Source organism: Polypterus senegalus, chromosome 16 (genome assembly GCF_016835505.1).
Source record: "Polypterus senegalus isolate Bchr_013 chromosome 16, ASM1683550v1, whole genome shotgun sequence".
In the NCBI taxonomy this organism is placed as follows: Eukaryota; Metazoa; Chordata; class Cladistia; order Polypteriformes; family Polypteridae; genus Polypterus; species Polypterus senegalus.
In genome coordinates this window covers 1680980-1925518 of record NC_053169.1, presented here as the reverse complement: position 1 = coordinate 1925518, position 244539 = coordinate 1680980, and the positions used below count along the sequence as shown (strand labels likewise).

At 39.3% G+C, this 244539-nt stretch overlaps 7 protein-coding genes across 13 annotated transcripts; 3 read left to right on the top strand and 4 right to left on the bottom strand.

Annotated features, from left to right (window-relative positions):
* Window positions 1-8814: 8814 nt before the first annotated feature.
* On the bottom strand, window positions 8815-41704 carry scgn (secretagogin, EF-hand calcium binding protein). Its single transcript, XM_039738584.1, has 11 exons — window positions 41507-41704; window positions 37357-37427; window positions 31897-31989; window positions 27080-27169; window positions 23686-23742; window positions 18797-18874; window positions 16941-16996; window positions 16794-16839; window positions 16542-16601; window positions 12809-12877; window positions 8815-9188 (listed from the first exon to the last, which is right to left on the bottom strand). Exons 1-11 carry the CDS (start codon window positions 41574-41576, stop codon window positions 9060-9062), a joined length of 819 nt encoding a protein of 272 aa, XP_039594518.1. The 5' UTR covers window positions 41577-41704; the 3' UTR covers window positions 8815-9059.
* A 5940-nt stretch (window positions 41705-47644) lies between these two features.
* cep192 (centrosomal protein 192) lies at window positions 47645-133616 on the bottom strand. 2 transcript variants are annotated; one of them, XM_039738500.1, is made up of 40 exons: window positions 133373-133616; window positions 123827-124011; window positions 121175-121371; window positions 119571-119629; window positions 117999-118092; window positions 115969-116118; window positions 114931-114995; window positions 114274-114474; window positions 113335-113458; window positions 112781-112878; window positions 110031-111033; window positions 107364-107490; window positions 106573-106720; window positions 105712-106465; window positions 104687-104835; window positions 101284-101514; window positions 99254-99379; window positions 97995-98138; window positions 96596-96665; window positions 96222-96361; window positions 95854-95946; window positions 93598-93716; window positions 90417-90605; window positions 89325-89415; window positions 87157-87336; window positions 86795-87055; window positions 85498-85616; window positions 79611-79717; window positions 76784-76934; window positions 74697-74878; window positions 73636-73747; window positions 70730-70835; window positions 70439-70643; window positions 66405-66484; window positions 63476-63571; window positions 60227-60346; window positions 53659-53780; window positions 51968-52094; window positions 51131-51189; window positions 47645-47872 (listed from the first exon to the last, which is right to left on the bottom strand). In XM_039738500.1, exons 2-40 carry the CDS (start codon window positions 123979-123981, stop codon window positions 47740-47742), a joined length of 6687 nt encoding a protein of 2228 aa, XP_039594434.1. In that variant the 5' UTR covers window positions 123982-124011; window positions 133373-133616; the 3' UTR covers window positions 47645-47739. The 2 variants fall into 2 exon arrangements, with proteins under 2 accessions (XP_039594434.1, XP_039594435.1); XM_039738501.1 differs by having other exon boundaries at window positions 96602-96665.
* A 2562-nt stretch (window positions 133617-136178) lies between these two features.
* On the bottom strand, window positions 136179-156657 carry fam210aa (family with sequence similarity 210 member Aa). Of its 5 annotated transcripts, none has more exons than XM_039737851.1 (5): window positions 156484-156657; window positions 153055-153099; window positions 149637-150124; window positions 142990-143101; window positions 136179-137576 (listed from the first exon to the last, which is right to left on the bottom strand). In XM_039737851.1, exons 3-5 carry the CDS (start codon window positions 150092-150094, stop codon window positions 137289-137291), a joined length of 858 nt encoding a protein of 285 aa, XP_039593785.1. In that variant the 5' UTR covers window positions 150095-150124; window positions 153055-153099; window positions 156484-156657; the 3' UTR covers window positions 136179-137288. The 5 variants fall into 5 exon arrangements, with proteins under 5 accessions (XP_039593785.1, XP_039593784.1, XP_039593788.1 ...); XM_039737850.1 differs by lacking the exon at window positions 156484-156657 and adding an exon at window positions 153436-153536; XM_039737854.1 differs by lacking the exon at window positions 156484-156657 and adding an exon at window positions 153472-153509.
* Window positions 156658-156753: 96 nt separating this feature from the next.
* On the top strand, window positions 156754-177739 carry rnmt (RNA (guanine-7-) methyltransferase). Its single transcript, XM_039737849.1, has 11 exons — window positions 156754-156853; window positions 159085-159378; window positions 161747-161882; window positions 163637-163759; window positions 166039-166154; window positions 169168-169349; window positions 171323-171487; window positions 172659-172776; window positions 174701-174799; window positions 175993-176026; window positions 177552-177739. Exons 2-11 carry the CDS (start codon window positions 159118-159120, stop codon window positions 177587-177589), a joined length of 1272 nt encoding a protein of 423 aa, XP_039593783.1. The 5' UTR covers window positions 156754-156853; window positions 159085-159117; the 3' UTR covers window positions 177590-177739.
* Window positions 177740-179716: 1977 nt separating this feature from the next.
* Window positions 179717-182483, top strand: mc2r (melanocortin 2 receptor). The gene is made up of 2 exons (XM_039738597.1): window positions 179717-179748; window positions 181196-182483. The coding sequence occupies exon 2, from the start codon at window positions 181220-181222 to the stop codon at window positions 182111-182113; it is 894 nt and encodes a 297-aa protein (XP_039594531.1). The 5' UTR covers window positions 179717-179748; window positions 181196-181219; the 3' UTR covers window positions 182114-182483.
* A 3004-nt stretch (window positions 182484-185487) lies between these two features.
* Window positions 185488-199159, bottom strand: klhl38a (kelch-like family member 38a). Its single transcript, XM_039738678.1, has 4 exons — window positions 199011-199159; window positions 194865-196185; window positions 192216-192321; window positions 185488-186065 (listed from the first exon to the last, which is right to left on the bottom strand). Exons 2-4 carry the CDS (start codon window positions 196182-196184, stop codon window positions 185776-185778), a joined length of 1716 nt encoding a protein of 571 aa, XP_039594612.1. The 5' UTR covers window position 196185; window positions 199011-199159; the 3' UTR covers window positions 185488-185775.
* A 2155-nt stretch (window positions 199160-201314) lies between these two features.
* fam91a1 (family with sequence similarity 91 member A1) lies at window positions 201315-242358 on the top strand. 2 transcript variants are annotated; one of them, XM_039738354.1, is made up of 24 exons: window positions 201315-201566; window positions 206388-206472; window positions 207667-207818; window positions 209628-209685; window positions 211173-211240; window positions 213292-213405; window positions 213784-213874; window positions 216518-216580; window positions 217980-218086; window positions 218196-218234; window positions 219622-219734; window positions 221318-221421; window positions 222407-222516; window positions 222870-222956; window positions 223311-223434; window positions 226694-226842; window positions 228649-228783; window positions 230225-230338; window positions 233451-233523; window positions 238052-238198; window positions 238387-238497; window positions 239240-239363; window positions 240772-240841; window positions 241428-242358. In XM_039738354.1, the coding sequence occupies exons 1-24, from the start codon at window positions 201495-201497 to the stop codon at window positions 241623-241625; spliced, it is 2508 nt and encodes an 835-aa protein (XP_039594288.1). In that variant the 5' UTR covers window positions 201315-201494; the 3' UTR covers window positions 241626-242358. The 2 variants fall into 2 exon arrangements, with proteins under 2 accessions (XP_039594288.1, XP_039594289.1); XM_039738355.1 differs by lacking the exon at window positions 216518-216580.
* Window positions 242359-244539: the final 2181 nt, after the last annotated feature.

Genomic DNA, 244539 nt, shown 5'->3' with positions numbered 1-244539 from the left:
GGCACCCCAGTTCAGTTCTGGTGTGACACGGAGATGGCAACTTAACCTGAAACGCCATCTGATGTCAGTAACTGCACTACAGCTCCCTGGCAATGAGGTGCTATGTTATGTGGCATCATTTATTAGTTATGAGTGGCAGCAAAGCTTCAGGGGCCGGGGGGCACTTCCTGTGCAGAGCCTGCAGGTTCCTCCCGTGTCCATGCGAGTCTTCTCTGGATACTCGGCTTTCCTCCAGGTTTGGTATTGTGAGCGAGTCTGGCCTGTGCTGGTCTGGACTGGCAGGGATGGAGGCTGAGGAGGGGGGCTGTGGGACCCCCTTCAAGATCTTCAAATGAAGGAGCCTGGCTTGACAAAGTTATATTGGAGAGCGGTGACGTGGGGCATGTTGATCAGCACATGCAAGTCAGAACTTCACTGGACGAGTGATAAAAATAGAAACCTGCTTACCCAGGGCAGGGGCACCGGGATGCCCAAGTGTATCCCAGCAAGCATCGGGTGGAAGGCGACAACAATCCCTGGCCAGGACGCCAGGCCAGAATAAGGTGGACATACATATCATTGATCAATTTAATAGCACCAATCCACCTGACCCGCATGTCTGAGGACTGTGGGAGGAAACCAACAGAACACGAGGAGAACACGCAAACTCCATGGAGGGAGGACCCGGGATGTGAACTCTGGTCTCCTTACTACAAGGCAGCAGTACCATCGTGCCACCACCGACTCGACAGGATGTTAGCAGAATTCTGTCCATCCAGAAACTACAATTAGAGGAAGCAGAGCCGACCTTCGGGACTTTGATTTAAGCACTCTGGCTAGTCAGAGAATATAATGTGGGCAGTGGTGCCACCGCACACCTCCAGGAGGCACAGTCTGGGCTCCGGTCCCCTCACTGCCAGTATGGAGTCTGCACTTTCTCTTCCTAAAGTCTATCAATGTGCTTGCAATGATGGGCTGCTGTCCCCATCGCGGTTGGGTTTGAGCTCACACCTCATACTGCAGATGAAGGCTTCAGCATCTCACCACCCTGTGTCGGAATAAATGGAACTGCAAAATGGATTGGTAATATATCATAAAATAAAAAATAATAAAATTCTAAGGTCTGTGTGTATGTGTCACTTCTCTCAGAGCGATCCGATTGGTCAGTTTGGCGTTGGTGATGTGATCAAAAAGGATGTGCGAGTGGGAGGCAGAAGGAGGAATAAAGGAGTAGGAGGCACGCTGAGAGTCGTCTTCAAAGATGGGAAGAATTAAAAGGAAAAGAATGCGAGAAAGGCACCTCGAAAATAACGAAGGAGTCTGAGAGGCAGGAGTTACGGGAACGCTGGATAAGAAAGCTGCAGATACCAAGGAACAGCACAGTGAAGGGACACGTAGGGTAAGAGATAGCAAAGATATTTTAAAACGTATTCTATTACCTGTTTTTGACAGGTAACATGTCTAATATAATGTGTGTGTGTGTGTCTATTCCCTCAGAGCATTCTGATTGGTCAGTGTGGCTTTGCTGATGTGATCAAAATATGAAGTGCGAGTGGGAGTCACAAGGAGGAGTAAAGGAGTAGGAGGCACGCTGAGAGTCGTCTTCAAAGATAGGAAGAATTAAAAGGAAAAGAACGTGAGAAAGGCACCTCGAAAAGAACGAGGGAGTCTCATATGGAGGGGTCATGGGAACGAGATCGACAGAGGGAGCATCCAGGCAAGAGGGGTTCAAACAAATGTGGATACCGAGGAAAGGCGATGAAGGTAAACGCAGGGCAAGAGTTACCAAATATTTTAAGATCGGTTTTATTCTCTGTCTTCGACAGATACTATCGCTCGTTAATATAAATCAAAAAACAGATAAAATAATTTAAAAAATTTTTGCTTTCTTCTGCCCTACGTGTGCTTTCTCATCTGGTATCCGCGTGTCAGCTAATCAGTGTGTTCCCTTAAGGCCTGTGTCATTATTTTCAAGGCGCCTTTTTCGCCTCCCATCCACCTTTATACCCCCAGTCTTTGACGGCGCCTCTCAGCGTCCCCCCTACACTTTTATTAATGTCTCTTCATGGGTCCTCCCTCAGTCGAGTGTGATCCCGTAAAGCCTGCGTCACAGACTGTGTCATTATTTTTCGAGGTGCCTCTCTCGCCTCCTGTCCAGTTTTACGCTTGCCGTCTTTGGCAGCGACTCTCTCTGTGTGACTCATACGCCGTCTCTCCTCCTCATGTGTCTCACCCTCACACTTCCTCTTTCGTCACAACACCAAAGCCAAACTGACCAATCAGACTGCTCAAAGGGACTGGACAGGACTGGACACACATTATATAGCCGGTATAATACGAGTGAAAATCAAAAAGTAAAGGCAAATGGAAAATTATGCGGTAACCATGACAGATGGAAACTGACATAATACAAGACATTGTTCGTGATGGCTTATGGGAAGTTCAGAAATACACAGCACAGCGCAGAGCTCTGCCGTTCAGTCTACCTGAAGCGGACGTCAAATGTACACGGACGGCCCGCCGTGGGTCTGCACCTTTATTGAACGACGTGATGTAATGAGATTTCTTTGGGCGGAGGGAGCGAAACCTGCTGAAATTCATAGAAGGCAATTGAATACTCTGTGAAGGCTATATACAGTAATACGAAACAACATATGCCGTTTATCGTTGCATAATCCAATCAAATTCTTAATTTCATTAATCTGATGGAACATGAAAATAACATAATACCAATAAAAAGACGCATTCACGCACGCACACATCTAATCTAAAGGGGTGCCCCAGTGCTCAGCTGGTCTACCTTATGATCCGCCATCCTGCCTTGGCTGCTCTCTGCATGATCTCCCAAGTGCAGGATGATACAAGATCATCTAATGATGTTTAATGTTCTCGCTGGTCCTTAGCCCTTTTTCTTCTCCTCTCCATGTGAGGCTCATTAGCAGCTTTAGCGGTCTATAGGTGCACACGTATGCCCTCTCCAGGTCCCGGCCTGCTCCCGTGACGTCAATACGAACACAGACAAGCTCGCTCGCCATTTGTGCTTCTCTTCCCTCCTCTGCCAATATCAGGCACGCCGTGTTTTTGAGCTGAAATTTGGGGGACGAGTCGACGGTGTCAAATGAAAAGCCAGCTGCCCGAGCGAACATTTGAAACTTGAAATGGTCAGCCGGGCCCAGGCGACACGTGTTCGGCCTGTCACAGACGGCTCAGGCCCTTCATTTGTGTCGTATTCTCCTCTTCTGAAATGAGGTCCTGTCCGCCAGCTCTGCCTCCATAATTGAGGGCCAACATGTAAATTACCATCGGCCGTCTTCAGTGGCTCAGATCATTAATCATTATCATTAGCACTGTCATTTGCGTTTTTCTTTCAGATGACCTCTGCCCAGGATCAAGGGACTCTCTGACACCTCAGAGTTTAACATTTACAGATTGCCAATCCTGCCATCCATCGATCTGAAATTCGAAAGCAATAAACTGGATGCTGAAATAATGAAGATCTGTAAAACAGCAGCACAAGTGGAAGAGATCTCACATTTAAAATAATTTACTTTGGAAACGTTCAGGAGAGTTTTAATGAGTGAATGTTAGAGAACAGTAGAGGGCGCCCTCCATACCTGCAATAAACGCTTCACAGAACTCATGGGGCATTTGAAACAACATATCAAGAAACCTTTTGGACCTTCCTAAGCAGGTCTTGAACCCCTTGTGTCTGTCTGTCTGTCAGCTGGGTGGCTCCCCAGTTTGCCCACCACTCCAATACCACACCACACTCCCTTCTTCTCACCTCCTGTTTCTTCCTTACTGTCAGCTTTTGATGCCAACCTCTTCCCGACTCCAAGCTTGATGGTCCTATCCCCCTTATGAGGTCGCTTACCACCTGAGCTCCTGATTCACTTCTGGGTTACAGGGACACCAGATTAGATAGATATAGTACTTTATTAGAGCTCCCTCTAGTGGCTTCTGGTCTCTCTACACCACTGACCTCCAAGTAGACTTTGCAGGATTGAGTCGATCAGGTGGCATCTGTGCTGCCAGCCTTGGAAAGGCAATCTGGTTCATCTCCTTCCATTCTGGGACAGTTTGCTGCCACCTAATGGCAACCCGTCACTGACGGGTAACAAGACAGTCTTTGTGTTGCATCAGTTTCAGAACCAAATAAGCACATCAGCATGGCTGACTTCTCTGACTGCATTTGTAGCCTTGGGAACTTAGTCTACTAAGCGCCCTCTAGTGGCCACTGTGCCATCGATCACTCAATCAAACAAAGAACTCATTTAAAAGTGACAGCCGGGACCCAAGCTCCTCATTCCCTTCGGAACTTTACACACTTCAGTCATATTCCCCTCTAAATCTCCAGTTGCTTAAACTGTAAAGGTTCAGCTTCATCAGTCGTTCCTCTATGGTTGAATTGCTGAATCAGTCCAGTCGCTCTGCTCTGGACCTTCTCTAGCACTTTAGTATCTTTATTTGTAATATGGAGACCCAAACTGCACAAAGTATTCCAGACCACACTATTTCATCCGTAATATACAGTAGCTCATGACAATCTCCCGAGACACATTGGGGGGCTATATAACCTAACATCCAGTTACCCTTCTTAATGGCTTCTGTCTGGACGTGAACACTGACCACTTCATTATGATACCCAAGTCCTAACCCTCTGATCGCTTCTGTCAATCGTCTTGATGTAGACAATGTTCATTCCCCTGTGTCTCCCAGGTCCTTCCCATGAGGGGTATTTGAGGTACTTTCAAGCTTCAGCCCTCCTATTATGTACTCAACTCTAATGTTTCAACTCATGTCAGGTGTCTCAGAGTGAGTCACAAAAACACAGCCCTACCCAGTCTACCATCACTCTGTATTAACAGCCAAGGAGATGGATTCACAGACCCATAGTTATGTCGTGATGCTCCTATTGGCGTAGTCGGCAGGAGCCATAATTCATCAGACCGGGTACTGCCATTCCACTGCACCTGTGTGCAGTGTTTGTGTGCCTTTTTTGACAATGTTTCTCATTTTTCCATTGATTGGAGTGAAAATCTGGGGTTCTTGGGCCGCCACAGCTCTTCACCGACAAGGACGGACAAGATGCCCTTACCGATATACCATTTTTAGGATCAAATAAATACAAGAGGATGTCTGATTGCTTTTTAGTTGGGATTCTTGGTCTGCTGAGCGTCCCCTAGGAGCCCCGCTATCCCGATATTCTAGAATGTTATAAACTCAAAGCTCCCACTTCAAAAGGAGTTCATGTAAAATGTCCGACTGGGAAACTCATTATTTCCCATCTGCACGATAGCACATGGTAGCAACATCAAAGTTTTGTTTAAAAGAAAAAGAATTATTTTAGAGAGATTATGAATTTCTTCCTCCGTTTTATTTCCACTCTACAAATTTGGTTTCACTTTCGCTTTCTCTTTTGAGTCCTGTCGTTTCGGTTACTTTCTAACACTTGTATGAAGTTCCCCCTTCAAGAGTTTCCATCTGTGTCCCCGTATTATTGATAAGAAGCTGATTTTAAAGAGACAGTCTTGATCCACTGTACCAATTCGTATCGTAATTTTAAACATTTCCATCATGTCCACTGTCGTTCCATCAAGTCTTAAGTTAGAACATTAGAACACTCTGGCCGAGAGCAGGCCATTCAGCCCAACAAAGCTCGCCAGTCCTCTCCACTTATTTCTTCCAAGAAAACATCAAGTCGAGTTTTAAAGTCCCTAACGTCTTACTGTCTAACACACTACTTGGTTGCTTATTCCAAGTGTCTATCGTTTTTTGTGTAAAGAAAACTTCCTAATATTTGTGTGAAATTTACCCTTCACAAGTTTCCAACTGTGACCCCGTGTTCTTGATGAACTCATTTTAAAGTCACCGTCTCGATCCACTGGACTAATTCCCTTCATAATTTTAAAGACTTCACTCAGGTCTCCTCTTAATCTTCTTTTGCTTAAACTGTAAAGGCTCCACTCTCTTAATTTTTCCTCATAACTCATCCCCTGTAATCCCCTGTAATCAGCCTCGTCGCTCTTCTCTGGACTTTCTGTAGTGCTGTTATGTCCTTATGGAGACCAAAACTGCACCCAGGACTCCAGATGAGGCCTCACCAGTGTGTTATAAAGCCTGAGCAGAACCTTCTGTGACTTGTACTCCACACGTCAAGGCGCTATATAACCTGACAGTCTGTGAGCCTTCTTAATGGCTTCTCAACACTGTCGGGAAGTCGATATCTTAGAGTCCACTACGACTCCTAAATTAACATCCTATTAACCTTCTTGACTGCATCTGTTGATAATCTTGATATAGATAGCGATGAGTCCACTAGGACACCCAAGTCCTTCTCATAAGGTGTGATTTAAAGTTTCAGACTTGCCAGTTTGTATTGAAATCTGGGGACCCAATAAGAGCCACAAAAACACACCACACCAAATAAATATCTGTGTGCCTAGCTTGTCAGATTGCATCTGTAGTCTGGACCCTCTAAGTGCTAATCCCCCCTAGTGGCTGCAGTATCCCTTAAGTTTTATCAGTATAAAACTGCTACTTATCCAACCATTCATATTTAAAATAAATAAAAAAATCTAAACATTTTTAAATATTTAAAATATGAATTTAAATACTGTGGTGGGCTGGTGTCCTGTCCAGGGTTTGTTTCCTGTCTTGGGCCCTGTGTTGGCTGGGATTGGCTCCAGCAGATGCCCGTGACCCTGTAGTTAGGATATAGCGGGTTGGATAATGGATGGATAGATGAATTGAAATAAATCTAGAAATATGTAATAAATATAAAGGCCATGCCATTTTCTAAGCCCGCTTAATTCTGAGCAGGGACTTGGGCAAGCTGTAGCCTAACAGAGCAAGCACAGGGTGTAAGGCAGGAACATCTGCTAGACGAGGCGTCAGGCCTCCTCAGGGTGAACACACACAAACACACTCACACAGGCCAATTTAGCATTGCCAATCCACATAACCTGCATGGATTAGGGTGCAAGAGGAAAGCAGAGCCCTCAGAAAAAAACCATGAAGACACGGGGAGAGCAGGAAAGCTCAATGAAGGGAGGATACGGGCCATGAACCCTGGTCTCATTACTGCAGCACCGTGCTGCCCAATACATACATGTTTTTATTGAAAACAATTTTAAAAACATCTATAATTATATACTGTATATATTTAAATATTTCTGTAAAATGTGAATTTTAATTAAATATCCAAATATAAATATAATAAATATATACTTATTTAAAATATGAATGGTGGCTCACCAGTAGTTTTCTATTGACTTCTAATGAAATGTTACAAACCAGGTCCATTAATTATATTTATATTCTATATGTATTATACAGTATTATTATATTTATATCAGCAGGAATATTACTTATTTTTATATTATATATGTATTATGCAGTATTATATTTATATCAGCAGTCCATTAATTATATTTATATTCTATATTTATTATACAGTATTATTATATTTATATCAGCAGTCCATTAATTATATTTATATTCTATATGTATTATACAGTATTATTATATTTATATCAGCAGTCCATTAATTATATTTATATTATATATGTATTATACAGTATTATTATATTTATATCAGCAGGTCCATTATATTTATATTATATATGTATTATGCAGTATTATTATATTTATATTCTATTTGTATTATACAGTATTATTATACTTTCATCAACAGGCTTGGCTTGTAATATTTCATTAGAAGTCTGCTAAGCGCCCCCTACTGGTCATAATGTCCCTCAATCTGTATTAATGCAAAAGTGCTGCAGAACTATGGAGGATATTTTGTAAAAAATTAAATATACAAATAAATGTATTGTGAAATGTGATTTTATATTAATAAAACCAAAATAATATATGAGGAAAAATAAATATGGGATGAAGCATATACATCTTTTTGCTTATTTCTTTAGGTGTGTAACATTTTCTTCCTGCTTTTATTTCCGTTACACCGCATACAACATGAAATCCGTATCAACATGAGCATGCAGGCCATTTCGGAGGACATTACAGTAACAGGCGCAGCAGCTCCCTTGCACTTACGCTTGTGTCCCATCATCATCATCATCTTCTTCTTCTTCCTCCAGCTGCTCCCTTTAGGGGTTGCAACAGCAGATCATCCAAAATTGTTGTCCACATATTGATTTGGCACAATTTGACACCGGACAACTGGACCGGACGTAGCCCTCCCCAGTTATCCGGGCTTGGGACCAGCATGAAGAAACACACTGGTTTGTGCATCAAGACAGGCAAATTCAGCAATGGGGCTTGTAATGTGAACGCAGCTAAAGACTTGCATTGCAGTCCTGGTTTTTGGTTCACCGAGCGCCCCCTAGTGGTCACCCTCGCCTCACTCGTTAAATGACCATAGAGTACCCACTTGAAATAAATCGAGTAGCAGGCCTGGCTTATCAGACAGCATTTCCAGTCTCAGTTACTGGTCCACTAAGCGCCCCCCCCACTGGTCTTTTTAACCACAAAGATCAACATTGAAACCTTTTGGTTTTTTAAAACAAACTCAAGTTACACAACCAGAGAAGGCATGAAGACTGGAACTGTAATATTCTCAAGTCAATGATGAAATGGAAGTAATAAATAACAGCACATCTATCTATAGGCTTGTGTGATTTTGGCCACTTTAATCATTAAAGTGTCGTTTGATTGACTTTATTAAAGAGTGCAAATACACAATGCTGTGTCCGTCTTTATCCCTACAGAAATGCAGGACCTGATTTGGTTACACTGGCACCCTAAGGTGGTCCGGTGCACGCCGCTGTGCCATACTTGTGACACACTTGAACTTGTGGACCACAGGGGTAAATTCAGCATTCAGTTTTATTGTTTCCTGAGAAATGTTTACAATTGTGTGCTAAAACGTTTCGTTACACACCATACAGCAGCAGGTACACGATGGATTCAAGGGGATTCACCATTAAGTGTCATGCAAGGCTTCAGGAGACCACAGGACCAAAAATAAATAAAATACAAATAAAACACAAAGCAACGGAGGATACTCATCAATCACCGAAGGCTACAAACATCCTTCACAAGACCCCCTTCTTCTAGGGGTTTACTTTCAGCCCTAAGCACAAAGCTAATTCATTCTTCTGAATTTTTCCATCCTGGTTCACATCGCAATGTCGAAGAAGAATTTGGCGAAACTTATCCAAGTCTAATCCACTGATGCTGGGCTAAGAAAGAAACAAATAAAACAAACAGAAAAAGATTAGTAGAGGCTTTGTGAATCTGGACTTACTTAGCGATGTAGGGTTAGGTACTTCTGGTGAACATATGGTTAAGGAACAAGACCGCAAACAAATCAACTGTTGCTGCTGTGAACTCATCGAGAGGGATGCTGGAACAAGAAAAAGAAAAATAATAAGATGAGAAGAACACCAGGAATGGAAGATCTGTTTAGGGGGGCTAGAAAGAAGGAGGGTCCAAACCAAAAAATGACCATCCAAAAGGAAAACGTCACCGTCGTGAGCAGTGCTGTTTCTGTGATCAAAATGGCGGCGGTACGCATACGTTGCGTTTGGATCAAGTTTGAGGTTCTGTGAAGGTATATAAGGGCCGAGAGTCCTAGCGCTCCATGCTTTATTTATTTGGTCAAATTTGTAAAATTTGACATTGAAAAATCGTCAGGTTTACCGTTCTGCATATCATCGTGCTTGATGGCTTAAAATTCTAAACAGAGAATTTCCGAAAAATATCAACCACAAGTTAATAACGAGCTCTACATTTGTCAAAAACAGTTGTTACGCAGTCCCGCAAAATCAATCAATGCTTAATGTTATTGAGTTTTAAAGAAAATTCCAAACTCTTTCCATGTTTTCATCAAAGGCAGTTTTCTTTGCTTCAAGTGCCAATGGCTGATCGCCGTCCTTGTAACAGCCATGAATTAACGCATTTTACAAGCTCGTGAGTGGAGGGCTAACCAATCGTATGACAGCACAGCAACATAAAAAACAATGGCGGTGTGGTGACGTCACCATGGAATCATCAAGCAGGGATAGCAATTTAAAAAAACCAAAAAAGGACCAACATGGATGAATGTATACGCACTGGAACCAGTTAACACAGAATGCACAGTGATGGGTAAAAATATACAAATTTGGACGGCACACAATTGATTATAAAATCATTTAATATTTAGTCAATGCCACAACTAGATGTCACGTCCGAGGTGCCAGTACACTGTCATTAGAAAAGCCCTGGTCATAAATAAATCAAACTTTCCGCTACCTAAAGATACTTTCCCTAATTATGTAAATATCACAAACAAAAGATTTTCTTTTTTTTTTGAGAGTCTCTCCATAAACCTGGACATCGATATCACTAAGCTGTTATCTCCGTTTTTACTTAAAAATGCGGACATTCATCTCCGTTTATCGTCCACACCACCCTTGCGGTTTTAGCCCCTGAAAACGCCTCTCAGACTCGTGAACGTCTGAAAATGCTGGCTTGAGACTGCAGCGTGAACATGGGGGACAAACACGGACTCTAATCACATTCTGATTGGTTCGTACCTGATATGTGGCCCTTCCCCGATTGGACCCTGCCTATTCCATTTTCTAGGTCCCTTTGCACATTTTACACTCACGACCACACGAAACAAACTCGTTTTTTTGTTTTTCGTATTCACCCTCGATGTTCTCCATGTCTAAACGCAAGCTGTAAATTAATGTGTGGCACAGAGGACCACCGTTCCACTTCCTGTTTCCACCGATGTGCACATGCTCAGTGTAAGCGGACAGCTACGTCATTCGGTCATTACCTTTGGAAATGACATGAAAACACCTCAGTGGACGGAAATCGTTCACATTTAAAAACTTTGCTAGTGTAGGTGGACATTGTACAGGCAGACAGTAGTGACACTATAAATAACTGATGTTCATCGCTGTTTTGCAATTCATTTTTTGGATATATGACACTAAAATAAACTACATTGCTGTTCTCTTCATATTCGGTATGTGTTCCAAAATATACCGTATATACTCTTGTATAAGTCAGGTCTTGAAACCACAAATAATCGATCATAAAATCAGAACCCGACTTATACGGCCGTTCAAAAATGCAACACTCATTTATTTATTTATTTTTTTATTTTTTTTACATCTTCTCGCCTCCTCCAATCTCACACCAGAAGACACATTGAATTTTGTTGCAGCAGCAGCGCAGTCACCAATTTCTTTTGCCACTTCAAAGACTTTTAATTTCAAACCAGCTTCATATTTTCTTCTGATCGAACTCTCCATCGTAGATAAGGGATGGTCTTACGATAAAAGTGTATGTGGGAGTGAGAAACAAAAAACACAAAACAGGGCAAACAACACTTCGGAATAGTGCGGGTATCACCGTGTGGTCACGTAGGCACAATACATAGGATTAAAAAAGGGCATGTGCTCCATGGTTACTCTCAGGTTGGCATTAGCATATTGTAATCTCTTGGACCAGTAGCAGGAGTTTTCCACATTCGACTTACACGACCTGCGGTGGGTGGGCGCCCTGCCCGGGATTGGTTCCTGCCTTGCACCCTGTGTTGGCTGGGATTGGCTCCAGCAGACCCCCATGACCCTGTGTTCGGATTCAACGGGTTGGAAAATGCATGGACTTATATGACCGACATTATAAAATACCGGAAATTATATGACAAGTCCTGACTTATCTGTGGGAGAATTTAAAGGCGAGTATTCATATTAGGTGTTATTTTATTTTGTTTTTTCAAATCTGGCCCTATAAGTGAATGACATCACCTGCTTTTCTATTCAGATTTTGCACATCTGGCCCTGTAAATAAATGGCAGTGGTTGCTGTTTTATTTAATTTTTTGGCATATCTGCCCTATACTAGTGTTTTATATTTAATTTATTCTGCTCATTTCACATTTCCTGGACTTTTTGTTCCCTTATGGGGTTTTTGAATATAATTCTGTTTATTACGATGGTTTTCACTTTTGACACTTCAAGACTTGTGTATTCTTATTTTTATCATTTACTTGCTATGCTGTTTGCTGTGTGGATGGGGAAAATGTAGAGTTTTGAAAAACGTGAACTCTAATCGCGCTCCGATTGGTTGGTGCCTATAACGTGGCCCTTCCCTGATCCTGCTCATTTACAGGTTTCCTTGGTAACAATTCAGAAGCATTCAGACGTGACGTCATTGACAAGACAGGATAAAAGGCCATCCTTTAAGTTACAACACCATCCGAGATTGCGGATAACAACCTTTTATTCCTGCCGTATAATTTTGATAAGATTTCTTTTTTACGTACCTCTGCTCGACTTTGATTTACGATACTCGTCTAATGGTTTTGGTGCACGGATTTTTGATTGCCTAGTTACAATCTTTCCTCCCCACCCGTCCCCCCAACTACATCTCTTCTCCTGATCCTTTTTCTGATTTTGTGCTATACGTTTCTATCTTAGCATGACGGTATGGTACCCATGAATTAAGACTATCAGTGATTGATTTTTTTGGATTTGTCCATACCTGGTAATATGAATAAGTGAAATCGCCCACCATTTTATTAATGTTTTGCATATATGGTACAAGAAATTAACAATATTAGTCACTGACTTATTACATCTTTCCATTAGCATCATCATAAATAAATGATATCGCTCACTCTTATTCATTTTATGCATACCTCGCACTATAAATGAATGATGTCTGACACGGTTTTGTTTGTGTTGTGATGATCTAGTAATATAAATGAATGCGGTCGCTCTGTGTTTTATTAATTATTTTGCACATCTTTTCTCCAAAAGCCTCAGGGTTTTAATTTCAACTGATTTCGTAAATCATTATACCTTGACCAGCTCCATCATGTCTTTAACAAACCCGTCCACTTCAGGTCCTTCCAGAGCCCCCGTCTTACTCTGTTAAAAGGAAAAAGAAAGAAAGAATTTTACAAAATTGAATTTTTTTTTTTTTTTTAAATAAATTCAAACTTAAACCATTGGAAAGGCACTCACCTCATTCTATCTTCTAAATAAAAATCGGGAGTGCTCTCCCCTCGACTTTCTCGTATACTCAGATATGGGGATGGATATTTGAGGAGTAAACCACAAGACAAGGATTCTATTTTTATATTATGTACATTAAAGAACCATCAACAACAAATCATATCAAATTAATAATATATTGGACAATTATTATTAAAGTAAAGTTGAATAAATCGGACTCTGCAGCTGCATGAATTAAAGGTAAAGTGCCACTTCTGGTTAACGGAAACAGTCCAAAATTTGGTAGAAATCTACGTTTTGTACCTGATACTTGTATGCAAAATTTGCTTCACCTCAGTGGAAGTGTTTATACACACAATTCCAAAACTGGTATGTTCATACTCAGCGAGGTGTAAAACGTTGAAATTCATCAAAATCTCGACATCGATTTGTTGGACAATTAAAATTCTTTCCCTATACTTTGTATACGAGAAAGTAAAAATGTAATTCATTTCAGTATTCCTTAGTGAAGTGACCCATGTTGGTTTTTACGTCAGTCTCAGCCCTGGGTTTTCTTTTGTTCTCATTCGCTTTCCTTATGTTTTTATTGCCGTTTTTTAATTGTTAGTTATCTTTGTTTAGTTCTGTCTGTTAGTTAATTAAAGTTCCATACAGCAGCCATCCATTTTATCCAAGTTTTCAGCTATCCAAGGCAACATCGGTTGACGTTACCTCAGATAATTGAAGTTCTACTGTAGTAACGAGGAGTAAAGAAGTTGAAACTGGGAGGGTGAGATTTAAATTGGCAATGGCCTGGACGAGAGACAAAACCAGAATATTTCACGCAGCTGAAGCCAAAAACACATAAGAGTGAAAGGACAAGAAAATAAACATTTGTAGCCAGAGAGATCTTTAACAACGCTTTAAGTTTTGAATTTGTTACAAACTCGAAAGGTGTGTACGACGCTGGCCTTCATAGCTCCGCGATAATGAAATTATGTGTCACAGACTCCCCAATCCACAACCTGGCAGCCCTGAATCACAAGCAGCAAACAATGGCGGAGCTGATTTGAAACTAACAACGAAATGGCACCTTGGGAAGACGTATTTGAAAATTTAGGTCAAAAAAACAGGCCTCTAAACCTCTAAAAACCCCAAAAATGCCATCCTCCATTCTTTTTAGAAAAGGCCGTAAAGAAAGAGAAATGAATAAAAATAAAAACACAAAGCCCAGATCCTCATGACATGGGGCTTGGAGCTGCGCGGACGCTGCCCTTGAGCACATTGCATTCAAACTGGATGGCACAGATAAGTCACTAAATATTCCTGTCGTCCCCCACAGCTGCAGCTCTAAAAATAGCCAATAATTTTATATTTCAGATTCCCATGCAGCGGGGAGTCGCGCTCCAGACAGGGGCTGCGCTGAAGGACACCTGGCTAATTGTTAGACGTCTTCTTGAAATTACAGGGCTGAGGTGTTCTCATCTGATGCTACAATTAAAGAATTCTCTTCTTCTTGAAAGCATTTTGAAGTTTAATGATGTCGGGCAATGCATGGCTGAGACCCTGGATGTGCCCCCCCAAACCATGAGATCTGCTGACTCAAATGTCGTTCATTCAAACCGCGGACACTTAAGGGATGCACGCGCCAAATGGTCACACACACGGTTTGGGCCCCAATGCCTTCTGGGTAAAATCTCCATGGAAACCGCAACATTAACTTGCACAAATTGGTGACGTCACCATAAAACAAAAGGGTGATGCAAAATAATGATGAACGTCTTTTTTTCGGGAAAGAAATTCATGCAGAAAATTAATTCCTTGGGTCAAAAAACCCCTAAATAGACGCGTATTGTGTGAAACAGCAATTTAAAGGAAAGGCACAAAAAAAAGAAAACACCAATTGAACCCACTTTGTGTCATTACAGTGCTCTGTGGAGGGCAACGGTTATGTTTCTGCCTGAGTTTGTTCCTTGGCTTATGTTTATTTTCCATTTATTATCTGTATCTATTATTTTTTAATTACTATTTTCATGTGTTTTTATGTTAATATTTTATTGAAATTTTATTTACTAGTTCTGTGTTGTTTGCTTGGTTTTTTTTTTTGCCTATTGTCCTTGTGCTCTGCGGGTGGGACTCCAAGAGCTAGGACCACCATCTCTGCTGAGGGACCACTCTCGGCCTTTATGTTCTGATGGCGAGGTGTTAAGTCCCTTTGGGGTTCATTGGAGCTTGTGGAGTTACAGATTTCTTATGAGTATTGGATCAAATTTATTTTCATTTTATCAGATTTCTTTCCTAATGTCTTTGGTTTCCCCATTTTTGGAGGGCTGGTTTGGACTTGTCTTCTTCCTGCATTATTGTTGCCCTTTCCTCTTTGTCTTGCCATATGATCTTTTGCTACTTAATAAATTCTTTCAGTTCAAGAAACATTATTTTGTCTCTGTTAATTCAAACCAGTGGTTTACGGTTATCCTCTCTTTTGAAGGGCATTTGTAAGTACTTTGAACTTTTAAAAAGTCTGAGCCCCATTTTGTGCCCTTGCAGGCCTAGAAGCGTTCCTTCAGAGCTTGGGGCCAGGCTGCCTGAGGTGAGGCCTGTTCTCGAGACGACGATGACGACAACGACCGATTCTTGCACGTTGTAGTCCATGCAGTGATTTGAGTCACTCCCTTCTTACAATTAAAAGTTATGAGCAAGAGTCCTTGACAGAACATGTGGAACCGGTCAGACTTTAGATATTTGACACTGCTATGGTGGGCTGCATCAGGAGTGGGCAGGAGGAGGAGGAGTACAGGAAGCTAATCAAAGACTTTGTTAAATGGTGCGACTCAAACCACTTACATCTTAACACCAGCAAAACCAAGGAGCTGGTGGTGGATTTTAGGATGACCAGGACCTTCATGGACCCCGTGATCATCAGAGGTGACTGTGCAGAGGGTGCAGACCTATAAATACCTGGGAGTGCAGCTGGATGATAAACTGGACTGGACTGCCAATACTGATGCTCTGTGCAAGAGCGGACAGAGCAGACTATACTTTCTGAGAAGGTTGGCATCCTTCAACATCTGCAGTAAGATGCTGCAGATGTCCTACCAGACGGTTGTGGCGAGTGCCCTCTTCTACATGGTGGTGTGCTGGGGTGGCAGCATAAAGATGAAGGACGCCTCACGTCTGAACAAACTTGTTAAGAAGGCAGGCTCTATTGTAGGAGTAAAGTTGGACAGTTTAACATCTGTGGCAGAGCGACGGGCATTAAGCAAACTCCTGTCATTCATGAAGAATCCACTGCATCTACTTAACAGTGTCATCTCCAGACAGAGGAGTAGCTTCACTGACAGACTAAGGAGATCGTTCCTCCCCCTCACTATGCGACTCTTCAGTTCCACCCGGGGGAGTAAATGCTAACATTAATTTTATTTTCATTTTTATTACTATTTAATTTAATATTGTTTCTTTGTATCAGTATACTGCTGCTGGATTCTGTGAATTTCCCCTTGGGATTAATAAAGTATCTATCTATCTATCTATCATATAGTGCCTTTCATTATCTATCTATCTATCTATTCATGTGCAGAATTCTTCACATTTTACTTACAACATCATAGTGGGCAAAGATTTTCTCAAAGTCGCGCTTTCGTTCGTCCTTACTGCAAGCCTGAAAGTCAAGCAGAGAACAACCATTTACATTTTTAGTAGCGAGAGGATCCTCTGGTAAGACATACTTTAAGATTTCTTGGAGGCTTTTGCTATTGTTCTGAATTGCACAGCCTGACCCATCAGGACATCTACTGCTACTACTATTCAACCTTCAAACATCTCACAGAGCATTTCCAAAAGCAAGACTCACGTCCATTTTGAACTGCAGCAGGAAGTTTTCTTGCAGGGCAAGGATTCTGTAAAAGGGCACGAAAAGGAAGATTAGAAACTGAACGTGCAATGGATTGTCGGCGACTACTTTAGTGATGTGAGCAGAGCCCTCTGTTCAGCTCAATACCTCGCCAGATCATTCAAGTCCAGTCTTCCATCCTTATTTTTGTCAAAAATCTGCATCTGAAATGAAAAAAAAAAGTCTGAATTAGTATAAGCCACCCTAATTTATAAGAATTGTAACAATTTACTTCATGAGGAGAACATCGTAACACAACAACATTTATTTCTAGAGCACATTTTCACACAAACGGTGCAGCTCAAAGTGATTTACAAGATTATAAAAAAAAATATAAAAATATAAAAATAAAAGAATAAAGTAAGGTCCAATGGCCAGGAAGACTTGGGGAAATCTGCAGGGGGTCCGAGGCCTTGACACCGCCCTGCACCCACTGGGCAAATAAACAAGAATAATTGTATCAAATATTTGAAATATTAAAATCCATCCATCTGTAATCCAACCCGCGACATTCTAACTACAGGGTCACGGGGGTCTGCTGGAGCCAATCCCAGCCAACACAGGGCGCCAGGCAGGAAGCAAACCCCGGGCAGGGCGCCAGACCACCACAGGAAATATTAAAATGTGTGCTTCAATTTAAATGTTTAAATATTCTCGATTGAAACAGAAATTTGTCATTTGTTTACCCTCTGATGGAGGTCCACAGTGGGGACGCTTACCTTGTGGTCCGCGTGTGGACCCCAGTGTTGTGACAGGGACACTGTGCTATAAAAATGGTGCCATCTTTCAGGTGAGGCGTAGAAATCCGAGGTCCTGACTCTCTGTGGTCATAAAACACCCCCGGGCATCCTTGGTAAAGAGTTAGGTGTATGTCTGTAAGTCTGTAAGTCTGTATGTATGTATGTAAATTGCCCACCATGGCTTAATAATTCTGGCCCCCTAATTATCCCCCGTCTCTCTCTCTCTCTCTCTCTTGCCACTTCACCACCTAACAGCTGATGTGTGGCGAGTGCACTGGCGCAAAAAAGGCTGCTGTCACCTCATCCATGTGGGTGCTACACATTGGTGGTGGAAGTGGCTCCCCACTCACTGAAGAGCTTTGAGTAGTGAGAAAAGCACAATATAAATGTAAAGTATTATCATCATCATCATCATCATAATTATCCAAATGAGCTGACAGCAAATCCAAATCATGACACCTTCCATCATAAAGTAAGAGCTTCTTACACATAAATTCTTATATAAAACATCATCTCCTTCTCTCCACAGTAAACGTGCTGGAAACCGAATGTCTTAGTTGCTCAGGTGGGCAACAAGGGAACAAAATGGCGATGCGGTAATTACAAAAAATATGTTAATAAAATCTTGCCTGTCTGTCACTAACGAGGCTAAAACCTTCATCTTGGTCTTTACCGAAAGCTCATGGCCTGACCCGTTGTGAGAATCCAAAAATCCAATAGGTAGAAGAAACCTGGAGGACACTTTACTGTTGGGCAGAAAGTTTACTGTAATTCGGGCACAGTCCCCAGGACCCGGTACATACGTGTTCAGAATCCATGATCAACCGGAATTTGTTACATTTGTACACAATGGGCCAAGAGTTCTCTATTGTTTCTAAGTCTCCTTTTGTTGTGTCACCCGGCTCCCCCCCTAACTCCAAAGGCTCCGTAACTTCTGCCATTTGAGGACCGTAGCTAAATTTTCTTCACTAGTATAACACACTTTCTGACTGAATTCCCAGAAGAGTTCATTTTAAATTGTAAACACCCAGCGAATAAAAACCACCAGAAAACGGACTAGGAACCCTCGAGCAAAACTTCTAAGATGCAGAACATTACGTTCTACCAAATCGTAACGCCTGCCCCAAGTCCACTGCTGCCAAAATGGGCTCTGGCATCCCTCAGACACTGAATTGGGATAATCAGGTGCACTGAAACAACTCCAAATGACAACCGTAACCTTACCATTGCGTCCGTGTACTCCTGAAGTTTCTTCGGTGAAATGACTTTCTTATGCTGGTGAAACAGATCCTTCAGAAAATCCTGTGGAAAGAACAGAAACTAAAACAGTTTGAACTGCAGAGGGCACTTGTGAGCTGACAAGAAACCCTAAAGAGGATGAGTAGGGTAAATGAGCACAGGGCGGAGCAAAATAAGGGAATGGATCACCGATAAACAACAACGAAAAACGTGATGTCCTATGGGGCCTGCCGACGCCTTCCACCTCTAACTTTATGCTCGACATCCTTCTCCTTCACTCCATGCAAGTCCTCTCTCTGTTCTGTTCTGATCCCGATTCCAAGGTCGCCTGATTGAAGGGTGGTTCAAGATCACGCCCACAGTCATGCCCAAGAGACCCGCACGCGTTTCAGGCTCATCTGTGCCAGCGTCATGGATGTCATGGTTTAGCCAGAGTTTCATTCCTGGTTTGTTGCAGTCTGACCAGGGATTCATCTTTAGTTTCTTTTCCTGTATTTGTGTTATTATTAGCAGAGTTTACTCATTTTTGGTGGGTTCCACTGAACGGTTTTAAGTGTATGTCTAGTTATGGATTTAGAAGACCAATGACTATGAAAATGATATTTCTTTCTTCCTACAAGATGTTTTGTACAAGATCTTCTTTAGTATTTGAGCGACACCATCTCGGGATTCCAGTTGACAAGGGGTGTGGTCACAGCATCTGACATCATCACCGCAACAGGATAAAAGGTCATCTCTGGTATCCACGTCTCGTCCGAGTTTCCTGATAATCCCTATGTTGCGATTATTTTGGTGATGATTAGCTTGATGGCTTTAGGACTCGACTCACATTTTTTGGGACCTCAATTTTTGGTTAGTGGTCTGATCCACTTGACTTTTGGGTCAGATTTTGGCTTATTCCCAGACTATGGCTATGTCGTCACTACTATATTTCGTCTTAAAAATACAGACATTAGTCTACGTTTCTCAATTTTTGTACACACTACCCCAGCATTTTCAGCTTTTGAAAATGTTTTCCAGTGCCGTATATTTCTGAAAACAGTGACTCAGCGTTGTAGTGTGGGCGGGTGAAAACGCAAACTCTCCGATTGGTTCGTGCTTATTACGTGGGTCTCCTCTGATTGGATCCCGGTCATCAAGTATCATTCCCTGATTAGAGGCCCTTCATTTGAGAAACAAATACACCAACTCAGCCGACACACAGGAGTTGTTTTCCGTGGTTCTTATTGTGTTTTCTACCTGTTTGCGTCTAAATTGTATTTTGTACAGTTTGAATGCTGAATACGTGAATAAAAAAAAAAATATGTGAAAAGGCAAATAATTTAGTGGCCCTCCATAGTTTGGCAATGAATCCCCCGGCCAGCAGCGTTACCATCTCTTCAGGGAGGGCACTTCCTCTTCCAGTTCCTACCGATGTGTGTGAACGGCCCTGTCGTATGCGTCTCCGCTCATTTCAGTGTGGACTGCGATACTTGTGTGGTTTTTTTTTTTATATAAACATTACATTTTTTAAATAGTTTGGATGTGGCTTAGGTCTCCTTTCCTGATGCTGGTCATTAAAAACTTTTACTGTCTCACTCCGAGTCCAGAAAGTTTAATTGTATTTTAAATATTATTTTTAAAGTTGTTATTGAATACAGCATTTTTGTTTCTTTCGGTTTGTATTATTTCTTAGTCAATATTTGGGCGGAGTGGTGGCTCTGAGGCTAAGGATCTGTGCTGGTATCCAGAAGGTTGCCAGTTCGAATCCCCATCACTGCCAAAAGAAATCCTACTCTGGTGGGCCCTTGAGCAAGACCCTTAACCTTCAATTGCTCCAGGGGCCCTGCACTCTGACCCCAAGGGGTGTGCAAAAACTTAACAAATTGATAATATACAAGAAATTGTACAAGACGAAATAAAGAACAAAATATATATATATATATATATATATATATATATATATATATATATATATATATATATATATATATATATATATATATATATATTGTTTTGTATTTTAACATGATATATTACTGTAGTACATTGAGGAGTAGGTATTTATTGGTTCTTTGTCTTATGTTCCTTGTGAACTGTATGTTGAATCTATAGGGGCAGGGCCCCCTAGTACTGCAGCTGAAGGACTACCCTGCAATGGGCTTGATTCGAGTTTATTTGCTATCCTTTTATTTTGTTTTGTTTTGCAACGTCTTGGACGCCATTTTGGGTCATCAAAGGTCACCATTTTGAATTCCCAATTATTAGGTTTGTTAACCCCTCATTTCTCGGCCCGCTTTGAATTCATTGCCTCATCTGATCCACGGATCCAAAACCCTAAAAGAATAATCAAACTGGTGTAAACTGTCCTCGTGTGTTACTTTTGGTTTTTACCTTTTTTTTTTGTTGTTTCGACTTCGATTCCTGTTTCTCTGTTTGTGCTTCGGTTTAATTTTGTTCTCGTCCTTTTCAGTTGTTTGGTTTTCTTTGCCGTGTCTTCCGGTTGTGCTGTAAAGTTGATCTGTCAGTGTGCCGACAGGACTTTGCGGAGGTGTTAGTTAGCTCTTGTCATTTTGTTGATTCTTTGTCCGTTATAACCGACTGTGGACCCCCAGAGGTTTATTTCAACCAATGATGTTGCCAACTGGAGTTTTTGATTTCTTCTCTTCCTTGGTCAACTGGCCATAGTTCAATGATTATGTAACTGGGCAGGCATTGTTAGGCTCCATTTATGTTTATCAGTTTGGAACGCTGGTTTTCTTACTGTGTGTTTAATAATTCTGTTGCTCTATAAGTAGTTATAATGTATTTAACTAGGGGGCTTTGCCCCCTGCTCACTTAGCTCACTACCCACCACCAATCCCCCCTGTCACCAGTGCTACACCCTGTTGTGAAGTGCTGGGCTGAACGCACCCCAAGGAGACGCGGTCGCTCCTCCGAAACCCCTCTTAAACGGTGATACAATGGGAAACAAATACATTTTTGTTTAACTCCTCTTTGTTCAATCAGCTGCTGGCTTGCTGCTGCTATTTTGCTGCGTGATCTGCTCTTCACCTGCCTACCCCGTCCCTCCCCTCGCCAGCCCTACGTGTCGTTGTGAAGTGGGGGGCTGAATGCGCACCAAGGAGACGCGTTTTCCTACTTCCATTATCTCTAACCGGCTCTGCATTTGCATCATGGGACTTGCTTCCAAAGGCTGTAAGTATGACATGACTTGTCCGTCTCTCAGGACGTGTCTCTCTGTCTCTCTTCAAAAGATCACATCTCATCGCAAGATTTTTTTATATAATAGAGAGATATTTTGTAAAGTCCACCCATGTTCTCCCCGTGTCTGCGTGGGTTTCCTCCCACGGTCCAAAGATATGCAGGTTAGGTGGATTGGCAATCCTAAAATTGTCCCTGATGTGTGCTTGGTGTGTGTATGGGTGCCCTGTGGTGGGCTGGCGCCCTGCCCGGGGTTTGTTTCCTGCCTTGCGCCCTGTGCTGGCTGGGATTGGCTCCAGCAGACCCCCGTGACCCTGTAGTTAGGATATAGCAGGTTGGATAATGGATGGATGGATGGATGTAAAGCCTATGTTTGTATTTTACCTGCTAACTTGGCCCAGCACTCTGCGCCTGCACTCAAAAATAAACTTAATTTAAATTGAATCGACTTGGGGATTCCTGTAAGTAATGGATGAGTTCTCTTTAGATTCTCCCGTTTTATTTTTGTTTTTTAATTCTTTATCTTGCATTTCTGCTTTCTGATTTATTAGATTGTGGGCTCAACTTGTTACTTGTATCTTTTGTGGGCAGACCTTTTTGGCCCTTACGATCTCATTTTGATTTAACACTCTCACAAATACACCACTGAATTATTAAGGAACTTTCATTTTGGGCCAGGGTTTTTCCCCAGTTTCTCCCTTCCTTTCAAATAAAATAATCTTTGGCTGCTTTTGGCCTGTACAGGGTGCAAAGCCTGGGCCTTGACTTTGGGTAGCCAGGCTTATCTTTTCCGAGGCCTTGTTTTGCATATAAAGCCTGTTATTTTAGAGGTTTGCTGTCCCAGTTTTCATTACAGTCAGATACCCGTATCTCTAGAGGGAGCAGAACTGGATCCCCACCTGCTGTTTCCGAGTACCCTGAAATTTAAAAAACACCTTAGAGCCATTTTTATGGTTCTAATTCTAAAGTATCTCTCTATTATAAAAAAAATCTTTGGCGGGAGACGAGACGTGATCTTCTCGGAAGTCAATTTGACGTCCGCGGGACAAGGCAGTGAGACAACATTTGAAACAAGTTCACAGACATCTAACCTAGCAGTTGTTGGAATGCTTTTGGCAGACACGCTGCATGTGCTGCCAGCTCTTAAAACAACGACAAGCCACAAGCAGAAGACGCAGCTCGCCAGCAGCAGCAAGCCAGCAGATGATCCGACTGCTTCTCCTTAGCATGCGAAAAGCCAAACCCCCTTCACAACGTGAGCGGCAGAGGCACAAAGTGGCAAAAGGACAGCTGCTGTACAGGCTGTGAAATGATCGACGCGCAGGGTGACAAGCAAAATACGCAGCTAACCAGCAGCAGTAAGCCAGCAGATGATCCGACTGCTTCTTCTTAGCATGCGTTCAGCCCCCCATTTCACAACGCGAGTAGCGTTATACGTCCTGCGAGAAAGATTTAACCATAAATAAAGGACAAGTATTGTTTTTACAAAAGTTTTAAAAGTGAAAATAAATGCATATGTAACAATTCCCATGAAACTAACAATCACTTTAAATTATATATCCGGTAAACCAAACCTGGGGGTGGATGAGTGAAGCGAGCAGGAGGCAGAGCCCCCTAGTTATTTTTAAATAAAATCATAATAATAACCTTAACTTTGATGATTTTTACAAGGTAAGGAATGAGTGAATTACCTTGAGCTCCAAGGCAGAAATAAATCCACTGCTGTCAGCATCATACGTGCGCCAGATCTGTGTTGAAAAGGATATTAAAAAAAAAAAAAAGATAATAATTAAGTATCCTGAAAGACAGTCCGAAGACTGATTTCACTTTAACAACTATATGCTCCCATTAGGTGAGATTATTCGTCACTCCTACTTTCTCTGCTGGTCTTTTTCCGGTTTTTTGTCTTGGCGATCTGCGCCGCCACCACCACCACCAGATCAGAGCGCCGTGATGTCCCTACATTGATGGATTAAAGGCCAGGAGCCCATGTGACCATCATCATCAAGTTCTTCCATGTGAACCCTGAATACCATGAGGACTGATTGAGGTCATTGATGTTAGGTAGGATGTCAGCTCCTTACTTTCCAAGCACACATTAGCTCGGTAGTACAGATGGCTTTTCTTCATCTTTGTAACTTTACTCATCTGCATTATTTCCCCAGTGTAATGGACACTGAAACACCGATTCACGCTTTCACCATCACGATTACAATGCGTTGTTCTATGGCCTCCTGACTAAATATATCGCTAGGTTACAGAATGTTCAGAATTCTGCTGCTCGTTTACACACACTAAAACATCTGCTCACATCACTCCTGTCCTCTAGGATTTGCATTGGTTACCCGTTTCTTCAAGAATCAAATATAAAATTATCATTCTCATCACCTTTAAAATCCTTCATGTTTTAGCCCTCTCATTATCCATCTGAGTTGCTGCTTCCTTACATTCCTGTCCGTGCATTAAGATCATCAGACGCTCACTTGCTCACTGTACCTAAATACAGCTTAGTAACTACGGGTGGCAGAGCTCTCAGTGTGAAGGCCCCTAAAATTTGGAAAGCTCTTCCTCTCAGTCTTCGTGAGGAAAAATCAAACTCCTGTTAAAAACACATCGAGTGAGTATCATTCGTTTTCTTGTACAGGTGCCAGTCATAAAATTAGAATATCATGACAAAGTTGATTTATTTCAGTAATTCCATTCAAAAAGTGAAACTTGTATATTAGATTCATTCATTACACACAGACTGATGTATTTCAAATGTTTATTTCTTTTAATTTTGATGATTATAACTGACAACTAATGAAAGTCTCAAATTCAGTATCTCGGAAAATTAGAATATCAATTAAGACCAATGCAAAAAAAGGATTTTTAGAAATGTTGGCCAACTGAAAAGTATGAACATGAAAAGTATGAGCAGGTACAGCACTCAATATTTAGTTGGCCTGGATTACTGCAGCAATCGGCGTGGCATGGAGTCGATCAGTCTGTGGCACTGCTCAGGTGTTATGAGAGCCCATGTTGCTCTGATAGTGGCCTTCATCTCTTCTGAATTGTTGGGTCTGGCGTATTGCATCTTCCTCTTCACAATACCTCATAGATTTTCTATGGGGTTAAGGTCAGGCGAGTTTGCTGGCCAATCAAGAACAGGGATACTATGGTCCTTAAACCAGGTACTGGTAGTTTTGGCACTGTGTGCAGGTGCCAGGTCCTGTTGGAAAATGAAATCTGCATCTCCATAAAGTTCATCAGCGGCAGGAAGCATGAAGTGCTCTAAAACTTCCTGGTAGACGGCTGCGTTGACCTTGGACCTCAGAAAACACAATGGACCAACACCAGCAGATGACATGGCACCCCAAACCATCACTGACTGTGGAAACTTTACACTGGACCTCAAGCAACGTGGATTCTGTGCCTCTCCTCTCTTCCTCCAGACTCTGGGACCTTGATTTCCAAAGGAAATGCAAAATTTACTTTCATCAGAGAACATAACTTTGGACCACTCAGCAGCAGTCCAGTCGAGACGCTTCTGACGCTGTCTCTTGTTCAAGAGTGGCTTGACACAAGGAATGTGACAGCTGAACCCCATGTCTTGCATACGTCTGTGTGTGGAGGTTCTTGAAGCACTGACTCCAGCTGCAGTCCACTCTTTGTGAATCTCCCCCACAGTTTTGTTTCACAATCCTCTCCAGGGTACCAGCGGTTATCCCTATTGCTTGTACACTTTTTTCTACCACATCTTGTCCTTCCCTTCGCCTCTCTATTAATGTGCTTGGACACAGAGCTCTGTGAACAGCCAGCCTCTTTAGCAATGACCTTTTGTGTCTTGCCCTCCTTGTGCAAGGTGTCAATGGTCGTCTTTTGGACAACTGTCAAGTCAGCAGTCTTCTTCATGATTGTGTAGCCTACAGAACTCGACTGAGAGACCATTTAAAGGCATTTTGCAGGTGTTTTGAGTTCATTAGCTGATTAGAGCAAGTGAGGCACCAGGTGTCTTCAATATTGAACCTTTTCACAATATTCGAATATTCCAAGATACTGAATTTAGGATTTTCATTAGTTGTCAGTTGTTATCATCAAAATTAAAAGAAATGAACATTTGAAATACATCAGTCTGTGTGTAATGAATGAATCTAATATACAAGTTTCACTTTTTGAATGGAATTACTGAAATCAACTTTGTCATGATATTCTAATTTTATGACCGGCACCTGTATGTAACTTCTACTGTCTTGTTAATGTGTTTATTGAACTGTAAAGTGTCCTTGAGTGTATGAAAGACGCTACATAAATAAAACATTATTATTATGGATTCATTGTACCGCCACATACAAGAAAATCAAGATATTATTTTAGAAAAGGATCAACAAATAAGATATGAAACTAGGGACAGGCAAGGAAGGTGGTGACATGACGGTCAAAACCAGAATCTGAAATCGAAATAAAACGTCGTTGTATTAGAATCATTAACCCACAAAACTCTCACAAAGCCCACCCTCGCTAAGCTCAGTTCATTCCATGATATGACGTCAAACCCGAGGTCTTGACTCTCTATGGGCATCTGTCGTGAAGTGCAGGGTGTACCCTGATGTCCTGGCTAAATTACTCATCACAGCTTCATCCATTCTGCCCCCCTAATCATCCCCCGTCTCTAACTGGCTATCTTCTCTCGCACCTTGATCACCTCACAGTTGACATGTTTTGAGCGTATTTGCACAAAATGGCTGCCCCACTAGCGAGAGAAGTTCTGTATAGATGTAAACAATTGTGCTTATTCAATACTCTGAAGTTGCGAGAGTGGATTGTTTTAGCCCTGGACCTCCCCAGAGCATCGCCTCGTATAAATAAAACCCTTGAGAGTGGACTGTGTGGTGTCTGTGGGTCCCTTTAAGTGAGGGGTCGACTCAAGAGTGCCCCCCGGTGGTCACAAAGGGAAAAACAGGATCACCTAGGATGACATGACAAAAGAAAACGGCTTAAAACCTCCAAAAATAAAACTCTTTTGCGTGCGTTTGGTAATTTTCGGCAAATCAAACTTTTGGGTCCGAATCACAAAACTGAATGCGAGTCGAAAATTTTGCTCACCCTCATAAACTCCACACTGTTGTCCAGCGGTGTCTCCCGTCGAAAAAGCAGCAAGAAGTTTTCGTCTTCGGGAAGAATCATGTTAGCCAGCTGAAGAAAGAGAACACAACACAATGAGCGAACATCCACGGCGGACAGAGCACTGTAATCGTTTGACGGATTGTCACACATGCACGTCGGAGGACCCGCCTTCACAGGCTTAGGGGAGGTATTAAATAAACTTGCCGAGACGAGAGGGGACGCTGCCTCTATCATCATTATCATCATCATCTCCTTCTTTCTTCAAACTTCCGAGAAGACGTCCAGGGAGGGCACCCAACTTCCCCGTCCATCCCTCCCTTCCAGTCCAGCTGCCAAAAAAACCCTGCGAGTCTCAAAAGGAGGCATCATTTACTGGCTTGAGTGACCCACCAGACGGAGCTCCGCTAGCAACAGGCCATCCATTTTAACATTTGTCAGAGTTTTCCCACATTACGGGACGTATGCTGAAGAGTATTTTGTTTGGTTTTGTTTTACTTTTGTCTCCAGACAATAAAAGGAACGACCCAATTGGCATCGCAAAATTTTCCGGAGACTTGGAACGCTCATTCCTGCACCAGGCCACAGGATATATAAAGCATATAAATGTACAGTAACAGGAGTCCTGAATGAATGTTTCGTGAATTTTAGTCTGAAATGAACCAATTAATCAAGATTAGCCAAAGCCACCCGATCAACCACATTTTAAACCCAAGTAAGCTGCTCGATTTGTTTTCTCCTAATTCAGGGGTCGATTTTCTTCCCAATGTCCTTCCTATTAGTCTCTGTGACCCTGACGCCTGCCCTAGAGATGGGCTGTTGTTTAGATTTCAGAAATTCCACCCCAAGCCTATGACATCGCAGGCTCGCCAGATGGATTAGGGTGGTCTTTGTGATCCTCCAGATCCATTAAGAAGTCCGACCAGTGAGAGAAGGCCATTCCATCTATTTGCCTTCCGTTTGGGGAGCTAAGAGCAGCAGGTCCTCCTAATATCCTACCCAGATGCTTTTTAAAGGTAGGTCAAGGTTTCCACAAGTTGATGGCTTCAGTCATAAATCCATCATCATCACCACCATTGTTTTAATTCTGCTCAAAATGTTGAGGATTGCATTCTCACCTGGCCTGATTCAGCCTCCCTGTCCACAGAAGAGACCTCCACCTCTGCCTGGAGAACATCCAGACTCTTGTGGGCAAGTCAAGGGAAATCCACTGGCTCAAGAAAATTTGGGGACCCCTTAACTCCTCTGGGCACTTTAGTAGTCAGACCCTGTGCTCTGCAACTCCAAAATGTGCACAGGTGCTTCTTGAATTCTCTTTGAGATGCGATGAGAACTTGTTTGGAGTCCACTTGTGGCCAAGGACGTTTGGAAAGACACACATGGGCCTGCATATAGGTGGTCCCACATCTCACACTGCATGTCAGGACAAAAACTGAGCCATGAAGTCCAAGGAATTCTCTGTAGACCTCCATGATCACATTGTGGCAAGGTACAAATCAGAGCAATGGGATGAAGTGGTAAAGAGTTCTCTGGTTCAAGAAGAAATTTGGAACCACCAGAACTCTTCCTAGCAGCCCCACCACCAGAAAATCTTGGGCCCCTGACAATTATGGCAGACCCCCTGGGCCCCCCCGGCTCCGTACGATGATAATTTGGCCACTCCAAGCTGATCGAGTGACGTGCCTAAACTACACTCCAGCTTAACGTCAATCACGTTGAAATTTCGCCTAACTGTAATTACATTTATATAATTTTGTATCGCATGTCGTGATACGTGGAAGGTCCAGAAGCTCCGAATTAAAATTACCAACAGAGTCAATGCATGTTTTTATTTCTGTATGTGTATCTCATGATATGATATCAACGATCACAGTGCCCACCTTAACATTTGCGTCAGACACGTTCTTGACGTGAATCCCCTCATCTTTCAAATGATGTGACAGATCCTTTGAATATTTTGCATCTAAATTTGCACATGAGGCTGAGATCTCCTCCGTGCTCGTGCACCTAAAGTTTAAAATTGGACAAAGAAATGTCGACCTATGTTGTTTAGGCTTTCAAAACACCCGGACAATTTTGAAAATCAGAAATCCTTTGTCACGTGAAACTGGCCTCTTTTGAATTTTACTTTGTGGATCTTGGGATTCCTGATCATCCGCTTCTGCATCAGATCTGTCAGACTCAAGAAGACATCTTGGTCTTTTGCGACGCCAACTTGATTTGAATACTGTAGGGTTTTCCATTTTATTTGCCGCAGCTTTAGCTTCCCACTACACGGGACCCTTGACAGGTGTCATGGTTGCCTCCCTCTGGCGGCGGCTCTGTTCCTAAAGTTGGCCATTCAGTAGCCACCAAGAAGGGCCTTGGTCAGCAAGGAGGCCAAGAATCCAATGGTCACCCTCTGGTGAGATGGGAGAACTTGCTGAAAGGATGACCATCCCAGCAGCACTCCATATGCCAGGAGTTTATGGGAGAGTGAAAACGGAAGCCTCTCTTGAGTCGGAGACATTAACAAGAACTCGAGAGCATGAGGAACAAGATTCTCGGGTCTGATAAGACACAAAAGGAACACTTTGAGCAGAACTACTTCTGTTGAAGGTCAGGAACTGCCCACCCCCTGCCGAATGCCATCTCTACCGTAAAGCATGGCGCTATGGGGGCAGGCAGACTGGTCTGAATTGAGGGAAGGATGAATGCAGCCAAATCCAGAGGGGTCCTTGAAGAAAACCTGCACCAGAATGGGGTGGTGGTTCACCTTTCAGCACGGCAAAGACCTGAAGAATAGAGCCAAGACAAGGCCGGAGTGGCTTCAAGACGACTCTCTGAATGTCCTCGAGTGGCCCAGCCAAAGCCCCAGAGAACATGTGTGGAGACCCCCTGAAGATGGCAGACCCTTCCCATCCAATCTAATGGAGCCTGCCAAGAAAACAAATGGGATCAACTGCCCAAATCCAGGTGTGCAAAGAAGACACAAAGCTAGAATTGCTGGCCAAAGGGGCTTCTAGAATGGGGTGATTGAAGGGTCTGAATATCACTAGGAGGGAGAGATTTCGGTTTATTATTTTTAATTAGTATACAAACTTTTCTGAACGTACTGTATTAATGTTCTCGGTGTTAGCTCTTTTCATTACATTCTTGTTTCTAACAAGGATTATGTAACAGATGGCATGAGAAGACCACCCACATTATTGTAAGTGTAATACACTCATTGGCTGTTACGACACATACAGGTAAGGATGGCAAGTGTCGCAGTCAGTTTGCTCATCATGGTGCAAGCGAGATAGAATTCCTAGATGATCTGTTGATGAAGTCACCAATGCTAAGGGGTGTCCTTACTTTTACACTCAACTGGAGGAATTTTATCCAACAGTAATTCATGTAAATGGCATTTAATGAGCGTGATGTCCCAATCCGAGCCGATTTAATGGAGCAGCCATCCCTCTGTGGAGACGTTTAATGCAGCAGAGCGACTCAAGAGTGCATCACCACAGCTCGTCTACAGGCAGCTAACCGAAATCCAGGATGGGTAGACGGAGGTTGACTCCGCCATGGAGACATCCTGGCGCCAGCCTTAGAAGGTCGGCACAAGCACTTTGATAAAAGAGCTTGGAGGAGACCACGGGAGGCTGGCGTCAGAGTGACTTCAGGCTAAAGTGCGCTGTTGTTAAATGGCAATAAAAAAATAACAACATGCATAGAAAGTATTGAGACCCCTTCACTGTCTGCACACATTACTGTGTGGTAGCTTCAATATGAAATTGCCATTTTTGCCCATCAATCAACACTCAAAAGGACAAAGTGAAACCAGGTCTCGAGAAAGGCTTGAAAACTGATTTAAAAAAAAAATCAGAAACTGAAACCTCTCGTTCCTGAAACTATTCAGAGCCCGTGGCAGCAATTCCAGCTCCGAGTCTTCACAGCTGATATTCACCAGAAACACATTGAGCCGAGCCGGAGAGCTGGGCACTCAGCTAATTCAATAAGGACTCCATAAAACTATCACTGCTACTGTTCCATCCATTTAAAGATGATCAATTTCATTTTAAGTCTTTAACAAAAAAAAACCACAACAAAGATCTTCTCGGTTTTGTATATCAACTTCCTGGAAAATTCACTTGAGTTATCTTATTTACTGGAAAGAGACAGAGCAGCAATATATAATAGACAGACAGACAGACACAAAGGCACTAATACAACAGATAGATGTGAAAATCATAGATGTTTGTGAAAGGCACCATATAGACAAACAGACAGAGCACTATATAAGAGGCAGACAGACATTTTAGCGTAGTTGGCAGGATTAGACCAACAGACAAACAGACATTTTAGCGTAGCTGGCAGGATAAGGCCAACAGACAGACACTTTCGCTTGGTTGGCAGGATTAGACCGACAGACATTTTAATGTAGTTGGCAGGATTAGACCGACAGACAGACATTTTAGCGTAGTTGGCATGATTAGACAGACAGACAGAGCACTATATAAGAGACCGACAGACATTTTAGCGTAGTTGGCAGGATTAGACCGACAGACAGACATTTTAGCGTAGTTGGCAGGAATAGACAGACAGACATACAGGGCACTATATAATCAATAGACATATAGACAGACAAGGCACTATATAATAGATAAACGTACTATATAGACGTACATGTAAACAGATATTAACTATTGCAGGCCTTCAATTACAAGTTAAAACTGACGTTTGTTTCTTCCAGACGTTGACTTTTTTGTGTCTTTCATTTCCGATTTGATCAAAGCAGAAAGCCAAGGACCAGCATGCCGGAGTTTCTCCCTTACCTCTTGGATTTGCAGGCGTCCATCTGCACGAGCGCCATATGCGGACATGAAGCGTTCTTTCAAATTCTGAACCCTCCCAGCTGTTATTTTATCCTGAATTTAAGAAAAGAAAAAAAAACAACAAATCATGGATTCAAACTTGGATTCATTTTGTTGATTCAAGTGGACTTCACGTGGTTCACATGTTGTTTTGTTGCAGCCTGATGCTAAAATCAACCCTCAGAATGACAAAGTGAAAGCAGCTATTTTTGCAAATTTGTTAAAAATAATACACTGGAGTCTCATCCTGCCACGGGTGTTCAGACCCCTCTTTCAGTTCCTTATTGAGAGGGAGGTCAGTGGAATGGTGAGGATGAAGGAAGGTGGATGAGTTTAAATACTTGGGATCAACAGTACAGAGTAATGGGGAGTTTGGAAGAGAAGGTGAAAGAGAGTGCTGGCAGGGTGGAGAAGAGTGTCAGGAGTGATTTGTGACAGACGGGTATCAGCAAGAGTGAAAGGGAAGGTCTACAGGACGGTAGAGAGATCAGCTGTGCTATATGGGGTGGAGACGGTGGCACAGGAGACAGAGCTGGAGGTGGCAGAGTTAAAGACATTAAGATTGGCACTGGGTGCGATGAGGATGGATAGGATTAGAAATGAGGACATTAGAGGGTCAGCTCAAGTTGGATGGTTGGGAGACAAAGTCAGAGATGCGAGATGGTGTTGGTTTGGACATGTGCAGAGGAGAGATGAGGGGTACAATGAGAGAAGGGTGCTAAGGATAGAGCTGTGAGATAAGAGGAGAAGAGGAAGGCCTACGCAAAGGTTTATGGATGTGGTGAGAAAGGACAAGATGACGAGGACAGGAAGATATGGAAGAAGATGATCTGCTGTGGCGACCCCTAACGAGAGCAGCCGAAAGAAGAAGAAGATTAAATTTATAAAACCTCTTAAAATTCCTGTTGATCACTTTTAGTGTTGCTTGATGTGGGGAAATCAAAAAAAATGAACTGAAGTGATTTTAGCAAAAGGCTACAACAGGCCAAAATCTGACCAGGTCCTCCTTAAAGAGGTCACACCTGCCCAGTGTCCGGGACAGTCCACAACACCTTGTCCACCTAATCATTTTCGCATTTCATTTCAAGCCTTCGTGTAAAGCTGGCAGCCATCTTATTAGGTATCAGGCATTCCTACTATGACGAGTGTTGGGTTTTTCCCTCCAGTTGTCTTCATGATTTACTGCCACAATTTAGATTTATGCTAAGAGAAGGAAATGGTGTTGGCTCTTCTTCATTGCAGCTTTTTCTATGTGTCATGAGTACTGTTGGGTGGTCTCCACTAAGAGGCAGACCCACAATAGACAGCCCTCAGTCCTATAAAGGCTTGGGAAGGCCACAGTCCCTTGCGGTTCATTGTAATGTAGTGTTTACAAGTTTCTCTTTCGATTATTCTGTGCTGTTCGTGAATTACTGGGTTTTTAACCTCCTTACTCCATTTCAACCAGTCATGGATTTCATATTGGGACTTGGTTTGCTATGAAGTGGAAACAGTTTTTTTGGGATGAAGATTCATTTTCATGGCAAAGAGGGACTTTGCAATTAATTGGCCTTCATCAGATCACTCGTCAGAACATTCTGGAGTAAATTCAAATTGCCATCTTAAAAAACTGAGGCAGCAATAGGGAATCGGGAGCCCGGGATTCCCGGACATTTTTCATTCCCGCATTCCTGGGAATGAAACTGCTGTAATTCCCGGGAAACCGGGAATGGCCAAGCTTGCATATATAGCGTGTAAAAATCGATAAAGAAATAAGTGTTATAGTTGAAAATAATTAAGTGGCACGGTTTTTTGGCCCACGGTGAAACAGCACTGCAATTTCTGATGCGAGTGAATCACCTTCAACATCTTCCCTAAATGGATAGCACTTAAATGTAGCGTTTGGCTCAAGTAAAGCTGAGTCTTGAAACCGACTGTCAAAGTCTGACAGGCAATTTTCAATCTGCTCCGTGTAACGTATGCTGTCAAGTTGCGCCCCCACCTTCCATTGCGTCTCCAGCTCTGGCAGCAGGTTTTGGATGTTCCCCAAATCAAGGCGCTGAAAATGGCGGCTCTCCGGTTAACTGCGATTTTGGTTCTCTCTCCTTTCTCTTTCTCAGATCGCTTTTCAGAAGGAAGTCAGTTTTGTAGTTTTTTATGAACAGTTTGAAAGTGCATTTCCACATTTTCCTTCTTTGGAATAGCAATGATAGATTGACAGATCAGACAAACGCACTTCAATTGTGACATTGTGAGAAAAAAAATCCTCTTCCAATTACACATAAAGCCCATACTCTCAGTTTTTTGTTAAATCCCTTCTTTAGTCGAAGGTCACTCGATCACTTAGATAGCAGGAGTGTTGCAGTAGCTCACGTGTTTGATCGTGCGTGCAGGATGACCAGTGTGTTAGAAGAAAAGAGATCTCAGACTGGCCGCCCTGTATGTCAGTCAAGTGGCAAATGCCATAGGGAGGATATTTGATAGACTAACGTTTTGAATGCAACGCGATCTACCAGCACTACCATGGCGATCTACCGGTCAATCACGATCGACGCATTGGGCACCCCTGAACTAGATACTTGTACTTCTATGACAGCATGAACTGCTTGTAGATAAGGTTAGTCTTTCATTGGTGTCAACATACTGCAGTAGTTTTATTAAAATTAAGTATTGGTCGTTCTAAAACCCTTCACATGTGAGATGCTCGTGCACTGCGTCATCCCCGGGAGCCCGGGATTCTCGAATTCCTGGGAATGGATAAACCCATCCGGGAATGGATTCTCTAGGCAGCAAACTTTGTGAAAATTAAGATTTGTGTCATTCTCAAAACTTTTGGCCATGACAGTACAGCAGTACCTTCCACATGATGCAGTCATCGCAATGTAGTGCCTTTCACATGTATGTGCCTATTGTGTGGCGCCTTTCATGTCTGTCTGTTAGATTATCTGTCACACAGAATATTTCACATCCATCTACTGTATACATCTAACTCTCCATTATATATTATATATATATATATATATATATATATATATATATATATATATATCGCCTTTCACATCTGTGTTGTCTGTCTGGTGTATAGCGATTTGCGCATCATCTTTTTATATTCCTTCTCTCTCTCTCTATATCTATATCTATATCTATATATATCTATATCTATATATATCTATATATATATCTATATATATATATATCTATATATATATATATCTATATATATATATATATCTCTATCTATATATCTATATCTATATATATATACACACATATACATATACATATATACACATACACATCTACAGTGGTGTGAAAAACTATTTGCCCCCTTCCTGATTTCTTATTCTTTTGCATGTTTGTCACACAAAATGTTTCTGATCATCAAACACATTTAACCATTAGTCAAATATAACACAAGTAAACACAAAATGCAGTTTTTAAATGATGGTTTTATTATTTAGGGAGAAAAAATCCAAACCTACATGGCCCTGTGTGAAAAAGTAATTGCCCCTGAACCTAATAACTGGTTGGGCCACCCTTAGCAGCAATAACTGCAATCAAGCGTTTGCGATAACTTGCAATGAGTCTTTTACGTCGCTCTGGAGGAATTTTGGCCCACTCATCTTTGCAGAATTGTTGTAATTCAGCTTTATTTGAAGGTTTTCTAGCATGAACCGCCTTTTTAAGGTCATGCCGTAGCATCTCAATTGGATTCAGGTCAGGACTTTGACTAGGCCACTCCAAAGTCTTCATTTTGTTTTTCTTCAGCCATTCAGAGGTGGATTTGCTGGTGTGTTTTGGGTCATTGTCCTGTTGCAGCACCCAAGATCGCTTCAGCTTGAGTTGACGAACAGATGGCGGACATTCTCCTTCAGGATTTTTGGTAGACAGTAGAATTCATGGTTCCATCTATCACAGCAAGCCTTCCAGGTCCTGAAGCAGCAAAACAACCCCAGACCATCACACTACCACCACCATATTTTACTGTTGGTATGATGTTCTTTTTCTGAAATGCTGTGTTCCTTTTACGCCAGATGTAACGGGACATTTGCCTTCCAAAAAGTTCAACTTTTGTCTCATCAGTCCACAAGGTATTTTCCCAAAAGTCTTGGCAATCATTGAGATGTTTCTTAGCAAAATTGAGACGAGCCCTAATGTTCTTTTGCTTAACAGTGGTTTGCGTCTTGGAAATCTGCCATGCAGGCCGTTTTGCCCAGTCTCTTTCTTATGGTGGAGTCGTGAACACTGACCTTAATTGAGGCAAGTGAGGCCTGCAGTTCTTTAGACGTTGTCCTGGGGTCTTTTGTGACCTCTCGGATGAGTCGTCTCTGCGCTCTTGGGGTCATTTTGGTCGGCCGGCCACTCCTGGGAAGGTTCACCACTGTTCCATGTTTTTGCCATTTGTGGATAATGGCTCTCACTGTGGTTCACTGGAGTCCCAAAGCTTTAGAAATGGCTTTATAACCTTTACCAGACTGATAGATCTCAATTACTTCTGTTCTCATTTGTTCCTGAATTTCTTTGGATCTTGGCATGATGTCTAGCTTTTGAGGTGCTTTTGGTCGACTTCTCTGTGTCAGGCAGCTCCTATTGAAGTGATTTCTTGATTGAAACAGGTGTGGCAGTAATCAGGAAATTGAACTCAGGTGTGATACACCACAGTTAGGTGATTTTTGAACAAGGGGGCAATTACTTTTTCACACAGTGCCAGTAGGTTTGGATTTTTCTTCTCCCTAAATAATAAAAACCATCATTTAAAAACTGCATTTTGTGTTTACTTGTGTTATATTTGACTAATGGTTAAATGTGTTTGATGATCAGAAACATTTTGTGTGACAAACATGCAAAAGAATAAGAAATCAGGAAGGGGCAAATAGTTTTTCACACCACTGTATATATATATATATATATATATATATATATATATATATATATATATATATATATATATATATATATATATACACACACACACACCTCTTCCCATCTTTTAACGTAGTCCAGACTTTTTTCAGTAGGTGAGTCGCTCCGTCTGTTCAGCTCCTGTATGGAGGCTCCAAACTCGCCGCGGTGGTTTCTTGTGTTATTGTTGTCATTTATTTTTAACATTAAATTATTTTCCTTCGCTCTGCCTCATTGCCTCCCCCTCCTCTCTAATCTTTTACATTTTTAATGGCGACTCAAAGGCGCTCGCACACACAAAACAAACATAGCAGCTCCTCCATTAAGCGGGCCGCCAGGTAAGGGGGACGCGCGACATTCGGCGGCGCACTTTGTCCTTTTGTTGCTAGGAGATTAAAGAGCAGCCCAGCTGTCGCTTCATTTCTTTGTGTCGTCTTTTGGTTTTTTTTCTGTCACCCTCACTGCAGTCCTAACGTGCGACTTTTGATTAAACGAGCCCAGGTCTTTAGCGAAGAGTGAGATGAAAGTCACTTCACTTACCCCGCCATTCACTTTCTTGGCCAGGTGCTGGAAAAAAGCGTCGAGCTCGTTGCCTTCGATGTATCCATTATCTGAGAATCACATAAAATAGAGAAAAAATATCAATTAGTGTTAGAACAATAAATTTAAAAACAGAAATCTCCGCGTGTCTCGGCGCTCACTCGAATGGCTCCTGGACTTCCACCGTTCAGTCGTCATTCCTTGTTTTGTTCTCATCAGCCTAAGGGGGCTTAGGGTAACCACCTAACAGCTACCGTCACTGTCACCCAAGACACAAACTCAGCCGTCCTTCATTACCAGGGTCTTCTTAATAATTGATGCGGAGCCGGGAGCACCACGGGGCTTGGGAAGGAAAACCGACGTGGGCGGACAGGAATGTGAAACCCCTTGTAACGGCAGTCATTGTAAAGATTTCCACATTGACTTGTTTAGCTGATGATTTTATCCAAAGGGACTTACAAAAAAGGTCAACATGATCGAGCAGACATCAGTCTGGGGGACACTTTGGGAACAAAGTGAGTGACCGGATAAGGCGACCAAAAAAAAAAGAAAACCATCACAAGTGAAGAGCTCTGAACAGAAACACCAGCCACTTCAACATTTCTTGAATTACCAGAACTTCTCAAAACCAAAGAGAGAAATTTGCCAAACAAGACGGTCTTCAAACACTTCTTTGGATGGAGGTGGGCAGCTCATTGAATCAGCTAGGAGCTACACAAGCAAAGAGTCTTCATTGAGATTTGACACCGCGACGCAGAGGAGACATCAGCAGACCCCGTTCGATGGCAGACCCGAGTAGAGGAGAAGGAGCACAGGACCTCACAGGTGGTCTCCTTATATGCAGGTGCAGACCCATGGACCACTCATGGGCAGGCATCAAGGATTTGAACTTAATGTGTCCTGCTACAGGTAGCCAATGTAATGATCTGAAAAAGAGGAGTGACGTGTGCCCACCTCAGCTGCGCTCTGAATCATCTGCTGTGGCTTGGGGACACATGTGACACATGCCAGTAGAGAGTTGCAGTGGTCCATATGTGACAAGGCCAAAGCCTGTGCTGCAGCCTCGGTCAGATGTGGTCTGATCTGCAAGACTCAGGGACTGCTGCATCATGGTCGGTGAAGGACAACTGGCCACCCATCACCACCCTAAGATTGTGTGCGGACTTGGCAGACTTTAGCAATAGTGAGCCAAGGTGAACAGAGATGGGGTGCTGAATAGATGGAAGAGCTGGGAGCACAAGGAGGTCCATCTCTGCCCAGGTGACCTGGAGAGGATAATTCCAAGCTGGATGAAGAAACACCAGTGAGACATGCAGAGATTCTCTGGTGGGAAAGACAAGTACAGCTGTGGGTCACCAGCAGAGCACTGATATGGGGAACAAATGGACTGCATGATGGGGTCCAAGTGAGAAGGTGTAAAGAGAGAAGAGGAGAGAGGACTCAGCACCCGACCTTGGGGTACCCCACCACCACCCTGTGCTTGTCTGGTGCACCCTTGGCATCTCCCCACTCCAGGGCACACAGTGGGATCTGCCCAAGAGGTTGGACTCAAACCACCCAAGAGCAGTGCCACTGATGCCAGGGGCAGAGAGGATGGCAGGGTGGTAGACCATGTCAAAGGCAGAGGAGATATCTAGCAGGGCGAGGACAGATAACATGTTTGTAGCTCTAGCCAGCTGTGGGGGCTTCTGCTGTGGTAAATCTAGCTGCATCTGCGGAATGGCCCACTGTTGAGGCCTGACGGATTTGGATCAAGCAGAAAGAAGAGTTTTGAGTATGAAAGGCACTATATATATTTTTTTTCCAGTTTCTAACTTGCTTTATCCAGACCAGGACTGGCGTAGGGTTGCTGGAGCCTATCCCAGCTAGCATAGGACGCAAGGCAGGAAGACATCCTGGAGACATGGCGCCAGGCCATCGGAGGGCATACAAACACAGGCCAATTTAGCATCACCAGTTCACGTAACCCACATGTATTTGTAGAGTGGGAGGACACCGGAGCTGAAAGGCGCTATATTTGTAACAAAATGGACTGATTCTTGGACTGGATCTCTTGTTGAGGGGCTTGCATGAGACACCAAGTCCTTAATCCAGGCTCAGTGCTGCTTTCTCCTCAGACGTAGTGTCTACCATCCATTGTAATTTAAGGGACTCATTTCCGGGTCACAGAGCGCCGGCAGCTTCATGAATAAGACAGAGCACATGAGTCACATTCGGAGCATTTTCTTTCATAAAAGCCATGCGACTTTTAAAGCTTTGTCATCTTTATGAAATTTCGAATGTAGTATACAAAAGGTGCTATATAACACCAAATGTTGTTTCTGACCGACAGTCATCCTGTGCCAGTGGACACCCACATGGGACACTGGATCTGTTTAAGGTGGTCTGCTTTAAAAGATACAGCAAAGTTAATCGAGAGACACAACACACACCGTCCAGCCGTCCATGTTTAAACCATCAGCATCAGGCGTCACAAAGACAACACACTGGACGATGGCGTCCGCCCCATCACCAACACTACAGACCCGAGAATGCGGTTTACTTGATGAAGTGTTTCATTATAAGGCGTGATATGAAAGGCGCTATATACAGCAAAACAAAGTGTTCCTAAATGACAGATAGTCCGTGTTGTTAGACTGGATTGGCTTAGGGGAGCCTCAAACTTAATGCAGCATCTTATTCAGGAGGTGAATATGAAAGGCACTATATACAACAAAACGGACTGACATCCTTGGACTGGATCGGTTTAGGGCGTCTTTGTTACTTTCACCTCAGACGCAGTGTGTCTGACATTCATCCTTTTAAGTGACCCGTTTTTTCATTTCAGTGTCACTTCAGCTTAAGTAATACAAAAAAAAAAATAAATATTAAAAAAAAGCCTGATCTCGCATCACAAAAACGACGCGCCTTTTAAAACGATCTTCCATATAAGACGTGTTAATGTAGAGTGCAGTATGAAAGGCGCTATATAGTAAATGAAGCGGAGTATTTCAATAAATAAAGCGCTACAAACAATGAAGTGGATTCTTTCGGTATAAAAGGCGCTATACGGAATCTGACAGATCTCGTACGCTTTTAGACGGGATCTGTTCAGAGTGTCCCGTTTGAAACATACAGCAATTTAAAGGTAAAAACCACACAACCCAGCCATTTATTTTTAACCAGAGAGTTGTGAAAAGCCAGTAGCATCGGGTACTGGGAAATCACCAGTCTGGGACTGGACATCAGCGTGGCACGCACTATAACCCTGGTAGTGCTGTTGTTAAAGCATTTTATTATAGTGCTCCGCTTGAAAGGCGCTATATATAGCAAATCTGATTGTGACCGATAGTCACCTTCTGCTGTTTAGGCACCACCCGAAACTGGAAATCTGCTCGAAATACCATACAAAGAAACTGGTGATGCTATTTTGTTTGCGAGGTGCTTAATTATTCTAATCCATTTGAAAGGCGCTATATAACGCACACTAAATTATATCCTGTGCTATTAGGTTGTCTTTCAGGACGAGTTGCTTAAAAGAGGCAGACACCACCTTGAACGGGAAAGCAATCACAAATACTATTCAGAGGAACACGTAATTTTATTTTGCTTGCAATTCATTTAATTATTGAGCTCAGTATGAAAGGCGCTATATAGAATAAATAATATTCTGGGCTGACGCCATTTTTGGCGATCGATTGTCACTAACACTATACAAGGAACCTTGTAATGCTAATTTCTTTTGTAAAGTGTCATACTCGAATGCTCCATTTCAAAGGAGCTATATATAATGTACAGTATATAACAAATAAGAGTGCTGCGTTATTAGATTAAAGCCCTTTTCGATGACTTAGTTAAAAGACAGCCACACCCGCAAATAGAAAATATGTTAATACTTTGGATTGAACCGTTTAATGCCACTTTGACTGCAGTGCATTTTATTTTTGAGCTCAGTATGCAAGGCGCTATATTCAATGAGCAACACCCTGTGCCGTTAGATTGACCCCCTTTTGGACTTTTTCATTAAAAAAAAAAAAAAACGCACGTTCTTCTTTCATCCGCCCCCCTCCGACTTTTCCCAGTACATCCCAGTCCTTTTCTTTTTATCACTCTTTAAACTCCCGCTCCCTTACTGAACCCCTTGGGAGGGACCCGAGACCCCCGGACTTACCGTCTGCGTCAAAGTGCTGCCAAATTTCCAGGAAGCCGGCCGCGTCGAGCTTGTCGAAGGTGCTGTCCATGTCCACTCGCCAAAGTTCAGTTCCAATCAGTCACCAGCTGAGATCTCCGTGGAGGTGCGGATCTCCCACGAGCGCTGCGCTCCGTTTCGTCTCCTCGACGCCCACTTCAGGCTGAAAGCCCCCAATTCGCCGCTGCCTGCTATTTAACCGCCGAGGCTCCGCCCTTGAGGTCTTGCCGTTGCTCGAAGGAGACATGAAGTCTGTGCCCGTATCGGTGATTTGCCCTGCCAACATGGAGCCCACTCGTGAGATACAATACACGTTAACTTTATTAATCATGCGAATCAGTCAGACTTTTAGCGGTGGACAAGTAATTTAATGGGCCACCCTGTCCATGACATCAAGGACCCTGACAACTGGACAAACGCGACAACTGTGTCTCTTCGTTTTAAGTTGATGCTGTTTGGAGCTTTTCAAACCAGATGTCCACTCACTACTGGTAACTAACACACTTACATGTATGCATTGTAGTAGAACTCTTTATATAATAAAAGCAATGCACCGGGGTTCAAGGTGACAGTAAATGGTGGCTCCTCAGACCAATCTTAACGATCTGGACACGAGCCCCACACGTTTAATTCCCGTCTCCATACCCCAAACTCACCGGAGCAAAACCACGCCTTCATCCAGTCGCCATTGGCGCAAGACCACGCCCAGAGTTTGACACGATGTATGCAGTCCCTCATCAACAAGTAGTCGTCTCTCTATAATGTCACTCTCAGCTAGCCATCATCTATAATGTCACTTTCAGTTGGCCATCAGTCTCCTCAAATGACCATCCAGAACTTCACCCTCACTGACAAACCCCACCTCCCTAAATGGGATGGCCACTTTCACACCTCAAACACAGCCCCATTACCTGACCCTGTGTGCTTACCAATAAAAACTCGGCGCCATATCCAACCTATCCCAGAGTCATCAACTCCTGCAGACCACCTCGCCTACATACCCCTGAAAACAAAGCCTGCTACCACAAAAATGGTCACCAGCACATCTGCCTTTGAACTAAACTCCTCTGCCACCAACTGAGGGCCACCCTAAATGTTTGGTGACAAGAGTTACCCTAACATCTAACCTGGGAATTTAGTTTAAATTATTAATGGTGTTTATTGTTGCGTGTGGTGGTGTACAAGCACCCTGCTGTGAAAAAGTATTAGCCCCCTTCTGCAGATCCCATTTTTACATAAATGACTGACAACATTTAAAAAAAGGGGAACCAGAGAGAACCCACAGATTTTGGACCATCACTTTATTCTAATTGTCCAACACCACACCAACCAAGTGGAAAAGTATTTTCCCCTCTTCATTTCAATACTTGGTTTGCACACCTTAAACAGCAATAATCGCAGCTCAACGCTTCCTTTCATTTGACATGGCTGTTGAGGACACTAAGCCCACCCTTCTTTGCTTTCATTCGCACACGTTGGTAGGTTTGTGAGCACTAACTGCTTGTTTCAGTATCTCTGATGGCTTCACGTCAGGACTTTGACAGGGCCACCAGTGTTCAGCCGCAGACTCGATTCTGTGTCAGCTGCAGGACCCAAAGACCCTTCAGGTACAGGCAACATGCCAGTTAAAAGCTGGTTGCCATTTCTTAGCGGATATAAAAAAGGTGAATTTGTTTTATTTGGGGAGATATTTTTGTAGCTTAAGATTTTATTCGAGCGTCATTTTTTCGGAGTGTGATTTTTAATATAAATGGGTGTCCTTAGCCTTTTACCCTTGGGCATTGAATTATGATGACTTTATTGTTAATTCTGTTTTCATTTAGATTGTTTTAACTCCACATTCTATTGTTTCACTGTTGACACACAATTGCAATTGAACAAAATATATTTTTTTTTTAATTTTTTACTACAACCTTGTATGTGTCTGCTGACAGATAATCACAACCGGGACATTCGAGGGCCACCATACCTTAGACGGTCATTCCTAGAGTCAGACAGACACACACAAAAGGCACAAAATAATGAGACTTAACAGACAGTAAAGGCACAATATACGAATGAAACATGACAAATGGATTATAAAACGTACTCAGCCTCTTTATCGGTTTTCTTGTTTAACAACATTGGATTTCATTTTTCTATTTCAACACTAATCAACAGAAAAATACTCTCTAATGTCAAAGTGAAACGCACACTCACTGAACAAATTAGGAACACCTGCTTAATCATGCAATTATCTTACTAGCCAATCACATGGCAGCAGCACAACACATCAAAATCCTGCAGATTCAGGTCAGGAGCTTCAGTTTGTGTGTATTTCAAATACCAGAATGGGGAAAACAAAATGTAATCTCCGTGATTTTCACTGTGACATGATTGTTGGTGTCAGACTGGCCGAGTTTGATAATATCTGTAACTGCTGATCGCCTGGGATTTTCACACACAATCCTCTCTATAATAAAGTTTACTCAGAATGGTGCCAAAAGCATACAGGGAGCAGCAGTTCATCAGGAAGAAACACCTTGTGAGAGGGGAATGGTCACAGTCACTCAATATACCACCTTCGTACAACTGTGGTGGGCAAAAAGGCATCTCAGGCTGTCCAACATATCGATGTGGATGGGCTACAACAGCAGGAGACAATAATGGGTTCCACTCCTGTCAGCCATTAACAGAAAACTGAGGCTGCAGTGGGCACAGGCTCATCAAAACTAGACAGCTACAGACTAGAAAAACAGCCTGAGGAATCTCAATTTCTGATGAGGCACACAGTTGGCGCAAACAGCACAAATAAAATGGCACCCAGTCTGCCTTGAGTTAAAATACTTCATGCCGGTGGTGGTGTAATGAATGTTTTCTTGGCACACATTGGGCTGTTAATACCCATGGATCATCTCTTGAATGCGATGGGGTCTATCTAGTCGAGTATTGTTGCTGATAATGTGCATCCTTTCATGGCCAAAACATCTAGTGGCTACTTCCAGCATTCCAATGCATCATGTCAGAAAGCAAACTGGTTTCCTGAACATGACAATGAGTTTGGTGTTCTTCAGTGGCCTTCCCAGTGACCAGACCAGCATCCAGTAGAACATCTATGGGATGTGGCAGAAGGGGGATGGGGGATTTGCAGCATGAATGTGTAACTGCAAATATTGTGTGAGGCAATCATGTCAACATGGAGCAGACCCTCAAAGGAATGTTTCCAACGTCTGGAGAAATCCATACCACAAAGAAGTGAGGCTCGTTTGAGAGCCAAAGTTGGCCCTGCCCAGTATTAGCAGAGTGGCCTTAATCATTTGCTCAGTGAAGAGTATATTTAAAATATATATACACACACACACAGAAATGAAGCCTATACAATAGTAATTCAATTACACACACACACTTGATATATTTACATTCTTAGCAGACAATTTAATCCAAAGCAACTTACAAAATAGTAATCAAGTAAACATCAGTCTGGGGGACAGTTTGGGAACAAGTGTTACAGAAGCTCAGAACAGAAGACAAGTGTGTTAGGTCCTTGTAACACAGGAAGTGTAACAGCCAACATCAGTAACCAAACAAGAGGGGCTTCAAACACTTCTTAAACACATTGAGGGAGTTGGAATTTCGAAAGGAGGTGGGCAGCTTGTCCTACCAGCCAGGAGCTGCACATAAAGAGTCTTCTGGACTGAGGTGAAATCACCAGACACTGATCATCGGCAGAACTGAGTGGGAAAGGAGCAGCATAGGACCTCACCTCTGTAGGCAACAATCAAGGGTTCGAACATATAATAGAGTTAAGTAATCAGCCAACGTATTTATACTTACCGAGTCGGTTTATTCACATTTCAGGTCACAGGTCAATTCCAGTAACGCTGAATGCCCAGCAAGTGCAAACTTTTGGATGGGACACCAGGACATCGCAGGGGCTCATTCACACTGCCACCCACACCCAGTTGCCAGCCATCCTAACATCTTCTGGGTGGCAGAGACAGAGGAATGTGGAGAGAGCATGCAAACTCCAAACAGAAAGTGGCCAGGCTGGAATCTGAGAGGGCTCTGGGGTGGCAACACTAATCACTATGAACACATCTCTCATTATTTACAAACAGGTATTAATTAAAACAATATCTTATGTGTTGCTATCAACATTTCTTCCTCTTAATATTGCTAAAAGCTTTAAAATTATCTTTGGAATTCTGTGTATGTAAAGAACACAAAAAAAAAAAAAAACCCTGCCCTTCTGTATCAGCTGGAATGAAAAGAATCTTAGCAAGACTCTTTTATTCTACTCAAGGTAACCACAACCTACACACATCAGGATTGTTATTTACAGGACGGCTGAACAGAGAGGAGCGCGTCTACAAACGACAATGAGCCTCTAGAGGCCTTGAGCGCCCGACGTCACACTACCGGCTCACATTGCTCCTCCACTCTGATTCAGTTCCCAGAGCTACCTGTAAAACTGATTGGAATTATTCTGTTACTCCAACTGGCTCCTGAACGCTTTTGTTGTTTGCCATTTAAAGGTGGTGAGAAGAACTCAATGCTGCTGGAAATAGGAGGGTATATTTTGGCCACATCAGCAGATATTTCCTTAAATTCTACTTTACTTTGCGAACATAAAGCCAATTTCCTTTGTGTACAGCCATTCCCCAAAAACCGAAATATAACTGAACCCCTCATTGAAACTCCACTGACCTGTACTGGCCACTGCTTCAGACATTCTTCTTTGGACTATAAAGTAAAAGCTGATCAGTTTTAGACTTGGAAAATACAAAGAAAAACAAATTGTTCAAGCATCATAAAATAGATAAAGAAAAACCAACTTATTTTTGTTACTTCCAGTTAGAACAGACTTCAACATTTGAATGTGAACCTCACACTAATCTAGGGTTGGATTCAGCGTTTTTTTGTTTTATTTAATAAATAACAGCATGGAACTGGAGTTATTAGAGCAGCACATTCTGGCCTCTGCACAGTCTACTTGATAATGTAAAACAAAGCTTCAGATATTACTGAAAACAACATATTTGGAGAGAATGCATTAAGGGTATTACACAAAAGTAAAAAAAAAACACTATTTTAAATACAGTAATCCCTCGCTATATCGCGCTTCGACTTTCGCGGTTTCACTCTATCACGGATTTTAAATGTAAGCACATCTAAATATATATCACAGATTTTTTGCTGGTTCGCGGATTTCTGCAGACAGTGGGTCTTTTAATTTATGCTACACGCTTCCTCAGTTTGTTTGCCCTGTTGATTTCATACAAGGGATGCTATTGGCGGATGACTTAGAAGATACCCAATCAGAGCATGTATTACATATTAACTAAAACTCCTCAATGCTATAAGATAAGCTCCACGCGATGCATCCCGCGTGGAGCTTGATTGTTTGCTTGTCTCTGCCTCTCTTTCACCCTCTCTGACATTCTCTGCGCCTGATGGAGGGGCTGTTTGCACAGAGGCTGTTTGCTTAAAAGATACTGACGCTCCTCTAAAAAAAATGCCGCTTTATTGCGGTGCTCGGCATATTTAAAAGCACAAAAGAACACGTATTGATTTTTTGATTGTTGCTTTAATCTCGCTCTCTCTTTCTCTGACATTCTCTGCGCCTGACGGAGGAGATGTGAGCAGAGGGGCTGTTTGCACAGAGGCTGTTTGCTTAGAAGATACTAACGCTCCTCTAAAAAATGCTGCGGCAAACTTAAAAGCACAAGTATTGATTTTTTGATTGTTTGCTTTTCTTTGCGCGCTCTCTCTCTCTCCCTCTCTCCCTCTCCCTCTGAAATTCTCTGCTCCTGAAGAGAAGATGATCTATTTGCATTCTTTTAATTGTGAGAAAGAACTGTCATCTCTGTCTTGTCATGGAGGACAGTTTAAACTTTTGACTAAAGGGTGTTATTTCATGTCTAGAGGGCTCTAATAATGTCAACAGTGTGGGAGAGTTTATAAGGGCTTAAAATATATAAAAATAACTACTCAAACATATGGTTTCTACTTCGCGGATTTTCGTCTATCGCGGGGGGGTTCTGGAACGCAACCCCCGTGATCGAGGAGGGATTACTGTACTATATTTAAAAGTAATTGATCCAAAGGCATTACACTAGACTTATAAAAAAAATTCTTTATTATTTTTTTTTTTTTTACAATTAAAAATACACATTTTTACAAAATATTTAGGTCAAACTTTCCAGACACCGTCTCCTTAATAATATATTACACACTCAAACACAACATTCACCGGTAAGCTTGATTTGGATGTTCCTACACGTGTCACTTTCTATGTGAAGTACTTCTTCATACATCCCTGGGGACCTTGGATGGAATTGCACAGGTAAATGAAGGTAACGCCGTACACTGCAAAAAAAAAACCATCAAAAACATGAGAGGAATTTCTAGTGATGACCAAAGGCTTTCAACAAGTTTAAATTATTAATTACATATATCACTGATTGATTGATAATGGTACTCCCCAATCTCCATTTTAATCTTTTATAACACTGGACAATGAAGATTTTGCTTCTTAAACACGTTTTTGTGTAATTGATGGCTTTTGGGCTGCTGATCACAAAAACCACCTCCCCATTCCCCTGTCAGGCACTGCTTTATTGTAATCGCCGATTTGTTTCTCATATGTACACATTGTCAGACGTGTGCATCAGGGGGACATCTTGCCAGGTATGCAATATCCCATTGGAGCAAGAGTGGGCACTGTCGCCAGCAGACTCATCTTTTTTTTCTCCTCCTCTGAAGAAAGAAGGAAGACTCCCCTTGAGAGAAAATAAGCCCACCCCTTCCAGCCAGAGGGCTATAAAAATGATTGACGCCTGCTGATTTTGGTGTCTCATTTGGACCAAGACTTGATGAAAGGATGGAGCTTCACACATACAGACCTGCTCTCAAAAGACCAACCTTTCCACAAAGCCAGGTGGGTTGCCTTATTTTAGTTTCTATTTTGCTCCCTCAGGCACTGATTTTGAGATCACTCCATGGGCAACCCCACTGGCACACCACCCACAAATATTCACTCATGCACAACATATAAAGTGCAACAACTACAACTGGAACATTCTTGGTGATCTAACAGTAGTTAAACTGCAGCTTTGACATACCAAGTACAGTGGAACCTCGGGTCACAAACGTCTCGGAACACATACAAATTGGGTTACGACCAAAAAGTTCACCAAATTTTTGCATCTGTTCACGACCACACACTCGGGTGACGAACAAGCCAGTTTCCATTCCGGTTCGTACACGCCAATGATTTCCGCACGTGTTCAGTCTCTCCCTGTACATTATTCTTGGTCAGACATGCGTGAATTCAGTGTAAACTCTTTGTGCTCTATTTCGTGTGCTTTTGCATTAATTTTGCAATTAACCATGGCCTCTAAGCAAGTGAAGAGTGGTAGTTCTGTTGAGAAGAAAGGGTTGAAGAAAACTGAAATCTAATTAAAGAAAGAAATTATTGAAAAAGTATGAGCGTGGCGTTCGTGTTACTGATCTTGCCACCGAGTACAAGAAGTCAAAATCTATGATTTTGACTATTCTAAAGCAGAAAGAGGCCATTAAAGCAGGTGATGTTGCAAAAGGAGTTACAGTGTTAACCAAGCAGAGGCCGCAAGTGCTGGAAGAGGTGGAAAAACCGTTGCTAGTGTGGTTGAATGAGAAGCAACTTGCAGGGGATAGCGTAAGCGAGGTGATGTTACGCGAGAAAGCCAGGAAGATTCATGGCGATTTGCTGCAAGTTTAGTTTTCTTGGTTGTTTATGGTTAGTTTTTGTATAAATTAAGGATGCTTAAAATTTTCATTTTTCTCCCTATGCTTTAAACTCACTAAAAAAAAAAAAAAAAAAGATGCAAGGTGCCAGTAAATTGATGGTGTGAGCCGGGATATGGGGTGACAGAATTATTGGATCAATTTTTGTCGATGGAAATCTTAATGCCAAAAAGTATCTTAATATGTTGCAAGAAGAGATTTTTCCATCCCTGCTAAACGAGGATGGTAACTTCCCAGTTTACTTCCAGCAAGATGGAGCTCCATCTCATTATGGTATTCACGTGCGTCAATGGTTAGATCAGCAATTTCCGGATGCTTGGATTGGTCGCCGTGGTCCTGTGGAGTGGCCTCCCAGATCTCACCCCACTTGATTTTTATCTTTGGGGGCATTTGAAGGCCATGGTGCATCAGGAAAAGATATGAAACATACATCATCTTTGGGAACATATCACCAACGCCATTATAAGCATAACTCCAGCTGCGCTAATATATGTGTTCATCAGCAGTGGCGGACACGTATTGAAATGTGCTTTCAAAAAAATGGCAGTCATGTAGAGCATATTATATAAATAACAAATGGTTTTTCATAAAAAAAATTTTAATTTTCCTATGTATGGAAACTTACAGCCCACCCTGTATTTGCAATTAAACCTAGAACACAATAAAGCGTGCAGAAACTGAAGGCGTATCAATACTTTCTGAATCCACTGCAAATACAAAGAGGAAGGCAAATGCCGACTGATCGATCTGTAGATTTCCTCCCACTTAACTGCAGATGCAGAAAGTAATTGGATGATCCTGTACTTCGTATATGTTACCACATTGAGTACCACATTGCATAAACGGTCTCTCTAGTATTTGCATTCACTTGTTTTTAAGTACAGTATATGATATGAAAGGCAGCAATATTAATGTACAAAAACACATTTGTTAAAGTGCTATGGGCTGGCTAGGCTTTTTATTCTTTCCTATCCCCTAATCTCATTAGGTAATGGGCTGGTACTCTGTCCTGGATTGATTCCTGCTTTTCGTTTGTTGCTAATGACCTCCACAAACCTTGAAAATGCAGGAGACTTTGAGAATGCTGTTCTCATACTTTTAGATCTTCATTTCCTCTATACACTATTAGACAAAGTACTCCCAATTTAGCTCTATGGTAATGTAGGTCTTAAGCTTCTGTCTAATGGTGAAATCTTACGAAAGGCACTACTGTGTCAGACCTTGGGATTCTTGTTTTTTTTTTTTTTTTAATTACAATGTTTTAACGTATGTTTCCTCAGCATTGTAATGACAGAATGGAAGCAGACAATCATCTGTGCCTGCAGCAATGTCACCCTGTGACTGCCAGCTGCCAAACAGGCAGAAGCAGTAGTTACTGGAAATGGAGTTTATGACATTGTGAAACCGAGATATGACCGACATTCAGCTCTTTTTCTTTTACGACCTAATGACAGAGAAAGTGGCACTGGGTAAGCACACAAAGAGAGTACAAGTAATGTGAACACATTGTGGCATAACATCATATGAAGAAACTTAAACTGCAGTAACACACTTCCTTTAATAAGTAGGGACAATCACAAAAATCACCTGTCATGATATAATTTTGGTGGTGCACAGGTTTAAAAGTTAGCCAAGATAGTGTCTGTGGACCTTGGCTTGTGGTTTAAATGAGAGAAAACAATGCAACTTCAGTGCCATTAAATGCATGTTGACTAGCACCATCATCTCATTCAAGCAGTAATTAAAAAAATAAATAAATGAAAAATCAATGCAACATTTTGTATAGGGTATGCAAAGCCTAAAAGCATACTAATATTTTAATTATGAAATATTACCTACCACAGTAAGTACTCTGATAGCTTAATGCGAAATGGTCCTTTTGGAAGTTTAAATTTTAGCTGCAAATAAAAAACAATTAAGCAGCATTAATTGACTTCCTTTGGTAGTATGCAGTACAGTGGAAGATAAAGAAGCTAATTTAAGTTTCAGTACGATGTATTATTTGAAAATCATTGTTGCTATAATACATATATGAACAGATGCACAGAAAACAAACAACTATATTGTAGGATTTCCAAAACATGGACCATTTCTGTCCTTTGATATTATACGTAACATGTATTCTTAGACAACATACTGTACACCAAAACACATGCAATATCCCTATTAAATAAGAATTTAATTTACAGAACATGCTCGGCCATTATGACTGACACATGATCTTAAGGTAAAGAGTGCCATTCACCTTCTTAATGTTCCTCTGTCTTAAGATGAAACAACCTGCTATATCGACTCTTTTTTGGGTAGACCAGAGGCCATGGTTCCCTCTACAGTCTAATGTCATTGCTCTTTAAGATCATATTCACAATGAAACCAGCTACACATAAAAAAATTGTGTAACACTGAAAAGCTGCTGGTATAAAATTAAATTTCAAGAAGTAAAATTCAGTGACATTCTGTATATTTTATCTATAATCATTTCCTAAATATTAGTTTCCAGTCATCTTTCTGATTATGTTATTGCTTTTCTACGGCAAATAAACAAACATAAAACACATCTTCAAGAATATTGGAGGGAAAAAAACGACCTGTTTTCCCATCTGATGTTTCTTTCTTTATGTATTTTGTGTTGTGTATTAAGATATAATGAGATAAAGAAAAGTTACATTTGCTTACCATATGATCAGAAGATGAAGCGTTCATCAAATTCACCTTTACAGAGCTAGAATGTCCAACACGGGTACAAGGAAATGTATAAACCTCAACAGGTGCAAGAACACCCTTTTGCTTTTTCATCTCCAAGCTGCAAGGCAAATAAACAAAACATGCTTTCAATTATTAAAATTCACCAAGCAATTTTACCATATTTATAGGATTTTAATATTAAAATAATACTATCAAACCCGCTTAATACAATTCAGGATTGTAGAGGTCTGAACCTATCGAAGCACCATTTGGTGATTGGCAGTAACAAACTGTAAATGTCTGTCCAACACAGGCAAACAAAATGCAGAACTTATTTAGTACGCAAATTAACCAAATATAAACATCTCTGGTGATGTGAGAGAAAACCACCAGCATATAAAGAGATTACCAATGGATATATAAAGTATATAAAAAAATGAATGGACTGGTGTCTTGGTGCAGGATGGACTTTGTTTCCTTACCTGGATAGTAGCCAACAGAGGAAGACTGCCTGTCATGAGAAGATTGTGCCCCCTTACACTAGGTAGCAGACTTGGCTAGTCCCCTTGTCCCTGATGCTGCCACCACCATGCATGGTTGGAATGGCATTGTGTGGATGATGAGCAGTGCCTGGACTCCTCCAGGTGTGACACTTATAATTGAAGGCAAACAGTTTAATTTTTGGTTTCATCAGACCAGATAATTTTGTTTCTCACAGTCCGACAGTCCTTTAGGCACCCTTTTCCAGACTTGAAACCGATTTCAATTCTTCCTTTAATGAGAAAAGGCTCATGCCTGGCACACTATGCCATAATGCCTAAAATTGGTCAATTGTTGCAATGATATTTGTGTTTGTGGAAGTTTCTTTCACCTCCACAAAGGCTTTCTAGAGTTCAGCCAGAATGACTATTGGGCTCTTGATCACCTCTCTTACCATTCCTTAGTATTTCTCATGCAATTGGTCAGTTAAGCCGAGGGGCCATTCCTAAGAATTCTAGATGTTCCAAAGCTCTTCCATTTACCAATTATGATTGTGCTCTTGGGAACCTTAAATGCTGCAGACATTTTTTGTATTCTTCCCCAGATCTATGCCTCAACTCCATCCAGTCTCTAAGCTCTACAATCAATTTCTTCAACCGCATGGCTTGGTTTTTGCTCAACTGTGGGGACCTTCTATAGTCAGGTGTATGCCTTTCCCAATTAATTAAGCGTCACAGCAAAGGGTCTGAATACTTGTATCAATGGGACATTATGGTAAATTAACTTTAATAAATTGCCAAAAAATTCATAAACTTTCACTTTGTCATTCTAGGGTTTTCAGTGGTTGTGGATGGAGAAGAATAAATGTATACAATTGTAACATAAGGTAGCAGCATAAAATGTAACACAGCATAAATTATAAAAAAAAAAAATCTCTTCCAAAAGAGATGGCTTTGTGTGATGAGCTGCATTTTATTACAATGGAAAAACGAGAATGTGTGAGACACAAGCACACAAAAAGAGGTCTGTCTGAAGTCCCTTAAAAGCACAACATTGTAAAGACAATTATTTTCTAATTTTCCACTCTAATAAATGGCAGATCTAGAAAAGCAAACATTACTGTCATGTACAAACATACTAATCAAAACACAATTGTGATTCTGTACATTATTTAACAAATGGGTTAACACAGGTTAGCTCACCTGACGTTCTTAGTAGAAGCTTCAAATGTGATCTTTTTTGTCTTAACTGCACTCTCCGTTTTCGCAGCAGGAAGTGATTTTTTTGTAGTTTTGCATGCTGATGCTGTTTCTTCATGTTTACTCTGTTAAAAAAAAACATTTGGAGAAATTTCAAGAATCACTGAAACATTTTTATTCATTTGTTTTATTCATTTGTTCTGAAATGTGACTACATTCAGGGAGCATTGAATTTCCAAAACCATCACTAGTTTCTCAACTAAACTAAAACAATAATTCGACCGAAAAAAAAATCTCCAATTTCTTTAGCCAAGTAAAATCTGGGAGAAATTACTTCACTAAGTCATTTTCATTGAGATTGTGCTGAAACTGTGCCATTAAAAAAAAAAAACCTAAATTAAAATAAAGAGCCTTACCAGCTTCACAGTAAATAATCTGTGTTTAGACATTTGGTCAGAGGATTTCCTTGGCAGTTCTTACACACCAAAATTTTTATCTAAACATGACAGACCATTCATTCTAAAAAGGAATAAGTGATCATACAGATAGAGTAGTGAGACTGGGAGGAATTATGGCGTAGCTGATCCTCCTGACACTCCCTGTGTTGAGTCGATTATGTTCTCACTGTGTATGCATAGGATACCTCCAGGTAAAGTGCACTGGTATTGCGAAATTGACCTGTGCATGTGTGTTCACCATCTAAATGGACTGTCCAGGCCTTGAAACCCATAGGCTCCAAATGCCCTGGATGAGCAGGTTAACAAAATGGATAGATGGTAGCGACACAATGGGTTTCATATTAAATGGTGACACCTCCTGTCAAAAACTGAAAGAGCAAAACATCCTACCCTAACACAATGGATCTGTGAAGCTGTGGTATTAACTATGGCACCAATGTGCCCCTGCCCGGGACCACAGATACCAGGATTGCTAAAAACCTAGAAATGAATAGACGTGAATTTAATATTACAACGGTAACAAACCTGTAAACCTGCATTGTGGTCTAAAAAAATTCAAATATTGCCTTAACATCAATTTAATCTTTGTTTATAGCTCACGCTTTTCCAAGCTGACCCGAGGGCAAATCGAGCCACTAGCTAATGACATTGAATCATTGTTTAGGTACGATCATCTGTCACGTGAAGACACGCAAGCCTGAGGGCACGGAACTACCAGGCAAAGCAGTGAGAGCTGGGCTTTTACAGACACAATTAATGATTTTTAATGCTATAACAAAAAGTATACCGAATCCAGTAGAATGTGACAAACTGGCTCAGAGATAAATGAGTGAATCCACATTTTGGTAAAGCTGTGAGCAGTCATTGTTAATTACAGGTCATTTTGCACCACCCAGTGGAACTTATAATCATCACCCAGATGGTAGCCTGGCACAATTCCCAGAGCTCTTTAGAATACATAAGGGCACCGGCACACACAAGCATGAGCTTTGGTGATAAATTAGTTATAATTTATTCTTTGTACAACTCTGTTTAAAATGAATATCCCACAAAAAACAATTTTCAATATACTCTTCATTTCTGGCCAGTGGACGACCTTCAGAGTCACTGCAGAGTTTTACAGTATAAAATTAAAACAAAATAAAGACCTTAAGTACAACTTAAAAGTAAACTGTCAAGAATATGAAGATACAAACATGCTGCGAAAGAAATCATAAAGGAGAAGTGTAACACTATATTCAAACATTATGAATATGTTTAACAATAATATGTATATTTCTAATGTGACTCGAATTCTCAACTGGAGGTATAATGTTATGTCTGACCAAACCTATTTATGTTTTATGGCCAGATATGGGGACCTGGATAACCTTCTCAGGAATGGATACTCAAGATTTACTGACTTACTGTTCTGCCAGTAGTTCTCTTTCCACCACAATAGTGCATGGTGCCCATATACACCTGATATTCTGACTGATTTTTAAATTTCTTTTTACAAAGCTGGGTTTGGTGTGTATGTGTTCTATCTGCTTAGCGAGTACATCTAAGCTCTACCTTTCTGAAATTTGTGGTATTAAAGTTTAATCGAGAGGGCATGATTATTGCATGAAAGAGTATTTTTGATATAGGTAAATAAAACTAGCATCCGAGTTTAATATTTTGGAGGTACAGTTCTGATATTGTTCTGGTATTAAAATTGGTTATGTGCTGGTATTTCATCTCTTCGAATCTAGTCACAATGGAGACATGCAAAACAGCGTTTGATTATAGTGTTACATTTCTCCTTTATCAACCATCAGTACAATACAGTGCCGAAAAAAAGTATTCACCCCTTTAAAACATTTCTCATTTTATTGTTATTCAACATTGAATCATAATGGATTTAATTTAGCTTTTTGACACTGAAGAAAACAGAAAAACATTCCTTAAAGTCAAAGTGAAAGAAAATCTCTGAAAAGTGGTCTAAAATAATTACAAATAAAATATAAAATAATTCCTCTCATAAATATTCATCCCACCTTTAAGTCTGTATTTAGAAGATGCACATCTGGAAGCCATGACAACCTTGAGTCTGTGCACAGGCATCTCTATCAGCTTTGCATATCTGGACACAGCCATTTTCTCCTATTCCTCTTTGGCAAACTGCTCAAGCCCTGTCAGGTGTCATGGTGATCCTGAGTGAACAGCCTTTGTTAAGTCCAGCAACAAACTGTGGAATTGGGATCTGGACTCTGACTCTGCCACTCTAGGACATTCACATTGCGGTTTCGAAGCCATTACTGTGTGGCTTTGGATTTATGCTTGGTGTTGTTGTTTAGGAGGAAAGTAAATCTTCTCCCAAGGCACTGACTCCCTGCAGACTGGTCATTGACTGGTTTTCCTGTAAGATTTCTACTTCCACAAACCTTCCTATGTCTGCTACAGAGAAGCATCCCTACAGCTTTATGCTGTCACCACCATGCTTCACAGTGGGGATGGTGTGTTTTTGATGACATGCAGTGTAATATGGCGTTTAATCGGAAGTCCAAAAAGCTCAATTTGGCTCCCATCAGACCATACAACCTTCTTTCTGCTGACTACAGAGTTGACAATATGCTTTCTGGCACACACTAGCTGAATTATTTATTTATTTATTTTAAACTCTGACACTCTCCAATTAAGTTGTGACTTGTCTTAATAGCAGATTAAACAGGATTCTCAGTGACTTGGATACTTTGTCTCCATCCCCTGACGATTGCTTTTCAAATCCCCTTTCAAAGAGTTGCTTGGCGTGTGTCTTCACTGTGTAGGCTAAGCCACCATACCGACATACCACAAGTCAGACCATTTAGACTGCAGTCAACTAAAACCCCTTGACTACAGACACATGATCTCCATTAGACAAACTATGAGACTTCTAAACCCAATTCTATGTGACAGTAATGATTTAGGTGCTTCATATTAAAAAAAGGGTGAACACTTTTGTGCTTTATATTTTGAATTAATTTCGACCACTTAGAGATCAGTTTTCACTTTCACATTAAAAGTCTTTTTTTTTGGTGGATCAGTGTCAAAGAGTCAAATTAAATCCACTGTGATACAGTGATCTGAAACAATAAGATGTGAAATTTTCTTAGGCCCTGCATAAACAGTGTTAGGTTAATATTCACTGTTAAAAATCATAAATGCTAGTGTTAAAGTATAAATCAAAAACTATTGTATGTATAAGCTCACTTACAGAATTCTCACAGAACACCACCAGAATAATTAGTAGATATTCTTTAGGTGTAAATTTATTGTTGTGGGGAAGTATTTAATAACATTTTTTTTTTAAAAAAAAAAAGGTATTTCATTATCAGGCTCTCCCACTAGAATTATGACACTGAGGTGATGAAAGGGCTTCAGGAAATGATGATTTAAACTAAGAGAACTGGGGTCGAGTCCCGAGGAGCATCTTTGACGATGTTTTAACACTCATAGTACATTAGCTTTATGCTAAATCAGAAGATGATTATTTAAACTGTTTTCAATCACCAATCACACAGCAAACTACAGAAGAACATACGCACACCCTGCAGATGTGTTATAGACCTCATTCATTAGGCGGAAGGGAAAAATCTTCATAAAGATTCAATAAGAGCTGCCCTGGTGCTTTGACACATTTGTGATGATTGTGTGTGTGTGTGTGTGTTACCCCTCACAGACAGATAGCACACATTGGTGCTTACAGAGCTCTGATAACTAGAGAGAGAACATTAAAATCTCTATTTTGCAGGTTACAGGACAAATTTCCGTTAAGGCAAGCTCTGCTGAGGGCAGAAAGTGATGCGTTTCAGTTTCATTTAGACAGGTGGCATATCAAATAAATGTAATTTCACCGTATGATGTTGCGTATTTACTCTCCATTAAATAGCCTGAACATCATCTCTAAGTAGGTTATCTCAAATCTCAAAGCTGTCTTTAGGGCTGGTGAATATTTGTTAATAATGTTCACTTGGAAATATTTCATTCACATTTGCTACATAATAAAAGGAGACAAAGAGTACAGATAAGAGGAGAACGTTCCACATTGAGTGAGGTCATCTGTGGTGCCCCACAGGGGTCTGTCCTTGGACTGTTACTTTTTTGGATTTATATTTATGATTCTGGTATTGTCAGTAAACTAGTGAAATCCACAGATTGACACTAAACTGGAGAAATAACAAACACTGAGGAGACAGCAAAAACAATACAAAAGACTTCATAACTGGGGGAACGATTGGAAAATGTAGTTAAATGCAGAAAAATGGTAAATTCAACATGTGGAACAATTATAAATACAAGAAGGGAGACACTGACCTACATGAAGCAACCTCGCAAAAGGATTTAGGGATTTATATTGACACATTTTATCATCTAAACAATGTGAAGAAGCAATCGAAAAGGCAAATAAACTGCTAAGTTAAATCGTTAAAGCTGCTGAAAATAAATCAAGCGGCGTTATGCACAGACTATGTAATGCACTAGTGAGACCACATCTCAAGTACCAGGGCTGTGGAGTCGGTAGATAAATGCTCCGACTCCGACGTTTCTAAATCTTCCGACTCCTCTGTATGTATATACTATGCTAATGTATTTTCTACATCCATTGAAGGAAAGGAAGGCGACACTCTACTATGATACCAGATTAAAGACAAACACAATTGATTGGCGGCCGCAGATTGCGGGTGTCCACATGGACGGAAAGATCCAGCTTGCCGAAAATCTCAACCACCGCCCCCATCCAAAGTAATGTGATGCCTCTGTCTGCTGCAGTGGCTGTCTCCTCTGTCAGCCAGCCGGAAGTTTAGTGCATTGTGTCACTCACCGGCCAGCTGATCAGCAGAACGAGCCTCTGCTGGAGACAGGTAGGGAGATCTGTGTTCTCGGCACCTTCGGGCCCCCTTCACTAGCGCATAGCGAAGGAGAGCCAAAGGAGCTGAGAACACACCAGATGATTTTTCAGGCGTTTGACGCGTGATGACTCGTTGAATGGCCAAAAAATCAGCAGTGCATCTGTAAATGTATGGGGGGCTTTAGGCTAGGTTCACAGTTCCCTTTAACAGTGGAACACAACACAATGGAAAGCGGTGCCGCACCTTACCTGTGCATTACATCCCATATAGTGACGCATACAGTCAATGAAAAGCATGCTTCATGGTTACTTGACATGTTCGTTTTGTGGCAACATTATGCACTGCATGCATTGGGCTTTATTCTTACAGCAGAGAAGTAGTTCATTATGACTGTTTGTGAATTGGGACATTTCAACTTACTTTTTTTAATTCCCATTTAAATTTAGTAGGAGTCGGAGTCGGTTAACTTTTTGCCGACTGCGACGCCAGGTACCCAAAATTGTCTCCGACTCCTCGACTCCGACTCCACAGCCCTGTCAAGTACTGTATGTAGTTCTGGTCACCAGGCTGCAAGAGACTCTTGAAGCTGTGCAAAGGAGAGCACCTGAGTGCAGCCCAGGACTTAAGATGTCAAACTCTGACAGACTTGAAGAATTAAACCCGTTTAGTCTTGAGAAGAGGAGACTGCATGGGGACCTAATCCAGGTTTTCAAAATTCTCAATGGCATTGATAAAGCAGAATTCTTTCAACTTAAAAGGTGAAACGAGTTACAGAGAGAACATTTAGGACTAAAGCCAGAAAAGAGTAGTAAAGCTCCATTTGGAACACCAAAAGAGGAGAATATTTTCTACATGGTAAACTGACAAAAATCGAGATATATACTGAAAGGGAAAATGTAAAATTGAATCTAGACTTTTCTTGGGTGAAGTGCACTTATTATTCTTTAAGTTAAGATAGATATCACAAAAATGAGGAGTCCAATAAATGAGTGGTGATCAGTCAAATTCATAATGAAATCCTAGCATCTCATTCAGATACTTTAAAAGCAGTCAATGTTTTTGCATCAGCGCCTCAACATTCCTTGTGAAAAACACAAAAACGTTAACAGGATGATTGCTTTAATGATTTATTTATTTTTTAAATCAGACCATGAATATCAGGATGAGGTTTGCAAATAGCAAACCTTCACATACCCATGTGTTTAAATGAGAGAAACAAAAAAAATAAAAGCATATAAACTATTTTAATCCATTACTTACCTGTCCTGAAAGCTGGATTTGAATCTTATGATTCTTGTGTGACTCATTAACTGGACAGCATACCAGATGCCAAAACTGAACATAATTTCCTTTTGCCTGAGGGACGAATTTTACTACAACCTACAATAAACAAACATTATAGACAGAGTGTGTTGTGTTTACAAAATATTATAACATTTTTCATTATTAATTTTACTTTTGTTGTCAATTGAATCCACACATTCCTACAAGGTCACCAACTGTGAAAACTGAAAAATTAGCCTCAACGGTGAGTAAAGAATAAAGCTGACCTTAACTGCTGTGGTGATAAATAACAGAAGTCAAAACTTTGGGCATGTTTTTGTTGTCCAATTAAATGTCTTCAAGGGGGGAAAAAAAAGTGAATCTACTAGGTTTGATAAAAGCATACAAAAAAAAGAAAAAAGAAAAAAAAGACATAAAAACAAAAATCTCTGGACAAAAGTTCCCTAGAGTATCTTAACATTCAAGCTTTTCAACTGATATGTCCAGTTTATTTCATTAGCTCACAACAATCTGAGGATGAGATCAACCAGAATGTTTTCCCATTCTTAGCCAAAATCAAATCGATGTCAGAAACAAAAAAAAAAAAGTGCCACCTATAGAGTACTTTTGGCTGAAACCGTAGCTGGCAATCATAGACACGATACACAGTTTCCTTCTACATAACAGATCTAAACGGAGCAACATTCGGCATGGCATTAGGTGCACTCTATGTTAATTCATGACATAATAATAATAAAATAAAAAAACCCACACCCCTCTTAAGTATATACCAGAAAACATAAAAAAGAACTAAACAGGAAGAAAAAATAATTCGGTCTTAGCAGTTACAGTCACAGTAAGGCATTTTGCAGTCATAGGAATGAAGAAGCTTTAGTCACATTTCTTGACACACTTGTGCAGAATAATTTGTTGTTAATTCCTCAGAGTGAGGATGAGCAGCATTGTTCATAATGGCATTTAATTCTGTTTTCATTCTCTCCTTTGCTGGTACCTTCAGGATGTCCAGAAGGCATCCTGTAACTGAACATTGTATCCAGTAAAGGGTTACAGGGTACTCCATTCTATACATACTATGTGATGAATGTATGGATGGTTAATTGACTGGTGTTTTTCACACTGCTTTACAGGTATACTATGCTTCACTAAACTCATAACTACAAGGAATGGTGAAGGCTGCATTTTAACATTGGTTTCAGTACTACTATCATTAAATTTCAGTACTGCAGAGTAGACAACCATGTACACAACCAATTAGTAATAGCAAATATGTTTACACTCGCTTACACCCTATACCTGATAATTCTTTTATCTGAATGCATGTTCTGTCAGAGTGAAAGCTTTGTTATTATCTAGTTTAAATGCTTTAGAACACACACCACTTGATTTCAGTGCAATTTGTATCCTTGGATAATAAAGCTACTCAAAAGCTATTCACACTGACAAGTGCATGAGCTTTTCTTGCATATATGCTACATTGGATATTCCCTTTAATGTATCACCTCATTGTCTGCTGCTTGTATTATATAGGGTGGTCCAGATCCAATTATGCAACTTTTAAAGCAATGCAGGAAAACAATGCAAGACAAAAGAATTGTTTAAAATATCTTGTAATAAATGAAAATGGACTTGCATTGAATTAATTCACCGATTTTCCATGTAATGTCCCACTTCTCCTCCACTCAGTTGTGAATTCTCTATGTAATAAACTTATAGTGTAATGAAAATTGCCTAATTAGATCTGGACCACCCTGACTACTGTCACTGCCTTGAAGGAGACATTCCATTAACAATTCCATCATATGTACATGACAGTAAATCCAAACTTGATCTTAACAAAACATGTTCCAAGAGCATGGTGTATAGAAAGAACTCATGTTTGGAACCCAAGAATCTGTGGGCACCTCCTGCACTGGCTGGTATAAACATCAGGCATATGAAAAACACTGACTATTATGGTTACTGCAATGAATAGCCTATAAGGAGTAAAGCATGTGGCCCAGCAATTACTTATGAATCCTTTGAAATAACTTCAGTTGGTTTTTTTTGGTCTGGCACCTCCTGACTCATTGGTACAAGAAAACCCTGACATAGGATTTACCATTAGACACTCATCTTGACGTCTAGTTATGCAAAACTTTGAGCTTTTTGCAATTCCCCTCTATTTTGGACCCTCTAGAACCATAAAATACACATTTTTAGGCCATTTTTGGACCAGGGTAAGTGTAAGAAATTACACACTTAATATAAAGAGTATAACCAATGTGATATTGTCTACAAAAATGATCAGAAGGACTTAAAAGTTCACCCCCTAAATTTTATACAAGGCATCAAAGCTACTCCTTTGCACAAAACTTCAGAAAAATGGGGATCAGTAATACTGTATAAGCATGTGGGGCGTCACTTTATGCTATTTCCTGGTTGCTATCATGAATATATGTTTGGCATTAGATTCTTTACCGGTGGTCCAAGCCACCTAAGAGCTATTCCAAGAAGGTAAAAAATGAAAAATGTAATAAATAAGCCTATAGGGTATCATTTTAGGCTATTTCAAGGTCAGGATTATGAATATCAGGTCATTTTGTTTTGACCCTTTACTAGAGATCTAGACCTTCTATGGACCTTATCAGAGGAGAAAATGACATTTCTATTCCAATGAAGAATATTTACACTTTACACATTTAAATTGAAGCACTGATTTTAATATTTCAAAATATGTGACCTACCTATTTCTTGTTTATGATGTATTTCTAACATATGAATTAAATCGTTACATTTCTTATGAACACCCTGAATTAGGGCGGCTTATGCCGATACAGAGTTTTTTGCTGTTGTGAACAGGGCAAAACATAAAGGGCTTTTTTGATAACCTTTACCAACTACTGTAAATGTATGCATGATACTTAAAATTCCAAAGGTTGCAATATTACAGGCATTTTTAAGTATCTAAACAGGGAATAAAGATATTCATTTACAGGGTGAAAAAGGGTGGTGATAGGGGACAAAAACAGTAAAACAAAGGGATTTCAGCAAAAAAAAAAAAAAGTGTCACCATAACAACAATAAATTATTTCAGCTTGGATCACATATTCACAAAATTTATTCCAGCATCAGGTTTCACGGCTGTACAGGCCATTTATTTGGGTTTCTTGATATTTAAATGCACATATGTATGTCTAAGTAAATATAATAATGTGGTTTTAAGCAAACTAATAAAATCATTCTTACCTCAGTTTTACCAAGAGGCTCTAGTGTCCCAGATAAATGAGACCAGTTAAAGGCTGAATAGTTAGCTCTATACACTTCCCCTTTATTGTCAACACCCTATAGAAAAAGTGACATTTAGAAATATTACTTTTGAGAAAACATTTAAGGATCAAAAGGTTCTTACTTCTGCTAAAGAATACAATCCAAACATATCTAGTGTATTGTTTTTTTAATTAATGATGTCTAAAGAACAAATGCCAGAAAAATAATAGGAAAAAGTCTACACTAAAGACCAAACTAGACAGATAGGAAAACTCAGATTTGTAATTGTTTCATTTTTAGATTTCATTGTGGCAGTGCAAACAGAAAAGAAAACAAAATTAATTTAATTTTCTTCTGCCATTTACACTTTCTAATCACTTATGCATGAAGATGATCTGCTGTGGCAACCCCTAATGGAAGCAGCTGAAAGACGACGACAAAACTTTCTAAATCTCTTGGGCAAAATTATTAAAACAGTTATTACACATACAAAAGCAGCACGGCAGAATTTTCTTACACACACATACATCGATCATCCACAAAATTAAAATGACCTTTCTTATCTTGTGTATGTCCCCCTTGTGTGGCCAAAGTAGCTCTAACCTACTGAGGCACAGAGTCCACAAGACCTCTGAAGGAGTCCTGTAGTATTTGGCATCAAGACATTAGCACTGTGATTCCCAACGTGGGGTGCACGCCCCACTGGGGGGCAATTTGAGAATTTAGGAACGTTAATTTATAAAATGAAAAAACAGAAATTCACCGTTAAAAATGATAGAAAAAAATAAACAAATTATTTTTTACAGAGACATTTCTATATTTATATAAACATAGAAGGGATGGTGAAAAACCCTTTAATTTATGATTTTACAACCGGCTTAGGTTTTTCTACTTAGAAATAGTTTTTACCATTAAAATATGAATTGTAACAATGATTATAAAATTTTGCAATATAACAAAAATATTAAATGATCAAAATATTACAGAAAAAGCGGTCATTAAAGTTATTTTATATTTATGAATATCACGTATCTCATATGTTTTCAAAAGTGTATTTGCTGTATTTTCATATTTTTTTTTTTTTTTTTTTTTTAAATACTTCAACTATCCTTTCCCTCTTGTTTCCATGTTCTTTGGAAGCTTGTTTAGACCAAATTAATGACATTATGGGTTTCCTCCACATGAGTAGGAGATCACTTTTTGAATAGGTAATAATAAGAATAAGGTATATGTTATAGTGGTGAACATCATGATTATAGAGAGGCCTAGGTGGAAGCCTGGAAAATTACGGACTTATTTCATCTGGAAATTTTGGAGCCCAAGTCAACAGCTTGAACTCTGTCATATTTCTCAAATCATTCCTGAACAATTTTTGCAGGGTGGCAAGGCACATTGTCGTGATGAAGGTGGCCACTGCTAATCGGGGAATCCCATTGTCATGAAGGGGTGTGCATGGTCTGTAACAATCTTTGGGTAGGTGGTATGTGTCAAAGTAACTTTCACGTGAATTCCAGGACTGAAGGGTTCCCATCAGAATATTGCCCAGAGTATCATACTTCCTCCCCCTCCAGCTTGCCTTCCTCCTAATGTGCACTCTGCTGCCATCTTTTCCCCAGGAAAACGATGGACAAGAGCACAGTAGTCCACATGATCTAAAAGAAAACATGACTCATCAGACCAGGCTAACTCTCTCCATTGTCCACAGTCCTGTTCTGATGCTCGCAAGCCAATCGTAGGTGCTTTCAGCAGTGGACAGGGGTCAGCAGCTATGCATCAAGCTGAGATGCATTGTGTATTCTATCATGGCCAGAAATCAGGTTTTCAACAATTAGTGCTACAGTAGCTCTTCTGTGAGATCAGACCAGACTTCACTTCCTAAGCACAATGACCCCGTCACCAATTCACAGGTTGCCCTTCCTTAGACCACTTTGGTTAGGTATTATCCACTACATGCTGGAACACCCCACAAGACTTGCCATTCTGGAGATGCTCTGACCCAGTTTTCTAGCCATCACAATTTGGCCCTTGTCAAAGTCACAAAGATCCTTATGCTTGTCTAGTTCTGCTACATCCAACACATCAAGAACATACTGTTCACTTGCTGCCGAATATATGCCACCCCTTTGAAAGGTGCCAATGTAACAAAATTAATGTTATTCACTTAACCTATTAGTGGTTTTAATGTTGTGGCTGACCAGTGTGTGTATATTCATAAATACATACACACACAGCTCCAGCTTTTGGAGTTTTTTTTTTTGTTTTTTCTGTCTACCCTGGCCATCGGACCTTACTTATTCTATGTTAATTAATGTTGACTTATGTTTATTTTTTATTGTGTCTTCTATTTTTCTATTCATTTTGTAAAGCACTTTGAGCTACATTTTTTTGTATGAATATGTGCTATATAAATAAATGTTGGTTGATTGATTGATTGATTGATTGACACACACAAAAACATTTTGTTTTAGATGTACACAACAAAATAGGCAGGCACAACACCTTTGGAGCAGGGAAACACACATACGGTAACCACTTCCTCATTTTTACCGGTAGGGAGGACAGGTAAAAAGGAAGAACACATTACATCATTTTGTGGTGCCATGGTGGACACTCTTGTCCATTTCAAATCTCAAACCTCAGAAGCAACTTAAATGTGTTACTTTGTGACACCATAAGGCCTTAATTCTTGTCTCAAATGTTTTCTTGCACTCTGTCCACTCAACTAAATGGAGCTATGTACTGAAACCCCAAACACCACATAGTATTGCTCTTTTTACAACACACACACATATATATATGACAGTTTTTCTGCACACACACTTTAATAATCTAAATATTAGTTTTATAAAAATATAACAGATGGGAGTTATTTTAAAAGCTAGTAAGCACTTGATAAAAATATATTCACCTTGACATATGCTGGAGCAAGTGATGATATGTACCATGTAATTTCTTTTTCATCTGGGTTTTCAATCTCTAGGACTGAAGCTATTTAAAAATAATGAATAAAAAATTGAAAACAGTTAAAGCAGTACACTGCTAGTAAGTTTTTTTAATTATGACTAGCAAAATACCCGTGCTTCGCAGCGGCGAAGTACTGAATCAAAATTTTTAATAAGAACAAAATTAAACCTTTTTAAACTGAGAGAAAATATGGCAATAATTATTTGTTAAGGATCTCTTTGTATGCCACATTGCGAGTTCGTCCCTTCAGTTGTAACATGACCAAGCTGTGCGCTGAGCTTACTCTTGAGCATGTAACGTACAGTTGGCCATGTGAACAGTAATCTTGTCTGAAATCTCACAGCTTGGATTGCTGCTGTCATAATCTGTTTGAGTTTCATGGTTTGTTTCAATTACGACAGTATTTGCAGGACTTGTGTTGAAGAGACATTCGGCATCTGTCAAGCGTTATAATTATACAACCGGTTTCATCGATAACTTCACATCCAGCTTTTGAGAGTTTAAACATTCATAAACATCAAAGTGTCCACTACTGAAATTGTCACCTGTCAATCTAAGATGTTTAAGAGGCATTGGCGGTTGTCGAAAGGTGTAAAATATTTGGCCATTTCGGTACACTTGAAAGAGACAACCGAACAATTCAGCAGCAGCCATCAACTCACATGCAGATGCATAGGTGAAGGGCTTAAGCATTTCACTCTTCTAGTGCTCCTGTGTAGTATAATCATCTCCTGTACCATCATCAGTCCACACTTTGAACCTGTCCCAGTCATTCAATACAGAAGACACAATGTTCCTCCGGATATCAAGAGTGAGCCCGATATGGCCGTACAATATGTCACAAAGAGAATGGAAAAGGTAGGTGCCATCTCCAGGCATGGAAACCACTTGGTAAGTGACAGTTCTTTGATCGATGGTGATCATCTCGATAGACATGGTAATGGGGGTACGGTTGGAATGATAAAGGAAATGGGTACCTGAGGAATTTTAAAGTAAGTCTAAAATACCTACACAATAACTATAATCGTAATAAACGAACAATAAAACAGCAGAGCAGCCGAGGATTAAATAAAAAGGCTGTAGTTATCAGTAGGGAGACGTGAATCCCGTGGTGAAGCAAGGAAGGGAATGTAGAAACCGGAGCGACGGACGGCCTTATATAGGCAGGTAGCCAACAACGTGGGAGGCGCGTTGGGATGGGGGACCCAACGCCGCCTCACACAGTGACTGAGCTGCAGGCTATTGACATATATATGTACGTAAGTAGGATTCAGTTAGCTGTGGGAACCCGTGTCCCCAAATTTCTTGAAGATGGGCCCATAAGTAACAAAGACCGTTGAAAAGTATGGAGGCCGACAGTGGCATCATACCACCGAAATAAGTACGTACATTGGTTTCGGTTAGCTCAGGGAAGCCGCCTACCAAATTTCGTGAAGATGGGGCCATATATAAGAAAGTTCAACATGGCGGACGTTGTTGACCGTTACGCTTAGAATTTCGAAATGAAACCTGCTTAACTTTTGTAAGTAAGCTGTAAGGAATGAGCCTGCCAAATTTCAGCCTTCTACCTACACGGGAAGTTGGAGAATTAGTGACGCTGGAAAGTTCAATATGGCGGCTGACAGTGGCATCATACCATCGAAATAAGTACGAACACCGGTTTCGGTTAGCGCAGGGACACCGCCTACCAAATTTCGTGAAGAGGGGGCCATAAATAAAAAAGTTCAACATGGCGGACGTTGTTGACCGTTATCGACGGTTATGACCGTTACGTGTAGAATTTCGAAATGAAACCTGCTTAACTTTTGTAAGTAAGCTGTAAGGAATAAGCCTGCCAAATTTCAGCCTTCTACCTACACAGGAAGTTGGAGAGTTAGTGATGAGTGAGTGAGTGAATGAGTGAGTCAGTCAGTGAGGGCTTTGCCTTTTATTAGTATAGATACATCTCACCAATTACAGTTTATAGATAAAGCTTTATAACAGGGGTGCCCAATGCGTCGATTGCGATCGACCGGTAGATTGCAAAGGTAGTGCAGATCGTGTTCCATTCCAAAAAAATTTTTTTTACACGTTAGTCTATCATATATCCTCCCTATGGCATTTGCCACTTGATTGACATACAAGCCGGCCAGTCTGAGATCTTTTTTCTTCTAAAACACGGGTCATCCCGCACACACAATCAACTGTGCGAGTTACTACAAAACTCTGGCTATCTAAGTGATCTAGTTAGCCTTCCAATTTATATCGACTAAAGAAGGGGTATGAAAAAAAAAAAAAAATTGGTGGTGGTGTGTGGACATGTGGAATTGGAAGAGGAATTTTTTCTCACAATGTCACATTCGAAGTGCGTTTGTCTGATCTGTCAATCTATCATTGCTATTCCAAAGAAGGAAAATGTGGAAAGGCACTTTCGAACTGTTCATAAAAACTACAAAACTGACTTCCTTCCGAAAAGCGATCTGAGAAAGAAAAAGGTGAGGGAAGTAAAATCACAGTTAATTGGACAGCCGTCATTTTTCACTCGGCTGAAATCAAAAGTAAAAGGCAGACACACCGAAGCATCGTTCCAGGTGAGTCACTCGATCGTTAAGCATAAGAAGTCCTTCCAAGATGGAGAGATGATATAAGAGACCTTCGTTGGGACAGATGGCTAGGGGAAAATTCCTGCAGAGATTTTGAGACCCCTGGCCGGAGATAAAGGAGTTTCTCCTTGTCATTAAATATGCAGAATATAAGCAACTTAATAATGATCAATGACCGCCAGACTTGGCATTTTTTTCCGATCTGACCAACATGTTAAATGAGCTTAATTTAAAGCTACAAGGAAAAGACAAAACCATGGTCAATATGATTAGCTCAGTTAATGCTTTCAAACGAAAAATGCAACATCTGTCCTCAAAGCTGCAGCGCCATGATTTGGGGTCATCCAAAACCTCACGTCAGAGTTGGAGACGGAATGGAAGATGTGTGTACAACTTCACAGCATACGCTACACAGAGCGGATTGAAAATTGTCTGTCAGACTGACAGTCGGTTTCAAGACTCAGCTTTACTTGAACCAATTGCTGCATTTATGTGCTATCCATTTAGGGAAGATGTTGAAGGCGATTCACCCGCATCAAAAACTGCAACACTGTTTCACCTAAAACTCCTCTACAATGGAGGATGATATTTTGACACTACAGGATGACATTCAGCTGAAGTCTGGGGCTCATGGACAGTTTTGGAACTTACTACAGAGGAAAAGTACCCAAACATAAGGAAATGTGCTACCTCCTTGACTGCACTATTCAGCCGTACTTATTTATACGAGGCTGCCTTTTCCCACTTGAAGATTATTAAATTCAAATACTGTACTGACCATAAATGTATTGAATTGCTATTGTGCCATATATATATATATATATATATATATATATATATATATATATATATATATATATATATATATATATATATATATATATATATATATAATGTAGGTAGATCATTTCAACCTGGTCATTTTAAAAGTAGCTCACAAGCCGAAAAAGTGTGGGCACCCCTGCTTTATGATATCCTCTACTAGGAAAGTTGAACTTGTTCTGTTATTTTGCATAGCACAACATTACCGTTCCCTACACCACTTAAATTTAATGTTGGTTTCTGATTCTGACTTGTGCTTACGGTCCCTCCTTTATGCTACAGAGGATATAGAAAACCAAATTGACTCCATTACTAATGTGTGCATTATCACAATGTTATTTATGGTTTAAGAGTAAACTCCAAATTTACAGTATGTCAGAAGTTAAAATCAGATTCAGATGTGCACCTTATTTTATACACTATAAAGAGCAAACATTTTAACTTATTGTAAAACTATAAACATATGTCATTATCCACATTTTTTTTCTACATAGAATCACTATTGTTGCATTATACCACTGAAAATTTAAAAAGAGAAGTTACCTACATAACTTGTAATGCAGACAATATCTACCTGAACTGGCACCAGAGGAAGTTACAGGAAATGTCAAACTCTCATTCCTGACTTTAACTTTGGTGGATGGAGATTTCTGGAGTGGTTTAGACATTTGCATTGCTGAAGTATCTGATACTGCTGGAAACAAGTTCTGAGTTGTTTGTGATGACAGTGAAACGGATCCCTCAGAGGCAGGACTTTCCCTGATTTGGACTTTAACAGACTGAAAAAAAAAATAAATGTTACAATCTTTTAACACACAAAAGAAAGAGTAAGGATCTTCACAAAAAGAATGTTCAGTTTGCATACCTTCTGCTGTCCATCACACTGGATGTGTATGTTACCACTCCAGGGTAACTGTAAAGGTCTAGAAGTACCAGAGAGACAAGAACTCACACGAATTTGCAACTGGCCTCTGTTGAAAGAAAGAAAATTGAACACTTCTATAGCTGTACAATTATTATTAATAATAATTAAGTGTGCGCTTGGAAGTGCAGTCTAATAATTCACTGTTATTTGTTACACAAATATTACTGTTTCTTTTACAGAAGCAGACCAAGTTATAATTTGAAAATATAAAAAAGAGTGCATAGAGCAACTATTCAGGTAATTTGGGTCCATTTCTTCCACTCTTGGTTTACTGTCTGAAGGGGACTGATGGACTACAATTAATGTAGCAATGAAATTCTTCAATAAAAAAAAGTTTTACAAGCCAAAAAAGGTAAAACGATATGAGAGCTGACATACTCATCAACCTAAAGGGTCCATACAGAAAATTAAACTTTACTGAAAAAAAAAAAAAGACTTCAACTGCTAGCTAAATTAACTGGGAAGTAAGCACAGTAAAGTAGGGTGGTTTGGAGAGAGAATGACACAAATGAAGCTGCAAAAGCAACAAGTGCAGAGCAGGTCTTGTATAATCCATAAATGTTCTTCCACAAATACAGTGCTTGCATTTATAACAATGTGCGGGATTTCTAACAACACACATTTTTTCAATCTAAAGCATCATGAAAACAATCAAAAATGTAACTCATAACGTGTACCATACATCATAAAACTCAAGGCAACAGCAACTGGTGTTCATGCTGCCCTGTGGTGACCATCAGAGTTACAATTAACTATTAGTACTAGGGTGTTGTACCGTGTTAGCCATTATGAATGTAGAGAAAAGTCAAGCAAAATGACACCTTTTATTGGCTAACTGAAAAGATTACAATATGCAAGCTTTCGAAGCCACTCAAGCCCCTTCTTTAGGCAAGATATAATATATTGATTACATCTTGCCTGAATGGACCCGAGTTGCCTCGAAAGCTTGCAAATGAACTTGTGGATTTTTCTGCGAGTATTTGGCGGCAGCATCACAAAGTCGTTTTCGTCCAGCTGTATCAGAAAATGTAGCACGATGTCTGACACGCCTCCTTTTTACTGTTTTCTCACAGCATGGATTGCTGCTGTCATAATCGGTTTGAGTTTCATGGTTTGTTTGAATTACGTTAGTATTTGCAGGACTTGGGTTGAAGCGACATTCGGCATTTGTCAAGAATTGTAAGCATACAACCGGCTTCATTCATAACCTTGCATCCAGCTTTTGAGAGTTGAAACATTCATAAACATCAAAGTGTCCACTACTCAAATCGTCACATGTGAATCTAAGATGTTTAAGAGGCATTGGCGATTCTCCAAAGGTGTAAAATATTTGGCCATTTCGGTACAGTTGAAAGCGACAACTGAACAATTCAGCGGCAGACATAAACTCACATGAAGAAGCATAGGTGAAGGGCTTAAGCATTTCACTCTTCTTGTGCTCCTGTGTAGTATAATCATCTCCTGTACCGTCATCAGTCCACACCTTGAACCTGTCCCAGTCATTCAATACATAAGACACAATGTTCCTCCGGATATCAAGATTGAGCCTGATATGTCAGTGCAATATGTAACACAGAAAATGGAAAAGGCAGGCGGCATCTCCAGGCATGGAAACCACTCAGTAAGTGACAGTTCTATGATCGATGGTGATCACCTCGATAGACATCTCACCACCCAAATCACTACTCGTAAATCTAAGATGTTTAACAGGCATTCCCGGTATCAACTTGTGGATTTGCCTGCGAATATTTAGCGGCAGCGTGTCTATGAACTTGTGGATTAGCCCGTGAGTATTTAGCGACCGCATCTCTATGAACTTGAGGATTAGCCCACGAGTATTTAGCGGCAGCGTCTTTATGAAGTTGTGGATTTGCCTGCGAGTATTTAGCGACAGCGTGTCTATGAACTTGTGGATTTTTCTGCGAGTACTTAGCGACAGCATCTCTATTAACTTGTGGATTTTTCTGCGAGTATTTGGCAGCAGCATCATGAAGTTGTTTCATTCTAGCTGCATCAGAAAATGTAGCACGATGTCAGACATGCCTCCTTTTTACTGTTTTCTCACAGCTTGGATTGCTGCTGATGGACGGCCTTATATGGGCAGGCAGTCAATTACGTGGGAGGCGTGGGGATGGGTGACGCAATACAGGCAGGGAGCCAACTACGAGGGAGGCATGGTGATAGGGGATGCAACTCCGCCTCACACGGCGACCGAGCTGAAGGCTAAGGGCGTATACTGTATATGCACGTAAGTAGGATTCAGTTCTGACCCTTACACATAGAATTTCAAAATGAAACCTGCTTAACTTTTCTAAGTAAGATGTAAGGAATGAGCCTGCCAAATTTCAGCCTTCTACCTACACGGGAAGTTGGAGAATTATATATTATACACACATATATACTTATACATACCAGCCGGTCTTATCTGGGGATTTATGGTTCCAAGATGCCCCGGAGAAGTGCTAAAACAGTGATGCCTGCGCATGTTGTTCCTTGTGAGTATCTAAGCATGGGCACTGCCCATGGGATATATATTCTGAATTATTATTATTATTATGTTTTTTTTATAAATAATTCTGAACCACGGTAGGTCAAAACCACAGATGCCAAACCCACAGATAAGGTAGGCTGACTGTACACATTTTAAAAGTCTTGACTGAATATCTTCAGGCTGTACTTGAATCTACCATATAAGGTAATAGTTTCAGTACTTCACTGTTTCACAACGAAAAATAAAATGAACGAATGAATGTACACATAAAAAGGTCACAATACAAAAAACACACAATGTATGCACAAATTATTATAGATGGAAAAAGGAAAGGATCATCAAATTACTAACTTACTCTGGCTCTATATTCCCATGTTGTGGGTTGATTGTTAAGCAATGAGCAGGCCAAGACAGCTCAAAATTCAGATCTCTCAATGAATGGTTGACTATTGTTATGCGACCACCAACTGTAAAGGAAAAATAATAAAAATCATTAAAGTCTGAGTGGATTAAAATGCAACTATAAATGCAGGTAAAATAAATCATGCAGTTTCACCTTCTGCACATTAAAATTAGCAGCAAGATAAAGGGATATAAGCCAGCATTTTTATTGGGCAGGCAATAGAAACAACTATTGTTAGGTCTTAAGGAATTTATGATAACCTACCCAATATAGTGAAGGAAGACGCAGTAATCTGGGATAGTGCTTCAGTATTTTTTACCCCTTAATTTTTTTTATCATCAGTGAGTTGCTAACCATCCTCCCTCACAATAGGTCTTTTAAGTTTATACACAAAAATAATGGAGAATTAAATAAAAAATGTATATCTAGATAAATGTGAGTAAAATTTTCTTTCCCATAAAATCTTCTGCTTCCATGTCTAAATTTGAACACCTTTGTTTCACCGCATCAATCAAGTATAGCTGTAAGAAAAAACGTCTGCATAGATTACTAATAAAAAGTGGTCTGCTCTTCATCCGAGTCTCAATTACAGGCAAACACAATCGGACTAAACTAATATCACACAAACAGCTGTACTTTTCATGTCTTTATCAAGCACAATAAATAATTAAAATTGAGAATGTATAAAAGAGAATTCAAGTTGTAAACATCAAAATGGATGTATGTTTATAAATGTGTTTATATTTAAAACAAAAATTATTTATATTTTAGATAACTAAGGGAGGTATTGAACTACAATAGGATTTAATCCTGACAATGTGGTAATATTTGATTTGGGGCATTCTATTAAAGGCCGGTGTAATAAAGAGTATAAAAGGGTAGTTAAGTTATAAAAATTTGAAATGGATTTATATGTTTAGAAGAACAATTACTTATATTTTAGAAAAAACTATCAATATTCAAGGACAGAAGACATAAGCAGCAAACATATGAACAAAACAAACAGTGCTTACTTATGGATGAGTTATTTAAAACTAATTGTTCAGGCTGGACACTCCAGGAGTCTTTAATGGCTGATGAAGGTCTAGACATTTTTTCAGGAATGTTTAATGCCAATGGCTCTCCCTGTGGTCCTTTCACCGGAAGCATATCTAGAGAACTGTTGCCAATAAACTCATTTGAATTCTGATGATCACTAGAAGAAAAAAAAAAAATACATATTCAGACTGTAATTATATGAACATTAGTTATATTAAACTATTATTTTGGCCATATTATCTCCAATTAAAGGGTAAATTTTGGAATCAGGCATCTGGGTGCAACTACAACAGCCGTTAACCCTGACAGTGTGGTGAGAGTATGTGATTTTGGGGCATTCTGTTATGGTCTATGCAATAAATGGGGCATTCTGTTATGGTCTATGCAATAAAAGGGAATAGGGTCACACTAGGGCCGTAACACTGCAAAACATTAACATATACAGTAAAACCTTGATTAATCGGTCAGTCTCCATTAACTGTCAGGGCAAAAAAAAAAAAAAACACACACACCAGCACCTGCCTATTACTACTGCCATACCATACAATGCTAGCTCAACACATTGAAACGACTCTCCCTTCTTCTAGCATGTAATGAGTGTTCTTCCCCAGCACCACAGGTCATGCTGCATATTGAAATCAGTGTCAGTTATATAGCATCAGCTTTAATAGTGTTTCGTAGCTTTCATCTTGTTATAATGAAGCTACTATACAATATTACGGCTGATAAAAATTTGTGGGGTTGGAATTGTCACAGAAAATTATTAAATGTTTACGAAATGGCAGAAGTGTTTCAAGTATTGCTTCAATTTACGGAGTAGGAAGAACACCAGTGAACAATATAAAGCTTGATTGAAAAACATGTTGAGAATGGAAACCATTGATGGTAATGTTATCCTGCATTGTAATTTCCTTTCTAAATTCTGTTTATATACGTGTGTGTGTGTGTGTGTGTATATATATACATATATACATATATACACACACACATACAGTATATTGTGATGTGCAGGCAGCTTGTGATGTGCTGTATGGGAGCAGAAGGGGTGGAATGGTATGCAAGTCATAGGACTGGGAGAAGGGCTTCTGCTCTGTGAGGGTCGAACAAGCCTCTCTGGAGGTGAGTGACAGGAGAAGTTAGGAGGAAAAAAAAAAAATCAAAGTGTGGCAGAAGGGAAGTTTGAGTAGGGAGCCAGAAGACAATAACCAGGAGTGTTTGCCGTATAGAAAAAGACAGAATGCGAGGGGCAAGAGATAATTATCGATAAGGAAAGCTTTCTTTTATTATTTTGGATATGTGGTCCATAACCCAGATAACAGAGTATAAGACAAGGCACCGTTCGTTACAGAACGAAGACTCGAGAGTAACATTAGAAAACTCCAGTTGTATTTGCTAATTATGCTGGCCACTACAATATTATATAGATTTATTTTGTTAATACTATATTATATAGTGTTAAGAGCTTTTTTGTAAATAAATACAACTATTTATTAAACAAATCTGCTGTATATCATTTTAAAGTAGCTGATCTATTATCTGTCTCTTGTCTTATCCATTACATCCTCAATCCTGAAACCTGACGGATAATCCCTGTTTAACAGCATCTGATTTGTGACATGCATGTGTGTTCCTAGGATATAATTTTTCCATACGTCTAACACTATGAGAGGGGCTCTGTAGAAAAGGTGTGTTATTTTTGGCCTCCATTTTATTATTTTTTACATTAACACACAAAGCATTCTCAGAAAGCAGTCAGACTTAAAGCAACTGGCTTCTGTGTGGAAAACAAGAAAGGGTGCCAGTCAATTACAAGATGCATTTTATGAAATGAATTAATTTGAAACCTGCTTGCATATGTAAAGTTGAGATGTTTTCCTTGGAGATGTAATACATAACCTCTATACTTGTTTAGCAAAATTGTTCCAGATCCCAAAATACAGAAGTAACACATTAAAGTAATTCTGTAGCTCAGAAAAAAGTATTAACAGATGAAGGGGACAAATTAGCTATAACTTAGGACTTTAAAAGCAGTTCATTATAGAAAGGACTGGAATAATTATACCTGTCTTGTTCAGTGTCACGGTTTGAACAAGATTGATGGAGTGTACCACCACAGTTTTTCAACTCCAAATTTTCAAAAACTGCAAGCATAGTCTTTGACATACTGCCAAAGAAGAGCTGAACATCACTTGGTCGAACTGGCAGATCACACTCTGCAAATAGAGGCACAGAGCAAAATAACTGGTTAACATTTCAAAGACTGATAAATGACTGATAAATGTATATTAAAAATTGTGCCTTGTTAAAACATATTATTCTAACCATCCCCAAGTACACTCTATAGTTAACAATTCAAAAATATCGAATGGGAGGTCATTATAACCAGAAAGAAAATTATGATCTACTAAACTTTAGGAGAAACCAGCAATTCCCCAATTTTTCCATTGACGTTCGTGGCTCACTTTAATAGGCTATTTTTATTTTAAAGAAACACTAAGCTATTTACATTTTTTAATGATAGCAATTACAAGTGTGAAATCCCACAGCAGTGCTAATGCTTACAGTATGGGAGTGCTCTGACCCACACTCTCTCTTTAAAAATAAATGAACAAACAATTAGCCATTTAATTGGTCTAGACATATTCCAATACACAACACACAATGATTAGTCCAACTGAATCAGCTGCAGTTTATACAGTGTGGTTGTTTATAAAAAAAAATAGACTAAAAGAGGATATTCCTATACTTAAACTCTTAAATCATACTATAGCTACACAAAGAAAAAAAACAAACAGCAATAGAAAGTGTAAACAGAAAACTCCCAGGTCATATGTGGGCAGAATTAACCTTTATATAGGTTATTTCCAATAAGAGATGTATTGTAGTCTTAATTGATACAAAGAAGGATTTTGCATTCATCCAGAAAATACAAATTAGGAATTTGCACTCCTATTGTACAGCTGCCAGAACTAAGACTTGAAAACATTTATAACAGCAGCACCATTTACAAGAATATGCTGAGCTAGGTTAAAACGGATGTGCCAAACGTACAATGGACAATTAAATCTTTTTGATTGAGTAAAGAATAGTTTTAAATAACACAGAACCAGTTAACGACCGCAAGTGAGGGGCGGGTGGGGAATTAGGAAACGCATAAGAAAATCTGGGAAAAGAGGATTAAAGTCAATCTGAGAAGTAAATGTCAAAAACAGAGAGCAATCGTCCCTTAAGCACTTCCACTAAAGAGGGTATGGCTGACACCAAATGCCATCACTATTCAAGTGGATGACTCCCTTTCAGCAATCAGCAGGTTCTGACAATGTGTTAAGTGGCAATGAAAAGAAAACAAATCAACATAAAAGAATATAAAAGAATTCTGGCGGTAGCAGTACATTTTTTTTTATCATTATTTAACAACCTGCAATGAAAACATTTTGTTGCTTGTATCCCATTTAAATTCTACGCCTAAACACCAAGTAAACTTGGTAATAATAACCATCGAGTGATTACCGAAAAACCTTCACTGCTAAGAACCAACAGACTAAGTTAGGGTTTTATAGGCTTCATACATTTAAATAGTTGTGTCTGCAGTTTATATCAAAATTATCCAGGAGGTGGTAGAAAACCCAATACCTCACCTCTCTCAAACCATCTTTCTTCATTCTCATCAGCATTAACTCCTATGAAAACAGCCCTGTAGTTAAGAAAGTGAGGAATAAAACCCTGTTGGTATCATAAAGGCAAGCTCTCAAAGATAACGATAAAATAAAGCTTTACTGAGAAAGTTACATTCGGACAACAGGCTCTTATGGGTCACGTGTTGTCTGGACTTGGGTCGCGGACATTGCCATTTCACAATGGTACAAGTATAGTATAGGTCACAATTCAGTTGTGGAATGTCTTGCAATTCAAGATTTATACAAGATGTCAATATAAGCAAATGCCATTGATCCACTATGATCTGTATTGGCGATGCTCCAAGGGGGAATGAAGACTGTGGGTAGTGATTTTTCCAAGGGGGAGATCTCACCAGGATGACAGTTGGTGACAAGTCAGGGTGTTACAAGCATAAAAATGGCAAAATTAGGTTTTGAAAAGAAAAAAAAAAAAAAAGTTTAAAGGCCACTGCTCCAGATAAACATGATACTCAGTTTATTTTAAAACTAGCTGTGCTAGCCGTCTAAGACCTTCGCGTTAACGTTTTCAGTGCACCATGCAATGCATAAGTCTCCATTATATGCCATTTACTACGGAATTCATAGAAGCCATGTTAATGTTTGTAATGCGCCATCTATTAGAATGACAAATGCAATGCATTTCATTACTAAAAATACTTGAGGCGCCATCTTTTAGAATGATTGAGACATACCAACTGGATGAACACACAGACAGACAGTTATCCTTTTAATAAGGCTGATGCTGTATCTGTGATTTAAATATCAAAATGCTTGGTACAATTCTAGATGTACTTGTTTGGTTGAAATAAATACCCGAAAGTTAATGTGTTAATCAGCACTCTGTGTAGCACAAAAGACCAGATTCTTTTTATTTGCCTAGACCCTCAAAGTGTTGGGCATTTGTTTCCAATGACAACCTCTGAGACAGTTTTTAGCACATGCAAGGCAGAAAATTACTACATTCAATCTTCTAATTTTGTTTCAACTGGGCCATTACTTTCCCCAATTCACACTACATGGCACACCACATTAAACAAATCTCAATAATCAGACTGAAGCATGCTACACACTAACCAGTCAACTGCAAGTTTATAACAAGCAGGATTAAACAGCCGTCAAACTCCACCAAATACATAAGTGAACTTACTACTTAAAAGCCTAAATGCCATTAACTTTCCATTTATTCAAAACTTAATATTGAATATAGATTACCTTCGGATATATTCTCTTCACCGCGGAATTTTACATCAAATTCAACATTTTTCAAAGTATTGAGAGGAATGGCCGTTTTGTGTGTCTGATTTTTATTAGACAAACACCTAAAAGAAATAAAAGAAAAACAACAATTCCCATATTATGTTTACCAACACTAAACACAAAACAAATATTAATCACTTAAACATGTTCATCCACTTACGTAACCCAATACTACCGACAAAATTTAAAGAAACCAATTCAACTAAAAAGGTACATCTTTGGGAAGAAGGAGCAAACATTTTAACTGGGGAATGTCCATACAGATACAAATTAAACATGCAAACTTTGTACAAAAGCCAGTCAATGAAAAATTAATTTAATATATGTGTAGAGTGAACTATGTTTATGAACACAATTTTACCGAAACCTACAATTTACCATGACAGACAAAAAAGGTGTCAACTTCCCAGAATCTATGCCGGTTAAATAGTGTCTGTGATGAGGTGTCTCAAGTTTTAAGTGGTGTGGTTTATCCCTTAGAAAAATTGAACCAAGAATTGGTTCATACACAAACACAAGTGTGTACCTTCTGGTAGACTCATGTCAGGGGTCTGTTGGAAGTCTATTATGTAAGAGGGTTAGGAGCATTGCCACACCCGCCACATAACGAACCAACTCTGGATCCCAGATTGGGAACCCAGTGAAGCCATGTAACAGGTGACACCCCAGCACCACACATGTTCAGATGGAACGGAACAAGTGTGAGGTGTTTATGGTGGCTGGAGTGCCAATTCTGCCACCGCCCTCAGGTTTTTCCCTGCAGGTTGATGGGCCTACCTGCATGCAGGGCTGGATGCAGATTAATGTCATCCCCATGACGGAGCAATTGCAGGTTAAGGGCCTTGCTCAAGGGCCCAACGAAGTAGAGTCACTTTTGGCGTTTACGGGACTTGAACCGGCAACCTTCCGATTACCAGTGGAGATCCCAAGCCTCAGAGCCACCACTCCTCCCTATTATGTAAGCAAGATTGTAATTGTGTAGCCACCTATTTGCACAATATCAATGGCATCAACAAGAAGAAGATTGTTAAAGTCAATTAATGAGGGTGAGATGCCCCCATTGCAGTCACCGTTAAGCCATGATGCTATGTTGTGGTTCATGGCACGACTGCATTAAGATCTGTCTCAAGAGTTTAGTAAGGTGTTGGGTTTTAGGAGGATGTGGAAAGGAACTTTCCATGGGAGTTCAAGAGAATGTTTTCAAAGCTGTTCTTTAATATGGATAAATATAAAAAAAGCATTTACTTTGATTGTCTATTGATGACACATTTTCTGAGATTTTTTCTTAGGTAAGGAAGACAGAAATAGTTCTACTTACTAATCATAGCACTGGAGAGTAGCAACATGCTACATGTTGATATGCACAGACAAGGAAGAATTTCACTTTATTCTGCAGATGTGACAATTATGACCCTATAAAACTAAACCTATAAATTACGCTGGGATGCAAAGTTGTTCTCCCGGAGCTGTACGGCATTAACTGCTACACTAAGATGGACACTCATCATTCTGAATGTTCCGGACAAAACGTTTTTGCACAAAATTTTTTTAATGCAGTTTCCAAAAGAGACACTGGAATTTTACTTTATTTTAGTGAGGGTGCTAGAAATAAACTTGACCAAATAGAATTAAAAGTGAAGGCAGAAGTAAAGAATTTAGGTGTAATCATGCACTCTGACCTAAACTTTAAAATCACACATTAACCATGGCTGCATTTTTTCACTTAAGAAGCACTGTAAGAGTTAGACCACTTGTAACAATGCAAATTGATGAGAAATTATTTCCCACTTTTGTTTTTAGTCAATTACTGTAATGAACTCCTAAAAGGACTGCCTAGGGAAGACATTAATCGGTTGTACTTAGTTCAGAACGCAGCAGCAAGAATCTCAACCAACAAAAGAAATTCGGAGTACATCTCACCAGTTTCTAGTGTTGTTACACTGGTTACCTGTGTCTTTTAGAAATGATTTTAAAAATACTAACGGTATATGTAAAGCTTCAAATGATCTTGTTCCAACCTTCATTTTGGAGTACCTGTCATCCTAAATCGTAACCTTTAATCTTCCAATAGCAATCTGCGTATTATTCCAAGGGTTAAGCATAAAAGTGGAAAGGCGGCCTTTTCCACCAAACATCTGGAATAGATTAGTAATAGAGACACACCAGACTAATATTTTTGAACATTTTTTAAAAACTCCTAAAAACCCACTTTTTATATTTTGATTCTTCATACTTACATTTTATTTATTCCATTAAAAGATTACACATACAAAAAATTATCATATTCTATTGGAATTTACAATCTGTACTAATCTCTGCGTTTCTCTTTCTTCTCTGGTTTCAGCCGATGATGGCAAAGTGCAGCCACCTGTGATGTTCAAATGAACGGCACCTGCCCCAGCGATACACTGCATTAAATCCTCTGGTACAAAGTCTAGAAACAAAGAGGAATGACTTAAGAATGTTTGAGTAGTAGAATGCCCAAGAGGGGCTTGGTGGTCTTTTGACCTTGGAACCCCAGCAAATTTTGCTTTTGGTCCTCCAGCTTAACTTAACATCTGACCTTATCACTGGACTCCTATTTAGAGACTTAGATATAGAATTAGCAGAAAAGTAGAGTCCTTGTACACAATGTCATATACTATGCTATGAAAGCTATAATCATTTATCTTTATATTACTCATTCATTACTGTTCTTACATAATTTTGGTTTAATTTTCTTGTAACTATTTTTTTTTACATTCCAGACATCCGACCTTATCACTGGACACTGCTTTAGGGACTTAAAATATGAAATTATACAAGGACTGTATTTTTCTTCTAACTATATATGTTATGAAAGCTTATATTAATTTTTTTAACTCTATCTTTATTATTCGTACCTAACTTGTTTTTCATTTCTTGTAACTATTTCCTTGACATCCTGACCTTATTAATCTTATCGTTAGAGACTAAGATATATTAGTATAAAAGTAGAGTCATTTATATTATATAAAATCATTTTGTTATGTAAGCTCACAATTGAATTAATTTTTTCCACTATTATTCTACCTAATTTGTTTCTTTTCTTGTAACTATTTCCTTGACATGCCAGCCATCTGATTTTAGCATTGGAAAAATTTTGAAAGACTTAAAATATGAAATTACACAGGGATTAGCAAAAGCAGGTTTACAGATGTGAGTACCCCATACAAGAGTTTATTCTTTTATTACTATTTATTATTGTATAATTTGTTTTCTTTTTATTGTTACTATTTCAGATTCATATTTAGCAAGTAGACATACAAGAATGTGTAAATTATGAAGGCTGGAGACTGAGCACATATGAGATTGTACCTTAGTGCACTGTGCTGTTGTGACATCCCTTTGAGTTAATAAAGCTATTGTAGTAATCATAACCTGCCTGTCCTTTTCCATACCAACAACTGAAAACCTACTTTTGTCCACCCCATCTATGATGACTCAGATAGATAGAGATAAAGAGATAGAGGGATAGGTGAATTTCTCCTTGGGAGTAATAAAGTATCTATGTTATGTAAGCTTGTATAGATTTTTTATTACTTATTCATTATTATTCTTACCTAATTTGATTTCTCTTCTTGTTACTATTTCTTTGACATGAAATAAAACACTTGAGCTTCATTCTGTGTATGAAAATGTACACTAGAAATAAACGTATAAAAATTTGTAACATCAAACGTCTGTTTCATGTGCTGACCAAAATGCATCTTACCAACGTAGTTCATTATATAAATGAAATATTAGATTAAAGCGATACAATTTAATTTGTTGTAGTTAATATTACTATAAATACATTGACATGTAAAACAAAAAACACACACAAGCTTGGCTAACATAGAGATCTTTTTCTCCTCAGGTGGAATGAATTTCAGCTTGTTTTATCCAACCATGAACACTTATTGAATGCTTCAGGAGACAGAGTAAGAAGTTTGTATGCCATTAGTAGCATTAACGAATCAATAAGAATAAAAAGTTACTTGTGTAATGGTTTTAAGTACATTTAGTTCAAATCAGAAGACACATATGGTTGTTTTAGAGATAAATAATGACTATGTATAAGAATGCATATACTGTGAAGAATTTGACAGCAGCTCTGAGTCACTAATTGACAGGATGAACAGGTGGTCGAACTTTGAAATTTAAGCATGTGCACATTTGCATAAGGCACTGTCATTATCAGTTCAACAAAAGCTCTAATAAAAGCTGCTCAAGTGACACCCATTCTAGATAGCTGTTTGCATGGTATTATTATCAGGCAAAAAAAAAAACTGCTTAGAGAGACAATTGCTGTTAAAATGATGCAACAGCAAACTAAACGACTCAAAGTATGTTAAGCCACTTCATTAAATTGAATGCTGTATTTCTTGAGTCAAAAGATATTCATATTAATGCAATGCTAGCTCTAAAAATGTGAAGTAATGCTTTTGTCCACCTGGGGCATTGCCATCCCGAGGTATTTAGTGAAAGACCTTGAGGACGAAGTATAGAAAATAATCCAATGTGGTATTTTGCATAACTAGTGAGTTACTGAACAGAAACACATTTTAAATAAATTCCACTATAACACTTTTTTGAGTTGCTGTAAATTAACTTATGTTTTGATCTATATTGACATTTAACTTTTAAAATACTGCTAACGCAAAAAAAAGTATATATACAGTATTACACACACATATACATACATACATATATTGTATATATATATATTATACATATATTATCTCTCTCTCTATTATATCTATCTATCTCTATTATATCTATCTATCTATATATATATCTATATCTATCTATCATACTTGCTTCACTCGCCATAGTGTCCGCCACTTTGCGTCTCTGCTGCTTGCGAATGTGGAATTTCACTTTCACCAAACAAAAAATCTTTCTAATTCTCGTGGATAGGCCTCTTCATTGGGAAGCAACACTACTTTTCCCTGATTAAAACATGAATTAGACTATGTACAAGTCTCCGACTTAAAGTTTAAAGCCAAACAATACCAACATACTTCTGTCGTATCATCTATGTCCATATATTCCATCTCTTTTTGCTGTTCTATCATTTCACCGAGTAATAATTTCCATTTTGTAGTGCTAATGCAAAAAAGCGCCTTGAGCATGGGAAAGGCGCTATATAAATAAAACGTATTATTATTAATCTTTACCATCAGTTTTGTGAGACTTTCGAATTTTAGTACTAATCTCTAACCTGCTCTGAATGTCTATTGCACCAATGTTTTTGAACCTCTTTACGACATTATACTTTGTCTTCTACTCTTTGTATTTTATTTCCGCCTCCCTCTTGATGCGGAGAGTGCAGGAACTGTGTCAATAAAGAATCTTACTTTTCTTTAAAATGTTGGCCTAAACAGCTACACTGTCCACAGAATATACTAGATGCAAAATAAATAATTTGAAGATCAATTTTGATTTTATCTAATCCTTTCCTCCCACATCATTGAATGTGTGTTCATTAGATTAGAAATTTCAAACTGTCCATGTACGAGTGTGGTTTTGTTCATGTGTGACACCTATGTTAGACTGTTTAATAACGTTTCCCATTTTGCCCTGAATGCTGTCGGGATAAGCAACGTCCCCCTCAACCCCGAATTTGATTACAAATCATTCATGAAGTTCAGTAATATTGCTGTTGCTAAACAGGATAACCAAACATGTTTTTAAATGCAGGTCCTGCAGGTGAGTATTTATGGAAAAACGGACTTCATATTCGTTAATTTGATTAGAATGCCTGTCTTGACACAGTCAATGGTTTTTGAAACAGAAATTGAGAATTTGTTAAGGCTTCTTTCTGAAGCACATAGCTAACCTTCTATAGTGCTGTCTTGAAATCTCGTCGCCAGAGAAGAAACAGACTGTACACAAAACAGATCTTTTGGTTTCACATAACAGTTTGCCTCTCTTTTTATTGAACACCAATGAAACCACCTAAAAAGTGAAAAAAAAAAAAGACAGCAGTGTTAAATACAACAGAAAAAAAAATCTAATGATATGCTTTAAGTAGTGTAGAATGTGTATTATGTAACAGATATTTTCTTTCAGCAAAAAACACAAATGGAAAGAACTAAATATTGAAAATGGATAGAAATCAGCACACGACTTGGTGAATCTGTCCAATTTGGATTCATACATTTCTAAAACAGGTTGAAATTTTTGAGTTTAAAAAAATGAAAGCCTGTACACAGTTTTAACTAGTCAGTATTATTGCTGTCAGATGATTCAATAACAAAATGCGTACAATAGTTAACAGTAAAAACCATTTTCCTTGAAGGGAATGTGTTTGAGTACTGATATAAAGTAAAATTTTATACAAAAAAATTCTTAACACTAACTTTATCCAATCTGTTTGGCAGTACTTTGGAATCGAGAAAAACAACAACTGTCTTCAAATATAAAATAGATTCAATTACCACTTCTAATTTGAGCAGAACTTCACAAAAAATACACAGTTCATTTTTTTTATAATATGAGGTTGAATATTTACTTAAAACTAAGGGATATCAATTCGTTTAAATAATCTTGCCCTTTCTAAAAGAAATGAACTGTAAAAATGTGAGATCTGCAAAGAACACCCACAAAAATCATGCTTTAGACATTGATTTGAATCAAAGCAATAGTAATGCCAAACGTTTAGGTCTATAATACGTTAACATTAATTCGCCAATTAAACCAGCACCACCCACAGTTTTCAGAACTGAACAATATCACTGTTAAATACAGCTGTGGTGAAAGACTTCCATCCACTCGTATAACAGACATGTATGACAGTGCAGTATTGGGTTTTCGGCGTTTTCTACACCTGCTCTTTTCCTGTGGCAGAAAGATTGTACAGCACACATCTTTTTTACCCAAAAAATAAAATCAGAAATATAGCACACAAGTTTTAATGTATTGTGGGTTTTCTGAAAAAGTATCCATACAACACTAAATATTTGGTTAAAAACGTTCCTTAACACGTTTCCCATTACTCAAATGCTTCTAGTAGACACCAACGATCTTCTGGCAGAATTCTGGTCCCATATTTGACCACTCTCCTGGCACAGTCTAGGTCTGACATTAAGAACTCAATTAAATACTAAACAAGGGTTAGAAAGAAACAGGATTACCTCATGTGCATTTTCCTTTAAAACAAACTCTTTTGGAATTACATGCATGACCTTGTGATCCATTAATGCTTTTCTCTGAACATCAACAAATGGAATAGCTTTCACATAAGCAGCACGTGATCCTACATTTCGAATACGAAAGTCAACTTTCATCATGTCTTTAGAAGTATCGTCATTCACTGTAATTGCATATGAATCGTATAACTTCTGGACTCCTTCCAGAATAATATGGCTTCTTCCACCATAGCCAGACAGTGGAATCTACAAAAAAAAAAAAAAACAAAAAGGTTTCTGTGGAGTTAAAATACTAAACGGTTAATTTCTTGTTTCTATTGCAATTACAGTAAAGATGCAGTACCCACCGTAAATTTAATTCCTGGTTGAGAAACACGCATTTTGGAGTGTTTGATGTCAAGTATGGCATGCATACAGGCTACACGGGTTGGGGTTAAGAGAAGGTAAATAGGTGCATCTTCTTTAGGCCCGATGGTAAGGTCTTGAATACTGGATAACATTTTCTCTTCTCCAACTGTACTCTGGATCTGAAGACACAAAATGACATAAATGCAGTTACAATAATGTCTATATCAGCCTGACCAGCTTAACTCAGGTGCTTTTGTTTGGCTTGGCAGCATTTCTGATCATCTTTTGACAGGGGGCGAAGATTTCCTTTCAGTATATCCGCAACAGGAACACGGATAAGGTCTCTTTTTTAAAAGATGCCCACATACACACACAAAACACTGCTATTTCCATAAACTACTTATGGTCCTGGAAAGGTATTGAGTATTTAATTAGGCCACAATCACCACTAGATTTTAAAGCAAACAAGTTATATTACAAAGCAATTCAGAAATACTGGCAAATGTCTTTATGGGAGAAAACTAAAGGAATGTACAGTGGAAGTGGAATCAAAGTATTCAGAGCTCACTTTCTGCCTACTTTTAATTTTAAATGGATAAATTTGCCATTCTTGGCTACCAATTTGCACTCAATTGGCCCAAATCCAGGTATGCAAAGCTTGTAAGGAACTGCCTAAGACGACTTGAAACTGAAATTGGTGCCAAAGGGGCTTCTACAAAGCAGTAGTAGTAGTAGTAATGATGATGATGATAAATTTTACTGCACCTTCCCATGCTCATGGTGCATGTACTAAAATACAAAATTAAGAGTCTGAATACTAAATGTAGAGATTTCAGGGTTAGATTTTTAATACATTTGCAATCCTTTCTGAAAACACGTTTTCACTTTGTCATCATGGGATATTAAGTGTAGATTGATGGCCAAAAATGACAGGTTTATTAGTTTAAAAATAAACTACAACACAGTAAAGTGAGCAAAAATTTAAGGGGTCTGGAAACTCCCTGAATCCACTGTATAGAGTATATGAGCAGGAGGACAGTTAGGATTAACACCATCAGTAAAACATGCAAAGCAAATAAGCAAATCACAACATAAAGCAAACACATGTCTAACCATCTAAAGTGCTAAGTGCAAGGTTTATTACTATAACTAGCAACTTGGCGCGCGCTACGCTGCGCGTTGGATGACCACAGTTGAAGGACTCCCTGTTTAAACGCGGCTGCCAGTCGTGAACTGGGTCCTTCATTGCACCACATTTGATTTTTTTGCCTATTACGGCTGTTTTGCAATCGTAAGGACCTCCCGTCGGGTGTCTCGTTGGCACGCTTTTGCCTCTTTCTTTCGCGATCATGGCATAATCTGTCTTCTCTGTCTGTAGGGGTTTGAGTTGCCTTTCGTTGTGCGACAGAGACGCGTCATTGAGCTAATCTGTGTGAATGCTGAGTGTCCATTTCTTGTGAGCGACTGTCACGCCTTTGCCTCTTTGCTTTGTGATCACGCTGTAATGTGTCCTGTCTCGCAGCAGCAGGTTTAGTTGCGTTTCGTTTCGGCATTGTTCCGCAAAGTCTCCTCTGTACAAGTGCACATGGGTAGCTGAAGACGGAAAGGCATAGTGGGCATAGTGAAACACACAAATTGGTGACCAGGGACCGATCCGACTCAGACGTGGGGCTCGAAATACTCAAGTGCACACGTTATTTATAATTTTTTTTTTTTGTTTTGAATTTCCCCAAAAGAGTTGATCCGTGTAAATAGTTAATAGTATATCAACAATATAATCTGTTGTAGTACGGGCATTAATTAGCGTCACACCTCATAACCTGCATACACCACGTGTTTGGCTGTAACGGCAGAAGCGCGGTGGACGCTGTAAGGGTAGGTTATGGTTTCTGTTTCTTTTGCAATTTTTTAATTTCATTTCATTTATTATTTAATAGGCCGAGGGGAAAAGACGTTAATGTGACGCTCTGTCTATTTCTTTACTTTTCTTTTTAAAAGATTTTCGGGAACAGGAAGAATAAAAGCAAGGGGGAAAGAACGGAGGGGGGTAAGCAGGAATTCTGAAAGAGGACGGACGGGGCGGCTATACAGCCAAAAGGAACGCGGACCTGGACACCGCACTGGGCTTTTATTATATAGATAAGTATGAACTGAACATGGCTTTTACCTTAAAACAATCCCGATCTTGACCCCTTATAAGAAGGCGAAGCTGCTGAACACCACTGTCACAATTATTTCTCAAGACAAGTTTCTTTTGCCTGAAAAGGAACGGTAACGGTTACAAAATCTGAAGAAAATTTGTTAACATAAATATTAATTAGAAAAAGGGATTACCCCACACATTTCTTTTACTACTAAACATACACTCAACGGCCACGCTATTAGATACAACAGTTCAACTGCTTGTTAACACAAATGTCTAATCAGAAAAATCACATGGTAGCAACTCAATGCATTTAGGCCTGTAGATCTTGTCAAGGTGACCTGCTGACAATCAAACTGAGCATCAGAATGGGGAAGAAAGGTGCCTGGAGTGCCTTTGAGTGTGGCAAGGTCATTTGTGCCAGAGGGGCTGCTCTGACTATTTAACAAACTGCTGATCTACTGAGATTTTCACACACAGCAATCTCTAGAGTTTACAGAGAACAGTCTGAAAAGAGGAACATATCCAATGAGCAGTAGTTCACTGGGTAAAAATGCCTTGTTGATGCCAGTGATCAGAGGAGAATGGCCAGACTGATTCAAGCAGAAAGAAAGGCAAAAGGGGGTAAAACCCGGTACTAGCAAGATGTACCTAATAAAGTGGCCAGTAATGGTATGCATCATACAGGAGAGCATTTAAAACAGGAGTACTTTATTTACTGGAGGATCAGTAATACACAGTCATGTATAAAAAGTGATGGGAATTAATTTTTTGGGAAAAAGAAAAATGAATAATAAAAGTGTATGCTATACAACCTCATAACAATGCTATTGTAGGAATTACTTTGGGTAAGATTCTAGAAGAGGCAGCTAAGAAACAGGTATTTAATTACCATATTATCAAATAGGACTCTGAAATTTTAGTGACCAATAAACTGGTACATTTAAAGACAGTAACAATTACTTTTATAATCGAATAGAAAAAACAAACCATAGTAGAATAAAAGATTCTACAAAAATCAAGTATATCAAATCAAAAAACACTGAATTTAAATAATCATGAAAAACACATTCAGAAACGTTAAAAATTTAAATCAGAGTATCAAAGAGTACTTACAAGGCTTCTCCAAGAGCTACTCCTTCCCATGCCACAAACATTTTGTTGGAAAGAATACGTGGCACTTCTACATTACCCTGCTCATCTGGTGGCATACCAGGAAGAGGATTTTTAACGCTGTTGGACATTTCTCCTTTGGCAAACACTTCATACTGCGGGCCATTAGGAAGAACTAAAATTGTCACAATACTGAAAGACAAATATTAACACAGAGAGAATTAATTCCATATTTATGTAATGCAAAGCACTAAACTATTGGTATGCTTAAAGGAATGTTCTTTAAATTCTGCTTAACATCTCTCTCTCTCATACATAGTCATATGAAAAAGTTTGGGAACCCCTCTTAATTCTTTGGATTTTTGTTCATCATTGGCTGAGCTTTCAAAGTAGCAACTTCCCTTTAATATACTACATGCCTTATGGACACAGTAGGATTTCAGCAGTGACATTAAGTTTATTGGATTAACAGAAATATTCAATATGCATCACAACAAAATTAGACAGGTGCCTAAATTTGGGCACCCCAACAGAGATATCACTTAAATACTTAGTTGAGCCTCTTTTTGCTCCTTTGAGCCTCTCGACGCTGTCCTCCTATATATAGCCTTTGATGAGTGTCTGGATTCTGGATGGAGGTACTGGTGACCATTCTTCATACAAAATCTCTCCAGTTCAGTTCAATTTGATGGACAGTCTGCTTCAAATCACCCCATAGATTTTTGATGATATTCAAGTCAAGGGACTATGACGGCCATTACAGAATATTGTACCTCTCCCTCTGCATGAATGCCTTTGTAGATTTTGAACTGTGTTTTGGCTCATTGTCTTGCTGGAATATCCAACCCCTGCATAACTTCAACTTTGTGACTGATGCTTGAACATTAGCCTGAAGAATTTGTTGATACTGGGTTGAATTCATCCGACCCTCGACTTTAAGGGCCCCAGTCCCTGAACTAGCCACACAGCCCCACAGCATGATGGACCCTCCACCAAATTTGACAGAAGGTAGCAGGTGTTTTTCTTGGAATGTGGTGTTCTTCTTCTGCCATGCAAAGAGCTTTTTGTTCTGACCAAATAACTCCATTTTTGTCTCATCAGTCCAAAGCACTTTGTTCCAAAATGAATCCGACTTGTCTAAATGAGCATTGGCGTACAACAAGCTGTTTGTGGCGTGAGTGCAGAAAGGGCTTCTTTCTCATCACCCTGCCATACAGATGTTCTTTGTGCAAATTGCACTGAATTGTAGAACGATGTACAGATACACCATCTGCAGCGAGATGTTCTCGCAGGTCTTTGGAGGTGATCTGTGTGTTGTCTGTAACCATTCTCACAATGCTGCTCCTGTATTTTTATTGGCATGCCAGACCTGAGGCTTAACAGTAACTGTGCCTGTGGCCTTCCATTTCCTGGTTCCATTCCTTACAGTTGAAACTGACCGTTTAAACCTCTGAGATGGCTTTTTGTAGCCTTCCCCTAAACCCCATTAAGACTGAACAATCTTTGTTTTCAGATCTTTTGAGAGTTGCTTTGAGGATCCCATGCTGTCTGTCACTCTTCAGAGGAGAGTCAAAGGGAAGGAAGCAAAACTTGTAATTGACTACCTTAAATAGCTTTTACCACTCATGATTGGACACACTTGCCTATGAAGTTCAAAGCTTAATGAGCTCATCCAACCAAGTAATCAGCACTGAGGGGTGACAGGCATTCAAATCAGCACAATGACAAGGGGACCCACATTTGTGCACAGCCAGTTTTTCACATTTGATTTAATTTCATACAACTAAATACTGCGTCACTAAAAATCTTTGTTCGGAAAACACCGCAGTACTCCTAGGAAATGAAAGACATACCACTGTTATCTTTTTTGTTGAAAGGAGAGTATATTATGCAGGCTGAGAGGGGTTCCCAAACATTTTCATATGACTATATAAAAAAAAAAAATCCTATGTCTATCTACTTTTCACGAGAGAACTATTTGATGGATTTAGATTGGGTTTTTTTCTATAATTTGCTTGAACATTCCGGTTGATTTTGCGACTTCTCCCATTGCGCTATGTATCATAGTTTGCTTGTGGTACCGATTTGCATGAATCCAAGAGACACGCAGTGGGCAGAGGGGCGGGGCCCTCCTCACTCACACGCCAGCCTTGGGGAGTGTACCTTACATCCGCTAAGTTAGTGAACAAAAGAACTACTTAATGGATTTAGATCAGAGTTCTTCAACTGCTTTCTCACAACATGCCACATGGTACCTGGTCAGTGGTTACATTTCAAAACTTCAAAAAAAAGTCTTTTCAAAACTTACAAAGTACACATGGGTAGGGTTTGAAAACATCCTTTAAGACTCATGGAAGGAAAAAGAGTTGGAGTGCTGGACCATTGACAGGTCTGCATTATTTCTTCAGAATGGGACAATAAAATCTCTGATTTTTTTTTATCTTCAACACAGGGCTTCTCTGGTAGACTGAGTAGAGCAAATCACTCTGTGACTGAAACACAATTTTGACTTTCTCCTTGAAATTACACAAATCGCTCAATTTGCTAGTGTTAAGGTAAAATCCCTGCCTTTGATCCAGCCAACACACAAACATTTCTCTCATGAAGACAGCCCCGCAGGTTCAAACGTTTTCACCGTGTCTGGCCAGATATGCCCCTGTTCCACTTGCTGCAATGCAGCTTTCAGTTATTGAAATGATCGAATGACAAAGGAGTGGAAACTATCCTAACCAACATTACTGACAACATTCCCACAAAAATTGTAAATTTTTTCATTTTTATTACTATTTAATTTAATTTTGTTTCTTTGTATCAGTATACTGTTGCTGGATTATGTGAATTTCCCCTTGGGTTTAATAAAGTATCTATCTATCTATCAAAGGAATGGACACAATCTTCACTAGCATTTCCAATAATACTTCCAATAAGAAGAGCATATCAACCAGATTTAGTGACACCTCAAAGACCTACTCCTTAATGCTATTTCCAGGTACATTCAACATGCCTACTTTGTGCCAAAGGTTGCAAAAGTAATTCTTTGCAATAATTCCCCATTTTTGTTTTTTTTGAGGGGGTACAGTACAAGCTTCTGGAAAATAAGGTGGGCATAAACCAAGACATAACTATGTAGCACTACAACCCTATTAAAGCAAACACAATTTTAAAAAGTCACACACTGTCCTACCTTTCTTTGATACCGTCACTGCAGTTGCAGAAAAACGAAATGACAGCTTTTTTTTCATCCCCAGGAAGGAGGGAGAGGTACTCTGGTTCTACTGAAAAACAATCCTTGGAACCTGAGATCTGTCAAAAACAAAGAACAAAATAAAAAACAAACAAGTTTTTTTTAATTAAAAGGCATATTACTTGTAAGAGTGGAGTAATTTTTCAGGGTTGCCTAAAAGTAATAGTGTGATGGCTTAATCTATACATAAACAAAAGAAGTAAATACTGTGCCAACACAATAAATAAATGTACGCTTCTTAATTTTAAGGATCTGTTCATATCTTCCTTTTTGTTTTATACATAACAGAAAATGCCATTTAAGGAATGAGCATTTACACTACGCCATACCTACAATTCATAGCAACCTTAATTCTCAAAGAAATGAGATTGACAATTCACAATAACTTTTGCTTTCCAAGTTACGTTAAAAGTGAAATAACACCAAAACTGAAGAAAAAAAAAAAAAAGTACTTAACTGAATTAACATTGGACCTTTCAATGGTACAAAGTGGTGCAGTGGTTAGTGCTATTTGCTCCAAAACCCTACGTTAAATGACAGCATGATTACTGTCTGTGTTGGTGTTGGAAAAGTGATCAGAGCTTTCCTTGAAAGAAAAGGATTTTTCTTGAATTGCTGAAATATCGGTTATGTCAAGACGGCTTGTCACGTTACTTGGCTAATGAAAACGTATTTTGTCTGTTAGTGCTCTGGGGTCTAAAAAATTACCTACATGTTTTGATAATTATGTTAACTAGAAAGTACAATAATCTCTGCTAAATTGTAAATCTTCGGGATTGCATGGCTAGGTATGTTTTGTTGATAGCAGATAAAAATCAGTTTAAATCAAATGTATAACACTGCTATAATAAGGCATTTACGGTTTCAAAAGCCATGTCTAAGTTAATCAAACATGCTGTGCTGTTGGCTCCCATTTATGATGAGAGAAGTGGAAGCTAAAACAGACAGATTTTTGAAACATTTTAGTTTTATGAACATTGCATGATGGCACAAGATGCGCTTCTTATAATCCAAAATTCTAATCTTATAATCCAAAATTCTAAATTATTCTAAGTTACACAGGCACACCTCACTATAACTTCAGGCTCTAATAGTTGAAGCGCATTAGCCCTGAAAGTAATTTTTAGAGACAAGAAAATTAATCTTTATTAAAAAAAAAAAAAAAATGTAAAAGTTGCCTGGGAGGCAAATCTAGGTATGATGCTCATATCATGAATACACATCACGATGTGATCACCATACCTTGATTGGCGTGAGGAGGAGAGAGAATCCAGGAATTCTCCCGAGTTACTGCGGACACTTCAAGCATCATAAGAATGGGGCGACCGGGGGAAAGAATATACATCTAGCAGAAATAGATGTATGGTACCAATCTATTTGTATAATTCTTAATAAACATGTAACTATCTCTCTTGCCTGTTCTGGTGCTCCATCTAATTAACTGCTTGGCGCTACAGATGTAAACAGTAAGAGCAAAGTATTGAATTATAACAGTAGTCAATCCTGGCAGTGTGAGAGGAGTAATGGATTTGGGGCATTTTTGTTATGTTCTATATAATAAGAGTATATAATGGGAAGAGTTGTCACCCTAGGATATTAACACTACAAAACATTAACATATACCACATTTGAGGCATCTACGTGCAGTATCTAAAAAGGTGTGCTTCTAAAAGCTGAACACTAGGAGGGGCTCTGTGCAAAAGATGTGTTCTTTTTTGCCACCAATTTTCATTCTTTACGTAACACAGAAAACACTCTCAGAAAGCAGTCACACTGAGAGTCACCCTAGGACCCTAACACAACAAACAGTGGATTATACACTTTCTCCCGGTCTCTGCATAGGTTCTCTCTTGTACACCCCATACACACAAACCAAAACACCAAATACATGTAACTTTAGTCAGTAGGAAACACTAAAGTTGTTCTCTGGACGTGTTACGATACATTTTGAATATAAAAACGGGCACTTACTGCATATCAGAAAGGGTGGACATTCCCTTATAGTACCAGTAGCCAGCATTGAACCCACTCCTAAATTAAGCACTTCGATATTTGTAAAAGAATTCAACTATGCTTGAAATGCTGAAACAAAAACTATCAATCTGCCACATGCTCTGAAAGAGACTTAAATTGCTTTAAATGTTTTGATGGAAAAATTTATTAAATTAAAAATTTACTATTCACAAAAAGGCTTACCTTCAAACTTAAATGTACAGCAATATTGCCTGCATTTTTTAAAGGCAAAACCTGCTGGGCTCTAGTGCCAAAAGGGGCTGAAAGATGAAGGTTCTGAAAAAGGTACAAGTACATTAGAATTTCACCCATGCTACTTTAATAGATACAATTGCTTTCCTGCACAGGCAGGACCACAACATCAACACTGAGGCCAATTAGGCAAATCTCTCCGCAGCACACAGGGTTCTCTTTAACAAGACTGCAGTCCAGTTTTACCCCATTTTGTGTACTCTTGGAATGTCTGCATTTGAACAGGAGAGAGAACACTACAAAAAATCTATTATGTAATACGAATTAAAATAAAATGTACCAAAAATGCAAACAAATACCTGCAGATCTTTAGGGGCATGTACCCTCGCCACTCCAGCTCTGGCATGGAGAGGTATGCTTTTAATAACATAGCTGCTCCCTGGGCTATCGAGTTCAATGTCAATTCTTGCAGTGTACTCATCTGCAGGTCCAAGATCACCTACATAAAAAGGACAATCCAAATCAATTGAAGGTTTTCACAATTTGTTAGATATAGAACAGAAAAGTACAGTTAAAGAAGTTACATACTGTACACTACACACCCAGTGTATTTCTGATATCCAAAAACATAAAAGAAATAAATATGCAAATATTTAACTGTATTGATAATCTCTACAAACCTGAACCATTTGAAGTGAGCCTGACAAACTGCCCTTAAAATTTTAGAAATTACCTTTACCTGAAGCAGACACAGTCTTTTGTGGAGCACAGAACTGTACACTAGCCACAAAGGAATCAGCTTCCTAAGAAAGAAAGAAAAAACTACTTTAAGATATCAAGCCAAAGTTCATTAACCATATATTGGAACAAAATTACAATTGCATTCAGTAATTCGGTTTATGCTAAAATACTTTAATCCCCAAACTTTTTAGTCTTATGAAAAGCAAATCTTTAAACCATAAATTTTTCACCCAACTTCCCAACATACACAATTTATCAATAACTATACTACTGGGCACATACTGTAATTTAACATTTAAAAGATAAAGTAAAACAAGTACAGGAGGAAGGTCCTTTATCTACAGGGCAGCCCAACTCCAGAATGATTTACCCAACAATGTTGGAGAAGCCACATCAGTCTCAACATTAAATCATAACCAAGTATTCATTGTTTGATGATTCCGCACGTCTGATCGACCCCTGCTTAAGTTGTCACATATTGCTTTCTTGTATTGATTTTTTTTTATTGTAGTAACTGTTTTTGTTCAGCAATGCTAAGTATTCTCCATTTTCTTTCTCTTCTCAATAGCAGTGCTTGAACTTAAGTCGGCCTTGGACTGGATGCAAAGACACATACAGTACAATGAGTAGCCTTTTCCAGATGCCTTCTACATTACATTTGCTTATTAGCTAATGTCTTTATCTAAGAGGACTTGCAACATTTAAGATACATTTTTTTACATTCCTTTTTTTTTCCCCTGAATTGGAGTAAAGGCAGGTGAAATTACTTGCTCTTGGTCACACAGTTTCAGTAGTGAGATTTAAATCAACAACCTCAGAGTTGAAGCCCAAAGCTGCAAGCACTATGCCACACTGCGTACCCACTGAAGTAGTTTTCCTAGTGGCCATTTGCTTACAGAATGATGATTAACTATGGAGTGGAGCGAGGTTAAGTGCATTAAATACAGGATATATTTATGTTCAATATTATGCTCTGTATTTATGTTGCAAATGTCTAATTACTGTATAGCATGTTGTTTTGTTTTTTTTTTTAAATAGAAGTGTGCCTAATAAGAACAAAGTGAATTTCTCCTCATTAACATAAAGGATATACTGCATATGGCCAGAAACAGGTTCAAAAGGCATCTATTCAATATAAAAAGTCTGGTCTAAATTTTTTTTTTTTTAAAAATTCAGTATTTTTTTCTTGTCCACTGTAATGAAAAAAATCAAGGCAAACAAAAAATGTATTACAAAAGGCCAGAACAGAAATTAGATACTAAAGACCAAAACTTCAAAAACGATCCATAGACCATCTCCCAGTTTAAACATGAATAATGAAAGCTTGCTGCAATGAAAATTTTTTCACAGAAAAAAAATGAGTAACACCAAACAAATATGAATACACTTACTTTATTACCAGTGCTACTATGCATCACAAGATTAATTACAGATGGAGCGGCCAAGTTAGAATTTTTTTCAACCGGATTTGCAGTTGTGGTGGTCATCTCACCAGATTTGGTAGAGAACGTGAAGCAGCGCCATGCAGCAGCAGTCTGAAACACAGCATTTATTTAAAGGAGAAAAAGACTGCTTTGGCATTGATGATATTGAAAACAGAATTTACAAAATGCTTGAATGTTAACTAGTTACAAACAATTTCATTTTGCTTGAAGTGTACAAATTACAAAACAATGGTCTGCACCAAAAGCCAACTGCACGGCAATAAATAAATAAAGCTACGTTACTGGTGTGCCCACACTATTTCTTAAACTGGAAAATACCAGCACTAAGAGTTTCCAAAAGATAGATTCATTGGAAAAAAAAAAATCCATTTTGAAAGAAGCTAAAATAAGCTATGTTTTGTTTGTTTATGGTATAAGTATCTTTCATTCTCAGAATACTATCAGCTGAAAAATGGCATTCTCTCTCATTACTAACACTGGTTAAGATGGAAATAGCCAAAAATTAAATATTTGCTACAAATTTTAGCTCTCAATCAGTATTTTTCCTCTCCTCTTATTCCCTTAAAATAGACAGGAATTTATAATTAGAAGGTTATGATAATGCCTTTTATTGCCCAGAAGTATGAAGGTTGTTTTTATAGAAATATGCAAGGTCAGGCTAATCTATCAATTGTCTTGACCAGGTAATAGGTACACACATACTAAAAATACACAGCCTTCCTTGATTAAACAAAGAAGAATTAAGTAAGTAGTGTGTGCTACAATTTATATGGGAATACAAAGGTGGAAAACTAGGTCTTTAAAAACCATTTCCTACAGCAGACATCTGTTGATCATTCCACCATAAAAATACTTTAAGAGGAGCATAAGGGGACAAAACTGTCAAAGGACTACTTTTTGTAAGTAGTTATTATTTTGTGAATAATTATATTTAAAACAATGTGTAATTTAAACTTTGTCAAGTCAAAATATTTTTTTAAAATATTACTTTTTTCCTTTCAAATTGTGTTTTTTTCCCCATTGTACACATTCATCTCTCAAAATTTAGAAGTGACAGAGTACAGTAATTCTGTTGCCAGGTTTGGATTCAGCATCCTTAAAATCTATCAAGAACACCTAAAGTTAGTGGAGGGAGTGAATTTTTTTTTTTGGCAGACCACTGTAATTATATTCAGAAATACTTCTTTCTGAAAAAGCGCACTTACTGCATCAATGACAAGTCTGATTGGAAACTGCATACACGAATGGTTAATAAGCTTCAGTGGAAGGACTTTCAAAGTGCCATTCACCACATCTCCAAATTCAATCATTTCAGACATTCCCAAGTCAACCTACATCAAAAGAGAGTGAAGAAGAAAGAAAAATCAATCAATCAAGATATAGACTCTAATTTACTAATAAAACCATTCCAATGTATTTTTATGTAAGAACATTCCATAATTCAAATTTTACTAGAAGATATGGGTCAGGTTTCTCAGCCCAACAAAAGCAATCTTTAAAATAATACTTGAGATCAGATCTTCTAAATAATGAACACCACTCAATAAAATAAGGCACTGTAATCAGAATCATTCATTACACTGTCCAATAAGTGACTTCCATCCATTTTCTACTGCTTATCCAGGTATGGGTCAGGGGGTTACCAACTTAAGCAAAGATGCCCAGACACATCCCTTTCTCCGTCCACCTAGTCCAGATCCTCCCAAGTGTATACCGAGGTGTTCCCAGGCCATTCGAAAGATATCTCCCCAGTGTGTCTTGGGGCGTCCTAGGCATGGACATGCTCAAAACACCTCTGCAGAGAGGCATGCTAATCAGATACCCAAACCACTTCAACTGGGTTCTTTGGATATGGAGGAACAGCAACTTAACTTTGAGCTGGCCTCAAATGTCTGACCTTATAGAGAGGTTAAAGAGCACAAACACCCAGTGAAGAAAGCTCATTTCTGTCATATTCCGTTTAGATTTTCTGGTCAATATTCAAAGCACATCCATAAATAATCTTCAGCAAAATCTTTGTCAGCTTTAATCTAGGACCAAAAACTGGCCTAATCCCAACCAATATAGAATTTAATCTTAGACAACATTTATTTATGTAGCATTTTCATACAAATGCTGTAGCTCAAAGTGCTTTACAGGATGAAAAAAGACAATATTAAAATAAAAAAATAGCCAATACTGATTAACATAGAACAAAAGTAAGGTCCAATGGCCAGGTAGGACAGAAAAAAAAACTCCAGGAAAAAAAATTTGCAGGGGTTCCAGGCCATGAGACCACCCAGCCCCCTCTAGGCATTCTACCTAACATAAATGATCTCAAACAGTCCTCATGGTTTTCAGGATTTACATGGAAGAATGAGGATGATGGTCATGTGGACCTCTGGCCTTCAATCCACCGATGTAGGGACAGCATGGTGCTTTGATTGGGTGGTGGTGGCACAGTTCTATCTAACTAGACTATTTTATATATCAGATTAGTGGCAAAAAAACTTTACCAATACCAAGGGGAAAAAATCAGATGCATACAAGCAGCAGAAACATCATTAAAAAAAAATAAAAAACAAGGTTACAGACTCACAGGTTAAATACGGTCAATCACTTGTTAAATTTATAAATAAATAAATACATAAATGCATGTTGAGCCGAAATTTCTAAATGAATTTGAAAAGTATGTCAAGGGGAAGCATTGAATTGCCTGACAATATGTGGGCAGAAAAGATCCCCATAGGCACTTCTTAGCACACCACAGTGAAAAAAGCCTGTGGCTCTCAAAGTGCTCCACATTCAGCTTTATATGTTAATGGGTGACACCTCAGCACCACACTGGAAAAGTGTGAAGTTTTTTTTATAGTGACTGGAGTGCCAAACCTGCCAACAACCCAAACATTTTCCCTGCAAGTTGGAGGACCTGTTTGCAGGGCTGGATGCAGGTTAACATCATAATTGCAGGTTAAGGGCCTTGCTCAATGGCCCGATGAAGTAGGCACTTTTGATGTTTACGGGATTCAAACTGGCAACCTTCCGATTGCTGGTACAGATCCCTAGCCTCACAGCCACCACTCCAACAAAGTTAAGGCTAGTTTCAAATATCTGAAAGTGTCCCCTAATCAAAACAGGATTACACAAATGAAAACAAAATAACGGATTTCTGTTTTTGTAAGATTTGTGAGAGTTGAGTAAAGCAATTTTTTTTTATAAATAATGATACACAACACCTAAAAATGCAAATGCATACCTCCAAATTTGGATATTCTGCCTTTGCCAACATCAGCACTTTCTTCGCCAGCACTTGAGCCTGTGCAGCTACCTCTTTATCTGCACAGACTGGACAGGATGAAATGCTCAACTCGCACTTGTATACACCAGGCTGAGGAGGAATGAACAGCACCTTTTGTTCTTCAGTGGTCCGAGGTCCAATCACATTTATCTTTCTCACCGACAGCCACTGACAGGGAAAAAAATCAATCTAAAGAAAACAAAATAATAATCATGATTAAGAAATTTTACTCTGAATAAGCAAAACAGAAAAATGTTCAAGTGAAAATTAGCGTCAAAATGTAACAACACAATAAGCTCAAGACTCGGCTGAGATGCCTTCTGTATGAAGTTCTTTGGCATTCCATTCAAGTCATATTATAACTAAATTCTCTATTACCACCAAGATGGGCATGGGTTCCATGTGAAAATTTAGAATTGGACTGACAAACAAGAAATGGTTACAGTTTTCAATCTGTAACATTTATTTCAAACGTTTGTGACCCTCCTTTAAAGTATCTATAAAACACTTGAATAAAACACCCCGCAATGGTCATTAAACAGTCCTAAAAAGTCAACTCTGTGCAGTTCACACAGAAGAATTACTAGTGATAAACAGATGCTAGTGATGCTCCGATCAATTGGTCTCACTCCAAATGAATAGATCTGTGATTGGTAAACAAGTACATCTCGAAAACTGGTACTTTCTTACGCATTACACTAAAGACTTTTGTAGTACTTCTTTACGCAAAGTATTTTAGTACATGAGGTAATGCTTTCTATGAATAGAGCATATCTTAAAAGAGAGACAAGGTAGAAATATAGACTTTACCATTAAAAAGAAGCTGAGTAATACAAAAAGGAAAATAAAACGAAGGAGTCATAGTGTGAAAAAAAGGCATCATCAACAGAGAGGTATGTCTTCATCAGAAATTAAAAGAGAAGCTGCTAAAATGAGCTCAGACATTTCCTCCTTTATTTACATAAAATGGATATTGCTTACCAAAGCGTGGGCAGTGAATGAGTTCGTGTTTAGCACAGAAGCTCACATTCTGAATTAGAAGAATAAAAAAAATTGACCTGAAGGGCCAGATTTGTTCATTTTACTTGTTAAACATATTAGTTTTGTATTATCTTAATAGTCTTATACACTATTAGAATTGTGGCTTTTAGTCATGGCAAGCATTTTATTTTATTTTATGCCATATGTAGTATGGTTTATTAGTACATATTTTATTAGTTAAAAAGTATTTTAAGGGAATTTTGTATTTTTTTATTGTTACTGAACAATAAGCCTATAGAATTTAATTTTATTAACAAACAGGTAACACTTGTGGTGTACAAATGAACTGTAAACATACCAAGGGTGTTACCTTATTCTAGCATACAAGCCTTCTACACAGCTGGTTATACAGGAGGTTAGTATCAAACCATTTCTTACAAATTCATAAAATTGACCATTTCTAGTAATAAGAAATCAGTGATAGCGCGCAAAAAAAATCACTCGATGGGAAATCCCTAAAGGGTCACAAACGGTTAATTCAAAATCTACAATTGAACCTCCCTAGCATTTCTGTAAGTACCAGAAAATATCAGAAGGAAAACCCCACAGACTTGAGGAGAAGGTGTAAAAGCATTAATTAGTTCTTTCACAATAAAAAAAAATCACTGCTTATTAAGTTTACAGAAGACCATTTCATTTTTTTTTTCTACTCTTCTTGGTGACGGTCACAGTTGTAAGACACCAAGGTGAAAAGACCCAATTGCCAATAACATTCTTTAGTCTCTAAGGGAATTGCTAGGCTGTCCCTACCACTGGTATGGTGGAGGAGCTAACATGCCTCAGTGATTCTTAACTTCTTAGAAGCCCATAGCTCCTCAAAGGCTCACTCAAAGTAAATTGGTCTAAGGCAAAGACAAGACAAACAGCAACAGTGCCCTCCACCGCTCAGTTTGGCATTGACACCAAATACATAGACCCCTAATGGTAAGCACTGCGGTGGAAGAGTTGCAGTATTCATCAATTTTTTGGCTCAACACTAAAATAAGAAAAAAATGAACTTATTAATTCCAAAATCTTGAGTAATGCAGACTCTCAATAATGATTACTATACTAAATTCCAACTAATCTACTCTAGATTGGATTATTTCATCTTTTGGAAAAGCAAACTCAATGCATGAACAGCCATCTTTGTAAAGCACCTAATACAGTTTTAGAAAGAAGAATAGCTATAAATATGTTCAATCATTTGTGAGAGGACAATTATCCACTTCTGGAAACATTTGATTACAGACTCTAAATTGATGTACCACAACTAAAAGGTATTACTGCTTACAGTATCAAAAGTTTAATTTCCTTTGATTTAAGAGTTTATTAAACACGACTGGTTCCTGCATTACACCCATTCATGCCAGGATAGGGTCTAGTGCTGGATTAAAGGAATACTCCACTGAACAATGATATTTTTAGATGTTACTTTCTGCATCTGGCTCATAGTGAGTGTCAAAAAAAACTTTAATTTCACATTTTCATAGAGAACAGAGATAACATTTCTGATAGAATGGGAACCTATGGCGACTAATGTTGAACAAAAACTAAAAAAATCAAAATGTTCACTGACACTGGAGTGTGCTTTTGATTTGAGTACAGGACTCTTAACCAATGAAAGGGGGGAGAGGTGTGTCTTTATTTCAAAAGCATGCTCCTATGTGAGTGGGATTCCAGTTTTTGACGACTTTGATTTTTACAGAGGTATTGAGCAACATCTTAGCAAAAATTTCACCTGTCTTGCTCAATGAGAGCATACTTCTGTATGACTTGACATTCTGATTACGCAACAAGAATAACATGGGATTTTTTTCATATTGTTTGCTTTTAGCAAGTGTTGGTCACTATAGGCTACCCATCTATCAGAAACACTGTTATGTCTATTATCCATTACAAGCAAGAGATTAAAATTTTTCTCAGCCATCACTATAATCACATGGGGTAAGTAACATAAAAAAATATTTTTTTGGGTCGAGAATTCCTTTGAACAGGATTAAGACTGTTATCTCTTACTTAATGTAGAAATATTGGAAAATAAAATATTTTTGTTATCTGGCTTATTGTCACAAATGAAAAACAGGCTCCCATTTAAAAAAAAAAATTAGATGAATGATTAATGTTTCACAAACTTAACTGTCTAAATGTTTATTTAATACCGTAAATAAACTGTCTTTAAAAAATATATACAGTATAAATAAAATATCACATTCAGATACATGCAGCATTTTTAATTTGGTTTTACTTATAAACTGATGCATTGTTGGAAGCATGGGATACTCTTGGGGAAAAATAAAAAGCAACATTAAAAATGTAATGTTGCTTATACATTACTCACTTTTTTGCCATTAATCGATACACTGCTTATTACCGTGTTCACATTCAGCCAGAAATCAGTTGGATTATAAACAGAAAATGAGGTTTGTGAGGCAATGCCAACACAACAGTCACTTGGAAAATTCACTTCATCTGGCACAATGATGTTATCTGAAACAAAATTAGATATAAACCAAACTGGTCACAAAATACACCACTTTTTAACAATGTATATAATGAAATCAAATAGAGATCCTACATTTAATGCTAACATTTAGAAAAGCTATATAGAAATTTACTTAAAAGCCTGAATATGCTCCCACTAGGTGAGATTATTCGTCACCTCTACTTTCTCTGCTGGTCTTTTTCCGGTTTTCTGTCTTGGCGATCTGCGCCACCACCACCTAATCAAAGCATCGTGATGTCCCTACATTGATGGATTAAAGAACAGAAGTTCACATGACCGTCATCATAAAGTTCTTCCATGTGAACCCTGAACACCATGAGGACCGATTGAGGTCATCTGTGTTAGGTAGAATACCCAGAGGGGGCTGGCCGGGTAGTCTTGTGGCCCCTGCAGATTTTATTTTGTTTTCTCCAGCCGTCTGGAGTTTTTTTTTGTCCTCCCTGCCCATCGGACTTTACATTTATTCTATGTTAATTAGTGTTCCCTAATTCTATTTTCCTATTTATTTGTCTTTTTTCTCTTTCTTCATTATGTAAAGCACTTTGAGCTACATCATTTGTTTGAAAACGTGCTATAGAAATAAATGTTGTTGTAAAGGAAGAGCCAACATAAAAAAAAAAAGAACACCTAACATGTGACTTCGATCCAACCAATTGTTTTGCCATCAGACATTACCCTGGTTAAATGTGTTGTGCCGACCAGGACGAAAATGCATTAAACAGAAATATCAATCCGGGCATTATAGATGATGAAAATTTAACCAACGGTAGAAATTTTGAGGGGTGTTGGACATATTAATTTTATTTCATAATTTAATCTACTGTCCTAAACAAAATTAAAAAACCATAGCTATTACTTACCATTCAAAATTCCTAGTCCGGTTCTTGCATTAATCCCAAATCTTTCAATATGATCCGTGTTGTTGATATTCATGGGGCGAAGATTATTTATATCTGTAACACAAGGATGGAAGCTACAGACCTGGGGCATATTAACAAGTCCTAAAGGAACACCATCATTAGGAAGCACAGGGGGAACATTGTAAAGCGGTACAGATGCTTCAATAGCCAAGGGTGCCTTGGATGTTAGTAACATGTTTTGTAGATACTGGTGAGCAGCTGAATTTGCATTGTTCACAAGGAAACCAGGAACGGAATTATGTCCTTCAGCGCCTGCAATTTGAGATTTTGGGCACATAAACTGATTAAATCTGGAATCGGACCCCTCACTAGCTGGTAAACATTTTCTGTAGTCAATTTCTGTATCCAGTCTGGGCACATCTTTTTGATGTTCAACCTTTTTGTTCCTATTTAAGCTATCATAGTTTCCTTGTCCCAATTTTGGGTCATTGTTCCTGGAACACAGTTGATTGTTTTCAGCTGATACAGTTGCAAGAGCTGCAGAAGTAGATTCAATAGTCTTGTCATAGTTTTTATATTCATCAACTTGCTGTCTTTCAACACAGCCTCCTTTAGGTTTGTCCATACTTTCTGAAGAGCTGCCACTCTTCTCCAATGTCTTATAGTAATCTTTACTGCAACCGAGATTTTGTTCCACTGCAGCAGTTGGACTTGCACGGACGATGGTAGTGCTTAACTGAAATGTGTTATCACTCTGGAGAAAGAAATACAAAGTTTCACATTATTTTTTTCAAGTGATACAAGAAATTCCACACAGTAAAAAGATGATATGCCTAAAAATCACAACAGCGTCAGGATTACCTTTGTGCTGTCTAGACTGTTTTGCAAGGTTGTGTCGCTGTCAGAAATGTAGGTCATTCTACTAAGACTCATATCAGAGTAATTTGAAGGATAGGATGTGTTTTTACAAATGTCTCTCTTCAGTGAAGCTGCACAGTTATCGCTGGTGCTAAAACACAAAAAACAAAATTATGGTAATAAGACAAAAAAGGGAGCAAAGAAAACACTAAACCCATGATAGCAGTTCAACTTGGATAGTCATCCTTTACTGCATGCACTAGCTACAAACTAGCATATACTGTTTCACAGAAACCGTGTCACTAATACTATCAAGATTTGGCGAGGAGCTGAAACGTTTAAAAAAAAGGAAAAAGTATTATATTTTTAGCATACACTGTCATTGCGCACTGCACAGCTCAACTTTGACTTCTATATGTTACATTCTATGCAAAACATACAGTACAGCATGTCTGGGGTTCAATAGATATGAAATGCAATGTACAGTATAATACAGATAGTGTAGGAAACTATATAATTCAAACAGATATGTCTACCAGCCTTTGACATTTTCTATTCACAAGACCGTAATACCTGAAGCAAACTGTACTTGATGAGAGAATGTACAAACCCTACAAACTAGGATTAGAATCCACTCTCAGTGAGCTGTTAGGCAGCAGTGCCCTCCATCATGCAATCAGTTGTCATAAATATACAACCACTGCCATCGATTGTAAAATAGAAGCCATGAACAATAATTTCAAATAAACAACAGTCAATAAAGGAAGAGATAACATGGCCATCACTAACAATACCTTGAAGCTCCTGTTCCCAGTACTTGGCTTGGGGAAGACTGACTTAATGGAGATGTGGATGGTCTAAAACTGAAGAGACTCTCTTCATAACCCTGATTTTCCTCAGGGGACAAGGGTTTGCCTAAATCTGTTAAAAACAAAATATTTAAAAAGTAAAATATATATTTAGAAAACAAAGTTTAAAAACCTCAATGAGCAATAGGAACCTCAGTCAACTTAAAATAGTATCATCTACACTTTGCTGGTAAACCATTTTAATTTAAGAGCTTGGGTGAGACCATGAATAATTCAACTGTTAAGATTTACAAGTGCTGAAGATGGGAAACATTCCATATTATGAAGGAAGAAAAAGACAACACTGGACAATAGTAAGAAGTGTGTAATTAATATATATATATATATAGCCCTGTGCTTTTTACAGATGAGAGCAGGTTCACCCTGAGCACGTGACAGAAGTGAAAGGGTCTGGAGAAGCTATGGAGAACAGTATGCTGCCTGTAACATCATTCAGCATGAGCAGTTTGGTGGTGGGTTAATGATTGTCTGGGGAGGCATATCCATGGAGGGTCACACAGACCGCTACAGGCTTGACAAAGGCACCTTGGCTGCCATTAGGTATCAGGATGAAATCCTTGGACCCATTGTCAGACCCTATGCTGGTACAGTGGCTCCTGGTGAACGACAATTCCTGGCCTCATGTGGTGAGAGTATGCAGGCAGTTCCTGGAGGATGAAGGAATTGATACCATTGACTGGCCACCACACTTTCCTGACCTAAATCCAATAGAACACCTCTGGGACATTATGTTTTGGTCCATCCAATGCCACCAGGTTGCACCTCAGACTGTCCAGGAGCTCAGTGATGCCCTGGTCCAGATCTGGGAGGAGATCCCCCACAACACCATCTGTCATCTCATTAGAAGCCTGCACCGATGTTGTCAGGCATGTATACAAGAACACAGGGGCCATACAAAGTGCTGCGTACAATTTGGAGTTGCTGCAATTAACTTTTGGCAAAATGGACTAGCCTGCCACATCATTTTTTCACTCTGATTTTTGGGGTGTCTTTGAATTCAGGGCTCTGTAGGTTGATCATTTTCATTTCCATCAAACGATGTGGCATCCTTTCGTTCCTAACACATTACCCAGTCTATATCAGTATAGATATCCAGGAGGATTTCTTTTTCCCCATTGAGATCTGATGCGTTTTCAAAGTGTTCCTTTAATTTTTTTGAGCTGTTTATTACATATACACACACACATATATTTTTATAGATATATATTATATAAAAATGTATATGGTGGGAAGGTGGGGGTATTGTGGTAGGTGAGTGTGTTCGGTTCTTGGGGGTAATGAGGTGGGGTTAGGAGGTCGTAAAGCTGTACTTATGAGGATGTTCTTCTTCTTAAGTTTGCATATGCTGGGTTCATGTCCAAATGTTTGTTAATGGCGTTTGATTGATAGCCAAGATTCAGCCAGCTCTCTGGCACTTTTAGTACTGGCCTCAAATCTTACTTGTATGTTGTCCCAGTTAAATGTGTGTTCGATTGAATTTGTGTGTGTATAAATCAGTGATCGTGAGTCCTTCCTTCTGACGGCGTTTTGATGCTCCTGTATACGTGTTGTGATGCTTTTTGACGTTTGTCCTATGTATACCACTGGGCAAGAGCTGCATGGAATGCTATAAACTGCGTTTTGTTTTTCTACTGCCGATTTCTTGTCTTTGGCATTAAAGAGGACAGTGCACAGGTTGTTCGAAGGGTTGTGTGTGCTTTTCTGATGCCTGATTTGGACAGGATAAGTGCTGCACCTTCTGACACTCCGTGATGATAAAGAAGTGTCTGCCAGGAGGGAGGGGGGATCAGATTGGACACACACACACACACACACACACATACATTATTTATATATAATATATTTTTATGCTGACAGTTCAACACTATGAAAGTATGGATATTGTGCAAGCAGATTTAAAAGGAATACTCCACCCACAAATACTATATTTTTATCTGTTACTTTAATTTGTGTTTGTAGTGAATGGCGAGAAACTTTTTAAAATGTGCGCGTTTATGGACATTGGAGATCACAAAGGTTATGACAAAACCTGTGCCAGTGACAGTCAACAGGGGGCTCAATACTAAACAACGGCAAATAAAATTAATGCATCAAAGAAAAAAAATCTCAATTGACTCGTGCAGCTCACAAAGTCTAAAACATGCACGTTTTTTTGTTACAATATTGTTAGATAAAAACTTGCAGATGATAGTGGATCATGAACATGATTTTTTTTTTTGCTTCTCCAGGTTGAGTGCAGAATGTCATGGATTGGCTTTGGAACAGATTTGCTTTCTTTTCTGACTAAATTGTGTTTTGTTCTTTAAATAAAATGAAATGACTCAGAAATATTGCCACAGCTACCACAGCTGTTCAGTAATTGCCACCTTTTTAAAACAGTTTCCAAAAAAAAAAAAAAGTAACTGTGTAACAGGAGGATTAACTGCTGTAGAAAAATTCTTATACAGATGAAAATGGCTCCATAAGAAGATATTAACAAAAAAACATTTTATCAAGCAATATTTAAATATACTGTATACAGTTTGTATTCATAAATGCTCTAAAACAAAAACACAATGGAAAGATTCAGGTTTACATCTTAAGTATACATACCTGACCTCTTTTGATTAGCACAGTTTTCCCCGGCTGAATTCTCATCTGTGGCAATGACATGCCGTGATTCGCTGCACTGGTTTGACTCCTTCCGTTTCTGAATCACCGAAAGAGCATCAGCTGTAGCTTCCATGTTACCAACTGAGGGCTGTGAAGGAAGCAAATCTTCCTCTTTTGAATGGTTACTAAGTGAACTGCCAATACTGCTTCCATGTGAATGGTTAGGTCTTACAGAAGTAAACATCTGCTCTCTCTCCAAATGTCTTGATGCTTGTTCAGTTTTATTAATGCCTTCAACAGAACCTCGTGATGAAAAATCTTTTTGAAGTAAGCTTTGCAGACAAGTGGGTTTCGTGGAAATGACTGATGTAACATTTATGTTAACAGAAGGAGGAGGAGGAAAAAACTCTCTTGTGCTACTTACTGGTATTTGTGATTGCAAATAACTGAGGTCTGGACAGTTACCCTTTGCTTCTGCTGATAAGCCACCACTCAAATACCCTTTATCAGAGTTACTGGATTCTTCATTAGCAAAGCAATCCCTCTGGATGTCATCCAGATCAAAATTACACATAGTGGAATTCTGCTTTTTTAGAGTTGACGCATCTTGCTGTGAATCAGGCATAATTTTTGGAGTGACTGGCAAATTTATAGAATGGAAAGTGTCAAAAGTGTAAGCTGACACAGAGGAACTATCCTTAAGGGCACATTCTGAGAATTTAAGGTATTTTTCAAAGTCAAACTTGCTGACTTCACCAGTCTTCTGCAAATATTCAAGAATCTCACTGTGATCTCCATCTATTGCAGGTTCACAATGTTCTTCATTAGAAAGAAGTCTACCTTGTTTTTTCTTATACAAGTTGAGTATCATTTTAGCAAGGTCCACAGGATCAGAGCTCACGGAAGCATCGGCAATTGCATGTCCAATGGTACTTAAACTGAAAATGTCATTGCCTCCAGTAGATTTGATGCTATTCGTAAGGTCCTTAATCTTAGAAGACAACTGTGTGTATATATATATATATAAAAAAAAAAAAAAACAAGTTGTTGAACATGCAGATTCTTCTATGATACTGACAATTACTTTTAACATTAAAGCATGGTCCCAGTTGCAACATCTCAGAGACTACAATCATAATTTTCATGTAAATTTAAACTTAAAAGGGTACTGTACCATTAGGTACTGCTATGTCTATCAACATATCAAAGAGACATATTTAATATATGGGTGTTCATCCTGGTTTTCACAATGTTAGAGAAAAGAAAGAACTTTGCATGAAACATGCAGTTTGTCAGACTACTTTATATTTGCCAGTGCTGCCAATCTAAAAACTAGGACCGTTCCTTCAGTTAAAGGCTAATTTATAATGAATACAAAATTCACAAAACTATGTAATCAAACAGAAAAATGGAGACGCAAGTAACTACAACTGAAACTGCTCCTCGCATTCACAAATGGTTGCAAATGTTGAATTAGACTTTGGAAGTAATCTACAGACTAAGGCCTAGGACAGTTTTTAAAAAAAAAAAAAAAGAATCATCATCAACCATGACAACAGTCGCACAATACGGGTGGTGCTCAAAAAAGTGAGATTACAATTACAGTGTAAGGGTCCAAAATAAAAATCTTCTGCACGCTTGCTAGTCTCATACTCCATGAAGCTGTGACAAACTTAAAAATACAGAAATAACATGGAGTAGAACTACTACTTCTCTGGAATGAGAGGCCCCAGCTAAAGCAGACTGGATGCCATTTAAGCATTTCCCAAAAGACAAGTACGGAAATGCCATAGTCAGGGAACAATGTAGCGCAAACTGGCAGAGGAGGTGGATGGTTATATCGGTTGACTTTTACATCTGTTGTCAAATATTATAGCGTGTAGGACAGGGGTGGCCAACTCCAGGCCTAGAGTGCCGCAGTGGCTGCAGGTTTTCACACTTGCCATCTTCTTAATTAGTGACCAGTTTTTTGATTAACTTCACTAAGACCCTATAGTTAGTTTTTTTTCCCTTTAATTAGCAGCCAAACAATAATGAGACACAAAACAAACCAGCACATGACCAGCTCCCCTGTGTCCATCACACAATATCTGAAAATAAAGAAAGGTGATGGTCTTGGTAAGGTTGATCTCTCAAGTCACCAAACCATTTTGACAGTGCTCTTAGAAAAAAACAGAAAGCAACAGTTTTTGAAATGTGTGCTGTAACAGAATAAGAGCAGCAACAAGCCATGGAATTAAATAATGGGTTTAATTAACAGCAAGAACTGGCTCCTCATTAAGGAACTGGTTGGAGTTTGAAGCCCCAGTTTAGCTGGTCTTCTGTTGGCACGTTTCACATCTCATTTCTGCTTGGCTGTCATTTAATGAAGAACGGAATCAATTCAGAGGGCTGAACTCTTCTATCAGGGCTATTAAAGAGATGGGGAAAAAGTTAATTTGCAGTGAAAACTGGTCAGTGATTAGGAAGAGGGTTAGAATGGAAACCTGTAGCCACTGCTGCACTCCAGGAGTTTGCCACCTCTAGTGTAGGAGGTCCCCAGAAGCACAATACGTGAGGATTACTCCTTACACAGCATTTACCAGCACAAATGAATGCACAGTGAAGTGTGTTTAAAAAAAAAAAAAAAAAAGTTCTTCAGTTAAGTCACAAATCCATTGGTGTAAAAACTGATAAAGTAATACAAAATAAAATGATCATTTAAGTTTTTAAACATAATAAAATGATTTTGAAGTTGCCAGAATAACAACCTGCAGCTCTAATTTTGAAGCATCTTTGTCACTTAGATCATATTCTGCAACATTAAGAGGGTGCATTTCTTTATCTTCATCCTGATCCATCAAATCCTCTGAAAAAACCAAGACAACCATCAATGAATCCATAGAAGCATGAAAGCACAACGCAATCACTTACAGGACAACATAATGCTATAGAGAAACACTTGCGTATTTTCAAAATAAGAGGTTAAAAAAAATAAAATAAAAAACAAACATCACCTAATGAGCACCCCCATAAAATTACAATTAGTAGAAAGAAAAAACAGACCAAGCAAAATGCAGTATACAGAATGAAAGTAACAACTGCAATGTACAAATTCAAAGTTGTAGTTAGGTGATAGATATGTGTGAAAAATAAAACGTAATAGAAAAGTTGTAATATAATATTTTCCAGCCTATCACAATGGCAAAAGCAATACTCTGCATTAAAATGACAAAAGTATTCATTCTAGCAATAAGAGAATGCAAATAAAAAAGGCTAAAATGTACAAAATATTTGCTGAAGGTAAAGGAGAACATATTCATACCTGTTCTCAATTCACTGGCTGCATATGCAGAAAGTTTGGTATCATCAGGGTCCTGGCACTTGGGGCTAATTAAGGCAACTGGCTTCCTTTTTTCTGGAGATTTGATGTGATATCCAAATGACGGCTGATTACAAATAAAGAGATCATGTTAATAATGCAAAGCAGGGAATACACAAATATTTAAATATGTTTTGTAGAACTCAAATATTCATAGCAATCACCTGCAACACATTATAAAGCAGCAGTGACCAGCAAGCATGCCTCAAATGTAGAAGAACTCGGCTCGCAGACACATTATCCATTGTGTTAAGTTACATTTTTAGTCGAGTGATTTATTTAAAAGTGGGAATGACTAAATATTTAAATCAGTTTTTGTTACGACAGCCTACAACTGTATCATACAGAGGCAGATTTCAGTCAAGTTGTAAGACTTTATAGGCAATGTTTTTCGGAGGAGAAGGAAATGGTCTGTAATTTAAAGGCTGCAATATTCAATCCCCACCATTCATTTACCATGTGACACCCCCCAACCCAAAAAGTGTGGCTTTGAATTTATTCGTAACCAAATTTAAGAATAAGCAGGCACCTCAACCAAGTACTAAGTACTAAGTAAAGGGTCTGAATAATCCTGTCAATCTGTTATTTCAGTGTTATGTGTAATAAAAATTCTACAAATGTTGGCATATTTATCTTTGCCTTCTCATTATGACATAGAGAGTTGCATGATGAGGGAAAAAAAATTTTTCTTTATGATTTTTACCACAAGGTAGCAACCTAAAATTTGTAAAAAGTGAAGGGGTTCGAGTACTTTCTGAAGGCACTGTATATACAAACATGCATTGGGAAAATAAATCAGTTCACTAAGACTTTTCTAAATGCAATGACGTATACTCATCCTTACCACCTAAAGATTTTAGCAAACTAATGAGATGTACAAACCCGTTTCACATCCTCATAATCACCAAGCAAACCAAGGGGTTCTGACTTTTTACTGAAGAAGTGCCCTAATGATGTCTCAAAGCAGCTCTTGTCAAAATCAGATGAAGCCTGTGAAGCCCTCAGATTAATATAACTTGGGTTAGGTAACCTCCACGAAGTATCACCAAATTGACTTGTATGTAAATCTTCCATCTTTTCTTCCTAAAAGAGATTGCCAAGGTTAATGGCTGGTCAAGGGAAAGAAAATAAAATCAAAACATTTAAGAATCATGACTGATGTGGCCTTTAAATAAACGATTTGCTTAGCCACATCTTTTGGTGGAGCACTGGATTTAAATTATTGTCCTTTTTCTTAGGAGCTACAACTCTCCCACATAAAAAATGTCAAGCAAGAATTTTCTTAAAGATATAAAGTAAAAATATTATCTAGTTTTCATGTGAAATATCCTAAACTAACTTTGTGCAAATCCCAAGTTAAATCAACCGTTCAGATGTCACACATGTTCAAAATGGAAAGCGCAGCTAATGGCCGATATCTAAATAAATTAGACAAGCCAAAGAGAGTCATATGAATTTGTTCATCACAAATTTATTCAGACCAGAAATGCTTAACATGGAACTTAAGAATGATTTACACGCAAGGCAAGAATTATTTACCTGTATGAAACGGTGCTCCCTCTCAAACTCCTTCTGGTCCTCAATTAGCTGTTCTTTAAAATTACCTGCAGTACAGAAAGATGCAATGAATTTTAGCCATATTTTAATAATATCAAACCAAACAAATGCTTATGATTAGCAATTCATCGGACAAGGTTGCAAAAATGTGTACTGGGAACAATTTGTACAGCCACTTTAAAAAGCCTGAGCAGACTGGACTTGTGATAGAAAAGTTATGGCTATGTCTGCAGAGATTAATAAAAAAATAAGGCCTACATCATTAGGTCAAATGTTACCATACAGCAACAATGGGTAAGTGTATTGAGAACAGCATTGGTGTTATGCTTCTTTATCAGCTCAAAACTAATAACTACAAATTAAGTACTTGTAGGACCAAGAAAGGGCGTCACTCCAGCATCCAAACAAACTAAAAAAGATTGGTTTTCCTGACTTAGGACATTTACCATAAAAGACAGACATCTTGAATAAATCACAAGCACTAAAAATATTTTATGCTAGAGAGTAATGTTGCTCCAAAGAATTAAAAAGTCTGAATTAGTGTAAAGCGCCCTACTGAGGCGCAATGGGCAGAAAGTGTGGACTCTGCATTTACTGTTTACTTCAGCACCTGCTGATTTGCCTTCTAGTTGTGGGTTACACCTTCACTAATTGCACTTCGCTTTAACAGTAAATCTTCCAGTTTTCAACTTTGACAGATCATACACAACATTTATGAAATGTTAAAATACTTCTACCTATTCTTTAAACATCTGCCTCCAAATCATGAAATCGGTACATTTAGTAACAGGCATAAGTACAGGATTTGCTTCTTACTTTTCAATTAATGGAAAAATGTAAACTCTTCTTAAAAATCTACAGTACGTTATAATTGAACAGCACACACTATTTAAGTGTACCAAAAGCTATTACAAATCTTGTTTCTTAGTTATGCTATGAACACAATAATATACATCAAACCATATTTCCTTTTTCATCAATATGGGAAGCAAAGCAAAATACCATATAAAGTTACTTTACCGGCAGAGAGAAATTCTTCTGAATCAAACTGGTCAGCAGTATTGTTAAACAAATGAGCCTCCATTTCATTATCAAAAGAATGATAGTATGCCAATTCATTGTCCCATGATCCATTCTTAGCTTCAAAAGTCGCATTCTGTTGAAAACCACCTTGAAGAGACACAAATACAAACAGAAAAACACCTTAGCATTCCCAGTTAATAAAAATAAAAAAAAAAAGCAAACACAGCACACAAGTCAACACTGCTACACAGTGCGCAATTCACATCATAACCCTAAGACAAAAAAACAAAGCTTTTAATCTAAATTACTGGGGAATTACTTAATTTTACTAGTTATTACAAAAACACTTTTGTAAAAGAGACTGATCCTGAAAACCAGAAAAAGTCCATTCTAAGCCCCTTGATTGAAAAGTGCAAAAAATGCAAGAGATATTTTGATTAAAAATACAGTAATTGCATAAAATGACTAGGGTCAAAGCTATATATATATATATATATATATATATATATATATATATATATATATATATATATATATATATATATATATATACACACACACACGTTTATTTATAGTTCCAGCACACAACACGGCACCCATGCACCAAACACCTTTCAAAAGTACGTCTCTCCCGTTTGGACTTCCTTCTGCCACCTCTACTCCTCTCCTCCTAAGCGCAGTCTTCTTCCTCCTGACTCCAGCTCCTCTACTCGAGGGAGGCGGCCTCTTTTATAGCCACCCAGATGTGCTCCAGGTGCTCTGCGATGGCCTTCCGGCAGCACTTCCTGGTACGGCGGAAGTGCCGACATCCAGAGCTCCACAATCCTCCGGGCACCCCCTTGTGGTGGCCAGGGGCCCCAGTAGGGTTGAGCTTCCAGGCTCAGCTCCCATGGCCCCCATACAGACCAGGGTGGCTGCCCTCTCCTGGTCCTTCCAGGCGTCCAAGCTGGGCATAGCCACAGGCAGTGCGTAACTACTATCTATATATCTCTCTCTGTCTATATCTATATATCTCTATACACTCCATGTAACATTTAACATTCCATTCCTTGACCACAACCTGCAAACTTTTTAGGAAACAAAACTGACTTGTTGAGATGTATTCCAGAGGCTGTACGGTTTCTGGGACAGACTTGACTGACTTAGGAGGCATTTTCAGATCTGTCCAGAGTTAGTTTCTGCAGCTTCAGATCATATCAAACCGTGTAATTTGAATGGGACAGATGTCAGGACTCCTAGTCTATTCCAAAATATAAAATTTCCAATATTTAAAGACTCTTGGCCACTGATTTACAACAGTGTTTGGGATCACTGTCATGAGTCAGCTTCTTGCTAGCTTCAGATCAAACACAAATGTTCAGTTAATCTGCTACAGAATTTCTTTATATGAATGTAAGTCAAAAAGTAAAGGCAGTTTGTCAATTGCGCGGTAACCACAACAGATAGAAGTTGATGCATCATAAGATTTTTGCAAAAGCATATTATAGGTAGTCTGAATATGCACGGTGCAGCACTCTGCTGTTAGCCTAGTTTATGCTATGATCAAATGAACCACTGCAGGCTGACACCATAGTTGAACAATGCACCACAGAGAGGTTTCTTTGGGCACAGGGAGTGAAAACTGATGAAATTTACCAAAAGATGTGGCCTCAGTACGAAAATGAAAAACAGCAGGACTCAATAAAACGATTATGAATGGGTAGAAAGGAGAACAAGCAACGGAGCTCAAACTGATTGACCATCTTCATGGCGAACACACACACACAAAAGCCCACATTTTATGGAGAATGCCTTCATCTGAGAAGACCCACTCATTACACTGTTTGCTGTTGCTGCACATTTGGATATCAGCTATGGATCTGCATATGCCATAGTGTGCGATGACTTGAGGCACCATAAAGTTGTGGTTTAGTTTCTAACTGTATATGTTCACCAGCCACAAAAGGGATAACCTTCCACTTTTAATTACATTTTCAACAGAAAGCAACAAAGGAAACTGGTAGAAATATAAATATTTTTTGCCCTACCTTTCAGAGAGGAGTCATTTAATTGCTCAGCTGTAGTCCACTTTTCAAATGCCGATTTGGAATTCCCAGTAACATCCATGTTCCCCATGGTATCCTAAAGGAAAAAGCCTGCATTAACTATCATTTCACATACTCTAGGTGTATCTTTAATCTTGCATATTGCTTATGTGCAATAAAGTATCTATCTACTGAAATCTTTCTTGAAGGCAACCACTGAATTTGAGAAAAATAAACACAAAAAAAAACTAATTGCTTCAGCACTATCTTGGACTCTTTGCAAATCTCCCAGACAATGGAAACTCAGACCTTACTCTGAAATGCTGCATATTATAAAAAGACAGAAATATTTCTCCCAATGTTACACCTGCACTGCTACCAGTGCTTGCTCAGGTCGCACGAAAGGGGGTTTGCTGGTAATTTTAGCAACATGAAAAGTTAATCAACAGTGTTGTCATCTCACTGGTGGCATTTTTGTAGGAGCCACTGGGTGAAAGTGAACTATTTTAACTTATAATGCTCACTCATACTTCTGTTGCAAACTTTAATACAAAGATGCAGCTCAAAGGGCTTTACAAAATGTCAAAGTAAAGAAAAATCAGAATAAGGCAAGAACTAGATGTGCTATCAAACTAAGATAGGCTGACCGTAAAGTCATCAATGGTGACCGGACTATACACAGCATTCAAGTATGCAGTGCACCATTTTTTGGAATGTAATTTGTAATTCATGTAGTAATAAAATTAATTGCGTTTTTCATTCCAATAGATGGTGCATCACAAACATTAGCACTGCTTCTATGAATCCCATACCACATGGCAAATAACCAAGACAAGCAACCAGACAGACATTCTGAAACTTGTCCATTTATTAAGGTTATTAATATTAAATAAAATAAATAAATATACACTTACACAAAACAGATAGAGAACTATTAGACAAGTTGAGACCTTACAAACAGAATCTTTAACTATCTAAGGATGAGTCAAATAAGGTCAGATAGCCAGGGAGGACAGAAAAATGTTTAAAAATGCTGGGGAAAAAAAAAAGAATTCTGCAAAGCTTCAAAGGCCAAGACATCACCCAGTTCCCACTAAGCAATCTACCCATTATAAATGTTACTTGTACTAACATATACCATGGTAAATGGTACTCGGCAGATTTCTTTCTTAATGCCACTCTTGATATGGTTCATAAAGCCTCTTTATGTTAAACTCTTGATCTATACCTTTATTGTGGAAGCCTACTGATTGCGTCTTACTGCTGAAAGATCACCACTTACTTGGTGCAACTCTGTTTATTTTCAAATAATATGAAGTACCACAGTTGAACACTGGTGAAGAAAATAAATGTGTTAAATTGGTAATTTTTTTTCATTGGTATTTTGAAGGTTAGGACACTAAATCTAAACCTAACCAAAAAATTTGGAGCAGTTATTCAAGCAGATGGTACTACCGGTATCAGAAGTTTGTAAACTTAAAAAAAGTAATGGCTTAGATATTTAAGTATCAGAATTTTATGCATAATTAAAATGAATAAAATAACCAAAATAAAAATTCTTGAAACAGGAGTTACCATTAAAGCATCCAATTCCTTTGTCCTGCTAGGTAAAGCATTCGTTCCACAAACATTAGCTAGGGATAGAAAAAAAGAAAAGGAATTTAAGAACAAAAAAGGAAATTCCACACATCTGTTTAGGGAGCTTTCAAAACTAGTGTGAATGGTTTACTTTGAATAAGGCAGGGTTTGTACTTTTGAAAATTGTATTTATTTTTTTCTAATAGTTGTATAATGCATGTTTCAAAGAAAAATATGTTTGGAAATAATGACACATAAATATAAATGTTTTCATAAGAACAAGCCATTCATTATAGCATAGATCTTTTCCAGTTCACCTATCGGTCTTATCAGTTTGTTACAGCTTGCTTCTTCCTCTTAATTGTTCCTCTGTGTTATTTACCAAGTCTTGGAATCTTAAAATGTTAACAATATAGAAACACTTGTTTTATAAAATGTATTATTCTGTAAAACTGACATTTCATTGTACTGAAAAGTAGCCTGTGGATACAGCTTGAACTCAACCATTTATGCATTTACATTTATTTAGCTGATCGAATTTCATAAATGCCAAAAGCAGTAGGTTTCACATGCTCCAATACTGCAACACAACTGCTCAATAATTACAGTTAAATAGATGAATAAGACTCACATTGACTTTCATCTAGCGTTTTTTTCTTTAACTTGCATAAATAAAATAATTCACAAGTTGCTGTAGTTGGTTAATTTTCAGGTTAACACAAACAACTCTTAAACAATTCAATTTATGCAGTTATACTGCAACAGCTTCCAACAATTATGGAAAAGTGTTAGACAGTAACATAACCATCCATTTTTGCCACCTGCTTATTCAGGGGAGAGTTGTGGGGCCGCAGGAGCCTATCCTAGCAATCACTGGGCATACAGCATGACCATGACCACAACCTGGACAGGACATCAGTTCATACATACATAGAACGAACTTTATTTGTCCCCATTTATTAATCTATCTATTTATTTAAAGAGCTTATGTAAAAAGCCAAATTTCCCCCAGGGAACAAATAAAGTTCTATGTATGTATGTTCGTATACACACACACACAAGTCTGAACACGCACCAGAATGACCAAGAAAAGTTTAGAAAGAAAAAATTTCTAACTTGGCATTCTCAGTGAGGCACAACACAGGAGTACGGATGTTGCTATATAAGAGTCCCAGTAACATTTCTTGACACACTTCTGCTGCATAAGTTGTTGACTGAATGTCATCAGTGTTAGTGTGTGAGAGAGGATGTGCAGCACTGTTCATAATGACACTAAACGTTTTAATGTTCTCCTTTGCTGCTACCTGCAGAGGGTCCACAGTTCATCCCATAACTGAGTCTGCCCTTTTAATTAGCTTGTCTCAAGGTGAACACACACACTCCAGGGGCAATGTAGCAAAATAGTAATATTTTAGAATTCAATTTTAGATTATATAGAAATTTTAGAATAATGTTCTAATAGACCCTAAAAAAATTCTCTCTATCTCTCTCATTAGATAGAGAGAGAGATAGATAGAGAGATAGATAGATATCCTGTATATTAGAACAACTTTATGCAAATGAAATCTGAGCCATTATCAAACCAGCAAGTAAATGCAAACCTTCTTTATGCTCATGCACCAGAAAGGGCAGGCTAGATTGACTATAATGGTTGACTGGAGTGTCAGCTCTGGGAGAAATATCTTCCTCCTCGTCCTCAACCTGCTCCTCCCCTTCCTCCTCATCTTCTACTTGTTCCTGGACACCAAGCAGAAGATCATAAATGCTGCGAGCTGTAATAGCACCATCATCATCTCCCCTATAGAAGAATAAAGGGGGGGTTGGGCATGAAACATATTAATGTATTTTCATTCATAAACAATAGCAGCATAAAATAAACACATGCAACTGAGTAAGTTCGTGTCAGTTAACCATTAAGGTCCATCAAAAAAAGCATAACATTCCACACACTTCTTGCGGTTGCAACTAACTATCAACAGGTAACTCATGATGATAAAATCTGAATTAAAAAATTTTTAATGTACACCAAGATAAAGTAACACAATGATTATATATGCTTTGACAAATGCAGGGTAACTTTGCTTGAGTTGTCAATAAAATATTAAAGCAATAAAAGCAATACACACATACACTATATACTGTATAATGTACACACATGCACTTACTGAGCAAATTCTTAGGACCACTATAATAATACTTAGTAGGGCCTCTTTTGGCTCTCAAAACAGCTTCAGTTCTTTGTGCAATGGATTCCACAAAAAGTTGGAAACATTCCTTTGAGATTCTGGTCCATGTTGACATTATTATATCATACACAGATTTGTCAGCTGTATATTCATGTTGCAAACGTACTGCTCTACCACATCCCAAATCACGTCACAGTGAAAATAACTGACATCACATTTCTTTCCCCCTCTTCTGGCATTTGATGTGAACATTCTTTGAGCCTTATGACCTGTATCTGCATGATTTTATTCAGTGCGCTGCTGTGACATAATTGGCTAATTACAGAATTGCATGAATAAGCAGGAGGACAGGTGTTCCATATATATATATATATATATATATATATATATATATATATATATATACACACACATATACATACACATACACATACATACATACACACAGGATTCCAAAAAAGTTGGGACTCTAAACAAATTGTGAATAAAAACTGAATGCAATGATGTGGAGATGGCAAATGTCAATATTTTATTTGTAACAGAATGTAGATGACAGATCAAACGTTTAATCCGAGTAAATGTATCATTTTAAAGGAAAAATATGTTGATTCAAAATTTCACGGTGTCAACAAATCCCAAAAAGTTGGGACAAGTAGCAATAAGAGGCTGGAAAAAGTAAATTTGAGCATAACGAAGAGCTGGAAGACCAATTAACACTAATTAGGTCAATTGGCAACATGATTGGGTATAAAAGAGCTTCTCAGAGTGGCAGTGTCTCTCAGAAGCCAAGATGGGTAGAGGATCACCAATTCCCACAATGTTGCGCAGAAAGATAGTGGAGCAATATCAGAAAGGTGTTACCCAGCGAAAAATTGCAAAGACTTTGCATCTATCATCATCAACTGTGCATAACATCATCCGAAGATTCAGAGAATCTGGAACAATCTCTGTGCGTAAGGGTCAAGGCCATAAAACCATACTGGATGCCCGTGATCTCCGGGCCCTTAAACGACACTGCACCACACACAGGAATGCTACTGTAAAGGAAATCACAGAATGGGCTCAGGAATACTTCCAGAAACCATTGTCAGTGAACACAATCCACCGTGCCATCCGCCGTTGCCAGCTGAAACTCTACAGTGCAAAGAAGAAGCCATTTCTAAGCAAGATCCACAAGCTCAGGCGTTGTCACTGGGCCAGGGATCATTTAAAATGGAGTGTGGCAAAATGGAAGACTGTTCTGTGGTCAGACGAGTCACGATTCAAGTTCTTTTGGAAATCTGGGACGCCATGTCATCCGGACCAAAGAGGACAAGGACAACCCAAGTTGTTATCAACGCTCAGTTCAGAAGCCTGCATCTCTGATGGTATGGGGTTGCATGAGTGCGTGTGGCATGGGCAGCTTGGATGTCTGGAAAGGCACCATCAATGCAGAAAAATATATTCAGGTTCTAGAACAACATATGCTCCCATCCAGGCGTCATCTCTTTCAGGGAAGACCCTGCATTTTTCAACAAGATAATGCCAGACCACATTCTGCATCAATCACAACATCATGGCTGCGTAGGAGAAGGATCCGGGTACTGAAATGGCCAGTCTGCAGTCCAGATCTTTCACCTATAGAGAACATTTGGCGCATCATAAAGAGGAAGGTGCGACAAAGAAGGCCCAAGATGATTGAACAGTTAGAGGCCTGTATTAGACAAGAATGGGAGAGCATTCCTATTTCTAAACTTGAGAAACTGGTCTCCTCGGTCTCCAGATGTCTGCTGAGTATTGTAAGAAGAAGGGGAGATGCCACACAGTGGGGAAAATGGCCTTGTCCCAACTTTTTGGGGATTTGTTGACACCATGAAATTCTGAATCAACATATTTTTCCCTTAAAATGATACATTTTCTCAGTTTAAACTTTTGTTCCTTGATTTATGTTCTATTCTGAATAAAATATTAGAAGTTGGCACCTCCACATCATTGTATTCAGTTTTTATTCACGATTTGTATAGTGTCCCAACTTTTTTGGAATCCGGTTTGTACACATATATACATAAAATATTATCAAGTACAGACCCATTTTCAAATTCTCTCTCATCCCGAGCCAACAAGTAATCAGGAAATGGTTCCAGGGTGGCCACAGGTTTAAACATATCAGTAACTTCACTGTCCTCGGAGTAAGAATAATAGCTTGGAAAAGGCTCATCTTCAATGTCTTCATAGCTCTCCATTGCATAATACCGAAGTCACAGTAAGTATGACTAAAACAGGGAGATAAAAAAAGAACAATAAAGAAAAGACTAGTTAATAAAATTACCAGATTATTAAGTAGGAATGGATCTTAAAGCATTTATAAAATAAAAAAAAAAAAGACCGTTATAAATGGCAAAACTATGAAAATAAGCTGCTGTGCATTTGAACTAAGTCTAACAGAAATGTTTTACATTATTTTAAGTTGCAAATGGATAAAAAAAAAATTATACATTCACATGATTTTGTATACTGTATCAAGTGTAAAAGTAATTACACCCCATGAAATGTTAATTATTTTTTAATATGTTGACCTATCAAGATAATGGTAATATTTTTTTGGAGAAAAAAAAGAAAATTTGTATTGGCAATGAGTCACTGTCTGCTGGAGCCAACCCCAGCCAACACAGGGCGTAAGGCTGGAACAAATCCTGGGCAGGGCACCAGCCTAACGCAGGACACACACACCCACACACCAAGCACACATTAGGGACAATTTAGGATCACCAATGCACCTAACTTGTATGTCTTTGGACTGTGGGAGTAAACCGGTTTGCTTAGGGTTATTGTCATGCTGCTAGGCCCACACTCATTTGAACAATGACAATGTTCTGACAGAGGTTCTCCCATTATTGTCAAGTTCCTTCTGGTATAATGAAGAATTTCTAGTGAATTCTATGATATCACAAAGCAGTCCCAAACCAGAAAATTTCCATCACCATGGTTTACAGTTGCTATATCAGGTTCTTCTGGTCAAATGCGGTCTTTGGTTTTCACCAGGCATGTCTACTGACACTGTGGCCAAATAACTATATTCCGTATTTGACCAGGATGTCCAAAAAACATTGTTCTGGAAGGCCTAGTTCTTTCCCTGGGTGTCCATGGACAAACTTTTATTGCCCCAATGCTCTGTATGAACAGTAAAGGTTTCCTCCTGACACATCTCCTATGTAGATCTAACTTGTACAGCCTCTTTCTAATGGTAGACCCATCCATGCACATTGACATCAACTGTGGCAAATGCTACTTGGAGGTCCTGTAATGAAATTCTTTTCTTCTTAGAGACTTCTATTAGCAACTTGCATTCTGCTTTCAGGCTGAACCTTCCGGGACAGCCTGGCCTGGACACTTTGTCAATTGAAGTGAAGTGATCAATTTCCAATTGTTTGGTTATTTTTTTTTAATCTCTTCCAGAACCCCTAAGTATCACTAACCTTCTTTCTGAAGGCCTCAGGGAGCTCTTTTGACATTGGCATGGTGATGACACAAACTTAAAAAATAAGCAAACCACACTAAATGCTTGAGGTTTAAATAAGAGGACAGATTCAGACAAGATCTGCTCTCATGACGTTCTAATCATCTGTACCAGGCTCATATTTGAGGTAGTTTATATTAATAAAAAATTAAAAAAAAGGGTGTCTACTTATTGAACTTATGTTTATTTAAATTATACAATAGATTACAAATTGCAAGCATTGCATGATTTTCATTATATTATCTTTATCTATAAAGGTTGGGAGCATGCGCTGATGTGACAGCACCTTGCCGCACCCACCACACGACAAACCACCTGGATTGGGACCCGCGCACAGCAGGTGACACTTTAGTTCTACAGATAATGTTTAAGTGAAAATCAGATGCCGAGTAGGATCACGGAGGCCGAGGCCTTTCCCAGCGGGCACAGGGCACACGGTAGAAATGATAACTAGACAGGGTGCCAGCAGAGCTATGAAGTCGGTACAGAAAACGTTCCATTCCGACTCCAACCGGTAACACCTGAATTTCTGGTACCACCGTCTTCAACTCCTTTTCATGACCATTTACATTAGTAGATTCTCACTGAAGGCATCAAAACTATGAATGAACACATGTAGAATTATGTACTTTACAAAAAAAAGGTGAAATAACTGAAAACATGTTTTATATTCTAGTTTCTTCAAAATAGCCACCCTATGCTCTGATTACTGCTTTGCACACTCTTGGCATTCTCTCGATGAGCTTCAACAGGTAGTCACCTGAAATGGTTTTACATAACTCCACATGTGTTCATTCATAGTTTTGATGCCTTCAGTGAGAATCTACCAATGTAAATGGTCATGAAAATAAAGAAAACACATTGAATGAGGAGCTGTGTCCAAACTTTTGGCCTGTATTGTGTATCTACAGTGCGAACTGAAAGGACACAATGTACGAGATAGGTCATCACTGCCATCGTGAGTTCATTGAGCTACTTTTCAAGCACTGTTAAAGTTTGGGTTAAAAGGCAATGCTGCAGTTTTATCATCTTATTAAATACTTAAGGTTATATTTTTACCAGAAGACTAGAAAAAAAAGTTGAATTGATTTAGTATAGGTGGAAATGGACATTAACACAAGATTACAATTTACACTTTGCTTAGAATGTCCTTTGGTAATATCACAAGGCCAAACTGGATTTATTAAAAGGCAGACACTTCGCTTTGACGCCTGTTTAATGTAATATATTCACCAACAAAATCCTACACTCCAGAGATGACGATATCATTGAATGCAGAAAAAAGCATTTGATAGGGTTGAATGGGACTCTCTCGTTATTAAACTGGAGAAATTTGGCTTTGGCCAGAACATATGTACATGGATTAAACACTAAATACACCAGTCCAGAAGCTTCAGTTTGTATTAACAACATTATTTCAGACTACTTCAAACTAGAATGTGGTACTACACAAGGACGCCCCTGGTCACCACTGTTTTTGCAGTCACTATTGAGCCACTGGCAGTTCACTTTCGAAATGCTTATGAAATAAAATGAATTATCAGAGAAGGACTTGAACAGAAAATTTCACTACATACAGATGATATGGTACTAGAATCAGTACATTTCTACCGACCCTGACTCCTGCAACCCAACTATTTATTACTCCAACTCCACAGCCCTACGTGCAAGTCCATCACAGGATAAACACATACACAAAGCACACACACAGGTCAATTTAGTGTCCCCCCAATCCACCTTACCTGCATGTCTTTGAAATGTGGGAGGAAACCCATAGAGATGTTGGGATACCATTAAAATGTCACACATTGAGAACCCAGGATGGGATCCCTGGTCTCCATACTGTGAGGCAGCACTGCTACCCCTGTGGCCCTATGGTTTATAAATAAAATAAAAAATCATTGTGTCCAAGAAGTGATCCTTCACTGTGTTTTCTAAATGCAGACGAGTAGATGTGGCACTCTAAAAGTGGCCAACAAACAAGGCTTTGTTTCCCAAAGTGAAGCGTTCTCGTGTCTCCTTTATGGTGAAGAGTACATTTTCCTCACCTGGTCTAGGTCTACTAAAACTTTAGGTAAATGCCTAAAGATTACTATATAAAGTAATTCAAATAAGCAACGCTCATCCTACTGTTAAACATTTCTAACAAACACTTTCACTCCCACCTCTACCAAGTAGTCCTCTGGTAAATCCTTCCCACGCTTTTTACAGGATTTGCCACAACTCTTATTTTGCTTGCTTTCTGTGATCCCACACGGCCCTGAGATGAACACTCCAACACTGCTAGCATTCCAACAGTAGACTTCTGCTCCAAGCAGGTCGTAACCTTGCTGAATGACGACATTTAGGCCAATAATTATTTGTCCTAAAGAACAGCATGATAAATGAAAGTTAAGTTTCTATTTCTCAGCAGTCATCATTGCTGAAATTTTGACCAGGTCCCCAACAAAACTGGCTGAAATGTAAAACCAGACTATGAAAGAGCTGCTACCATGACTCCGAGAAGGCTGCACTCAGGGCTCAGCATACTTCTCGCCAAATCTTCTGACATACGGGCATCTTTATAAAAATTTTAAAAAATAACTTGTCCAGGTCTGACTGGGCCAGTAAATTCAGCACAACAGATGACTGTTTGATGCTAAAAGAAGTCTCCAAGAACCTGAGTCTGCAAGTAACTCTTGCAAAAGTTGGAGTCAAAGTGCAGGCTTCTATAATCACAAACAGAATGGACAAATGTGACACGCACGTGAGGCCTGCGAGATTGCTAAACAGCCAACCTGAACGTGACGTCAAATATCTATGGTAATCGAACAGCAGTGGCTGGCAGAGAATAAGCCAGTTAACACAAACTCAGCAAACTTAGACCCGAGAAAATGCCACTCACGTCCGATAGAAACAATCATCAAACTAAACCAGGCAAACAAAAGAAATAAAAAGGGGCTCGATCAAGTTATGGCTGTCACAGCCAGTGTCAGATTTTTTTAACAATGTTTAACAAGTTACATCAAAGCAAGCTGTGTCTCCAAGAACCCCAAAATTTAATTTCGGGATCTGCAAGTAACTCTTGCAAAAGTTGGAATCAAAGTGCAGATTTCTATAATCAGAAACAGTATGGACAAATGTGACGCGCACGCGAGTCGTATCAGGAAGATAAAAAAAATAAAAAAAAAGGCTTTCCTGTCCAAAAAGAACATCAAAGCAAGACTACAGTTTTGCCATTGAACATCTAGTAAAAAACCAGGCCTTCTGGAACAATGTGTTCTGAATAGAGGAATCAAGAGTTATTTGGCAACAGTAAATGTAGGCATGTTTAATGCAAACCGAAGTCAGCACTTCAGAAGTAGAACCTTATAGCAACTGTGAAGCACGGTGGTGGAAATGTTATGGTTTGGGAATGCTTTGCTGCTTCATGGCCCGGGCAGCTAACAGTCATCGAGTTAACTATGAATTGTGATCTATCGAAAGGCTGAAACTGAACCAGAAATTGGTCTCTTAACAACACAGTGATCCAAAGGACACTAGCAAATCCATCAAGGAATGGCTCAAAAAGTAGAAGTGGAGGGTTATGGACAGGCCTACTGAAAGCCTTGATTTGCACAGGGCTGTGGAGTCGGTAGATAAATGCTCCGACTCCTCAGTTTCTAAATCTTCCGACTCCTCCGTATGTATATACTATGCTAATGTATTTTCGACATCCATTGAAGGAAAGGAAGGCAACATACATGGGAAGGATGTCATTTCACAGAACTACTGGCTAGGAAGCCAACACTCTACTATAATGCCAGATTAAAGACAAACACAATTGATTGGCAGCCGCAGATTGTGGACGGGCAGATCCAGCTTGCCGAAAATCTCGACCACCGCCCCCCATCCAAAGTAATGTGATGCCTCTGTCTGCTGCAGTGGCCATCTCCTCTGTCAGCCAGCCGGAAGTTTAGTGCATTGTGTCACTCACCGGCCAGCTGATCAGCAGAACGAGCCTCTGCTGGAGACCGGTAGGGAGATCTGTGTTCTCGGCTCCTTCGGCCCCCTTCACTAGCGCATAGCGAAGGTTAGCCGACGGAGCTGAGAACACACCAGATGATTTTTCAGGCGTTTGACGCGTGAGGACTCGTTGAACGGCCGAAAAATCGGCAGTGCATCTGTAAATGTATGGGGGGCTTTAGGCTAGGTTCACAGTTCTCTGTAACAGTGGAACACGACACAATGGAAAGCTGTGCCGCACCTTACCTGTGCATTACATCCCATATAGTGACGCATACAGTCAATGAAAAGCATGCTTCATGGTTACCCGACATGTTCGTTTTGTGGTAACATTATGCACTGCATGCATTGGGCTTTATTCTTACAGCAGAGAAGTAGTTCATTATGACTGTTTGTGAATTAGGACATTTCAACTTTTTTAATTCCCATTTAAATTTAGTAGGAGTCGGAGTCGGTTAACTTTTTGCCGACTCCGACTCCAGATACCCAAAATTGTCTCCGACTCGGACTCCTCAGCCCTGGATTTGCATCCTATTGAAATGCTGTGGGAGGATTTGAAACGCAACTACACATATCTTAAGGAATTTTTAATGGAGGAGTTTTCAAAAATTTTAGTAAGTAAATATCAGAAACTCTTACTAGAAGTCATTCCCGCCATCCATCCATCCATACATATATATTCACTTCACTTGCCCACCCCCCAACTAAACCTCCCCTACACTTCACATTGTGAAGGGGGGAAGCTGAACGCACGCTAAGGAGATGCTGACAGATCAGCTGCTGGCTTGCTGCTGCTACTAACAAGCTGCGTGATCTGCATGTCGCACTGCACGTCGATCATTTAAAAGCCTGTACAGCAGCTGTCCTTTTGTCTCAAGGGACGTTAAAATGTCTCTCCGAGATCACGTCTTGACCCAAGATTTTTTTACATGATTGATAGATAGATAGATAGATATATCTCTCTCTATGGATATTAATAAAGGTACTCTGGTGTGTCACCAGCATTGGAATTGCCATTTAATAAAATGTTGTTGCTTGACTACAAACGAATATGGGAATGGTTAGGACACTTATCTGCTATTTCATTAAACATAATACTTCTGGGGGATTTCAATATACATATGGATAATATCAGTGCCCCTATTACTAGAGACTTTACATCTTGCCTTGTGAGTTTTGGATTCCAGCAGCATACTGACGTTCCCACTCATTCCAAAGGACACATCATGGACTTGATTTGCTGTTCTAGAGTTACGCCGCTTGATTGTACTGCAGATGAACTCCCCATAACTGATCATTTTCTTATTTCATTCAGTGTTAAACTTGCACTTTCCAACACTAAGCTTTCCCGTCTCATGTCTTTCCATAATATAAGGAATATTAACTTAGACTCTCTTTCCTCTAGCATTGGTTCCCTTATGGACATTTATAATTTATCCACTCCTGAAGAAGTGATCTCACACTATAACACTGGACTTAATGGTATTCTTAACTCTGTTGCTCCATTAAATACTAGATCTGTGTCTTTCTCCTTTTCTGCTCCCTGGTTCACGCCTGAACTTCTGCTTTTTGAAAGCCAAAGGCCAGCGACTTGAACGGTTATATAAAAAAACTGGACTCTTTGTTCACAAAGAGATGTACAAAAACCATATACTTTATTACAAGGACTATATTGCCCAAACTAAATCAAACTATTATATTCACATTCTTCCAATGAAGGAAACACCAAGTCATTGTTTTCACTACTCAATCATACCACACAACCCCCGGATTCTTTACCTTCTCACCTTTACACAACTGAATTTTGCAATTCCCTCATGTCCTTTTTTTAATGAAAAAATCCAGAAGATTCATCAGTCTCTCTGTACGAATTCCTCCAGTACGTCATTTGAATTTCATCCACTAACTCACTCATTTTCCTCGTTTCAGCTTCCTACTTTCTCAGAAATCTCAGATCTTGTCTGTAAGTCTAAGCCATCCACCTGTCAACTGGACCCCCGCCCTACAGTTCTGGTCAAAGCCTGCCTCCCCTCTCTGGTCCCCCTTATCTCTGCTATAATCCACTCTTCTCTCAATACTGGTTCTGATCCTTCATCTTTTAAAATGGCTGCAATAACCCCAATACTGAAAAAACCTGGTGCAGATCCGACTAATTTCAGTAATTTTCATCCTATTTCTAATCTACCCTTCATTTCCAAAATTCTTGAAAAATCGTGGGCATTCAACTTCACTCTCCTTTATCGCAAAATAATCTGTATGAACAGTTCCAGTCTGATTTTCGTCACCTCCACAGTACAGAAACAGCACTTATAAAAATGACTAATGACCTCCTTATGGCAGCTGATTCTGGTTTAATTCCTATTCTTATCCTCCTTGATCCGAGTGCAGCCTTTGACACCATTTGTCACTCGACTCTTCTCAATAGATTATCTTCGATTGGTAATATCCACACTCCACTAGACTGGTTCAGATCCGACCTCTCAGGCCGCACTCTGTTCAGCTTAAAACTTTCACATTCCAACCCACTGCTGTTACTTCAGGTGGGCTCTGTCCTGGGACCTCTCCTTTTCATTATTTACCTCCTTCCCCTTGGTAATATCTTTTGTAAATATAACATGAGCCCCCACTGTTATGCTGATGACACCCAGCTCTATCTCACTAGCAGACCTACGGCTTCCTTTCCATCCTCCTCACTTATTGATTGCATAGCAGAAATCAAATCCTGGTTTTCTTCAAATTTTCTTAAATTAAGTACAAAATCAACATTATCCAAAACTGATCATTTTTGTTTGTTATTGATAATTCCTGTCTCCCCTTCCCCACAGGTTAAGAGGCTGGATGTCATCCTTGACAGTACTTTATCCTTTCAGTCCCACATCAATAACATCTCCCGTCTTCATATTTCCACTTGCGTAACTTTAATCGTATTCGCTCCTCCCTCACTCCCCACACCACTGCTATTCTTGTTCACAGCCTTGTCACTTCTCGTCTGGATTATTGCAATTCCCTTTTCTTTGGTCTTTCTCGCAAATCTCTTTATGAGCTTCAACTGCTCCAGAACTCAGCTGCCCGCATCATTACTAGAACCCCCATCTATTCACCATATCACTCCCATTTTGCAGCAGCTTCATTGGCTTCCAGTTCAGTTCCTGAATTCAATTCAAAATTCTCCTACTAACTTTTAAAGCTCTCCACAACCTCGCCCCTCCATATCTGTCTGACCTCCTCCATGTTGCCATTTCCTCCCGAACCCTTACATCCTCTTCCTCCATCCACTTAACTGTCCCCTTCATCCGTCTTACCACTATGGGGAACAGATCATTCAGTTGCTCTGCTCCCCAACTTTGGAACTCACTACCATCTGAGCTTAGAAATATTGAATCATTTTCACTTTTCAAATCTAAACTTAAAACTCATTTGTTTAAGACTGCTTTTTCTCTTTGATTACAATTGCTCTGTCTGATTTTAACTTTTGTATTTTACATTTTTCATAATCTGTGTTTTGTCTATTGTTCGGTGTCCTTGAGTGTTTATAAAGGCGCCTACAAATAAATAAAATGTATTATTATAATCGGCAATATACCTGAGCAATATGGCCGCCATTAAGGCCTATGAGGATGCTAAACGGCCCACCTACCCGTGACGTCAAATATCTATGGCAATCGAACAGCCGTGGCTGGCGCAGAATAAGCAAGTTAACGCAAACCTAGCAAACACAGACCTGAGAAAATGCAGGTCACGTCCGATAAAAACAAGCATCAAACTAAGCCAGGCACTCAAAAGAAATTAAAGAGGGCTCGATCAAGTTATGACTGTCACGGCCAGTGTCAGGTTTTTTTAACAACGTTTTATCGTATATCAAAGCAAGCTGTATAGGCGACTCCTAGTGAAAGATAAACCGGACATCGGTGGGAAACGAAGAAACGACAGGCTGAATCAAATGTTTTTATCGGTTTATTCGACAGGGGCTCAAACGGGTTTTTAAGGTTTCGATACAGACGAAGATTAACTTCGGGGACCTGCCCACTTTCATGAAGTAAAGGGTCATCCATTACCAAAAGATTATAAATGTGCAGAACCGCTGTAACGTAAAGCAGTGGTTGATGTCACGTCGATTTAATGAAAATGCTTACCTCTTTGCTTGCGAACTCTGGCGCTTCGTCGATCGGCCGCGTTCATTCAACAAATTTTCCAGCAAAAACCCTCAGCACTGGACGATAAGAGCGGCAACCAGGTCTAAATATTCGTTTTAGACCCCCAGTTTGAAAAAAAGTTATTTTACATTCTAAAAGAAAAAAGGTAAAAATAACTCGGCGTCTCCAGCCCAGTAAGTTGTCTTTCGCGCACTAGACACGTTTAAACGGACCCTCCAATCGGCCGCTGTTAGGCGCCATTCGTTATGGGCGGAGATGCGTCAGCTGGGAGCGCTCATTGGACGCTACATAGGACGAACACGATTGGTTAGCTCTGCTGTCGCTCCAAAGAGAGCCGGTCTGTAGGGAAGATGCAACGTAACAGGCGCTTTTACCGTTTCGTTTGCCGCCTCCTAGCGAAGTGATCAGAGCAGCTGCTCTATGTATCTAGCGATTAGGATTCAATATCTAGTATCTATACGTTCTTCTTGTAATGTTATGTTAAAAGTTTTTTTTTCCCCCTCGGGATATTCCACGTTTCATTCTACATCCCAGGGATGCGTGGGTGGATTTAGTTTATTGGAGATCCGAATCTGGTCTTGTGTGAATCTGTCTAAACAGCGTTGGACTTGCACCCTATCCGGGTTTTTTTGATGCAGTTGTGACAGGATCGTGAACTGCATCAGGATTAAGTGGGTTTGAGTATGTTATGTTAATTGTAAATGATTTCAAACTTCCTGTTTTGTGTTTTTATATTTTCAAATCTCTTTTAGATTGCTTAAGCAATGTCGACCCGTCCAATTGCGACTAACGCCACTCACTTTGACATGTTTTCTCTGCATCTTTATGACTTCATAATAGATGGATAGATACTTTATTAATCCCAAGGGGAAATTCACAGGTTAATGGGATGAAGAATATCAGTGCTTGGATGGATGGATTGGGTTGAAATATGCACAATAATGATGTTTGTTGATTTCTCCAGTGCCTTCAGTACCATCCAGCCATCCTTGTTAACGGGGTAGACCTGGAGCTATGCAGATGGATGAGCCTATGGTATCCTGGATAATGGACTGTCTTTAGGGCAGAGGTCAGTTTGTGAGACTCAAGGACTGTGTGTCTGATGGGGATGGGAATAACACTAGAGCACCACCGGGAACAGTCCTGTCTCCATTTCTCTTCATCCTGTACACCTCTCTGTTCTCCATTAAGGACATCATTATAATGCAATGTATCCACAAGGCCTATAGCATTGTTAAGGACATCTCCCACCCTTTGTTTCCTTGAGATTCAAAAACTTCCAATCTGGGAATCTGTGATTTTGTTATGCAGTACCATTTCTGATGTTTGTAATTTCCTCATCATCATCAGTTGGCTGCATGTTTCTTTTTGACTGTTGGCAGATTTCAAGCAGTCAAGAACAAGCTTCCTGCACGTCTCCCAATCCTGTGCCACCTTTTCAATCTCATGTGGGTAGAGTTGTACTACTTTACTGTTGATGTTGGTGATGTGCACCCAGAATGTTCTTGGGCACCTCAGTTTTGGGAATTCCCATTCGTTCTGATGGTTGGTAGAGGGCACATCTTCTGGTATGTTCTGACGGGTCTCAGTATGGCATATGTCCTACTAATAAGAATTGCCTTTTTTGGCAAGAGTTTCTGAGCATGGGTCTCGATTCAGTTGTTTGTAGAATCTGTTTGAAGTATGGACGACGTTCCTTAATCCGAGCATTATTTTATAGTAATTTGTTGAATAACTGTCAAAGATTCTTTTGATTTGATCATTAAGAGTCCATGTTTTACTATACCACATAGGAGATTCAGACACGAGGTGTTGAAAATCCAGATCTTAAATTCACATGATATGTTCTTGGCTTGCTGGATGCAGTTGAGCTTCCAGTAGGGGTCCCGGGCTTGAGCCTTTTCAAACTTTGATATTGTTAACTGCATTAGCAACCATTGATAGAAGTTATTTGAAGCCGTCTATGATCTCCTCCGTTCAGAGTTAGCAGGAGCTGTTGTCTGAAATCAGGATTTATTAAGTTGTTAATAACTTTATTTTCAAAGCCATCTTGTTTTGGTAACGTTTGCCACCATTTCAAGCACCAGGAGATGGCATAGATGACGTCATTGCAAGACAAAGTGTAAAGGTCCCTTCTCAAAATCCCCAAAGTATCCAAGATTGGATAAAATTACTGGTGACTACATGTGAATCTCTCCTTGTTATTTTGGTGTTAGATTCCGGTTTGATATGAGACTTCTTATTTTGGTTTTGACGATCAGTTCTTGACTTCAGCTTTGTTTTTTTTGACCATTGCCATTCTCCCAGTCTCCCCTTTCAAATTTCCTACTTTCTCCTTCAAGATGGTACAGTAATCAACAAATTACGAAGTGGGAGGTTTATCTTCCTTTAGAAAACTAGACCAGGCTGCCTAAAATATCTTCAGAATCTCTTCAGACTTGTACCTGTTATCATCAAAGACAATAATTTAGAAGGATTCATTGTGTCGCAGCTTTCAGGAAACCAAAGCTCCATTTTTTTGTATGAATGTGTTTGGACATTTGCTGCTTTCCATACTTGTAGGTCATTAATATGCAAATAAGGATATGCTTTTAGATAAACGTCTCTTATTCAATGTCATCTGCACTTTGAACATATGTATTACGCAGCTTTAATAAAATATTAAAACCTGGAATTGTTTCCATTCACGGCGATCAACATTCTCATAGAAAAGAAGAAACTTAAATGCTACCTATTTTTTAATAAAAGAATAAAAAAAAAATTCTAAATTTAGAAATAACAGAAAAAGTTTACCAAAAAAGCATGTTTATTTAAGGAATATCTGATCATGAAATAAAGTTCATAAAACATCAATCTTGAGGGTTCCTTGGGACCAAGTTTGTGAACTAAGGCTGTCATTTACTGAAAAAAAAAACACTAAGACCATGTCATAATTCAAGAAAACATATCCTGAAAATGGATTATGTTTAGATTTAAAGAGCTATTGGGTAGCCCGTCGTTTCATCATATACCACATATACTCTGTCAGTGGTCCGTCAAACGAGTGTTCTGAAACAAAACAAATTTGAAAATTTGGTATGCATAGAAGAAGCACCAACAAGACATGCAGTGTTTGTCGTTATACACGTTTACAGTGATGGGATTATGTTTCAAGCCTCTTGTTTACTAGGTAAGCACCTTGCTGAGAATGTCAGCCAGTCTAGACTAGGAAAGCAAAGTGTATCTTTTCTTAAGTTTTTATCGCCACTCCATAATCCACTAATGAGGACTCCACAGCGATTACAAAAATAGAAAACAATGCATTGATGGCTCCAACGCAAATATGGAGAGACTTTCCAAAACAAATTTCTTTGCAGATGACGTACTGGGTTATCCAAACTGAATTTTCGGAATCACCAGGCTGGCAGTCTGTAACTTCACTAACAAATGGGAATATCAAATAGCTGCAGTCTTACTAATGTATCAGTAATTTTTAGCAGCCATAGCCACAATTTGTGTAAATACATAAAACTGAAGATATATTGTGCACAATGATTATATCTTAAACAAAATGCAAACATAATAAGGAAAAACATATAAAACACCTGTCCTAGAACAGATTATTTTTGCTCTTACTTTTGTACTGCTCAATTGTATTTGTGCAATCGATATACCAGGAATTCCTTAAAAGAGCAGCCTTTATAATCATAATTCACTTGAGCATAAACTGCAAATCAGTTGCTATTTAAAATAAGTATTTGATTAAAGTGGCACAAAATTCTATGATGTACAGATATTAAAAAGTATTATTTGAAGTAGTGGATCGTTGTAAAAGACAAAATCACAACATGTTGATTTGCCCAGTATGCCTGCAGTAAAGCATTACGTGCTCTGCCATCATCTAACTTTAACATACTTAATCTTTTTTTTTCCTAAATCCAACCTTGCTTTTAGTTTCCTGAAATCTTTCAGATAATTTTTCTTTGGTTTCAGAGATCTTGTCCTTGGTCTCTTCCATCTTTTCTGAAAATCGATCTTTGGTTTCCTCCATTTTCTCAGTAAATCGTTCTCTCGTTTCTTCCATTTTGTCCTGTATATAGTCTCTGACAGGTGGTGGTGTGGAGAAGTAGCCATGCTTCCGGAGATACTTAACTGTGTAGGAAGTTCCCCCTAGTGTTACGGTGTATCTGGCAGGTGTAGCAATCTATTAAAGAAAATAAAGTACATCTTATTGTGACATGTTCAGTTACTCAGGTTTAATTTTTTAACCCAGTCTGCTTAGTAGCAGTCCTGAACAGCAAAGGCTTTCAGCAAATCTACACTTAATATTAATCTAATTTAATAGAAGCGTGGTTTTTAAGAAGTATTTATATATATATATATATATATATATATATATATATTTTACTAGCAAAATACCCACTCTTCGCAGCGGCGAAGTACTGCCTTAAAATTTTTATTAAGAAGAAAATTAAAAAGTTTTAAACTGAGGGAAAATATACCAATAATTATTTGTTAAGGATCTCTTTGTATACCACATTGTGAGTTCAGCCCTCCGGTTGTAATATGACCAAGATGTGCACTGAGCTTACTCTTGAGCATGTAACGTACAGTTGGCCATGTGAACAGTAATCTTGTCTGAAATCTCACAGCTTGGATTGCTGCTGTCATAATCGGTTTGAGTTTCATGGTTTGTTTCAATTACGACAGTATTTGTAGGACTTGTGTTGAAGTGACATTTGGCATCTGTCAAGCGTTGTAAGCACACAAACGGTTTCATCGATAACTTCACATCCAGCTTTTGAGAGTTTAAATATTCATAAACATCAAAGTGTCCACTACTGAAATCGTCACCTGTCAATCTAAGATGTTTAAGAGGCACTGTTGGTTGTCGAAAGGTGTAAAATATTTGGCCAATTCGGTACATTTGAAAGCGACAACCGAACAATTCAGTGGCAGCCATCAACTCACATGCAGATCCATAGGTGAAGGGCTTAAGCATTTCACTCTTCTAGTGCTCCTGTGTAGTATAATCATCTCCTGTACCGTCATCAGTCCACACCTTGAACCTGTCCCAGTCATTCAATACATAAGACACAATGTTCCTCCGGATATCAAGAGTGAGCCTGATATGGCCGTGCAATATGTAACAAAGAGAATGGAAAAGGCAGGTGCCATCTCAGGGCATGGAAACCACTCGATAAAGTGACAGTTCTTTGATCGATGGTGATCACCTCGATAGACATGTTAATGGGGGTACAGTTGGAACGATAAAGGAAATGGGTACCTGAACAATGTAAAGTAAGTCTAAAATACCTATACAATAACTATAATTGTAATAAACAAACAATAAAACAGCGGAGAAGCCGTGGATTAAACAAAAAGGCTGTAGTTATCAGTAGGGAGACGTGAATCCCGTGGCGAAGCAAGGAAGGGAATGTAGAGACCGGAGCAACGGACGGTCTTATACAGGCAGGCAGCCAACAACATGGGAGGCGTTGGGATGGGGGACCCAACGCCACCTCACACGGTGACCGAGCTGCAGGCTATGGACATATATATGTACGTAAGTAGGATTCAGTTAGCGTTGGGAACCCGTGTACCAAATTTCTTGAAGATGGGCCCATAAGTAACAAAGACTGTTGAAAAGTTCAATATGGCAGCCGACAGTGGCATCATACCACCGAAATAAGTACGTACATTGGTTTCGGTTAGTGCAGGGAAGCCGCCTATCAAATTTCGAGAAGATCGGGCCATAAATAAGAAAGTTCAACATGGCGGATGTTGTCAACCGTTACGTGTAGAATTTCGAAATGAAACCTGCTTAACTTTTGTAAGTAAGCTGTAAGGAATGAGCCTGCCAAATTTCAGCCTTCCACCTACACGGGAAGTTGGAGAAGAGAATTAGTGATGAGTCAGTGAGTGAGTGAGTGAGTCAGTGAGGGCTTTGCCTTTTATTAGTATATATATATATTGTCAGGGATGCTAGGGGCAACGATCCGGCCGGGACACCGTGAGGGACCGGAAGAGGGTCAGAGCCCACCCTGGATCACGTGGGGGCCACCTTCCTGGTTGCTCTGGGGGCCACGGGTACAGGGCATGGAAGCTCCACCCTGTAGGGGCCCGTGGTCACCGCCAGGAGGCGCCCCAATGCCTTGGGGACTTGTTTCCCCAGCACTTCCGCCACACCAGGAAGTGCTGGGGGGAAGATTTAGGACGGCACCCGGAGAGCTGCCGGGAGGACGGCCGGCACTTCCGCCACGCTGGGGCGTGGCCAGAGGAGGAATGCCGGGAACACCTGGGGCTCATCCGGGGACTGTTTAAAAGGGGCCGTCTCCATTCATTCAAGGCTGGAGTCGGGAGGAGGAAGGACGAAGCACAGAGGAGGTGTGGAAGCGGCCCGAAGAAGGCATTTGTGGCCAGGACTGTGTGATTATCCTGGCGATCCTAAATTGTCCCTAGTGTATGCTTGGTGTGTGTGCCCTGTGTTGGCTGGGATTGGCTCCAGCAGACCCCCGTGACACTGTGTTAGGATATAGTGGGTTGGAGGATGACTGACTGACAATAATGAGACGCTAAACAAGGTGCCACGTGGCCTGCTAACCCACGGATGTCGGGCTCTGGGCCTGGAGGGCTGCAGTGGCTGCGGGTTTTCATTCTAGCCATCCTCTAAATTAGTGAGCAGTTTTTGCTGCTAATTAGTTTCTTTTGCTTTAGTTTTAATTAACATGACAAAGACCCCTAAGCTGTTTCTTTTTCCTTAATTAGCAACCAAACAATAATGAGACACTAAACAAGGTGCCACGTGACCAGCAAACCCACGGATGTCAAACTCTGGGCCTGGAGGGCTGCAGTGGCTGCAGGTTTTCATTCTAACCATCCTCTAAATTAGTGAGCAGTTTTTTCTGCTAATTAGTTTCTTTTGCTTGAGTTTTATTTAACTTGACAAAGACCCCCAAGTTGTTTCTCTTTCCTTAATTAGCAGGCACACTCTAAACCAGGGGTGTCAAACTCCAGTCGTGGAGGGCCGCAGTGGCTGCAGGTTTTCATTCTAACTATCTTCTTAATTAGTGACCAGTTTTTGCTGCAAATTTCTCTTTTTGCCCAGAGGGGACTGGGCGGTCTCATGGTCTGGAATCCCTACAGATTTTATTTTTTCTCCAGCTGTCTGGAATTTTTTTGTTTTTTCTGTCCCCCCTGGCCATTGAACCTTACTCTTATTTGATGTTAATTAATGTTGATTTATTTAGTTTTCTTATTGTGTCTTTTATTTTTCTATTCTTTATTATGTACAGCACTTTGAGCTACTGTTTGTATGAAAATGTGCTATAGAAATAAATGTTGTTGTTGTTGTTATTATTGGGGTTTGTGCACTAATTTGGGTCTGTGTGACCATTGCAAATAATTGTAAATATTGTAAATAAACATGTGGTGGTTAAGAAACAACATGTCCGCCTGTCTGTGTCCGGTCGTTTCCACTATATATATATATATATATATATATATGTTTCCATGGAGAATGGAGATTAAGCCTATGGTGACCAAAGCTGGACAACAGCATGCAATATCTAAAACATCCATAAAAAAATCTCATGTTGCTTGTGTCACATACTGTATTCCACATGTCGAGTCATCCAGTCATATGCTCACAACATGCAAAATGCATGCATTTTCTGCTCAAATATTGTTAAATATATACCACCAGAAAACGAATGCAGTACTACAAACAGGAAGTCAGTTTTTACAGCATCAAGCTTTTGAATTAAGGGTCTTCAATTCAAAAGTGTGATCCATTGTAAATGGACTTCCTATTTGTGGTCTACTTTCATGCTCTGGAGCTTCAAATTAAGAATACTTCTCTCTCTTATAATAAAAAAATCCTGGGACAGGATGAGACTTTTTAGCCTGGAACGAGATGTGACTTTTTCTGAGAGATACTTTCATGTCCCGCGAGACGAGACTTTGTGCCAAGAGATTTAACCATGGCCAGGGCTGGAAATAAAAGACAAAGAGTAGATGACAAAAGTAGAATGTCGTAAAGAATTCAAAAACATTGGCACGATACACATGCACAGCAGGTTAGAGATAATAAAAGTACTAAAATCTGAAAGTCTCAAAAAATGATAGTAAAGATCGCATTAGCACAAACAAACAGAAATTATTACTCGGTGAAATAACATAACAGCAAAAAGAGACTGAATATATTGTTCACGTTTAAACTTTAAGTCGGTGACTTGTAGATTGTCTAATTTGTGTTGCCATCAGGGAAAAGTAGTGTTTCTTCCCAATGAAGAGGCCTATCCGTGAGAATTAAAAGATTTGTTGTTTGGTGAAAGTGAACTCAGAGACACAAAGCAGGCTGGGTGGGTGTTGGTTGGCAAGTGAAGCAAGCATGAGGCAAAGCCCCCTAGTTAGAAAGAAAAAAAAAATGAGAGCATATAGACTGGATGTCTTGACATGTGTATTACATAACACAAGTAACATGAGGATTTTTGTTTTATGGTCATTTTCCATCTTGTTTGCTGTTGTCCAGTGTTGGTCACCTTAGGCTCTCATTCCATCAGAAACATACTCTCTGTTCTCCATGAAAAAGATTTCTCAACCATCACTACAAATCATATATTAAAAAGATCGTCTTTTGTTGGACTATTCCTTTAAGAAAGTCTTTTAACAGTGATTAGCTTATTTACTTTTTTCTCTATATTTATTTCTTCATTGGGACTTGACACTACCCTCTTAACAACTGTAATATTATACTAACAGAAGTGTATGTAAACTTGCACATAAAATGCTTGTCTTTACATCAGCACAGTGGTGGGCAATGATGGTCCTGGAGGGCCTCAGTGGTTACAGGTTTTGGTTCCAACCCAATTGCTTAATTAGAAACCAATCCTTGCCAATCTCAGACCTTATTTAATTTTATGGCTTGTTAGTCAGCCAGGTTAGGTTCTTATATCATAGATTTTTTTCACCTTCCAAGGATATCATCCAAATGATTTGAATCCTAAAGCAGATCATTTTTGGTCTGTCACATTTTTCTCTTAAGTGTTTTATTAAACCAAATAGTGCAGGATGAATCCCACACAGGTGTAAGTGGAAACACATTAGACGGAGAACTGCTGGCTCCTTTGTCATTTGCATCTTATTCCTAATAAGGAGCCATTAAAAACAGTTAGTGTAGCTATTTAAGACTGAAATAACAAATTAGGATGGGGAAACTTAACAAGTGAGATCACTAAAATGAAGCATCAAAATGTCACTTGAGCAGTAAGTGCTTCATCAGCAATATTTGACTTCTCATGAAGAAACTGGGCTGGAACAAAAACCTGCAGCCACTGCAGCCCTCCAGGACTGGCAATGCCCACCGCTTCATTAGTCTGGAATACAAGGCTGCCCTCCTCTCCATCTGCTGTACTGCAGGTTAGTAAGATGCAAGTGTCTGAAATATGACAAGTGCTTCCCCACAGAGTTTGCAACTTTCAGTCTGATCTTTTAATCCATTTATTCCGGTAATGACTGTTACATTTGAAGTGATGTAAATACTGTATTACTCACAGTTAAGTGACTTTAATGGATGGTTTGTTGAAAGGAAAAAAAAAAAGGTATGGAAAACTCACCTTATACATTGCATAAGCAGTAAGTGCATATCCACTTTGGGAGTCCCTCAGTAAATGTACTAAATTTTCAGGCATACCGATATACTCCAAAAATGGCACTAAATTTACACCTCTGAAATGCAAGAGGAACAAAGTATCATTAATATATAGTACAGAGTAATTGAAAGATGCAATTATTTCATTTTACATTTTCTTTATTTATCCAAACCAATGTACATATCAGAAGTTGTCTGCTCAATTATTTTAATGTGTCAAGAACTGGAGGACTGGCAGTTAAGTGACTTTGCTCATTGTCACAAAGTGTGGCAGTGGTGGCAACTGTGCAAGTCACTTTGAGGCCTACAGTTTAGGCTGTACTGTCTAGATCAGCGATTCTCAACCTTTCTAGTGCCGCGACCCTTTAATACAATTTCCCATACTGTGGCGACCCCAACGGTAAAATTATTTTCGTTGCTACTTCATAACTGTAATTTTGCTACTATTACGAATCATAATGTAAATATCTGATAGGCAGGATGTATTTTCATTGTTACAAACTGAACATAATTAAAGCGTAGTGATTAATAACAAAAACAATATGTAATTATATATTGTGAAATATTTATTTCTAATTACAAATAAATGAAATTTTGTCTTTATGACTTACATTTATATGTTGTTCTTCATTGTGTATTGAACTGTATTCATGTTGTATACTTATGTGAAAATGTGAAAAGCATGGTGGGTAACAGTCTTAATTTAACAACAGTAAACTACATTGCTACAAAATTGTTGCAACAGTACACATAAAAAGCCAACGTCCGTGCGAAGGTTGAGGCTGCTTCTTTCTCACCAGATCAGAAATTCTCAGGGCAGTCTTTGAAAGAGCACAATGAAGATCATCTTCTGCAACAAGTCTACTTCTGTATTTAGACTTGATAACCAACAAGCTGGAAAACCCTGTTTCACAAAGACATGTTGTTGGAAATGGAAGAAGAAGTGCGTAAATCCCCGCAACGTCACGCCGTTCGATGTACAGTAATGTAAAGAGTTAAAAATAATAAAGTTATGACAATTAAAACGTTTGAAATTATTCTGATTCAATTGTCTGCAACATCTATCTTCGAATGACAATTATAGTAAAATACTAGTAACTACCGATGGAAAAAATGTATACAATAACAAGTTTTACACATTAGAATTGACAAAACCCACATTTCCGATGGTCTTAGGCAACCCCTGGCAAATCGTCATTCGATCCCCGACGGGGTCGCGACCCACAGGTTGAGAACCGCTGGTCTAAATGATAAACAACACACAAAGTAAAATGAGTTTAACATCAATGAAAAAGTGCATGTCAGTTATCTCTGAAGTGCTTTAGACTAAGATTTTAAAAACACAAGTTTGTTCTAAAACATTCACAACATATTTTTTTTTTCAATCATTAATAGAGTCTTATAAAAACTCACAGAAGTATAAAATTAAACTATAGTGTCCATTTATTGTGTATTTGTAAAGGGGAGCCAAATACTCACATGCAAATTTATTTCCTATGACTGTGATAACTGTCTACAATACCTTCTTTAGTATACTGCCATAATTGTACACTTATACATTACACTGTTTATGCAGCCCCATGACTCTGCCCTGGACTGCATGTTAAGAAGATGGATGGATGATTAGAAATAAGGACAGTGGTCACCCAGGGCTAACGTGAGAGCAGATCTGTCAGCTTGAATTTCACCGTCTAAACCAGAAAATGTTACACATGCCCTGCAAGAAAGTTGGGGGAAAAAAACAAGGATGTTTTCTAAATGTTAATACTGGACATCGTAATCTACCAGTATCGGTGCACTGCACACTTGACTTGACCATTCCTAGTTTTCCTACTTTTTCTCTGTACGTTTACCATTCGTTTGCTCAGAGGTTGATATGCTTGCTACTTCCTGAGCAGCTCTTCTTTTCTCCACTCTAGCAGCCTGCTTCTTCTCTTCTTTCATCAACACCTTTTCGCGTTAAAACTGATTAAGTCAGTGTTTGTGTTGCAATTACTCAGTACGTTTTCTTTAATTTTTCACTTAAGCTGGCACTTAAATCTTCAATCTGCCTCAAGAATGATTTAAGATATGAAGAGGTAGGGGAAGTGACGGTGAAGGTGGTAGGAATGAGAATGGCGCCCGTACACATGTGCTGCCCTGCTGCGGAGAATTGATTCTACAATGAAATAGAATAAAAATAAAAAACGGAATAACCTTGGAGGTCAATCATCACCCCAAAAGCAGACAGTAGGCATCACGTAGTATATGTGTACCAAATTTCAGGTCAAACAGTTTGTGAGCTACAGGTGATTTAAAATCCTGGACAGACAAACGAACAGCCACGGTAGTGTATTATATATAAAGATCCCAGCAAAAATCTTTGTGTTATTAAATTCCATGAAATGCAATGGCTCTTTGGTCCCTTTAATTTATGAGCTCTGCCATCGTGCCCAGCCGCTTTTCTCACTTCTCTCCACTGGCACTCGCACCAGCAGCTTCCTCCCACATAGTCTTAGGGTTGCTGAGCCATCAACTGTAAGAATTCTAATATTAAACATGGGCCAAACACTACAGTGGTGTGAAAAACTATTTGCCCCCTTCCTGATTTCTTATTCTTTTGCATGTTTGTCACACAAAATGTTTCTGATCATCAAACACATTTAACCATTAGTCAAATATAACACAAGTAAACACAAAATGCAGTTTTAAATGATGGTTTTATTATTTAGGGAGAAAAAATCCAAACCTACATGGCCCTGTGTGAAAAAGTAATTGCCCCCTTGTTCAAAAATCACCTAACTGTGGTGTATCACACCTGAGTTCAATTTCCTGATTACTGCCACACCTGTTTCAATCAAGAAATCACTTCAATAGGAGCTGCCTGACACAGAGAAGTAGACCAAAAGCCCCTCAAAAGCTAGACATCATGCCAAGATCCAAAGAAATTCAGGAACAAATGAGAACAGAAGTAATTGAGATCTATCAGTCTGGTAAAGGTTATAAATCCATTTCTAAAGCTTTGGGACTCCAGCGAACCACAGTGAGAGCCATTATCCACAAATGGCAAAAACATGGAACAGTGGTGAACCTTCCCAGGAGTGGCCGGCCGACCAAAATGACCCCAAGAGCGCAGAGACGACTCACCTGAGAGGTCACAAAAGACCCCAGGACAACGTCTAAAGAACTGCAGGCCTCACTTGCCTCAATTAAGGTCAGTGTTCACGACTCCACCATAAGAAAGAGACGGCCTGCATGGCAGATTTCCAAGACGCAAACCACTGTTAAGCAAAAAGAACATTAGGGCTCGTCTCAATTTTGCTAAGAAACATCTCAATGATTGCCAAGACTTTTGGGAAAATACCTTGTGGACTGATGAGACAAAAGTTGAACTTTCTGGAAGGCAAATGTCCCGTTACATCTGGCGTAAAAGGAACACAGCATTTCAGAAAAGAACATCATACCAACATTAAAATATGGTGGTGGTAGTGTGATGGTCTGGGGTTGTTTTGCTGCTTCAGGACCTGGAAGGCTTGCTGTGATAGATGGAACCATGAATTCTACTGTCTACCAAAAAATCCTGAAGGAGAATGTCCGGCCATCTGTTGGTCAACTCAAGCTGAAGCGATCTTGGGTGCTGCAACAGGACAATGACCCAAAACACACCAGCAAATCCACCTCTGAATGGCTGAAGAAAAACAAAATGAAGACTTTGGAGTGGCCTAGTCAAAGTCCTGACCTGAATCCAATTGAGATGCTATGGCATGACCTTAAAAAGGCGGTTCATGCTAGAAAACCCTCAAATAAAGCTGAATTACAACAATTCTGCAAAGATGAGTGGGCCAAAATTTCTCCAGAGCGCTGTAAAAGACTCATTGCAAGTTATCGCAAACGCTTGATTGCAGTTATTGCTGCTAAGGGTGGCCCAACCAGTTATTAGGTTCAGGGGGCAATTACTTTTTCACACAGGGCCATGTAGGTTTGGATTTTTTTTCTCCCTAAATAATACAAACCATCATTTAAAAAACTGCATTGTGTGTTTACTTGTGTTATATTTGACTAATGGTTACATGTGTTTGATGATCAGAAACATTTTGTGTGACAAACATGCAAAAGAATAAGAAATCAGGAAGGGGGCAAATAGTTTTTCACACCACTGTATATATACTGTGGATAATACAATACAATACAATACAATTTATTTTTCTATAGCCCAAAATCACACAAGAAGTGCCGCAGTGGGCTTTAACAGGCCCTGCCTCCTGACAGCCCCCCAGCCTTGACTCTCTAAGAAGACAAGAAAAAGCTCCCAAAAAAAAAAAAACCCTTGTAGGGAAAAAAATGGAATAAACCTCGGGAAAGGCAGTTCAAAGAGAGACCCCTTTTCTAGGTAGGTTGGGCTTGCAGTGGGTGTCAAAACTGAGGCCTCGATTCAAATCCAGTGCAATGAATCTATGGAGCAGCAGCGCCAACCACTAAGCTATGCATGATTAACAGTATCCAAGGTAACTTGCCAATGATATCTAAGTTATTCATGAAAAATGAGGGTTAACTGCAGTGTATATTCAAAATGAGATTAAATAAAACTCTCTTTACACTCAGTCCCATTGCAGTGAGCATGAAAGGTGCATTTTACTGTCCGATCAAAACTGGCACATACCAATGCTTTGTCCCATTCCACCATACTCTATGTCTGGGGTGAGGTATTGGTTGATATGGAATGGCAGTATTAAGGAACTGTCAAAACACAGATTGTTACAAACCCACAAGTATCCTTCATTACAACGTTTTCATACTTTGCAAAATCCATAAAAAGCTGTTGTCATTATGAAGGGTCAACCATAAAAAAATAAAACTCCCCCAACGTACTGCCGAGGGTGAATCAATGAACGAATCTCTATGTATTTATTCTACAACTCTGTAAAAGCGAGCGTTACGTTCTACGCTGTTTTGTGTTGGGCTGGTAACATCACCTCGAGAAAGGCCCACAGAATTAGCAAGGCAGACAAAGTTCTGATCTGCTCTCTGAACATGCTGGAGGTATTAGTGGAGCAGAGAATGAAGACATCATGAAGAATGCCACAAATCCTCTCTAGGGCACCTTAGCATTGGGGACTTTCAGCCAACAAATTAATGAGCACAAGTGTGTAAAAGTGCGCTGCTGGAGCGCCTTCCTACCTACACCATTACCCCTTTATAATTCCTCACAGTGACTGACCTGATCTTTTTATTATTAGCAAAGCCCAAAGTTTTCTTTCTTTTTATTGATTCTCATGTGTTTGACGGTTGTTGTTTGTTTTTATATATCGAGCTTCGGTAAATAACAAAATTTCCCCACTGAGACAAATAAAGTATTATTCCCCGGTCTAAATGATGCTTTCCACGCTCAATTGTGTCCAATCCAAAAAATAGTGCATGATGCAAATGCCAAGATTAGGATTTCACTTAATCCTTCTACCAGTGTTTACAACATGAAACAGCAGGGCATGCTATGGGCTCAGCATTAGAAAATGTCCCAGGGCCGCGTCCACTTTATCCTTCTTTCATTTCTTTTTAAGGTTTGCAATGCTGCTTTAATCAACAGTGAAACTACGCATATTTTTGTGTATGTCCGTTAAGTAAGTTAGCCTCGTTATATAATTGAGATAGAATAAAAGATATGTCTTAGAATATTTGTGCAAGACAAAAAAAAATAAAGGATTTATCCATCCATCCATTATCCAACCCGCTATATCCTAACTACAGGGTCACGGGGGTCTGCTGGAGCCAATCCCAGCCAACACGGGGCGCAAGGCAGGAAACAAACCCCAGGCAGGGCGCCAGCCCACCACAGGGCGCACACACACACACGGGACAATTTAGGATCGCCAATGCACCTAACCTGCATGTCTTTGGACTGTGGGAGGAAACCCACGCAGACACGGGGAGAACATGCAAACTCCATGCAGGGAGGACCCAAGAAGCGAACCCAGATGGGTCTCCTAACTGCGAGGCAGCAGCGCTACCACTGCACAGCCATTAAAGGATTCACATACTTTCAAATTGAAATGTATATAATAGTTATATATTAAGTATGTTGTAGTGATTTATCCATCCATCAATTTTATTAAGAATAAAAGATGTAAGAATTAGAGGCATTAACAGAGCAGCATGAAATACAAGGTATCGCCAACTCTGAATGGGGCATCAGTACTAACACATCCTTAGATGTGTGTCCGGTTGCGTTCACATAGTCATGTGTTTTGCCTTCTATTGTCAGTGTAGCAGTATATAAATGGTATCTTACACACATGCTGCACATACTCAAACCCACTTAGTTCAGTTCAGTGCTGCACCCATCCCGGAAGCACTAGGCACAAGGTGGCAAGAAACCTACAGAGGGACTGGTCCATCACAGGACAAACACAGAGCAATGAATCTAATTTGAAGACCCAAAATAACCAAACTAGCATGAAGACAGGAGAAAAACACGGCTACCCAGAGTAAAAACCATGGGGACCTGATAGCCAGGAGTGGGATTCAGCTCCCAGATGTTAACATCTGTGAGGTAGTAGAGCTAAACACTGATTATGATACGTGCTTTTAGAAAACTAAAATCAAGTTTAGTATCATTCACTGACATGTTTTACTTACTTCATAGCAGCATAGTAAAACGAGCCAAACCACATAGTGGAAGTTAAAATATGAACTGGTATCATCACCTTTCCATATTGCTTAAATGTTTTCTTAAACCTTTGAACAATACCAATGGATTGGTCACTCAGTGGGTCCTTCTCAAAGTTTTCCTCTTGCAGTGAATCTGCCAGCGAATTTGGTTTTCCACTAGCGTTTACAAAATGTTTACTCTCTTCTGATGCATCTACATGGTACTTTTCTTGATTAGAAGACCCAGTTTGGTCTTTAATACTTTTCTTCTGCTCTTCTGCAGCAGAGCGAGGAAAGGAGGTGGTCAACCACCGACAAGAAATTGAAGGGATGTTCTCGAAAGCATCAGGGGAGCCCTTACACAGCTTGTGTGGCACGAGGCAGCATAGCCCAGACCGTGTTATCCTGGCGTGGTGGAGCACCGTCTTAAGTAGTAGACCCTGCATTTCAAGGGGTGAAAAATGATATCTGAATTCCTGTAATGAAAAACATAAAAATGACAAGAATCAAAGTGCTGCAGAATAAATAATTGGACATAAAGTCACTGCAACACTAAAATGACTATAAAAATATATATTTAATAAATTCAAAAACACAGACAACTTTAGAAATATCCAAAAATTATATAATAACAGGCCTTACAATGCCATAATGTATGTTCTTCAGCCTGAAAATTCTTTATTTCAATGCGTTTAATGCAGTTTGTGTGTATGTTAATGTTGTTTTGTTTAGTAATTCACTGTTAATCCATTAATAATCTACAGTTATATAAAGCCCAATGAGTGTTGTCCTGTTTGGAAATCCACACCACTGACTCCATCTTGGACAGATTTAACACATTTGTAAAGGGGAAGACCATAGGCTGTGTTTTGTTCCAAAGTGTTTCTCCTTGGGCAACCTTATTTAGTGACATCACAGTGAAAACCGATCTCTGCAACCCCATCAAGGGTCCTGGCTTTCCTGAAGCTCACCTGCTCTCTCTACATTCCTAAAACTGGGCCATGTACTTTCTGAAAAAAGACAAAATGGTTAGGCCATCTGCAGTGGGCTGGCACCCTGCCTGGGGTTTGTTTCCTACCTTGCGCCCTGTGCTGGCTGGGATTGGCTCTAGCAGACCCCCGTGACCCTGTAGTTAGGATATAGCGGGTTGGATAATGGATGGATGGCTAGGCCATTGGGATAGAGATGCTACAAAAAATAAACGTGCAAGGTTTACACTTGCATCTCCTTTGAAGTGGCTCCTTAAATTCTATTAAGGACTGTATTGCAGTTAGACATTCTGAAGAGAACGGTTTGTGAAAGCAGAAAACCCATGGAAGCTTATAATAAATTAAGTGGTCACGCTTTAAAATTAACATAACTATAATGCTTGCATAAATTATCAATTACATCCATTAATATGTCATTAAATAGATAACAAATCCATATATCGTAAAAACTGTTGAATATAAACTCAGAGATGTTATGCTCAGGCTATGTAATGCACTAGTGAGGCCACATCTGCAGCACTGTGTGCAGTTCTGGTCCCCACAATACAAGAAAGACACAGCAGCACTTGATTAATAAATAATATAAAAGAAGGCCACAATGGTATCGCTACAGTCTTTAAATCCAAACTTTAATAGGGTAGGGTGCTAAAAAGTCACCTGATGATTCACAATGGCAGTGATGAAATGCCTTCTATCTTGTAGGTTATGGGTTTTCAATCATCATCGTAAAGATACGAATCCAATTACAAGTAGGAGTCAGTGGTAAAATAAATTGAGGAGTCAAAGTCTACAGTTTCCCACCCGGGGTTTGTTTCCTGCCTTGCACCCTGTGCGGGGTGGTATTGGCTCCAGCAGACCCCCGTGACCCTGTAGTTGAAATATAGTGGGTTGGATAATGGATGGATGGATGGAATCTACAGTTTTGTGTACCAGCACCACAGCCCTGGTTGTGGGTGTGGAGGCACCATTTACATCTTCACCTAGGGCAGCAGACATACTACAGCAGGGATCTTCACTCACAGTCCTGTTGGGCCGCAGTGACTGAAGGCTTCATTTCACTCAAGTTCCTAATTAGAAAACAGTCTTTAATGACACTTGGTATTTAACTGTGTTGCTTGTTATTTGCTCTCATTCCATCCATCCATCCAATATCTAACCCGCTATATCCTAACTACAGGGTCACGGGGGTCTGCTGGGGCCAATCCCAGCCAACACAGGGCACAAGGCAGGAAACAAACCCCGGGCAGGGCGCCAGCCCACCGCAGGGCACACACACACACACCAGGGACAATTTAGAATCGCCAATGCACCTGACCTGCATGTCTTTGGACTGTGGGAGGAAATCCACACAGACACGGGGAGAACATGCAACCTCCACGCAGGGAGGACCTGGGAAGTGAATTGCTCTCATTCCTCAAAGACAAATTCTAATTACATTGTAGAGTTTACTTTTGTGGACTTGTACTTTACGATCCTCCCCTTTTCTCTCTTATTGATTTCTAAACATTCTATTAACACAGAGACTTTATGATGGACATTTACCAAAAGGAACCAAGTTAGCTGGTGATTTCTTTGTTATTTGAATTTCTTTATTAACTGTGGCTGGTTAAGAAAACAGGAAACAATTAAATGCTAACGGCAATTAAGGGTTCTAAATCGTAAATAGTGAGGTAACTAAAATTAAGCCCAAAAATATACTACTTTAGCAGGAAATAAATGAGTTATAATTAAGACATCGATTGAATTTAAAACATGTAGCCACTGTGGCCATCCACGACCATGAGTGAGACTCCCTGCTCTACAGTGTAATTAAAATTTGGCTTGGATGAATGAAAACACTAACAAGCAGTACAGTTAAGAACCAAGTTTCGTTACCATCGAAGATTGTCTTCAAATTAGGATACTTATGGGAACAAAAACCTGCAGCCACTACGGCCCTCCAGGACCGTCACTGACGATACCTGTGCTTGAACACGTTGGTTAAGTTAAATGCTACTGTGACACGCTCCTGTCCCTCAACCCTTAACTTGATGAATTGCTGATGTATGATACGCAAGATGTTTAGTACGCACCCTCTTGCAATAAATCAAGTTAACATGCTAGGCACGAACGTGCAAACTTGCACGTCAGAGTGGGCGTGTCTTCTCGAAAACCGGCAATATGCTAAACGAAAACCACCACATAACGAACGAAACTTCTAGCACTTTTTGTATTGCAGTTTTTTTTTTAAAGTTCTTCCCCCCAATTCCCTGCCCTACTAGGTTGGAGTCCCACTAGACAGTTCATTTTAGATAATTAAGCTTTTATCTGTACAATCCTGCAATAAACAAACACTTGTTTGATCCCAAGAGCGGAAGTTATAATAGGAGAAAATAAAGTACGCAAGTACTTTAACTTTCAAGTTGTCTCGTACTCACCGCTTGTTTGAGAAAACCGACTCCAAGTCACGCCGGGCACAAGAGCTAGAAAAAATAAAGATACAATGATCAGAGAATAATTTTACATTTGTGCGTATTAGTTTTTATCTGGACGTATGTTTTACTACAAGAAACAAATCAAACTAACGATTGTTTGGGTAGAATATTCCCGCGTCCTCTGAAGGACATTTCATTATAGATATTCAGAATAAGATCGTCTCACTTCTGGCTTGTCCTTTACAGTTTCTGTCCTAGTCTCTTAAGAATAACTGTAAAATGTATTTAAGGTCTACTTTGTTACAATAATATACTATTCATAATGGACCGGTTACATTTCGTCAATGAAAAACTAGTAGCTAAGCAAACAATCTGAATACATACACGAGCAAATGCAAAAGGGCTATGATATAAATACACCTAATTGACATGCAGCCATGCTCTTTCCGAATGCTTAACATTGGCGACATGCGACGCTGGAGGGTTTTTTTGATTTGTCAATGATACTGGTAAGTGTAGTCTCTTAAATGTCAGCGGTCGGTATAAAACGTGGGCTACGAATCTTATTACACTACATTACCCATAATGCTAAGCACCACGTGCCATAAACCTAGCGTACATGGCAGAAACGCGAAAAATTCTACGGCAAGCCAGCTAGTTCAAAACAGCCCTTTTCCAGAAATCCAGTTGAAACACGGCGAGACAACGCCACAAAATACACAACAAAACTAATTTTTTGTGCATTTTGACGCAATAAGTTTATAAACCAATACAACAAAAAGATTGAAACATTAGCACAAATAGGTATACAAGGGCATTGTTAAAAAAGTACAACTGAAAAGATCACTGTAATAGAAAATGTTTAAAAACAGCTCAATAATTCTGACTTAGAAGAATACAGGACACTAGAGCAAGAGGTCAAAAAAGGCATTTAAATGGTCAAATGAAAAACTGAAAAAAGAAATTACTGGTAAGGCCAAAATAAACAGCAAGCAAATTTTTGAGTTCTAATCCGGTAAAATGACAACAAAGGAGAATTTAGGAAACCTTAAAGGACACAAAAGGATAAATCTTTGAAAATGAGAAGAAAATAGCAAAAGAAGTGAAGGAATATTTCACCCAAGTATCTGTAAAGGAAGAAACAAATGGAATCTCCCCTGCAGAATAAAAACAAACGCCAAGTTCATCAATTAATTAAAATTGAAGAGTCAGAGGAGAATCAAGCCTCCAGTATACTGAAGACAAATAAACCCCGAGACCTGATATAGGATTTTACCAGTTGCAGGATTGGATTAACTATCAAGCAAAATAAGCACCTGCTTAGGGCATCAAGGGAAGTGGGCACCATAGAAATTTTCCATTGCCAGATTTACCATGGACCATACGGTACAAAATTGTAAGTGGTGCAGCTGAACCAGGTTCCACAAAAAGGGGCTTCCACATGAAATGAAAAAAAAATGCATAGAAATTCAATGTATATGCAATGATAAAAATAATAATAATAATAATAATAATAATAATAATAGAGGTTAATGATACAACAAAATTAGAATCTGCTAAGTGCCACACGGTCCACCGAGGCTCACGTGATCGTTCTTGTCTTGGTTGGGTCGGCGGTCCCATTCAGTCATTCACTGAGAAAGAATGCAGATCATATACAGAATGTGGGGGCACCAGAATCTTTTTATTGCTTAGGGCCTCTAAATGTCTTAATTGAGCCCTGACCAGTTGTACTGAAACAAATGAAAGATGTCGTCTATAAATTCTTATTAAGCATTTTTGAGCAACAGCTTGAAGAAGGAGAAATATCTGAAGACTGGAAATTTGCAAATATGACCGCAATCTTCAAGAAGGGAGGCAAAATGCCATGTGCAGAAACAATTAAAAAGGCAAATAAAAGGTTATGGTATATCGTGAAAACTGTTGAATATAAATCAAGGGATGTTATGCTTAGACTATAATGTACTGGAGAGGCCACATCTGGCGTGCTGTGTGCAGTTGTGGTCACCACGCCACATGAAAGACATAGCAGCGCTTGACACTTGAAACACGCAACAAAAGCTGTTCACAATGTACACGGTTCACCAAACCATTTAGTGAACTCCTTTCATGAAGTTTAAGTGTTGTGAGGAGCCAGAGCTTATTCTGGTGACATTGGATGCAAGGCAAAAAACCAACCCAAGACTGGGAGCCAGCCTGTGATAGATTTAAACTCAGTGAGGCAGCGCCAGCTTAGAGTTCCCATTTATTCTTTGGGAGACATCCGTGTATCCAGCAACCAACACTAGTGGTTAAGGTTTTGCACCTCAAACCCTGAGGTTGCAGGTTCAAATCCCACTACTGACACCTGTGTGACCCTCAGCAGATCACTTCACCTTCACCAATGGGAAAAACAAAAATAAATTGTTATCAACTGTATCTGAAATGCTGTAAGTCACATTGGGTAAAGGTTTTCAGACAAATAAGGAAATCTGTGATCATAAATCTTTCATTATTTTAAATGATTGCTTCAAAGTTAAGGTGCATGTTATTTAGATCAGGGGTAACCAACGCAATCCTTGAGGACCCCCAAACTGTCCAAGCTTTTGTTCGCTTCCAGCACACCTTTAGCAGTATGTAAGCTTTATGGGCCCCATATGAACTTTGGGTGCAAATTCTGATGGTCCCAAATCGGCCACTCATATAGGACCTGCCATCAGGCCATTGTGGGACCTGTGACGGCAAAGAAGCCTTTTCATCAATCAATTCCAACCCACCCAGGACAATGAAACAGTCGAGCCTCTGTGTGCCCAAATGACCAAGGGGGGAATCTCCATTTGCCAGAATGACCAAGGAGAGGTCTCCCCCCAATTAACGGACCAAGGGAGACGACCCTCCTACTCGATGAAGCAAGCGAATCTCTGTGGGCCAAACTCAAGAGTGGGAAATACCACGCAGCATTAAACTACTGGCTGTCCGTGTACTACATTATTAAAAGTGTTTTTTGACTCTCTGTTAAGGTGCTAAGTCTCCCAGTGGCCTGTGGGGGTCTTAATCTGGGCTTTATTGGGGCCCATAAGGACTTATATTACCTTAGACATGATTTGAGACTTTTGGGGGATCGAGACAGATACAGGCAGATTTTTTGCCGAATCATGATCAGGATTTTCTAAAACATCACCAAGACAACAGAAAAGACATTTTCAAGATTTTAAGTTAGACGGTCGCTGCGGCCGATCTCATTGCCTTTAACTTTGATCCTCCCAAATACCCCGAGTAATTTTACTCCAAGTCGCTAGCCAGCCTTTACAAACCTGCAGCCAGGAGTCTCCACACTGGAGCTCCAAGTAGGTGGCGCTGATTCCAATGGACACCAATAAAGTCTAGTTGCAGACTTCCAGTGCTCATCCTGGTTACACTGTGGTTAAGATTAGGGTTGTAAATGAGGGCTACCTGATTCAAATAATGACGACTGTCCATTGAGGAGACTCCTCTTCTTCTTTCGGCTGCTTCCGTTAGGGGTTGCCACAGCGGATCATCTTCTTCCATATCGCCATGTCTTCTGCATATTGCTCTGATACACCCACCACCTGCATGTCCTCTCACAGCACATCCATAGAGAGGAGGCTCCGCGCTGCAATAATATTCCCTTGCGCATGGATTCCAGACTTCAACGTTTTGGTTATCCGGCCATTAGGTGGCAGCAACGACATCCCGTGCGCAGCGCCTAATGCGAGAACCGTCGACTCTTTCCCAGAAGGCGCTTGTTAGTGTTCGAGTGGCGCTGTTGTCTGATTCTTGAGGACGTTCAGAGGCTGCAAAGGTATATTCTTGTTTATGTTCTTTTTTAAATATTAAAAATACAAGTTTTTGCATTCCATCCACTAGTAAGAAACGATAAGGCACTGCAAACCGATTCATTTGTTTGTATCGAAATCGATCGTGCGCACATCCTCTTGTTTTATTCTAGACAAACGCACATTGATTGCAGTGATGTTGGTGTTCAGTCATTTTCTTTTTAAATCTTATCTTTATAAAAATAAATCCCATTAGCCTGTTTTGCAGTTTGCATTATGTATTATGACGTTTGCATTCGTCAAAATACAAAGATATGGCGCAGAAGTTCTTACTTTGCATTTCGTAGGTCAAGTCTTTTGTCATTTAAAGAGACTTTACGTGAATGTCAACTTTAAACAATTTATTACGGAACAAGTGACGTCGTTTTATAAGGTTGGAGACTACGTAATATTATTTTGATCAGCTGACGATGCAAAGGTCGCTAAATAAAATAAAACAAAAGTAAAATAATGGCACGGAAATTCTAAAATCTCGGGGTGAAGACAATGGAAAGAGGCGTCCATCGGTCCGGTTTATAAGTAAATGAAAACGGGAAGAGTCGATAGCAAGGATTAAAGACGCCGTTGAACGTCATCAGAAAAACATGGAGTCTCGAAAATGGGAAATAAACGAAATGATCTGTGTGTGTTATTATATACAGTATATATATAAATATATATTTTAGAACACATTGAGGATTTAAGACATTCCGGCAATTCGGAGTCTCACGTTCTCGCCTGAGGCGCTAAATTTAACTTTTCAGTGTATTACGTAGTTGGGATAAGAAATATAAACTTAAAGTACCTGACAAACGTTGTGGGAACAACAGGAAAGTTTCATATGTTTGGTGGAAATTGATACTTTATTTATCAAGATACCTTTTGAAGTGATTTAGAAATACAGGCAAGACGTTTTGAGTGTCTCTAATGGTTACTACTGCTTGAAATGGGTAATTTTTAAATTTGCTATAAAGACAGAACTACACAGCCCCATTTTCAGCAATCATTCCTTCAGTGTCCTAATAGTCAAATCCCTTATCTTATCCTCATTTAGTCAATTTTAAATGCCGACTGGTTATTAGAGAAACCCCTGTAATTGCATTAGCATAGCTGTCGTCGTACCGTGTTGGCCATTTTGATTGTAGTGAGAAGTCAAGCAAAATGACACCTTTTATTGGCTAAAGTAAAAAAAAAAAAGTACAATATGCAAACTTTCAGGCATATTGTACTTTTTTTAGTTAGCCAATAAAAGGTGTCATTTTGCTTGACTTCTCACTATAAGCATAACTGAGATCTGTTACTCTGTTCACTTGGATTGCAGGGTATTTGCATTGCTAAAATCCAATTTTGAGTTTTAAAATGGCTGAAATGGAACCACTTTTTCAAGAAACCCGTCAGTCAGTTGTGTTTTTGTTTTGTTTTTATTATTCAATCATATGACAGATTGCCAGGAAACAAAGATTTCATACAAAGGTGTCCATGACTGTCTTGAGAGAAGGGGGCAAACATGATCTGAGCAGAAGAGGAAAAGACTGCATATGAGAATTAGGATTGTGGGAAACAAACCCATTACAGATCCTCAGTTGGCTTCTTTATTAAATAAACACCAAACACAAGTGTCCTCGGATGACTGCACGATGTTGGCCCTAGAGGCAGAATTTTAAAGAAAGTGGCAAATACAAAGAAAAGGTGAATAATCGGCAAAAGAACACAGGCATTGGTTGGATGGACGTTGACTGGAAAATTGTATTATGGTCATCATCCAGGAGTTGCATTCTCTCAGTAGCAAACAATACTGGCGTTTGGTGTGTATTTAAAGTGGAAGAAGCCAACTGAGGACCTGTAAGGTGTTTGTTTCTCACACTACACACTCTGAATGAAGTACTTGTCCTTTTGTGCAGTTATGCATTTTGGATTCCCCTTCTTTTTCCATCCTAGTTAGATTGAGTTTGCCCTCTTCTCTCAAGGCTGTAATGGACACCCTTGTTTGAAATCTTGATTTATTATCCTATCATTTTTGATCAAAATCATTCCAATAGACTTCAGTTTACAGGCATAATGATTTTCAATTCATTTTATCGCAACTTCAGCTTTCGGCATTCACGGTTTTCACAGATTTCTTATGTTTCTTGTAGTAATGTGAAACCCTTTTAGGATCCTGGCTTCGTATTTGTATAATAAAGATAAATGGTATCCTGATTTTTTTTTTTTTCTCCAGGCAAAAGACAACAATAATCAAGAAATTAGCTGAATGGCAAGTGAACAGGCCTCTGTGGACGATCATGGAGAGGCCACTCTGCTGGACCCAAGTGCTGGCAGTCCTGTGGGAGACAAATCCCCGTGTGTCTCTGAGAAAGAAGCACTGAAGGTGACTTGTGAAGGTAACGATAACGATCTTGCCGTTTGTGGTCAAGCCAGAACTTCAGATGGGAATGGAGATTACTGCCTTGCCCAGCGAACGTCTACAAAGAGAAAACTTGATTCGGAGGATGAACACGCAGGTTCAAAAGTTGTAAGTTAATAATTTTGTTTGGCCTCTTTTTATCTGTTGGCCTATATACAGCAAATACGTTTCATTTTGCACTTCTTCATTTTTTAATTATACGTTGTGGTTTCTCAGCAATCAGGTACATTAAGTGTTGGTAGTAAAGCAGTGAAGTATACATTTTGCAGTATTTCATTTTTTAATTGTGGTTTTTGAGCAGTGACATATGCATTATTAATTCAATCAATTTGATCTCGCTGTAAACCCATTTTTTCGTTATAGTGTTGAGGAGTTAGGTAAGGATGCCAGGCCATGCTGGGCAGGCTCCTGCAGATGCCCCCACTTAGTTTCGTAGTGCCAGTAGCCTCGCTTCCTAAACTAGGAGCCAGATCATCCTTGGAAGCCCTACACAGAGCGTGACTGTGACTGGAAATCAACGAAGATCCTGAGATCTGACACTGCAGCACTGCCAGTTTTAACTTCTATGTTGTCCAGAGTTTTGGAGAGATTCTACTAATAATGGCATGATTAAATTATTATGTGCAGTAAGCGCTGAATTAGGACCCATATATAATGCGGGATCATCAAGACACATTTCTGGAATTGCCTAATTTCTTTTAAACAGATCACAACCTGTGCCTTTTTTAAAAAAGTATGTAGGAAGCCTGTTTCCTGCAGAGGCATTAGCTCTCTTGGAAATGTGTTCTTTTAATATTGTGGCTTATTAAATAATTAAACAATATCATAATATACCAGAAAAGGCGATATCCCTCCCATAGTGATTACGGCGGTACAAGAATCACATGAGACAAAATATCTTTTAGCTTACATTTACTGACGTTTTACGCGTTACAGACGGGAGGCATATGGACAGACTTTTATCCAGGTGGGAATCTGGATCAACACAGTCAGCCATTTTCTCCATCCCCATGCTGGGAGGTTTTCCAACACCTCGTGTGTCGGCACAGCCTCGAAGGGTCTGGCCACTGTCCAGACCTTTTATATGGTTCTTGCTTCATTTGCTGGTCTTCTCCGTCTCCAAACAAGGGCTGAATTCCTCTCCCACAAAATACAGAAATATCATAGTGCTTACATGTCGATTCTCATTCTCCCAAGAAGGAAAGAAGGTGTGTGCTGATAGAGGACAGAAATACCCTAACCTGTGTTTAAGCTGACTATACAAGCCTCCAGTTGTCTTTGGCTATCTAATCCAATGCTTGGTCAGCAATTCTAACTGCTGAGCCCGTGTGTGCCACAGTTAACATGCACATGTGAATAAAACTCATAACAGTACTGTCCAGATACAGTGACATAAAGAAAAATGTAGTATTACAAAGCCTAAGTCTGTCAAAGAGTACCATTCAGGTGGTAATCTGTGTCTTTCCTCAGGCATAGTGGAAGAGTTTTGAACGGTTGCTTCAATTCAGCAGTTCACTCTGATTGACGCTTCAAATCATAGCGTGACCTTTATTTATTTATTATTTATTTTTTTGCCTCATATGGAAAACACCCCAGTGGTGGTTTTAGACCAGGACTTCTTAGGTGTCCCGTTGTTGGTTCATATTTTTAAAGTCCACTGATTTAAATTCACGCCTTTCAAAACAAGGTGAACAGAAATACAGAATTAAAACGCAACACCAGCTTGTTGGAAAAGTGGCATTTAAATTTGCTAACCTTTCCAGGTGGTAGTCTGACGTCCCTGCCACACTATTTACTAGATTTATAACTGTGGTTTAAAGCTCTAAAGTCTTGTTTGAGTTAATGCACTCTCGTATGTGGCCTGATCCTCATCAGGGATGTGCCAGTGCATGCTTGATTCTGTGAAAATAAGAACTGGTTTTGGTTGAGCAAGTGTGTTCTTCCATAAACTGCCCCTCTTTTCAGGTTTGTGCCTTGACTTGTGCGTAGTGCTGCTGACATTGGCACAGTTATACCAAGAATTGGACAAAGTGCACTCGCAAAATTGATGAATGGACTCGCGTAAATAGACGCCTGTATCTCAGTTGATAAGCAGTAACTCCCTCATATGGCCCAGTGTAGTCCATTACCTGGCTGTCTATGCGATATTACTATGGTGTTGGCTATGAGGCATTTTTCTTTCATTCATATTATACATTCACTGTATTGCTAATTTATTTATAACTTGTTATTGTAGCACAGAATGAGGTTCAGCAGGTCTTGATACCACATCACATTATTTAAACTCTGCGGCTCCTTCTCTGTGTATAAGCTGGGCTGCTGTGCTTGAATGTGGGTTGTGATGGACTGGTAATCTTCCTTGAGCTTCACTGCTCAGGTTGGTGTAATACGTAATCTGGTTTCAGAAAAATAAGTTATTTGATTTATTTTTGAAAGCTTTTTTTTTTTAAATCATTGTTCTTTTCATTTCTTTAAGCATTTGTTAGAAAACCATGGAGAAAAAGTGGCTACACACTATAACGCTCTAAAGGAGTGTGGACTTGAAGAAAGAAACCAGAGCCGAATCTTGTATCTCCGCAACTTTAATAACTGGCTGAAAAGTGTTGTCATTGGTGAGTTTTTATTTGATGTTTGTAAGAGCCATCCATCCATTTTCCAACCCGCTGAATCCAAACACAGGGTCACGGGGGGGTCTGCTGGAGCCAATCCCAGCTAACACAGGGCAGAAGGCAGGAACCAATCTTGGGCAGGGTGCCAACCCACTGCAGGACACGCACAAACACACACACACCAAGCACACACTAAGGCCAATTTAGAATCGCCAATCCACCTAACCTGCATGTCTTTGGACTGTGGGAAGAAACCGGAGCGCCCGGAGGAAACCCACGCAGACACGGGGAGAACATGCAAACTCCACGCAGGGAGGACCCGGGAAGCGAACCCAGGTCTCCTAACTGCGAGGCAGCAGCACTACCACTGCGCCACCGTGCCGCCCGTGTAAGAGCCATCTGCCATTTATTTAAGTTATATTAAATGCTTTCCTAAATATTAGTGTATAGTCTATGGGAGGTTCTTATGACCCCCACAAGTTGAATTGAATGGTCCTGGAGAGCCGCAGTGGCTGCAGGTTTTTGTTCCAACCCAGTCTCTTAATGAGAAGTCAGTTATTGCTGATGAAGCTCTTATTGCTCAAGTGACATTTTGATGCTTCATTTTAGTGGTCTCGCTTGTTAAGGTTCCCCACTTGGGGTAATGATCTCCAGCCAGTCTCCCCAGCTCACCCCAATGGGTCTTTTCAACTGGTGGAGATGCAGACAGCTGCGGTCGAACCCTCATCTCATCTGCATTCACCAGCTTCTGCCGGGATGCACAGATCCAGTTCTCTGTCTTTCCTTACACTCCCTTGGCATCTACCGGATCCCTAGGAGGCCTCACCAGCATCCTCGCTCTTAAAGACTGCTCAGTAGGGACACACCTCAAAGTATAATTTCTTTCGCTCCTTCACAAGCCCTCCGACCATACTGTTTCCTCTCCAACGCACTTGCTCGCTCCCCCAATGCTGCCTTCTGATTTCATTTCCATTCTTCCTCCCTCGCTGTCCAGCTCAGGCTCCTTTTAAATGGGCACAGGTGTTAATTACGCATTCCCGGAGTACTTACGAGGAAATTGGATAACCATTCTTACCCGCGTGTGAATGCGGGTTCACCAACTCCCTCAAACACTGCCACCACAGTGCCACACTCCAACACTCCAACTTTAAACACACTGTTTTTCTAAAACCTTGTGCCACCACAGACCTGTTGCATTACACAGTTCATCACAGTAATGGCACTTCACCAATATTTACAGCTCTGTGAGTGAATGAACAACCGAGTCATCACAAGATCACAAAACGGTCACCTGAGTGGTTTTAGAGTCACATAACTGAAGATGTGGATTGGGTCGGGTGTTGGGTAAAAGATAATCCTTTAAATCAAGTGGAACTTTTCTTGCATTTCTGGGTGTAAAATGTGTAGTCTGACACAGTGACATTGTATGTTAAACTACGAGGTTGCTGGTTCAGCATGCGACTCACTTTGTGAGCCAAACCAAGTTAATGAATCTAAAGAGGGAGAGAAGAGTATATGTTGAGTAAAATCTTGTAGCACACATGTAATAATAACAATTTACTACTCTCATGTAGTAACCTTAACCAGAGCTGCAGACATACAAGTAAATAAAGGAGAATGGCTCAGTTTAAGTCTCTGATTAAAGAGACTGTCTGCAATGAAAACCTGCAGCCAACACTGGAGTTGAGCTTCCACATGGAAACGGTACATTGCATGCACTTATCTGTTTATTTATCGATTTGACTGATTCTTTTCAGGAGAGATTCTGGAAAAAGTTAAGCAGAAGATAAACAATATATGTGTCTTAGATTTGGGCTGTGGAAAAGGTGGAGATCTGCTGAAGTGGCGAAAAGGAAGAATCAGCAAAATTGTATGCGCAGGTAAAGTTCTGCAACACTTAATTAGATTTGAAAAGCCTTTTAACTCTTCCTGCAATGTATTGTAATTAATTATTTTTCTTTTTTTGCAGCTTCTGAAAATTTAAGCAAATTTAAAGCAGTAGAAAATCCACTATCTGTGAAAATTAATTTAAATTATTTTGATGATATCTGTATGGCTTTGACTACCAGTATGCTAACTTTATTAAAATCCATACAAAGCTTCATTAAACTTTTAACCATGTATACTCTCAAAGACAAATCAAGGTTATTGCAATATTTTGTTTAGTTAGAATTTTATTCAAAACCTAACCTATGGAATATCTATTAAATATGTGTCTTGTGCTTTTAATAAGAAACGGGACAAACAATACTGAATTTCTTAGCCTTGGCAGGCTTTACTATACCATGAAAGTCAAATGACATTAAAGGGATACTCAACATTAAAATATATATATATATATATATATATATATATATATATATATAGTGTTAATTACCCCATATAGTTTGTAGCGGTCATGTTTTCATGGAGAATTGAATTTTTTTTTTTTATTATAAAATATATATAATTTTTTTTTTTGAAAAGTGTCTGTGTGTCCATCCAGTTACTGTGTGTCTTGTCACTCCAACAGATGGTACATCACAATAATTTATGGTAATAAAATACATTGCATTTGGCATTCAAACAGGTGCCACGTCACAAACAGTAACACTGCTTTGACAAATCCCATACTTGTCTTAGTGGTTGATTAAATTATATTTGCATTGCTTCTGTCTTTCCAACAGATGATACATCACACGCATATGTAGTAATGCATTTTATTAATCCAGGTGTTTTTGATGCACCATCTGTTGGAGTGACAAATGCAATGCATTTTTATTACTACATGCCTTACAAAATACGTTGCAATAGATGATCCACAGCAAACATTAACACTGAGATCTACACTGATTACTCAGATTTCAACTCCTCTTAGGGAAGGTGGGCTATGATAACCATAAAATGTCCCACATCAGTCCATGGCTTGGTGTAATGTCCTGTGGTGTCCACAAGAGGATGGGAATGTTTAATAAACAAAGGCGACAAGACCCACAAAGAAAGAGAGATGAAATGGCTAGAATATCGGATGAGCAAAGACAACAAGACGTGCCGTGATTTAAACAGATGGACTTACCATTGTACACCCATTTTAATAAACAGGTGTTGTGATATGCAAGTATCATAATAATATAATAGATGCAGCTATTTTCTTTGAAAAGAATACAAAGAAAACAAAGGAAAAATAGAAATGCAAAGGAAAAAAAAATCGTGAGTGGTCTCCCCTCGACTTTCTTGTATACTCAGATATATGGGGATGGATATTTAAGGAGTAAGCCGCAAGGCAATGATTATGTTTTTATATTATGTACATTAAAGAACCATCAACAACAAATCAAATTATAATATACTGAACAATTATTATTATAAAGGTAAAGTTGAATAAATCGGGCTCTGCAGCTGCATGAATTAAAGGTAAAGTACCACTTCCAGTCAGCGGAAATAGTCCAAAAGTGATAGAAGTCTACATTTTGTACTGAATACTAGTATGCAAAATTTGGTTGACCTAAGTGAAAATGTACTCGAGTTGTCATGTTTACATACACAGACACACAGACATAATTCCAAAAATGGTATTTTCGGACTCGGTGAGGTCAAAAATGTCGAGATTCATCAAGATCTTGAAATGGAATTTTTGCAGGATTCAACTACTTTCCCTATACTTTAGTATATGAGAAATTCAGGGAGGTCTAAAATATCGAGATTCATTTAAATCTTAACATCAAATTTTTGGATGATTACAATCCTTTCCCTATACTTCGTTTATGAGATAGTAAAAAAGCAAGATTCAATCCTCCACCTCTCACGCAGTAAAATGTTTCTGGTAATGCAGGATGTAATGGTGACCAACACTGGACAATAGGAAACAATATAAAATGTCCATGAAATCTCGCATTACTTGTGCCGCATAATCTACATGTCAAGTCATCCAGTTGTGTATTTGTGCAAAATGCATGTATTTTTTACTAAAATATTGTTAAATCAATAATTCTTGAAAGCGAAAGTAGTGCAAAACCAGGAATGCAAATCTCACTGAGTGACGCTTTTAAATTGGAAACGGGACTCTTGACCAATGCACAGGGGGAGAAGCAGGTCTCCAGTTCAAAAGTGCATTTACTTGTTTACTAACTCAAACAGCCTCACCATAACACTTTCATCTTCCACTTTGTTTGTTTTGTAGATATTGCTGAGGTGTCCATAGAGCAGTGTAAGCAGCGTTACAGCGACATGAAGAACAGGGGTCGTGGTAATGATCATATATTTGAGGCTGAATTTATAGCTGCTGATTGTACCAAGGTATGATTTATTTTTTAATTTATAATTTACTTTTGCAACTGAATTTGGGAAGGATGCATTTAGATTAAAAGAAAACCTAAAATGGAAGCACTCAGCACATCCAATATATAAATCTGAACACGTGTGTGTTGTGTGGTATGCACATTCACATTGTTTGAACCCACCTCTGATAAATTCTGCACAGATTCCACATTTGCACAGAATAAGACTGCAGGCTATGTTTCATTCCAGCATTCCCATTTGTTCAGAGGAAGACTGTAGGCTCTTTTTTTAGGAATTTTTTCCTCAGTGGGAACCTAGATATTTCCCAGGAGGCATTTTTGGGAAAAATTTGCTTCCCAGTGTGGAGTTTGCTCAGTGAAAGTTTGGTTTCAGGTCAAAACGTTTGCCCCAGGGAACTTTCGTGGCTGCACCTGTACTTTATTCTACCCCGCTATGCCAGGTAACATTGTTAATTTACCATAAAAATAAAACCTGATGCAGAAATAGACTAAGCTATACTATAATATTGAATACAAATATTTTTTGAAGAATGTTAGTTAAAAGCATTATTTTTCCATGTGATTTGTACGATAATTCAGTAGCAGTCATATTATGCAACAGTGTATTTGAGACAGATGCAACATCTAATATAATCGGTTTAACCAAATATAAAGACCTCATTATGGTAACTGTCCCGAAGCACTTTTAATGGTCTTTATATTTTATTGCAGTTTTATATTACTTTGAGTATGTCATTTCCATTTACACTCACTTACATGAAAACGAAAGTGCAGGAACAATGTCACAAGGTGCTTCAATCTTAGTGAATGCTAAGCATGTTCATGACCTCAAATACTTGAATGGGAGACCATCTATGAAAACCTTTGGTTGCTGCAGGAAGAGATGTTGGTGAGACCAGCAGGGGGCGCATACGTTGTGGTCTGTGTGTAGATCCAAATGCTCCACTGCAGTGTCAGGGACTCTGTGCTGTAATAATGATGCTGTCCTTTGAATGAGACCTAAAACGGAGGTCCTGTCTCTCTCTGGTCATTAAAGATTCCTGGGCATCTTTCGAAAAAAGTAGGGTTTATCCCGATGTCCTGGCTAAATTCCCCATCATAGCATAGTCTTTCTGGCCCCTTAATCATCCTCATTTTTAACTGAAATGTGAAAAACATCCATGTGGGGAAAAAAAAATCATTGTGTCACATAATTCACAAGTCGTATACACAAAATATGCAAAATGCATTCTTTTTTTACTAAAATATTGTTAAATAGATACTTCTGGAATAAGCAGCACATATCTCTCTATTATAATAAAAAAAAACTCAAGACGGGATCTTCTTGGAAGACACTTTGACGTCCCATGAGACTAGGCAGTGAGACAAAGGGACAGCTGCCGTACAGACTTTTAAATGATGGATACGCAGCTCGGCACCAGCAAACCAGCAGCTGATCCGTCCGCATCTCCTTAGCGTGCGTTCGGCTCCGCCATCACAATGTGAGCAGCAGAGACGCGAAGCGCGCCCCAGGGGGAGGGGGTCAGGGGGGTTGGGTGAGCAGAGCGAGCAGGGGGCTTTGCCCCCTAGTCAAACAGAATTGACTCTTTGACATGAAGATCTGTTGCTGCACCTCATTTGCTTGCCAGGAGTTCTGTCTTCAGCTCAAAAAGTGACTCTTGTGAGGCTTTAGTTTTCTCTTTATGATGTGTACTGATTATTCCGGTAGTATAAATTTAACAATATTTTTGCCAAAAAAAACATGCATTTTATGTGTTTTGCCTGTGTCTTGTATACAAAACATATGAATAACTGACGTGGATTATTCGACACGACTAATGTGAGATTTCCGCCATCACGTGGATGTTTTTCACATTGTCATTGCACAGCGCTATTACTATTGGCTTCTCTTGCATCAAAAACTGTATTTTTTTTTGCCTGCAAACATGAGTTTAATTTTCTTGTTGCTCATCCGTCACTACTTACAACATGGGGTAAGAAATATACTGTATATAAAAAAACAATAATTTTTGGGTAGAGCATTGCTTTAATCAAATTGTAAAATAGTATATAATTGCTGCAGATTTTTCAATATCACAAAAGTCTGTTAAAAGAAGTACTTGCTTCTAGTTCAGTGCATTAAAGAACGTGTTCCCATGTTGGAGTTGTTTCTAAAATTTGAATTTCAGTGTTCTGTTTACCTCCATTCTTTTTAATGTAGTGTTATTGATTTTGCAGCTTCTAGGCTAAAAAAAACACCTGAAAACAACAAACATTTATTTCCATAGCAAATTTTCATATAAATAATGAGCTCAAAGTGCTTTACATGATGAAGAAAGAGAACAAAAAGACAAAGTAAGAATTAAAATCAAAGAACACTAATTAACATAGAATAAAAGTAAGGTCCAATGACCAGGGAGGACAGAAAGAACTAAAAAACTCCAGACGGCTGGAGAAAAAATAAAATCTGCAGGGGTTCAGAGGCCATGAGACCACCTGACCAGCCCCATCTAGGCATTCTACCTAACATAAATGATCAATTCTCATGGAAGGACTTGATGATGACGGTCACATGGACTTCTGGCCTTTAGTCCATCAATGTAGAGACATCATGGTGCTTTGATTAGGTGATGGTGGCGCAGGACGCCACCACAGAAAACCGGAAAAAGAACAGAAGAGAGAGTAGGGGTTAGTACGGATTTTGGAGCCACCATGAATAATAATGATAATTAATTGAATATGCAGAGCATCAGGATTAAGCTAAAATGAAGTTCTGAGAAAGCCATGTTAAAGTTATGTGTTTTTAGCAGTTTTTTAAAGTGCTCCACCGTAACAGCCTGGCGAATTCCTATTGGCAGGCTATTCCAGAAGAAGGTTTGTTAAAGTCCTCAGATTAAACTTGTGCAATTTCTTACAAAAAGAGAAAAAATGTTTATTCATTATTTTAATTGTAGGTTAATTTTCATATGATTAAGTGCTGTAATAATTTTAAGAATTGTAAAATTTCTTATGCTCTGCTTATCATGTTGCAGGAACTTTTGGCTGATAAATTCAAGGATCCTGAAACGTATTTTGACATCTGTAGCTGTCAATTTGTGTTGCATTACTCATTTGAGACACAAGAGCAGGCTGAGCAGATGCTACGCAATGCTTGTGAGAGACTGAGACCTGGCGGCTATTTCATTGGTACAACTCCCAATGCTTTTGAACTAGTGTGAGTATCTGTTTCAGTGTATGTGGACAGAAATTGCCCATACTGGTGTTAGGAATGTTCTTCTAGACCAGGAGTCTCAAACTCCAGTCCTGGACGGCCGCAGTGGCCACAGGTTTTCATTCTAACCCTTTTCTTAATTAATGACCTGTTTTTGCTACTAATTAACTTCTTTTGAATTAATATTAATTTTTAAGATATGTTCCCTGGGATTTCTTCATCGTTCCTTTGAGTTGCTTCATTTCTTTCCTTAAACAGAAATGAAATGTGAAGTGAGTGAGCCAACAGAAGACCAATTAAGTCAGGGCCGCAAACTCCAACCAATTTCACTCCAGGCAGTTGCTCAATTAGGGGCCGAGGCTTGTTGCTAATTAAACTTATTCTTTAATTCCATGGCTTGTTGCTGCTCTCCTTGTGCAGTAGCAGCCATTTTCAAAATTGTTCATTTTTTTTTCTTTTTCTTTTCTTGTTAAAATGTTTTAGGGACCGGAACAAATCAACATTCCTGAGACCTCCACCTTTTTTATTTTCACATATTGTATGCTGGTCATGTTTTGGTTCATTTTGTGTATCATTATTGTTTGGCTGTTAATTAAGGAAAAAGAAACAAAGTGGTCTGAGTCTTCAAGAGTTAGTCAATTAAAATTCATTCAAAAGAAGCTAATTAGGAGCAAAAACAAGTCAGTAATTAGAAAAAGGGTTAGAATGAAAACCTGCAGCCACTGCGACACTCCAGGCCTGGAGTTTGAGAACCCTGCTCTAGAGAGCATCAAGCACTCATTTTATTAACGCTGAAAATGGGGCTTTTAATTTAACACCTGTTGCAGCCTGTGGGGCTCATTAGATGGATCAAAGAGTGAAACTGATGTTGGGGTATTAAAATTAATTTGGATCAGCACTTGCAATTTGTCCAGTTTATCTACTAAATAATAAAACACTAAGGCTCCCTCTGGGTAATCTGATTGGTCAATCTGGGTTTGTGAAGGTGAAGGTGAATTAGATTGCATGCTGAGATAGAGAGTCGCCATCAAAGACGAAGAGTGTGAAACTGGTCAGGAGGTAAGAAAGATGAATCATGGTTACTTGTAGGAATAAGGAGGTCTTTACAGGAACACGCCAGAGAGATGGAGCGGCAGTGAAGAGACGTTCAGACATAACACAGATACTGAGAAAAGGCACTGACAGTACACGTTGGGCAAGAGATAGCAAATATTTTAAAATTATTTTATTACCTGTCTTTGACAGTTACTGCGCGTAGTGCTTAATAATTGATTTATTTGTCAGAAAATGTAATGCAAATTTTATGTTGGAAAATATTTTAATACATTTGACTAAGCTTCAATGGATTTTTTTTTTTTTGGCTGTGACTGAATGCTTTAAAAAGCAAACGTTTAGAAAGCAAGTGACTGCACTGTCATGCTGAAGTGTATGTTTACATGCCAGTCTACATCCACTACAACTTAAAAATATGAGAAGTTTAAAGCACAATTTTTTGCACATTCTTATAGCTGCAGCACTAGCAGTTTACATTGCCTTCTGTGTTTTAGAACTAGACCAGTGTGAGAACAGATGTTAAAAATGCAACACAAACACCCACGTGAAGGCCGAGTAACTGCAACACTGGCGTTCCTAACCTGCTAAATTTATGAGGATAGAATTAATGTGGTGGTGGCAGTGCTGCCTTACAGCTCCCCAGTCCAAATCCCAGTTAAGGGCGCTGTCTCCTTTGTAATGTATGTTTGGTACATAAGTAACTGTAAATTTGTAAAAACAGCACAAGTGAATGTGAGTGTAGATGTCATTATTTTCAGCGTTATTGCTTGTATTTATATTACTTTTTTCTTATTTTATTTGTAATTATTGTATGGTGCACACAGCTTGTACGTCTTGAATACAACTAAAGTGTATTTTAATGAATATCGGTAGTGGAATAAAAGAGGCATTTCTTGGTAACAAGTTTCTCTTTCTCTTTATAGAAAACGTCTTGAAAATTCTGACGGCAATTCGTTTGGAAATAAGGTGTATAGTGTTACATTTCAGAAGAAGGGAGACTTTCCATTGTTCGGGTGTCAGTATGACTTTAACCTAGAAGGTGTAGTGAATGTCCCAGAGTTCCTGGTTTACTTCCCTTTACTTGAAATGTAAGTATTTCCTCCGCCATTTTTAATTCACTGCTTAAGGTTTTTTTTCTTGGGTGATTCTTGCCAAGCTAACTGTTGCAGGTGTTTGTAATGAGGTAGTCTTGTGGGGCCAAGTGCAGTTGTCAAGCAAGCACACATCTGGACGGCACTCCACTCATCTAAAATGTAGTGAATAGCGACGACATCCGCTGCTGAAAAGGCTCCACCCGCAGGGTTTCTTCCTGAAAACCTGCCTGCAATTTCCTCCAGTCCATGCACTTTCTATGTTTGGGGTTGTCTCGGTTTTTCTTGTGTATTGGACAAATTCATAAAATAACTACAGAAAGACATTGAGAGAGAAGTGGAAATTGAATAAAAGATTTGACACTGAGAGAAAATAGAAAGGTAAATTTTGCTGTTATAAATTCAGGAGCTCAGTAGCAGCACAAGGTAACTGAAGCTTAATGATATATAAATTTATCTTGCTGTCATTTTGACTGTTGCATCGTTGTATGGCATAACAGCAGCAAGTAGGGTTAAGAGAAGCATTGTGGTCTGTATATATAAAGTTCAAAAGCTGCAACTATATTAAGGTGTGGCATGTTAGATAATCACTTTAGTTTTTTTTTTTTTTTTTTTTTAGACGTGCACTGAGATATTGGCTGCTGGACAGCATTGTCTGTGGTTCTGTTGGAGTCATGTTAGTGTCATTAGGCACGCTGTTCACTGTTTTGAGCATATTGAGTACCGCAGTCTGCATCTTCAGCGGCTTGTCCTTAACGACATGCTTAACAGCAGTTGTTTTCACCGCCTTTTAAGTAGGTGGGACAGCACATTATTCAGCTCAAATGCATATTTTGCATTTCTTCATGCTGACATAGCTACTAATTGTTATAACTTCACATTGACTGGGCTGGTATAATCGTAGTTGAGAGCAACAGACCCCACATACAGCCAGTGGTACTTAACACTAACAGAGTGATGTCTTTTCGTTTTTGTGCTACCTTTGGCAGGTGCTGCTCATCCATTAGTTTATCTTTGCTAGCTCTCATGAAAGCAAGTCAATAGAGTATATTATAAGTTAGTAATACTGATGTTTATGTTTACTTCGAATAAATCCTGACACTAATCTCTCAAGTATTTTGTGGCTGCATTATAGGTTTATATTTTTATTACATACTTTAATTCACAGGATGGCAAAGAAATATAAAATGAAGCTTTTGTTTAAGAAGACATTTCGAGAATTTTTTGAAGAAAAGATTAAAAATGAGGAACACAAAATACTTCTAAAAAGAATGCAAGCTTTAGAGGTAAGTACAGCAGAGACAAAATAAACACTCAGACAGGCCAGTGCACAAAACAGACTTGTCTCATTTTGTTTGACTGGTTACTGGGAGCTAAAAACACGTCATTTCTTACCTTACAAACATACCCTCAAAAGTACATTGTAAAATAATGTGAGGATGGAGGAATCAGAGAATTTCTGGCTGCATCGTTTTACTTATTTATTTATGGCACTTCTTTATTGCATTCCAGTAGACTGTATTTTACCCCTCTTTTTTTGCACAGTGAAACTTATTTTTTTTTTAAAATACGCACATTTACACTTTTTTGCACCATAACCTCTATGTCCTCATATGCTGTAGTCTATCCTCACGTGTTAATGCTGAGAAAGGAGGACTTGTCGCAATGTACCAAAATACAGACATAATATTGCTTGAGTCCTCTGTCTCATTTTGGGATTCTAGTCTATCCTCAGCCATGGTTTATAAGTTGTCCCGGCATGGAATGGTGCCTGTATCTGCGGGCAACGGAGTGTGACACTGTGCATTCTCGGAACATTCTGTTCATTTTATTACCTTTATGTGTTGTAAAATCTTGTTTCTTGCTTGCTACATACAACACTTCTTTACTACAGTATATTGGTCATTCCCAATGGGGTGACTTGTTTTACTGCATTTATTAAATATATAGTATCATGTCTCTGTTTATTTATTTTGCTGATTAAATAGTTTTCTTTACTTTTATGTCTGTCCACATTTACTTTTGCCATTTTGCACCCAAAACACAAAAACATGTATATTTCTCTTCTCTGCTGTTTTGCTTTGGACTTTTTCTGTCTTTTCCCAGTTATAACTTCCTACTGTTTCTGGTAGCACTTCTTTTACTGAATGCCACACACCATCCTTTTGCTTATCTGTTAGCTGTTTATGTGCTATTGTGCTGCTTTAAAAATATTGTTGATTCCTGACATGGAAAGAATTTCGGTTGTCAATTGCTTCTAGCGTACCAATCAGGTTCATTTAGGCCAATAATGAATCACAAATTGTGATTGTTAATTGGGGAGAAAGGTTGGTGGTGTTCTGCACTGTTAAGAGGTTTTCACTTACCAAATATATACTCACGTGTACGTCGGGGTCTTGAAACCAGAAAAATCTGTCATAAATTCAGACCCCAAATTATATGCCCGTTCAAAAATACGACACTTAATTATTATTATTATTTTATTTTTTTACATCTTATTGCCTCCTCCAATCTCGCACCAGTTTCTCAGATACCTTGAATTTTGTTGCAGCAGCGATTTCTTTCGCCACTTCAACGACTTTTAATTAAAAACCAACTTCATACTTTCTTATGATCGAATGCTGCACCATAGTTAAAGGATGCTCTTATGATAAAGGTGTATGAGGGTGCGAGACACACAAAACAGTGCAAACCTTGCTTTGGAATAGTTCGGGTATTACCGTGTGGTCACAATGGCGCAATCCTAGAAAAAAAAAAAGTCGGTGTGCTCCGTGGTTACTCTCTCAGGTGCGCATTAGCATATCGTCATCTCTTGGGCCAATAGCGGGAGTTTTCTGCGTTCAACTTGTACGACTAACATAATAAAATACCAGAAATTATCAAGACTGTAAAATCAACCCCCAACGTATCCACGAGTATATACAGTAATTATATTTGTGGTGTAAAGTTTAATTAATGTACTTGTTTTATAGATGTACTTTTTTATATATGTGTTGTACATAGTAAAGGGAAATAAAAACACATCACTGTTGTTAATTTCCTTTTTTTTTGTAGGCATATTTTAATCAGTACAAACCCTTAAATGTCTCTCTAACATTTTATAGATTGCTTAAGCGTAGTGATGCTGTAATTTTGTGAAGGTAAAATAAAGTTTGTGAAAGTTGTTACAGGGTGTAATAAAGATGCTTTTTTCCTCCTTGATTTTTAAAGCCATTCTCTTCATATCAAAAGTCAAAATTGGGAGCTGATGCCAAGGAATACCAACATGCAGAGAAACACCTAACAAGTGGTAAAACAAGTGAAACTTTGGTAAGATTCATGGTTTGGGGCCTGTTTGGATGTGCTTTGTAGTGTGTTTTAAATTATTGAAGAGGTTATTTAGATATGATAATATGCTATTTTCATCTTCAGTAAGTTTAGATTGGATTAAAGAAAGGTGCACAGTGGTGCAGCAATCAACTTTGTGACTTCACAGTTCAAGGGACTGAATCCCACGTTCTGTCAATGTTTGCGTGGCATCTCCTTGTTCTTCCAACACGTTTGTGTGTCCTAATCTAACAAACTGGGACTCCTGGTTTCCAGTTTACATTCCCAAGTCATGTTAGGTTAGTTGGCAATTATAATTGGCCCTTTCATAAGCTGGAACGTTTCTAAGCACTAAGTCCTGAAATTTGTAGCAAAACAACTCACAAGAAGGAGGATCCATCAGCCTTCGACTTGCAAAACATAAAGGGCACACGAAGAATCTTTGTAAAATGAATTTATTTTCAAAAATGATCTGCAGCACAGGAAGCCACAAAGAGTACAAAAGGCCCAGAAGGAGTTGCCTAAACAACAAAGGCAATCCGAGGCAGACAAGTCCCAAAAACACAAATCCAGAAAGCAGAGTCTACAACAGATAAGTAGATACAAGCCGCGTTTGGCTTGTTGTGCAGGGTAAAGTCCTGCTTGCTGACCATAATCTGTTCCTTATACGCTCGGAGGCATGTTTGTTGTGGATCGAAAATGTTGTGCGCTATTGTTTGGATTTTAATCGCATATCATCCACCCTGTGAAAACGCAGTGCCCTCCTCCTAAATTTGTCTTGGCACCAACCTTGTTTTACAGTTGAGTTCATTGCTGCCAGTGGTACATTGAGTACAGGTGTACCAAGAGTCTTGTTAGCTGCATATGTTTATTTTTATTAATTAATGTGATATTTATTAGTAGACATTCAAAAGACCGTGTCATGAATTCCGATTGAGTGTACACTTGCAAACGCAATGTTGAAATTATGCCCCCTAGCGTTTTAGTCTATAGATTATTCATAAATGTTTATGAACATCTTTAAATTTGGTTCCATGAGGAGTTTTGACATGTCAGTTTTGAGCTTTTACGTTTCATATGGTTCATATTCCACCTTTTGTTTTTACTGCTTCTATCATACGGCATAAAAAATATTCAGCTTGTTTTTTTTCCTCTCCACTTTTAATTGACTGAGATATGCCTGTCTTTTCTTGTAGGGGACACTAAGCCAGTCCGAATGGGATGCTACAAGTAAGTAAATACGTAGGTAGCAAACGTGTGAATGCTGAAGGTTTGGTTGTTTACAGTACACATTGCCGTTAATGTAGTAAGGCTGAGCAATCTGTGATTCTAACTCGGACGAAAGCAAAAATATAGACATTCTATTCACAAGAAAATGAAATATAATGTTAAGGCATTGTCTGTCTTTTTATTAAACATAAACGATTTTAAACTTGGCACTATTGAAGCATTCTTTATCTTCTTACTTGGAGTTTGACTTGGACTTGTTTTCATGTTTATACTTAACTGTCTGTTGCCCAGGGCAGCTTGGTGGCACAGAAGTCTCTACTTTTGCCTCATGGATCCAGAATCCTAGGTTTTGGTCCTTCACCCAGGTCCTGTGTTTGTAAAATATGCACATGCTCCATGTCTTTCTGGGGTTTTTTTTTTTTTTTTTGCAGTCCCCCTCTGCTCATCCCAAAGACATGCAGGTTAAATTGGTTGGTAATTGTAAAATGGCCCTGTATAACTCTGTAAGTGTGTGAGAGCCGGTCCCGGGATGGACTGATGAACCATCGAGGAGTGATCCTGATTTGGGAATGTGTGTAGGTAGCATTATCAAGGCATCCCTCAATGTGAGGGGCCACACTTTTCTGTCACTGGCAGGGAGCTGGATTGGACCATCGTGTAAGAATGAAACACACTTTTCTGTTCTTGCACACACATTTCAAAAGTTGCCAACCCTGTCTTGTATCTCTTTTGTAGACATGAGGAAGGCTTGTGACTGTGTTCCCTGTATGTCGCTAAAGGCTTATAGGCCTGCTGCTTTAGCTCATCATTGCCAGCCCCCCTGTATGTGTGATGTATTGGCGTTCTTGATGTTAACTTTAAAGTGAGTTTTTGGTTCCAACAAGACAACTTCTTTTAGTTTTCTGTTTTCATAGACAGGGATGGAGAGAGTTGATTGTCTTTTGGGTTTCTCCCCTCATTTCACCATGATGTCCGTCTTCCTGTGGAGTGGCTTTTGCCTGATATTTTCACATGGTTGGACCTTCAGGGTTCGTTAAATAGAAGAATTATATCGGCTAAAAATAATGAGACAGGATCTTAATTTTTCGCTCACCCAAGGTTGGTGGGTTGGCGATCAAAAGAATGAGATCATGAATGTGAGTGATTGAAATGAGGGGGTTATAATAAGAATTGCACTCTGTGACAAGCTGAGGAGCTCAACAGTGTAGAAGGCCATGGGAGTGGGTAGGGTTGAGCTTGGTGACTGGTGAGGATGTCCTCTTGTAGGATATAAACCTGGCAGAGCTCGGTGGGAGGAGACCTGGGGCACCCAAGTGAGGTCACATTTACATTCACGTTTACAAAACATTTTAAGGTGGTCCAGTAGGGAAGGGGAAATCTAACAATGCAACCCTCTGTAGCGGAAGTGGGTGGAAAGTTTTCAAGTGTGTGGTAACAAGCAATATAAGGATGTTCTGTTTCATGGCCATTTTTGTAACTTCACAAACTATCCTGAGTTGCTTTTTTCTTTCATTCTTTCTTGCAGGTATATACTTGGTGTTTGCCTTTGAAAAGATGGAATAATTACAGGTGGACAATACATTTCTTGTAAAATTGTGTAATATTTTATTTTTGAACTCTTCATCTGTTATTTTCCTTAGTTTGGTATCATGCTTACAAATTTGCATATGTTGGATGCGAGTGAGCTCTATTAAAGATTTGGGGATAAACCAATTCAACATGACTGTCTGTTTATTTTAACGCCAGTGTTCTGCGCTTAAACACGCGTACACAAATGAAATATAATGTGCTGCCGCTCAGCTTATTACTACTTACTAAAGACAGTAACGGCAGAGTGCAAGATAACGTGCGGTGAATACACTTGACTTATAGTTTTCATATTCTTTCTCTTGTCTCTGTTTAGCATTCGTTTGCTCAGAGGTTGATGCGCTTGCTCCTTTCTGAGCAGCTCTTGTTTTCTCCATCATAGCAGCCTGCTGCTTCTCTTCTTTCATCAGCACCTTTTTGTGTTAAAACTGATTAAGTCAGTGTTTGTGTTGCAATTACTTGGTGCGTTTTTCTTAATTTTTCACTTAAGCTGCCACTTAAGTTTTCAATCTTCCTCAAGAATGATGTAAGATACGAAGAGGTAGAGGAAGTGATGGCGAAGGTGGTAGGCTTGACAACGGTGCCCGTACTCATGAGCCTCACAGCCGCCCTGCTTCCCGCTGCCGAGAGTTGATTCTACAATAAAATAAAAATTAATAAAAATCATCACACCAAAAGCGGATAGTAGACGTCATGTAGTATATGTGTACCAAATTTCAGGTCAATAGGTCAAATGGTTTGCGCACTACATGTGATTTTAAAATCCTGGACAGACAAATGGACAGCCTCGGGTAGAGTATTATAGAAGAAGAGGCATCACTTGATGGCTAAAATGGTGTTTTCATGTGCGCTGATCTGGGCTCACGTGTTGTATTACTCTTAGACAGGCCATGAGGTTCAAAGAGCTTGTGCCCAAGGTGACTGGAATCCTCCAAGATGGCACAGACTGGGCATGTCACATTAGGTGACCAGCTTGGTGAGTGTGTGATTCTGACTGCCTCTGACTCGCTAAGGTTATGTAAATGAAGTCTACAGAAGCCTATCGAAAAATTCCATAAAGTGAAAGGAGCTTTACTGAGCTATGTAGCAGGACAATAAGCCAAAAAAAGGAAGCTTACAGCCAAATGTCTTAGAAGAAACAAAATTCAAGTTTTGGAGTGGTCTAGTCAAAGTTGTGACTTAACCTTCATTAGAAATGCAGTGGTGGAACCTGAAACCACCAGTCAACGCTTCTAAACCTATTGATGTGTCTGAACTAAAGCAAAGAAGAGTGAGGGAACATTCCAGTACAGCAGTGTGAAGGACTGACATCAGATTATAAGAATCTTATAGTTGTACAAAAGTTGTGGCAAGGAAGTCTTGAAACTGTCTGGGCAATTATCTGAGGTGTTGGGTAATTCTACGGAAGTGGACGCTATGAGGAAGGAGGGCAAGTACTTTTTCCATAGCAGTGTGGCTCTCCTGCTGTTTGACTTTTTGCTTCTTGCCCATCTCCTGGTCTGATTCTTTTCACACAACTTTCTGGTTTCTCCTCCGGTACCAAGTTGCGGACCAGATGCAGTTTCTGTCTTTCTTTCTCTCCGGTGTGAGCTCTCTAGCCATCCTGGGACACCCTGCACATTTGTCCCTCTTCTTCCTGCATTGTCATGACAACCTGTGTTGTCACCGCCCCCATTCACTGCCCTCTGTTTCCATGTGGTCCTCTATGAGCCCTGCCCACTTCCTGTGGCACCCTTTCTTGCCTGTAATTGCCGCGCTCAAAGTCCCCCAAAACTTTAATTAGGTTGCCCAAAATCTGAACCTGACAGAAGTACACAATGATTATAGAGCTCCTTCCATTTGAAGTTGCATTCCCGAATTTAACACCGCTGTGTTGTTCCTATGGTGCGTCCACTGAAAGGGTGAAGTTCTCCTTATGAACAGTCCTTGGACACGTCCGCTCTGATTTGATTTATGAAGGTCTTCAGCAACGCGTCTGTTGACACAATCCTTCCAAGGCTATGCTAACAGGTCCAGACCTTCTGCTTGCTATTTATCTTTTTCTAGGACTTGGTGTAAAGCATCTGCTGATGGTGGTTTAGAATTGAGTGAGCTGTACTTCACTCTCAGAAGAATTTGAAGCCCACCTACTGAAGGTAGGTCCATTTTACTTGTAAGGAGCCAAATGCCCATTGATATGGTATATCTGTTAATCTGTTCAGGCTCATTTAGCTTCAGATAGTCATGTAGTATTCACTTTGGATCACTCCAGCCATTATTTGAAATTTTGTTTTACAGTTGTGGTATTAAATATATTCAGGTGTTTGTTAAATGTTTAAAAATTTTGTAATTGTCCGTCCACCTGCTGCTTAATCTATTCTGAGGTTCAGGAGTGGGCAGAGCAGATCTTGGTGGCATTGGGTGCAAGGTAGGAGCCATTCCTGGATGATCACTTCCAACTTTCACAGACCGGTTAGCTGCACACTAAAGATAAAGACAAACCGAAAAATATCAAACTACTTTAAGTGTTAACCTCTCCCTGAATGTCGCCAACACAAAGGAGGTCCTTTCTGACTTTGAGAAGGACTTTTTTTGTGTTTTTGGCTAATGTTTTTTTTTCGTGGTATATGTTGAATCTCGTAATGAAATTTATGGGACTGTAAAAAATACTTCATTATGCTGAAATTTTGTTATAACGAGTATGGAGAAAATATATATATACCTGCAAAAAATATTTTATAATCAAACATTATCTGTAGCTTTTTTTTATAGAAATATGAATACAAGAAAAAAAAGAAGTAATTTTTGACTGCACAGTGTGTACATAATCACATTTTCTGTATCGTATATTTTTTTTAAAAACACTTTCTGTGACATGAGTGCCAGACGATAAATAATCCTGAATGTTAAGTCTACTCATTAAAGAAAAACCTTCATAACTGGCAGCATATTATATTCACCAACCTCTTCCTCACTTTCCTGAGTAAAGACATTCGATTCAGATGACTGCAAATTTTCAATAATGTCGTTTATCAGCTCTTCCTCAATGTACTTCTAATGATTTGAACCATCATCATCTATGGACCTCCACATTTCTCTCACTTCATTTTCCACATTTTTCCCCGTATTTGTTCTAGTCATCTTTATTTTATCGTTGATTTCAATAATCGAGGTAGTAAGTTAATTTTACTACTGCGTACCAACGCACACGACACAATTACTCATGTGGATGTTCAGTGAACCACTGCCTCAGATTTCCACTGTACGATGTCACGTCTACACTCGCACTTTCGTGATAAAAGTGTCCCTTTATTTTGGTCTGACAAAGAGACGGCCTGTTGCAGGGACCCCAAGACTCCATGAAAGTGTAGCCGCGGTATTAAGTATTTTTTGCATCACATTACTACCTTCAGTGATCATTTTTGGTTGATAAAAAGTGCATTATACTGAAATGTATGTTTTGTTAAAACAAAATTCTTTAAATTGTACGAATGTTCAGTCCAAATTTGACTTCAGTATTCTCTATAATGAGATTTGATCTGTATAAAAATGTCAGCTTTTTTCCCCCTTGTTTTCTTATACAAGAAACTCTTCTTTGTTTAGTTTTTGCAGAGTGACTTTCTTCTGATGGCCTCAAACAGAAACTCCTCCATCGGCGGCGCCACCACCAGCGACTGTGAAGAAGTGAAAATCCCGGAGGAAATATTTTTCACAATCACCGTGATAAGCTTAAGTGAAAATCTGCTGATTGTTCTTGCTGTGATTAAGAACAAAAACCTGCACTCCCCCATGAACTGCTTCATTTGTAGCTTAGCATTTTCAAATCTACTTTCGACTCTGGCGAAAACCTGTGAGAACATCATGATCAGCCACTTGGATCCCAAGGGGGAAACTGAGAAGAAGGTGGACGATATTATCGACGCCCTGCTTTGTATGTCCTTCCTGGGTTCAATTTCAAATTTACTGGCTATTGCTGTAGATCGATATATTACGATTTTCCACGCCCTAAGGTACCACCACTTAATGACCATGAAGAGAGCGTCCGTGATTTTAGCCGGAATATGGCTCTTCTGTGCAGTCAACGGGATGGTGCTGGTGTTTTTTTCCTACGTGACTTTTATTTTGATTTTCTTCATACTTCTATATGTGGTTTCTTTGCTACTCATTTTGGTTCTGTACGTTCGAATGTTTCTGTTGGCACAAGCTCATGCCAGGACAATTGCTTCTCTTCCAGGCCAAAGGGTTTACCAAACGACGAACGCAAAAGGAACCATAACGCTCACCATCCTTTTGGGCGTCTTCATCGTCTGCTGGTCTCCATTTTTCTTCCACCTAATCATTATGCTGGTGTGCCCATTCAACCCGTACTGTGAGTGCTACAGGTCACTCTTTCAAGTGAATCTCCTGTTCATGATGTTAAATGCTGTAATTGACCCTCTCATATATGCCTTTCGAAGCGCTGAACTGAGGAACACCTTCAGAAATATGTTCTGCCTGTCAAGAACGCGCTTGTGTTCATGAGTCGAATCTTACTATCACTCCACCTGAAAGCTAATTTTTCTTTGCAGAAATGGGCAGTACGTGCTAACGTCAATGCTAAAAATCCTTGGGAGATTTTTGTCACGTGAAATTTCCCCCATAGAAACAACTGAGACTGATATGGAAGTCGCAACCATAGTCTGGGAATCCGACATACATTTATTTGCTTAGCAGATGCATTTATCCAAAGCAACTTAGACAAAAGAGGTCAGAGTAATCAGGTAAACATCAGTGTTATGGGACAAAGTGACAACATTGGTCATCACAAGTGAAGACCTTGTTACGACTCCTGCATTACACAACCTTAGACAGAAATTCACCAAACAAGCGTCTTCAAACACTTCTTTAACACAATGAGGGGATCAGTATTCCAAATCAAGATGGGCAGCTCGTTCCACCAGCTTAGGAGTTACATGTGAAGAGAGTCTGGACTGAAATTTGATAGCGTGTGGAATTATGGTTACATAGCTTGGGAAATTTTAGAGAGGAGCTGGTGGAGCGCCTTAGTGAAGGTAATAGTTAAGTACAGTAGATCATGGACCATTTCCAGTTAGTAACTAAAAAAGCCTCCTAGTCTCGGCTTCCGTGTCACAATTTGGTATTTGCTTGTGGCCACGGGGTGTTTGGGGGGCATTTCAATACCCCACACCCCAGACACAAGTCCTGTTTATAATAAAAAGGTTTGTTTGTGTGAATATCATATAAGAAGCTTTCAAAATCGCAACACAATTCTTCTCTCTCTCTCTCCCTCCTTCACACCTCCCAGGTGAACTTTGCCCTTCTTCCACCCGACTCCAATGCACCTAGAAGAGGTCGACAGGCTTCTATTATCTTGCGCCTAGGTGTACTTCCGGTGCGGAGGCATAGCCTGTAGGATATACTTCTGGGTCAAACGAAGAGCCCCACAAAGTAGGGATCATTAATCCCAGCAGCTCCCCCTGGTGGCACCCATGAATCTCTGACAAGGCTGGTGCTATAAGACTCTAGTTCCCAGCATGCTTTGTGGGTGTCTGTACAGATTGTAGCCCTGCCAGGTTGTCTTCCCCCTGTCCTTCCAGCCAGGGGAGAACCTTCGGTCTGTCCCTACCAGGAAGCCAATGTGCCCACCTGCAAATTGACATGCTTTATCAATCCTCTGGCAAGGGAAGGGGGCATTTTGTTCTTCTTTTAGCCCACTTTGTACCAAGGTCTCCTGGCCAAGTAAGGGATTGAGACCCATCCTGACAGGGACACCTGCGCATGCAATGCTGGCCATCACACCTTCATAATCTCTTCACCTTAACTGTGAGAAGAAAGTACTTGGTTTCCATCGTGAATGGAGTTATCTTAAGGCTTTTTCACAACTGGCATCCCTCTGCTTCGTTTGGAATTTAGGGGATGATTTATTCCTTTGCTTAAGTTCCCAGTTGGTTCAGTTGCATCTCCCACTGTGAAGTAAATAAAGTGTTATGGACTTATTTCATTGGGCAGAAACTTTATTTTTTCCTCCCGGAAAAAAAATATGGTGTATGGACAATGGTTGTGTTTGCACGCCGTCGCATTTTCTATAATGTTTTGATTTATATCTCAACCACAGCAAAACGGCAATTGGACACCTGGAAGACTACTTAAAAATTTTGTGATGTGGTACAACGTGGACAGATTGGCGAGCGCACAAAAGATGGCAAGCGCTGCTGAGGGCACACACTGATGTGCTTCAGTTTTATGACATGCAGCGGACTCGGTGAGTTTCATTTAACTGTATGATGATGTACATTGACATTCCGGTAAGCACAATATAAATGTAACTTCAATTTAGTTTGGCTTATCACACGTCTACACTTTAAAGTTTGTTAATAATGTTCATTTTGGAATGTTTAACTTTTGCTCGGTTTTAAAGTTCGAGCGTGCGTCATTTTCATGGTGTAACATTAGGGGGTTTCTTCGTCGGTCTCACGTGATGAATTTGCTTGTTTTTCAACACTATGATTTTTGACCTGATCACAAGTGAACTTAACCTGTTAACCTTTGACTCATTTTGCTGTGAGTTTTTCTAATTACCGCAATCCCATAGCATGCATGCAAAGTATTTCATGTAGTTAGATTGGTCCCGTGTCAGATCACATTCCTACCAGTCGTGGGTTCAGTTGGTATGGCACCAAAGCCGTCCTTTTCAAAGGGATCTTCCCACTGTCCTTTCAACCCAGCGCAAATGTTCAAACGGAAATGCTTCAGGGTGCGATGCTGTGTTGGTTCAATTGGCAGTAAGGGTGGGATTTGCAGTATGAATGGGTGGAGTGTAGCGGTGACTCTGTGCAGAGAATGTCATGATTTGGTACGATTGGTCCTCAAAGGCCGCCAGTGTTTGTTTCCATCGTTACATCTGCTTCCAGCATTGCTAGGGGCGTGGCCTCTGAGGTTGGGACCCATACGTAATCGATGGGATAAAATGATGGCTATGAGTGCAAATCTTTATCCGACCTGCGGATACCACATTTCTAAAGTATTTAAAGAGCCTACTGGTTCGCACGATTATAGCGATCAGAGGCAGACGCTCGATAGCTGACGGATGGAGCTTTCTATTAGTTCACACCTAAAAGCGTGAATCAGAGAATGTGCGCTTGCATTTCCCATCGGCAATTCACCGCAGCGCTTTGAGATGTATAAACACAAAAATCCTAAGTGAACGAAAAACAGTAGAGCATGTGTGCACGGTCAACGCTGACGACACACTGACGACCGCCGTGGGGTGAGCGAGTCACACCCACATTCCCACATTTGGATGGTACAATCAGGGTTAAAAGTATAGTATTTATGTACAATACGTATAATATTCACTGCAAAGCTTTTATGAATTTCAAGAATGTAGTGCATTACTCGAATAATGCAGATCGGGACACAGATAATCAGGATTCTACTGTATCTTAGATTAAAAATTTATAATTATTGTGAATTTCAAACCCTTTTGAAAACCCTTTCACTTTGTGGTGAAGACTGACAAATCCCATCTATTGTTGTTTTATTAATGGATTGTTTCTCTGGCCCATTTAATTCAGTTCCAGGGACACAGGGGTCATCTAAAGCGAAAGAGAAGAACCAGCCAGTCAGACTATCACAATATCCGTTTGTGCACTGACACAGTACCAGTTTGGGATCACCAGTTAAATTAATTCCACATCTTTGGGGACGTGGAAGGAAGAACTGGATGAATGCAGAGAGAGCTCCAAATAGACGCCATCAAGGTATGAGATTCAAACTTGGATACTATTCTCCATAAAGCAGCAGCACTACCCCATTCATTCATGGTGTTGGGTCTACTATGTCAACCTCCATTTCACTCTTAATTGTTTTAAAATAAGAGAGAGAATAATAAAAAAAGGAAATTGGGGTCCAGCCTGGATCCTTCTAGTTTTTTTTTTTATTGTACAAAAGAATTACAAATGAAATCCAACAAAATTCCACAAGTGTAAAAACATTCAAATCAAATCCTGCACCTTATAAATTCACAGCACTTCAGTATTTTCCATTGATGGCCGTTTAGCGTGATGGTCCTAACCTGAATGGATTAAAAAAAAAGACCAAATATGGAACACACGCGGCAATTATTATCGCGCTACTTTTCACATCAGATGCTTCTTATTGGCACCATTTGTGGAGAAAAAGGGTCAAACTGGAGTTACTTCACCACTCACTCTCGGGAAAGCATGGACTCCATGGTCGAAAACTTTATACGGTAGTCTCCCCTTAGAGGACCAGCAGTCTGTTTTAGGATCATAGCAGTCTACACAGTCTGAATCCTGAATGACGTTGAAACTGGTAACGAATCGTCCGCCAGTAACGTAGAGTTTGTTATCAATGACGGTGGCTCCATGATGCATACGTCTCTCCTTCATGCTGGCACAGTTAGTAAATGTGTTTGTCTTCGGGTCGTAGGCAATCATTCTCCTTGTGTAGCCTACAGAATGTGAGAAAACATTAAAGAGAAATGAACTACCAAAACCAATTACGACATAACAATTTGTCATGCTCCAACATAAACGTTGCACTCTCAAGCAATAGTCCAATCTGGATGAAAACCAGAATATACAAACCGGATTCCAAAAAAGTTGGGACACTAAACAAATTGTGAATAAAAACTGAATGCAATGATGTGGAGATGGCAAATGTCAATATTTTATTTGTAATAGAACGTAGATGACAGATCAAACGTTTAATCCAAGTAAATGTATCATTTTAAAGGAAAAATATGTTGATTCAAAATTTCACGGTGTCAACAAATCCCAAAAAAGTTGGGACAAGTAGCAATAAGAGGCTGGAAAAAGTAAATTTGAGCATAACGAAGAGCTGGAAGACCAATTAACACTAATTAGGTCAATTGGCAACATGATTGGGTATAAAAAGAGCTTCTCAGAGTGGCAGTGTCTCTCAGAAGCCAAGATGGGTAGAGGATCACCAATTCCCACAATGTTGCGCAGAAAGATAGTGGAGCAATATCAGAAAGGTGTTACCCAGCGAAAAATTGCAAAGACTTTGCATCTATCATCATCAACTGTGCATAACATCATCCGAAGATTCAGAGAATCTGGAACAATCTCTGTGCGTAAGGGTCAAGGCCATAAAACCATACTGGATGCCCGTGATCTCCGGGCCCTTAAACGACACTGCACCACAAACAGGAATGCTACTGTAAAGGAAATCACAGAATGGGCTCAGGAATACTTCCAGAAACCATTGTCAGTGAACACAATCCACCGTTGCCAGCTGAAACTCTACAGTGCAAAGAAGAAGCCATTTCTAAGCAAGATCCACAAGCTCAGGTGTTGTCACTGGGCCAGGGATCATTTAAAATGGAGTGTGGCAAAATGGAAGACTGTTCTGTGGTCAGACGAGTCACGATTCAAAGTTCTTTTGGAAATCTGGGACGCCATGTCATCCGGACCAAAGAGGACAAGGACAACCCAAGTTGTTATCAACGCTCAGTTCAGAAGCCTGCATCTCTGATGGTATGGGGTTGCATGAGTGCGTGTGGCATGGGCAGCTTGCATGTCTGGAAAGGCACCATCAATGCAGAAAAATATATTCAGGTTCTAGAACAACATATGCTCCCATCCAGACGTCATCTCTTTCAGGGAAGACCCTGCATTTTTCAACAAGATAATGCCAGACCACATTCTGCATCAATCACAACATCATGGCTGCGTAGGAGAAGGATCCGGGTACTGAAATGGCCAGTCTGCAGTCCAGATCTTTCACCTATAGAGAACATTTGGCGCATCATAAAGAGGAAGGTGCGACAAAGAAGGCCCAAGACGATTGAACAGTTAGAGGCCTGTATTAGACAAGAATGGGAGAGCATTCCTATTTCTAAACTTGAGAAACTGGTCTCCTCGGTCCCCAGACGTCTGTTGAGTGTTGTAAGAAGAAGGGGAGATGCCACACAGTGGTGAAAATGGCCTTGTCCCAACTTTTTTGGGATTCGTTGACACCATGAAATTCTGAATCAACATATTTTTCCCTTAAAATGATACATTTTCTCAGTTTAAACTTTTGTTCCATGATTTATGTTCTATTCTGAATAAAATATTAGAAGTTGGCACCTCCACATCATTGCATTCAGTTTTTATTCACGATTTGTATAGTGTCCCAACTTTTTTGGAATCCGGTTTGTACATCTGTGACTCCGATCCAGACTTGGCTAACGTAATGTGCCCTGGTCCTGTTTATATGTTTCATTAGGGCTGTACTCTCACTGGGCACATTTGCTCCATACCGTGCCCAAGCACGATTGTCCCCCAGGTCTGCATTCACACTGCGCTTAATGTTCTGGGCCCAGGCACGCCCAGACGTTCTGACTATGCGACTTCATGTAAAGCCAAAAAACGATCCAAACACAGTGTGACAGTATGCATGTCAAAATGCTTTTCCTTATTTTGTGGTTGTTTCGGAGTCGTGTAGGGCAGGGTAACTCTCTCTACCTTCGTACAGATTTTTTGAGTGTGTAGCGCAGTGTTTTGCTGTTAATCGTGCTGCATGTATGTGAAGAATTGTATGGTGACAAATGATGTTAAGGGAGGAATTTGCAGCTTTTCTTGCCAACTACAGTTCATGACCATGTGTAAGGTGAAAATAAAAACCTGTTTTTAACTCAAATTGTATTGAATTAAATGAGAATTGGACTATCTGACGTGTCGCATCACTGACGTCGTGTCTGTTTTCCGTGGTTGGGCACTTTTAGCAATCAGTGTTCCCGAATGCTACTGAACCATGCTCTGGCCCACCTCTTACCAGGGCGTGCACACGATACAGTTGGCCCGGCACGGAGAGATCACATTAGTCAAACGAACTACACTTTGCGGTCTTACATGTGGACAAACGTGCTCAGGCACAGAACGATTTGCTGGTGTGAGTACACCCCGAATCTTTTTAAATGTTGTGTTTTGAATGTGGTTTTGTTAGTGAATGATTTATCATGTATGTATTGGATTTAGTCGTTTTCTATGAAGTTATGTGACCTTTCCCCTTTGTGTAGAGTTTCAGGGGATGGAGCCACTGTGATGTTTCTGCTCAATGCTGTTGGGTTTGTGAACTGAAGACACGAAGGTTGAGTTTTTCAGGAGGAACTCACAGCAGTATGTATGGCGTAAAAAAAGGGCACTGCATCCCAACAGTTGGGATGCCATCACTAAAGGGAAAATGAATTCCCAGATTTATCAAGGTATCCTACAGGACTAGAAGTTGGGTGATGCAGCAAGACAGTGACCCTAAACATTGAAGCAGATCTACTGCTATCTGCTTTTTGGAGTGGTCCAGTCTGAGCCCAGACCTTGACCTAATGGAGATGCTGTGTAATGACCTCAGGAGAGCCGTTCATGCCAGACATCCTCAGAATATGGATGAGATGAACCAGCTTTGTAAGGAAGAAAGGTCCAAAAATTCCTCTTGAATGTTGTATTTGTTGTATCCTCTGCTACCAGAAGTGCTTGTTTAAGGTCATGGCTGCCGAAGGAGGTTTGACCAGTTCATTTACTTTTACGGCAGTACACTGTGAATGTTTTAATGGTGTGTTGAACAAAGACACGAAAGATTACAATTGTTTGTGTGTTATTAGGGTAAGCTTGTTGTGTTTGTCTATACTTGTGACTTGTTGATGAAGATCAGAATGCATTTAATGACCAATTTGTGCAGAAAACCTGGCAGTTACAAAGGGCCGACACTGTATGTGAGGTGGTTCGTGGATCGCTTGGTGCAGCTTAACTCTGTTTTATTATTGGTGTTCTTTACAGAAGAAACAACATGACTAACACACTGTAAGCAAATACTGTATACTGCAAAAGGTGCAATATATGACAACTAATATTTAACATCTTGTCACAAAATCCTTCAGTCCATCCAGTAATCCAATATAGGGTTGCAGATAGCCAGGTCCTTACCTGGCAGCAAGACAGAAACTAACCCTGGGCAGGTTGGCAGTCTTTTGTAGGGCAGGCCCACACTCTGCTAATTAACACCACTCTACAAGTCTTTGGAATTTAGGGGAAACAATGGAAGAACATGCAAACAACGCACAGGCATTGGCCAGGCTAGGGTTTGAATCCCAGGAGTATGGAGCTGTGAGGCAGTGTTGTGAAATCCTTTCAACGTGAAGCACAAAGAGGAGAGCAGGCCTCTAATAAACTAGTACAAAATGCCAGCGCTCCCCTAATTTAAGGCCTGGGCCCACTAGATTGACCAGGCAGGCAGGGCCTAAACTCAAAAGGTAAGCTTCCCGGCCTGCCCAGGCCCAACAAAGGGGTCGTGTAGTATCACCGGGGTGGGCTTGGCAATGTGGGCACACAACAGGCAAGGATTGGTGCATCAAAAGTACTTTTATTGAGCAAAGTGTTCCAAAAACAATAACATGCGGAGCAAGCTTCTTCCATGATGACTAATCCATAACAACCGTGATAAAAGTGAAGGTTGAAATACTAACAAATGAATAATTCAGACATGGTTAAGATCCGAGGTTAAAACTCAGTCAGGGTCAATCTTTATTTTTTTTTTAAACAAACATGAGTTCCTTTTTAAAGCCGACATCGCCCTCAAAGTGTGTCGTGTCCTCGCCGCCATCCCTCTGTGAATACGAGGGTGTCCCATGAGCCCATGAGCCCTGCTCTCAGGGAGTCGCTCAAATTGGTGGGTCGCTTAGCAGGAGTGGTCCTGCCCCTGTGAGTGTCACCTGCTCTACCCCAGTGGGGTCACATTCCCAACCGCCTGCCTCCTCTCCACAACAGCACCGGCTCTACTTTGATCCTACGCTGACTTTTTATCTCTCTCTTTCTCCATGAAAACAAAATGGTGTTGTGATAGAACGCAAACAAAAATTTAACATGGAGAAAACACAAAAACACACCTTAAAAGCAGATCTTCTGTACTTCAAAACCTCATAATAGAAAGACAGTGGTGCCTCGTAATTCAAATTTAATTAGTTTCAAGAGGCTATACGAACTCTGAATTGTTTGAAGTCCGAATCAGTTTTCCCCATTAGAAATAACGGAAGCCAAATTAAACCATTCCCAGACCCTAAACAATACCAATGTTGATCAACCGCAAATACACATAATTTAAGGTAAAAACACAAATGCCATAAATAAGAAATTAAAACATGAAAACAATAAATAAAATACAAACATTACTGTGTCGTAAATGAAATTATTGAAATAAAATGAAAATTGCATTTAGTGTATCTTGGTGGGGAGTGGTGGTGTCCTGTGTGGCTGGTTTGGAAGAGGAGTCGTTTTCCATTAACACCACCAACACCTGCACTCCTGGTCCTTCTCTCCCCCTTCTACCTTTTAGGACGACTGGTTGAGGGCCACCAGACCCACCACACATGTACCGCTTTCATGCTTCGTGATAAGTTCCTTTTTCTCCATAATCACACAACCTTCATCTTGGGCTTTCTTGCTTCCACACTCTTGTGGGATGCCATTGGTTAATAGACACAGGTTTTATATACTATACATGGTGGTCCAGATCTAATTATGTAACTTTTAATGAGGAGGTTAGGAGCCCACACTGATACAGCGCATTACCGCACCCACCACACGACAAACCAACTCAGGATCCAGATTAGGACCCAAGTGCAGCCATGCAACGGGTGACACCTCAGCACCACAATAGTTCAGATGGAAAACACACAAGCGTAACACAAGAGATGCCTTCACAGCGAGAGTCGAGAGACGACTTGGGCGCACGTAAACACCATCACTTTACTCTTGCTGCGTAAACTCCATTGGTTGCGCACGTAGTTTGAACGTAGAAGCATCGTTTCAGCTCTGGATTGAATTTCTCTGAAACGGTCAAAGTTAGAATCATTTGAAGTACGAAGCACTACTGTATAACAGTCCTGAAGAACTTTTATACATAATCAGATGTAGCAGGAGAATGGGCATCCCGGCCAGAACGGAGGATATTTCATTACCCAGACAGAAGGCCATTGAGATGACGCAAATGAAATGGCTGCTGGGACAAGAAAAATACATTTGTACCCCGGCTGATCTGCTCTAATGAACGGACTGAGAGAAGCCGAGGGTCAGGAGTGGTTCTGTCCTTCATACAGTAGGTGGCAGTGATCCTTGTATGGTAACTCAATCGGAACACCCACGGGGGTGCTTGGGAGTCAGAGCCGCGAGGCAGAGGACAACACTCGGCGAAGTTAGAGAGGAGGGAGAATTGCGTGTGTGTTTTTTGTGTAATTGATGGATTTATTGTGGCTGATTCTGGAGAGGAGATTCTGAGGAAGTGCCTTGAGAGAATAAAAATCCTTTGTTTTATTCTAATAACGTGTGCTGTATTACTGTGTCTTGGGTTTGGGGCTCAGTAGAGCCTCCTTGTGGCCACACAAAGATCACAACAGTCATCACACCACCCATAGGCCACCTCAAAAGGAAACGCATTTCACACGTCCTGTAAATAAGCAGTCCAAAAACACCAGCACCTTTATGAAAAGAACATTGGGTCTCGAACCCATTGGTCCTTCACATGGTGCCAAAATTGGGTTAAGCAGGTTTGAGATTGGACAGACGGATAATTCTTCATCCTCGGCCACGGTGACATGTAAGCTTACCTCCAACAATGAAGATTCGGTCGTCGAGGACAGCTGCTGGTGCATACACGTTCTTCACCGTTCTTGTTTCTAAGCGGTGCCACAAATTTCGAGTCATGTGGTAAACCTGAAAAGAAGAAATCTTCTGTTAGTTTTTCCATTTGCCATTCCACCCTTAGAACGGGGCAGCCATTTTACATTTATGTCTTATAATACACCTGGAACGAGAAGTGAGATTTTGGGCCAAAGGGAATTCTTGGAAAGCTGGTTGGACCTTCTGAAGCAGAAAGTATATGCCAACATATAGTGCCTTTGCCCTTCCCACCCATTCTTGTAGATCATCTCCCAGAGGGAAGCTTGACGTGTCACTACTGTATATAGGAGTCTGTCTTTGGACAAAGATATGGAGGGTCTATGTGAAGCTAATGCCTCTTATCTACAAGAGTTACAAGGGAGTCTATCTGGTCCACTGTCCAGGTGCTGGGCACCCTCTGGTATGGGTTATTTAAACAGGAGTGCTCTGTGGGTTAAGTGGTCTGGTGTCTGCGCCAGAAGAAGGTGACATTGAGGAGCAGCTTTGAGTGAGTAGGACCTTGGGTGGATCACAGGAGCAAGATGGAGGAGCCAAAGTAATGCAGAGCAGATGACTAGTCTGGAGCCCTGATGATACACGTATGGAGATCACAAGGTGGTGGCAACAAGTCGGCAGGTGTGCGACCCTTCCCAAACGATCTCCCATTTCCTTCAGGCATGCACGTTATTGTATTTTATGTTTAAATGCTGTGACCACAAGGGGGTGCCACTGAGCTCAAAAACCCAAGACACAGCAATACAGCACATGTTACAGGAATAAAATAAAGAACTTTTATTAATCTTCCCAGAGCACATCTTTGCAATCACCTCTTCAAGACCAGAATTATCAGTTCAATAAATCCAACTATTATACACAAATCAAACAATTCACCATCTTTCTCCATCTCTGTTGAGTGTTGCCTGCCACCTCCTGACTCTGACTCTCCGATGCCAGGCAGCGGACTCCTTTTACGTCGGACCCGGGAATACTTCCGGTGTCGTGCTGTGTCCTTGAGGAAGCACTTCCGGACCATAGAAAAAGTAGGAAGGGTAAGACAGCGCCCTCTATCGATCACCAGGGACCCCAACAGGGCTGCACTTCTGGACTACAAGTCCCAAGCATCCCTGTGGGTGTCCTGACTGGGTTACCATACAAGGACCGCTGCCCCCTCGTGAATAGGGGATGGAACCAATCCCCACCCTTGTCTCTTCTCATTCCATCCGTTAAAACACACATTTCCTTGTCCCGCCAGCCAATCCGCTTGCGTCATTGCAATGCCCTCCTGCCTGGGTAGTGAAACATCCTCTGCCTGTTCTCTTCCTGCAATGCATTCACAAGTTTTTCTTTAATTGCTATCATTGTGGTAAATCGTTTTTATCTCGCCTGCAACAATCAGTTCTCGTGCCAGGCAGTTCTGTTTACGGACATCTTTAACTCGTCTCTGGCTCAGTGTACCACATACCAGATTGCTTTAAATCTTCTGTTATTGTTCCCGTTCCCAAAAGTAATAAAATAAGCTGCCTCAATAATTACAGGCCTACTGCGCTAACATCACTTCTAATGAAAATATTTGAACTAACCCATCTGACGTCAGTTACCTCTACTGATCTCGACTCTCTTCAGTCTGAATATCGAGCAAATAGATCTGTGGACGATGCCATCAATGTGGGCCTTCACTTTGTGCTCGAGCATCTGGACTGTAAAGGAACGTATGCCAGAATTCTGTTTCTCGACTTACGTTCAGCATTTAACACCACCATCCCTGAACTGCTGTTAACTAAACTTCTAAAATAAAAAGTCAAGTGGCTGGTAATCTGTAGTGTCCGCTAGCACGCTGTGTCGTCTGGTGAAGCCCAGTTGCCATCTTGCCTACCACAGATCCATGTCTGGGTAGTCCTTTTAGGGTGAACGTTGCTGTTGGCGCGTCAGCTGCATGACCAGCTGGGGATCGATCAAGTACCTGACTTTCGTTTTTGAGCTCCAGATCACTTGCATCAAAGTCGGAGTTCGATAAGTCGGAATCTGATTCAGCAATAATACCCCAAAAATAAATCAATAATACTCACTGAGTATTTCGCTTTGGCCGTTCGCTTCGCTCTCTCGCCTGATGTCGATGCCATTCTAGACGTTGCTTACTCTACGCTACTCATGCACACACTGGGATTCGACCTCAAGTCAACAGTCCTCTGAGCAAAGAGGTTCTACCTATATCGTAACTGTGAGTTTTATCGACATTTACTGCTTTTATTGCCCTCTGCCCCCCGGTGTTGACTTTAATCGATATGTGCCCTCAATTCCTAATGTTGACAAAAATCTCCATCCTCCCTAAAACAGTTCATCAGTGGCCCACTGTGACGGTGCAACTCCGGCAATACTAAATAACAAAGAATAAAGTAAGGTCCAGATAAGGCCGGGAGAACAGAACAAAAACAAAATAGCTCCAGAGGGTGGGAGAAAAAAAAAACAAAATCTGCAAGGGTTCCAAGGCCACAAGACCACCCATTCATAACCCATTACCATTAAATACAACGTTAATTCGCAACCGAACGGCGGCGATGTTTAAGAAGCCCTGCCATGAAATGTTTGTTTCTTCTTACCTGAATGAGTCTGACCGGGTATTGCTTTGCATCCTCCCCTCCAAAAACGTATATTCTTTGATCTTTAACGGCAACAGCCGGATGAAGGACAGCTACAGGCATCGGGGCCATGGCTTCCCAAAGGTTGTAGACGATGTTATATCTTTCCACGTCGTTGGAGACTTGCTTTGCCAGCCCAAGACCCCCAAGGACAAAGATGTAGTGCATCGATGCGATGCTCGTGTGAGCGTAATGCGGCTCGAGCATGGGGTCAGCTCGCCTCCACTGGTGCGATTTGAAAGAGAACGTGTACACGTTGGAAGTGACTTCAGCCTTCCTTCCGTTCATGACCAGGCCCCCCAAAATATAGAGGACGCCGTGAACGAGCACCGAAGAAGACTTATAGAGGCGCAGCGGCAACTTTGAGAGCCACTGCCACTTCTGAGAGGCTTCTTCGTACAGTAAAACGTCTCTGGCGGTTTGCTGGTTGTTCTTTCTCCCTCCGACCAGGACCAGGCTTTCATGACTTGCGCACCGTCGTGGGGCGTTGGGGAGACTGAGTGCCGTTGTGCGCCGTAAAGCTTCTATCAAACCGGTGCAGATGGCGGAACGCTTAATCAGAGGCTCGTTGGCTATGAATTGGAACAGATACGTTGGGTGGACGTGCTGCAGTCTGACGTTTCTGAAGAGATCAAGGATCGAGTCCTTCCTACTTTGCAGGTCACAGTGAATCCATGCCATTAACACCTCAAAGACCTGCTCCTCCTGGAGACACAGCTGATCGTCGCCCAGATAATCAATCAGATCTTTCAAAGAGAGCTCCCTGAACTCTTCCGATGCGGCCACGTCAGAAAATCTGCGCAACGCAATGTCTTTGGCCTTCTGGCCAAGCTTACTGCAGCCAAGTGCTTCAGAGAGCCGGATCATGCTCAGGCAGTTCTCGGGATTTAGAAGTCCCAGGAGGAAGGAAGAACAGGCTTCAAAGAGACGGGAGTACTGCAAAAGTGCTGCCATTTCCATCAAGGGCAGCACGTCTTCTGTTGTTATTGTGATCGTCCCGGTATAAACATAATCCAAAAGTTGACTTAGGGCATCGGACGAGATCCCTGGCAAAGTGACTTTTGATAGAAAACGTTCTCGGAAGTTGCTGCAGAACATCGCCTTGAAGTAAGGACTGCTTGAAACGAGAACATTACGATGACAGGGAAACTCCCTGTCGCCCGTGCAGAGCATGACATCAGTGAAGACCTCATCTTGTCGAAGAGAGTTGAGCTGCGCGAGGAGGTCTGACGAAAATTCTCTGTCAAAGAAGGTGAGGCCTTTTGGGGACTCTTCATTCATTCTGTAAAACAGGACAAGATATCAATTAGACCTGGAAATTGTACGCTTCCTTAGGTTTCATGCCACTGACAAAACAAATATGACAAGATCTTAACCGGCAGTGTCCTAATATATTTGTATCGTTTTTAGATGTCTTTTGTTTTGTTATTTCTATTGTAACCACCAGGGGGTGCCACTGAGTCCCAAACCCAAGACACAGTAACACCCAGTACACTCGTAGCTTTCAGTTAAAAATATTTATTAAACCTTGGCACATTTTCAGATCATCTTTCCAAAGATGAGTTGCATAATCACAATAACCCAAACAAATTCTTCTTCCTCTCGTCCTGCCATTGAGTGTTGCCTCCTGACTCTGACTCCCTGATGTGAGATGGTGGGCTCCTTTTTAAGCCACGTGTGAGAAAGCTTCTGGGGCTCTGCTGTCTCTCCCTGGAAGCACTTTGGGGTCATAAATAAAGTAGAGAGGTCATCACCCACTATTGGCACCCAGGGACCCCAACAGGGCTGCCATACTCCCAAGCACCCCTGTGGCTGTCCAGACTGGGCTGCCGTACAAGGACCGCTGACACCTGGTGTATGGGGGATGGAACAGCTCCCAACTCTCGGCTTCCACTGGTCCATCTACTACATTATACTGGCCAGGCGCAAAGTTATTTTTCCATCCTGCTGACCAATCTGTCTCTCATTCCATTCTGGCCTCCCGTCCAGGTAAGAAACCATCCTCCTCTCCGACTGGAATGTTTTGTAACACCATTATATTGCCACTAGCTGTGCTACCCATCTAAGGCAAGCTGAAATTTAAGTCATCAACAAAGACCTCAGCGTTAACGTTTGTTACGCACCATGGAAAACCTCTGTGCCTCTGTTATGTGCCATTCAGTATGGGATTCATAAGAGCAGTGTTAATGTTTGTGATGCACCATCTGTTGGAGTGACACATGAAACGCATTTTATTGCTTAAAACGTTTCTGATGTACCATCTGTTGGAATGACACATGCAACCCATTTTGTTACTAAAAATGTTTGTGATGAACCATCTGTTGGAATGACACATGCAACGGATTTTATTACTAAAAATGTTTGTGATGAACCATCTGTTGGAATGACACATGCAACCCATTTTATTACTAAAAATGTTTGTGATGAACCATCTGTTGGAATGACACACACAACCCATTTTATTACTAAAAATGTTTGTGATGAACCATCTGTTGGAATGACAGGGACATAGCAACTGGATGGACACACAGACACTTCTCCTTTTAGTAAGGTGGACATTGTGGTTTGTCTCTTTGGTGAGCATTGCTGAGGAGTTTCTGGGACATCTTGGTGGTTATCATGTGGTTGAAGAATGTAAATTCGACATTTATTTTGTCCTACTCTTGATTTGTTACAAAGTTGTATTTTTTTTCTTTTTTTGTTGCATCTCATTGCAGCAACATTTTGAATATTGACGGGTGGCACCATTTTGGAGCTTTTGTGTCAGCTGTCGCCAAGATGTCCTCTCAGAGGCCCACCAGTGTGCTCACATGACGTCATCTGTGCAGCCCTATAGAAGGTCATATTACACTGTTCTGGTATTTGTGTCTGGATAAAACTAGAAGTCTTAACATACACTTCCTGGTATTTTCTTTCTCGGCTTTCTGACATACTTTCAGTGTTAAGGTTTTGATTTTTGTTGCACTCTTTTTTGTTTTCACTTCATCGTCTGATCCGGAGTTAAATATTCAGCCAGCTTCGGCAGAGCAAGTGTCAGTACTCTCTGCACTGTTTTCATGGGTGCAGCCACATTGTTGATATTAATGATGCCTGTTGGCATCACCTGATCAAACATCCTAACCAGTGCCAGAGGTGGAGACAAGCTGAACCCGCTTAATCCAGACCAGGAGCACACGGTGGGCTGGAGCCAATCCCAGCTAGCACAGGGAGCAAGGCAGGAACAAAGCCTGGACAGGTGAACACACACACCCACACCCCATATGGGCAATTTTGAGTCGCCAGTTCACCTAACCAGCATCCCTTTGAGTTGTGGGAGGATACCAGAGAACCCAGTGGGTACCCACGCAGCCACAGAGAGAACATGCCAACTCCACACAGGGAGGTCCGGGGATGTGAACGCTGGTCTCCTTACTGAGAGGCAGCAGCGCGCCCCTCATTCATATCTACTGCTTATAAGTTGGACATGACATAACATAACAGTCTTAACCCTGCCTTATCGCATTCAGGATTGAGGGGGCCAGAGGCTAACCTGGCAAGATAAGAACCCGTCCCAGAGGATGGACCAGTTTGAAGTCAGTAAGTAAACAAACTGGAATAACAGGATGAAACCCACACAGGCAGGAGAGAACATGCAGACTTAACACAGATAAGATGTGAGACCGAGCTCCTGACTCTCTCATCTTTCGTAAAGAGTACGGTGGTCCCTAATGTCCTGGCTAAACTGTCAGTCACGGCCTGGTCATTCTGCCCCATCACCCCCTAACTATCTCTCTCCCTTCTTCAACACCCAACTAATCAATAGGTGGTGAGCGCACTGACGTAAATGGTTGCTATTGGATGCTACCCATTAGTGGTGGGTGAAGTGCCCCCCCCATGTAATTCACCATATAAATGTTTTCTTCTGTACCCTAGAACACTGAATATGCAAGGCTGCAGTGCTAACTGCTGCACCACCATGCCATCCCTGGTCCACATCATACAAGATCATTTATAGCACACATACTATTAAAACAGACCAAAACACTGCCATCTCAAAAAGCAGGACAGACATTTTTTATAGCATGCCGTCTTTCTCTTAACACACAGAATGTTTGTATCTTAACCCACCTGTTGTTTTCCAACTAACGGTTTTTCTCTTCAATCGTTATGTTGTGTCCTTCAAAATCCTTTCTGTTAACTCGCTCTGCTATGCTTTCAACGTCTGTTGTTGTTTAAAACTCCGCTCGACTGCAGCCGCTTGCCATGGGGACATTCTGTAAATTCCAGGTCTATAAATAGGGCATCAAGGACTTTCAAAACTGGTCACATGCAAAAAGCCGCTGTGTTTTCATGGCACAGGCACCACGTCTTTCTTTCTATTTGGTTGAGCAAGCTTCTGTTTTTCAGGACTCTGTGTTCTTAACCAAGCGGAAAGGTGTCTCCGCTGCTGTCAATATGGACGGCTACCACTGGCACTGACGAGGCTGAGGATGGTCCCATACAGAAACGGGGTTTTGTGTGCCCCATAGTGTGGCATAGTGGCTTGCACTGCTGTCTCATAGAGCTGGCATAATGGATTCAGAACCCATGTCTTGTTTCTATCTGGGCGGTTTTCCCCTATTTTATTGTAGGATTGTATCAGTATTGTAATGTAGTGCCCGGTGTGACCAGCGTGTTTTAAGCAAAGAGACTTACCAGCTGGGCAAAAGCAGACCAACAGACCATCTTCAGACCTGATAGCAAAATGTGAAAACTTCCAAAGGGGTGAAGACTCTTTACAGGCCCCGTATGCGCAGATCTTTCCATTAAATGCCGTTCAGCCCCTCACGTTAATATTAACAACATGGGGTGCCTTTACTGTGGAAGACAGCGATGTGGTGTAAATCACTATATAGATACGATACTACCTACTGTAAAACATACTGGCCCTCAGGTTCATGCCTGGGGACCCCCAGTGGTCGCAGGTTTCTGCTCCAACCAGTTTCACAATCAGGGATTCATTTGTCCTCAACCCGATCTGGTCAACTGGAGCGGCTGATTGGCTGCTGAGGCGAGTGGGTGGGGCTGGGTTTGGGGGACACTTGAGACTTTAGGGAAGGCGGAGAAAGGTGGGCGGAGTTTAAGCGCGGCGGGTGGTGGCAGTTAAATAGAAGCCGGCGCAAGAAGGGATGCATCTGAAGGAGTGAGGTGTGAAGAAGGGCCACATTGGTGAAGGCGTTTATGTGGCGTTTCCTGTGGGAAAAAATGATGTGCGTCATGAGTCCTGGTCCTGGCAGAAAGCGAAGCTGAAGCAGCTGCACTTCACTGGCACACGTGGGCGACACACAGGTAGCAAGGAAGCCACATGTCGTACGAGATGCTTGGCACGCTGCCTGCAAGAGTGTATGCAACGGCGGACAGACAGTGCCGTGTATAGTGCAGACGATGCTGAGGTGGACATTATAAACGTTTGTTTGTGCTCTGGTCCGGTCCGTACACATTTTTCTAAATTAAATAAAGATAGAAAACTCAACAGTGGGCTGCAGTAATGAGCCCTGACCACTAGAGGGCAGCATGGACGCTTGTATACACCGTCTATGCCCAGAAACGGCCCTGGGCTCGAAGAATGCCTCCTGTACTCCGCCGAAACAGAACTGCAGCCATCAGCATCCCGCAATGAAGAACTCAAATGTGGCAATGACTTCTCTTCGGCCTTGATTTGTATGGAATGAGTCATGCAAAGAATGAACTGACATTACATCATGGATAGCAGGAGCGCTTATAAGAACGGCAACTCTGCTCAGTCCAGCGAGTGCGGCAAAAGACAAGCAATCCTGTTAAGGATCGTGAACCACCTCAGAGTCATGTAAGGAGTAGAGAATCCATCCATTGTGGCGCTATATATATAGTGTATATCAGTTTATAATACGTTATTCTTGAGTTTATATTTCCGCCATTCAGGGCTCAACCAATCTATCTAATAAAATGACACATTCCCAGGGATCAAGCGCCTCCTGCTGTTCACGTACCAAGTAAAGAAAAGCGCATACCTGTTCTCTCTGCAACGATTCACCCAGCAAAAAAACGTGTTAAAGGCCACCGTTTTCAGCTTTGACAAGTGAAAGTGACAGTTATCATTTCAGGACTTAGTTCATGTTACAAATAAATACATGAAGAAATAAATACATAAAGAACTAAACAATATATGATCAATTTAATTATTCATACTCATAATCTGTGTTGGAATTATTTATTTATTGTTATGTTTCACACCACTTTTATTGATTTGCATACGTATTTAATTTTGTCCGAAACTTTCCTCCATACTTTATCCGTATTAATTCCAAATGACAGTGAAGAGCGTCTGAAATTTGACCGCCGAAACACCCGGCATGTGAACACCACATCCCGCCAACCAGCGCGAAGCGGAAATAACGTCACACTTAAACGTCAACTTCCGCGTTTAACAAAATAGGAAGTGAAAAAAGCTGGGGCAATTGGGCAAAGTAGCGGAGAATCCAAGAAAGACAGCGAGGGATATGAAAGTGCGAATTGAGTCCCACGTGTAATGTTCGTCGCGCTGCTCTCGTTATTTCGCCAGCGCTAAGTTGTGGACGCTGTCATTACTTCAGCATGAACACAGATGTGGAGTTTCATATCAGGCAGAACTACCCTTGGACCAAACTACCGGCTAACGTGAAACAGGTAGAGAGATTCTTCATTTTTTTTTTATTTTTACTTGTCACCTTACTCGTCACATGCCGCAGATATACAATCTTTGTGTCGGTCGTCTGCAGCTTGAGACAACTCGATATCCTTAGTTTTGCATGAAGTAGAAATGCTTCGTATAATTTCGTGCCGGTCCGGATCCAGAATGTCTCGGTTGATGCTTCTTCTTAAACGCTTTTTCAGTATATTCTTGTCGTCGCCGTTTATAAATATTTGACTTGATTATGTTGAGAATTCAGCTTTACTAATTTCTCATTGGCGCCCTTTAACTTTCACACATGACATATGTAGTCTGTTAGGGAAGGATGAAGCAGTCGCGGATTTCTTCTCTCCGTCCAGCCGGATTACTCCATTTTGGAGTTGTGGAAATTTGAAACTTAATACCAATAACCCTGGAGAGCCACTGAATGGTATGCCAGGTCTTTCAAGGTTTGAGTTGCCACACTCGCGTGTAATGGCAAGGGAATCATCTCAATGTCTCCAGCTCCCAGTATCTGCTCATTGGGAGGTAACTGAATTGTAGAGACTTTCCCAGCATTGTGTCATTTACGTTACGTTACGTCTTACTGGCGGACTCCTTTATCCAAAGTGACCTGCAACATCTGAGCTACAGTTCCATTTCTTTTGTTTTTCCAATTGGAGTGCAGGCAGGTGAAGTGACTTGCTCAGGGTCACACAGTGTCTTGAATGAACACACTTGGGGTCTGAAGTCCAAGGCCTTAACCATCCACTGGCTGAAATGAGGTCAAATCTCATCCCATGTATATAAAATGCTTTTTTATATTATATATACAGCGGGGAAAATGAGTAGATAGATACTTTATTAATCCCAAGGGGAAATTCACATAATCCAGCAGCAGCATACTGATACTGTTTACCCCCCTGGTGGAATTCAAGAGTCTCATAGTGTGGGATCTCCTCAGTCTGTCACTGAAGCTGCTCCTCTGTCTGGAGATGATCCTGTTCAGTGGATTCTCCATGATTGACAGTTGCCTGCTCAGCGCCCGTCGCTCTGCCACGGATGTCAAACTGCCCAGCTCCGTGCCTACAATAGAGCCTGCCTTCCTCACCAGTTTGTCCAGGCGTGAGGCGTACCTCTTCTTTATGCTGCCTCCCAGCACACCACCGCGTAGAAGAGGACGCTCACCACAACCGTCTGATAGAACATCTGCAGCATCTTATTGCAGATGTTGAAGGACGCCAACCTTCTAAGGAAGTATAGTCGGCTCTGACGTTTCTGAGCATCAGAATTGGCAGTCCAGTCCAGTTTATCATCCAGCTGCACTCCCAGGTATTTAAAGGTCTGCACCCTCTGCACAGTCACCTCTGATGATCTCAGGGTCCATGAGGGGCCTGGTCCTCCTAAAATCCACCACCAGCTCCTTGGTCATGCTGGTGTTAAGATGTAAGTGGTTTGAGTCGCACCATTTAACAAAGTCCTTGATTTGTTTCCTATACTCCTCCTCCTGCCCACTCCTGATGCAGCCCACCATAGCAGTGTTATCAGCGAACTTTTGCACGTGGCAGGACTCCGACTCGTATTGGAAGTCCGATGTATATAGGCTGAAAAGAAAAACACTTTGAAAGTATTGAACGCATCAACGTTTTTCTCAGTAAATATACAGGGTGAGTCAAAATTATGTTAACATTTGAATGACGGAAACAATTTATTCACAAAACATGATTTACAGGAACGTCTCAACTTGTTCGCCATCATGTTTTTAACATATGTGGCACATAACTTTTATACAAGTATATACATAGCAGTACCATTAGTGTTAACATCATTTTGACGTGCCCTGTATTTCTAATGGGGCTGTTGACGTGAACTTTTCACCAGGCGTCGGTAACAACCCATGTAATTCACACATAAAAAGACATCAAAACAAGTCCGTCCAGAAATTAAGTTCTGTGTAATAAAGTGGAATGACACAGGGAATAAGTACTGAACACGCTTACTGAAGTTTATTTCATACTTGGTAGAAAAAGCCTTTGTTGGTAATGACCGCCTCAAGATGCCACCTGTACGGAGAAACGAGTCGCAGGTGTGACTTTTGGCTTATTCTTCTATCTTAAATCTTGAAGGTTCCAGGGGTCTCTTTTATGAACTCTGATCTTCAGGTCTTTCCATTGATTTTCAATTGGATTCAAGTCGGGCCATTCTAGCAGCTTTATTTTCTTTATTCTCTGAAACCAATTGAGAGTCTTCTTGGCTGTATGTTTGAGGATCAACGTCCAACATCCTGGTAGATGTCGGGAGGTTCTTATCAAGAATGTCTCCATTCATCCTTCCTTCAAGTATATGAAGTCTGCCCGTACCTTATGCTGAAAATCGGCTGCACACCATGATGTTCCCATCTCCAAACTTCACTGTTGGTGTGGTGTTCTTGGGGTGACGTGCAGTGCCATTTCTCCTCCTAAACATGGTGTGTGCAATGACATCCAAAGAGTTCAATTTGGCTGTTCTCCCCGTATTTCATTGGCTGGTCCAAATGCTGTTCAGCAAACTTTAAACGAGCTTCGGCGTGCTTTGTCATCAGCAGTGAGGTCTTGCGATGTGCAGAGAGGCCGTGGCGGCTGAGCGCATCACTTACTGGACCTGCTAATTCCAGGTCTTCCTTGGCTCTCCGACAACTCTTCTGATTATTCTTGTGACTCCTCTGTCAGAAATCTTGCAAGGAGCGCCTGGTCCTGGCCGGTTTATGGTGACCCGATGTTCTTTCCATTTGTGGATTACGGCCCCGACGGTGCTCAGTGGAACATTCAGAAGTTTAGAAGTTTGTCTGTCACCGATGCCATCAGTAGTTTTGTGAAGGTCTTGAGAGAGCTCTTTTCTTTTACCCATCATGAGAGACACCTTGGTAATGAGAAACCTTTTTATAGGCCATCAATTCGGACAAAAGCAGCTGTGCACTGACAGGTGGCTGTTGGTTCTTTGTGTGTTCAGTACTTATTCTCAGTGTCATTCCACTTTATTACACATAATTTATGGACTTATTTGTTTTGATGTCTTTGTATGTGTGGATTACTTGGGTTGTTACCGACGTCTGGTGAAAATGTCACGTCAACAGCCCCATCTTTCTATCTAATACACTACTCTGGCTGTCCGTTTGTCTATCCAGGATTTTAAGTCACCTGTCGCTCGCAAACCTTTTGATCTATTGACCTGAAAATTAGTACACATATACCACGTGACGTCTACTATCTGCTTTTGGGGTGAAGATTTTTATTGCTCCTTTTATTTTTATTTTATTTTATTGTAGAATCAACTCTCGGCAGCGAGCAGCAGAGTGGCCGTGCGGCGCATGCGTATGGGCGCCGTTCTCATTCCCTACCACCTTCGCTAATCATTCTTGAGGCAGATTGAAGACTTAAGTGCCAGCCTAAATGAAAAATGAAAGAAAACGTACCTAGTAATTGCAACACAAAAACTAACTCAATCAGTTTTAACGCGACAAAATGCCGACGAAAGAAGAGAAGCAGCGGGCTGCTAGGGTGAAGAACAGAAGAGCAGCTCAGGACGCAGCAATGGCATCAACCTCTGAGCAAACGAATGATAAATGGACAGAAAAAGAGGATGAAAACTAGGAATGCTCGAGTCAAGTGTATTCACTGCACGTTATCGTGCAGAACGCCATTGCTGGTTAGGAATATATTTACTGAGGAAATCGTTGACGTGTTCAGTTCTTTGTATTTATACATGAAAGTCCTCCATTCCTCCTTTGAACGATCAGGTTACAAACTGGTTTACCTAAACATTTCCTCAATGTTCAGTTTCAGAATTTGTAGTATTTATAAGTTAAGCAACAACATCAGATTTTAAAAAAAGGCAATCATTTTTTAAATCCTGTACACGATTTCTAATATTTATTTTGCCATCTGAGGCTTCAATGACCCATAAGGAGTAAAATAAAACTTGATAATTGTGAAGTTTTGGGAGTGTGAGAAGATTTTCACACACAGACACACATTGCACATTCCTGTTGTTGCTGGTTCTGTTATTGTTAGGGACACAACACATCCAAGCCATCGTCTATTTAAACCCGTTGCCATCAGAAAGGTGGCACTGTCATGTCTCGGCCAGGATTCCTGCCCTGTCTGGGGTTCAGATTCTTCTTTTGTGTCTCTTTTTTGTTCATTTTTGATTCATTGATTTTTGTTGACTGTGTGCATCATTCATTTTAAGGACTGATCCACATTATTACTGACCTCGATGCTGCAATTCCAGTGAATACGGTTTATTTATTATCTAACGTCTGGGCATTACATCATACTCATTTCAAACTGTTCAACAAGCTGCTTTTTATTAAATATTATATATACTTTGTCTGGGGGTGGCACTCATCTTTGTCTCGGCAGACAGCCTCACACACGTGATTTGCTTGAACAGGAATTTTTCTGTCTCGCATGTCTTGCAAGTTTTTGCATCTTCTGTAGTGTAATAAACTTAAAAGTATACTGTAATTATAGGCCCAAAACGTATTAGCTCATTTATGTATTTGCTGGGGTCCTGCGCCCCTAACCCCTATGAATCGCAAGGGATAACAGTATTTGGAATATCCAAGTAAATAGATACTAGTGAAGGAGCAAAATGATGCGCATTATTCTTAACTGACATATTTCTACCAAAAACAGATTTCTAGTAAGCAAAGTGTCATTGTAATTCAGTTTATGTTGTGTTGCCTTATATGGGTGGCCTTTTTACAATATTTTAAGTATTAAGTGGAATATAATATCTATGCATGTGGACTGGTTAGTTACTAATCTGTCATTTTTTTCTTTTTCCTCTCTCCCCAGAGCCTTGGTAATTCTCAACGAGAGTATGACAAACAAGTCCTGCTGTACAGTATTCAAAATCAGTTACGATTCCGTAACAACCTGGGTAAGTATTTTAGGAAATAATAAATTGAATAAAGCTGAAGTTTGGTCTTTGTTCCTTTGTTTTAATGGGCTTGTACTCTTTGACTTCAAAGTTTAATTCTTTTCTAAAAATATGCAGAAGGTTTGATACATGACAAGTTGGCTCTTGATTATTCACTGGTACGATCGTCCGTTAATTCATTTCCCAAACTTGATGAGGGCAGCATCGGGCACAGGGCAGGAGCCAACCAATGGTGAGATACCAGTCCATTTTAGTGACAATTCAGTTATGCAGTGCCAGTTTACATGGCTGGAGAGCCTGTCCTGCACCCTGCAACAACTCGAGATCCAGAACAACCCAAAACATTTGAGACTAATTATACCCCTTCTAAATCCTGGACTTTACTATAATTTTAATTTGCTCAATTACTTAATCTTAATTACTGAATCAATTAAGTCTCCTTAATATTTTTATTGAAGTTACAAGAAGTAGTACTAAGTTAAGGGCCGCAAGACAACAATACTTGAGCGAAGACACTTGAGGAGGGCTGGTTACATTCCCAGCCATGGGCATGTAGCAGATGGTAAATTATTTGCCTTTTTCACATGTAGGCAGCATTCAAACTATACAAAATTAAAGTTAGAATTTATCAACACAACAAGCTCCAACGTTTATCAACTTTTTATTGTTCTTTTCTTATTGGCATATGGGTTGTGTGTATATGCAGTTGAATTTAGCATAAAAACACAAATTAGTAAATCTTAAACGATTCCTCTATTTTAGTGGTTCTCCAATGTAAAAATTCCCAGTCATTTTTTATTTATGTACAATTAGTACTTTATTAATTTGCTTTAAATTTTATTTTCCATTAATACAGATAACATGAGTATTAGAGATCACCCACAATGTGGAGAAGATTTTTCTGTTTCTCATATCATCTCGGTGTATTTAAGTATAATATTATTAACAGAAATGTGCTGAATTTCTAGTTGTTGCTCATTATAATGCTTTACCAATTTTCAGAGATGCTCTCACATATCTTCTTTTAAGGCTCATAACATTCACCAGTTTATTATTTTTCATTTTTTTCATTTCTCTCACATCCTTTGTTTGCGAGAATTTACTGATCCTGTTTTGTCCAACTCCCCAGTTGTGGCTTGTTTTCCATCCATTATGAAGTTCATTGTAATAGTAAATGTGTGTTCTCTTTAACAGTGAAGCATGTCAAAAAAGATGAGCGAAAATATTATGAAGAGCTGCTGAAGTACAGCAGGGAACACCTAATGTTGTACCCTTATCACCTTTCTGATATCATGGTGAAAGGATTAAGAGTTACGCCATTTTTATACTATGTTGGAATAATGGAGGTAGGTTTGTGTTTCAACTGTATTGTCTGTTATACACACTTTAATTGCAAGTTGTGTTACCTAACTGTCCATACTGTGCGGAAGATGGGCCCACAATCAGTGGAGACCTTTAAACATCTTCATCTGTGGTTTTTTTACTCACACTGTCTATAGACCAATGTGTACTAATTTGTTGTGTGTGTGTATATGTGTGTGTATGTATGTGTGTATGTATGTATGTATATATATATATATATATATATATATATATATATATATATATATATATATATATATATATATATATATATATATATATATATATATATATATATATATATATACATACACACACAGACATATACTAGGAGGCTTCGCTCGCGAACCTCTCTGGCCTGTGCTACGCGCCAGCCACTTCATGTCTCTGCCGCATGCGTATGTGGATTTCACTTTCACCTAACAACAAATCTTTTAATTCTTGCGGATATGCCTCTTCACTAGGAAGAAACACTAGTTTTCCCTGATGGAAATGCGAATTAGATGATCTACAAGTCTCTGACTTAAAGTTTAAATCCAAGCAATATATTCAATCTCTTTTCACTGTTCCCTTATTTCACCGAGTAGTAATTTACGTTTGTTTGTGCTAAGGCGATCTTTGCTATCATTTTTTTGAGAATTTTGAATTTTGTACTTTCATTATCTCTAACCTGCTCTTCATGTGTATCACGGCAACGTTTTTGAATTCTTTACGACATTCTGCTTTGTCATCTACTCTTTGTCTTTTATTTCCAGCCCTGGGCCTGGTTAAATCTCTTGGCACAAAGTCCCTTCTCGCAGGACATGAAAGTGTCTCTCTGAAAAAGTAATGTCTCGTCCCAGGATTTTTTTTATTATAATTTTATTATATATATATATATATATATAAAGCCACATGGGACTGAGTTTTTGAATTGAAAATTTGCCTCTAGCCCTTATTCATTGGCTTATAGTCTGATCTTCAGTTGAAGGCCAATTCTATGTGAGTTGCATTTCCTGGCATTTAACAATATTTTAGCCAAAAATGCATGTGTTTTGCATGTCATGACCAAGCAACTGGATAATTGGATTATGCAACATTAATAGCGTGAGATTTTTATTTTTCTCCCCATGGATGCTTTTTGAAGCACCTGTCATTGTACAGCCTTGTTCACCATTGGCTTGTATTACATGATCATTTTAAACCTGTATTCCTCATGAAAATATTAGATAAAAAATGTTTCACACTCATCTCTACAAATCACATGGGGTAAGTAACATATAAAACAAAATATCACTATTAGTTTGGAGTTTTCCTTTAAACTGGAAAGAGAGAACTTCTTCAGTCTTTCCTCGTAGCCCACATCCCTCAAGCACCCTTTTTCAGTGTTTTACTTATGTATATTATATTACACATTTTTGGAGACCTCTGCAGTTTTCATTTTCAGGATTCTGTGGATTTTAGTCCATTGCTCTCATTTTCCAAAATGACTATACTTGACTTTTGTTTACATCAGAACATCGGCAACGTTTTTTAAACTAACTTTTGTAAGTCCTACTTCGTTACAGTAAATTAGTGATTTCAATAATAAATGTGTGTTGTACATTTTATATTTGAATTATGTATGACAGAACTGTGAAGTGTGAGTTTTTGGATGTTATCCTAATAATCTTAATAATCTTTGTTAATTGTATTTAGGTTTAGCCTTCTTAGTATGTTTTTGTTTTCCTTTAGAGTTTAAATTTGTGTATGATCAACTATCAGATAACAGCACAAACTTCAATTGTTATAGTATATTTTTTTTGGTTTTTCAGGATATAATGAACAGTGAAAAAAGTTATGACTCTTTACCAAACTTCACTGCTGCTGACTGTGAGTGATTTTTTTTTTGGTTTTATATATATATATATATATATATATTTATTTATATTAATTTTTTTTTTTTATTTAATTTTTTTTTTTTTTTGATGGATTTATATATCCCAAGGGGGAATTTAGCTTCTTAAAGAACCTTAAGAAAATTTCTTTACCAGCAGCGCTGGTTTAATGTGCAGTGAATCCACTTGACTTATAATTTTCCTCCTTTTTCTCTGTACATTTACCATTCGTTTGCTCAGAGGTTGATGCGCTTGCTGCTTCGTGAGCAGGTCTTCTTTTCTCCACCCTAGCGACCCACTTCTTCTCTTCTTTTGTTGGCATCTTTTCGTGTTAAAACTGATTAAGTCAGTGTTTCTGTTGCAATTACTTAGTATGTTTTCCTTAATTTTTCACTTAAGCTGGCACTTAAGTCTTCAATCTGCCTCAAGAATGATTTAAGATATGAAGAGGTCGGCAAAGGTGGTAGGGATGAGAACAGCACCTGTACACTGCCAAGAGTTGATTCTACGATAAAATAAAATAAAAACAAAAACAGCAATAACCTTGGTGGTCACCCCGAAAGAGGATAGTAGACATCACGTAGTATATGTGTACTGCATTTCAGGTCAATAGTTCAAACGGTTTGCAAGCTACAGGAGATTTAAAATCCTGGATAGACAAACGGACAGTCACGGTAGTGTATTATATATAAAGAAGGTAGGTAGCAACATCCCATACATCTTCAATATCTTTACGATAGTCAGTTTGATGTGCTGGGTCAGTAACATTACCTCAAAGGAGGCCCACCAAATCAGCAGGCTCAACTGTAGGATGCAGTAGTGGAGGAGAGGATAAAGAAAAAACTGATGGTAGCTATGAACAATGCTGCACATCCTCTCTATTACACACTAGTAGTGAGGACGTTTAGCCAATGAAATACTCAACAAAGGCGTGTCAAGGAACGCTACTGGAGCTCCTTTATACCTACGACAATACACCTTTATAATGTGTCTCATATGTACTGGATCTTCATTTAGTTGAGTTGAATTTCATTTTTACCAAGGCTATTATCATATTGTCAAAATATCTTATAAATTCAAAAACAAATGTACAGATCGCAAAAATTGTGTATCACAATTTTTTTTGGGAATAACGTTTAAACAGTGGATGCAAATATAAACTGTTTACAACCAATGAGACTTTTTTTTATACTTTATTCAATGGTCAAAAAGTTCTAGAAATCAAAGACTGGTTCATAGCTGCATATTTTTGTGATTTTTAAACCACTGAGGGAGGAAATGTGTGTGTTTTATTGATTTGACTCTCATGATTGTCTTACAGCCCTCCTGTAACAGAAAAGAGAGTGTCTAATGATTTTAACATTGTATATGATTTTGTGCTTATAGGCAATAACATTATTATCTCCAAAATATTACGTGTTTTTGGCTTTTCATTTTATAGGTCTCTTGTACTTGAAGGTAACAAACATATTTCTGTTTTAGGCCTTAGACTCCTGGGAATAGGGAGGAACCAGTACATTGACCTTATGAATCAATGCCGTTCTTCAAAGGTAAGAATGTTTTGTATGAGATGGGCAGCGTAGTGGTGCGGTGGTTAATGTTGCGGAATCACAGATCTCCCATCCTGGTTTCGAATCCTGCCCATGGTCATTTTCTATGTGGGTTTTGCATGTTCTTCCTTTGTCTGCATAGATTTTTCTCGTATATATCCCCAAAGTCATTTAGGTTGGGTTAATTGATGTTTTTTAAATTAGTGCTGTTTGCATAGGTTGGCCCTGAGATTGGCTGTCACCCTGTCCAGGGTTGGTTCCTGATTTGCATCCAATGTTGCTTTGGGCTATGGCCCCTCATAACCCTGAATTAGATTAAGCAAATTTGAGAATATTATGTTATAATAAAACATATCTTGACTGTCTCTTATATAGCTGCAAGCCCCTGGCTCATTGATTCACTTATGCTAAGCAAGTAATTGAGAATTAGGGTAATCTTGTTACTTGTAATTGTTGGTCATCATGCTAATCAGCCTGTCAAAATGATATCAATTTTGCTTTATAAGAAACTTTGAGACTGCTGACTGATTTTTAAAGTTAATTATGTATGAGCAGTGATGCAGAAATGTTTGAGCAGGAGATCTTTTGCCGCTCATGTAGTGTGAGCAGGGGGATTGACATCAAGGTGTAGATTTACCGCAATCAAAAGATGGGCTGCAGGACTGAGTGTTGGTGGAACCCTGGGTATTTCAGTGGCTCTGATGGACACTGAATCCCCCCACACAAAACAAGGGGTGAGTGAAGTTGACTCCAGGAAAGACCTGAGCACAAATCTTAAAAAGAACAATCACAGAGTTTGGCAATTCTAGCTGGTTTCTGACTGGAAATTGGCAGCCAATCATTTCTATATACCACACTATTTTAATCTACATGTTTTGGGAGGGTGGAACACAGAAATTTGAGTTATTCTAAAATTTTAAAGCACATTTGTTCGGAAATACTCCCAACATATGATGTCATGCATTCATCATTTCATCTAAAAATCTCAATTTTTTACATAATTGGAATTTGAATTTCATTGTTTCACTATGACCAGCAGTAAGGAGACCTGGGTATCACTTCCCGGGTCCTCCCTGTATGGAGTTTGCATGTTCTCCCCGTGTCTGCGTGGGTTTCCTCCCACAGTCCAAAGACATGCAGGTTAGGTGCATTGGCAGTCCTAAATTGTCCCTAGTGTGTGCTTGGTGTGTGTGTGCCCTGTGGTGGGCTGGCGCCCTGGAATTTGTTCCTGCCTTGAGCCCTGTGCTGGCTGGGACTGGCTCCAGCAGACCCCCGTGACCCTGTGTTAGGATATACTGTAGCAGGTTGGATAATGACCGACTATGACCAGCAGGGATTCTGTTACACCTCACACCTCAGTGTTTGCCCATGTTAAATTTGTCACTGTGCACTGGTTTAGTTCTTCTTAAACGTATGTAGCTACTAGGTGAATGAGACTAATGTAGATATTGATTTTTTTATTTTTATTTTTAATGAAACACATGAAATTTTCTAAGTTCTATCAAAATAAATGGCACAAGTAAACATAAATGGTCTTTTCCTGTTCATTGTCAAAGTTGTCTTTTTTCTTGTTCTTGACTAGGAAGTTGCACTAAGTTTACAATCCAATAGGTTTAATCGAGAGTACATTTTGGTACAATGTTTATATTTAGGGTGGCACGGTGGTGCAGTGGTAGTGCTGCTGTCTCACAGTAAGGAGACCTGGGTTTGCTTCTGGGGTCCTCCCTGCGTGAAGTCTGCATGTTCTCCCCGTGTCTGCGTGGGTTTCCTACCACAGTCCAAAGACATGCAGGTTAGGTGCATTGGCGATTCTAAATTGTCCCGTGTGTGTGTGTGTGTGTGTGCCCTACGATGGGTTGGCGCCCTGCCCGGGGTTTGTTCCTGCCTTGCACCCTGTGTTGGCTGGGATTGGCTCCTGCAGGCCTCCATGACCCTGTGTTAGGATATAGCGGGTTGGATAATGGATTGATGAATGTTTATATTTAGCTGTATTCAATATTTTGCAGGGATCATCCAATAAAACACAATTTTTTTTTTTCTTGTCTTTAAAGAAATTCTTCAGGAGGAAAAGTGCCCGGGACCTCCTTCCTTTGAAGCCAGTAGATATATCTGTTGAGCCATGGTGGGTTGTGCAAGCTGGATTCATTACGGAGGATGATATTAGAGTAAGCACTGGCCTGTGCATCTATGTGTTTGATAATATTATATGATAGAAAAGGTTTTATAGGAACAGTACCCCCAAAAATGATACTTTTTTTTTATATGTTACTTACCCCATGTAGTTTGTAGTGATGGCCGGAAAAAAAATGTAATCTGATGTTTTAGTGGAGAACAGACATGTCAAAGTTTCTGATAGAATGGTGACCAATGCTGGACAACAGCAGACAATATAAAAGTGTCAGTGAAAGAATCTTATTTATATGTCATTCTATAAACAAGTTTCTTTAAGACTGGCACAGTTTTTTAAGTCTTGTTTTCTTTTTTTGTTTTTTGTTTTCCTCAGTGGCACAATTAATAATTTGTGTTGTCTCATTTGTTTTAAGATATGTTCCCCTACAGAAAAAAGTGCTGTTGATAAGCTCATAGATTCTGGTCCCCAGTTGGCTGGATTAATTGAATACAATGTTGTGCTCAGTGAGTATGTTTTAAACATTTTTCCCCTGTGGTGAATATTATTTTGTTTCTATTTTTCTTTTTCAGTTTTGTAAATTTTTCTTCTCATTCCAGCAAGCATACTTCATGGACAGTTAATCATTCAGTAGTCTGTCTGTTTGTATGTAGTGACAAACAACTCCTGGTAGGATATGATAATAATGACATTTCATAGTTTAATAAAATCCAAAATATCCTACACTCTGTTTTGTCATTTATACAGTATTATGAGGATGAAAGTGGCAGAAATAAACAAGCATAATACAGGGAGTGGGGTCCATTATTAAAGATCTCATCTTGAGCCAGTAATAGTGGTTAAGACTTTGGACTTCAAACTTAGAAGTTGTGGGTTCAAATCCTGCCGCTGTGTGCCCATGAGCAAGTCACTTCACCTGCCTGTGTGCAATTGGAAAGGGGGAAAAAAATGAAATATAACCGATTGTATCTCTCAGATGTTGTAGGTCACCTTGGATAACGGTGTCGGCCAAAGTAGTAAGCAATGATATTTTCAGGCTAAAAATGAACACTTCAGTTTCTGAATTCCTAGATGACCATTTTTCAACAATGCTACGCCACAGTACAAAAGTATATTTTTATATTCTTTAGACAGACTAAAACAATGGTTTGGAGAATAGTCACGAACAATTATTTGGCTAAAATAAGTAGACATGCTGCACATTATCTGTGTGTAGCCAAAGTCATGGGAAAGCAATATTTTTCAGTGCTGCTCTGCCTGTTCAAAACCTGGGCGTTCTGTGTATTGAAATGTATATAAATAAGAAAACACCTTATATTTCCAGCTTAATCCCCATAATCGTATTTTTATAGTATGAAGATACCTTTTTTCCTCCCAACCCAAAAAGCCTCGCTATTTTTACTGTGTCCTCATCTGGCTAAGTCTATTCAGGCTTCAGCCTCAAGGATCTTCACTAGGACTCCATTTATTTATTCTCCAGTGTGAGTCTAACTCCAGTAATGTATACATTTCTTCCAGATTTGTTAATAAAATAGAAAGCCTTAAAGAACTTGTCTCTAATACTCTTGTTAATTGCTACATTTGAGGTTGTTCCCTAATGTCGCAAGACAACAGCTGCCTCACAGCCCCTTGTGTTTTCTGAGAGCTAAAATATCCTGTTCCTGCTGCGGCTCTGTGGCATTCTATATATGCATGGCTTGGTGAAATTTGTAATTAGAATAAGGTCCTTCCTTTGTTTACTGAATTTCTTTCTACTGAAAGGTGTCTCACATCGGTCCTTTTATTTGCATAAAACAGTAGTCTGACGTTATCTTAGTGCGTGTGATCCTTGGATTCTAATTTGAATTAAGCAGATCAAGCTAATGTTATGAGAGTGCGGTTGTCATCTCTGTATAAATGACAGTTTAATTGACTATAAATGAACATCTACTCCCTTTCACATTGCTGACCCTTCATTTATTAGTATCCTTTTTTGATATGCAATAAAAAATACTGTATGGTTTTGTTCTGTGAATGAAAACCTCTTTATTAAGAAATATTTATTTGAAGGAGAGAAGATATTTTCTTCATTTGTTTTGCTTTTATTTTTGTTACATCCTCAATAGAATGTATTTCCTCCTCCTCCTCCTTACACTTCTATGTGGGGTCAATGTGCCTAATCACCTTCTCCATAAAGCTCAGTCCCGTGCAGTCGGACCCTTTTCCTTTTTTTTTTACTTTGTTCATCCATCTCCATGCTGGCCTTCCTCGCTTTCTCTTCCCCTGTACTTTCCCTTCCTATTACTCTTTTGCCCACATATTAATTGTCTTTTCTCATCACATGTCCATACCGCCTAAAATGCTTTTTTGTCAGCATATAAAGTTATAGTTATTACAAAGTGGTACTATTTTTAAAATGTATATTACAAAAATTATGTCAAAAAATATGCATTTCAATACAGCAGTTGAACAAAAGCAGAAATCAGCAATCGGCCTGGGCAGGACGTTAGTCCACTGTGCTGCACACACATTACTGTTGGACCAATTTACAGGGTCATATTAATGAAACTCACATCTAAGGAGATTGAAATTTTCTGTCTGGTCTTTTTTGTTTTTTGGAACTTGCATGTCAAGCTACTGACTTTTTTTTTTTTTAATAGATTCCTAAATGTGATAATCGGAACCTCCAAAAAATTGCGTTTCAGAGCATTTTCCTCCAGCACAGGATCACAGGAAACCAAAGACATTCCTGGTAGCAATAGGCAGAAGGTGTGCCAGTCCACCGTGTGACATACCGTTGTCCATATCTGCACTCACTGTGTCTGCGCCACTCCAGATGCACCAACTGATCTCAAGCGCACATTATAGGAATGTTAGACAGGAGAGAGCATACGCCATATTGTTTACAGTCTTACCATCAATCAAATCCTGTCCAATGGAACTGTGAGGCAGCACTGTTAGTTACTTTGCCAGCATGCCATCTTTTTATGAAAACCATTGTTTTTATTTCTGTTTCTGGTGTATAAAATAGTGCTTTCATTTTTCAACATTTATTTTTTATGGTTAAGGTAACTTTTTAGCATTCATTATAAAACAAGGACATTTTCATTTATACTCACATTCATAATACTAAAATAATAATGTCATTTCACGTTTTTTTTTCATTTAAGGTTTATATAATAAAGGCTTCATTTATTTGGATGTTCCAATTTCTGATGATAGCTGTATCGCTGGTAAGTTACTTCAGAAACCATCATTTGGTTGGATGTTCTTTATTTTAGAAACATGCCAGTACACACCATTGTTGATTGAGTTTTTCTGATGTTATTTGTTTGCTTTCCATTATGTTTTATTATTGATAATATGAGATGGGTTTCAAAGTAGCACAACTTCTTATCCCTTGCAGGACTGGCGTCAAGGTTCAGTTTCAGGTTCTTTTATTGAGTGTTTGTGTTGCCCTCATGAATTCATGAGATCCCAAAGATGCTCAGATTCCACATTTTCCTGAAGCATGCTGTTAATTTATTTCCTAAATTTCCCACAGTTCAGATAGGTTAGAGGGCACATTTGTCTGTTTGATCTTTGTTGGACTGACTCCATCCAAACCAGAACCTTGCAGAATTTCCCAAGGCCGAGCAGCTGAACACAAGCCTAAGATCACAATGTGTGGACTCTGGAGTAGCAGAAGGGTGTTCTCTGGAGTGATGAATTATGCTTCACCAGGAGAACACTACCTTCTGAACTGCATAGTGCTCACTGTAAATTTCAGTGGAAGAGATGTGATGGTTTGAGGCTGTTTTTCAGAGTTGGTTCCAGTGAAAGGTACTGCTAATGCTACAGCGTACAAAGAGATTTTAGACTGTTGTGCACTTCCAGTTTGAGGAAGGTCCTCTTCTGTTCCAGGATGACTATGCTGCTGTGTACAAAGCCAGGTCCATAAAGTCAATGAGGAACTGAAGTGGCCTTCATTGAGCCCCTGACCTCGACTGTACTGAACACCTTTGGGATGAATTGGAACGCCAATTGTGAGCCAAGTCTTCTCATCCAACATCAGTACTTGACCGCACAAATGCTCCTTTAGCAGAATGAGCACACATTCCCCCAGGCACATTCAAGAGTCTTGAGGAAAGAAGAGTGAAGGCTGTTATAGGGATGGAGCAACACCAGTGGGATGTCCAAAAAGTGAACATAGTAGTGAAATAATAAATAATAATAATGTATTTTATTTATATAGCCCCTCTCCCATGCTGAAGGTGACGGTGCATTATATTTTAACGACAGAGTTTTGAGCAAGATAGGTTTTAATATGTCCATAAGCAACTCGGCTCAGTTTCAATGTACTTTTTTATTTTTTTATTTTATTAAACAAGTAACCTTTGCAGTGTCAGTGACTTTAGTTATTTCATAAATAAATGGTTGTCATGTGTGGGCTGTAATTATCATTGCCAAAGGAGTGTAAGTGATGTTTTCTTTAGACAAAAAAATGTAAAATGTGTCTATAGTTATAGTACAAACAATATTTACAACCAATACCAATTATTTGGATTATGATATGTTTTATAGAGTAATGATTTCACTTTTATGGGTAGATCATTTTAAACCATGTAGTGATTTTTATCTTTCTCCTTCTAGTGCCACCTTTAGAAGGATTTGTAATGAATCGCGTCCAAGGTGACTACTTTGAAACACTGCTCTACAAAATATTTGTCTCTATCGACGAGCATACTAATGTTTCTGAGGTAAGGTAATAAATGTTATTTTTGTTTTCCTGACTCAAAGTACAAACCTACGTTTTTTTTGTTGTTTTTCAAATGTATTTCCAGTAAATCCTTTTGTATTACTTTTCAGCTTTCAAATGTCCTTGAAATCGATTTAAATCTTGTGAAGGTACGTAATTATTTGTTTAAAAACTTTAGGTGTTCATTCTCCTGCTGTATTCATCTACATTTCCCCTTTGCTATTAATAAAGTTTTTCTAATCAAATCTAATTAATTATCATTTCTTGACATTTTGAACATCGTAGAATTAGAATCTGATGTTACCTCAATAGCAAATTTTTCGACCGCTATCACTAAACTTCCATTTACATAGAAGTAAAATGACAATCTGAACATAGTCCTAATTATATCTAGCACCAAACAAATGCAGTGCAGTACAGGTTGATCTCAAAATGTAGAAATGACTGCAAAATTAAAAGAATATCTTAAAAAAAATTAGTAAAGAATTAAAGTTTTTATTCTGGAGCAGCTGTATAACATACCCATGTCAAGTACCTATCAGTAAATGCAGGGCATTTAATCATATGAGAGCGCTAATGAAAAAGAAAGCAGAAATGCCAAAAGAATATTGCTGAAAATTCAAGTCAACACCGGAAAGGTTTGTCAGTATTAAGAGCAGTAAATGATCGAGTGTAGTGTGAAATTACTAAAGGCTGGCATCTAGCAAACCTGAACGCATTATATAAAAATGCGATGGTGGTGTTCTAGTAACTGTTAGCCAGATAGCGGAATGTGTATTGTAGGACTATTGGTGGAAACAATTATTAAATACATCATTGAGCAACACATGTCAGAATGTTTGTATTAGTTAACAGTCGGGGAGATCATGTTTCATTAAGGTGTTCAGGTTACATGAGGAAGCAACAAAAAGATTTTATCTGAGAGGCACATATAATAAGGTCTATCTTGATTTTGACAAGAAACTGCATGAGAAGGTAATGATAATTATAACACAAGCAGGAACTTGAAGCATATAGTACCAATGAGTGCATTATTGGCTTAAAGACGGGAAATGACAGGTGATGGTCTAGGTAAAATATATGGCTGGGGGTGATTGTTTCTGTTCAGTTGTTCAGATTCATTCTGAATAAACATGTATAAAAAGTGAACAACGCTAGTAGGTTTGTATCCTAATGGACAAATGTTAATAATTTCTATCAAAAGCATCTCCACTTAATATATGCTCTAGTTGGGCAAATAGGCTTATAGGGTCAGTATTGCCACACATGCTAATTAACTTGGAACACTGTGTCTCTCTAAATGATGAAAGAATCAGTCATTTTCATTTAAAACTAATGTAAGAGGAACTATAGTACTATGTTTTCTGCTTTGCATTAGAGAGTTTTATAAGTTGAACATTGGCAATAAAATGTAATGTTCAATATATTAAGATTCTTTATTATCATGTGATAAAATGTAAGAATATCCAAGTATGAGAAGGAATGCTTATATACATTGAAGAAACTGTTTTGATCCTTTGGGTTTATGTTTTGCAGAATGCAGTTTCAATGTACTGCCGACTTGGCTTTGCTGTGAAGAAGGGTCAAATAACAAATGCAGATCAGTTTCATCCATCATGGAGGAGCATTCAGTCTTTAAATCGATTAAAGTACTTATTTCATTCTTTGTAATAGTGTAAAGTAAACGTATTCTTTTTTAGTTTGGGATAGGACATTTACATAAGATAACTTTCTAAAGCACATGTAATTCAGTTCATAATCTGGAGGCCAGAGGCCATCCCAGAAGCCCTGGATAGGACACCAGTCCATTGCAGTGCCACTCTCACACACACACGCGCGCACACACACACACACACACACACACACACACATTCACATTTATGCATGGCAAATTAGGAATTACCAGTTAACCTAACACATACGTCTTTAGTTTTGTGGAAGGAAAATTAACAACTTGAGGAAAACTCACGTAAGTACATGGATAGTGACCAGACATAAAATTCAAATACAGGATTGAATCTTGATCCTGATCAACTACGCCAATATGCCAAATTGATTTTTATCAATATAGTTATTTGAAACTTAATGGTCACTAGGAAGCCATTTTTTATCACATTAAGTAAGAGATTTTATAACCGTATTTTTGTTAACCGTCGTTTGTCTGAAAAAGTAATTTTCCGAGATTATATCAAGGCTCTCTTTAAAGAAATTATTTTAATGGGACTTTTAACATCAACTTACTACATACTCATTCATGTAAATTATTTACACAAATTTTAAAAAGCATTCCAAATTAGTTTCAGCCATGCAATGCAAATTCGGAAGATTTCTTCAATGGCACTTGCCATTCTAAAGCATTCTAGATTTGAGTCTAATTTAAAAATTTTCAAACATATTTGTTTTATTGATTCCTGAGCAGAACACTTATTACTTTCTAAATAAAATATGCTTTTGTGACTTTTTAAATTTTATTTATGTATGCATTATTAACTGTGAACAATCTCAGTCCATATCTGGTTGCTCCCAAATCTCATTCACCCCCTTGCCCTAACTGAAGCCTAATAGATGTTCCTTTCAGTGTCTGATGCCAGGATTGAATCCTGGCCCTCTAGTTTTTCTTTCAACCAATGCTGAGAGTCAGTGTTAGGTGGCTCATTGTTGGTCCCTCCTGTTAGGTCGGTTTGCTATGGACATGCACCAAGAGCACCTCACAGTCTGAGGATCACGGGGGCACACGTGTCCTTTGACTACTCTGTGTTTATAATCCTAAGAGGTTTCTGAGGAAATTTTGGAATTGCAGTCCTTTTATATTTCTAGCCTCCAAATGTAAAAAAGTATAATTCAATGCCAAACATTTTTATGTACTTCACATATTTTAAGTACTTTAAAGTATTAATGAGTACAGGTATTTTCAATAAATAGGGTTGTAGAATAAATTCTATAAACTTCAACTTTTAAAGAGAACAGTAAAAATCAATGCATTTTCTGTTTCCTATTATCCTGTTACCTGTTTGATTTTAAAGACGTTTCTTAAAATTTAGTCTTTAACATATTTAACTGAGTAACTCTAAAGAGCATAATGGTATATTAAGAATAAAGCGAGATGTGAAATCCAATTGTAGTATCTTATTTTATGTGTAATAAATCATTATAAAGAAAGTTTTTAACTTGGTGAATTGTAGATATTTTGACATACTGCTTTCAAGAAAGCACTGTGCACTTTTTCTAACAGAAGTACTATGGATTCTCAGAAGATGCTGTTATCCTGGGAAGGAGGAAATCCTGTTGTAGAATGTTCATCGTCGGCTTCTGATACTAACAGCCAAGAAGACCAAGGTTAGGCAATGAATTTGATATAATTTATTCATTTTTTGACACGAGAATGATCTTTTATTAGCACTATCAAACCTTTCTGTGTCTCTACATACTGTATAATGTAAGTATGCATGTATGGTTGTGTCTGTGTGTTATCAAGCTCAAATTTATTGTCAAGTATACAGAATACAGAGCTATATTGACCAACATGCAACACATCACCATTATTTGGGGGTTATGATCATCAAGTGTTAATGTCTTGATGTGTGTTGTATAAAGAGGTGTGCAAAAGCAGGTTTACAGTTGTTTGTATGAAAAAACGACATGCAAATTATGATTATTACAATACCTTTATTAACTCAATAGCTTTATTAATTTTATTAACTCAATAGAATGTCACAATGACACAGTACCCCTTAGGTACAATCTTGTAAATGCTCAAATTGCGGGCCTTCATGATTTACACATTCTTGTAGTCTACTTGCTAATGGCATTAATAATAAGACAAATAAGAAGATAATACAAATAAATAAGTAATATATTATTAATACAAGAATAAACTCTATTTCACATACTCACAACTGTAAACCCACTCTTGCCCACCTCTGTGTATATATAATATGGGTATACATATAAATAATACACTACCAGTCAAAAGTCTGAACACACCCTGACATTTTCATATTTTTGATAGAAATTTGCTCCTTTTTTCTAGGTTCCATTAAATTGATTTAAAAATATAGCCATCCTAGTAGTGGTGTTCCTAATGATTAGTGTCATCTGTAACAGAGAAAGGACAATTCTGGGATGCTGACCTTAGAGGCAGAGTTTAAAAGGAAAAAACCAAAAATATTAGAGCGTGTGTGTATGAATGTACTGTATGTGTATACTTTGTGTGTGCATTTTAATATCTAATGGTCTCTTCAGCTGCTTGAAATCTTCATTTTCTATGTCATGTTTCATTCAGTATATTCAAGTTGTCTTTTTTTTATTATATTTCTGACAGAAACATCTAGTCTTTGCAGTTTGAGCATATCAAGTGGTCATACAAAAAGGATTGCTTTTCTTTTTGATTCAACACTCACTGCATTTTTAATGATGGGAAATCTGTCTCCAGTAAGTTACCAGAGAAAGAAAAAATATAAATATATCAATTAAATGCATTTTCTGTTCAAAAATAACCTTAAAACATTCTTAGAATAATTATAAAGATGGCAAGATAGCCTTGTGAGATTGAGACTCTTACCAGTTGTTAGCTTTGTTGGTTACAGATGCTGTAACAGTACTTATCCAAAATCATGTATATGTGTAAAAGTGCATTTATTATATGTAAAGAATAGAAGGGACAGAATGCCGGTTAAGAGACTAAGGTACACACTGTATACTGTATATACTGCTTATTACAATATTTACCATGTAATAAATATAAAATATGGGGTTGCTCTTATAATATTCATTTTATTTTACAGAATTTGAAAAGTCATGCTGTCACGATGTTTGAGGTGGGCAAGCTGTCGGATGAATCTCTTGATAGTTTTTTGGTTGAGCTTGAAAAGGTAAGGTGAAAATGTTATGCCTTTATGAGATATATTAGTTTTATATGAGTAAAGACTTTAAACATTGTTGTTTCTTGTGTTCAAGTTAGTTGGCTGATGAGAGATGTTTTGTTTTTTGCTGTGCATCGTGTCTCCTTGTTTCAAATTTAGCATCAGTAGTGAGCTGTCATTTCTATACTACTTAAATGCATTTGAATTTTTGAGTTTGAGTTTTTTTTTTTTATCTGTTGTTATAATTGTACTTTAAATCACTTTGTATTTTCATTTTAAAAAGCATTCATCAATTGATGTGTTGATGTAAGCCTTCGATGTGAATATTTTGTTTTTCAAAGTGTTCAATGGTTTGTTTTAAAGGTTCAGAGCACTGCTGAAGGTGAAGCCCAGAGATACTTTGAGCATGCAGTTACTCTCAGAAACACCATACTGTTTCTAAGGCACAATAAGGACTTAACTTTAGACCCTGAACAACCAAGCAATGGTAGGAGAACTGTTAAGAGATTAACACACTGTCTTAACGTTTTAATCTTACTCTGCCCCCTGCTCACTTCGATCGCCAACCCCCGGGCGGACGCTACGTGCTAGCCACTTCGTGGATCTGCCATTCGCGTATGGGGAAGCGGATGTACAGTTTAAATAGATTATTTTCATGGGAATTGTTACATATGCATAATAGAACTATTTTACATTATAGCGAGTAATTAACCATAGTAAAATGTAATAAATTGAAAGAAAATGATGCTTCATGTTGAGTTAGAGGTATTCATTGTGTTATATGTTTTCGTTCTGTTTGGATTTGAAATTAACGCGCACATACTTTTTAAACTAACACTTTTACTGTAAAACTTCAGTAAAAACTATTTTTTGAAATAACTTTTCGTCAATATGGCATTGAATTTTAATTCCGTGTTTGGACAATGCAACATATAACTTCCCATGAGTTTCTTTCTGTCTAATAAATAAACCGACTTTTTTTTTAACGTTTGTCCCTGTGATTTGTTAATTGTAATAGCAAAAGCTATTCTAACGGGAAACTGTGAACGTTTTAATACAAATGGCATATCAAGATCACCTTTGGTGTCTAATGTTTTCCGCGAAAGATGTACTACATTACCTTTCTTGTCTCCTGTTAAAATTTTACATGTCATTACCATGTTACCGATTAACAGTTTTTGCATTATTTTGTTTGACTTCATCGTTTCTTGGTGCTAGGCTTGCCTGTGTACGCATTTCTTTTGTTGATAACCCTTCGGGATGAAATTCTTCAATAAGATTTGGACATAGTAAGTCTTCTTTTATTGGGAACTTAAAGTGAGGAAAATAAAGATTTATAAGAGCTGAGCGCAGTAACTGTGTCTGACAAAAGCATTCACACGAATGAGAGTTAGGGGACCATGGGCATGTTTGAAAATGGTTGAGAGGAGGGCGGGACTTGAAAAAATCTCTTGGCAATAGTTTAGTCTCAAGGTTTTCTTTTATAATAGAGAGACATAAACAGAAGAGCAAAGTATTAAGATAGCATAGTAAACTTTGTTGTTTTTCTAAAGGACTGTCTTGGACAGCATCATGGTGCGGCAATAACACTGTGTCAGGATATTTGGATGCTAAGTTTATAATCTGTGCCGAGATATTTAAAAGTGTGTGTGACGTTCTTACGTCTTTTATCACCTCCTTAAATCCAGAGATTTGCTCAATGCTAAATTGCTAACAATCTTCTTACGTCAAGGAGTTTTTGTCTACAGAGCTACTACTTACTTTTGCCATAAACAGAGTTTCCTCCACAGCAAAATAGGTGAGGCCTCCAAAACAAGCTAGGGAGCAGACCAGAATATTACCAGAACAGTAAAAACCATTAAATTAAGGCAGAAAGGCAGTATTGCTAAAACTCAAATAAATGAGAAATGGTTCCCACTTCTAGGTCTTCTCGGCTCATTTTATATAGTTAGAGGCAGTGGAGATGTTAGGGTGATCCCATCTCTTAAGGTTTTGTCTAGTAAGAAGGTGGAACATACGAACATTTAATAGGAGAGTACACACTAATAAACATGACAAAAATATGTAAAAATTAAACACATAATTACTCAAGAACACAAATAAAATACACATGGACACATAATGCCATAGCAGCTGGATTTTTTGTTGTCCCACATTTTTCTTTTGTAATTTCTTGAGATATTAGTGCATGAAAATTCCAGGAGGTCTTTTACATGATTCCCCTTGACCATTCTAAATGTTTGGTCAAAGAACAGCTAAACCTGTTGATTATGCCGCTGCTCTTCATTCTCTTTCTGCCATGTTGTGTAATCAATTAGTTTGTCTATGTGGTTTTCTGTAAGATGTGAACCCTGATAAATATGCGGAGGTCACCGCTTGCCACATATAATGTAATAAGATGGAGGTTCAAACCCAAGTGGTATGTGTATATATATATATATATATATATATATATATATATATATATATATATATATATATATATATATATATATATATATATATATATATATATATATATATATATGTGTGTGTGTGTGATATATACACGCCGTATTTACACATGTACCACGTGCACATTTTTTTCCCGAAAATTAGCATTAGGAAATCAGGTGCGCATCATACACGAGGAAATGTAATTCTGTAATGTTTACTTCTGCTTGGGCTCGCTTGCTCTCTCTCTTGCACTCCCTTTCTTGCTCAATTGCTCGCGCATGCTCTCTCTCTCAACGCTTCCTATACAATCAAAGCGCGTCGTACACGGGGCAAAACGATTTTTTTTTTTTTGTAAAAATTAAGGTGCTTGTGGTACACGAGTAAATATGGTATATCTATATCCATCCATCCATTATCCAACCTATCTATATATTATTTATTTATATCTCTCCATATCTCTCTATCTATCTAAATAAAAAAAAACTTGGGTCAAGATGTGATCTTCTTGGAAGACATTTTGACATCCTGTGAGACAAAAGGACAGCTGCTGTACAGGCTTTTAAATGATCGACGCACAGCAGGACATGCAGATCAAGTAGCTCGTTAGCAGCAGCAAACCAGCAGCTGTTCTGTCCGCATCTCCTTATCGTGCTTTCAGCCCCGGCCCTTCACAATGCGAGTGTCAGAGATGCAAAGAGGCTGGCACGTAGCGGGGGGGAGGGCGAGCGAAGCGAGCAGGAGGCTTTGCCCCCCTAGTATGTATGTAGATAGATATAGAGAGATAGAGTTACATACATAATGAAACAACTACAGAACTTCTGGTTTTTTAAATTGGTTTTGTATTTTTTAATGTGCTTGCCAGATTTGCCAGTTTCTCAGACGTGACTGACATTGTAATGTTGACTATATAATGATGCTACTTATTTCTCTGCCATCACACACTTCTTTGTATGTGGTCATGTGCTGTGTTTTCATATAAACATTCCCTAGAGCTTCACGATTAGCTTCTATAAAAGCAGCTCAATACCAAAACATGTTAAAACATCTCTGGAGAATTCATTTGATATCTCTTTTGGAAAATGGGATGAAATAATAAGCATAATAACAAGGTAACAAAACAATAGACTTGGCTACTTTTAATCTGTAATTACCTACATTCACATACCTTCATTATAAGCAGTAATTGTCAAGTAATTTTATTCTTTCAGCATTGTTTTCAAGTCACTCCTTCATTATCCATGTGTTCATTTCCCAGTGTTGAATGTATTATATGTTTATGGAAGTTCAATGCATGGATTTATTGTTTATAGGCTTTGCTGTGGATCTTCTCCGTTGTGAGAGCTTACTTGGGTTAGATTCTGCAACGTGTAGCCGAGTTTTGAACAAGAACTACAAGATCCTGGTTTCCATGGCACCACTTAGTAACGAAATACGGCCAATCAGTAGCTGTACACCCCAGGTAAATTTAACTACATAATTTAAGTAATCATCATTGTAATTATTGGCAAAATGAATGTTTAATTATATATATTTTGTTAGTCTTTATCTGTGTAGTATTCATCATCTGTCACAGAGTGCTATCGCGCGGTGTTATGTAAAAAATATCACAAGGTCTTATAATACAGCACATTTCATGTTCAAACTCCAAAAACTACATCTGTCCACTTCTTGAATCTCTTTTTTAGTGTAGTGATGCAGAGCCTATCATAGTAGCAAAGGGTTCAAGACAGGAATCGCTTAGAGCGGAGCTTCCCAAACTCAGTCCTGGGGACCCACTGTGGCTGGAGGTTTTTGTTCCAACCAACTTCTGTTTTTAATTGGACTCCTAGCCCAAATAAGTGGGCTGTTATTTCCCAGTTTCTGTATTTTGGAGTCAGTAGAGAAATAACAAAAGTAATTTTGGTAAAGTTTTTTATTAAAATGTACTAAGCACTTATAAGGGGATAGTGGTTTTTTTTTTTTTTTTTACATTTTAACAATTTTCAGCCTAATTTTTCATTCTGCTTTTCCAGGTGAACTGCTAAGAGTAGGAAAGTCTGAAGTTGACTGGCCTCCTGTTCTCGTATATGGCCTTCACACGCATTTTATCATGTAAAATCCATACTTTTGAATTAGTATCTCCAATTATTTTTTATAATGTAGACTTGCTTAGATTGGATAGCTTTACACTCACAGAACTGAAAAGGTTATGATTTTTAACACTGCAAATGATTTTTTTAAATGTACATGCTTTGAAGATTTTACCTTCCCATTTCCAAATGTTGCTTATATTCTTTGATCAATGCAGCCATGGAGGCAAGAGACACCATTATTTTTACTTTTTTAACACCACACTAACTCTGTTATCTGGTCCATTATATAATTTAATTTAAAGGGATTTACCTATCATTTCTGTTTGTTTTAATTATCATTATTAGGATACAGTGAAGGGTGCAAACTGCACAAAAAATAACAAAACAATAGGACATCAACAAAAGAGTGGTAAGCACTTAAAGCAAAAGTAGAAATATTTCTAAATGTCTTATAAATGTAAAAATCATTCTGCTGGGCTTTTCTAAAGGCAGAATAAGCGAAGGGAAAAAAGACCGAAGTAAATGAGATCGGTTATTATCACTAATTGTGAATTTGGTTGGAACAAAAACCTGCAGCCACAGTGGAACCTCAGGACCGAGTTTGGGAACAACTTGCCTAGAGCATAGGCTGCTTATAAAACAGGTCGACAAAAGGTGGCAGGTAGAAGTAAGTTATTTTTAATGGCAAACATGAAAAGCAAGTGTGACTTTGTAAAATGCGGTGGAGAAAAATAATAAATCTTCTAACACTGGGTGATATATTTAGTCACTAAGCCACCATGCCAGCTAAGGTGAAGTTCATTAATGGAAAAATAAAATATCATTAGATAAGAGGGTTGTAGTTTTAAACTTTATTTTCAGGTACTTTATTTACATACACAGTTACAACTCTATCTGTTCTGTATTTTTTAAGTGTATAGTTTAAATGAAGTATTTTAAATTCAGTGTTGTAAGTCTCCTGTGCACTAGCTGTTGCTTAGAGTACTATGAGAACAGTTTTTTTCAGTATTTTCTACCTTTTTTGTTAAGTACAAAATTGTACTTATTCATGACATAAAATGCAGTACCTGTGATTGCAACCTGACTTGTCATTTGTGAAAGAAAATACTGAAAATATTTGCCAGGTGTAGCAAGTGCCCCTGTTTAGGCTCTTGCTTTGTATTCACATTATTTATGTGTGTTGTATTTGTCAGCATATTGGACCTGCAATTCCTGAAATCAGTTCAATATGGTTTAAATTATATCTGTACCATATCTGTGGAAAAGGACCCCCATCACTACTACTGTCAAAAGGCGTAAGGCTTCGAAAGCTTCCTGACATATTTCAGGTATGATTGATGATTTTATATACATATACTTATATCTCATACACACAGACTCTTGGTGCCTGTTTGATTGGAAATGCCTATCTAGCTCGTGGTAGGAACCCCGTTTTTGTTTCCAGAACAGTCTGGATTTTTCAACCATGTAGGTCCAAGCTGACTTTGCAGCACAACACAGTCCTGTAGGACTTGGTTCATCTATAAAAGTCCTATTAAAACTCATTCAAGTGTGTTTTTCTGTTTTGCGATCTCGGCATCTTGCAGGCCACAACTGTAAACTGAAGCCAGTGTTGTGCTCATGAAACCAGCTTGAGGTCATACATTCTTTAGTACATGGCACATTTTCAAATTGATAAACTATAGACATGGAGCCATAAAGGGGTACATGTGGTCAGCAACAATATCTAGGTATGCTGTGACATGCAAATGATACTGCTTTTGCAGTAAAAGTTCTAATGTGTCAAGAAACCATTACCCAGATGATTACCCTACCTTCAGCTTGCACAGTTGACCACAGGAAAAATTGGCCCTTTGGTTGATGCTGGGTGTTTCAGCAGCATTGTGCGTTAAGAAATGCCCTTCTACATAATACTGTTATAAAAAAAATAGTAATCTTTGTATTTTGTGTCCTTCTTGTGTTAGCTTGAACAAGTTTGGTGATTATCCTGTAACCACTCACTCCTGTCTGCCATGTTTTCTGTAAATTCTGGATACTGCAGTGCCTGAAAATCCCATATGAGTAGCTAAGTCTGAGATTATGGAACAATCGCATTTGTCACCAACAGTCATAACATTGTCAGAGTTGTTTAGCCCATATGTCTTGCCCAATCTAATGTTCGGTCAGTCTGCTACTAGACTTCTAAAACTCTGTGTTTTGTTCAGTGTTAACGATACATCGAACGTTGACCTGCTCTCCCTTTTTTCCTGATCTCGGTAATTACCAAGTGGATCCGCAAGTGTCCACTGTTGTATTGTTTATATAGCTCGCTTTGCTACCTGCCTAAGACAGGTTGAAATGTAGATACTCGGCGTAGACCCCGTTGTTTATTTTTGCTATGTCATTTGGTATGAGATTCATAAAAGCTGTGATAATGTTTATGATGTGCGTACCTATTGGAATGACAAATGCAATGCATTTTATTACTAAAAATGTTTTGGCCTGACAGAGACATCATAACCAGATGAACACACAGACAGTTATCCTTTTTATTAACCTCCTTAGTGTTTTGCACATTTTAAATTAGAAAGATGAGATTTCATAAAAATGTCTTTTTTCAAACCAACCAATGCAACACTTTTTACATGTTTTTTTTGAGAAAAAGTGTAACGCTAAGGAGGCTGCTGTGGATATTTCTTTAAACATGATTTTGTCTTATTAGGTAATGATGTATTTTACACATTGACCAATTTACTTTTTTTTTTTTATTCGGCAAACTTTTCCAACAAGGAATACAGCAAGCTGCTAGTTACATCTTGGGGACACGATCCTGGCATTGTTCTGACGTCCAATGTTCTCACCATGTTAAATGATGCTCTTACCCATTCGGCTGTGTTAATACAGGTAAATGCAAGGTGCATGGTTAATTTGAAAGCAATAAAACAAGAACCTTTCAGGTGCATTTTGTAAATTCATTATAAAAGTACATTGATTTAATAAATGGTAATGAATGATGTGTATTTTAAGGAATGGCACCCCACATAGAAGTCTTTTTATTGATTTATGATATTCTGAGTTGAGCGTTCATCACATCTGCAGATTGGGTGGTTGTATATTCTCCTGTTCTTCTATTCTGTCTTGTTTGAGAGTCGCTTATAAGTTTGATTTTTCAATGTCTTGGCACAGATATAGTAGAATCATATCAGGCCACTTGGGGACATCCATTTCTATTTATTAGATATTTGGCTGCAATTTTATTATTTTGGAAGTACATGTATAAGAGGAAGCATAGTGTACAAGGTTTAGCTGTAACCAAATACTTTTCAGGTTTTAATGGTGTTAATGTAAAATTTGGTGTTCACCACATAACCTTCCCTGCGTAAAGTTGTAATTTTAGTTCTGCAGGCCATATTGTATAAAAAGAGATTGAAGAGGTGCATATTCTTCCAATAAAATTTATGTTTGCATCATTCAAGCTTGAGTAAAATAAGTGTGTACATATTGAGAACTAGGAATGTTCAGCTTTTTTTTTTTTTCGTCTTGGGTTCTTTTAACATTTTGTACCCCCGTATTTTGTATTCCCGTTCAGGAAATTGAAGGAGCTTCTCTTTCTAGCATCACTCACATGGGTCAAACCGCTTAACACACACTATTTTGCGGATGTGGGTGGAACACCAGAGTATCCAGAGAAAGTCCACAGAGACCGGGGTGGGAATGCTGAAACAGACAGAAAGCACATGCAACAACAACAACAACATTTATTTCTATAGCACATTTTCATACAAACAGTAGCTCAAAGTGCTTTACATATTAAAGAATAGAAAAATGAAAGACACGATTATAAAACAAAATAAATCAACTTTAATTAACATCGAATAAGAGTAAGGTTCAATGGCCAGGGGGGACAGAAAAAACAAAAAAACTCCAGACGGCTGGAGAAAAAAATAAAATAAAATCTGTAGGGATTCAGACCATGAGACCGCCCAATCCCCTCTGGGCATTCTACCTAACATAAATGAAACAGTCCTTTTTGGATTTAGGATTCTCACGGAAGGGCTTGATGATGATGATGGTCACGTAGAGTTCTGCCTTTTAATCTGTCCATCATTGTTGGAGCATCATGAAGCTTTGAGTAGGTGGAGGTGGCGCAGGCCACCACCACGAAGAAACCGGAAAAAGAAACAGAAAAGAGAGTAGGGGTCAGTACCGATTTTAGAGCCACAATGAATAGTTATTGTGAGGAAATTGAACATATAGAGTATCGGGATTAAGTTAAATTAAGATTAAAATAAAGTTATAAAAAGGCCATGTTAAAGTAATGCAGGATCTGAACCCAGGACACTGCATTTACAGTATAAGGCGACCGCAGCAATCAGTACACCATTGTGTTAATGTTCTTTTAAAGTAGAATAAGTAGTCCATATCAGTCTTCCATGGATGTAAAAACTTGTTAACTAAAGATACATAGATACATGTTTTGGAAACCACAGTGACTGAAGTTATCACATTAGTTAATCTTGCCTAATGAAGATAAATTTGTCATATAAATGAACACTTTGCTTCAATGGCCTGCTTATTTTAGCGTATCTCTCCCTATTATTTCTCAGAGTGTCTTCAGAATGATAAATGTGGTGACAATACAATAACCGATGCATTGATGATGCTGGATAATAATGGGTGCCACATGGTGAATGATGTCCCTTTCTTAAGTTGCTTTCTAATGAAATATTCTTAATTTGCGGAAAATGATTTAACACGGATTTCTATCCTGGACCTTCTCACTTATTGAGAGCCCTTATTTAAGTCTGGAAGACTAATGACCAACCAATCCCTTCAAGCTGTTTGGTTGATTTGAAAAGTAGCAACATCCACACTGGAGCATACTGGCGGAAAACAAAATTTGTCTTGGCATATCTGTGCATAAATTACACCTCAATGAGACTGATTTAGGGTCCATGGTAATTTGGTAACCCTTGATTTAGTATTGTTGTCAATCAGAGATATCTGTCTGCGTTTGTGTATTCTTGCCTCCTTCCACATTTTTCCCCACTAAGGTCTACTTAAAGCTAATACCATGTAAGTCAAGTGCGTATAAGATACAACTGCACTATACATTCACTGTGCCAATCCTTAGGACCTCTATACTAATTCTGGGTAGGGCCTCCTTTTGCTCTCAAAACCGCCTCAGTTCTCCGTGGCATGGATTCCACAAGATGGTGGGATCATTCCAATGAGATTCTGGTCTGTGTTGACATGATTGCATCATGCAATTTCTGCAGATATGTCAGCTGCACATTCATGCTACAGATCTCCCATTCTGCTACAGCCCAAAGGTATTCTATTGGATTCAGATCCGGTGACAAGGAAGGCCAGTGAAAACATCAAACTCATTGTCTTGTTCATGAATCCAGTTGGAGACGACTGCTGCTTTATGATACGTGGCATTGCTATCCAGGAAGTAGCCATTTTGAAGCAACAGTCAAATATGCTGTGGTGTTCAAATGATAATTGATTGATATTAACAGGCCCAAAGTGTGCCAAGAAAACATTTCCCACACCATGACGCCACCACCAACAACAACCTGAACTGTTGACAAAGGACATGTTGTTAAGAAGTGAGGAGGATATCTGAGTAGATGGTGAGGTGACACTTCACTTCCTGACTGTGTCAGTTATCATTTTACCCGAGATACAATGTAGAAAACAATTTTAGAATCAGACGATCAAAGGAGAGATTTGTATGAAGGAAGTGAAAGGTTTTGAAACAAACACAGAGTATTAATTTAATAAAGAGGTGGAAACCATTGGAGCGCCAAACAAATTCCAGAAGCTGCTTTCTGAAGGAGAATCCATGCTTCCTTGTGCAGTTCTAGTACATGCTCCAGTTTTATCTGATGTTTAGTGTAGTGTTTGGGAATGAATAGGTAAAATGTTCTTTTCTTGAAGTATTTGTTATCCAAGTAACTTAATGTCAACATTGTTGTATCTTACATCTTATTGTTCAATTTGTTTATAGGGACACACCATTCATGGCAGTGGAGAAACTGTGTATGTACCATTCCCATTTGATGAAGAAGAGCTAAAAGGAGGTACAGACAAGTTGTACTTTAATCACTGAAATTTCATATGTTAACAGACATTTCCAAGACGTTGTGTTTAAGACTCGTAAATAGAAATGCGATAGTTCTTCTAATGATTCTAAAGTGTCATACATATCATAATGAGATTGCAAATATTGGATGTACTATCCTCGCCAACACCACAGACCTGATTTTTTTTTTTTTGGTTTCTTCAAAAAAGTGATCAAGTGCTAGAATTTTAAATATAGCCTAAGCATGCCCAGAAGCCTAATTTTGATGGTTCTTGGATTGGAAAAATGAAAGCATACAATTACATGTCCAAAGCTTGTGAAGATATAGCTTGACTGATTAAATGAAGAACTTGACTCCCATTTTGCCGACAGAGTGTGTTACAAGGTTCATAAGAGTTTTGCTCCTGCTGCTGTTTATTTTCTAATGTCAGGATCTCGTTTACCATCATTTGTAAACGAGACCCTGAGGTACTTGAACTCCTCCACTTAGGGCAGGTGCACTCCAGAAGTGTACAGAAAACAAACTACTGTCTTCTGTGGAGCTGATCACAGTGTAAGATGCGATTGCACTAATTAACATCCCAGCTTCAACAGACTCATTTGTGAGCTACTCCAGTGCATATTGGATATCACCATGTAATGAGGCCAAAAGACATGCAACCCTGTAGTCCCTAAACTTTAATAGTTTCTGGGTCTTTCCAGTGCCAAGCTTCCCTTTACAGTAAAACTTTTTCCACACAGTTATACTCTTTTTCCTTCTGTGTCAGGCTAACTTCCATGCAAATCTATTGTGCTGACCATTTGGCCCCTTCCGTCTTGGAGGAGGTTTGTTCATTGGAGCCTGCAGTGGTCCTCCTTGTTAGGCTGTATTCATTGTAAGGTGACTAAAAGAACCACTGTCAGCATTTTCACATCAAGAATGAAGCAAGAACACTGGCCATCCTGCTTAAAATGTTTTTCTTTGCTAATGTACAGCACCCCTTAGCATTCTGTCCATGAAATTCATAAACCGGAGAAGAGACATGGTACCCCCTTAGCAGTTTCCCACATCACCGTTAAATGGGCTCAGTTTTCTGTGCAGTTCAATTCAGTTTATTTTTGTATAGTGCAGTTCACTGAGTGGAGATGCAGAAAGGTGGGACACTTTCTCTGGTGAAACGCAAGCACTGTATAAATTTTACAAGTTACTAATTGCATAATGAGTGCACATTAAGAGACAGATTTGTTTAAACAGACAGGAAAACAAAGTACTTTAAAACCAATTAATACAAATGGAACCCAACATTTGACCATTAATTCATTTTTGAACTTTGAACTATGGCCAGTCAACAGTAAAGGAGTGGAAAACGCAAACTCCAGTCAGTTGCCTCCCTGGAGAAAATAAAAAATAAACTCTGGGTTTGGGGATATGGGGGGTCCACACTCAGTTTTAACAGAGAAAGTCAGAGACAAAGTTAAAGGTAGTCACGGTCTTAGAGTCTTTGGCCAACTGGTCACTCACCCCTTCCTAGTCATCCTTCAGCAGTCTGTGTTGAGCTGATGGCAGGATCTTTTCATCCAGTGATTCCAAGGCTCCAAGTATCTGAGCTTGGCAACTTAATCCCAAGTATGCCAACACAGTTCTTGCTCCCTAAATAAAGGGTACACCTTCCACCACATGCCATGGATACATGGCGACATGTTTGTTTCAAAGCCACCTATTCTGTGTATAAAAGACGGTCACACTCAGATGAACCCTTAAATACCTGTAAAAAGAAAAAGAGGTGGTTCACTATTCCACAACCAGGATTAAATCCACCATTTTTCCCCTGTAAATCTGAAGTTCATCTGTCTGGCAAGATTGTTGTTTTTTGGGCTGTCCAATATCACATCTTCCCAGTGTCCTCAGCACCTGCACTTCACATCCAGTTTGTTCTGCTGTATGATCAAATGGACCATCCTACTTTGTGAAGGCCCACCATAGATCCCTGCTTAAACTCCATTAATTGCATAAACAGCGGCATCTATTAAGCATGAAGAATATGTCACAAGGCACTGTTACAGCATGTGGTAACACAAACCGCTGTTTGCTGTGAGTACCACCTATTGATATCGGGTTGTGTGATCTTCGCCATACTCTGTGTCCCTACTTACCTTTTCACTTTGATCATTGTCTGTCCTCTGTCTTTACCATAGCGCGTGAGGTGTGGCAGAAAAGTAATGAGACTGATTTTTTATATACCAAAGTTTTTATTTTTTTCAAACATCAATGTTATCCCCTTCAAAGTATTTCCCTTGGGCAGCTACACACCGAGACGTTGTTCCCACTGTTATGAGCAGCGCTGGAAGTCTTCAACCGGTATGGTCTTCAGCATGTCCGTCACACTCTTTTGGATGTTTTCTAAAGTCCCGAAATGACGTCCTTTGAGGACATTTTTCAGTTTAGGAAAAAGTCACACGGACTGAAGGTCAGGTGAATTAGGGGACTGGGGAACCACAGGAATGCCTTTTGAGGTCAAAAATTCTGTTATGGAGAGGGCAGTTTTTTGGCACCATTTTGGCACAGACCTTTCGCATGTGCAAATGTTCAGTCAAAATTTGATGAACGGTAAATCTGTTCAAATTTAATTGTTCACTCATCATTCTTAATGTTAAACGACGGTCTGATCTCACAAGAGTGTTCACACGTTCGATGTTTTCATTGGTTTTCGAAGTTGAAGTCCTCCTGAACGGTGTTCATCTTCAACGTGTTTTCTGCCTTCCAAAAATGATTTGTGCCAGCGAAAAACTTTAGCTCGGGATAAAGAATGTCCCCATAGGCCTGTTTTAACTTTTCAAACGTCACACTTGCCGTTTAATGGCACAACGTTGCTCCAAATTCCGCTGTTCCATTTTGCGTGGACAACCAAAAACACAACTTCGCTAATAGCAGTCACAAAAATCACGTAGTTAACGGAAGGAGTTGAAACTCGCACTGAGCTATGGGAGGGTACTGATACACGGGCTCTATCAAGGACAACAGCACAGCGTTGCCAGATCGCTTGCAGTGTTGCCAGTCTCATTACTTTTCTGCCACACCTCGTATTGTATGACAATATTCCCAAATGGATTCCTTCTGGGTGTTCCCTTTTGCACTCTCCATCGTTGTGTGTATATATATATATATATGAGGAAAAGTATTGTGATGAGATAAAATTTTGATTCAGAGTATTCAATGGATTTACATAATTTAGGCAAACTGCTTACTTTTGGAGTGATATTTTGCTATGTGTCGGGATGTGACTATGTAAAACAGTTAGTCAAAGATGATTCGATTAATCCAAATGAAGTTGGCACAGGTATTGACACTGGAAAAGGTCACAAGCCTATGCAGTTTGAGCAAATCACATGAGTGGGGAAAGCAATATGGCAGGTAAATCAAGTGTTATTTTTATTTATAAAAGCAACAATATTTATTTGTAAAGCCCACTTTCATACAAGGAATGTAGCTCAAAGCACTTTACATAATATAAAAGAAGAGTTACAAGAGAAAAACAAAACAAAGGTAGTTATATATCACTATATAAAAATAATTTATAAAGAAGGAATATGCACATAAATAACTCAGGTATACAAGTAGTAGAATCCTAATTTGAAGGTAAGTTTTTTTTTTTAGGCCCATTAAGATAAGTTTGATCCTTTGGTCTGATGGCCAGGGAGGACAGAAAAACACAAACCTTGGCTTAATTCACTGCCGTATGGTGTGCTAAGCTCACAGAATTTGTCACTTCGTGATGCACGGAAAAGGGTCAGCACTTGCATGTAAAGGGTCTTGTTCAGTGTCTGATTGTGCAAAAATAACGGTGGATGGAGGTAGCAATCCTCTATCTCTTGAAATGGGTTTTCCGAGGAAGAACATGACTAACTGGCTTGTCTTGATGTAATTTCTCATGCGATTTGTTGTAATTTAATAGTTCTTAATGGTAGAGACGTTTGTGAGAGATTAAACAGAAGAACGATGCTGGCAGAAGCTTACATTTTAAACTGGATTTTTATCTTGCTCCAAGAGATAACAGACATCTTTTGATGCTCACCTTTATGCTATTCCACAATCTTGCTGTGTCACATTCGTCAAATCGTTTTTATTTTCCTTTTATATATCCCTTAAATAGTTGGAGGTGTCTTCTTTATTTTCTGGCCTGAAACTTGTATTTTACACAGAAGACACTCAGACAGAGATGGTCTGCTTCACTGTATTGTTGAAGTGTCAGTAACAGAAACTTTTGGTTTTCAAAGTTACATCATAAAAAGGGCAATATTAGCATTTTGTGTGTGGCAGATCTATAATGACTGAAATAATGCTTAGCAAAACATTTTATGAAATAATATGAATTCCTTCTTGTTTACATTTTATAATTTCTTTATACTGTATTTGAAAGGTTTGTTTCATGACATTGCAGGTTTATCCAGGTACTCTTTAGGAGCATGGTTAATTTTCTTATTCTTACTATATTTTTGTATTCTTTTTTCAACCCTTTTTTTATGTGTGTGTGTGTGTTTATGTTTAGATTTCTCCCAAGAAAACATGTCTGTTCACAAGGCATTAAAAGTGCTACGAAAGAATCTGGATTTGGAGCATACTTCTGGGTACATTACTATGTTAAATCCTAGGAGTAAGAGAGCAAGGAGGCACAGTGACTCCCTAGAGGAAAAAGGTTAGTGGGAAGTTGTGTTTTGAGAAGAATTCTTATATATTCTAATATAATTGAACAGATATGCTTTATCTGTAACAAAATTACATGCAACTTGATAAAAGATAACAGTAGATTAAAGGAAACGTGACGTGAATGGAGTCTCAGAACAGACTTGGTACAAATTTTGCTTCTATATTTTCCACTACTAGGCGATTCTGAGCATTCCAATAGTTCTGATGTGAATGGCAGCACTGAGTCCTTCGAGCTGGTTGTTCAAGAACCAAATTCAGCAGAGTTGAGCAAAAGGCAAGGAGTGGAAGGTAAATAAAATGTTTTAACTAGATTGTAACAGAGGTCTTGTCATTTTTTTGTAATGAAAAAGATGTTCACATACAATGTAACTGCATCTGAAACATGGATTCTACTATGAGTGGTGACGTGTTGCATGCTGTTTAGTACATGCAACTAAGAACTTCATGGTCCTCTGTACATGTGACAATAACGACCCCAAAACTTTTTCTAGCTTGAATTTCGTGAATCTTTGGAAACTGAAAGATGCAGAATGAAACAATGAAACTTAGCTGTTTGTTCTTGAGTGCCAATCAGAGTAGAGGTTAAATTTGCCTAATGTCTTCCAAGCACCTTTATACAGTAACACATCTTTAATACAAATATATTTTTAAGCAATTTTATAAATGGAAGCCACTGTGGTTAGAACTGCCGGCTCACTGTGTCCCAGGTTTGAGTTTTACACCTGGTTGTTCCTGTGCAGAGTTTGCATGGGTTTTTCACCAGGTACACTGCTCTTCCTCCGACATAAGTTTAAGATGATAATTCCTGATTAGTCTTCAGTGAATGTGAGAGTGGGTTTGTGTAAGAGTATGACCTCCGACAGACTGGCAGCCTGTCCAGGCTTGGTTCAAGTCAAAGTGAAGCACTGCTGTTGAGCCACTGTAGTCTTCAGAATGTTCGTGTTGCTCCTGTTCTGAGTACTAACATTAGAGGGCAGCATTGTCTTTCAAACTCGGCAGTAACAGTTTTGTTTTGTTTCATCCATGACAGATGAGTCTGCAGAAGAGGAATGGGTCCCTTTGGATGTATCCTTTGGGATTCCCTTATTTAACTCTGAACTGAATGTTAAAGTTTGCCAGAAAATTGTTACCCATGGGCTCTGTGGCAAAGAAAGGTAATCATCTCTTATACTGGGTGTCACTAAAGTCTGGACAAATAGGCAAAATGCATATTTTCAAGAAAAAAATATGAGCAACATTTTATTTAATTGAAATATTCATTAATGACATCTTCAATTTGATTTCCACCATTTGTGATGCAAAGTTCGATGTGCTTTTGCGAGATTCACTTGAACCCGATGCATCATCGTCCAGAACGGGGTTTGTCATATATATACATACATACATACACAGTGATCCCTCCTTTATCGCGGGGGTTGCGTTCCAGAACCCCTCGCGAAAGGTGAAAATCCGTGAAGTAAAAACCATTTATTCATATGGTTATTTTTATATATTTTAAGCCCTTATAAACTGTCCCACACTCTTATAAACATTTCCCGCACAGTTATACAGCATAAACTCTTTGCATTCTCTTAGGTATTAGGTAAGATTCGTTGAAATTATGCATGTAAACGTAAAGATATCGAGTGTCTCCGATGTCACATATGTTACAGCCATTACGACAGACAGATCATTTTGAAGCCATAACGAAGGGCTTGACTATGCACAAAGATAAACACATAAGAGCACAAAAGTTAACTTTTTACACAGCGAAACACGTTGATGCTGAATGAGTGAGACGAGACTTCCTGGTTAACGAAGTGCAATCGAATTCGGCGCTCCGTTGCTGAACTAATCGGCACACAGGAACTTAACTGCGTGCTCTGATTGGTTAGCTTCTCAGCCGTCCGCCAATAGCGTCCCTTGTATGAAATCAACTGGGCAAACCAACTGAGGAAGCATGTACCAGAAGTAAAAAAGACCCATTGTCCGCAGAAACCCGTGAAGCTGTGAAAAATCTGCGTTATAATTTATATATGCTTACATATAAAATCTGCGATAGAGTGAAACCGAGAAAGTCGAAGCGCGATATAGCGAGGGATTACTTTGTGTGTGTGTGTGTGTGTGTGTATATATAATCTCCATCCATCTATTTTCCAACCCACTAAATCCAAACACAGGGGGGCTGCTGGAGCCAATCCCAGCAAACACAGGGCGCAAGGCAGGGAACCAACCCACCGCAGGACACACACATCCCCACACGCACACACTAGGGCCAATTTAGAATCGGAAATCCACCTAACCCGCATGTCTTTGGACTGTGGGAGCAAACCAGAGTACCCAGAGGAAACCTACTCAGACACGGGGAGAGCATGCAAACTACACGCAGGGAGGACCCGGGTCTCCATACTGCGAGGCAGCAGCGCTACCACTGCGCCACCGTGCTGCCCATATATATATATATATATAATATTAATGTAAAAAATGTTAGTAGGATTTCACTCTTTGATTTAATTTGTAATATGTTCTTTTTTCTTTACTGTAATGTTAAGTGTTGTAATGTCATTGTTTATTTTATTTCAGCCTTAAAACATTGCTACATTCCAGCAGAAAACTGTCTCTAAAAGTTCTCAGTTTTGTACAGTCATTTCAGGTAAAATATTTTTCCATTTTATTTCAAAATTACTGAACAAAAATTTTAGTCCTGAGCATATTAAAGGAATAATCTGCCTAAAAATGATATTTTAATCATTACCTATCTCGTATACTTTGTAGTGCTGCCCAAGATATATTTTTAATTTCATATTTTAATGCATAATGGAGAGGAAAAATAATTATGACGTAATAGAAGCCAACAGTGACTAATGCTGTACTGTGGCAAACTGTGAACAACAACAACAATGGGTCAGTCAGTTTGCTTGTGTCACAGAGCCTACATTTCAGTAATTGAATTACAGGCTCACAACATGCAACACACATGCTTTGTTGCTAAAATATTGTTAAGATATTTACTTTTGGAATAAAAGGAGGCCCTACCCGGTGGTATTGTAGTGGTCCTAAGAAGTTGCTCATTGATATCAGCCCTGTGATTCTGATTTCATGAATTGTTTTTTTAGAACATATTAAAGTAGAGAGAGTTTAAAAATATTCCTTAGTGATGGATGAAGCAGTTTACACCTCATGTATGGTTACTAACTTGTAAAGCACTGGTTTGTTTCTTTTTTTTTTTCCCCCGCAAGGATTGCACATCACTTACAGATTCTGGTTCCGAATACAGTGCATCCTATTTGATAAACCCGTCATCGCTACTGTCTGATGTGGGAGTTCCACTCCCATCTAAAAGTTTGGTTTTCAAAGACGGAGTTCTGTCAGAGTGGAGTGAAGGAGCACTTCCTGCTTTGAAGATCTCGGCACTGCAAAAAGAGAGCTCATCATAAATGCCTGAGAATGCACAAAGGGGTCTATATGAAAAAAATCAAACATTAGGAAGTAGAAAGAAAATGCAAAGATAATTTCAAATATTTGATCATTGCAGGATTATGCTTTATAACCCTGACACACACAGCGTAAATGGTTAGGGGGTTGTATACATATACATGAATACAACATGACGCTGTGTGGCATTTCTTTCTGCTTTCAGTGGTTTATAGTGTAGATGTTTTTTTTTTTGCTGAAACAAATTAAATTTGGACCTTTTAAAGTGACATTTCAGTGATTTTTGCTGCACTACTCTGGACCAGGAGAGGCCTAGTTTGACCATTCAGGTGACTCAGGCCTTGAGATTTTATCATGGATTTTTGTTTCTCTTAATAATCAACTGTTAAATAAAGAGAGTTTATAACAAATTGTGTATTGTAGATAGTAAACAATGAATGTGATCATTTGTTGTACATGCAGTATTTTAAAGTTAAAACATATTTCATTGTATCTGCGGTCACATGTTAGTCCTGTGATCACAAAGGTAATGAGTTACAGGTTATAAACTGAATGTTTTCACCAAGGAAGAAAAACGTTTGATTCCTGATTTGACCAAATATGTGTATTAGTGTGCAGTGCAGTGCTCTTAAATTAAAAATGTATTTTGGATCCTTATTACCATAATTATGCTTTAAGGACTGCAATCCTGTAACATTGAACACAATCTGTTTTTCTTTTACCTTCATAAAACACGAATCTTCAAATTTAGTTACAAATCTATAATGTCCAGTTGATTACATATTGAATATGTAAGTTAATAATGTGAAAATGTAATTATAACAAAATTTAAGAATATCGGTGTAGTATCCTTACTGCTCACATTACTCGAGTTCTCAGGCATAAAGCCTTTACAGTTCTTTATATTTTTCATCACTTTTTTTATTTAAAAAAAAAAGAATTTAAATACTTGGCATATGTGAAATATGGGTGGCATGGTGGTAAATTGGCCCATCCTGTTTGTTTGGGGGGGGGTCGGGGTCCCTGTGGCATCCTGCTCAGTGGTGTTTCTTACGTTGTTCCTTATGCTGCCAGGCCAACTCAACCCTGGCTTGGATGAAGTGAGTTTGAAAATGTATGTACAATATATGTCTAATAAATTAGGATGTTTATATTCTGATTTCTGACCTGTCATATCTTGGCTCAGATTTTAGCTAGAATGTCTACTGGGTAGAATTTGCATGTCTTTCTTTTGGTCTTCAGTCTTTTCTCCAGATGTTCCAGTTTCTTCCCACCAAGGATGTGCTGTCAGGTCAACCGCAGTCATTTAACTGCCCGTGAGGAACGATGGATGTGATTGGGCTGATGTTTTCTGTCATCATTGCTGTTCCTGTTGGGATAGGCTTCAGCAGACCACAGGCCAAAACGTGATTCAACAGGTACTGAAAATATGTCATTTATTAGATTGGAATAAAAAAAATGTTTAGTGCATCGTCATATTTAGTATTGAGTGGTGTCAGGTATGCCATTTTGAGTATGCTGTAGTACCTTAATTTGTGTTGTTCTGATAGCATTTTAGACCATCTGTTTGAGAATATTCTGGGGAGGTCTCATCATTGTGTAAACACAAAACTCTTAAGTGAGCGAAACAGTAGAGCATGTGTACACGTTCAGCTCTGGAAAAACTCTGACAGTAGCCAAGGGGTGCAGTCGGAGAGGCCCACAGTACCACCATCACCAACTCTTTGACCTCTCGCTTGGTACATTTGAGATTAAAAGTATTGTATTTACTTGCTCGGTACCGCAGTCACATTATAACTCTTATGTGGTATACAACAAGTAAGTTTGCCTCGGATATTCAATATTTATCTTACAATTTGAAGACTTGACTTGAAACTTGAAGGCCTCGACACTAGCATATGCAGGACTTAGTCTCATCTCCGGTGGGATCTACTACTTCTCTACATGTTGATTACTTAACTCTTTTAGGGCGGTAGTTAAACTTTGTCAAAAGGAGGGGATGACAGTGGTAATTCACAGTAAACGGTGACAGAACCCGCTGTTAAGTTTTAGTTGGACTCTCTGTGGTAGGAGGAACGTTGACTTCATTGGTTTGATCGAGATTCCCTGCACTTGCATTAATAGCGAAGGGCAGACAACGGCAAAAATGGCATCGACATCTGGCGAGAGATCAAAGCGAATGTGTAAAGCAAAATACTCCATTGATGACATTTTGTATAGTAGCACTGAATTGGACTCTGATGTGAGGCATCAGCTGATCAGTCCCCAGATAATCGTGGTGTTGAACAGGTTTGAGTAGTTGATGTAGTGTTCGCCACTTACAATGAATGACGAGACTTACAAACCAGATTTCGATATACTGCAACCGCCTCTGCCAACCCCGACACACGAAGACAGCCTGGCAGCCAGCCTGTTGTGCATTCCTGATAAACTGGTGGCCACGGCACGCAGCAACAGACGTTTTATGTTGATTTCTGTTTGAAACCCTTGCTTTGTGTGTGTTTCAGATTTTTTGTGGTACAAATATTCAGCCCTCAAAGAGTTAAACTGGGTGGTTGATAAAATGCTAACTAGGACTAACGTGCCGATCACATGTAATACCATACATGGTCTCCTGACAAAATATGACACCTCTGTTTGCACGAATGAACTAACAGAACTGGTCAGATTGTGCTGTGTAAATATTCCAGATTTAAATGTGAAAAAAATCCCAAGAACTGGTGATAGACTTTAAGCAAGATGAATCATCACTCTCACCTTTATACCTGCATGGCCACGCTGTAGAGAGAGTGGATTTGTATGGAATTTAAGTTCCATACGCATCACTGCTTCTAGCAGTCTATTGTGGGGTTCACACCAACAGAACTCGTAGAAATGAGGTGAATAGGATTAATGAGCTTTGTTGGACTGAATGGC

What these genes read in the sequence shown, in the direction of transcription:
- cep192 (XM_039738500.1), bottom strand. Translation starts at nt 123,981, where the DNA reads ATGGAGAGCTATGAAGACATTGAAGATGAGCCTTTTCCAAGCTATTAT. An exon ending in GGTGCATGAGCATAAAGAAG is followed by an intron (nt 119,630 to 121,174) that starts GTTTGCATTTAC and finishes TTCTATCCCTAG; the next exon opens with CTAATGTTTGTGGAACGAAT. An exon ending in CTGTACATTTAAGTTTGAAG is followed by an intron (nt 93,717 to 95,853) that starts GTAAGCCTTTTT and finishes TGTTTTTGACAG; the next exon opens with ATCTCAGGTTCCAAGGATTG.
- klhl38a (XM_039738678.1), bottom strand. Translation starts at nt 196,184, where the DNA reads ATGAATGAAGAGTCCCCAAAAGGCCTCACCTTCTTTGACAGAGAATTT. An exon ending in ACCCGGTCAGACTCATTCAG is followed by an intron (nt 192,322 to 194,864) that starts GTAAGAAGAAAC and finishes TCTTCTTTTCAG; the next exon opens with GTTTACCACATGACTCGAAA. An exon ending in CCGAATCTTCATTGTTGGAG is followed by an intron (nt 186,066 to 192,215) that starts GTAAGCTTACAT and finishes CACATTCTGTAG; the next exon opens with GCTACACAAGGAGAATGATT.
- rnmt (XM_039737849.1), top strand. Translation starts at nt 159,118, where the DNA reads ATGGCAAGTGAACAGGCCTCTGTGGACGATCATGGAGAGGCCACTCTG. An exon ending in TAGCTGCTGATTGTACCAAG is followed by an intron (nt 166,155 to 169,167) that starts GTATGATTTATT and finishes ATCATGTTGCAG; the next exon opens with GAACTTTTGGCTGATAAATT. An exon ending in GTCCGAATGGGATGCTACAA is followed by an intron (nt 176,027 to 177,551) that starts GTAAGTAAATAC and finishes TCTTTCTTGCAG; the next exon opens with GTATATACTTGGTGTTTGCC.
- fam210aa (XM_039737851.1), bottom strand. Translation starts at nt 150,094, where the DNA reads ATGCAGGGTCTACTACTTAAGACGGTGCTCCACCACGCCAGGATAACA. An exon ending in TTTTACTATGCTGCTATGAA is followed by an intron (nt 143,102 to 149,636) that starts GTAAGTAAAACA and finishes CTTGCATTTCAG; the next exon opens with AGGTGTAAATTTAGTGCCAT. An exon ending in CTGCTTATGCAATGTATAAG is followed by an intron (nt 137,577 to 142,989) that starts GTGAGTTTTCCA and finishes TTTCTTTAATAG; the next exon opens with ATTGCTACACCTGCCAGATA.
- scgn (XM_039738584.1), bottom strand. Translation starts at nt 41,576, where the DNA reads ATGGACAGCACCTTCGACAAGCTCGACGCGGCCGGCTTCCTGGAAATT. An exon ending in CCAAGAAAGTGAATGGCGGG is followed by an intron (nt 31,990 to 37,356) that starts GTAAGTGAAGTG and finishes TCTTAAATTCAG; the next exon opens with GATAAAATAACAGCTGGGAG. An exon ending in ACATGATGGAGCTGGTCAAG is followed by an intron (nt 9,189 to 12,808) that starts GTATAATGATTT and finishes TTTCTTTCTTAG; the next exon opens with CCCAGCATCAGTGGATTAGA.
- fam91a1 (XM_039738354.1), top strand. Translation starts at nt 201,495, where the DNA reads ATGAACACAGATGTGGAGTTTCATATCAGGCAGAACTACCCTTGGACC. An exon ending in ACTATGTTGGAATAATGGAG is followed by an intron (nt 207,819 to 209,627) that starts GTAGGTTTGTGT and finishes TTGGTTTTTCAG; the next exon opens with GATATAATGAACAGTGAAAA. An exon ending in ATTCGGCTGTGTTAATACAG is followed by an intron (nt 230,339 to 233,450) that starts GTAAATGCAAGG and finishes ATTTGTTTATAG; the next exon opens with GGACACACCATTCATGGCAG.
- mc2r (XM_039738597.1), top strand. Translation starts at nt 181,220, where the DNA reads ATGGCCTCAAACAGAAACTCCTCCATCGGCGGCGCCACCACCAGCGAC.